The sequence below is a fragment of the Pelodiscus sinensis genome, chromosome 6, assembly GCF_049634645.1.
Source record: "Pelodiscus sinensis isolate JC-2024 chromosome 6, ASM4963464v1, whole genome shotgun sequence".
NCBI classification, from domain to species: domain Eukaryota; kingdom Metazoa; phylum Chordata; order Testudines; family Trionychidae; genus Pelodiscus; species Pelodiscus sinensis.
In genome coordinates, this window is record NC_134716.1 from 5,393,649 (window position 1) to 5,682,006 (window position 288,358).

The following is a 288,358-nucleotide window of genomic DNA, read 5'->3' on the forward strand; positions in this document are numbered from 1 at the left end:
GGCTTTCCAGTGGCTCTTCAGTGTTTTGGATGCTCTTTGAAACTTGCATTTGTGGCAGACTACAAGCTGCCCTCTTCCTTTCTAGTCCCTCCTTTGTGTGTGGAGAGAGAGTGATAAACAAGTCTCTAGAGAAAGCTGCTTGGAGAGTAAGTTCTGAAAATGAAAGTAGGAATATGAGTTCTCCTGCAGGAGAATCTGTATGTGGCAGCTGAGATGCTGGCCACTGCCAGTGATAAAGGATTTAGACACTTCTTATCCGGTTATCAAGGCTCATGTCAGTGCTGCCATTCCCTGCTGCACTAGGAAATACTTACTCGTGAGGGGTGGCTGAGAAGGGTAAAGTTGGGGAAGCCATCTCCTTAGGATGCCCCTGAAGCTTCACTCTGCCTAAACAAGAAGGGTTAGAGATTCAGCCAGGTCAGCTTGGATTTAAAATCTTAGCCTGGGTGAATGAGAGCATATTTGGATTGTAGCCCGTTATGCAACATAGTCCTTGCTTTGGTCACTTGGGCTTGAAAGACCAGAAGGCTTGTCTGCTACACCTCAGGTGGAGGCCAAGCAGTGTCCAGCTCCTCTTGCCTCTCCCTCTTCTTTGAGGAAAATGTGCTGGCTGCAGAAAGAACACATTCAGAGCAGGTCTACAGTACAGGGCAAAGTAGATGTATCTTAGGTCCAGTCACCACAGGCTGGGGGTCAATTGAAGAAACTCTCCTGGTGACTTCCATTACACTTCTCTTTCCAGTTGAGTACCAGAGTTGAGCGAGAACAATCAGTAATCGACTTATTGGGTCTAGTGAAGACCTGCTAAATCGACCACCGGGGGATTGATCACTGTAACACCAACCCCCAGAAATTGTAGACAAGCCCTCACTAGAGGAAATTCTCTTGTTTCTACATTTCTCTTTCAGCATAAGGGCACCGAGTGGCAGAGTGTCAGCTCCCCGTTTTCCCTCTGACCTCAGCATGTGCCAAAGGCATTCTCACTTTCCCAAGGAGATCACCTGGCCTGAATGGAGTGATTGAAGGTGCTTTCCCACCCTTTATTCTGAGACCATCCTCTCTTCCTCACATTCGTTGCAGTCATTGCACACACCATGTCTAGTAGGAGATACTGCCACTTCCTAGATCTCAGTGCTGCTCCACAGCTAGGCTCTAAGCCAGTGATGCAAACAACACAAAATACATCCCCTGTCCCTCCTCTTAGTTTGATTCCTAAAGTTGCACCCAGTGTGCCCCGAGGCAGTGTTGTGTTTTTATGCACAGCTTTCATTTGGCTCTGTAGCTCAAGAAAGGCTTGTTTTTAGTGTGACCAAGAAGGGAAGCACCTAACTGGGACTCGCTGCAACCTAGAAAATTTGGTTACGGCCCCCATTTGCTCACAGCCAATCTAGGGCTTCCTCCAGTAGTTTCTGTATAACCCCCTCCGCTGGCAATCACTGCCTTTCGAAAGGGCTTTCCCCACAAAGAAGCAACTCCCTTGCAACAAGATGCCTCTCTCTATTTAGAATGTTAGACCAGAGTCCCAGCGGAGTCAAATGTTTGACCAACTGATTCGCCAGGACTTGTTTCTTTTTGACGTGCCCTCGTGACATGCACTTTAATGGCTTGCTCCGAACAGTTAAAATGATTCTATGAATGTATGTTGTGGATTCAAAGTCAGATGCCTATAGCAGACTTTTGTATAGTATATAATCACCAAACAGTTATCCTTCTGGTCTTACATGCATATCGTACCTTGTATTGCGTAGTAGTCCTTGAAGAAGCACTATGGACCAGATGAAGAGTGGGTATCTAACTTGAAGGGCCCAGTTTTGAAAGTCTTGGCCTGTGCTTTTACAGTCACTATTTTCCTAAATCTAAGCATCAGTTTCCTAACTTCTTGGTTGATCTGGCCCTGAGCTACGTTTAAGGCTGAACGAGGCCTGCAGTTTTTCAATTTAATATTCCCAAACCCAGCTCTAAAATGAACAAACGTGTCTGAAACACATTGAAACTCTGCTAACACAGACATCAGGTGAAGTCACTTTTTAACTGTATTTTTAAAACAATGTATTCATGCTTGCTGTTTTCTTATTACCCTAAAGGACAGAGACAAGTAAGTGTTTCATATGCTGTCTACCACCTGTGTTCTCAAGCTGCTTTCCTTTATGAAGAGAGAGGGTTGGATTCTCAACATTTTTGCCTATAGCCTGGGATGTGTTATGAAAAACATTGAGAACTATTGATCTAGCGCAGTGCTACATTTTAACTTCAACATGGCAGGAGAATGCAATCAAACCAAGACAGTTTTCAGTGATATTTGAAAAGAATTTTCTATTAACATTAAGCTATTTGACTCAATTTATTTTTAAACTGATTTAGTCCCCCTAACATTCTCTTAAAGAATGAAATCGCTTTTGAACAATTAAAACCCTTTGGGCAAGATTTCTCCAAAGGGGAAAACATGCAAAGTATAATGCTCTTCATCTAGCTGGTTTCAATAGGAAATTTCAGAGGAATAAGAGGCGATTGTCTGGAATTTCCATAGCGAATCAGCCAAAATCCTGTAAGAATAGTTGGTAGAAAATCTATTTAAAAAAAAAAAAAAAAGCAAATTACCAAGTACCTTAACAGAGACCTAAGACTGCTGCAAGCTTCTGGCAGAACCATTTCCGGGCCTGAAAACTGAACTGCAATGGTTGTAAATAAATTTCAAGAATGCTTTGACCTCAGAAGTATTTGGAAGACATAGGCAGATTAAATTTCAGGCAGTAGACAATTTTAAACTGCCTTAAAGGATTCTCTATTTAAGCTGTAGCAGTTAAAGGCATCACTGACCAGTAAAACAGTAGTGCTTTCATCTCTTCTAAGTTATTAACTTGCACAAGATATTAACTTGCACAATATGAGATGCTGCTTCTCCGGGCAGGTAAAAATGTGTTTTGCTGGGATTCTCAGAAGAATTTAGGAACTCCAATTCCTGTTGAAGGTCAAAGGGAACACCAAACCTCACTCTGTGAGCCTCCTTTATTCCTAATGTAAAAATACAGCACTTACTATAATGTTGGGATTGGCTAGATCTTTACCAGGTGAGTGAAAGTCAGGTGTAAGGTAGAGGAACGACACAGCAGAAAAAGGCCAGTGAATAAGGGCTCTTTGATGTGGAGTTATATTCCTAACAAGAGCAATGCAGGTTAACACGAGCAGAAGAAAAAGAAGCCTTCAGCTTTCCTTCCCTGAAACATCTGTGCAAAGACAGATGTGGAGGGGGAGATGAGCTGCAGTTAACACTTGGTTCAGTAGGACCCAGGTAGTCAGCCTATGCCTGTTTCACTGGCGTTATTCATGTTTGTCACCAGTGCCTGGGTTAGACCCTGCCTGCTCCCAGGGAAGTCACAGGGAGTGTCACCCTAGCATGTAGTGGGAGCAGAAGCAGGCCCTTACTCCTATTCCTTAGACAGATGGGGAAGAGACTTGCGCATGGTGCATTGTAAAACACATCTGAGTGGGGCTTGGTTTACAAGAAGCCGTTTTGAAGGATGTTCTCTTTGTAACAGACTTGTTAGACAGCAACTCAGCCAGAACGTCAGAAGTCCTCAAATCTTCCTTGAAAGACTTCACCTTCTAAGGAGTCCACCGTTCACTCTAGTTGAAACCAAAATGTCCCGTGCTGCCAAGGAAGGGAACTCTGCTAGTCTGGCTGGGGGAACAGTTTCTTCCCAACCCCACCCATGGCAATGAGTTACACTTCAAATGGCTTGTCTATTGTACAGGCTGGAAACGCTAGAAAAGAAGAGCTGAGAGAATGGATAGAAAAACACAGACCTACCCTAGCACAGTTATTACATCACCGTGGTCTCATGCTGCACCAAAAAGACTGGGACTTGCTGGCTGGCTGGTGGGGCCAACCACAACTCTCTGTCCACAGTAAATTAGGGTTTATGTTTTGCTCCAACAGGGCTGTAGGTGCTCTTTAATGCCCCTGCTCTTTAACAAGTAGGGAAATGGATGACCAGTACTGTCTGTGTTTATTCTTAGAGGTGAGGCGAGGTGTGGGTAAGACTAAGGCAAGGAGAAAGGGGAGGCACATGACAGAATAGTACTGCCCTTACATTTTCTAACACTCATTCTTACAGGGTCAGATCTGCTGCTGATGTTAATGGAGCTCTCGAGGCAATGGTGTTGCACTGATTTACACCAGCTAAAAATCTGGCCCACAGCCGTGTCTGCTTCCACACTCACCATGCAGGCTGTAGTTGTTGCCCCCTTGGTATCACTGTGAGAGTGATGGGAGAAAGTAGGTGGTCGAGAGGAGACACAGCTCCAGAATAGGAGTGGGTTAGAGCCCTCTGGCTCGGTGCTACAATTTATCATAGAATCACTGAATTCTAGAATTGGAAGGGATCTTGAGAGGTCATCAAGTCCAGTCCCCTGCCCTCACGGCAGGACCCAATACAGTCTAGATCATCCCTGCCAGGTGTCTGTCTAACCAGCTCTTAAATATCTCCAGTGATGGAGATTCCATGCCCCTCCTCCCTTCCCCAGGCAATTTATTCCAGTGTTTAACCACCCTGACAGCCAGGAAGTTTTTCCTAATGTCCAACCTAAACCTCCCTTGCTGCAGTTTAAGCCCATTGCTTCTCGTCCTATCCTCAGACACCAAGGAGAACAATTTTTCTCCCTCTTCCTTGTAACACCCTTTTAGGAACTTGAAAACCACCATCATGTTCCCCCTCACTCTTCTCTTGTCTAAACTAAACAAGCCCAGTTCTTTCAATCTTCCCTCATACGTCGTGTCTTCTAGATCTTTAATCATTATTGTTGCTCTTCTCTGGACCTTCTCCAATTTCTCCACATCTTTCTTGAAATGTGCTACCTCCTTCCTCTCCAATAGCCTCCTGTTTCTTTCCGCTAAGCCTATGTAGCATGTGCTAGGCATCCTGGATAAGTCGGGGGTTTACAGCATCCAGCCCTGCCTGCGCCCACCTCCCTTCCGTGGAAGGGGGCTACCGGGGCCCAAGGTGTGGCTAGGAATCCTGCACTAGTTACCATAAGATGAGCTCTCTGCTGCTTCCTACCATTGGTGCACCTTGATCCTCCTCTGCTACCTAAAGAAACCGGTTGGCCCTTGGAACAAAACAGTAAAGAGACGTCTACTTCTACCGGCCAGATGGGCATTGCTAGAGCCCTTCCGAGCTGAGTTTCGTAGGCATAAAGGAGGTCCACAGATAGCCCACAGAATTTTCTCAGGGCTAAGAAAGACTATGTACCATTGCAGAGTGACACAAGTGTTGGTTTTCCTCTTTGATGCTTTTTCAGGCAAGTAGGCAATAAGGAAAACATCCCAGCAGATTGGCATTATTTTCGTACTGGCTGGATTGTTCCGCTGATAATTACTGTGTTTGACGCTGAACAAGGGGCGGGTGGGGTGTGTGTGTGTGTTTCAAAATCTGTTTGGAAATGCTGGTGTTACAGCCCAAACATGGCTTAAGTATTTGCAGAGGACACGGTTACAGTCTTTCCCCCTACTTCATCCTGGTTTAGATCACACTTCCATCTAAAAGGGGAATCAAATCCTTGGTGTGTATTAGCAGTGAATGTTGAATCTTGCTGGTCCATTTACTAAGAAGTGCTCTTCTTTCCAATGGAAGGCCACCTCCTTTTGGAATAAAACTAGTGAACGTGACGCTGTTCATTGTTGTCTGAGAACCTGAAATGTGTCGTAATGAAAATTGTATATGGGGAAAGGAAGGGAAATTAACAGTTCTGATCTAATATTAGATTTTCTGTGTAAACTGACTGTGGCAGAATACTGATGCAAACTGTATTTTAGTCTAACAAATGTATAGAATTTTTTTATGTATCAGAATAAAGTTTTATAGGAAAGACTTTTTCATGTTTACTCTGTTGGCTGGTAAGATGCTTTCCCTAGCAGGATGGGTTAGTAGTAGGGTATAACTGGGTTTGATGGGCAGGCGTGGCTCTGGATTAAGCTTCCCCAAAGGTATGTGTATTAAAGAGATTAGAACTTCAGTTTGTTATTCCTCATGTTTCTCACACACCCCTTTTTCCAGGTGTGTGTCCAGTCCCTCTCTGAAATAACACATTTTCAAGCAAATGAGCATGTTACTTTAATGCCCTCTGGCCTCTCATGTGAGGCCAAGCTCCTCATTGTAGTATCTCCTGACTAGTCACAAGTGCACATGGAGCTCTCCAAGGGTCGTCATTCCATTGTTAGGGGCTGTGCATGTGCAAAGACATGGTCCTTGTGTCACCGTCCCAGTTCCACAGGGCTTTCCACATGTGCTTTACTAGGAGCTTCACGGCACATTTTAAACCAGATCAAACTTCAAGAGGACAAGTGGTGGACCAACGATGGGGGTGAAGAGAGGCAGCATAATCCTGCAGATAGGAAATTGGACTGGGAGCCAGGAGACGGGCGTTCTCTACTACAGCTGGCTGAGAGACCTGGAGTGAGTCCGTGCCTCAGTTTTTCCATCTGTAAAATAGGGGTAATGTTCCTTCCCCCCCCCCCCCTCACGTTCTGGGGCAGTAAATGTGACACCCCCTCTAAATTCTTTGAAATCATCAGAAAGACGTTCTATCAAAGGTAACTTTCATCCGATCTGAGCACCTCAAGGAAAAGGCAGGTTCAGTGGGAGCCGGGAGGTCTTTTCCTTTTCCCCGCATGATAGCTGTACATTTGCTCTTTTGTTGCTGCCATGTTCTTAATAGAACAAGCCATGCAGAACCGTGTTTCCTCCCTCCTCCCCCCCCACACACATTATCCTTTATTTACTGCAAATGCAATGCTTCAGAGGTTTTAATTGAACTGGGAGCCATTGCCAACTCAAACCCTGGGGTTAAAACCATCGTGAAGAATCACTAAATACATTTAGGAGGCATAAAGGACTGATCAGCCAATCGGAGTGCTGGACTCCTGCATACAGATGGGGCCTCATGCTGTGGAACTAACTACCCCTAAATTAGTCCATTTGAACTGGGAAATTCCATTTTCAAGTGACACTAAGGGACCAAACAGTCTCAGTTGTACAACTGCATGTGCATGTGCACGTGTGCGCACGAGCAAGCCGGGGGGTTGCGGGCACACACCAAGAGTGTACTAGGTACTCAACAGAAAGGTAAGACAGCCCTGGCCCAGCCTCTCACTCCACACAACACAATCTATTTTTACTTTGTGTGTCCGTGTGTTGTAATTTCTCTGACGATGTCCCAAGGCCACCACTGTCTGGCTCAAGAGTTTCTCCTTCACTTGGTCTGTGACGAAGCGGCTTGGCTTGACTTCCTGGTTGTTACTGCCTGGAACCAGAATAATTCACGTGCTGCCCTGTCATATCAATTGGGGTGGAGGAGGGAAGAAATGCATAGATGGAGGTCAGGCAGAAATCAACTGGCTCCTGTTGAGCTTTGGATGTGTCAAGACTTCAGGACAAGGCTGTAAGCCAGTCGCTGGCTGGCTCGCCCATCTGCCTCAACTCCCTCTGTGGCATCGCTGCTTCTGGCCCCACGCACGGCCCAGGGAAAGCAGCAGCGATGCCGGCGTCTGAGCCCAAAGAGCCTTGCAGCTCTGGGGTGAGAGGAAAAGGGAAGGTGCAGAGATGGGCCTTGGGAGATCTGGAGGGGGGTTGGAAGGGGAGACCCGAAATGGAGGACAGACTTGGGGCTTGACCTATGTCAACTTGGAGGAAGCCTGTGATGCGGGTGCAGAGATTGGGGAGCAGAGGGTTAGACCTAAGAAGATGAAGCCCAGGTGGAGAAATAGATGGGTGGGACAGATGTATGGAAGGGTGGGTGCCAGAAGCTGAGGGAAGGAAGGGGAGCGAGGTACAAGGATGAGGGAAATGGTTTAGGGAAAGAATGAGAAGAGGATAAGGGGAAATGGTGAAAACCAAGAAAAGGGTAACAGGCGGGAGAGCGAGAGTATGGAGTAAGGAGACATGAAACACGGAAGGTACCCAAGGAGAGCACTAGATGTGAAAAAGCACCAGTGCACACCGCTGCCTCGTTCCGGAGCGCACAGAATTCCACAGCCAGCATGCTCTATGAGCAATGATCAGCGTTTGACCCTGGGTCTCACCGTCTGAAAAACAAGCCTGATGATTGACTCGACCAACAAGGGCATACTGCAGCTATGGTGATATCAAGACCAAATCTGTACCTCTGGTCTTAACATCTACAACTATGTGACTCACTAGAAAAGCTCCTTAAATGCCCACTTTGTGCTCAGGGTTGTATCTGCAACCCTGACAAAGCATCAAAGGAAAGAAAAATAGAGTTACAAAATAGAAATCATGGAAATATAGGACTGGAAGGAACCTCCAGAGGTTGTCTAGTCCAGCACATGCACATGCCCTGAGGCAAGATTATGGATACTTACGCTTTTCTGGACATGTGTTTATCTTGTTTTTAAAAACTTTCATAAATCTCTGCCTTTTTTTAGAATAACCCTCAGACTGAAAATACCCAGAGACTCCTATGCCACCAAAATAAATAACAAATATGAACGGTTTTCAGGATGGAAGTCAGACCTTCCAAGAACTTACTGTAGCCAAACTGCTGTTGAAATTCAGCCTCTGAAGCAAAACAAGGAACATGGTTCTGTTCTTGAGACACTGTTTCTTCTTTTTTCCCCAAGGCTGTATCTAGACTGGCAAGTTTTCCGCAAAATCATCTGCTTTTGCAGAAAAACTTGCCAGCTGTCTACACTGGCTGCTTGAATTTCCCGGAAAAGCACTGACAATCTCATGTAAGATCGTCAATGCTTTTCCGGAAATACTGTGCTGCTCCCGTTCAAGCAAAAGTCTTTTTCCAAAAGACTTTTGCGCAAAAGGGCCAGTGTAGACAGCTGAGATTTGTTTTCCGCAAAAAAGCCCCGATTGCGAAAATGGCGATCGGGGCTTTTTTGCAGAAAAGCGCGTCTAGATTGGCCACAGACGCTTTTCCACAAAAAGTGCTTTTGCGGAAAAGCACCCTGCCAATCTAGACGTGCTTTTCCAAAAATGCTTTCAACGGAAAAGTTTTCCGTTAAAAGCATTTTCGGAAAATCATGCCAGTGTAGACGTAGCCCAAGAGTATTAGCCAAGCTGTGCAACTGGGGCCTGAGCTACTGCCCTCAGTTGGGGGCTTTTGTCTCATATAGAGCCTTAGGTCTACGTCTCTGCTAACTTAGCTAGCCCTCATTGCAGCAGTACCAGAGTCCCTCACAACTTTCAGCACATCTATCTGTACAATCTGCCTGGTGCAGGGAACTGAGGCCCAGCGCTTCAAACTCTATTAATGGGACTTAGTACCTAAATATTATTGCCCATCTGGGCCTAAGTCCATGACAGCAGAAGAGCTGATTCCCAGATTAGTCCAGGTCTGCAGGCCATCCCTACAGTCTCCCATGTTTGAACCATGAGGCCTTTAGATTAAAGCAGGAGCATGTGACTTGAGACCCATGTCTGAACCTGAGATTCGGAGAGAGGGGACCAGACCCCTCCCATCTACTTCCCCCTCTGACATCAATACCCAAGATCTGTTTTGTTGCCCAGAGTTTTTATTCCTCTAGGACTCTGCATTTCAAGTGGGAGCTCTGCTGTCTACCACCTGTCAGGAACGTAATTTAAACAGAAGGGCCTTTTGTCATTATTTCTGGGACTGTGGCTGACTCAGGGCTGTGATTTCATGTCCAAGGCATTCTAGTGTGAAATACCTGTTCAGCCATTTATTTGTCTCCTACCTGATTACTGTCTGCTCGGGTGGCTGGATAAATCAACTCAGAGGATTCTGTCGACCGTCTGATGTCGGGCATGGGAAGTTGTATTGGACTGAAAAGTCTGTTCCAACATTAGATTTTCTTAAATTTTAGTGCATTCAAGCATCAATTATAGGAAATTGAAAAGTATCAAATGTATCAAGTGACAGAAATAAAAGGAAAGTAATATTTAACAAGGCTCAAAAAAGAACAGAAATATTCATAGAGACTAGCTCCATCACTGGCTGTTAGCTAAGATGGGCAAGGGATGCGCAGTACATTTACATTAGATTTCCTCATTTGAGGAGCAGCTACTCACTGAGCAACAACACAGGTGAGTAGCTGCGAGGAATGGTGGGAGCTGGGAGGTAGGGAGACCTGAAACACCCCAGCCAGCTGACTGTGGCTTTCAGCTGAAAGAGGCTGCCCTGCGCTCCAGCTGATCGGCAGCTTCTCCTCTGCGCCTACCGACGTGGAGCTTGATGCAGCCTGGCTGAACGCCATGGCCAGCTGGCCGGGCAGCCACTTCTCTTTCCTCCAGCACGGCTGCCCTGCGCTCAGCGCAGAGGCTGCATCTAGCTCCAGCTGTGCTGGAGCAAGCTTCCTGGGCTGAGCGCAGGGCAGCCGGGCGGGAGAGAAGAGAAGCGGCTTCCCGGCCAGCTGGCCATGGCACTTAGCCAGGGTGCACCAAGCTCCATGTGGGCAGGCACAGAGGGGAAGCCACCTGATCAGCAGGAGCGCGGTTCAGCCTCCTCCGGGCTGAAGGCCACAGCCTGCTGGCCAGGCAGCTTCTCTGCACCAGCCCACGTGGAGCGTGGTGCACCCTGGCTGAGTACCACTTCCAAATGTTGAAAAACTTCTTCCAAATGTTGGAAAAACCTTTTTAAAAAAGCAGCAGTATAAGGATTGGGGATAGCAAGTGATGGAGAGGAGGAGAATAGAGAGGGTGGGGCTTCAAGGAAGGGGCGGGGCAGTAGATCTTGGTGTGGTCTGTCATTTAAAAAGTGATCTTGGGTGTAAAAAGGTTGGAGACCACTGCTCTAGGGCATTTGCATTGGCCACTGTTGGAAGACTGGATGCTGGACTAGGTGGACTATTGGTCTGACCCTGTATGGCCGTTCTTATGCTGGTCCATGATGGTGGTTTCTATACTGTTATACAAATGATAATAAAGGGTGTTATCTAAGGATGGAGAGGTTTGCTGTTTTAAAAAGAAGCAAACCCCTGCTAGAAATGCAGGTCTGATTTACCCTGATTTACACTGAAGCCAGCTTGACAGCGAACCCTGAATGAAAATGGACGTGATAGTTACACTATGTAGAACAGTTTCATTTTTTTGTTTCCATCTACACTATTGCCAGTGCCAAGCAGTCCGAGATCATGGATCAACCCCTCCCCCAAGATCATGAGTTTAACTTGAAAAAATAATTCACATTTGTAAAAATAATATAACTGGGGTTCTTTTATATTTTCCTTCCGTTTTTTTGACTCTTCTGCGGTGATGCACTCCAGCTTCCCTTCACAGCCATCAGGGCTAGAAATTTGCTTAACACACATGAAAAAAGAAAATCCAAGGTTCTTGCAGCCTCACATGACTGCAAGAGCAGGGTAACAAGAATTATCAGGAACACTGGCATCGCTGAAAACTTTTGGGCAAAAAGCTCTTTGTTCAGGGTCAGTAACCCCAGGCTTTGAATCAAGGGATGAAAAGCACCCAACCCTTGTCTGAGTTACCCAGGAAGTCCTCCAATTTAAAAAAAACAAACAGCAGAGACAAGATTTGACATTCCTGGTATTTCTAAAAAGCAGCAGAAAAACCATTTCTCTTTCCCCTCCAATATATCTAACCATTCACTCACTCATCCTCAGGCTGTCTTTCATGTGCAAGTGTGTGTGCAAATTGGGCACACAATTACTGCATTAGTGCAGCTAATACCAAAGTGACATGGGTAATTGCATAAGCAAGTTAAGCACCCAGCAGGAGGTGCCTAGTTTTGAAAGGCTAGCAGCAACTCTGGGGTTTCTGTGACAAATATCTTGCACTGAAACAGTCTGGGGTTCATTTAGAAAAATACGTCTCCCTTTTGCTGAGTGAAATGGTTAATTGTCCTTCCAAAATGCCAGCGCCAGTCCCCATCCTGCCAGCTGCGTTCTGTCATTGTGTTTCAGCCGGAGGGCGAATCTCATGACAAGGGATGTGCAGCATCGTGTTTCTGGATCTTTGCAGCTTCCTCTTTTCTCATTCCCTTGCTTCTGTAATCACAACATGCAATGATCATAAAAAAGCTGGCAGGAATTAAAACTATTCCAACTAAATAGCCAATTAGCCAGCCACTGCATTGCAAGTTGGGCATGAAATAAATAGCCTTGAGCTAGCGCGGGCAATTAAGAAATAAAATTGGTGCTATGATAAAGCACCTTTCTGATCTATGAAGCCTGGCTCCAGCAGAGTCACAGACATATCACTAAACACCAAATCCAGGTTTCCTAAAATATAGGCCACTAGATGCTTTACCCCACGTTGCTTGGGTTCTCACCTCAATTTTTGTTTTTTGGAAGCAATCCCATTCCAGGCACATCCTGTTTTCCAGGCACAACCGAACCCTGACCTTGCCTTAAGCCCACATTTCTCAAACTGTGGGTCCTGACCCCCTGAGGGGTTGCGAACAACTTGGAGGGGGGTCGTGGTATCACAAAGTTTGAGAACCCCTGCCTTAAGCTATGACCAGAGGAAGCTGTCTACCAAATTTGGTGGTCCTAGCTCTTACCATTTAGGAGGTGTTTGTGGACAGACAGACACAAAGGACTATCTCAAATATAAATATGTGTTAGCTTAAAAAACATTACAAATACACTAGTAATTAATTTTCCTCCTGGAGCAGGTTATCAGTGTGAAGGAAATGGCCATGGTTATAAAGAAGGAATGTTGTGATCTAACTTACGTTGGAAGGGCGTTTACTCAATTTAGCACCAAGTCATGAGGAACTCAAATATGCTGGTCGTCCCCTTGGCTTCACTGAAGTTTAACATTATGCCCATATTTACAGTCCCTGCTGGCTCATGACCTTTGGTGAGAGAAATACCAGGGTAATGGACACACACACTAGTTTTTTGCATCCATGGCAATTACACCCTATTTACACCCGTGTTTCCGCAACCTGGTTCATGTAGCAGCTGGGTGCCACACAGCATTAAAATCCCAATGGATACAGCCGATGGGCAGCCCTCTCCTTACTCAGCTAAAACACCAATTGAAGTCACTGAGGGAGTGAGAGTTTCATCCGTCGGCAGCATCAATGCCACAATACATCCCAGACCACCAGTGTAAATTATCATTTGTGTGGGGAAGGATGTTAAAAAAAAATTGTAGATGTTAAAAAAAAAAACACTGTAGCTTTAAACACTTGCTTAGCGGGAGAATAAGGGTACGGTTTGGCCTATTTTAGAGTCGCTGATCCTCAATGAAGGGAAACAACCACCATGTTAGTGAAGTACGACACAGACTCTGGTGGGAGGTATAACCCCACACCTGTGGGCACCTGGAGAGGAGACAGGTAATGAAGGCTTAGGCCTAGCAGGGAGGATCAGACTGGCTGGTTATTAAAGGAAGGAGGGATACAAAGGAGCTGGAGAGTTATAGGCTTTCCCCCCGGCGGATGATGACAGCAAGAGGAACTATGGCACGTCCAAGCCTTGAGGCAGACAGCCTGGAGGGAGACTGGGGAAAGGACTCCCTGGAGAAACCTGGTGGCTACTCAGTCCTAGGAAGAGCTGGATGTCTAAGGAGAAAGAGGGGAGAGCTTCTCAGCAAAATGGTTGCGAGGATTTAAGGTGGGACAAATAACACCCTTTTCCTTCAGCTTAGAAGCAGCTGCTGGACCGTTTTTGTCCAAACTTGTCCTGAGGTAGATGGATTCTAGCTGTGTGGCAGCGTGAGAAGCAGGACTGATCATGGAATTTGCCTGGTAACGCTCAGCAAAGGAAGGGGCTCAGCAGACCAGCCAGAGGAGGGAGATAGCAGTTGCTACCGGAGGGTGAGACCACTCAAAGGGTTTATCCGGAGCCAGTTCCTGTTTCCACATGGCTGGGAGTGTTGAGTCCCCACATGAAATCTCTGTAGGCAAGCAAGCCTCACCTCCAGCACACTGGTATTACAGCACCACAGCTGGCAGCCCTGAAAAGAGCAAAGACTTTCCAGGACACACACTGGGGGCGGGATGTGGCACCCTGAATGATCCCCGATGGGTGCATGGCAGTGTCACCTTGAATGCTGACGGGCAAGGTTTTGTTTCCTGTTTGTTACACTCAACTTTTTTTTTTTTATTATTTTTCTTTTACAAGACTTGGACAACTGTGGCCTCAGCAATCTCCTGTACAGTAAATCCCTGACATCATTAACGGTCTCCTCCATCCCATTTCAAAAGGGCCTGACTGTCAATATTTGTTGCCCGTTGCCTGTGGTGCAGGCCCCTGACCTGATCTCCAAGCCAGAGGTGCCAGGGCCTATGAGAGCTGCGATCGATGCTAGCAGATAAGGAGCTCGTCTTTGACTGGCTTAGCCCAAAATCAGGCGAGAATGCACCACTCTCCCTGCAATAGCTTGGCTGAGATGTGACCTGGCCCCTGTTTTTGTCCTTGCTTGTGGGGCTTAGCTTATCAAAACGCAGCATCCCCTCTGGTTACCAAATGAACATGCCAAAGGTCATTGTGCTCCAAGACATGGCATGAAGTTAGCCTTCTGGATACAGCCTGTCTGTTCCCTTCGTGCACGCATTAGATTAACCCTAAAATACTTCACAGAGTCCTCTTGGGAACACTCTCAGTCACCTCACTTCTATGGAAACCCAAGTGTCCGTGTGTCCAAGTATCTCTCTTGTACCCTGGTTTCTTCTGCAGTTGGGCTCCACTAGTTGGCGCATCACGCTACCGAAAGATCTAGCAAGTTAAGGGCTTGATCCTTCGACTGAATGGCTCCTGAGTCAGCCCTGGGCATCTTGCACAATCAGACCTCGAAGAGGTCCAAAAAAGTCACTTTTCAATGTTCTGAGCCACATGCCGATACTGCTTCAGCCTTCCCTGCACAGGCTTGCCAACAACCAGAGTGCCCCCTGCCTTTTCCTTTTTTAGACTAGAAAGGACGTAGATAGGGAGACTCCCATACATACCAGCCTGACAGGATGCAATGAGCGGACAGCTCACATTCTCCTGTGCCTCCTCAAAAGGCACCACCAGCACTGAAATACCGTGTCTTGCTGGCAAGGGACTCCGTGTTTTGGAGTCCTTTGCCAGCACAAACATACCTGCCTTGCTTCTGGCATGTGGCCTCAGGCTTTTGTGGGATTTCTCAGGGCAGTTTCCAAAATCCAGCTAAAGCGGGTGTTTCTCAAACTGTGCTCCATGGAGCCCCAGGGCTCCGCGAGATTGACAAACTGGAAACATCGATAGGTACAGCACATACAATCAGTGGACCTCTGGGGCTCTGCATAAATTTTTACACATGTAAAGGGCTCTGGAGCCCAAAAAGTTTGAGAACCACTGAGCTAAAACAATAGAGAGTAGGGCTGGAACAGACACATGAACAATCCATTAAGATCAACATACTGCACTGACTACAGTGAAAGACTCTGCCTCACACTATCCCTTTTCATGTGTTCATTTTTTTTAAATTGTATCCTTTGGTATATATGGTTGTGACTGTTTTCTTCCACTATTTGATCTGAGGAAGTGGGTCTGGCCCACGAAAGCTCATCATCTATTAAACCATCTTGTTAGTCTTTAAAGTGCTACATTGTCCTGCATTTTGCTTCAGCTACCCCAGACTAACACGGCTACATCTCTACCAGGATTCCAGACAAGAGTTGAGAGCCCACACTGTGCAGTGATATTTGCATATGGAGACTATTTTATTTTCCTGTGGGGGGGGGGGGGGTGAAGGCATTTCTTTCACGTCACTTAGGTCACATAGTACAGAAAAGTGGCAGGGGCCAACGTGTGACCTGCCAAGATGAAAAATCACAGGCTTTTCACTTTGCCACAATTAGGCAAATACCCTCAAAAGCCTGATGAGCCGACCATGTAGACAGAAGAAACTGCTTCTGCATGGTCTCACAACACCCTCTGCTGGACGGTTCACAGATTTGGAGCCAAGGAGCAGCACTCAGGATTCCTGGTGAGTAGGAATGAGAGGAGCTGGTAAAACAATTGGGAGAACAAAAAGCAGTACTGTAACAGAGGAGAGACCCAAGGGACATGCTCATGCATTCAGACTGCCGTGCAATGGAAGGCACTCCTTTCTCACAGTGCTGGTCCTGGTTTGAACACGGAGGTAAACACGATAACTGCTGGAATTGTCTGTTGTTGGACATTTGCAAAATTAGCTAACGTCTCCAACATTCTGTTATTCTTGTATGTTAGAATCATACAAGATCCATGATGGACGCAATTACGGAAATCACACTTTTTGATGATCCCTTGATTATTGAAGTTAAGTGAGGAGTGAAGCAGGGGACAGCTGCTCACCGAAGTTGTTTGCCAGGAAAACGTCCTGCGGAAGATCAAAGTGAAAGCTGGATTTCTGATTGATGGCGAGGTTCTGCAGATGCTTCTTTTCACAGATGACATCATCCTAATTGCAGTTTGTTCATTTGCCCTGTGCCGGGCTCAGTGTTCCCTCTGATTTGTTTCCATCTGTGTGTGGAATACATTTTGGTCTGTGCACCAAGGCATGCATGCATGCGCACCACTAGTAGAAACTCATGCTTCCGGCTGTGGGTGTTCTGCTAATCAGCTGGGCAGCATTTGAACCTTTCTTAGGCAGCTGCACAAGTGCTCAGCTTACAGGGAACACTAGCCAGGTTCCTCCTATTTTTAGAGATACTTTTTCCTTGTGGTTTAAAGTACAGGGAACAGGGTATAGTTCTGCCAAGGGCAGAAAATGTCTGTTCTCCTAATAAGAGAAACCCCTTCACTCACAACCGATCGGTGTGTGTGGCTATACTCAGTGGGGCTGACAGTGGGACTATACTCATCAAGTGATCCCACCCTTGTCTCAGCCTCTGACAAACAAAGGATAGGGATGCCATTCCTACCCATCCTGACTAATAGCCATTGATGGACCTAACTTCCATTATATCTACTTCTTTTTTGAACCCTGTTGAAGTCCTGACCTTCACCTGACCTTCATCCTCTGGCAAGGAGTTCCACAGGCTGACTGTGTGCTGCACGAAGAAAAACTTCCTTTTGCTTGTTTTAAACGTGCTACCTATTAATTTAATTTGCTGACCCCTAGTTCTTATGTTATGGGAACACGTAAATAACTTTTTCTTATTCACTTTTTCCACACCAGTCACCATCTGGCAAATATCAGGGCAGCTCTGTTGAACTTAATGGAGCCTCATCCATTTATACAAGCCAAGGATCTGTCCCTTTTTGTCTTTCAGCTGTCTGTAGAAAGCTTATTTTTATTTATTTATGTTGGGTATTAAAGATACAGGGCATTGTTATGTGTAGATACGGAAATCCAGAATGGCCAAGCAAACAAGGCACTATGGTTTGCTGTTCCAAGCCTTTACCATGGGCCAGGAGAGTTCTTTCATAACCATCAACTGCTCTCTAACAGAAATACATCCTAGTCCCTCCCCTGTGAAAATGAGCGAGTGAGGGTGGAGGAGAGCAAGCGATGGAGGGAGGTGGGATGGAGTGAGTGGGGTGGGCCTCGGAGAAGGACAGGGACAACAATGTTTGTTTGGTCAGAAAGTTGCCAACCCTAAATTCCCATGTCCAGTCCTCAGTCTCCATCCCACACATGTGACGGTTGCATACTTAATAAGTCTTCAGGCTCCAGCATATAATTCAGTAAGGGCACGTCTTCACACTGTGAAAGATTGCGACTGCCGTGATCAATCTTCCAGAATTTGATTTAGCGAGTCTCATTAAGACTCACTAAATTGATCTCAGAGGGCACCACTGCCGGCAGCCAGTGTGCCTGTTCTTGCCAGGAGTAAGGGAAGCTGATGGGAGTAGGGTTTCCAGGTGTCCGGTTTTGAACCAGACAGTCCAGTATTCGAGCTTTCTGTTTGGGAAACAAATTGAAAAAATAGAAATGAGACAATAGAAATGTCCGGTATTTTCTAAATAAGATGGAATATAGATTGTGATGTCGTGTCAAGTGTGCCTGGTATTTTTGTTGAAACCATCTGGCAACCCTAGATGGGAGGCTTCCATCAGCCTCCCACCTTGGGGATGCCACTAAGCTCGGCTTAAAGTAAGCCAACTCCAGCTACAAATTCTACGTAGCTGGAGTTGCGTACAGTAAGCTGAGCTACCGGGTTTAGTGTAGACCTAGCTTAAGGCTCCACGCCTTGCTGTACTTAATAGAGTGCACATAGCATGTTTGAAGTTACAACCCTTGTATAGTGGGTATCTACATTAAACCCAAATTTGCATCGTCCCACTCTTCAGGCCTGTAGCGGGAGAGTGCCATCTGCTGAGCATATACAATAACTGAGTTACTAAAGCACAACCACTTTGTTCTCTCTTGTTCTATTTGAAAGACTCTTGTTCAACAGATCAGCTGCAGACAGAATAGCTACCAATGCGGATAATGCAAATAAATGTTGATTCTCACTTTTTCAAAGAGGGTAACACAAGGTCAGGATAAGGCTATCTTGAGCCTATTATCAGGACAGTGGATAATCCTTATTAAGAAATGGCTTTAGGAAAGCCTGCATTCTGATTGGCTCAATAGCTACAGCCTTATGTCTTGGCTTCACACACAACCAGTTTGTTTACTGAAGTAAGTCAAATAAGCACAGTGTCACTTCAGCAGCAATTCGGCACAGAAGAGGCAGGGTTCTGTTTGTGAAAAGTTTAGAGATCCTTGGATAATGAGAGATGCACAGATTATTTAGTAATACTGACTTTTGTAATATTTCTCGATTTCTAACCAGTGGAAAACAGAGCCATTTATACAATGCATTTTTACATAAAAATCAAATGTCTATGTTTTTTTAAAAAACAATATAGATTACTAACCAGGGTGTCTGTTTTGCAAGCAGCTCCCAACTGGCAAATTGCTGCACAGATGTCTGTCTGCACAGGATCAGGGCTCACGTTTGTGCTAATCTTTTTTTACCTGCTCCTCTTCCATTGTCCTTCTGAATGTAATTTTATAACCTTTAAAAAATTCCTTCCCAGAAGCGCTTGCTTTTCAGTGGCATGGTTCCTCTCCCTTCTTTCTCATCTCCTTGTCTCTCCCCTGCTTTTCTCGCTCCTCTCTTATTTGTGTCTCTTCTCCCCTCCTTTTCTCCTCTTTCTGCTCCTGGCTGTGGGGCTTTTCAAAAGATTTTAAAAGTTTTAAAATGAGAAGTGACTCCTGGGTTACATGGCTCAGGGCCAATCCTTCACTGTTGAGGAAAGTAGATACAGAAGGTTTTTCTCCCCTCAGCATAGAACACTGGTCAGCTTGTTCCAATGTGAACAACTTAGTTTAAAAGAACTACAGGTTGAATCTCTCTAGCGCGGCACCCTTGGGACTTGATCGACGCCGAACCAGAGAATTTGCTGGACCACAGGAGATCAATATTTTCTAGCTGCATTTCCAACACCAATGTCACAACAGGATCCAGCCTGTGGGCCATATTTTGCCCAGCCCTGTTCTAAGCTCTCCAGAAAGGTATGCAGCTAATTTCCCATGCTGAACATAATTTTGAAGTGGTAAGGCACATGTGTCTGGTGGTTTCCGCCTGTATTTAAACAAAGAATTCAGATCCGGAGGCAGGGCCTGCTAGAAATCCCAATGAAATCAATGACAAAACTCTGTTTGCCTTCAATCCATTTGGATCCCCAAACTGTCCCCCATCCAGGGTTTGGTTTTACTGGTAATTCATAAAAAATAAGGCCACATAAACTTTAGCCTAAGACTCCAGATTAAGCTTAGGTGTCGCCCTCCAGTAGTCAACCATCTCAGTCCTAAACTCCCTCTAACTCCAGCAAAAACAGACTTCATTTTTAAACTCCATTTGATTTTCCCCACTATTTGGGAAAAAGAGGATTGCTAACTCTTATGGGCACTATGGATCTAAAAATTTAGAGTAACCTTTAAGACATTGTGCACCAAAGTGTAAGCACTGAATGTATTTTTAAATCCATAGTTATATTATCCGTCTTTTTTTATAATTGCAGGATACACAGTTTTATCGTGCGCTACCATTCATAAAGATATAACAGGTATGTGCAGCTTAAAATAGAAAAACCCACTCTAAAAGGACATCATAATTAAAGAAATGAAATACTTCCCTTTTCCTGATTGGAGAAACAGCATGCGCACTGGCTGCAGTAACTTCTGAAGAACACAAGGAATGAGAGCAAGTTGCATGGGCAGATCGTTCTATAGAGTTAAACAGAGAATAGTTACAATTATATAATTTAGTTCTAATAACAGGCCATGTCCTCATATGGTGTAAATCAGTGTACAAACTGACTTCAGAAGAGCTATTCTGGTTTGCACCAGCCAAAGCTATGGCCTTGTAGCTTCAAGAGATTTCCAGGTTTTGATCAAAACAGGGTTAATTTTTTTTCTCTGGAGGAATGACAGCTTGGCTGGCAGAATAAGAGGGTGCATAATACAGAACCAATCAACTGCAGTAATTGCTGCACAATGGGGCATCAGTGAAAACACCATTTTCTGCCAGTGGCACGGGAACTTTTCTGTAGAGCATAAAGGCTGAGATTTCAGAGTAGATTACAACCAGGAATGCAGAAAGTGCATATTCAAGAGAAAAGGTCTGTTGCCTCCCACATTATAAACTGACTCCATAACACACAAACTATTTTAGACTGGTAGGGTACGTCTACACTACGGGATGAGGTCAAATTAAGTTCCGCAAATTCAGCTACATTAATTGCGTAGCTTAAATTGAAGTACCTTAACTCACCTTTAGGGTGATGTCCACACTGCAGGAAGTTGAAGGGAGCAGGGGCGGATGAGAGTTTTGTGGGGCCCAGGGCAGCACAATTTCACGGGGCCCCTCTTTGGAGAAAAAATTAAAAAAAGGCGTCAAATGCGCAAATTGACGGCTATTTTCATATTAAATGTGAATTGGGTAAATTCGATAGAAACTTAATTTAGTTGGAAAATTTTTATTTGAATTATATTGTAAGTCATTCTTAAACAAAATTCTGCATTAATAATTAAACATTTTCATTTGTATTTAAGTCTATTATAGCTGTCTAGCTCTTTTGGCAGCACATTCTTCAATTATGTCATTAAAGTCCATTTCTTTACACAGGTCATTTTCAATCGATATAATCGAAAGACCTACAAATCGCTCCTGGCTCATAGTAGATCTTAAGTAATTCTTTATTAGTTTCAATTTAGAGAAACTTCTCTCTGCCGAAGCTACTGTCACTGGACTAATTAGCAGTAACCTAAGAGTGATATAAATATTAGGATATATGTCTTCCATATTGTTCGAACAAATTATTTTCAAACAATCATGAACTGTAATACAACTGTCTGGAATAATTCTACAAAAGTTCTGGAACTCTTCGTAAAGATCTAAACCTTCAATGTCACAGGAGTCACCATCTTGTAGATTGACATGAAGATCCATACAATGTTTTTTTAGTGTGTCCTTATCCATTTCTTTGATGCTTTTCATATCATGTAGAAAACCAAATATGTTTTTGTGATTTTTGCACAACTCGAATCGTTTCTTCATAGAAACAAGAGCAGAATCAACAATTATCAAAAAGTAGTTTATTCGGTATGATTCCTCTGCGTTTTCAATAGGTTCGTCATTTCCCTCATATGAAAACTTATTCGTTTTATTTGTTAGAAGTTTTTCCTGAAATGTTGGATTGATGTTCAATTCATCACACATCTCTTTGGCTGTAGTTAATGCACTTTGGAATCCTGAAGATCTGTATTCCTCCAAATATGATACAAGATACTTTAAACGATTTAAAGTAATATCCATTTCTATATTTGTCTTCTGCAGAATGTTGCTGGTAGTATTTACTTTAAGTAATACATCATACCAAATAATAAGGCTGGTTAAAAATTCATATGTTCTTAGATGCTTTCTGACAGCAAGTACTTCACATTTAAGTTTGTGATCCATTACCGTATTTAAAAGTACACTTAAAGCATTGTCCAATCCAGTTGTTTGAAATCGAATTGCTTTAACGCTTTCAATATGGCACTCCCATCTAGTTTCCGAAAGTGTTTTTGGTGAAGTAGAGGAGCATGTCTTTTAAATACATCCCATCTTGCTGTTGACACTGCAAAAATTGTGTAAATCCTTTGTATTATCCCGAAAAATGTCACCGCTTGCGTGGACGATTTTGCAATATCTCCCAACACTAAATTCAAATTGTGACAAGCACAGGGTACATAGAAGGCTCTTTGAATTTCTTGTAAAATTAAAGCCTGCACTCCTACATTTTTACCCTTCATATTAGTCCCGTTGTCATAAGCTTGTCCTCATCAGTCTTTTAAATCTAATCCTAGATCTTTTTTACAGATAAATAAAAATTTTATAAGTGTAAATTCGCCAACAACCCCGAAGTATAAAATGACTAGCAGAGCGAGAGATGCAGGTAGAAAATATTTGTCAGGAAGCCAAAAATTAAAGAAGAAAAGAAAACTTGAAGAATGTAATCTCAGTCTAAAAGGTACTATGGAAAAATTTGTTCAAAAGACAAAAAAATTAGATGAAGAACCACAACAGTCCCAATCATCATCACTGTCATCACATTCAGATCCAGTAGAAGTAGATTCAGTGGAATTATCTCCCTTCGACTTCCCTTACTCCTGGTGAAGTGAGGGTTACCATGAGTCAGAATAAGAAGTCCTCCAGCTCGACATTATGCCAAAATAAAGGTTTGTAGTGTAGATGTGCACTATGTTATTTTGGAATAACACCAGTTATTCTGAAATCATGCTGCAGTGTACACATAACCTTATGCTGTTTAGAGGCTGAATATCCACATTCTTCTGTAAAGCAGTCTGGGGCACTTTGAGACCATTGTATGTTTATTGCTACTGTTGCAATAAAATAAATCAAGGAAGTGTAGTGAAAAGCAGGAATTTTTTGGAACTCATCGCCCAAAGTGTGGTGTGATTGAACAAATTCTGGTTTAAAAATGCTCCTGCTTCCCCTTGTATGTCAAATGAGGGGTTATATTTTTTAGGACTACAAAACTGTGGAAATAAATGGCTCTGTAAACTGATATGAACTGCCTGATACAACAATAAGAAAAGCTTTCACAAAGCAAACATTGTTTCATTTTCATGTGCATGGAGTCTTTATACAGGTTGAATCTCTCTAGTCCAGCACCCTGGGGATCTGACTGGTTCTAAACTAGAAAATTTGCCAAACCCCACAGGAGTTCACTATTGTCTCTAGCAGCATTACCAACACTTCCACTGCTTACTGAGCACTTAGAAGACATTGAGGGATAAATTAGAGCTAAATAACAGCACAGAACACTGAGAGCAAGGACTGGGGGCTGTGAACACTCTATATGGGACTGCAGGAAACTTGGACTGGTGGTCTTCAACGGTACTGCAGGAGATCTGCAGAAAGTTTAAAAGTAAAGATCGGGCCCACTTTTCTTTTCTCTTCTCTACCAGGGTAGGGGGGAAAATTTTAATAGAAATTTTCTGTGAAATTTTAATAGATTAAAAAGGGTTCTGTCTGTATGCTTGTAAAGGTTGGGAACCACTGAACTTGATCTAATGTAATACAAATCTTAGTAACAAAAGCATGTGGCATTCTACCTCATTAGAAACCCCATTTTATCCTGTTAATAGGTTTTATCTGGTTTTATCAAATTCGTTAGCATTCCTGATTGACTCTCATGATGATAGGCAGTCTGTAACACTTCAGAACAAAAAATGATACTAAAGAAAATCCCTCTTAATTCCCATTTATGTCTCCCCATAGCTCCTTCTTCAAAATTAAAAACACTCTGAAAGGACAGTCCTGTTGTATCGTTTCAAAATGTGTCCTGTAGCTATTTTAAATAAACAAACATTTAGGTCCAAATTGGCTTAATACATCCTTCTTACCATTAAGTAGTGATATTGTAGTAGAGAAGGCCACCCTGGAAAGTAGCCATGTGGTTTTCTTTCTTTCTTTCTTAATCATGTCTCAGCATACAAGAATAAAGGGACAATCAATGAAACAAAGGCAAAAATGATAAACATGATTTTGTGCAATGCACAATTCATCTGTGGAACTCCTTGCCACCAGATGTTCTGACTTTTTAAATTGGTTTTAACACAAGGGAAGGGAAATTCCAAACTAAAAGCCATTGCAAATAAAAAAATTGGACATGGCTTGTTGAGAAAATGTCAGAGTGAAATGTTGGGGTGTTTTAGTTACACGGGTATGTGAAAAAGACACCAATTCCAATTTCTTTCTTACACTGGATGGAAAAATTAAGAGGCAACCAGTGCTAATAAAGTCCTGATTTTTAGAAGATGCTGAGCACCTGCTCTCTAGAAATTAAGTCCCTTTGAGGTCTCCCCAGCGGGACACCCAAGCCCTGAGGCAATCCCAGTGCTGTGAGTGTGTCTTGGCGGGGATAGGCGGCTGCTTTTCTTACAGCCCCAGCTATTTTGTGCACCGCAGTTTTCACTCAAATACACTTATTTTGCAACCCTCAGGGCTGCGGGAGCTGAAAACCACGCACCAAGCGCGCCCTAAGGCCTCTGTGCGGCTACCAGCCCCGCACAGGATTCGAACCGGCGGCACCAATGAGGCAGGCGCCTCGTTCCAGACACGCTCCAGCCCAGCTTCGTCCCGCGCCGCCTCCACCCAGGTGCGTATCGCACCCACTGCGCAGGCGCCAGCGATATAGCCCCCCCCCCCCCCCACCTCCGCCTCGCTCTCCTGCCCGGAAGGGGAAGCTCCAAGGCGCGTTAGGGGCGGGGCAAGGGCGGGCCCCTCTGTTGGGCGGGGCTTGCCGGAAGGCCTTGCATGGCTATTGGACGGGCCGGAAAGGGGCGGTGCGCGCTGCCCGGGAAAGGGCGGGCACGCTGTGCGCGCATGGAAAACGGGAGGGAGGGGGTTTTGTGGGGGCACGGGACTGCGCACGCGTCGACGGCGGCTGTGGGCGGAGCCTCTTTTCCCTGCTGTGAGCGACTTTGCTCCGCGGCGGGCTGGGCCACTGGGGTCTCGGCGCGCGCTGCGGCTGCCTCGCGATGGACGCGCAGAAAGTGAGTGAGCGCCTCCCCCCCCCCCCCCGGGGTGAGAGTGGGGGCGGGGCGGGGAGGTGTGTGGGGGGGGGAGGACTGTAGGGGGGAGGATGCTGCTGCAAGGTGGGGGGGAGCATGGGGGGGTAGGGGGGAGGAGTGTGGGGGGGAGGAGGATGCTGCAAGGTGGGGGAGGTGTGTGTGGGGGTAGTGGGGGGAGCATGGGGGGTAGGGGGGAGGAGTGTGGGGGGGAGGAGGATGCTGCAAGGTGGGGGAGGTGTGTGTGGGGGTAGTGGGGGGAGCATGGGGGTAGGGGGGAGGAGTGTGTGGGGGGAGGAGGATGCTGCAAGGTGGGGGGGAGGTGTGTGTGGGGGTAGTGGGGGGAGCATGGGGGGTAGGGGGGAGGAGTGTGTGGGGGGAGGAGGATGCTGCAAGATGGGGGGAGGAGGAGTGTGTGAAGGGGGGCTGGGTGGGGTGAAGGGCAGACGCATGGGGGTGGGGACAGAAGAGTGAGTGGGGAGGCTGTGTGGGGGGGGGCAGAGGAGTGTGTAAGGGAGGAGGTGGGGTGGGGGGCTGTGTGGGGTGGGAGGCTGCATGGGGTGGGGGGCAGAGGAATGTGTGTGGGGGGTGGGGTGAGCTAACTTCCTCTTCCAGCGAACCGTGGGGTGAGTGTGGGATTGGCTGTTTATGATTTCAGTCTTGGGGCGGGGGAAGTGTCCGATGTTGTGTTTTTTGTTTGGTTTTCAATAAAAAGCTTTTTGCTGCATGGAAAATCTCCGTGGCAGCCTCAGGAAACTGCTGTGTAAGTGCTGGGTATTGTCAGCATCACCCTTGAGGCTGGCTTTGAAGCTGCCATTAGATGAGAGGACAGAAGGTGCCTGGAGCAGGCTGGATCCTCTGGGAACTGTTGGTTTGGGCCTTTGGGTCCTATAGGCAGGAATAATGCTGAGTTGGGTGGGAGAGGGTGGCATGCAGCTGCACAAAGTTGCTTCCATTATATGTGTTTAATTTAAAATCTTAGTGGCAGGGCATTTCTTTTTCTCCTTTTCTGTTTGCCTAACATTTGTAGGTTTTGGAGGAGGCTTTTTCGCTGAGAGGTGGTACGAAAACTATAACTGAGAAGAAATTCACCTGGGATGTATAGTGATGGGGAGGGAAGCAGGATACATGCCCATCACTTCCAGGGAAGTAGCAGGTTTCCCTGTGCAGGGGTTCTCAACCTTTTTCTTACTTAACACCCTCACCCCCAACATGCTATAAAAAATTCCACACTCCATCTGTGCCACAACAAATGTCTTTCTGCATATCCTGTAGGGATGCCAGAAATTGTTCAATGATCATTAACTGCAACAATTCTTAGTGGTTACATGATTATTCAATGTTCCCTGTGTGCTGGGCCAACAGCCACTGCACTCCCAGCCCCACTCCCAGGGAGCCCCCTGCTATCTTGTGCTGCTGCTGCCTCTCTATCAGAGGCAGCAGCACGGGGTGGCAGACAGCTCCTCTGTACACTCTATTTAAAAATTGAACTGGCAAGCTAGGACTGAGCCAGCCTGCTAGTCCGAGTTTTGAATGTTAAGCATGTTGCGGGTGGTGGTGGTTGTGGTTAGCCAGAACCATTAACCAATAAGCTATTGCTAATGCTAACATCCCTAATATCCTGTAGGTAAAAGCCATCCGCAGCTTTAGGAGGTAGCAAGCAAGGCAATTGCTCTGAAGTCCAATGCCCCAGGAGGTCCCACAACAAAGTTGGCTTCAGCCATGAAGTAGGTCTCAGGCTTCTGCTTTCTTCCTTGGCCACCAGTGACTTGAATTCTGGCCTTGGTTTATGTTGGTGATCCCCCTGAAACCTGCTTGTGGCCTTCCAAAGGTCCTTGCAGGGGGTTCCTCATTGAGAATTTGCTTGTTCTTGTGAGAAAATAGAACAATGTTTAGGAAGTAGAGGGAAAACTACTTATCAGTTACTTAACATACTGCAAAATGAGCAAATTTAAGAGATAGCTACTATGAAGAAAATGCTGGGAAAATAAATAGTAACTGTTGTATAATGTTCTGATTCTTCCTACAGCAGGGATGTAAAAGTTGTGAACCAACAAATGTAAATCTTGGGCTTAGCAAAAATTTTTAATCTCGTTTGTCGGGATGTTAATTAAATGTTTACAATTACTGAACATTTTATAAAACAGTATTGTGGAATAGATTTTATTGTGCACTTTGGTCACTAGTAATTAGATTGTTGACATAGGTGAACTCATCTATTTACTGTTAATGTGAAACTGCCTTGAAGGGGACGAATTAAACTCCTTATATATTTTAAAATGTGGGTGTTTGTCTACGTTACCTTCTGTCTCTTTCCTTCCTTATCCTGCACCCAGTCAAATTAATAAGTCACATCTCTGTGGGTCAGGGGACTGGGCTGTGCGGTGGGGAAGCAGAAGATCAGTAAGTAATCTTGTCCCAACTTTATGGGTCCCTGGCCAGGTGTCTGGAAGGATTTTTTTCCTGCCTTCTCACCTAACTACCAGTAGCCCAGATACACTGGAGCTGTTTGCTATAAGTTGTACCCTGAATTCCACACACCTCTTGTCTGCATGATTAAGCTTATTAGTACTTTGAAATGCAGATGAGAAATGCTACTGCAACTGGTTGTTACCCTGAGTCAGTCTACCACTGAGCTAGTTTATTCTATGAGATGCTGGTTCAAGAGGTAGGGGGTGAACTTCTGTAACTCTGTGCCTTGTTAGATTTTCTGTAAAATTGAACCTCCATCCCCCTTTAGTTGCTGAAGGGGTGAAGGAACTCTCCTCTCCTCTCCCCCCTGCTGTCCCCATATCAAGCAGTGGGAGTGTGGGAGAGGACCTCTGCTATTCTACTGATTCTCCCAATCTTGAGTAGTGGCTTCTGCTTTACCCTTTTCCACAGCCGTTGTATTTTGGGTGGCCCTTTCCAGTGCCTGCCTCTGCTGGTCAGAGCTTTTCCAAACAATATTGTTCATATGACTTGTTTCACTGCTGCCCAAAGAGTCCTGCATAGTATCCTTAAAAGTGACTAAGGATATTGTTAATCTCCTTTTGGTACTGCTTGAAGATATGAACAGTAACAGAAATATTACACCTGTCTTCACACTTCAAGGTGGCATTATATTGGTTGATGCTTGGTTCCCATTTGTATAATTAACTTTGAAACCTCATTTTTAAATCAAAGATTTTGCAAAGGTCCCAATTGGGAGTAGGTGCCCATACTTGCCAGGGCCAACTGAAATTTATTGAATAGTACTTGAGGTGTTCACTTGCTACGTGTCATAACAGTGCATATAATTGAAATGTACTTAAGAAAGGACATATGTAACTGTAAATGCTGGATAGGTCCTTGCTCTTTATTGTAAGATTTCTAACTTCAGTCTGCATGGTGGAAATGAATATGTAGTACTAAAGTTAATGGGAACAGTACCCTATTTTCTCATTACCTATTTAAAAAAGTCTTGTCATGTATTACTATGTACCTGTAGAATGACAAACTTGATTGAGATTTTTAGATGCGCAAAATGTATTGTCTTATTCCTTTTGTTAATCCCATCTATTAGTCTGAGAGTGCTGTCTCTTCAGAGTGCTCTGCTCAATAGTATATCCATCCAGTTTTGCACAACTCATTCTAACATGTTATTCTTTATGCCGTCCAACTGTGATGTTTTGGGGGATCATCCAAACCAGTAAATCGGGTGGGGAGTCTCAGGCCTGGGGGCTGGATGCTTGCCTGGATCCGGAAATGCTTGCCTGGATTTGGCCCCCAAGGCTCAGCATTGGGGAGCCCACACTGGTGCTCCAGCCACCCACCCACAGGGCTGGAGCACACACAATCTACTAGCCTGCTCCTCCCCACGCCCGCTCTCCCAGGCTCTGGTGTGTAAGGGAAACTTGGGTAGTGTCTGTCTTCTCACTTTGCTTCTTTCTTGTGTGCAGACCCGACTGATTCCCCCTCCCACTCCATGTGTCAGTGGCCCCCTAACCAAAAAAGGTTCCCCATTCCTGCAGTGAAGTGTCACCTGTAACCTTGGGTGCTTCTGTGCTCTGCAACTTCGACTTAGAGACCTGACACTAGCAGTCTTTTTAAAGAACAGTGACTTAACCCTGGCTTCCTCCAGCTTTGCTATTCCATGCAGGGTGATTCCACCTGCCCCTCTGATCCTGAGTCTACCCAAAACAATCTCCCATGAAGTGCTCAGCCTTTCTCATTGTGAAACTTGGAAAACCTTAGCAACTTTGCTGCTACTTCAGAGAGAGAATCCACAGCCCCCAGCAATACAGTTAAACTGCCCTAACCATTGGGCTACGTCTACACTGGCACCCTTTTCCGGAAATGCTTAAAACGGAACAGTTTTCCGTTATAAGTATTTCCGGAAAAAGTGCATCTACATTGGCAGGATGCTTTTCCGGAAAAGCGCTTTTCCTGGAAAAGCGTCCATGCCAATGTAGATGCGCTTTTCCGCAAAAAAGCCCCAATCGTCATTTTCGCGATTGGGGCTTTTTTGCAGAAAAGAAATATGTGCTGTCTACACTGGCCCTCTTCTGGAACAGTTTTCCAGAAAAGGACTTTTGCCCAAACGGGAGCAGCATAGTTTTTCTGGAAAAGCACTGATGATTTTACAGTAGATCGTCAGTGCTTTTCCGGAAAAGCAAGCGGCCAGTGTAGACAGCTGGCAAGTTATTCTGGAAAAGCAGCTGATTTTCCGGAATAAGTGGCCAGTGTAGACACAGCCTTGGTGTAGACAGTTTTAACTCTACTCAATGTAGCTGCTGCCTCTTGGGAAGGTGGACTAACTGTGCTGATGGGAGATACCCTCCTGTTGGCATACTAGCATCTTCGTTGAAGACTGCAGCACCTCTTACGTATAAACCTGTCCCATTTTCCTGCAGTCCATCTTAATGAAACTGGACAGCAGGAGAGGTGTGGGAGCTGCCTGTCTTCGGAGGTAAGCTGCAGTCTATTTCATCTTGCATCTCATTTGGAAAATATTTGCAAACAAAATACTAAATGCTGACTTCTAGCTCTTGACATTGATGTGTTGGGGCCCTAACACCTGCCAAGGACAGCTTTCCACTCCGTTAGTGGATGTTTCCATCTTGTTTTTTCACCATTATGAAAAATAGATGGTTAAGTGTGAAGTTAGCTGGACTTCATGCTATTCCTTCCTGCATGATGAAACTGTAACCTTGAAAGGTTTGGGATTTTTGTACTACTTTCTGACAGTCTTGCTGATGGTTAGTTTATTCTCCCTTGTTTCTCCCCCCATTAGTCCTAACCTTAGGATCACAATCTTGTTTGAGGGGCTTACTGTTACCATGCCTATTTTTTACTTGCTAGGATTGTATTTGACTTTCTAAGTAATAGTCAAATATAGACCTTTACCCTCAGACTCTTATTGTACATGGCTATAAAATGTTTTTCAAATGGCAGAGCCAATGGGATCTAATAAATCCAAGTCAAAAAAGGATTGGGAGTTTTCTGATTCATCCGTACTGACAGTGATGCTTATAGGATCTAAGGCTTAGCTCTGGGTTTGTCTGACACAAGCACAATTGCTCCTGGCCAGTAGTGAACCAGAAAGCAGCTGGTCAGATTAAATTGAGGGAATAACTTAAAAACCTTGCCTATAATATTCCTTTATAATGTTAACCAGCTGAAAACCTTGTTAACCAAATGGTAGGAAATACATTCATAACAGGATTTTGAGGAAAGTAAGGGATCCTAGTACACGTCACCAGAACAATTTGACTGGCCTTAGTGAATTTTAGAAATAGAAATCAGCAAGTGTGCTGTTCCAGACAATTAACCAGAGTAGTATTTCATGGCTGCCTCATGGTAACTTGATAGGTGTAGAGATTATCTTTCCAAATTTGAAATTTGGAAGGATTTTTCTAAGGGCCTTCTGGCAGGAACCATTGAGTATTGATTGCTGATTCTTCAGTGTTGTATCTCATTAAAATCCTCAGTACAGGTAGGTGGATGCTAGTGTAATTCAGGTCTTTGTGTTCTCCCTGGCTTACCATATAATATACAGTAAACTTCCGATAATCCAGCACCTTTAGGACCCAGGGGGTGCCAGATTATCAGATACGCTGGACTATTGGAAGGGGGGCCTATGAGGGATCTTGGGGAACTCTGGGGCAGAGCAGCTGGGGTGCTGCCAGGTTGGTCCCGCAGCGCCGAGGGGTGCATCCCCCGCACTTCACCCAAGTCAGCCACTGCTGAAATTGACCAGCAACTGACTCTGGGAAGCCCGACTTCCCTGAGTCAGCCGCTGGTCAGTTTCAGCAGTGGCTGAATTGGAGAATCCGGGGGCAGAGCAGCTCCAATTGTCCGGCTGCCCGAAGCACTTCCAGGTTCCAGATGGTGCCGGACCATCAGGAGTGCTGGACCATTGGATGCCGGACCACTGGAGTTTTACTGTACTGTTGAACTGGATTTTGGAATAACCTCTAAAACTGGTGGGATGGTGTCTGGTATTCCATGAGGTTCATCCGTAGGCTTGTTTTGAGGTAGTTACCCAATTCCAAGGCTTTTTAAAATAATGCTGATGAGCTTTAAAATGACAGACTATTGGTGAGGTGAGAAATAACGCATTCCCTCTGAAATGGTAGAATGAAATAAGGATGCGATTGGGAAGAATGTTTCACTAGTTGCTTATATATCAGTTTCTGTAGACAACAGATTTTGTAATTTGATTTTGTAATTTTTTTATAAAGTGTAAACTTAAAATAAAGAAAAACCTTATACTTTGGTGGAACACCTTTTGACTTCTCCCATCTTTGACTGCTCTTGGCCTTCCTAGCTGTCACAACTATTATTTTGAAACAAAACTGTCATTTTACATTTGGACTCGAATCCATGTTTATCTGGTCCTTGTGGTGCTGCGATGGGAAGTGGTTATAGGTGGGCAAGGTTTTCGTTAGATACTATATAAACATTCTTCGGCATGTCAAATGACTTGAAATTGCTCAGGTTTATAATCTTAATACAAATATTAAATTCTCTTCAATTTCTTTAATTCTAGGAAGCTCTGCAAAGGATTATCTCTACTCTGGCAAACAAAAATGATGAAATCCAGAACTTTATAGACACACTGAACCATACATTAAAAGGTGTTCAGGTACATGTATTAATACATCTGAAAATATTACACTTTATCATGCGATGAAGTGGAGAGATGGAAGTGGATATCCAATTGAGTCAGACTGGGATTATTTATTTTCAGTTAAAAAGGTTCTTGTTGCGGAAGGAGCTGCTATTGACAACTCTTCAACCGCTTTCCATTTTGGTTTTTTTTTTTCCTGTTTATGGATAATTCTGATCTTGAAAGTAAAATGCAAGTAGAAGTTAAGTTCTGAAACTAAAATGCTGTGACTAGACTCTTCTATAGGGAAGAGTCTAAGTTTACTTTGAAGTTTCTGGCAGTTTTTTGATATGAAAATTGTGGTAGCTGGAATTATGTAAACTTTTCTTGCTGAATCCAGCTCATTCTTCTGAAAAGCCAATCTTCATCTCACATGTTGATACTCAGACCAAAGAAATCTCAACACTTGTCTTGCTTTTCAAGTTAATGCTCTTATATCAGTAAAATAGGGGATGACAAATTGTCAGGCTTGTGTTTATTCCTGTTGATTCTAAAACAAAGAATAACTTTATTTCTCCATTGTCTGGTGCTTTTACATCTGTATAGTGGTCTCTGCGCAGCATTGATATGCTTTTAAATACAGTAAATCTAAAAGCAAGTTTCTTAAATGGTGGCAAATGAAACCAATTGCTGCTCTTGTAGTCCATAAAGTTATGGACTACTAGTCTTTTCTGTATGCGAGTTTGAGACTTGTATAAGTGAGGGGCTTTGTACTAGTGAATAAATCTCACACACCTGCATATTGTGAAGGATTCTATATGTAGCATTGCTGAGTAGGGATGTTAAAATGTGTGTATTTGTAAACATGTGGCCACTGAAATTTTCAATGTTTACATGCGGGGGAGGAGGGGAAGGGAGGAGCTGGTGCTCGCAGGGAGCCAGCTTTTAAGCTGGATTCCCATGTGTACTGGCTGTTGCCTGCTTCCCGCTTGCAGTGCTGCCTATGAATCGGAGGCAGCAGTGCGGGAGTGGGAGGGAGTGATGGAGGAGTGCTTTGTGTAACAGTTACACGTTCAATATCCCTGTTGCTGACACAACTAACTGGTGACCTGTAATGCTCTGAATTGGCCATTCTTAACTCAGGGGGCACATCATCCCAACTAGCATATAGTTGCAGCCCCACTCAGGTGTGCACTGAAGACAGCAAGGACAGGGCTGGCTACCCAGCTCCACAGAGCAAGGTTGAGGTCTGGGCTGCTGCCTGGCCCTCATGCCTAGCACCTGACTTTCACCTACTCTGGAGGGAGCACTGGGTAGTGGGTACTGGGCATGGGTGGGTGAGGGGAAGAGGTTAGATGGAGGCACTGTGGTTCTCAACTTGCACATAACACTTTGTGGGCTTCATATGCAGTCTACAATGATAAATAGCCTAAAAACCTATGCCCTGAAATAGCTAGTGTGCTTAAGAAGTTCACCATATCAAACTGCATTGTGATTAGCAAATTTTGATGAGGTGGGATATCATGACAGCATTCAGAGTGATGGCAAATTTTAGTGGAGGGGAAAGCTTTCATTCAGAAGACTGATCTGCATCACTCCTTGCACAACTGAAACACAATTGCAATTCTCTTCTCAGGCTAATTCTTCTAATGTAATTGCTGAACTGGATGAGGAATTTGATGGACTGTATTCTATACTGGATGAGATGAAGGAAAGTATGACCAACAGTATTAAGCAAGAACAAGCTCATAAATCTCAAGAACTACAGGTAACTACATGCTTCTGACGTACTAAAGAAGTAATTATAATTAGCTAGTTTCAATCTCGCTGCAAAAGATTTTTGCAGCAAGTATTTATAACACAAATTTACTCCTAGCTAAGGAGTATTTCATTAAGTACTTGTATGGTTTCCATTGCATGAGTCCCACAGATTTTTAAATTTAACTTGCATGGATGTTGAGTATAAGGAAATTCTTTTACTCCCCATTTTACTGATGGAATTGAGGTGCACAGGAGCTGACATGCCAGCTGGGACTTGACGTGGGTAACATCTACTTACTGATCTATACTTCTTCCTTGCTCTTCACACTTCAGGAGTTGTCACCTCATACTTGCTTAGTAGAAATTTGTCGCTACTCGATGTGTGTTTTTTCTGAAGTGTTGGATTACTGATTCTTGTATAAAAGCAAGATTCTTATATCCTACTCTGTGTAGGAAACTCTTTGGGAGTGGGTGTGCGAAGAATATGAACAAAAGAGCTGACACTTTGAACGGGGCATCGACTTTGTATTTTTTCAATAGTTTGTCACCGAAAGTGATTAATTCTTTTGAAAATGTAAACATTGGCATATGTTGCAAGGGACTATGAGTATCTTAAAAAAGTCCTATTTAACACTGAAATTGCTTTGAAGAACACTCCAATGTGAATGAATGGTATCCTTATTTTTCCTTTATTTTGAAAATGTTTACCTTTTCTCTTCACCCTCCCTCTCTGAAAGGCTTCCCTCCCCTTATTCCTTGCTCTCTCTTTCTATTTTGTTCAGTCATAGAGTTTTAGTATAAATTTCTGTGTTTGCTTCAGGGGCTTATTCACTGGTAATATTCAAACTTAAAGGTTTGGAAGCTAAACCTGGTTAAAATTGTATAAAAGCAGTTTGCAGAGTACACAGGAAAGATTGTGCCCCACATCTTCTGGTTTATTCTGTAGCACTGCAATGAAATAATGGAGTTGGAAGACCATTGTGGGTATTAATGTGCAAATGAGCACATCAGCTCCTCAACTTTTGTTCCTGAACTCTTGCAAATAGACTCTGACAAGGGCACTTGATGTGCCGCCTTGTCCTTACTCATTATGTACTTCTAGCTCCCTCGTAGCAGTACTGGTGTTGGAGTGCTGAAAGCAAGCTGAGAGGTTTTGACATGCAGGCTCTTCCTATGTGCTTCTCAAGGGAACACTGTAAATTTCCCACCAAATATAAGAACTGGTGTTGTCATTCAGACTTTTTTTAGTTTTAAAATAAGTTGTTAGGCTCTGGACTGGAACTTGGGTAACTAGTGCTTGAGAACAAAGGGTTTTGAAACTGGCCTGGCTGACACTCTAGATAGCGTTACCCAAACTATCGGCCGCAGCCTGTTACTGGGCCACGTGAAAAAAATACCGGGCCTCATTGTGGCTGCTGGGAGGGAAGCAGAGTGGGGTGGGCTGGGAGGGGGTGGTGGGGAACTGGTCACCTGGAAGCAGGGTTGGGGCAGTGGGGCTGTCCCGTGGAGATCGGGCGAGCAGGCGGTGAAAGCAGGGCTGTCGCGCGGAGATCCGGGCAGGCCGGCGGGTGGCGAAAGCAGGGTTGGACAGGAGCTGGGGGCGAGGGGGGGCCTGGCTCGGGGAGATCAGGAGGAGGAGGAGGACAGGAGAACCAGCTGCCGGAAGCAGGGCTGGACAGGGGCAGCAGGGGGAGGGGGGGGTCGTCGGGGGAGCGGGCATACCTTATTATTATTTGGGCATACCTTAATTGATTAAATTACTCAGGTCTGCATGCTGGACTTCATTAGCTAACAAAGCACTATCTCAGCTGTACAAAAGTACAGCTGAAATAATGGTCACTCAATGGTATATTAACTGGCTGTGACTCTTCATAGGCATTAAAGAAGCAATATCTTCTAATTTTACTGTCACCAGGGAGTGTTTGTGCTGTATTTAGAGGTAGCCTACTTGTCTGTTGGGAGAATTACCTATTCCGTGTTTTTAAATGGGAAGAACTAGTAAGTTGTACAGTCAGCATATAATTTGTAGGTTCATTAAGAATAACACTGCTGTGTAACAGGAATATAATTTTTAATGGTCTTCTAAAGTTAGTGGCAGCTGAAGAATTTTGAACTGCATTATAGTTCCAGGCTTTAAACTGCACCCTGCTCGCTTTAAAACCTGTGCGAGGCTAGAGGAAACCCCTACTTGTTTGTAGGGCATACTATCCAAATGTCAGTCATTTATAACTGACATGGCTCCTTCCATTCCCAAATACCGGTGCATCCTCTAATATTAGTATCTGCCTGGTAACGGTTATTTTGAACTGTTTAGAGATTCCCTTAGCTAAACGTTGCTATTGAGATGTCTGCTTTTATGGCATTTTGGCAACATTATGCAATGTTGTACAGGGTAGATAAAGCTTGAGTTATCAGCAACAGTCACGTGTGAGCCAGTGGACAGAAGCAATTTTGACTGGAAGGAGGTTGCATTAATCTCAACATGTGCTTCAGAAAGACGGTTAACTTGGATTCTAAATTGTTTTTTATAATCCTTACCTAAACTCTAGCTGGATTCAGCCTCTTACTTTGCAAAAACTAGCTACATTTGTGTCGTGTTTTAAGGGCATAGGTGTCCCCCCTCTAGAAAGAGACAAGTTCTGTATTGTGCAAACTTTTTGGCTTGCCACTGGAAGCTATTCAGGGAATAGACTTAATATATTTGCTGTACGGTATCAGACGATCTCTTGGGCACTTGGGCTGTATGCCTTGATCTCAAAGGTAAGTAGCATTTTACAGATAGAGGAAATGATATGGATTTAAATGACCACCGGTGAAACAATTTGATGGCCGAGCTGGGACAGAGCTTATGCCTCCTGTACCCTACACTTTGGCCTACAGTTAAGACCTCTTCAAATGGTAGTTTGTACTCTGTAGAGTATATCTGCAATATTGAACCAAAATTAAAACTGGAAAAGCATGATTGCAGCCATATCGAAAACTGTAATATACGCATTTATTTATTTGGCACACACATCATACAATATTTAGTATAGTGAAAGGTGTAGTGTATACATCCATTGGGCTTTACAGCTGCCACCCAACAAATTATTTGCTTCTTAGTTTCATAGGGCATAGTAAACATCCTGAAGTTTTAGCTCTAGAAACTTATTTAGCAAAGATGTGTCCTGTGAAGAAGGATGCCAAAGCCCTTGAGTGACAGAGCTGATTCTTAGTACCACTTTATAATGCAGCTGGGGTAAATGTCCAAGTTCTGTGGTTCATACTAGTAGTCCATCTTAGCCACTTTTAAAATATGAAACTTTTCTGTTTTCTCACTCTAGAATCAACTTAGCCAATGCAGTAATGCCCTGGAGAATTCTGAAGAATTATTAGAATATGCTGCACGGTCACTGGACATAAAGGACCCTGAGGAGTTCTCAAAGGTAGAAAATTGAACTGATGTGAATAAGGAAAATGCAGTTCTAGTTTTTATTCACTTGAGTGGGATTTCATCATAAACCTGATATTGCAAACTGCTTAGCGTAACAGTTGGAGAGGAGTCTGGAAAAGTGGCACTATGGCCAGAGGCTCTAGCTAAGTTGACGGTCACAAAGGTGAAAAATCAATAGCCAGATTAGTGTACTTTAGAATGAAAACATCCTCGTATTGATCTTTGTTCTCCTTATTTCGATGGAATATCACATTGGGATGCAACAGTGACAGCCACTGTCCTTTGATATAATTGAGGTTTAAAATCTTTCTTTAGCATCTGTAAGCTCCCCAGGGCAATTTCACCTGTATGCCTTGTGGACCTTCTAATGTGTGTATTGTACAAGTCTTCAGCACAGTGAGTCCTGACACCGTTTGAACAACTCAGTGTAGCTAATACAAACATATGTATATTACCATTAACAAACCAGAATTGAATGGGGAAAACGCACCAAGGGGGAGAGGCATGGAAACACAACTAGATAACTGGACTGCCAGCATTTTACCAGTTAAGAGAGCCTCTGACCTGTTACCATACTTGACTTCGTCAGTGTCATGCACCATGTTTGTTTTTTGTACTAACAATGCAGTGAGCTACATCAAATCCAAACCCAATTACTTGTCTACTGCCATTTTAATTTTCACTAGGTAATGAGGGTACTGGAAATCTCCTCTTCAAGAGACAGTAGAAGTTCTAGCTTCTCCTTCTCCTCCTGAAACCTATTTGCTTAATTTGCACTGAAGGCCTGGCCATGTAAAGCTAAACATCTAGTACTTAAATCTGGGGAGTCTAATACATGCTGGCTTTATGACTGGTCTTGACTTTTTAAAATCTGACCCAGTTTTAAGTTCTTAAGACGTATTGAACTTAAAGCTAGAATTAGAGTTAATGGCTACCATGCAGACTTTATTAATGGAAATCTTTTTCATACTGTGCTAAGTATAATGACCACTTCGGCATTTTAGATCAAAATCTGTTGTAAAGATACTAGTCAGCTGTAATCTAGTATTTGTACCTTGCACTGTTAGCTTGGGCTGCAGTCTCAACTTCAGCTCTGTGAGCACAGGCCTGCATGGGCTATAGGGCTCCGTTTGCCTCACTATTATGGTCTGTACTGCTACAGCTATGACAGTGGATTTTTTTTATTTCATTGAGCTTTACTAACTGAAAGAGGAGGCAAGGGGGGACGACACGGGGCAGCTGTCCCTACCTTTTGACGTACTCATGTTTAATATTAAAAGTACAGCAAAAATGGCACACACTTAATTGCAGTGTTCAAGAACCAATATTTTGGAATTGCTTTGAATCCAGATGCATTTTTAGTTAACCCTTAATTTAAAAAAAATCCACTTATGAAATCCCTTGAAGTAGGGCTGACTTGTAAGCATGTATTATCTCCACAGTGTTCTATCAAATTTGCAAAAGTTCTTGCCTGCATCTGTTGTGGACACTGTTTGTTGTAGACACCATGGTTGCATGCTTTAGCTTATTTTTAGGTTAAAACTGCTATACTATAATTAGGCTTGAGAGGAATCCATTTTTCAGACTATCATGAATATCGGGCCTCTGGTATCTACCGTGAAATCTTTCTTGTATAGCCATCAGACTGAAAAACCACTTGCTTAACGTAAGCATGTTCCTATACAGAATTCCACTCCAATGTGGAGATATTGGCTGAGAAACAGTAAAAAATTATCTACACAAAATTAGTACACTACCTGGTAGGACTGTGCAGTGTGAGTACTTGGCTAAATGTTAATGGTGAAGCACTGCAAATCTCTGCATCTGTAGTAACAGTATATGATCTTTGCAGAACTCTTTCTTTTAGCTGTGGCATATTGGTTGGTAAAGCAGTGTCAAGACTGGTTCCATGGACATCAAGCTACTGCCTGTGATGCATCTCTAAAATTTCTCTAAGTGTTCATTATATGAAATGTGGACAATACAGTGACAAATATTCACGCCATTGCAATTTTGTGATCCTTATACAGGGCACAGCTTTTAAATTTATTGCCTTATATCCACAAAGTAAAATACTTAGACTATCATGTGGCTGCCATCAGTAATTATTGGCTACAATATTTGTGAACCATAGCAATAGTCTCAGTAGAACTTCATTTGAATGTTATCATGGTCCTGTTTCAGCTAAAGATGGTTGAAATGACTCACTTCATTCATGTACAGCAGTATGAAGTTGAGTTAGTACTGATTTCTGCTCACTGGCCAGTCAAGAATAGGCAAAGATGTTTCTTGCAAGTTTCCTATTTAATTTTTAGACCCAGATTGCATTAGATCATAGCTTAAATACATCGTCTAAATTTACATGTCCCTTCAGGCGACACTGGTGAATTGATACAAGTCACTATTTTGACAAACTATCTGTTCATGTTCCTCACTATGTACAGATGTACTGTTTTGTATGGCTTGCCAGCTAAGAAGTTAAGCTTTCAGTAAGATGTAGAATCCCTTAACACAAGAAACAATCTATTTTCACTTGCATGGAGATAGCTGTTTTCAAGTTGTGGGGAGATGTTGAATCTTGTTCATGCCTACTGTATTTAAACTGATTAGGGATGGATTTTTGTGTCAGGTGATATTTAATGAATTGGACTTTGAATGTTTAAAACAAGTTGAAACTTTTCTTGAGCTAAATTGTTCTCTGTGAAATTGATGTGGAAAAAACAATGAACAAATAAATGTTACTCTGACACTGAATGTTTAGATAAGAGAAGAAAATTGGCTCTATGGCAACTGTGTCCTAGCATGGTCTGCTGAGCCAGCTCATTTGATCAGCAGTTCTCATTTCTAAAATGAGAATTGTTCATTTTCTTATTACAGAAACTACACTGATGTTTCAGGGGCTTTTGGAAGGGATAATCGTGTGATTGAGAGCTCCATGTTTGCTTTGTTAGAGAAATGACAGGATGGCTTCTGGGGCATCCCTGAACATTCTTATCTCAATTCTAAGATGTAGATCATAGTTTCAAGAGACCTTTTTCTTGCACCCTGCTTCCCCCCCCCCAAAAAAAATTAAAGAAGCAGATATTAAGAATTGTAATTCAGAGCTGCTACGTAAGACCTTATTAGGTTTCTCAAAGTAGGATCTCTTCCCTTGAGGATGGTACCAAATTGGTGAGGAATGTCATTGGTCAAACTATTTTTAAATATACTTTACACATCAGGTATTTAGTAAATAAGGTCATGTAAAGTGAAATTCACCTCTGCTCACAAGGTCTTGTGCAGGGGCACTCCACACTGAAGTGAATTTGAGTCTTATTGCCTTCTGTAGGTTGAAATAATCCAACTATGTACTGCATATTGGTTGTAATTGTACTAGGTGAACGTCAACATAAGATCCCCATAATGAAGCCCTTATTGTGGTATAATTTCCTTACTGCAAGACTTTCCAGTCAAAACAATAAGGTCTCAAGTATTTCTAAGCAGATATTTTTTAAAAAACATGACTGTCACTATGTAGGTTTTCAGGACATGCGTGATGTGTGGGTTTCCAACTGTGGCATACAAAAATCTTTCCATTGGAAAACTCATTATGTAAACATTATTGTAATCTAAGAGGACCTTTCTATTAGGTTTTTAAAAACACTACTGTGTGTCTAAAATGTCCTAAGCTTCCTGGCAGTTAATCCGCAGGGAACAACATTTCAGTTGGAGGTAACCTCAAACTAGAAATTGCGATCTGAAAGACTTGGGTGGATTCATCCACCCAGTACATGACTGAGCTTGTTCAGTAACCGTATTCTTAAATGTTGGCTGGCCTTGCTGTTTTTCAGACAGTAAATTTGTGACTTTGAGACCCGTAGAACAGCTGCATTTATTCTAGGGCTTGTACAACAATAGCAGGAACCTGCATACTTGTTATACAAGTCCATATATTGGCGCTTCAGAGGAATACATAGGGAAAATCCACAAAGTAGGATAGATTAAAAAGTACAGTCACTTTCAGACGAATTTTTTCTTTATGATTACAGAATATGAGTATTTATTCAAAAGAGCAGAAGCTAAGTAAATGATACTGTCTTCTAAACCTGGAATTATGGATGCAGGAAGAAATTTACTGACAAACTGGATATTGGATCTTAATTAGAAAGTCCAGTAATTTGGAGTGGGTTTGGTGTGGCTTTTGAAGTTTGATTTCTCTGATCTGACTTATTACAGCATTTCTAACCATTGCACATTAACAAGCTTAAGGAAGGAAATATCTTGCATCAAAATAAGTGATACAATGTTGTGCGGTGTTTGAATCTGAGCTATATAGCTGTGGGATTCATAATCTAACTCTTCTTGCATGTTACTACAGTTGAGACTTGCATGGATGCACTAATTACCTTCTCTCTCTTCTTCCTGATATGCACCAAGGCTGCCAGACAGATCAAAGATAGGTATGGTACAAAACCTTCTTCTACAAAACTTCTTGCTTTTTAATTGTTATCTTTTTCACTGAATTAAAAGTCCAATATTAAAGGGGCATAGTCAACTTCTTTCTAATACCTGTTAGGTATTACTTACAAGAATATCACAATTGAAAGAGATGAATTATTTGACCGCATTCCTTATATAGTCAGTTTTCTACTCTCCCATGTCTAGCTGTTTAACCTCTTCCTCCTTTTGGGGAGAATCTTTCACACAGCAATTGGGGAGAAAAATAGGTAACGACCTAGAAAGTGTGGGGGTGAGAGCCACACGGACAGAAAAGCAGGTGTGAAGTTTGAAAACCTTTTAAATGTTTTTGAAGTTGACAGTTTCCCTTTAAGTTGATATTTTAAACGTTTCTAGGGGTTGAATGCTCTGTTTTAAAAGTGAGGGGGTGCCTTGCAGCTACATTAGTTCTAACGAGTTATTCTAGTCTTGACAATGAATGAATTTTTTTGGGTGGTATCACCAGTGGGTTCACTGCCTGCATTTGTGATCTTTGCCTCTTCTAAGGAATGTGTAGAGTCTTCAGTCACCTTTGCAGAATAAAAAAACTTCTATTCAGCTAAGTATTTTGTTGTGAAACAATGTTAAGGTGTAAGCATAGGTTTCTTCTGGATCAGGACAGTTGACTAAAAATATGCCCAGCAAACTCTGGCATCTTGGTGGGTCTCCCTAAAGAATAGAAGCACTTTTAAAAAGTGTTTAGAGATGAGCTGTATACTAGGGATGGTAGCATGTACTGGTTTACACAATTAACTGATAAGCCTGGGCTCATGGGTAAATCCTAATGGTTACATGCACCCCCCTGCTGTCTCTGTATCAGAGACAGCAAGGTGGGGGGCAGGAACCAGTGCCTGTAGGGAGCTAGCTTTTAAGCTCGCTCCCATGGAGCCTCTTGCACCCCTTTTTGCTCCTGCTGCCTACCACAGAGGCAGCAGTGTGAGGAGGGCAGGTGGGAATTGGTGCTTGCCTGGCCCCTGCATGTAACCATGTAACTGCTTAAAAAAAGTGTAGCTCCTGACATTTTTAACATCCCTACTCTGTGCAACATGTGGAAGACAAGCCCTCCCATGAGGTTCCACAATGTGTTGCTTTCACTGACTGGTTGGTGGTTGAGTCAAACATTTCCATGAGAACTAATAGGTTAATTACCAAGGGGAAAAAGCTAGTTTCATGCTGGAATTCATGTCCAAAGTAAATTGTATTCATTGCTATATGAAACTAAACTTTCTACCCAAACCAAGTAGAAAGAGAGAATCCTTAAAAGTTTAAGAGTGGTGGCAGAGGTTTTTAATATGCTCCAGCTCTTTTGAACAGTAGCATGCTTCCTGTTATCCCTTCCAGCTTATGAAGCTACTCTAGCAGTATTCAGTCACTCGAATTCAGTCAGTTTGAACAGTGAATTCCTATACAGCTGGCTGTTAGCCAGACATAGAAGTTTGACTCAGAATGTGGATAACTGAGGCCACTTCACCATCTGGTCTAGACAAGACAGTTTGAGTACTCTGGTAGAGGGTTTAGAATGCCTTTCATTCAAAGATTGAGGCTCCTGTCAGATTTTAACGATTTCACAGCTATCATGATATTGAATAATTTCATGGAATCTAAAACTGATGCTCACAAGTCTAAAATTCCTTAAGGAATTTGTTGTTATGCAGCATTGATTCTTTAGCTCTCGTCATCAAATTTGAAATTTTATTTTCATATCTCTTTCCAGTTTTATTTCAACTTTGCTAAACAATGGTGTTTTTTCATAATTTAATAGATTGCTTGATTAAGGTTAGGTGTCTTAGTTTATTGGTGGAGTGCATTAGAGTTGGAATTGATTGTGTAATAGTAAATTGAGCTAACATTTGAGATGTAATAGCTTCCAGTTTTGATTCCTACCCTCCCTGAATTGCGTTGGAGAAATTAAATGGCCACAGTGTTTCTGCTCTTCACCGTGCCAGCTATATTGTACTTTTCCCTAAGCTGGCAACCTGTCATCCTTTGCATTGTTCTTTGCTTTCTCCATTAAGTCTCTAAAATGTTACTAATTCCCTCACTATCTCCACTGCTAAAATCCTTTTTTTCCCCTGCATGCACTATGGTGCGTCTACTCAGCAGCGTTATTTTTTGAATAATGTCCGTTATTCTGAAATAACAATGTGAACATCTATGTAGCAATTCTGTTATTTTGAAATGAATTCAAAATAACGGATGAATAATGCCTTTTCCAAATTGCTATTTTCAAATAACTGTAAATAAATGTAATAAAGTGGATGCTCCACTGCTGCTATTTCAAAATAGCTCCTCTCTCGTGCCATTCAAAGTAATTACTCCCTAGTGCTTCCTGGAGCTCTAAATTGAGGTAGCACGTCCACATTAGGGGTACCTGCCTTGGACTAATTTTGAGGCTTCCATGTCATGTAGACATGCAATTTTGAAATAAGCAATTTCAGAGTTTCTTCCAGAATAGCTTATTCTGAAATAAGCATGTAGTGTAGACTGGCTCTTAACCCCATACTTGCCACATGTAAAGTGACCCTTATATTTCTTCACTTAAGTATTTAAGAATCCTATTGCTAGCCACTTCTCAGCTCTCACAGATCCCTGGATGTGAATTTGGTAGAGATGCCACTTCTATCAAACAGTATTATATTAGCTACTGCTTTTCAGAATTTCCTAAATGTTGCAGGTTTTTTTAATGGATGGGATAGATTGAGCATTCTATGTCAGAGAATTTGACAAAGGGACAGAACTCCAGAGTAATGCTATACAATTTTGTTAAAAGGTGGCAAAGACTTAGCGGGAAAACCCTACAGTATCCCACTTACATAGACTGAGGATGTTATCATACCAGTATTCAGTCTCTGATGTTTCTGAAGTTAGATCTCCAAGCTAATATTGAAGCTAACTATTCCCTGCTCTCATCTCTGCCACGATACTGGTTATATATTTACATGCAGTCTAAAGTATACAGCTAACCTTCCCTCATCCCCTAAATAAGATGAATAGGGTGGCACTAATAAAGCATGCTTATTCAACTCAGCAGAAAACATGCTTAGTTTCTGAGTAATATCCAATTTCAAAAGGGGAATCTGCATTTTAAAGACAACTAGAATTTTCCTCAGGAGACTTAAGGTGCTTTATAGTGAAATCTTCAATGGACTTGCGTAACTTAGGACTAAATTGGACAGTGTTGGCAGCTAATGCATTTCTAATAATGGATAAGTTGATACTTGGAATGTTGTTGGGCTTAATTCTCAGATTTCAGAAAGTATCACCCTACAGTCTTTATTCCTCAGTGCCTTGCATCTTTTGTTTGCTTATGTGTCAAGTCATCAGGGCCTAATGAAATACACCCTTGAATACTTAAGGAGCTGACTGAAGAGATATTTGAGCCATTAGTGATTATTTTTGAAAAGTCACAGGGGGGAAAAAAGATCCTAGAGGACTAGGAAAGGGCAAATACATCTATAAAAAGGGAAATAAGGGCAACTTGAGGTATTAAAAAACAGGCAGCTGAACTTCAGTACCCAGAAAGATAATGGAGCAAATCATTAAGCAGTCTCTTTGCAGACACCTAGAAGATGAAGTGATAAGTAAAAGCATGGGTTTGTCAAGAGCAAATCCATGTCAAGCTAAGCTAATAGCTTTTTCTGACAGGATAAATGAGTCTTGTGAATGGGGTGGGGGAGAGGAGGGAACTGGTGGATATGGTCTGTCTTGACTTGCAGGCTTTTGATAGTGTCTCACATGACCTCAAAATTAGGAAAATGCAACCTAGATGGAGCTATTATATGGTGGGTGCATAACTGGTTGGAAAACTGTTCGTAGGCAGTAAGTAGTTACTGGTGGCTCATAGTCAAGCTGGAAGGGCATACCAAGTGTGGTCTAACATGGTCAGCCCTGGGACCAGTTGTCATCCATATCTTCAGTGATTTAGTTAAGGGCAGAGAGAGTAAACTTATGAAGTTAGTGGATGATACCAAGCTGGGAGGGGTTGCAAGTACTTTGGAGGATAGGATAAAAATTGAAAATGATCTGGAGAAAGTCTGAATAAGATGGAAATAAGGACAAATGCAGAGTACTTCACTTAGGAAGGAACAATCAGTTTCACACATACAAAATGGGAAGAGACTGTCTATGAAGTAGTAGTATTGCAGAAACAGATCTGGTAGTCCTAAGGGAGTCAGTGCCATGTCGCAAAAACTTACAACGTTCCTGATAATACATCTCAGAATGATCTTTGTAAGCAAGACATGAGAGGTAATTGTTTAGGCCTTAAATGGAGCATTGTTTAGTTCTGGGCACTACACTTGAAGAGAGATGTGGACAAATTGGAGAAAGTCTGGATAAGAGCACAAGTGATTTTAAGGTCTGGAAAATATGACCTGAGGGAAGATTGGGGAAGAGAAGAGGCTTCTTTAGTCTGGAGAAGAGAAGACCGAGGGGACATAACTGTTTTCAGATGAATAAAAGGTTTTCAGATGAATAAAAGGTTATTAAAAGGAGGAGGGAGAAGATTGTTCTCCTTTAACCTGAGGATCAGACAAGAAGCAATGGGCTTAAATTGCAGCAAGGGAAGTTTATGTTGGACATTTGCAAAAATTTCTTAACCGCTAGGGTGGTTAAGCACTGGAATAAATTGCATAGGAAGGTTGTGCAATTCTATCATTGGAGATTTTTTTAAACGCCGATTAGACAAATGCCTATCAGGGATGGTCTAAATAGTACAGGTCAGATCCCTCTGGCTCAGCAACCTTAGGACCTAACTGGATAAGATTGGAAAAAAGGACAAATGCAGAGTACTTCACTTAGGAAGGAACAATCAGTTGCACACATACTACTTTTTCCCCTGGTCTGGAAAAATCCTTCTTCAGGCCTTCCCTCCTGCCACCAGCTGTCTCCTGCAACCTAGATGAGCTGTGCACTGGCTCCCTGTTTTCCTCCCTTACAGCCCAGTTGAGCTGCATGCAGCTGTTGGGCCCCCACCCCCTTGCAAAGCATCGGGACTCTCTGATCCCGAAACATCCATGGTCATGCCAGACGATGGATGTTGCTGGATCAGAGAGTCCTACATTTTAGAGATGGCAAAACTAAATACAGGTTGCACGAGTACAGGGGACTGGACAAGAACCTCAAGAATTTCCTTCCAGTTCTGATTCTAGTCTTGTGTCAAATGGCTGTAAAATGCTACCAAATGAGTTTTTCACTTGGTGCCTAGTGTTACTCTGTCTGCATGGGTTTAAATGAATACAAGCTATAAAGCATAGGAGAAGTGGGCCTTGGTGTCCTTTTAGTTACTTCTGGGCTGTCTTACTTGGATTCCTGCGAGCACTGATCAATGAGGTGGAGGCACTTTGAAGTAACCCTAGATCTTTTGAGAGATCCCTTGGCAATGAAACACTTTTGGCAACTTCAGGAAACTGACTAAAACCATTTTATAATGTGGGAACTGTTGGGGTATTTGTTTTTCTCTGCAAATATAAGGAAATAGCAGCTTACTCAAATGTGTAGCACCTTCTGAAGTGAATTTACAAAATCATGTTGTTTTGACACTTCAAAAGTTAACATCCCGAGTATAGAATTTCCAAAATATGAACCACATTTTCCTAATAAACCTTTTTTCCTTTAGAGTCACAATGGCTTCAGCATTCCGCATCTCTTTGAAACCAAAGGTCAGTGATAACATGACTCATTTAATGGTGGACTTCTCTCAGGAAAGGCAGATGCTCCAGGCTTTAAAGTTTTTGCCAGGTAAAATGAAGTCTGTACTAAACTTTTTTATACTGTAAAGTACCTGGGATAAGCAATAGTTCATGCATTTTAATATATGGATTTTTTTTTAGGCTACTTTAAACCGTTTCCTCAGTATTTACTAAAGCTGTGTGTATTTTGACTACATGGTAGATTTGTATACTCTCTTTCATAAAGGTGATAGCATATGTTTAGACCTTTCTATGTGAGGGCCGATTAACAAAGATGGGAATGGAACTTGATCTTTGCACCCAGACCTATACTTGTTCCTTTGCCATCATGGGTAATTGCTTGAGATCCTATGGGGAAATGGCAGTGTATCAAATGTTTTACATACTCACAAGCTGACTCTTGTTTGACACGTTACTGCTTTGCATTCAGTTGAAGATGCCAGGGCTATGTGTGCAGAGGCAACATTGTTTGTTTTTTTACTCTAACTGCCTTTTAAAATATGATCTGACTAGAAGACTTACCCAGCATTGCTTGGGTTGGCTCAGGGCAGGGGTGGAGCCGTACACCCTGGCTGCTTGTTTCTCCCTGGATTGGCCCAGAGTGAAGGGTGCGGGGACCTGCACGGACTACCCGCTGGTGCTCCCTGGGGCGAGGTGGAGTTGTGCCATGCGCACACACCCTCCAGCACTCATTCCACAGTATAATGTCCTTCTACCAGGCCCCCCCTTCATAAGAAACAATCTAATTCCAGTCACATCCTGTTTCCCTGGCACAACCAAACTCTGACGTTGCTTTAGTTAAGCTAGGAAGAAGCTGCTTATCCAATTTGGTGGTCCTTGCTCTTGTTTAGGAGTATTTGGACAAATGAACTCCGATACATTGCTAAAATAGATCTTTGAATTTCCTGGATTAGATACTAGATTTCAAAGGCAACAGTCCACTAAACTCCAGCTTCAGGAAACCTTTCCTTTGGTATGGGTATAACAAACCTTGATGCTGTTTCCAAACCTGTGAAGTCGCCTGCTGGCACTCATTCTCATTTCTGCTGTATGATCTGAAGGTATTCTTGGTTCTGTGCTTAGTGTTGCTTTAAATAGGGATGTGAAAGTTTAACTTCCCTATTAGCCATAATGGCATGCTTTCCCAGTTAATGGACAGGCCTGGCCTGCCTGCAGCAGCCCCCTCCACCTGTGGCACAGTGGGCCTGACTGGAGCAATTAAAATATTGTTTAACTGATTAGCTTTTTAATGAGTGTTTACATCCCTAGTCTCCAATCAGTATCATGATGCTTAATTGGCAGCTCCTGATTGGGATCTGTTCTGAAATTACCATTCAGTCCTTAACCTCTGGATGAAAATGGCAACTCAGTTCCTCTTAGCCTTTTTTAGATGAGAGAGGAGGCTTGAAATGTTGCCTGCATACTGTTCCTGTTACGTGGGATGACAGATGGAGTGCCCAGTGCTGTCAGTCAAAAAAAAGTTTGTAGGCACTTAAAAACCAAAAATTCTTACATTCCTTAATGGAGCATTTAACCCTTGTTGAAATTGGCTGCATACCATATTTGTTTGGCTGCATGCTTGTTCTTGCAAGAGAGTCTAGCACTTGGCATTTAGATATGGAAAGATCAATTGTAAGGATATCACTGGATTTTTTTCTAGTGGTTAACTTAAATAGCATGTAACATTTTTTTGGTACAGAACTGTCACTACTTATATAGCAGCATGGATTCTTTTTGCAGGCAAAATTTATACTGGATGTTGATTCAGAAAGTTTGAGACTTCAAACTTGGTGAGATGATGATCCCAAGGCATTTATATAATGCTCGTTACGATGGTACTGAAATATCCTATGACTTCTAAAAGTGAACAAATGACAGTTTCATGTTTCTATTAACCATGTTGAACCTAAGAAGCAAAAAAAGGGATAGGTGCTTCAAAAATTGTGGGTGTGGCTTGACTGACAAGAAATTATACAGGAAAAGCAAAACTAGTAAGCTTTTTCAAAGATTTGTATGAGACTAACTTAAATGCCTTTTGATATTAACATTAGGATTCTAACTTCTGCATCTTCAAAAGCTGGAAAATATAACTTTTTTTATACTTATCTTCAGATTCTTCTACAACATTTTGTCTAGAACCTTGAGGGGAATAGGTTGTCAGTGTTCTCTGGAGAGGAAGATGGCTAGTAGGTAGGATTAAACATGTCAAAGAAGTTGAACGCTCCTTGAGTTGACAACTTTCAAAAGACCAGAATGTATGTGGAGTCAGACTAGGGTGACTGGACATGTTAATGCTTTCAGATGGCTTTTTTTTCAGCACACCTATTGTCAGACCAAATAAGCTGGAAATGTATTGAGGAGAGAGCATAAAGAATGGCAAGCCTTGCTAATTACTAGACTGGCCATTTGATGATGGTCTTGCCTGATTTTTTTCAATATGCCCTCAAGTAGTCTGTAGACATATGGCTTCATTTAACAAAATGTAAGGAGATTTTTACATGCAGGGGAATAATAAACTTGTACTTGCTGGCTTGAAAGACCGCAATTTTTACTGCTTCATAGTCATCCTCACTTTGCAGAGCTGATTAGTTAAGGGAGCTAAAAATTTCTGATGCATCAACAAAACTGCCTAGTAAATTCCAGTTGGGTACATCGGTGCAAGCCCAGGGAAAGCAGCAGTGTTGAAAACCATAGATCCTTCATAGATCTAAAAATGGCTGTACTGGGTCAGACTAAAGGTCCATCTAGCCCAGTATCTTGTCTGCTGACAGTGGTCAATACCAGATGCCCCAGAGGGAAGGAACACATGTGATCCGTTCCCTGTCACCCATTTCCAGACAACTTATTTGTGGTCCTAAGTTAGAATGCAGAGTATCGGCAATCGCGCATGACATGAAATGAACAGCTTGAATCAGAAGTCCCATTATAGGGGGAAGAGAAGGGAGAAGAATCACCTACTTCATGAACAGTGTGGTTCCACAGAAATACAGGGCTAGAGTTGGAAGTCCATTAATGCATTTTTATGGTGACTTGTCAGAAGAATAGCTTGCTGCAAAGTGGCAGACTTCAGGGGAATAATACATTTAATGGGTTGTGCGCAAGCGTACTTGAAGTATGTTCAAGCCTGTTTTTAAGGTAAAAACAGGTTCTTGAGCAAGAAGTACATGGATACTTCTTTCCTATTCTGTTGGTGTTAATTTGACTTGTACAGTTCTTGGTTTCACCTTACTGATTAAATAAGCTTTTCACCATTGGCTCCAGCTGTATTTGGCTGCTTGCCTTTTTTGCTTATGTTCAAGAAGAAGCCTATGAAATTTCATTTGATTAAAATGGACCACTGGAGTGGTTTTTTAAGTCCTACTTAGTAATTGAGAGTCTGCTTTCCATTAGCATATCATGCAACCATCTTCTGATGCTGCCTCTTTCCCACTCCAAGCACAGTGAGAGCTTCAGATGTTACATTTGGGGACTTAGTTGGAAAAGAGAAATATAGTGAAATTGGTTCAAGTTGGAGAATGTGCCCTGATGGGCATCTTGGGTAGTTGGTTTCGTGAGGCACCGAGGTTCTGTACTGACCCAATATTTTACTACTTTCTAGTGAAAGAGTAACTCAAAACTTAATAGTGGTAGAAATGTAGCCGTGTTAGTCTGGGGTAGTTGAAGCAAAATGCAGGACAATGTAGCACTTTAAAGACTAACAAGATGGTTTATTAGATGATGAGCTTTCGTGGGCCAGACCCACTTCGGGTCTGGCCCACGAAAGCTCATCTAATAAACCATCTTGTTAGTCTTTAAAGTGCTACATTGTCAAAACTTAATGCAATGGGGCTTTAATAAAAGCAGATTTTTTTATCATATAGTACTTGAAAGATAGAATGTCTTCTGTCAACATACTTTACTGATTTTTTTTTTTAAATTGGAGGATAAAATAAAATCCATAGTAATATGAGTAAACCTTAAATTTAGATGATTGGAAACATACTTTCCCCAGTGTCTTGATAGTGAAAAGCTAGCTTGCTTTGTAGCCCTTATATTTTTGCTTGGATTTTGCCAGAAAATAAACTACAGAAAATTATTTAACTTGTGTTCTTAATACAATATTTTTGATAGGACCTAGCTGATCTTGAGATTACATGTTCGTACAAGTGTGCACGCGCGCACACTAAATTCACCCAAGTGCTTTGTGTTCAGCTTCACTATAACGTCTGTATGTACTTTGTTTTCCCTGGAAATGTTATGTTGTAAATATGCATAAGGGTGCTTGTATCCAAATATTATGCATCAACCTTTTTCTAAAGTGATGGAAGCATTCTCTTGGTGCAGGATGCTATATGGTGCCCCGTAACTGAGTGCTCTGTTAAGATGCATCTGAAAGCCTGAGGACAATTTAATCTCAGAATACTCTTCCTCTTTGCTTATTGCAACTATGGAATGACAATTGCCAGTCCCTGCCAGCTCTGTTTGCTTGGTACTGTTTATACAAGGAGGTCCGCTTGACCTGTATTATCAAAAACAAAGATAGACAAGGGTAAAAACTAATTCTAGAGCTGATGCACATTTGTTAGCAAAATGTTAGTTTTGTTTAATTCTATTTAATACACTGCCTGTTAAGTAAATATATCAATTGATCTTAAGTTTTTATTTGTAAAGCATGAAATAAAACCCCAGAAAAGAATGAGCACTACTGAGCTTAAAGGCAATTTTTTATTTTCTTGTGTAGATCCCAAATAACAAACTGTGACATTAGGATGGCAAACACTTGTTTTCATCAGTTTTGTTCTAACTCTGTCGTTCCTTTGTTTTTGTTCTTTTACAGTCCCCAAAGCTCCAGAGATAGATCCAGGAGAGTGTCTGGTAGCTGACAATGCGGTAACGGTAGTGTGGAGAATGCCAGAAGAAGACAACAAAATTGATCATTTTGTATTGGAATACAGGAAAACTAATTTTGATGGGCTTCCTCGTGTAAAAGATGAAACATGCTGGGATCTGATAGATTATATTAAGGGCACTGAATATACATTATCTGGTAAAGATTGCTCATTTACCCTCTAATGTCTTCTGCTTTTGAATGAACACTAAGGATTTTGGTATTGCGTAATTCTCTTAGAGGCAAGGTGTGTGTGAGAGGATCACTTAGTGGATCTACTTCTCTTGGTGAGACAAGCTTTGTGCTTACATAGAGCTGCTGTTCGTGTCTGGGACCGGCAGGGCTGCAACACTGTAAACGTAGAACCCTGTTCATCAACCTGTAAAGTGCTCAAACATTCTGTGGAAGGGGCATCCTTACAACAAACAAATGTTACTTTGTAAATCAAGGTAGCTTCCAGATAGCTCATCAGTTGCAGGGCCTTCCTGTACAAACCTGGGTCACCTTGTTTTTAACTGCTAGTCCTCCTCCTTCTATACTAAATGAACAATTTACCTTAATCTTAAAATACATTAAACTAATCATGTTACGGCAAACATTAAGTGCTTCAAAATCTTTTTCAGGACTGAAATTTGATTCAAAATATATGAATTTTCGAGTAAGAGCTTGCAACAAGGCTGTGGCAGGGGAATACTCTGATCCGGTGACTTTGGAAACTAAAGGTAAAATGACAGCCTTGCGTGAATGTGCAGAAAACAGTATCATGAATGCTGAGGAGAATAGAGCACTTACTCTGCTGCCATTAGGCTGTGTAGAAAGAGGCAGTGAAAATGTGGATCCATGGCTTGTGGGACGAAATTTAAATGTCCTCTCTTAGCAAGCCTACATGAAAATGCGTTGTTAGGCTGCCTAGTCCAGTACCAGTACTGTACATAAACATCAGGCACTACTAGAAGTTGAAAAATCTCTGTAGGTGTTTAACCATTCCTAGCTCCAGTATCCAAGTTTGTCTATTGTAAAAATGCTGGTCAGGCTTCTGAAGTATTGATTATCACAGTTATTAATTGGCAAATGAAATGTTTGGTTTTGCTGTTACTTGGAACTGTTCGAGGTAAGAATAGAGCTTGACAGACTGCTTCTGAGCACTAAGGTGTCATTTACATACGTGTTCATCTCAATCAGAAGATGACAATGATTAATATTTGAGGATTGCTGGGGGTGAGGAAGAGAATGGGATGGACAGACATGTGAGTCCCTCTGTCTTGGGGAGTTGCATAGTGAACAACTGGAGCCGCAGAAATCCTCTGAGACGATCAAAGAATGCCCATGTAATCTGTAGCACTTTCCAGGCTTTTAGTTCTTGGATTACTAAATGAAGTTGTCTTGAGTAAATACCTGACCAATGAAAGTTAACTCTTAAAGCATAAGTGTGCCTGTTTTTTATCCCAGCATTGCACATAATCTCTCAATACTGGATACTAATCTGTACATTATAAATTCTTAGATGGCAAATCAGGAGAATAGCCTATATACTCAGTATTAAGTTGTGATCGGTGACTAAGGGGCACCTTTTTCACGCTGTAGATACTGTGGTTTGCATTGTATCTGCTTGGTTCATTAGTGATAGATGTGTAGTATTTTTCCTTGCTTAAAAGGGTAAGTAGATTCTTCTGATTTGTGCATTATTGATAGTAGTTAGCACTTCAGAGGAAATAGCTATGTTCTAAATGCACAGTTTCACTACTGATCTCTGACCTGGTAAACACAGCTGGACTTTCAAATCCCAGGTACAGCTGCCAGCTCTACAGACTGAAACCTTTAAATATAACCCATTGGGGTGAGGCTTACAGGCTGAAGTGGGTGAGGAGAGCTCCAGCCAAGGGGAGGAGAGCTCCAGCCAAGTGGTGATGATGGGGGACCCATCTCCTTTAATCAGTTAACTAGTTAAACTAATTAGGTAACCAATTAAACAGGTTTTTACATCCCTAGTTCCTTCAGCTTTATCAACAGGTGATGGGAATTAGATCCCTATCATGGAAATAGCCTGCAAAAGAAGCAGGGATAGGGAGTGCAGACCATGGGCTTAGTTTTTTGTAACTATGTATCAAACTATAAATCTTGGCCTAGGTTGCAGCTAGTAGGAAGTTTCTCTGATTTTAATATTAAATTGCAGAGACGCACAGCTTCACAGGTTTGAAGGTGTTCTACCTGGCTTGGTTCAGAGACTACAGTTGGACTGGCTGGACTTCATTTTCTCACCTAGTTGGAGCTCTACCAAATTCACAGTCCATTTTGGTCCATTTCAATTTCATAGAATTTTAAAACCAACTTCATGATTTCATATATTACAATCTTAAATTTCAGTGCTGTAATTGTACGGATCCTGAACCAAAAAGGAATGGGTGTGTGTGGAGGGGGGGTTTTTGCAATACTGTTACCTTACTTCTGTGGTACAGATAGGCAACTGCCTTCAGAGCTGGCCACCTAACCAGCAGTTGCTGCTGCCCAGCCACACAGGTCAGAAGACCTTGTAGAAGTAAGGATGGCAAAACCCTGATCCTCCTAAAAGAGCCTTACAAGCCCTTCGCTTGCAGTTCCCTTTTGGGTTAGGACCCCCATTTGGGAAATACTGGTGGTCTCCATGAAATCCCTACTGTATAGGATCAAAGCACAAAACTAGTCTTCACAGTCTGAGATGAACTTTTCATGACTGCTGAGGCCCTACTTATAGTTGGTCTGACACTTGTAACTAACTACTTGACTTCATAATGCATTATCTACTACTCCTGATTTTTTTCTTAAATAGTCAGTATGGGGAAATCTACATTTCTGTGTTTGAAATCTTGTTTTGATCAGCACTTGTCTTCAATTTGGACAATACATCATCTCATCTGAACCTAAAAGTTGAAGATTCTTATGTTGAGTGGGATTCTACTGGAGGCAAAGGCCAAGAGAACAAAATAAAAGGAAAAGAAAATAAAGGCAGGTGAGAACTTCAGCTTCATTCAAATTAAGATTTCAGGTTACAGATCTTAGAGTTCACGTTTAAAGCAGCAAACTATTTTGGTACTGTTTCTGCTTAAGATGCATAGTGTATTTTTGAATTGGCATACCATGATGTGCTGATTATCTGGACCACAGAGTTGTATTAAAGATTCTTAAATGGGGAATTGTCAAGTATACCTGTCTTGTTGGACTTTGGGAATATCCCAAGAAGAGAAGAAAGTCAGTAGCATTGGTTGCTGGCCCACTCCTGTCTGGGAATTGGCATCTCCCCTTACAATGTCAGTCCTCTGTCTGGTTGATGTAATTGTGGGCACCAAAGGAAACTCCATCCATATATTTGTTTGTGGAAAAAAATGTTGCTGTGATAACAGGAGGGCGAAGGCCCAGGCTGGGGATAAGATGCATGCAGCCCTATCGAGAGGTAAGTGTTCAGCTACTTTTATTAGCAGAAAAACCAAATCAAGAGTTAGAATTTTGTGAATCTAAAATGGAGACCTACGAATCTGCTTTTGTGAATCCAAGGAGCTAATATGGACTGAAATTGTCTGAGCTTCCGGTCTGAAGGTAGTCACCAGTTCAAAGTGTGTATCTTAGAATGAAAGATTGTCAGTCTTGCTAATACAGTAATTCCTCATTTAACACGATAGATACATTTCAGAAAATGATCGTGCTAAGTGAAAACATGTTACGTTGGGTCAGTTTTCCCATTGAAAATAATGGAAAAGGTGGGGGTTGCATTTCAAGTGCGCATGTGCTTGCAGCTCCAGCCTGCACTTCTTAGCAGCTGGGATCGGGACATAAGGTTGGGGGAGAAAGGAGACTGGGTTACAGCAGGGAAGGGAGGTGAAATCATGTTGTTGCAGGGATGGGGTCGTGTTGTTGGAAAAATGTTCCCTAAAAAAAAATTGTGCTATCGTGAAAACACGTTAAGCGGGCACGTGTTAAGTGAGGAATTACTGTATTCTAATGTAGATGGATGGAATTGGATAAAACAAAAGAAAAAATGGGATAGAGAACCAATTGACGGCTTTTCTTCAAAAACAGAGGAGAGGGTATATTGGCATACCCTGAAATGCTATATCATTGACAGATTTGTTTCCATTGTCATACTACATTCTTTGCATCAATTGTTGGCTAAGCTATGTAATCGTGGTTTTTCCATGGTATCGTGTGAATACCTTTTAAATTCTGTACTGTAGCTCACTAGTTTTCAACCTTTCCAGACTGTGTCCCTTTCAGGAGACTGACTTGTTTTGTGTACCCCATTTTACCTCCCTCAACTACTTGCTTAAAATATCAAACGGAAGAGTTACAGTACTGAAAAATTGCTTGTTGTCTCTCTAAAATTGATTGGATTATCTTGTACTATTTTAATGTATAGAATAATACAAATAGTTCTGTGGAAATTTTAATTGGTACCAATATCGTTAGTGTTTTGTTCCTTGTTGTAAAAGTAGGCAAATAACTGTATTGCGAGATACCCAGGAATACACGTGCCCCTGTTTGGGAGCCACTGGTCTAGACCTTCAGTCTAGACTGGCATGATTTTCCGCAAATGCTTTTAACGGAAAATCGTGTCTAAGTTGGCACGGACGCTTTTCTGCAAAATCTAGACGCGGTTTTGTGCAAGAAAGCCCCGATCGCCATTTTCGCCATCGGGGCTTTTTTGCACAAAACAGTTTTTAGCTGTCGACACTGGCCCTCTTGCGCAAAAACATTTCCGGAAAAGGGCTTTTGCCTGAACGGGAACGTCAAAGCATTTGCACAAGAAGCACTGATTTCGGACAGTAGAACGTCAGTGCTTTTGCGCAAATTCAAGCTGCCAGTGTAGACAGCTGGCAAGTTTTTGCGCAAAAGCACTTGCTTTTGCGGAAAAACTTGCCAGTCTAGACGCAACCACTGAGTAAGGGAAAGGGGTCATGACTGAGTCTCTTTATGAGCCAGCATTAACATTTTATATAAGATTAGTCCTATCCAGAGGTGGTGCCTCCGTTGTGAAGTTTTGCTACTGAGGTACTCTGCATGACTGTCAGCTATTATAACTTATAGACTGACTCTCTTGAATCTGATATGGACAATAAGGGATTAAATGGGTAACCTGTCACTTAATTTAAAAAAATGGAATAAGCTTTATGTAGTGGAAGGTTGTTCAAGTTTGGGCTGCCTCATGGAACCATAGAATATAGATATCTTATACACTATTGAGTCAGGATATCAAAAGCTGTTGATAGCAAATTGAATAAAATTGTGCTGTGGAAGCTGGAGAAGGACTGCACAGTACAGATGGTAGCATTTACATAATGCTCTTTAAGGCCAGTTCTGAAGAAAAGATGATGTATCATATAAAATGTTACACAAATAAGTCTTGACTAATTATCATCTAGTGTTACCCACATTGTTACCAATGTTAGAACAGTAAATGCCCTTTCTGGTTGGTGGTGGTTGCCAGAGGACTCACTGTTTTTCATAGGCTAAGATTTGTCTCTAATCTGTACAATGTGTAGTAGTGACCTCTCTTAATGATTGCTTATTTCTGTCTGACAGTGGCCAGATTACCGTACTGAAGAACAATACAACAAGGTGATAACCTACGTATTTCTAGTTCTAGGATCTAGACTCTAACTTTGAAAATCTTCAGAATTTTCCTTCTTAATTTTAGCTCTTTCTCTGGATAAAACATGAGCCCATCCAACAGTCTTCATCAGTACCTAAGACAGTACCATTGTCTGCTTCTATTAATGGTTTAGTAGTCCTCAGCAACCTTTTCCATGATGGCAGTCCCCATTCTCTGGAAACCAGCCTCCCTGGTCCATTGCTGTTAGCCAGAGTGGGATATGCGGTAGCTCTTTCAATCAAATAGAGTGGCACGTGCTTAAGTTTCAATACAGTGTAACATTAATTTATATTGTGTTGTGCCTAGAAGCCGTAGATTTGGACCAAGACCCCCTTGTGCCAGGCACTAAATGTACTGAAAACCAGACAGCCCTTGCCCCAAGCATCTTACCATTTTAATTTAGTTTTTGTTCAATCCGTTTTCCCGCACTCTTGAACCTTTAATGCCTTCAGCCCTGAAATGCTAGGCCACAACCTATAGATGCAATAGATCATACAGGTGGCAAGTTAAAAGGGATTAACGTGTAGATTCTTACTTGCCTTCCCTTTTCCCCTCCCAAACTGAACATCTTGAAAGACTGGATGCTAGATTATCTGATGAGCGGTCTGAACTGCATAGCTATTCTGATGATCAGACTTGCCAGATTGGAAGTATTGATACACTAGATTCCTTTTCAAGTCAGGTTGAAAGGTTTCATCTGAAACTCTCTTGGTGGAAAAATGAAGATGTGGCTTCTACTTTATGGATGGTTTTGGTCCAATTTTAAATTCCAAAAAATTGAAACATTTCAATTTTAGACTTATCTGAAAGAACATAATTGTTAAATTTCCTTCAGTTTTAAGTATTAAATACTTATTTTCACCCAGGATGAAATTTCCTGACTTTTTTTTTTTTTAAAACTGGCAATGAACTGAAGAATGGGCTAAGATGGCCAATGTGTTTTGTATTTGAAACTCAAATACTATTGCCCATAACTTTACCTGTGAATGACTTCTTGCTGAATGGAATTTCTTTGGACATTCTCCTTCTTCAGCTTCTTTTCCTTGGTGTTTTATTGTTTGTCATGGGACCAAAATAGACATAAGATGTTCAATGCATAGACAAACTCTAGCCAACTCTCTGCAGAAGGAACCAGTCACCTTGCCCAGTCTAGCTTGTAAGGCTGGTTCCATTCCAGCAGAAGCTTAGACAAACTTTCTGGTTCTTGATACTGGAGGTTTGAGAGAAGTTATTGTCTTCTCCCTACCCCCCCTTTCCTGATTCTTTCCAAGAGTGCATAAGAATAAAATTTTAAGAAGGCCCAGTAACAAGCGATAAGCTAGCAAACTTGTTTTGTGCTCAATTTATCCTGACACTTTTATTCCTCTGATTTCTAGTTTGTGTGGAAAGAAAAGCTTAGTTTAAAAAAAAAAAAAAAAATATCTTATTTACAAATCTGTATCCAGGCAGTAAATGTTACTGTGTGAACTGTTAAAGGCTGTTGGAATTTAGTGGAGACAGTTGAACCACTGGATAAAATGGTCATTTATAGATCACCACTCTCTAATAAAGTAGTATGCCTTAATGTTTGGAGTATTATGTTCTAAATTGGGTGGGGAAAAGGCCCAACTTGCGAACTGTCTGCTTTTACTATGATCTCTCAATGACCATTTCACTTTCTGTATAGTTTGCTGGAAATTCAGCTACAAGGAACATCTAAGCTCTTGCTTCTAATAGAAACCAGAAGCAGATGGCTTCTCAGCAGTGGCACACATGGAGCAGGATGCAGTGTTGCTGTGGCTATTGTTTTCCCCTCTGAAAATATGCTTTAATTCTTGGCTTTGCTGTTTTTCATGCTTTCACTTATTTCCTTTTCTTTTGGTAAGTAAACTGCTGCTTTTTATTCCTATTTGTGTCAAGCCTTTTGAATGTTTCAGTTGGCTTACTTAAATTGTCGCACACTGCTTTTTAAGTACCGTTATCCTGTCTTTGCCCTCTTCTGGCGATGTTGTAGCCATGTTGATCTAAGAAGATTAGAGGGACAAGGTTGGTGAGAGAATCTTTTATTGGAACACCTTCTGTTGATGAAACACAGGCCTGAAGAGCTCTGTAGCTCAAAAGCTTGTCTGTTTCACCAATAGAAGTAGTTCAATAAAAGAACTACCCCACCCAACTTGTTTCTCGTTTTGCCAACAGTTTAGGAGCTGCTATGACACTCTACTGTCTGACAAATTAAAGTCTGCTGTATACAGTATTCCTAAACTACACGGGACAGGACCAAGTATTTTAGCACAATTTGCAAGACAGCTATTAGTGCTCTCAAAATGCTGTAAATGGTCTCTCACCAGTTAAATGCTGTAACCTAGGGTATATCTAGACTACATGCCTCTGATGACAGAGGCATGTAGATTAGACTACCCGGCATAGGAAAATGAAGCGGTGATTTAAATAATTGCCGCTTGATTTAAATTTACATGGCAGCCGCGCTGAGCCGATCAGGTGTTTGTCGGCTCAGCGCGGTAGTCTGGACGTTCCGCGGTCGACTTCAAAGGCATTTGTCGACCTGCCAGGTATGCATCCTGGGGTTCCATTCCAGTGGCAGCAGAGGGGCCAGCATTGACAGCTCAGCAACAGGGGGAGGGGAGTGCTTAGGGAAGAGGCAGGGCAGCTGCAGAGCCCTGCAGCCATGGGTCTGCACTCTTGGCCTGCTTGCAGCAATCCTGCCTCTTCCCCTGAACATCCCACAATCCCTGCTCCTCCATCTCCCTCCATGAGCTTGAACACCACAAATGTGCTATCTGTGGTGTTCTGGGAGGATGGGGGAGGGGGAAGGAGTTAGAGTGAGTGCTCCAGCCCTGGAGCACATGTGGATGCTGGACCAGGGAAGTTCTCAGACAAGGGAAGTCTGGCTTATAGAGATCCAAACTATACCTGAAAATGACCTATGAAGAACTAGTTCACAAGACTGCTGAGTATTCTTCCACATTGCATATCTGAGAGGTGACTATAGTAATGAATGGAACAGCCTTTAAAGGCTTCTCCAATACAGTTAAGAACTCAACTTTGTCTACTCTCCTGCGTGTTTTGGGGCTGATCTTTCTTGAGTGGAACACTGCTTTTCAGTAGTTGGTTTTAATGCATTAAAAGAAGTATTGAGCTTAATCTTAGCTAGGTTTTTCTACCTTGGTCTGAAATTTTACACCAACTTGTGTAATAACAGAAACACAAGCATCAGGCCCATTTATATAGTACAATGCTTTTCAAATTCTTTTTTTCCCCCAATGTTATGTTAGCACATCTATACTTTGATAATGCTATTTTTTTTCTTCGAGCAACTTAAATTTCAGGCGGTGTTGTGATGAACATAAATGGTTGGCTGTCTCCTGCTTCACCATATACCTGAATGTCAAAAAAAAAAAAAAAAAAAGTGACTCCATGTTCATTCACTTGCCATTTTCCAGTATAAAAATTTGCATCTCCGCTTTCTAAGTTTCCACAAGAAATTGGGCAAAACTTACTGACCTCTTGCATGTAATTTGAAAGACCGATGGCACATTTAATTTTTAAATCTGATTTTACTCTTCTCCCATTGACTTGTTCAGCTGCCCCAGTTTTCCACTTCACTATTTCATCATTACATTTTGTTTGCTTTTCTTCATCTTCCCTCTGTCAGCTCTCCTTGTGCATGATCACTAGCTCACCTATTTATAGAAGGGTTTATGGTGCAGCTAATGGCTGGTGCAGCATGCCACTTGAAATTGCGACACAAGCACCTAAGACTAAAGGCATGACTCTCATAAATTAATCTGACTCCTGGTAGAGAAATAAAATGTCTTTTCCATTATTTGACTGCTCTATAAACTTTCCCATACTGGAGTGCAAGTTATTTTTATCGTCTTGTTTTATAGAAGTGGAACACCGTCTCCAAAAAGGACCTCTGTTAGTTCAAGATCACCATTGATAAGGGGCAGCAGAGATCGCTTTACTGGTGAATCGTACACAGTGTTGGGTAGGCTGAATTTTTCCCCCCCCTTAACACTTAATTAGATACATCTGCCCATGCTCAGCACTGAGTTTCCAATCTGGGGAGACTTTGTAGCTTGTAATTCCAAAACATTCTCAGTGATTTCCTCAACCTAGGCTCGGATTGGAATCTGTATTCTAGCTTCATTTTTTTTAGACCTGTGCAAAAAGTCCTTGTGCTCATCTAGGAATCAAATGTATAAATGCAGAAAATGTTAGCAGCTAAGAAGTCTTTTTACTATAAAGTTATTCAAAAGATAGATAAAAACACTTCTTAATGACTTTCTACTGTGCCAATTGTAACTGCCTCAAGGTACACTTTTTTTGTTAAATGCAGCATGGTTATACTTTCTGTCTCCAGTCTTCTCCCTGTTGCACCTTAACCGAGTGGTGTGAATATACACATGCTTACTAATAGTATCTAAATTTACTGAATTTTGTGTTTTTTCCCCTGGGCTCACTGTCTGCAACATTTAATTTTTACCTAGTAGTTATTTCTTGAGAAGGCATCAATGTCTTTGTTTTGCCCAGTAGGAACGGCCTGGTTGGGTATTAAAAATACCCCACCTCCTTCATTTGCAATCTGTTACAGGAGACACTGCTATTGAAAGTGGACAGCACTACTGGGAAGTGAGAGCTCAGAAGGACTGCAAATCCTACAGTGTCGGAGTAGCATATAAAAATCTAGGAAAATTTGATCAACTGGGAAAAACGAACACAAGCTGGTGTATCCATGTCAACAATTGGCTACAAACCACCTTTGCTGCAAAGCACAATAATAAAGCCAAAGCCCTAGATGTTCCTGTTCCAGACAGGATAGGAGTGTACTGTGACTTTGATGGAGGTAACTTTTTATACTGCGGACTTCATAGATTGAAACTTAGTAATGGATGGGTACTCCCATTGCAAATAGCCGGAGTACATAATGCTGTAAATGTGGAAATGTTCAGAGTCCCTCCAGGAGCAACACTAATCTGCTTGTTGATGGTGCGGGAGAACAGATCGAGAGAAGCAAAACTACATGTACATAACTGTCAAATTACCTGGGTCCCTTTGAAAACCAGTTATGAACACTGGAAATTATCCTGTAACATGGCTCTTGATGGGAAACTTCTAAATTTGATCGCTGTTTTCAGAAGATAAGCATTAGGGATGTAAAACATTAACTGCTTACTCAGACAGCATTAGACTTACCGGAATGCTTACTAGGTACCAGTTAACCATTGTGTTCGGCAGCGGGGACCCAGACAGGTCAGGGCGGCAGCAGGCAGGACCCTGGCCTCAGCTGTACCTGCAGCAGCAGCCCTCACAGCCCCAGGTGGGAGTAAATGGCCCTGCAGCCGAGCCGCACCACAGTCCAGGATGGTTGCAGGTGGGACCATGTCTGTGTCCAGTCAGAGCCCTGGCTGCACTTGTGGCCCTGCCAGGTAGAGGCAGGTGGGACCGTGACTCTGGCTGCGCTGCAGTGGCCTCAGTGGGGGGGCAGTGGAACAGTGGCCCCATCATGCATGCCCACAGCCCCATGAGACACCCCCCCCCCCCCCGTCCTGGCTGCCCTGCACTCCCAGTCCACTGATTGGTTAACCAGATAAAGGATATAATTTTAATCATTTAACCAGTTAACTGTTTTGAACAGTGTTTGTCCCATATGAGCACACACCTTGTCTTCCCTCTCCACTTGATAGGTAGGGAAGGGTTATGAGCAGAAAAGCAGTTGCTTAATTGGCTATATGCTTTGTCTCAGTAGTTGGCCTGTTTGGGTATGTCTACGCAGCAGGGCTGAAGTCAGATTAAGCTGCACAACTACAACTGTGTTAATTGTGTAGTTTATTTTGGCTTTTAGTGCTGTTTACACAGCAGGAAGTTGAAGGAAAAGCTCTTCCGTCGACTTCTCTTACTCCTAGGGTGTGTCTAGACTACATGCCTCCTTCGACGGAGGCATGTAGATTAGCCAGATCGGAAGAGGGAAATGAAGCCGCGATTAAAATAATCGCGGCTTCATTTAAATTTAAATGGCTGCCCCGATCTGCCGATCAGCTGTTTGTCGGCAGATCGGGGGAGTCTGGACGCGATGCCCCGACAAAGAAGCCTTTCTTCATCGACACAGGTAAGCCTCGTGAAACCAGGTTTACCTGTGTCGATGAAGAAAGGCTTCTTTGTCGGGGCATCGCGTCCAGACTCCCCCGATCTGCCGACAAACAGCTGATCGGCAGATCGGGGCAGCCATTTAAATTTAAATGAAGCCGCGATTATTTTAATCGCGGCTTCATTTCCCTCTTCCGATCTGGCTAATCTACATGCCTCCGTCGAAGGAGGCATGTAGTCTAGACACACCCCTAGTGAAGTGAGGGTTACCATGAGTCAGAGCGGCAAGGAGTCCTGTGGCACCTTATAGACTAACTGAAGTATTGGAGCATAAGCTTTCGTGGGCAAAGACCCACTTTGCATGCATCTGACAAAGTGGGTCTTTGCCCACGAAAGCTTATGCTCCAACACTTCAGTTAGTCTATAAGGTGCCACAGGCCTCCTTGCCGCTTTTGCAGATTCAGACTAACACGGCTACCCCTCTGATACTTGATACCATGAGTCAGAGTAAGAAGTGCTCCAGCTCAATATTTTGAAATAAAGGCTTGTAGTGTGAACATGCACTGTTATTAACGTGGCTGTGTAAATGAACTTGGCTTAACCAAAAGGTAGTGTTAACTGTTCTCAAATGGAAAGAACAATAAAATAAGCCTTTTAAATATGGTCTAGATCACACATACTATGGAAACTGCCACTAGAATAAAATTAAGCTCAGGTTACCTGAACCTACTGCCTTGAGCTTCTTTCATTGCAAGTTTTGTGAACTGACTTGCATTGCCTTCTCAGTCTTTACCTTTGCCATGCAGAGCTGCTGGTCTTAGGTCTGTACTACTTTTGGGCCACTGATAGGTGGTGATGACCTTTTCCTATGTAATAAGGTAACCAGGCTAAGACACAGCACTGTAAACATAGAGGGGTGTACGTGTGTTGAAATAAGGAAGTGGCCTATCTGGCAGTAATTGGAATTTCTTTCTCTTAGTAAGAGATGACTTTTTGATTAACTACCACCAACTCAAAGCAATTCCTGACAATAGTAGATAAGAACTTAGGAATAACTAATGTAAAACTAGGGAAGCCAGAGTTTAATCGATTAACTGTTGAATTGATAAGCTCAGTTAATTGATAACATTAATAGATAAGCATGAGCTTATCGTTAAACTCTGCCCGGCAGCGGTGGGAGTGGGACCAGCAGGAGCTGCTGACCTATTCCTAGGAAGTCAGCTGCAGAGCCTGCAGCGAAGCCACCTTCCCAAGACCAGAGCCACCAGCCACGGCCTGCCCGGCTCCTGGGGAGGTGGCTTTGTTGTGGGCTTTGCAGTATAAAGCTTAAATAAGCTTTAATGCTGCAGAGCCCACAGTGTGTAACTGTTAAGACTTTTTAGCAGTTATGTGGCTACCTTTTAAACTGACTTTTCACATCCCTTTGTAAAACCCATAGCTTACTGCTCCAGTTTCCAGGTAACTGATGTCTTTCTGACATTTTGCAGTATGCTGACTGCCTGAGTGGTACCTGTCACTTGATTTTTCTCCTTTTTGGGCTTTATTCCTTGGTTCAGATCTGTTGTGGATGTATATCCTCTTGTTACTATCCAGTTTCGTATACACAGAATTCTTTTAAAACCTGCTTTTCTCTTTCAGGTCAGCTCTCCTTTTATAATGCAAGTTCAAAGCAGTTGTTACACACCTTCAAAACAAAATTTGCCCAACCGCTATTACCAGGTTTCATGGTCAGTACCCAGTAAACTTCATTTCTGCTTTTAGCATTGATGCATTTTGACCTCTGTTTGATTTGCCTAACGCTTTGGGGGAGAGGATTCTTGTGAGCATTTTCTTTGAGACGCTTTCTTCCTTTCTGTTTATAGGAACCCTTCATTATGCAGCAGGGGAAGCCTGAAGTTTCTATCTCAAAAAAGATTAAAAATTGTCACTTCCCTTCCATGCTATGTGTCTAGCTTAACTCGTCTTGTTGGGTGGTGTTGTGGTGAGAGAGGAAACAGGCTGAGCATCCCTGTCTCGGGAAACCACATAGGGCAAGAGCTCCAATTCCCATTATATGAAGGGATGCAACTGTACTTGACCCACCAAGCACCTGGACTCTGGTCCATCTCCTTCTCTGGGAATGCTGCCTCTTGAACTACAGGGCAAGATTGCTATCTGTGATGTAGTGCTGAAGGTTCAAACCCTTCTGAGAATGTGTTGAGGGTGTAATTGCACATAATGAAATTTAACCCTTTTTTTTAAAAAAAGGATGGACATTAACAAATGATTTTGTTTGCCATCAAATACTCTGGGTAAGAAATATCAGATGTAAGATTGCACAGGAATCCTATTTTTTCTTCATGACCGCTGCATTATTCAGTATACTGGATGGATGTACAAAAGGGCAGAATTGAGACTGCATGAGCAATCTTTTATTAGTGTACACATTTTCTGTGCCGAGATCATTAATGAGCATGTTAAAATTTATCCTAAAACAGTGCCCTGAGGACTTCTGCTAGTAACCTGCTGATAGTTGACCTTTCTGTAATGACCTTGTGTCATGACCCTTAATCAGTTGCAGATCCACTTTTCATTCTCGTATTAATCCCCATCTTCACCCATGGCACTGTGAAATGCCTTCCTGAAATCCAGGTGGAGTAAATCTACTGCATTTCCTTTCTATGAAAAATCAGTGTCTTTTGAGATCAGGTTGGTTTGACACGATATACCTTGGATAAAACAACAGTGTGTTTTTATCCCAAATACTGGGTCCTTTTTCCTTAAATCCTTGGGGGACAACTCACTTTTGATGTTTGCTTTAATGTGCCTCTCCCCCTTGGCCAATCTTCAAGACATCACTGTACTAGTCAACGCCTCTCAAAACTGTAAAGCTCCTCCTTTGGAGCAGTGTGGCATTTTATATTACTAATGTAAGAGATGTTAGTAGAAAATGTAAAGTTAACTATTGAACCCCCTGACTTGCTGTTTTTCAAACTAGCAAACATACAGCAAGTTTATAGCTGTTTCCTTAGTTGATGAGTGACTGTAAATGATCTCTTCCTGTCTAGAAATGTTGACTCCAGAGTAGGAAGTCAGCATCTCTGGAAAGGGACAAGCATAGTTTCAAGATGTCAAGTTTGTCTTCAGTCCCCATTTGGAAATGTGGTTGGAGAAGAAATGGAGTTGACTGGTTTTAAAACACTGACTCATTATTGCTTTGTGTAATGGTTTATCTTCTAGGTCTGGTGTGGTGGACTTGCACTGAGTACAGGACTGCAGGTGCCGAGTGCTGTGAAAATGCTCCAGAAGAGTGAAAATGGATTGAGTGGATCAGCTAGCAGCCTAACCAATGTTACCCAATAATGTGTCTATTTAGATACTTTACTCCTGTTTGAGAGTTTTTCTGTGCATCTGCTATTCACAGGAACTTGTGGGCATTGGATTAACTGGCTTGGCTACCCGCTGCTGCTTTAAGGCCTGGGCACCACTAGTGCATAGTTTCTGGGCTGAAGCACTAGCAGAAACTTACTATGAATCCATGGAGCCAGAAAAAAAGCTAGGCTGACTTTTTTGCTATTCAGATGGGGAAGTCAGGAACTATAGCTATGTGCTTTATATTAGACTGAATTTGATAGTATTAGATACTTGATCATTTCAGTATAATTGCACATGGCAGGTATGATCTTAGTTTGAAAAGCACTAACTACTACTTGCTTTTCACTCCTTGTTCTTCCACCCTGAAAAGGAATTAATTTTGAGGTCCTAAATGGAAGCTTTGAAACGTTGACACTGAAGAAATCAGTCCCTCAAGTGTCCATATATGCATATGTCAAGATACAAGTTTGAGACTTGAGATGTTCTCCTAGAGTTGCTTGTGTGATGTTTTTGACACAGGTTGGTTACCTTCCGGTATTAGAATAAATATTGTATTGTATTGTCAGGGTGTCTAGTTATCTAAATGGGCACTATGCTGAAGATGTAGGCTATTCATAGTTAGAACACAAGCTCGGTAATCCTCTGTCATAATTTAGTGAGAACGAACAATTCACATCAGCTTTACACCAGTGGTTTTCAGAGCATTCCTGATCTTTACTGTGTGAGCCCTCGGTTTAGATTTTTGGGGAGACGTGCATAAAAGCACACTTTCCCTTAATACTACCCTCAAACTTTCAGCTATATTTGATTACTTTTTAAGCATCCAGCTTAGAGTACGGGTAGGCTTTAAAGTACTTCCACACTTTCTATATTTGTCTTTTTTAATATGCTGTTTAAATAATGTTTTATCCTGTTTCAACCTGATTTATAGAATACCTTTAACATACTTTCTAATGTGTTTGAAGTATGCAAACATGCAAAGGATGACAGTGGCAGGATCTTGGGTTCTAAGACTTAAAAAATGCAGCTAAACTAAAGCTTAGGTGCCCCAAAACTTACTCTGTTGCGTTTGACAGTCTTCTTTAAAATGTTGTAACACTCATTTCACTAAAATACATAGTATTCTTGCACGTTAATGTAGCAGATCAGTAAGTCCTACCTTAACCTATATGCACTGTTGCTCCTTTAAAAAAAAAAAAAAAAAAAAAAAAAGCAAAGCATATGAATAGCTCTTAAATTAGACTGGGCAGCACTTTGCTTACTGCTCAATCCAACCTGTATCTGCTCTAACATAGAGAGAGAGCAAAAAGGAAGAACAACTCACTAGCAAAACGTTGTCTAAACAGAATGTGACTGCAAAACTGGAAAGCTACTAAGAGCTTCAACATATAAGAGCATGGCTTAAATGGACAAGGACCACTTTGTATATCTTTAGAAAGCCATGGATTTTTTTTTAGTTCTGAACCCCTTCAAGCATTTACCTTTTGGTTTTAAATGCATCATCTCCCCCCACCCTCCCCGAAAGGCTCCCCAAGCAGCTCTTTCCTTACTGCATGTGGTGTCCAGAAGGAAATAATTCTGGTTGTGCTGACTAAACAGTTCTCTTACACATTCATTCTCATGGAAGGGGTATTTTTTTCCAGCTGTGTAGTTCTCCCCTGAAACAGGATAGAGAATTAGGTGTTACTAGACCTCTGCACCAACACTACTCCCATCTTAATGGTTGCAACTCTTAGGTTATTTTGTACTCCTCTGTAAAGAAGGCTAGTCTATATTGCTTTTTATAAAAATTGTTTATGGTTCATGTGCTTTGGGAGAGACTTGTACTAGTCCTGGGGGAATTCTGCAATTGTTGCATATGGAGTCATTGTAAAATTGCAGACTTCCCCCAGGATTCACTTATGTTGCACTCAAAAAAACAAAAAAACTAACAGATTCACTATTCAGTATAGGGGATTTTTCTGTATAAAAGATTCAGGTCACTCGCACAACGTTCATATGGATGTCTGCTCTCCACATGTTACTTCTCCTATTGAGGCAACCAGTTATTAATTGAAGCAAAATGCTATTAATTGGAGTTATTAATTGGAGATCTTGAAGAGGATGTCCAGTGATCCCAGTCCTTAGTAGCACACCTAGTAGTGTACAGTACCAAAATTCATGTTAATGGAGAGAACATTTTAGTAGAAGAGTCTGTCTAGAGTTAAATCTATTTTAGCCACTTTTAATCAGTGTTTCTCTTAGTAGTCTAGTAATGGGTCCCACAATGACCTACAGATGGACAATATTGTCTCAGATTTTAATTCTATAAATGGAGGTCTCGTATAGTGCACCATCACACTAAGACTTCTCTACAAGCATAATGCTAATGGCTGTGGTGAAATAGCTCCCTTCTTGGGAATTGAACTGAGGGACATCAGGAAGGGTGGTTTTCACTCTGCACCTTCAGTTCCTGGAAACAGACATACCATCTAAGGTTAGGAGCACTTAAGGCCTTCCTCTTGAAGGAAAGTCGAGGGAAGAAATCTGATGCAATAACTTTGGAGATTGCAGGCAAAATTGGATATATTCAATCTGTTTTATACAAAATTGAGTTTGGCCCTTGATCTCCAGTGATGTTGCATGGCATTTTCTACTCCTTTTTAAGCAACGGAAAATAAACTGATTCCCTTTTCTTTGGTATTCAGTTCTGTATGTATAAATTTAACATTTTTCATGCTTTTTATAATGCAGTGTTATAAATCTTCAGGAAGAAACCTGCTTTCAATGTGTTTTTCCTTTGCTGTATTTGTCCAATTTAAATTTTGAAAATTTGAAAAAGCTTAAGTGATTGAATGATTTTTGTACTTAATGAGCTCAGTATCTGAATTGGCTTATCATAGGACTTTAGGACAGTTCAGCCAGCCGTCATCTACTTATCTTGATTTTTTTTTTTAAAATCAGGTCCTTAATGCAGCAATGTGAGCCTTCATAATGTCCAGTGACTTGAGGGAGTTGAGAAGCATGTAGGATGGGGCACAAAATTGTGATTTAGAGCAAGGTGTAAACTTTGTTTCTATTTTGAGACTTAAGTTGATGGTAGCAGAGGTTAGTTTCTGTTCCTACCTATCCATCTCTAACTTTCAATCTGGGCTAGCTAGCTACAGGTCCTACCATGTTTCCTTTACTTTGTGTAAAAGTAAATATACTACAAGTTAACATGCTTAGGGAAAAACTCAGTAACCACTGAGTCAGGCCCCAAAATTGAATGGAGATACCATTTGCATATGTTAAAGTCAATGTAAGGAAACTTGCAAGATACACTTGATTATGCACAAGATGTAAACAATGGAATTGAGTTTTTTCTAAAACTATTATAGTAGTTTAGTTAGAAATTAGCTGAAGTACTTAGTGCTGTGACTTACGCTGCACAGTTTGTTTTGACTGATATCAAAGATGCAGCGGTTCTAAATAATTATGGGCTATTTTGCCCTCACAGTTTTAAGTTACTCTCCAGTAGTTAATGCACAAGTGTTGGATTTTTGCTGCTAAATCTCTTTTTTTAGTAAATAGAATATGGAGATGAGGAATTGCCTTAAGCACTTTAGATACGTTTTCTTAGATTATGATTTATTTGTGCTAGCATCTTGCAGATCTGCTTTTTACATGTGTGGAAAGTACAGGCATACTAAGGGTATTGCATAACACCTTGGGTGCTATTTTTAGGTACAGTGTAAGCAAAGGTAAAATACTAGATGCAGCTTCAGAATGTGTTGATGTAGTAAGAGTTTATGGCAAGTAGGTTTCATTGGAGGCTACTCTACCATTTGATTTGATTGGGCAAACACGCAAACCTCTTGAATGATGGCATCTAGCACAGTGTTTCCAAGGGTGTGTAATTTGTTGGCTTGCCCATTATAGGATTCAAGTATAGGGGAGTGGGGATGGAGAGGCTGGTAGCAAAATGGAGTTCTCTTGTAAAAATGTGATCTTTTAAATGTTTCTGTATACTTACAAAAGTTTAGTTATGAGATTACTATTAGCCTTCATAAATTATATCTGTTTTGTTACCAAGGAATACGTTCTTTTAATGTAGTAGCAAACTACAATACTTCCTTGCCTTTTTATGCAAACATATGTGAATCTATTCAAGTTAAGAGATTAATTTTGGACATGGATAGCATTACATGCATTCATAACTTGTTTGTCTTCAGGTATGGGGTATCAAAGGTGGTGACTGAATTTTCAGTTTAGACTTCCACAGCCCTTCTAAAATCTTAAATAGGAAAATAACTATTTGCCCTGTGTAACAAGGTTGCAGAGGCATACACATCAGTTTCCTGTGTCATCCCAATACTGCTCACTCACACCTTCATGCACAAGATGGGGAAACTAACTGGTTGTTATAGGGGAAAATATCCATGTTCAAGAAAAAGTAATGTAAACTGTAGTCTTGAGAGCATAGATTATGGATTTTAATCATCTAAGTAGATTAACTCATCAAGTGTGATCTTCCATCTAAACATTTTAATGACTTTTTGGAAGGGGAAATCTGGGTTTTACTTTCCGAGGTCCTGTGAAATGGGCTTTATGCATATCTGACTGTAAAGCAAAAGCTTTTCACTTTCCTCACCATTGTTTAACCTCTATTGCTGCATGTGCCTTTTGTAAGTGGAGCCATAATCACTGCTCCTGCTGTGGCATAATGTGTTGAGTGTACTTAATGATCTTGAATTGTCACGTCGGTTTTTACTTTACAGATGGCACATTGATTTCCATGTACATCACTTTGACAATACCTCAGGTATTCTGTAATCAGTGCTTTGTTCCTTATTCCTTTATAAAGAATCCCAAAATAACAGACCTGTCATGGCAAAACTACAGGGGTGCCTTGGAGCCCACAGAGTATTTTATTTGCTGTCTTTAACTGAAGCTGTGTATGTCTTACAAACATTTTGTATTAATAAATTAATTTTGAAACATTAGCTGCATAATATACTTGTCAAAGCTTCTCCTTTTAATTTTTTTCAAGCCAGAGAAAGATAGGATCTTATTTTGGCTGAAGTATAAACTTCAGGTAGACAGATGCTCCTGCCTATTTAAAGATATTAGTTTGTATTTTATACTGGTGTTAGATGAGAATCAAAATTAAACATTTAGTAACTTTATAAAATACATGGTCTACATAAACACAAGAAGTGATTACTCTGTAGTTGCCTCTGAGTCTTAGTGTTTACCTTTTTTCTATTTAACATCACTTCAATATTTTCCTAAGGTAAACAGAGGCTTTTTTAATTCAAACTAGAGCTAAATTTCAGTGGTGGCAAGATGGAGCTTTGTAAATGGCGATGAACAGATGTTAGTAAAACACCTGGGCTGTGTCTAGACTGGCAAGTTTTTCTGCAAAATCGTCTGCTTTTGCGGAAAAACTTGCCAGCTGTCTACACTGGCAGCTTGAATTTCCACAAGTACTGATGATCTCATGTAAGATTCAGTGCTCCTGTTCGGGCAAAAGTCTTTTTCCGTAAAACTTTTGCGCAAAAGGGCCAGTGTAGACAGCGGAGATTTGTTTTCTGCAAAAAAAGCCCTGATAGTGAAAATGGCGATCGGGGCTTTTTTGCGGAAAACCCTGTCTAGATTGGCCACGGACACTTTTCTGCAAAAAGTGCTTTTACAGAAAAGCGTCCTACCAGTCTTGACAAGCATTTTTGGAAAAGCGTAACGGAAAATCGTGCCAGTGTCGATGTAGCCCTGCACTCTTCACTGCCTGATTTGATTATGCTGAGCCAGGTGTGTGACTAGTGTGGAGCCAGTTATACGCTGAAATATTCATGGATCTGTCTCATGATCCAGTGCTGCTGCTCTGAGCTACCAGAGCCACAGGAGCCAAGAGGCTGTCAATTTCTATCTGTGCCAATGCACCTTCCAAGTACCGTCCTAGGCGAGAAAGGCTTGCTCAGTAAGTATCCTCCCCACTTTTGGCTTCCTGCTTTCCTCTCAAGGCGCTGCTAGGTTACTAATGATGCCCGTGCATCTTTCTCCTTCCCAAGCCACGTTGTCCAGGGAGAGGGCTAGACCCTCGCAGCCCCTGCCCAGCTTGTCCCAGTCTATAAGCAGGCGCGGAGGGGGCGGGGAAGGAAGCCCTGGTGCATGCAGCGCGAGCCTGGCCTCCCTGGCTGCGCGTGCGGAGCAGGCGCAAGACTCGCTCCCTCTGTGAGACTGGCGTTTGGGGCACGCTCCCGCTGCCCTGCCCTAACACGCCCGGGCCGCTAGGGGGCTGCCGGCCTCGCATCCGGGCGCATGCGCGGACGATGTCACTGGCTTCGCCCTACTGACGCGATGGCGCAGGCGCGTGCCTGCTTTACGGCGGCTGCAAACTGCGTCGCGGCGGCTGCCCAGGTAACGGGATGGCGGCCGGGGTTGGGGGTCGCTTGCCCGGCCACGCCGCGGTCAGTCGCAGGAGGCAAGGCACCGGCACCGTGCTCCTCGCTGCGGGGGCCCTGGCCCTTGTCTGGAGGGCGGGGGGGGGGGGTCTCGCCCTAAGCTGGGCCCCGGGCGCGCCTGCCAACTCCTCCCCCCCCCCCCTTTGGAATGGCTGCTCGAGGCCTGCTTCAGCGCTCCCGCGCGCGCTCCCCGGGCCTTGGCTGCGCTGCGGCTAACGGCTTTTCCCGACCGTTTGGAATGTTGCCCCCGCCCGCCCGCGCACGTGCAGCCTTCCCCTCCCCCTCCCCCTTCCGCGTGAGAGCTCCGCATGCGTCATGCCCCCCCCTCCAGGTGCTTGCGTGCCTGGAATTTGTGGGGTGGGCTAATTGAATTGTAGGAGTGCTTTAACTGGATGGGGTGGGGGGGGAGCCTCTCTCTGTCAGTGACTATGTCTACACTCATGGCGTCTTGCATGAGAAATATGCAAATGAGGCTCAGCGTGGAATATCACCGAGTCTCATTTGCATACCGAATGAGCTGCCATTGTTGCAGAAGAGGCTCTTGCACCAGAAGGTGCTGTCTACACTGCCCCTTCTTGCGCAACAAAAACCCTCTTGAGCAATGCCATTCGTCCTTAAAATATTGCGCAAGAGGGTTTTTGTTGGGCAAGAAGGGGCAGTGTAGACAGCTCCTTCTGGTGCAAGAGCCTCTTCTGAAAAAATGGCAGTTCATTAGGTATGCAAATGAGGCTTGGCGATAGTCCATGCTTAGCCTAATTTGCATATTTCTTGTGCAAGAAACCGTGAGTGTAGACATAGCGACTGTGTGCAGGGAGCTCACACCTCACTTCAGCTGCCCTTGCTTCACATCAGTGGTTCCCAGCCTTCTCCAGATGGGGACCCAAGGCAATTCAAAAATGGGAGGTGGAGGAAGGGCAGAGCCACCTGGAGAGACACTTAGCGACCCTTTTGAAATGTAATGATGACCCATATTTGGGTCCTGACTCATAGGTTGGGAAACTCTGCTTTACATTCGTGTCACTTGAGTAATATTGATAGGAAAAAACCTGACATGGATGGAAAGTTGTGAAATTTGTCAACTCTGTGTGAGCAACGGTAAACAAAATGTTGCATGGGGCACACTCAGGCTGCAGCTTGCTCACTGTTGTTCTAAATGTTTGTAAATAGATTCCTTAATTGGTCGCTCTATTAACTTTCCTAATACAGAAGTTAAACAGGTCTTTAATTCCCCAGTTTGTCCTTATTTCCCTTTTTATAGATGGGCATTATATTTGCCCTTTAACAATCTTCTGGAATGAATCTCGACTTCCATGACATTTTGAAGATAATCGTTAATAGTTTCTATATATTCTCAGTGAACTCCTTGAGTATTCTAACATACATTTCATCAGGCAGAGATGACTGGAAGACATGTAATCCATCTATATAATGTATAACTTGTTCTTTCCCTATTTTAATATCTGATCCTACCTCATATTCACTGGCATTCACTACGTTGGACAAGTCACTACTAATCTTGGTGAAAATCAAAATGAAGTCACTAAGCACCTCTGTCATTTCCACATTTTCTATTACTATTTTCCCTCCCTCATTGAGTAATGGTCCTCCCCTGTCCTTGGACATCCTCTTGCTTCTAATGTATTTGTAGTATGTTTCCTTGTTATCCTTTATGTCTCTAGGTAGTTTGATTTCATTTTGTGCCTTGGCCTTTCCAATTTTGTTCCTATATACTTGTTATTTGTTTATATTCATCCTTTGTGATCTGACCTTGTTTCCACTTTTTGTTGGATTCTTTTTTGACTTTTTTTTAAGGTAATTGAAGATCTCCTGGAGAAGCAAGGGTTGTCCCTTGCCATACTTCCAATCTTTCCTACACAGTAGGCCAGTTTTCTCTTGTGCCCTTAATAATGTCTCTCTGAAAAACCGCCACCTCTCTTTAACTGTTTTTTCCTCTGAGACTTGCTCTGGGATCTCGCCTACCAAATCCCTGAATTTGCTAAAGTCTGCTTTCTTCAAATCCACTGTCTTTATTAAGGATGTTAAATTGTGGTTAATTGACTAGTCAATGGAATTTCCATCAACTGCTCGACTAGTAAATAGGTATTTCTGCATTCCTCCTTTGAAATGTATCTGATGTATCCTTTCTATCTATCTGATAGAAGCAGCAAGGTGGGGCGGGAGTCGACTAGTCCTTAACATCCTTAGTCTTTATTTTTAACTTTTTCTTCCTCCTATTGTTCCTTAGAATCATGAACTTTATCAATTCATGAACACTTTCACCCAAGCTGCCTTTCACTTTCAAAATCCGAACCAGTTCCTCAGTATTTGTCAACATTAAATCTAGAACAGCCTCCCCCTCCACTGTAGCTTTCTCCATCTCCTGAAATAAAAAATGTTTCTGGTAATTCCAAAAACTTGTTGGATAACCTGTGCCCTGCTGTGTTATTTTCCTAATTGATGTCTGGGTAGTTGTTCCCATCACCACCAAGTTCTGTGCTTTGGATGATTTTTTTAGCAGTTTAAAGAAAAGCCTCATTCACCCCTTCTTCCTGGTTTGGTGGTCTGTAGTAGACTCCTACAATAACATCATCTTTTTTTAAATCCCTTATCTCGAGATGTTCATTAAGGCTGTCTCCTATTTCCATCTCAACTTCAATCCAAGTGTATACATGTTAATATATAAAGCAACACCACTTCCCTTTTTTCCTCTCCCTTTTTTCCTCTCTCTGTCAGTGACTATGTCTACACTCATGGCGTCTTGCATGAGAAATATGCAAATGAGGCTCAGCGTGGAATATCACCGAGTCTCATTTGCATACCTAATGAGCTGCCATTGTTGCAGAAGAGGCTCTTGCACCAGAAGGTGCTGTCTACACTGCCCCTTCTTGCGCAACAAAAACCCTCTTGAGCAATGCCATTCGTCCTTAAAATATTGCGCAAGAGGGTTTTTGTTGGGCAAGAAGGGGCAGTGTAGACAGCTCCTTCTGGTGCAAGAGCCTCTTCTGAAAAAATGGAATCTGTAGTCTGCTGTACCCTTCTATATCAATATTCCAGTTGTGTATTACCCCACCAAGTCTCTGTGATGCCTGCTATGTCATAGTTGTGTTTATTTACTAGCATTACAGGTTCTTTGTGCTTATTTCCCATACTGCTCACAGTAGTATACAGGCATCTTAAGATTCTGATTTGATTCACTCCATCCTTCCCCCTCCCCAGTTCTCTCCTTTATCCTTGCTGTAACAACCCACTATCTCTCCAAAGTCTGACCCTTCTCTCTGGTCTCCATATTTTTGATCTACCTATAGGCTTTTGTCACTTGCCCCCTTCAAACCTAGTTTAAAGCCCTCCTCACTTGATTAGCCAGTTTGCATATTATATTTAAATATTTTTAATAGCAAAATGGTCTCAATAAAAAAAAATCCTCTCCCCAACCAGAGAGTCTTTTTAGGTAGTCTTTTATTTAAGTTGGCATTTCTTCCCCTTCAGTAGGTAAGTGTTACTTATTAAACATGATATTGCACTCTGATGGAATTCTCATTCCAGTAGCTTTCCTAGATGTCTTGCTTATATAGTTAGGATTGCTTTAGATTGGCTGTAGTTTGCAGAGATTTTATTTATTTATTTAAAATATATTTTTTCAAAGATAAGACTGAGAAACCCAGCAGTCTCACTAATTAGCATCCATTTCATGTGGATTTACTCATTATTTACGTTACTTTTTTTATTCTGTAAGTATGTTCACACAATTTACAGTAGTTTGTTAGTTTTTCAGAACTGTTGTACCTTGTTATTAAAAGCAGATTTTGTCTATATTCTCTTCACTTAACTAATGACCTTCCTTTGCTCACAGAAAAGCAAAGACGCGATACTCAATCTGAAAAGATGAAAAAGACTGAGCTGCTTTCAAATGCTAATCAAATGAGCACAGAAGACTAATGCAGAGAATTAATAAGAATGTGGTTTTGGCTCTTCTTACTTTGACAAGTTCTGTGTTTCTCCTGTTCCAGTTGTACTATTATAAGTACTACTTATCTCCAAAGGTAAATAAAATAATTTTAAACACCTGAATTTGGTGAAAAAACGTAATAGAAATAGTATTTAATATGCTCAAAGTACAGGACAAACATTAACACATGATTAATTAGTTAATAATTAATTGTAAAATTATTACTCAAAACATCCCTGTGGGATTGACAATTATTACCATAAAATTGACATGTAAAAATTAAATTACCAAGGAAGATACAGTGAATAGGTATCATAGAATAGAAAACATTAGAATGTTACTCCCAATCCTGAGCTCTGACCACTCCATCAACAAGACAGAGCCTTTACCTATGAAATCAGATTTTGGATCTGATGAAGGGATTCCAGCCCATGAAAGCCTGTGCCCAAATACATTTATTAGTCTTTATGGTGCCATAGGACTCCTTGTTGTTTAGACACTGGATTGAACTACCACAATTCCAGATTTTGCTGCATTTTTGAACTGTCTGGTACATCAGAGCCGCCTGACCCCCTCACTCCCCTTGCACTGCTGCCTCTGATAGAGAGGCAGAAATGTGGGGAGGGGGGGCAGCGGGAGACGGTACACTTTTTAAGCTTCTTGCCCCCCTGAACTGCTGTCTCTCTGTCAGAGGCACTGGGGTGGCGAGAGGCAGGCAGAAGCTGATATTCAGGGGAGCCAGCTCTGCTGAGCTGCCTGCCCCTCCCCTTGCTACCTCCCGCAGAGACAGCGGTGGTGGGGAGACCGGAGACAGTGCTCATGGAGGGAGCTGGCTTAAAAGCTGGCTTCCCACAAACACCTCTGTGGAGCCACCTGCCCTGCCACTCTGTTAGAGGCACTAGTATGTGGGGGGGCAGGGAAGGCTGCTGTGGAGCAGCCTCTGTTCGCAGTGGGTTTAGGCTCACTGGACGGAGGCCGGTCTGCAGGATGACTGCACAGCCTTTCTCTGCGGAGAGCTCAGGCCCCCCCCACGGACGGGGCAGCTGCTGCTGCTGCCTTGTGCTGCTGCCTCTGTAGTGTGTCAGCCAGTCTATGCGTGGAGCCAGTTTTAAGCTTGCTGAAGAAACTGAAATGAAAGAAATATTCTTGCTGCAACTGTTAGTGCAGTGCTACAAAAGCTGGTTTAGCACTTCAACAGGTCCTTATTTCAGGACCTTAGTGACTCCTTCCAATTTTGTAGCTGGACTTTCTTTAATATGTTTGCAGCAAATATGTATTGCTTAATATTATTTTTGCATTTTTTAAATTATGTTAATAGATTATAATAAGTTTAGGCCTAAACATGTAATTTTTAAATAAGTTTTTTGTAAATGTATTTAATTTACATTTTTTAAAAACTTGTATATACCTTTTAAAACATCCTTTTATATGAATGGAGATTGCCTATCTCCTAGAACTGGAAGGGACCTTGAAAGATCATTGAGTCCAGTCCCCTGCTTTCACAGCAGGACCAAGTACCATCCCTGACAGATTTTTGCCCCAAATGGCCTCCTCAAGGATTGAGCTCACAACCCTGGGTTTAGCAGGCCAATGCTCAAACCACTGAGCTATCCCTCCCCCTTTTGTTTTAAATGTGTTTTTACCCGTTCTGTCCTTTTTTGTTTTACTTATTGGCCTATTGTCTTGGAAACAAGACTAGATCCGGTAATCCTTACATTGTCTTTCTGAAATGAATATTACTGGCTATGCCTTTCACTCTATGTAATGTATATGTGACTTAGAACTGCAATCTTTGTAAAGTGTGTGTGAAAAACATATGTAACATTACCTTTTGTAAATCTAAACAGAACCACGATTTGGGACATTTTAGCTTTCGTAATATCATTTGTCCTTGTTCTTGCTAGAATGGAACTGTTTTTTCAAAACGTAAAGGAAGCCGGTCAGGACAAGATCGAGCACAATGGGTATGTACAATGTTACTTTTTTATACAGCATCCCTGTAAGTATGAATGAACTCTTACAGAATTACAAATTTTGGATCCACATGTGTTACCACTTCAGTCACTGGGAATTTTGTTGTTTTAAATGGAAGCTGCCATGATCTTACTGCCCTGAACATGACCATTAAAGGGGATTTCTGAGTGCTCAACTATCTCGGGATCAGGTCCCGTATGCTGTACATCTAGGCATCATTCCTGAAATGCCCCCGTTTCTAGAGGGGGATTTAGCCATTTTAGGCATGCCATCCAAATAACAACATAGTTTTGTTATAGGATGTGTAGAATAACTTGCAAGTTAGCAGCATGCAATGTAAACTGATTAGAACTGGGTGAAGATACTGACATAGAAACTAGAAATCTTTAATTTACTCTCTTTAAAAAGTGAATTCAGTGCTTGTGGAAGGTATCCATTTGATAGATTTGAACACTGAAGTCCTCTGTTTATCCCTAATATACATTTGGGCACACTAATGGGTGTGCTGTGCAAGCTTCTTCCCATTTCTGCCCCCATCTATAATATATTGGTTTCAAAGACTAATGAGACCTATTCAGTTGGAACTGTTTAAATTGTTCGTTCAGCTCTGTTTGACGCTTACTATAAGTGGTGCTTCAGGGCTCAGAGGGAAGTCATTTTCCATGTCTGCTCAATCCGTGGCCCCTTGTGCTGAGCACAGGTCACAGTTAGGGTCAATTGTGACAGTTTCATGATGTAAGCTTCCCTCCAGTCAGAATTGGACTAAGGCATATACTCATTTACATGAACCAGCCACTGATTATTTTTATAGTGTGTTCAGAGACATTTGGTAATAACTCTCTTATGTATTATGGTAGTACCTAATGGGGAGAAGAAAGCAGAAGAACTAGAAGGTTCCCTTCCACTGAATACCACTCTCTATCATAAGGATTAATCAGATGGAAAAAAGCCATTGGGAGGCCTTGCTCTCCATTTCTCTAGATGACTTTGAACCTTAAGAGAAAAGGTGCAGATTGGTAACTTGCTGTTTAAGAGCAGAAAAAATACAGATCTTAGTGGCGTCATTGTTAAAATGACAGATGACCAAACCGACTCATCCACCTTTATAGAAATAGTTTCTTTTAACTACAGTTTGTCATCCAGTGTATATGCTACAGTGCAGTAAGACTCTCAGTAGCCTTTACAAAGAATCAAAACATGAATATTTAAAAAGTTGATAGCAAATGTAGAATTATGCAATTATTTAGATTTTTTGTCCAGAGTCCTTCCCATTGCTGGTTAAATTTTCTAGCCATGTTCACCTTTCAAAAATCTGAGTAAGGTAAAAGATTACTTTTGTAGGTATTATATTTAAAAGTAACAAATGATTCATTTGTCAGATGAGCACAGTTACAAAGCATTTGAAGACGGTTGAAATTCCCTATTTTTGAAAGGGAAATGTTGTGGTTTTGGGGACCTTGATGGTTTTTTTTTTTTTGTCTTCTAGTCCTCAAGAAACTTTTCTACCTCTTAAGAAACATTTCTGCAGGATCTGGCTTTGTCTTTCCTTTTCTGCAGAAGTTCTGATCCACGCCTTTGTGTCCTTTCAAACTGAATACTGAAATGCTTTGCTTATTGGAATTCCAGCTTAATAGGCTGTAGCTGGGCACAATATCCCCATTTAAAATCTTTACTGGCAGATAGTTACATTACATAATACTGCACACTCTTTCCGTTGTTTGACTTTATTTTGCTAGCTGTCGCTCTAGTTTCCTGTTAGTTGGTTATACCAACTTACAAAGCTCTTCACAAAAAAGGGGCACAGTCAGCTTTCTGAGCTCCTTACTCCAGAGGTTGGGGGCCGTAGTGCAGGTCTTATTACTACTTCATCAATATCAGGTAGGGCTGTCAATTGATGTGTGTTAGTGCCTGTGATTAACGCAGGGCAGGATTAATGTGTTAAAAAATTAACGTGTTAGTCCTGCCCTGCGTTAATGCTGCGTTGCCTCTTCGAAGTGCATTAGGAGCCTGGGATCAGGTGGAATTAGCCAGAGCAGCACTTCAAACGGGGGCACAATGCGAAACCTGGGGTCAGCTGGTGCAGCCTGCGGTATTGCCCTGGGGGTGGCGTTTCCAAGGGACAGTGAGGCAGTTATCTGGGGATACCAGCTGCTCCTTGCAGCACTGCCCCTTTGAAACACCACCACTGCATTTCAAAGGGGCAGTGCACGCAATTAATTGTGATTAAATTTTTTAATCGCTTGACAGCCCTAATATCAAGATATATTTTGGGTGGCTGATTTTTTTTAGAGCTTAATCCTGCAGGCTGCTGAAGCTCAGCCAAAGTTGTCATGCTTATACTTTGGTATTCAGAACCTGCGTAGAAAAGTGAGTTATGAACAAATCCCTATGCTGCATTTAACATCACACTGGTTATGGAGAAGAGTACATTCAGCATGGTAAGAATGCCCTGCCTGTGCCCTTTGGTTTCAATATAATCCTGCGCTTGCAAGTAATGTGCATAGTAGCCATTTTAAAGATGAGTAGTTGCTGCCAGCCTGGAGTAATGGCTACTCTGGTATGTTCAAGAGCTGTATTTGGGGAAAATTCAAAGTAGGGGCAGCTATGAGGATTATCCTCTTATATAAAAATATGTGATGATTCTAAGAACTGGCTTTTCTCATAACCAGCTACTGAGTGCTTCATGACAGGTACAGGACATGATGTTCTTTCAGCTCAACTGCCTGTGGGCATAGCTCTCTTGGAGCTTTTATGTTACGTTATCAGGTTGTTAGTAACAAAGCAGAGTACTCATCAGCTGTGCTAGTGTCTCATTTCTGTTGTTTCTCGGCTTTCATTTTGCAGGATAAAGCCTTAAATTATTTATCTTTCCTGAATACCTGAAACTGCTTGTCTATCCCCTGAAAACTCTTGTTTAGATGTAAATTTGAAATGCATTTCTAGAGCCCTGCAAATTTGTGGCTATCCACAGCTCATTTTTGCAGATGCGGATGCAGTTACAAATGTTGTATCTAGAATAGGGGTGTAAGTTTGTAACCGTTTAAATCAGGGCTACTCAACTTTGAAAGCCCGGGGGACCACAATGATTCTCTCAGCACATACCAAGGGCCGTAACTTAAGTAAATATATATGCAAATAGCTTCTTTCACACAGCGCTCTCAGCACCTCCCTGTGGACTAGAAACACTGACACCCGGTACCTGTCTGTTCCAGCCAGCCCGTGTGCTTGCATATTTCAGTGCTCACACCACCTGGGAAACACCTCGCTGTTGTGGAGTGTGTTCCCAGTGGAGGCCATGTTCAAAGAATACCACCTGCGGGCTGCATGTTGAGCTCTGGGTAAACCCAAACTGCCCTGTGGGCCACAAACAAATGGGCCGCGGGTCATATGTGGCCCACAAGCCGCGTGTTGAGTAGCCCAGCTTTAAACAGTTAGCTAATAAGCATAAGCTTATCGGTTTCCATTACAGCTATGTGGCGGCTCCTGGCCTCGCTTCCGGGGAGCCAGTTGCTGCCCCACATTGCTGGCTCTGTATAAGAGCCCATAGAGCTGGGTGGCAGCCAGCTCCCTGGGAGCAGGGTTGGTAACTGGGAGATTGTGCATGTAAGCTGGCTCCTGGCACGCGCCTGTTCCGGCTGCTGGCCCTGCTCCTGGGGAGCTTTTTATTGCAGAGCGTGCAGCATTTAGCCGTGTAACCGCTAAGATTTAACAGTTACATTATTGACTGCTTCTTACATCCTAATTTAGAATCCTGCAAATTTGCAGCTATCCATGGCTCATTTTTGTGGATACAAAATTTTGTATCCACGCAGGGCTCTAATCCACGCATTTCTTCGGTGAAAAGTGTCTACAAACATGACATTTTCCTTTCCCCACAGATTTACACCCTGTTACTCAGAAGCAGAGCTGCTCACTTTAATGACAAAAGTAATACTTTTACCATTCTACCTTCCTAATAGTTGTGTTGGTGGCTCTGCAGAGCTCAGAGGGGGAACAGATTTAATCTCTTCCTGTAAAATGCCTAAAATCAATTATAAGCAGCAGACCCTGGCCTACAGAACATATGTTATCGGACACAATGTGTGAAAAGAAAGCCATAACTTGACATTCAAATGCAAGTTGAGTTTTCAGGGCTGATAGTTGGAGGCTGGGACTTGATTACCTGCATCCTGCTTCAAAGACCTTTTCACACCAAGAAACACTGGAGACATTCCACAGAGATTTCAACAACCTACACCCCACCATCAACCTCAGCCTGGACCATTCTACACGAGAGATCCATTTCCTGGACACCACAGTACAAATCAACAATGGAAAATTAGACACTACTCTCTACAGAAAACCCACTGACTCATACAGTTACCTACATGCTTCCAGCTCCCATCCAGAACACACCATACGATCCATCATCTATAGCCAAGCCCTTCGATACAATCGCATCTGCTCTAATCCCACTGACAGAGATCAGAAACTTCAGGATCTCTACCAAGCATTTATAAACCTTAACTACCCACCCGGAGAAATAAAAAAGCAAATTGAAAGAGCCAGACGAATACCTAGAAACCATCTACTTCAAGACAGACCCAAGAAAACCAACAATAGAACACCACTTGTCATCCCCTACAGCCCCCAACTTAAACCTGTCCAACACATTATCAATAAACTACAGCCTATACTGGAACAGGATACCAAACTCCAAGAGGCTCTGGGAGACAGACCCATAGTCTCCTATAGACAACCACCTAACCTCAAAATGATTCTTACCAACAACCACAGGACATACCACACTAATACCAACCCTGGTACTTTCCCTTGCAACAAACCCCGTTGCCAGCTTTGTCCACATATTCACTCTGCTGATACCTTTATTGGGCCTAACCAAGTGAGTTATAAGATCAAGAACACATATTCCTGCGCATCCAGAAATATAATTTATGCTATCATGTGCCGAAAGTGTCCGTCTGCTATGTACATTGGACAAACGTCTCAGACACTTCGCCAAAGGATCAATGCCCACAAAACAGATATTAGACAGGATCACAAAGAAAAAACAGTTTCTTGCCATTTCAACCAGAAAGGACATTGTCTCAATGACTTAATTACCTGCATCCTGCTTCAAAAGCCTTTTAAAACTGCACTTGAAAGGGAATCCTCTGAACTGTTATTCATGCTAAAATTCGACACTTTGCGCGGGAGTCTCAACAAAGGCTCTATTTATCTTACCCATTACAAAGATAGCTTCCCCAATTATCACCTCTAATATCATTAGCTCACAGACATTTACCTCCCCTCTTCATCCCCCTTCTGTTCTGAAATTTGATTTGTCCTTTTCATGTGTGTTCATTTTTTTGATTGTATCCTTTGGCATATATGGTTGTGACAATTTTCTTCCACTATTTGATCTGAGGAAGTAGGTCTGGCCCACGAAAGCTCATCATCTAATTAACCATCTTGTTAGTCTTTAAAGTGCTACATAGTCCTGTTTTTTGCTCTTGACTGAATACATTTGATTTGGAATTATTGAGGTACAATACATACACTACGCTGCAATGACACTTGTACGGACACTTTTCAGAATAGAATTTCACATTTGTTGGTAGTTGATTTAATCTATCCTGCAGTGTTATATTAGGTTAACTTTTAATTGTTCTCACAATACGATACATTGCTGTAAATGTGAGTTGACTTTTCATCTTCCATGGAGATATGAATTTGTGTAATTGAAAGAATACCTATGTGAATCAAGCTAGCAAATCGCCATCCTAGAGGCTGGATTGTCTTGCTTGAAGCATCTAGTCCTTACAGTGATTTTTTTATACTTAAAAGCATCAGAGTGCTGTAGACCAAACAAAGAATGCGCTACATACATGCTTGCCTAAACAATGCACCTTTTGTGCATATCAGAAACCATAAAATTACAAAGAGCATACTTGATACAGGATTGATGGCATGAATTGTGCGTTTCTGTTTAACAGAGTGACTTAATGTGCTCTGGATAGTTTTGAAATCCACCTGCTAATTCCTCACTCCCAAAAATAAATATGCACAAATTCCTGATTAGATTTTTGCCTGTTCCACAGCAAAAAAACCCACTGTGAAATAGCACTACTATGAACATGTTTTATGATCAGAGATTGTTAGCTTCATTCTTCGGCTACATCTAGATTACATCCATCTGTCGACAGAAGGATGTAAATGAGCAGGGTTTGCCATGTGGCGGTGAGCCCCGCTTGCCAGACGCGCGGTTTTGCACGCTGCGCATGCGCTGATTGTGCTGCAATGCCATGCTGGGCTAAAATCTACTCGCCACGGGAGAGTAGATTGCCCTACTTGTCGAGCCCTGTAAATAAGGCACTTCAAAAGTGCAAATGAAGCAGGGATTTAAATATACCACGCTTCATTTGCATAATTGCATCATGGCGCTCTTTTGAACAAGCGCTGTTTTCGAAAGAACTGCGTCTAGACCGCAGTTTTACTTTTGAAATGGCACTTGTTCGAAAGAGCGCCATGACGTGATTATGCAAATGAAGCATGGGATATTTAAATCCCCGCTTCATTTGCACTTTGAAAGTGCCTCATTTACATCCCTCTGTCAACCAGAGGGATGTAATCTAGAGGTAGCCTTCTTGTCAGTTTCATCATTTGTAAAATAAGAATATTTATATTTTGGTCATGTTTATGGGAATTAATTAGTTACTGCACGTACAGTGCTCTGAAGACCTAAAGTGGAGAGAACATGTTAATTGTTGTTACAGCATATAGTATCTTCCTGTGTAATAATAAACTCCTCTTCCTCCCTAATTTTTGTGACCATGTTGTAATATGACTAGCTCAGATGATTATATATACTTGTTGACTGGGATTTTTTTTTAAAGTAGTCTTGTAAATAATTTTAATTCCAATTCATATGGATGTCACAATTTGTGCTTTCAGGAAAATTACATATTTTTGTTGCTAATTTTAGAAGTGGAAAAGGCCAGTACTTTTCACTAAACCCAGAGTTTACTTTTCATTTTGCTGCTGTTTAAAGATTGTCTCAAAAGCTAGTCTAACCCCACGTTTTCCAGTAGAGGGCTCTGCTGCACTGCGAGAAATGCACTGGCCAGAAACACTGACCACAGAACATGAGCTTAGAGTTCTTGAAAATATATGGACATGAGAGCTCCTATGCATTCACATAAGGACTACATCACATACATGCCATTGCACATAATGTATAGCCAGTAAAAAAAGGATTTTCCATCAACTAGTGGATCAATCAATAAGCGGGGAAGCCACAGCGGGGTTAGCTCCCAGGCTGGAGGGACCCAGTGTGAACCAGGAATCAGCTGTCAGTCCCTGCTACCCCTCTGTCCTCCCTGCCCCCCCCAGAGACAGTGCTGGGGGGAACAGGCTTTTAAGCTGTCTCCCTTTGCACTGGCTCCTGCCCTTGCTGCCTCTGGTAGCGGGAAAGATCATTTCCTAATGGATTCATAATTTTAAAATGTAAACTTTTACATATTTATAAGGTGATCTGATTCCTATTTTTTGCTCTTCCAAACAGCACGTGATTAAGAAATTCCTTGGTTTAGTGTCCAGTCACAATGTACCAGTGTATCTCATTGATCCTTTGGTTCTGGGACTAATTCATAAAGACTTTGAACAGCTCAGCAGCTCTTCTGATGGCGTGAGCCCAGAATGCAAGTATTTCTGTGCTCCAAGGGACTTCACTACCTTTGCACTACTGGAGAAAACATGGAAACATGAAGTAAGGTTTTCTCCTTGTTCATTTTTGTCTAGTGTGATGCACTCAGTCATTATAGGATTGATGGTTGATCAGAACACACACATTAAACATGTACAGGTTTAAAGTTTGTTAGGTAAAACTGGTCTAAAGGTGGTGTTTCACCTAGAATTTTTTTTGTTTAAGAAACCTCTTGAGGTAAAGTGCAGTCATGAAACAGTCTGTTCAAAGTAGAAGGCATGTGGCAGGGAAGTCCCCTGAGATAGACTACTAGCACTATGGAGGGAGCTCAAGTAAAATGATTTAAAGGCTGTCTCAGTGAATTGAGAATCCATCATGTAGCCCAGAGAGAGTTGAGGTGAAAGAGAAATAGAAACTTAGCATGTGTATAGCTATAGTAAATTTTTAGTATCCATTGCAGAAGCAGAGATGTTAATGTCCATTTATGATTGTTTCATAATATACAGCAGCCACACACTGATGTATGTTTGTTACCTTGCCATTTATTGTTTCTTATGAGATTTTAATTAAACTCATGACAAAAAGCACCCCTGCCATTTCCACGTTATTGTTTTCCCCTTTCATCAAGTAATGGGCCTACCCTGTCCTTGCTTCTAATGTATTTGTGGAATGTTTTCTTCTTATTCTTTATGTCTCTTGCTAATTTGATCTCATTTTGTAATTTTATCCCTACATACTTGTCTTATTTGTTTATATTCATCCTTTGTAATTTGACCTGCTGTCTACTTTTTTGGTAGGGCTTTTGCGCTTTTTTTTTAATAATTGAAAATCTCCTAGTTAAGACAGGGTGATCTCTTGCTATATTTCCTATCTTTCCTATACAATGAGATAATTTGCTCTTGAGCCCTTATAGTGTGTTTGGAAAACTGCCAACTTTCTTGAACTTTTTTTCCTCTAAGGCTTGTTTCACATGAGATCTTACCAACCAACTCCTGAGCTTGCTAAAGTCTGCTTTTGTGACATCCATTGTTTTATTTGGCTATTCCCTCCTACATTGCCTTAGAATCACAAACTCTGTCTTTTGGTGATTGCTTTCACCCAAGCTTCCTTCCACTTTCAAATTCTCAACCAGATCCTCCCTATTTGTCAAAATCAAATCTAAACTGTCGCTTTCTTCACCTTCTAAATTAAAATAAAAAAAAATCTCCAATACAGTTGAAGAACTTGTTGGATAATAATCTGTGCCCTGCTTGATTATTTTCCCATGTTAAGTCCCACATACTACCAGTCCTATGCTGATGGGAGAGCTTCTCCTCTTGACATAGTTAACCTCCCTCTGCAAGAGGCAGTATGTATATCAGCAGGAGAAGCCCTCCCTACGCTGAGAGCTAGGTCAGTATAACTGCATCTCTTGTGGGGGGTGGACTTTTTACACTTCTGAGTGACATAGTTACATTGAAGCACATAGTGTAAGCCTGGCCTTAAATGTTCATGTAGACAAACCCTATGTGTGGAAGAGGTTTCGGATCCCAGTTTGTGTTAGGGATGTAAAAATTTTAAAAAACAGACAACAACCCAGTAACCATGTAAAGGATAGAAATTCAATCAGCTACACGATTAAATGCTTTGTGGGCTGCCAGTGGTTGCCAGACCCGCAGGCTCCCAGCACTGCTGGACCCCGTGGGCTCCCGGTGTCTGCTAGCTCTGCCGGCCTTGCAGGACTCCTGGTGGCTGTTGAACCTGTGTTGGCCCCATCAGCCTGGCAGCTGTTGGCCCCATCAGCCTTGCAGGCTCCAAAAGGCTACTGGACTTGTAGACAGTTATTGCCGCAGGCTCTGCGGGCTTCTTGTGGTGGTCGGAAGCTTAACTAGTATGCTTAACCAACAAGCTAATGCTTGTCGGTTAACTGTTAAACTCTTACATACCTAGTCCGTATTGTATGATTATAGGGCTATGGTGTCCAACCAGTTCTGAAGCAGTAGCCATTATAGTGGCTATGCTATAGTGAACTAGCCACATTATTCTGAAAATGTAAATAATTGTGTGAGCCAACGAGCCACGCTCAAGCAACCAAATAGCCACATGTGACTAGCGTGTTGGATGCCCTAGTTATAGGGCTTTCACTAAGAGAGAAGCCATCATATGGTTTCATTGTACATGACAAAACTGGGAGAAATGGGGGGAATTTAAGCATTTAAAAAAAATCTGTTTATTTTGGTATTGCTGTTATTTAGGTCGGGGAAGTGAAAATGAAAATATGCGTAGGCAGTTACCACCCTTTTAAGGCTTAGGAGAAATTTTGGCATAGGTAGGGCTTGATTCTGATCTAAGTTGTGTGTTGTGAATCAAGAGTAACATGCACACATGAAGAATTAGTCCTTAGTGTTGAAGTCTTGTTTATTCTCTTCACAATAAGTGTTGTTTCTCTGATGTTTAGGTGAGCTTGTTTAGAGCTGCTGAAAAAATGGGATTCCAATGGCTAAAGATACAGAACAAAGACCCCCGTTTGGAAGGGATGGATGACCTCTCTGGGACTGAAATTCCCTTCCACTATATCTTCAAACTGGCAGCTCATGCCATCCACTTGGTGGTCTTTTATGAGAGGAGTGGTAACTATGTCTGGCATGGCCCACTGAGGCTGAAGCAACATGTAGACAGAAAATTTGTGCCTTTCCGAAAGCTACACTTTGGTCGCTACCCTGGAGCTTACAACAAGTAAGTTAAAACTGGAGGAAGGCAAGGAGGATTTAAGGGTATTATAGCACATTAAATACTGCCGCCTTTTCTTAAAACGGGCGGGCAATAAAACGGTGTCAGTTTGCCAGGGTTGCCCACTGCTGGGATGCCGCTGCTCTATTTTACTTGTACCTCTGCAGGTACGTGTGATTATAGATCCCGGTTGGCTGCAGATTGATGTTCCCAGCCAATGGGAGCGGCAGGAAGCGGTGCAGACTAGGATACCACTTCCTGCAGCTCCCATTGGCTGGCTGGGACTGGCAATCCACAGATAACAGGAGCTGCAATCGCCTGTACCTGCGGAGGCAGAGAGAAATGTAGTAGTGGTGCAGTTCTAAAGGGCAGTTATGAAATTCATCTCGCGTGTTCACTAAAATGCAGGTGAATTGGAACTTTAAGGTGACAGATCCAATTATATGAACAGTAAAACAAGTCTTTTCCCCAATTTACAGATGGAGAAATTGAGACACAGAGAGGTTAAGTGGTTCAGCCTGGGCATGAGAGATCCAGTAATGGGCCCAACCCAGCATTGATTTGTGGTAGGATATTTTGATTTCCAGAGAGGAATAATAGCACATCTTACCAGCAGATAATTAAATGACTCTGCTTGTCAGCTTAAGTCTGAAATATTTTGAAGGTAATATATATCATGCAAGATAGGGATTGGCATATTACCAGTATCCAATAAAGATGTGTAACCTCTTTCCATGCGTTTTATATTGTGCTACAGAGCCAAAACTTGGCCAGAAAACTTCATATCTGACACACTCAGCATTGAAAAAAGGGAAGGCTACATTTGCAGCAAAGGTCTGTATAATAGTACCTAGCAACTAGTGTGGAAGGATATTGAAGAGAGATCTTTCTTATGCCAACATAGCTGGATCAGAAATGCATTTGAAACCATTATGTCAATCCCCTCCCCCATATTTATGCACAAATATAGGGTTTTGCTGGTGCAGTAGATTTAGGTCCATTAGTTTAGATGGTTATATATGGCCTTTTGAAAACCAGTGGTTTTGCAGGCTTGGTTACCTAAAAAATAGCCTACTGGAAGTTATCAAAATCTCTCTCCCCACCCCCGCACCCTCCAAAAATGTTTTTTGAATGAGCACAACCAGTTTCGTAAGAGTAGTAATATATTATCTGCTTCTGCACCATTGAAAGCAATGGAAGTGTTGCCATTTACTTAAATGGAACGGGGATCTAGCCTTTAGTGCTTTTTATATTCAGTTAATTTTTACAACACCCCATCAGGTAGGAAGTATTAGTAACGTCGCTGTACAAATAACCTTGCTGCTTCAGCTTCCCTAAGGGGGAAATATGCAATGGTGGTGTGAGGTCTGGTATGAATTATTTCCTCCAGACTTATATTTAAACTATGCCTCTCTTCCATTTTTAAAGTTACTAAAAGTCACTGAAATAGGAACTTGGCATGAAAGCGCCTCTTCTGCTAAAATTGGTCAGAACCATGGGGCTTGACTCAGAACTTTCCCAGAATTCTGGGGTTATCAGATCTGGAGTTTTGGGGATTTTTGAGAGAGAATTTGATTTCGGGATTTTCTGTACTGTGGCTAATTTTTTTTATTATAGGGGGCTTGATTCAAAAAACATTCTTTCATTCACTTTAGTGGGCTATGGATCAGGCCTGGTAAACATGATAAAATAGTAGTGTTAGAAATATTTATAAATAAGGGAAGGTTTAAAAAAAAAAAAAAAAAGGAGGGGGTATCCAAAGAGTAATATCTCTGGGACAGCCCTTTGGGAAACCGATAAAGAGCTCAGTAATGGTTGACTGGAACTCCTTGTAACCCGACTCTTTGCGTCTCAATTTCTTTTCCTATCTTTCCTTCTGTTTTTTTCCTTCCCTGAGAAACATGCACTTTGGTATTGTAAGCCCAACCTTCTAAGTCACCACAGTCAGGGTGCTTTCACTTACATGGTGTTTCAGGAGCATGTGAAAAATGGCAAATTGACATGCTTGTTGCAGTCTTGGTGAAGCAAGATGCATGCAGCCTGGCTGTGAGAGTAATACTCCTGCAGTCTGTTTGAAATTGTCACGATAATCAGAACTGAAACAAACACAGTAGTAAAAAAAAAAAGGTGGGAAGGTGAATGCATTGATTAATTTTGGCTAAGAATTACTAAGTTACTAAACCTCCCTTCTATACCTTGCATAAACATTTAAAATCCAGAGCATTATCTATCAAATGGCATTCAACATTTCAGTTGTCATGAAGTCCTAAACTATTGTTAAATTATAACTGTGGAACAAGACTTTCAAAATAGGAAATAATATTAGACTCCTAAATTCATATTTAGGCAACTGAATAAGTGGCGTGGTTTTTTCAACCGACAGCTCCCAGTCAATTCAATGCAAGCTTGCTGTGTATTTGGCACATTTGAAAAATATAGTGATTTATTCAGTTGTCTAAATACATATTTTCATAATATTAGCCCTTCTTTTGAAAATCTTTGCCTAGGAGAATAATGTGTAGATTTTTGTCGCACCCAAGAGGTTTTATGTAATCAGTAGTAATACATTTGGATATAGCAAGCAACTGCTCAATTGCTCAACAGGTTTTAATCTTCATAATCTGGGCCAGAGATAGGAGGTTGGCATTTGATGCCTTCTTGGCCAGGATAATATAATGTCTTTCTTTCACTGCAGGCCAGAACTACAACTACTGTTCATTGATGATGTAAAAGTTCAGATTCCAAAAAATCCATCTGAATTTATAGAGGAGATGTCACATTCTCGGTTTCTTGAATGTAGGTACAGAGAGGCTCGGGCTTTCTTTCAGGTGAGTGGTAATCTGGTAATGCTTCCGCTGCAATGTAAAGTAGAGTTCCACTCATAGACCTCCATCCTGCAAACACTTAGGTACTCATAAGCAGGGCCATCCCTGGAGAGGAGCGGGGCCTTGGGCAATCTTCTTCCACATTGCTCCAGGTGCAGGATCCAGGGGTCCTGTCCCCACCCCAACTCTGCTCCACTACTGTCCCAACCCTTCCCCAAGCCCTGCCCCTTCCCGCCCCTGCTCCGTGCCTTGCCTGAAGTCCCCTCCCCCGAGCAAAGCAAGCTCAGAGATTTCAAGGGGGCCTGGCACTGGTCAACAGCAGGGGTAGGCCCCCCCCTTTTGCACTTACCCTGGTGGCAGAAGCCAGAGTGACCCAGCAGCCTGCTTTGCACCATTCTGCCCCCTTCAACTTGCTGCGCCCCACTTCTCCACGGTGGCAGGAAGGCCCTGAGGCTGGGGCACTGTGGTTCCTGCTGCCACAGTGAAGCGGAACACAGCAGGCTGGGAGAGGGGAGTGGGGCTGAGCGAAGGAGGCTGCTGGGTCACACCATGATGAGGGAGGCAACCCCTGCTGCCACCCTGCAATAGGCCCCCAGCAAGCCCCAGTTGAGACATCCACTGTGGGGTCCTCCAAAGTGCAAGGCTTGGGGAGGCTGCCCCAAACCATCCTGTGGATGTGATGATTCTGCTTATAGGCTTAAAATTAAATGGTTGCATAAGTGCAGCATCGGGGCCTTCATTCTCAGAAAAGAAAGACATTAATTTTATATACTTGAGAGTATAGCTAGAACCTTTTTCTCTGAGTCACTGAAGATGTTTCATCTCTTCTGGTTGCATTTGTCTCTTCATTTGAAATCACATGGGGACTAACTAGATAAATGGTCATGTATAAATTTACACGCACTTTAAGACCAGTTTACTTTGTCAGAGTTGTATCAAGCAGCCTTAGTGTAAATGAGAATCAGACCCTGCATATCTTTGTATTTGAGTTCTATGGTATAGCAGTTCTCAGCACAAATTCCCAATGTTCTGGTAATGTTCAGTTTTGGTCACAGTAAGGTTGATCTTGCATTACAGCACAATATTTGTAGTATTATGTTTGTATTTGAAGAATATGGTTATTTAAAATCATCCTTTTCAGAAGCTTTTAACTTCTGAAGTGATTGGGCTGAATCTTTTTAAAGCTTGTTCAGAGTAAAGAAAAAAAATGGTTTTGGAAACTTGGTACCAGATTATTCCAGTGTGGAATAGAGAACTTTAGTTGTTCAGATGCTTTTTTGGACACTGATAACTTGAAAATGAGTTGCTACTCTTAAATGACTATGCCTCGCCTGAAATTAGTGTGAACTTGTAACTTTACTGTGCAGTTTTAACATTTGGTGGCACCAAATTGTAAAAATTGTGCTAAAAGTAACCACAGTGAACCCAATACTATCTCCAAGTTGTATCCATGAGAGTTTTGTAATTAACTTTGAGAGCAGGATCAGTGTGCCTTATTGAAAAGTGTAATAATTACAGAGGTTTAATCACAATGTTTACAAATTTTGTTTCTTTAAAATATACATTTATCGTTTTGGTGTAAAAGTCCTGACTTGTACATTTTATCAGTTTGGAAAAGGTAACAAAGAAGATGGTTTATTGTATAGGCATGTACATTTTACTTATTTCATTGTGTATACTGCCAAAGAGCCCCAAAGTGGGAGAGTAGACAGTGTCCAGAGGAAAAAATTGCCCTTTTTTTACTAAAATATTTTTATAAATTAAGGAGCACTTATGTCTGAAAGTAACATAATGTTCTTTAACTCGCTAGCTGTATCCTGATGATGCCTCTCTTGATGCAATGGTTTTCAGGAAAAAAGCCAAAACATTGCTGCATCTGGCTGCCCTGACACTAAATAACTTAGGAGTGAGATTCTGGCTGAGCAGTGGAACATGCCTTGGTAAAGTATTTGAGCTTATATTGTATTGCTTTTCAAACCCTTTGAAGCACCTTTCAAAATCTGAAATATTTAATCCTGTTTAGTTACAATGCTGGTGCCTGGGATTGACAGCTGAAAGCATTAGGTTAGTGGGTGGTGTCTGATAAGGTGTGTGAAGCAGGGCTCCAGTACATTGGCACTGTTAAAACAACTTCTCTACAAAGTCAAAATGAGGACTCCATAAATTATGAGAGAGTAGTATTCTGTTTATTTTCAAGATGCCTTCCAGGAGTTTTAGAGCTATATGCGATGCTGGGTTCGCTTCATAGAAAATGTTGAGCATTTACTTGAAAGTCAGTAGTACTTCAGTACGTTAATTACCTCTCAGGAAACTCTGAGCAGCTTGCACAACCAGGTCAATAGTAATTGGTACAGGTACTTGAAAGAGAATGCAAAGGAATCATACTTCTAGTTATCTTGTATTTTAGTTGCAGATTTTCCTCTATCCCCCATAAAATGGCGTTTAGTTATTTATAAAACTTCAGTATTGGGGGACCCATATGATAACCTATCGACATTACAGGTTTGAAAGCAATATCCCAAATTTGTTACGGGTGAAAAAGATTGTTAAATTCCAAAATAGATTATAGCCACAGATTTAATCATTCTTGTTTATTAGCATTTCATTATATGTTAGTGTTTATTTTGCCTATAAAGGGAGTATTATTTTCATGATGTACAGTGACCTATGATGTGGTTTAAATAAGTTGGGGTGGGGAGCATGTCTGGTTTCCAGTCCCAGCATTTCCAACAGCAGCAGGCAGACAGCTTACATCCCAGAAATAGCTCGTGTTTGAAATGAAGTAATCCATTTTTAAAAATAGAATTGTGACTCCATAAATATTAGATGAAACTTGGCATAAAGGGCTCAGACCAAGAATAATGTTCTTTTAAAAATGCAATTTAGAAAACATACGTTTGAGAGAGATTGAGGAGTCGCTATTTAAGTTGTAATTGGCCCCCTCACAATCCTACCTCTTCTGACCTAGGTGTCTGTGTAGGAGGCAGCTGAATGGCTTCCCTCAAAGAGATCTCAGCTATTGACACAAGACACTTTATGTTGTTTCAGCTCTAGCTGTCTGGTCCCCATGTCTGTGATGTCATTTTTTTTCTCCATTTTAGGCTGGTATAGACAGTGTAGTATTATTCCTTACAGCAGAGATGTGGATTTGGGGATCTTCATACAAGACTATAAATCTGATATTATTCCAGCATTTCAGAAGGCAGGACTACCACTGAAGCACAAGTTTGGCAAGGTTAGTGGGTAACATATCTGAATGTCACCTTCATTATAACATTTCTTTCAAGGTTCTGGTTTTCTGAGGATGTTTAAAACAGTTTTCATGAGAGGGTCTCTTAGGTCTTTATTCTGCAAATATTTGTGTTCCGTTAATTTACCCATGTGTAAACTTATTGACTTTCTAGCTGAGTTGGTGGCAACAACATGGGATCATGAGGGTGTAGCAAAGCGACAAAATCACATGTCTCGAACAGAGATGTGGGAGACCTCTGAGTTAAAAAAATTACATTGATTGTTAATTAAAATTAATTCTGAGTGTGTCATCATGGGCGCTATATGACCAGTGTCAGAGTGTGATCTCACAAACAGTTTAGCTTAGATTCAGGGACTCCTCATTAATTGGTGCTAATATACAAAGGAAACAAAAGGAAAGGAATGCTAAATATGGGCTTCTTTTAATAAGTCATTCATTGAAGTTATTCTCCTCTTTTACTTGAGAATCCATCTTCTCAAATTGGAGTCAGCTTTGTATTTTGAGTTCTAAGAAAACACTCCTGCTGTGAGATCTGGCTAAAGAAATGTGGTAACACTTACATTGTTGCAAATGTGGCGAGGAGTCCTGTGGCACCTTCTAGACTAAATATGCAGGTCAGAATCAGGCTAGAGATGACGAGGTGGATCCAATCAGGGAGGATGAGGCCCACTTCTAGTAGCTGATCTGGAGGTGTGAATACCAAGAGAGGAGAAGCTGCTTTTGTAGTTAGCAAGCCATTCACAGTCTTTATTTAATCCTGAGATGATTGTGTCAAACTAATTCTGATTCTGGCCTGCATATTTATACCTGCCTCTGGAAATTTCCTCTACATGCATCTGACGAAGTGGCTCTTTGCCCACGAAAGCTTATGCTCCAGCACTTCGGTTAGTCTATAAGGTGCCACAGGACTCGCCGCTTTTGCAGATTCAGACTAACACGGCTACCCCATGATACATTCTTGCAAATATAAAGTATACAGGACAGAGCTATGGAAAGTGGTTTTCTGTAACCGTAGAGAGCAGATGCCTTCTTGGAGATGGCTTGTTAAAGGGTTTCCTTGGTGACCAGATTCCTTTTTCTCTTTTTATCCTTCGGGTACCCCCCTAAGAGGGGGGTACCAGAGATTGTAACACGGCCATTACTCCCCTGTAACATGCCAGCACTAATAAATCACAGAAACCTTCCGTTGTTTATTTCCTGGTTGTTAAATTCTTATAGGAGAGTATTTGTCCATCTCACAGGTAGAAGACAGCTTGGAACTCTCCTTTCAGAGAGAAGATGATGTGAAACTTGATATTTTTTTCTTCTATGAAGAGGATGACCACATGTGGAATGGAGGAACTCAAGCTAAATCGGGCAAGAAATTTAAGTATGAATTCATTTCAGATCGATAGAAGGGAAAACAAGCTGAACAAGTTGTTACAGTATTAGATGCTGATACGTGTCACTGTAACAGAAAGTTGTAGAAATAGTAATTGTAGTAGTTTTAAAGTTGTAGATATAGTAGCTTTAAACGTTGTTATTGTTTTGGGCTATGAAACCCACACCATTAGGAGTTTTCACTTTCTGGCCCTTTGTTCTCTCAAAGCAATTGTGGAATGTGGGAGGAAATGGTGTTGGTCAACCAAAGAGAAGTGATTTTGTTTAAATCACGCTAGAATCTGATTCTTCAGCTTAGAATGAGTTTCTGAGGGTGTGTCTCCTCTGCCCATGTTACAGCGCTGCCATCACAGTGCTGTGACGTTGGCAGTAGCTTTATCACTGGGAGCTTTCATTTACTATTTCACAGTAGCAACAACAAAATATATTAGGTTTAAATAAACCAACTAAAACAAATCTCCTGGGGGAAATTAACAAAAACTTAGCCTCGGGATAAATAATATTAGCATAGGAACACTATTCATTGCCTCATTTTCAAACATTCATTTAGTACCATTTTATTGGAACAATTATAGTTAAATAATTATTTACAACTATAATGATTACAACATTTTTGCCTTTGAATTAGGGATGTTAAAATGCATGTATTTTTGTAAACATGTAACGGCTGAAATTTTCAGCAGTTACACGTTTATATGTGGGGGCCCCGGTAGGAGCCAGCTTTCTGGGGCACTACACAATCTGTACTGCTTAATATTTTTAAAAAATCAAATGGAGTAGTGGCTGCCAAGGTTTTGTGTACTGAATATTATGCCTATATCTGACTCTTAACTATTGTGTTCTCTTATTGCCACATAGGTATCTGTTTCCTAAGTTTACACTGTGTTGGACTGAGTTTGTAGAACTCAAGGTACATGTGCCTTGTGAAACCGTCCAATATGTTGAAGCCAACTACGGCAAAGACTGGAAGGTACCTGTGAAGATGTGGGACTGGAAAAGCTCTCCATCCAATGTGCAGTACAATGGGATGTGGCCTGTTGATGAATGGGATGATGTCATTCAAGTCTTCTGATCCTATGGACTTAACCAGGATTTATTTGGTACCATTGGACCGATCCATGCTTAATTTGCCTCACTCCAAAATGTCAAGATCAGTTTTCATCCATTTCTTCGGGAGATCTTGGTGGATGCACTACTCACGATAGTTACATCTGGCACTCTGAGACAGCTAAAGGAAGAGAATGAAGGTAGTATGTGTGAATTGAGAAGACTAGCTAAAAGGAAAGAGATACAACAAAAGGAATGTAAGAAAGATCGAAGTGGGGATATAGGTAGGAAAAAATTTTACTCAAAGCCCATCCAAATGGCTCAGCAGGCTTTGTCTCACAGAGGGAAGGGTGTAATTTCAGAAATTCAGCACTGAAATATTAGAGTGGTGGTCACCATACCTTACATAGGGAAATTGAGCTAAAGCATCCCTCTCGCAGTTGTGGCAATCAGTCTAACTTCAGAAGTCACTGGCATGTGTCCAGTTACTCAGAGCACATGTGACTGCTTTGTGAAAGGGCACAACTAAGGTAGCTAGGGATTCAAAGGTAGCCCTAGATGAAAAGCTGGAGAAGACACTGAAGAGTCTTATCCACATCAGAGGATGTGTGGGCTTTCTTAATATGCCCGTGGGAAAGTCTGAGCTTAGGGCCTATTTAAGAAAAATAGAGAGATTTTTCTATTAATCACTTTATGTAGATGTGTCAGGGAATACTATCGACAGTTTAGTTTTTTATGCAGAACTGTATGCTATCAGAGGGCACCTCATATAAAAGAAGAGTCCATCATTCTGCTCTCTGATGCTCTAAACCATGTGTCTCAGCCTGGGAGTTTCAAACAGATTTATAAGGTCACAATCACCCTACTTTTCTTTGGAGTTTGAGAGGAGTGGAGTCCTGACACTTCTTTGTTGTTGTTGTTGTGTCTTGGAGTCATGTTGTGGACAAGGTTGAGAATCACTACTCTCATCTTTGAGTGTAAACACCAGGCTGTTACTTTGTATACAGCTGACAATTCTTCTCTTAGATTTACAATAGTGTAATCAAAGACTACTGCTGGTGCATCACTGGATTTAAAAATCTAACGGTCTCTTCTTTCATTGCTACTTGCATTTTTAGTCAGTACTTTCTTGTTTTGGGAGGGATTGCTGAGTAATAGCTTCTGTCTAAGCCCATGCTTAAATCGTTCAGTGTGACAGGTCTAAAGTACAGGCAGTCCCCGAGTTACGCGGATCCGACTTACGAACGGGGCTTTTCTCGCCCCGGAGGACGCGGGCGGCGGGACCGTCCAGACGCGCTGCGGTCCCACCGCCTGCGTCCTCCGCGGCGAGAAAAGCTGCTCCGCATCTCCTTGGTCTGCTGGGAGGGCCCCCCCCCCCAGCACACTAGGGAGATGCAGAGCAAAGCCGCGGAGGAGGTGGGCGGTGGGACCGTGGCGCGTCTGGGCGGTCCCGCCGCTCGCGTCCTCCGGGGTGAGAAAAGCCCCGTTCGTAAGTCGGATCCGCGTAACCAGGGGGACGCGGCAGAGGACGCGGGCGGAAGGACCGCCCAGACGCGCCACGGTCCCACCGCCCACCTCCTCCGCGGCGAGAAAAGCCGCTCCACGTCTCCCTGGTCTGCTGGGGGGGCCCCCCAACAGACCAGGGAGACACAGAGCAAAGCTGCGGAGGAGGCGGGCGGCGGGACCGTGGCGCGTCTGGGCAGTCCCGCCACCTGCGTCTCCCTGGTCTCTGGGGGGGGCACAGCCAGTGCGTCCCCTCCCCCCCAGCAGACCAGGCTTTTCTCGCCGACGCCTGGGGTAGAGCAGCTGGGGCGCTGCCGGGTTGGTCCCGCAGCACTGCTCCCGGGCACTACTGGACCAACCCGGCAGCACCGCAGCTGCTCTGCCCCAGGCGACCTGATTCAGCTGCCACTGGTCAGTTTCAGCAGCGGCTGACTTGGGGACGCCTAGGGCAGAGCAGCTGGGGTGCTGCTGGGTTGGTCCAGTAGCGCCGAGATGCGGCGCTGCGGGGACCTACCCTGCAGCGCCCCAGCTGCTCTGTCCCAGGCATCCAGATTCAGCCGCTGTTGAAACTGATCAGCGGCTGATTCCAGGAAGCCCGGGGCAGAGCAACTCTGCCTCAGGCTTCCTGTAGTCAGCCGCTGGTCAGTTTCAGCAGCGGCTGAATCTGGACGCCAGTTCCAACTTACATACAAATTCAACTTAAGAACAAACCTACAGTCCCTATCTTGTATGTAACCCGGGGACTGCCTGTACTCCCAAAGTGAAGTCAATGAAGCTAAATTACTCTGATTTGCTCACCTTCTTCTTAGTGTGTAAGCCAGGAACTCTGGGGTTGTTTTTGAAAGATGAATGCCAAATGTACTGGGGCTAACCCATGGTGCCAGTGTTGTGGTGTTTTAGTGCTTTTGTATCTGTATAATAAGGTTGTAGTCCAGATTTCTTTGCCTGAGTACACTAGTTATCTACAAGTCACAGCTTTTCTGTCCATTACTGGTTACAAATAGAACCAATCTTTGTTTTTTAGTCAGTTGATGCATAAATACTGAATTTTTCAGGTATATGTATCCAAAGTAATAAATTTTTGAGTAGCTAACACAGCAGCATCTGAATGGCTATTTTGCTGCTGTACCATTCCAGGTGCACACTGGGGCTTCCTTAGTGTTTACAGAATGTGTTACACATTTTATTCCTGCCAGAGCTGTCTTGCCACTGAATGCTGCAGTAAATTATTTAGTATTTGGCAAGTACTTTAAAAAATGGATTTGTCATACCCTTAATTACTACTGGCTTTTTAAACACTACAGAAACATCAGTGATTTTTTTGCCAAATTGGAGAGGGGAAGAGGGGAATCCTAATGTGTGGTTTTTTTTTTTTTTTTTTTTTTTTTTTTTTTTACTTGATGAGGTGAAACACTGAGTCTGTGAAGGAGGATGAGTTCTCAGGTGGTACTCTTTGCGTTCTTTTTTGTTGTTGTTATTTATGGCCTAAAACTAATCTCCTTTTGATGTTTTTATTATTCAGAGCTCTGTGTTATGCAGCACTATGTTATTAAATAAGGCACAGTTGTTGTCTGTTTTAATAATGTGATAGAGCTTTGGAATAGAAAGATATGATTGTGTCAGGATAGAAAATTTGCAATCCTGTCACAGATTTGTGTTTTTATATTTGTAAATGGAGAAGCTAGACGAAAACACAAAAATGCGTCTCCCTAAGCAGACTAGAATGCTTTAAATAGCTGTCTGTAGTGCTGTATATGTGGGTGTGTCTAACTTATTGTTCAGGCTGTTAAAATATATTTGTCTCTTTAGCAGAAATGTGTTCTTTAACACTGACTGAGGCCGCGTCTACACTACCACTGATGTCGCTCATGGGTGTGAAAAAACACACTCCTGAATTACATAAGTTTGATTGTTAAAAATGATCCCATGCACAGCGCCATGTTGGTGGGCACGACATAGCTTCCATGCATGTTGAGGTAGTTTTATTAAGTCACCAGGAGAATCTGTCCCGTTAGTGGCTACTCAAGCACTCTTACACCGATTCATTTCGTTGCATTGGTACAGCTGTGCTGCTCTAAGCTCATTAGTGTGTAAACATGGCCTGAATAACTAAGTTTAATTTTCCACTCAGTCTTCTAATATACCCATTTTGTTTTGTTATCCAAGGCAACGATTTTAGCGTACTGTGCAGTGTTACTATTTACTGTGGAATAATTTGAAAAGGAATGTTTTTGATCTTTGTTTTTCTAAATTGTTTATTGATCATGTTTACTTTAAGCTTTTATTTTTAATAAACTCTATGAAAACTATGTTGTTTGTACAAAATACCATAAATTATTGCCTGTATATGAGAAATAGATTATATTATTGATTATGGGGTTCGAGTTTCCGTTCACTTACAATTGTACAATGCCGTTGACTTCACTGAGGTTGAACAGGTGTAAGTGAAGGAAGAATGTGTTCCAGCTTCCCAGCTAGTGCTGCAAACCTGAGATTCACTCAGTTATTTACCCATTCTTGCCTTATAAAATGTGAGTACCTTTCACTTACCTACATTTCTTTTTTTATGTAGTTGCTTTGCCCACGTAAGAGGGCAGAAGGACAGTATTAAGAGTAACAGATTTCTCACATCTGTCTGAAATTTAGAATCTCTTTAACGATATCTATACACTTTGTTCTAACTGTAGAAGTCTCCTGGTCTGCTTTCTTTATTTGTTAGCCTATTTTCTGCTTCCAGCAATATAAAATCTAAACTTATTACAACAAATGCCACATGGTGAAATAACATAAGGAAAGAGGCAGAAGATTCTGAAAGAACCCTAAGTAAAACCAAAAACAGCCATCCAATGTGTAGTTGCATCCATTTTTCAGAATATTTCTAGAGATCCAGCTTGAGAGAGAGCTTACTGCAGCTTCCCTTTAACAAAATGGTTCCTCTGATGACAGATCAGATCATGTCCTTGCAAGACACACAGTAAGATAGAAGAGTAACAAATAGAAAATTAATGATACATTAAACTCTAACTGGAATCATCATCTGCTCCCTTATCCTGTTATGCATCTGGCTCACCTTTTCATGCTGGAGATGATTTGTAGCTGTGCTCATCTCACTCCACTCGGTGTATTGCTCTAGCTGTCGCTTAAGCTTGACAACCAGAGCCAGCCTGACACAATTAATTTTGTGACACAGGAAGTCAAATTTTCTGACATTAACTCTATGCAAACGCCATATGCAGAGCTATGACAAGTGTAACAGTATTGATCATGACTTCTGAGTAAATGGCAGACTTAAAAATCTTCATGTATTCTGTTAGGAAGCACTGAATTGTGGAAGTGTCAAAGGCTTCACCAGCACCATCCAAATCTTTTTTTGTTATTAAATTGCTTTGAAACGGTCTGTAATTTGTGAGCTTTAATTGTCATTAGCCTGAAGCTTGCCACACACAATCGAATCCCAAATGCATTTTTGACTTTGCAGGTTTCTGTTTGTTTGTTTGTTTGTTTGTTTTTGCCCTCTTAACTAAAAAAAACCCCTATTTTTGCAAATGAAAATGTTTGTAGGCCACAAGGTGGGGTTCAGATGTCACTGCAGCAGTGCGAGGGCTTAATCCAGCATGGTGCCAAATATTCTAACCTCCAGCCAGCAAAGAATTTAGGCACTGCTTAACTTTAAGCATAAGAATAGTCCTGTTAAAGACATTGTAGCCCAGTGCAACTCATGGGCAAGAAACAGGCAGGGGAGACTTGTTAAGTTGTGCAAGATCATCTATAGTGAGATTTCACACCAGTCTGTACTAATTAGAAGTCATTCGTGTTTTTTTAAATACCATGTTTAAAATATAGCTAGAAAACGATATTGAGATAATATGCAGAAGTTGATAAATACAAGGAAAATCACTAATTATCTTTTAAAATATTTAAGTAAATTTAACTCTTGCACTGTTCATATCTATGGAGACTGAAGCAGTGTATTTATCTACAGGATGGGTCTAGTGTTGACAGTAGGATGTCTCATCTCTAACTTCAAGGAGGCTACTCATGTGAGTAAAGTGAAACATTCTGAATCTCATCAGAAACAGCCTTGTTTGTAGAATCTGAGTCTTAGTTTGATATAAAGTAAATTCCAAAACATTTTTATATAATCTTTTGCTGAATCCCTGATTTTGGATGTCATTTCTTCACACTTTGTTCCATTTCCGGATGAATCAGCTGCATTTTGATCAACATTTGCAACTTTGTTTATTTCATTTGTATTACTTAGCTCCTAGAGACCCCAACCGAGATTGCAGCCCAATGCTAGGGGGACTATACAAACAAGTAGACAGAAACAGGCTGCTACAATCCTAAACAGACAAGACAGAAAAAGATTGAGAGGGAAAGAGGAACAGAAAGGTGAAACCACTTGTCTGCGGTCATGCAACAAGTCAATGAAAGCTGGGAATAGACCCCAGAGGTTGGGTCCTATTCCAGTGGACTGCACTTTCCTTACTTTGTTTTAGAAAAATTATTCCTAGAATTCCATTGCTGTCATTTTGAAAATATTGTGCCATTTATTTTATTCTCCCAAATATTCTTAATATGTTGTCAAATTATGTCCTATATTTGTTTCACTATACATGTTGACAGATTGTCTAAATTGTTCTATCTGTGCTGCCTTTCCCCTCAGCTTTTTACTTGTAAAGTTATTGTGTACAGGCAGTCCCCGAGTTACGTGGATCCGACTTATGTCGGATCCGCACTTACAAACCGGGCTTTTCTCGCCCTGTAACTCACGGGCGGCGGGACTACCCAGACGCGCAGTGGTCCTGCCACCGCGTCCTCCGGAGTGAGAAAAGCTGCTCCAGGTGTCCCTCGTCTGCTGGGGGGGTCCCCAGCAGACCAGGGATACACCGAGCAAAGCCTTGGAGGCGGCGGGGTCCCGCACCTCTGCGGCTTTGCTCGGGGTGTCCCTGGTCTGCTGGGTACCCCCCCCCCCCAGCGGTCCAGGGACACCCGGAGCAAAGCCGCAGAGGCGCGGGACCCCGCCGCCCCCGCGGCTTTGCTCCGGGTCTCCCTGGTCTGCTGGGGGGGGGGGGTGCAGCTAGTGCGCCCCCCCCCCCCCAGCAGACCAGGCTTTTGTTGTGGATGCCTGGGGCAGAGCAGCTGGGGTGCTGCCGGGTTGGTCCTGGGGGGACCTACCCGGCAGCGCCACAGCTGTTCTGTCCCAGGCTCCAGATTCAGCCGCTGTTGAAACTGATCAGTGGCTGATTCCAGGAAGCTGGGGGCAGAGCAACTCTGCTTCGGGCTTCCTGTACTCAGCCCCTCAGCAGCGGCTGAATCTGGAGCCAGTTCCAACTTACGTACAAATTCAACTTAAGAACAAACCTATAGTCCCTATCTTGTACGTAACCCGGGGACTGCCTGTAGTTTTTGCAAAGAGGATTATTAAAAATGGACTATTTGTTTGTCAGTCACCACAGCCTTCCTAATTTTCCACTGAGTTTAAGAAAAAGCTGCATATGAAGGGCCAGATGTTTAAAAAATGTCACCACCACCAATTCCCAATCTGGTGCTTGAATAGTAGGGCAAGATTTTAAAACCTCCTTGGCACCCAGCAATTATCATTAGGAACAGTGGAAAATCCCTATCTCCCACATTGGGAATAATAGGAGGTGTAGGATGATCCATTATTGCATTTAGATGCTAAAGTGAGGTTTTTTGAAAAATCTGGCTCCAATTGAGGGTGCTGAGTGGAATGGAAAATCTGGCTTACAATAGGTTATAGGCTGGCTCCTGCATCTCTTGGGAGGTGCTAAGCACCTTCATGGGCTATGCTCAGCACTTTGTAGGAAAAGGTCCTTTGAGTTGTTTCTCCCCCCTCCCCCCCAATATTTTAAAAATCTGGCTTTATTGGTGGCTTCTGTTCTCCATTCTTCTATCCACCTGTCCTGCTAGTAAAGCTCAAAATGATGACCTTTAAGATATGAATAGTTCACACTAATAAATCCCGCTTTCTCTGCTATCCACATAAAGAAGTGCAGGTGCCATTTATTATCTGTTTCCCTTGAAACAGTGTCTATGGAGGCACGGTTCATGGCCTAAAAAACAAGTGAACTTTAGCTCTCTGCCACTTCAGAAATCTGTTTATAGTTTATGTCCTTTCTGTAAGTCAAAGTGCAAGAAGGAGAAAGTTCTGCATTATTGGCTGCCAGTTTCTCCATAGTTGGGGAGTTAATTTGTTTTGTTCATGTGTATGTGATATTACAGTGAAACAGGTCTGTAGGACGTTCCAAAGATCAGATTGTAAGGGTAATGGCCATTTTCACTACTCATGTCCGTCCTTCATTTACTAGAAGATTTACCTGTCATTGGTCAGGTCCTTAATTCATTTTTGATTTTTGGAAAATAAAATGGTGGGGCTGGAGATGAGGGGTTCAGTTTGCAGGCTGCCCTGGGGAGAGAGGATGAGCCCAGCCTCCTCTCACCACAGCAGCTCGGGACCAGGTGAGAAGCATCTCTCCATGACCGTGGCAGCTCCAGCAGGCACAGCTGTGTGAAGGGTGCATGACCCCCACATGGGACAGGTCCAGGTTGGTCTGCCCCGCACTCCTAGCCAGAGTGAGGTATGCAGCACACTGTGCACTTTCCCCTTCTCCCTAATGAAGAGGAACAGCCAGTAATGTTCCCATACAAAGGAGGAGGAGCTTAAGTCCCCCCTCACGCCCTCACTAAAGGACGACTGGGGATGAGGCAATCCCAGACCGGAACGGAGGGACATACCTCCAGCCAGCAACTTTCACCTGCCTGGTATTTGTCGCTTTTCTGTATGGTATTGTGTCCCTGTACAAATTGGGGATGGGAGGGTGGAACTGCAGCACACAGTTCTGGATGGAGGTGAGCCATGCCCCCAGTTAGCTGCTTTCACCTGCCTGGTGATTCTGTCTCCTTTCTGTATGGTTTTATGAGAAACAATCCCATATCAGGCCCATCCCATTTTCCTGACTCAACCAAACCCTGACCTTGGTTCACGTTATGGTAAGAGGAAGCTGCACACTAAATTTGGTGGTCCTACTTCTTACCGGTAGGAGGAGTTCTTGAACAAACAGCAGCATTTTCACACACACACAGACACACAAACTCTGTCAAATATATAGTTAACTAGCAGACTTACCTGGCATTACCCAGGTCCTTCAGGGCAGGGTACAGGAGGCTTCTACTGTGACTGTATTATATACACATGTACTGTTGATTCAGGCTGTAACAGGATATAGTAGTTACAATCTGAATAGGAGTTACAGAATCATCCAGGTCAGACCTATAACTAAGGAGGTTTGGGTGAAAGCTCTTCCGAAGAAAACATGAAGCCAATGAAAGTTTTTCTTTGGAAGGAGGGCTATAATAAACATTATACAAGTGACTCCTGTTTTCCTGGAATCATAAATCCTCCTATCCCTGAAAATGAAGTTATAGGTTTGATGCAGGAATTACTGAGTGAGATTCTCTGGCCATTGTGGTGGATAGCGGTGAACTGCTCAACAAGGTTCCCAGTCATTTTACCTGCTCTGCCCAAAGTAGTCTTACAGAACAGCAATCAGATCCCACATGTATACCCAACGCCATTATACCTGACAGCTTGGATCCTGGCTGGCTGACATCTGAAAGGAGCTGTCTAGCTGAAGTTCAGATCATTCTACACCGAAGCAGGAAATCCTCAGCTAGACTGATGTAGAATGGTAAGTGGAAGAGATTTTCTATGGAGACATCTCAGCTGTCTCCCATGGCAACAGACATTTCCGCAGTATCACACTACTTACCTTGAAATTATCTGGAACTTCTGTCATCTCCATAGTGTCTCAGAGCGGTAGTCATATTAGTTTGTAATGTAAAAAAAACTTAAACAGTGAGTGGGTCAGGTAGCACCTTAGAGGCTAACAAAAATAAATACAAGCTTCAGAGGCATAGCCGAGTTAGTCTGTAACTGGAAAAACTTCAACAACAACAAAAAGTCCAGCAGCACCTTAGAGACTATCAAAAATGTAGATAGTATCATGAGCTTTCGTGGGCACAACCCACTTCTTCAGATGAGTGGAACAAGAGGCTCCATAGTGGTCCATTTAGCAACAATATGTACACATCACCCTCCTATCCAGGACCACATTTTCTTACCTTACAGTACCTAGATTCCTTAAGGGCTCTGCTCTTTCTTTTCCTTCTATTCTAGAGCCCCCTTTCTATTGGGACCTCAGTGTAGTATTAATGAGCTTGGTCCATTCCCCCTCTTTTAGCCCTTAACAGCTTGTTTCCTTGTATCAATGCAGAGTGCCTTTCTAGTTGGCATTATGTCAGCTCAAAGATAAGCAAGATTCAGGACCTCATGAGTTGACAGGATGCAGTGTTTTATTAGGACAGGATCACTCATCCCAAGTTCCTGCCCGGCATTGTTCAAGCATTCCTTGTGAACCAATTGATCAATTTTCCCGTTTTCTTCTCCAAGCCTCACTCAACCCTAGAGAAAGCAACACATCACACACTCGGTGCAGTAAGGGCCAAGTCATACTACTGTACCTCAACAGAATCATTGGGGAACACACCTCGAGTGTTCATGGCCCTTGCTGATAGGGTTAGGAATCAGGCAAATCGCTTCAGAGAGATCAACAAAGTGGGATTCCTACTGCCAATTGTTTACCTTTCAGTAAGTGTGGTCCTTTGAGATGCATTGTCTGTGGAGATTATCGCTCTTCTTCCTGATCACTATGGTGTCTTCCTATGGGAGTCTGTACTGGCAGTGATGGAACTGAGGGATGATATGGCTTACTCCCACGAGGTCATAAAGGGCTGAATATGAGGCTCTCTGGCAGGCTGGCCAAAACCAACCAATGTCACACACATGGGGCCTTGGCCCACCAAGACTGCAATCTGTGTCTCAAGATCATAGTTATTATGGGCTAATTAACCATTCTTTTCTGTCCCTGACACTGCAGTGTAAGTTTGAGCAAGTCTCTTACCTACCCTGTTACTCAGTTTCCCCTCCCACCCTCTTTCTCTCATCTACTAATACTGGAAACTTTTCGAGGCAGGGATTATCCCCAATCGTGTTTTTGTATGATGATTAGCACAATGGAGCCCTGATCACAGATGTGGGCTCCAGGTGTCGCAGTAATCTAAATAGCTGATAATGTCAAAACCTATTTGAGAAACTTGATCTAAGGTTTAAAAAAATGCTGTCACAATTTGCATAATTAAGAAGGCAGGAGTAGCTGCGCATTCAGGTTCTCCAGATTTCAGCCGTCTCTAATCTAGATGCTATGCTCGCCTCACTTTGAGGGCCATGGCCCTGATGGAAGCACAACTGTCTGCTTCTTGTGTTAGAAATTCATCCCACAAAATCAAATCAGGATTTAAAATGGAAGCAATGAAAGCCACAAGCTGCAAACGCCAATATTGCATCTTGCTGAAATGTGTTTAGAAGAGAACCAGAGATCATGGGGATCCAGGTACTGGGCTAAAAGAGAAGATTTCCACTCCAAACCCATACATGGTGTTAGCTGGTCAGGATTCGCTGTTAAGCTATGCTGAGCTCACACTCTTAGACTGATCATTCTGGTTTCAGTATATTCACACTTAGGCTGTCTCTAGACTACATGCCTCTGTCGGCAGAGGCATGTAGATTAGACACATAGGCAAAGGCAAATGAAGCCGCGATTTAAATGATCGCGGCTTCATTTACATTTACATGGCTGCCGCGCTGAGCAGACAAACAGCTGATCAGCTGTTTGTCGGCTCGCGCGCTAGTCTGGACGTTCCCCCTGTCGACATCAAAGCCCTTTATCGGCAGCCCCGTTATTCCTCATGGGATAAGGTTTACCGGGGCTGCCGACAAAGGGCTTTGATGTCGACAGGGGAAACGTTCAGACTAGCGCGCGAGCCGACAAACAGCTGATCAGCTGTTTGTCGGCTCAGCGCGGCAGCCATGTAAATGTAAATGAAGCCGCGATCATTTAAATCGCGGCTTCATTTCCCTTTTCCAAAACAACAAATCTACATGGCTCCGTCAACGGAGCCATGTAGTCTAGACGTACCCTTAGTCTCCAGCAACAGTTATGGAGAAATCTGAAGGGTGCCCGACAAATAGGAGTAAATAACACTGGGAGTACATGAAGTATAAGGAATGACTTCTAGGTACTCCAGTGAAACTGCATCAGAGCAAAGCACACACTTGCCAGCTAAGAGTAAGTGCATTGCAGATGGAGCCAATGGGAGTCTTCCATTGTCTTCCATGGACTTTGCGTAAGGTCCTTAAGCCTGTTTGATACTATCTGGAATACTAAAAGTCTGAAGCTGTCCCCAGTGCCCGACTCTCTTCCCTTCTCCCTGACTCAGCCATGAGCACGGCTGTTGCTACAAAAATAAACTGAACAGCCCCTTTCCCACACAGCTCATTAAAGCTGCTTTTGGCCTTTTAAAAAGCCAGTCACCTCCAGTCAGGAAAGTCAAGACTCTTCAGCGTAGCTATAGTGTCCTAGAAATGCTGTTTGGCTTTTGTAGCCTCTCCTCTTGAAGTGACATTACACCCCACTTATCACTCTCTGTGTCAGGATCCATATATTCGCCTCTGGCCCAGCAGCAACAGCATCTCTGGATGAAAAGTCTGCATGTTTGCTCTTCGGCCGGGTTATAATCACCCTCCATTGTCAGCATTCAGGCTTGGTCGCCCGTTAGTAACAACCTGCCCAGCTGCCCTGAAAGAGGGAGTCCTGAGCAAACACGGAGCCGATTAAAAAGGTGCCAGCCGCTAGAGACGAGAGCTAGCCGGAATGTTTATTTCGGGAAGCCATTATGTGCGGGTGGGTCTCGGCTCGGCTCCATGCCGGATCAGACATATGGTGCCTGGTCTCCTGGGGAATCTGTTTTTTCTTTATTTATAAACATGGGTGCCATGACAATTATTTTTCTACATCCTTGTCAGCCTCTGCCATAGAGGAAACATGCCGAAAGCTTAAGGGCTTGTCTACACACAATTGTATTGTACTCCTTTAACTAAGCCTGTCTAGTTAAAGTAGCAGAATGCAGGTATAGTGGTATAGCTGTTCCCATATGGGAAAGGGAATTAGCAACTTTAAGCTGGTATTACTACATCTGCGCTTAGGGCTGTATCAGGATGACTATACTGGTTTAAAAAAAAACCAACCCATTCTTACCAGACCAGTCCAAATCTGTGTGTTAGACCAGAGCTAAGAGTAAGAACAAAGTTTCAAGTCATGTTTTTGTGTTTTGGACACTCAGTCTTATACATATAGGCTGTGTCTACACTGCACCCCTTTTCCGGAAAAGGGATGCAGATTAGACACATTGGAATAGCAAAATCCGCGGGGGTATTTAAATATCCCCCGCTGCATTTGCATTTACATGGCTGCCGCTTTTTTCCAGCTTGGGGATAAGCCGGAGAAAAGCGCCAGTCTAGACATGATTCTCCGGAAAATAAGCCCTTTTCCGGAGGATCTTTTATTCCTACTTTCAAGTGAACCGAGGAGTAACGGTAGTTTGGAATAGGAAGCCTAGTCCGAACTACCTAGTCCGTGCTGCGTGTAGCCGCGCGGCACGGAGTCCGCACTAGCGGACATTTAAAAATGGCAGTGCCCGGCGAGATGCAAATGAAGCCCGGGAAATTCAAATCCCGGGCTTCATTTGCAACTCCGGTTGCCTACATTACCACCCTAGTTCGAACTAGGGTGGTAGTGTAGACATACCCATATTCACTGGGGTCTATTTATTGTGCAGCCCATGAATCCATGCTTGGGCACAGAATTCTGCTCAAAAACCTGAGACTACGGCATAGCTATTCAAAACAGGTAAATAATTTAGCTCGTGTGTGTGTGTGTGTGTGTGTGTGTGTGTGTGTGTGTGTGTGTGTGTGTGTGTGAGAGAGAGAGAGAAATTGATTGTTGTGTGATTTATAAACCTAGGAAAGAGCGAGAGGAGGAGCCTGGAGAGAATGGCTGGGTAGGAATCTAATCTCTTGGTTTAGTCCTCCCTGTGGCTGGTCCATAATGTGATCTTGGTCAAGTCACACAACTTGCCTGGGCCTCAGTTTACCCACTTGTAAAACAAGACTAATATGATTTGTGTGTGTTTTGGGAGGGTTCATTTACTGTTCATAAAGTGCTTTGGGGTACTCTGATGTAGAAGACAAAAGTACTCCTACTGGCAGAACACAGTGACAGTGTTTGATACCAAAGTTTAACTACAATTAAAACAGAAGGGGAAGCTGTGAACTGGAGAGAGAAATTTTACTACTTGTTCTTTCTGATCTATTTGGGTCGTCTTGCAGCAAAATTCACTAGTCCTATGACGAGGATAAAGTTACATTTGTCGGATGTCCATAGGTGATTTTGAAATAGATCTGGTTGGAAAAATTGAGATGAACTTGAAAGTTTGATGACAAATGTTGACTTTTATTACATAGCTGCCTTTCTGCTAGAATCTGGACAGAGCTCATAGCTCATGATTTACAGTCAGGTGCGATGTATCGTGTCCACAGTTGATTTAGAAGAGAAAGCTCATCTTCCTTAAGTGGGTTTGTTTTGGATGATGTCCTATGCTTTCCGTGTTCACAAGCAGGTGTGTAAGGGTATCTCTTGGAAACTCAATTACTCTTCTGTAAGCTGTGGTTAGTCCCCTTCTACCCTAAAGGAAATGTTCTAGAAATAGTTTTAATCCTGCAGGAGGCTGGGAGACAAGCTTATCCGTGGTATCACTTATCTGAAGTCTGTCATAAATTTGTGCCTGTGTGTTTAGCAAACCTCCTATGACCGCGTACTGAGCCAGTAGTGAGAGAGAGTAGACTGGCCTTTATTCTCTTTACATGTGCATTTTCTTCAGGCAATGTGCCGAGCCAGAGTTGACCGGTAGCTGCCATTAGTACCGGTGTTTATTATTAGTTTAATTAACACACTTGGAAACTCCCCTAACTGAACAGTTTGGCCACCCTTCTGGTGAGCAATGCCTGACTTTTGTGGTTGGTCCTGCTTATTGCAATGGGACTGCTTAGGCCCCGATTAGAAAACTTTCTGTTATGCTGAGAGTGAGTCTTCTGCCGCGATGCACAGGTCTGGTTGTTCCAGTGTGTAGCCCTCCCTAGAAGGCGCTTCCATCAGGAGCTATGGAGCTCCCAATGCTACTCTGGCCATGCAGTCTTCAGGAGAAGTGAGGCGTTCACTTCACTGGGGAGGAACAAGACAAGGGGCGAGTGTTTTTGCCTGGCAAGGCTGTTGCCTCAGAATCAGGGTGCTGGCCCCACTATGGTTGTCTGATGTCATTGAAGGAGGCATCTATGGGACTGGTCTAAAGTCCATCGAATGCCTGGGGGAGGGGGGCTGCCTTTCTAGTGCTGTCAGTGCGGTTTGTGGTGAGGAGGGGGTTGGGAGTAAAGAATGCTGCACAACACTGGAATGTGATAGAAGGAAAGAGCAATCAAGAGAACAAGGAGGCCTCTCCTATTCCTGATTGGGATTGGGTTGGGGGAAGTGTCTGGGAAGGAGAATATGGCTGTCGCCTCTTGCCAACACCTGCCTGGCTTGGTGTGAAGAGGAAAGGGAAGGGCTGCCTGGGGCTCAGAAATCCCTGCGTCTCAGAGATGGGGTTTGCTTTTTGGCGGCGAAGTGATAGAGAGAAACAGCTCACTGCAGGCCAGCCCCGCAGCTGGTGCCAGCTGGGGCGGTGAGGGTGACATGGTGGGGACTCCCCCTTTCTGAGTTTTTAAACAAGCGTAGCGTGATTCTACCCTTCCGGAGCATTTGAATCCCAGCAGTAAGAAACAAGGAGAGAGTGACAGTGACTGGTGGTTCCAGGATATTCTCCCCCTCAGCACCAGGCTCCCAATCCATGAACCCTCCCTAGAGAGTTGGGACACAAGCAGGAGGCTTTATTTATCGAAAAATTGGTGGGAATGGGCATGCCTGGGGAGTGGAAAATGAGTTACTGTGATAAGCCCTTTGACTGTTTTTTATTTTACTGAGGTGCTTAACAAATAATCTTTCTGCAATACAAATGGCCCTTATCAGGCTAATGCAGATTGTCTGAAATCCTTATCTCCACAGGCCAGTTAGCTGGAGTGATCCCCTTTTCACAATGAATAGGGAGTGGAGAGCCAAGCACCCGCCCTCCCCTCCTACCTTCCAATCAGTGCCGTTGACTGGCGAGGAACCAAATGTGTCTGATTTCCAAACCCATAAATAACATAAGGGCTTCAGAGCTGAACTGTCCTTCATGGCGGAGCAGTTGTTCAGCAGTGCAAACAAATGGAGCGGACGAGAAGGGAGGGGGCTGCCTACGGGGTGTCTTTTTTGATAAAAGAAACAAGCTTTACATCAGGTTAGTTACAGGAGCAACATCCGTTCCTGTCCCCTCCCCACCCGGGCTCTTGCAACACCATACTCCACCGCTCTAGTCACTTACGTCTATCTGAGCTTGTCCGCTGTGGCCCTGAGGTTGAGCGCGTTTCCTTGGCATGACGGTTGCTCTCCAGCTCTGCTGTGGGCTGGAGCAAGCTACCACGGCTGTTTGCAGGACTGTGGGAGAGGGATGAGATTTATGGTGAGAACCCTACCTGCTGGTCAAGTGAAGCTTGTCCTGTCTCGCCCATTTTATTTTGCCAGGGAGGTCGGCGTTGTGTGCCTGGGGCATGGATGGCAGATAAAGAAAGGGCACAGAAGCAGGAAGGAAGAGTGATGGTGGCAGAGAGGAATTTTTAATGTCCCGCTGCAAAGTTCCGATAACGTGCCATAGGGTCTGTCTGTGGGGACATGGGATGAGAGACCATAGATGCTGCTGTTGTGTGTCTGTAGTTCGGAAGCAGGATTGTTCTCATTGAAAATGTTCTTTGTCCCAGGGACATGGTGAGAAGCCAGCCACGCAGGCGTTCTAGCACCTTATTCTGTGACAGGTAGCACGGTCAAATGGGGAGGGGATTGGCGGCCTCTCCCATCTCGCAAACAGTAGTAATTCATGAGATGACATTCAATCCTAACTATTTCGAACCATCCAATTAAGAATATTTTTGTCCTTGTAGTATCCCTCTCTGTAACGTTACTCGTGGGTATAGTGTTGCTGTTTGCCTTTTTCCCTAATGTCCCGTGATCTTGCTTTAGCATTTACCATCCTGTGCTGTATGTGCTCTTCTTTACAGCATGGTTCTTATATTTCTCTTATTGCTCTTGCACCTCTTCAGCAGTGTGACCTATGTGGGTTATTTTTTTTCCTCCTGGGCATTGGCAGGAGACTGTAGGCCAGTGTTTCTTAAACTTTTTAAAACAGAGGAACACCAAATAATAATTTTGTTTTCATGGGGAAGACCAAGGATTTTTTGTTAAGCCAAAAAAAAAAAAAAGGTCACCTGCTCTTTTAAGGGCGGCAATTTGAATTCTGTTTTCCGCGGAACACAGTTTAAGAAACACTGCTATAGGTGCAGTGTTTTCATCAATTTGTTCTCTTTTCATCATGGAATTTCTGTTTTTGCCAACTGGTTTGTGGCCATCTTGACCTTTTCTGGGAGCAAGTTCCAGAGTCATGGGCCATGCCACTGAAAGTGCTGTGCCTCGGGTGTGTTCGAGTTTCACTCTTGAGGTTGACAGTTGCGTTGTTGTAGTGGATCGTTTCTTAGGGCAGGTTAAGAGCCTGCAAGATGGTGAGATGATCCTCTGGCAAACAGGAGCCAATCCCGTGGATGGCTTTGAAGATGGGGACCAAAGACTTGACTATGACAAGGTATTTGATGTAGAATGCCTGAAGGGCTAAGCAGTCTGTGACAGTGAGAAGACAAGATGCCGTGTTGTGAACCAAGTGCGGCTTTTTTAAGGGTGGCAGTGACATCACCAGGTGCAGAGAAAGACAACATGATCTAAAACGCTGGCCTGACGTACCTTTGGAAAAGGGCATTTTTCATCGTGGTGGGTTTTTGTCTCCAGAAACAGTGAGGGGTCCCACTGGAGTGGGAGTAGTATAAAAGCATTAACAACCTGAGGGCACACGTTCTCAGTATATGGTGACACTACATAAAAGGTGGATCATTCACAGTGTTTCCTTCTACCCACTTGCATGGCCTCCGGCATCTCTAGAGTCAGCTTCTGCTAGCTGCTCTTCACCCCACTGCTGAGCTCAGCTGTGGCCTGGTGCCGCTATGTATAAGGTGAAGTGAGAGAGAGTGGGATGCTTCATCTTTGTGTTGCTAGGCATTTTGTTCCTCAATATTCCATTGTCTTCCCTTGTGGCTACATGCTGGCTGTTCCCAAGGCTGTGGGTTATGTGGCCAGGAGCGAAGAAACTTCACATCTGCAGAAACATGTTTCCAGCGAGGGGTGGTATGGATCTGGGATCATGCACCTCTGCCTCCACTGATATTCTCCTCTGCCCTTTCTGCATGGACTAGGTTGGCATGGCCTCCACCCCAGGATGCTGGCATTAATTTGATGTACAGATCTGTACCTGGACAGTTGGGTTCAGGGTTGAGATAGCTATTAAATGGCTTACTCCACCCTCTTTCCACATTGGCCATTTACAAACTGGGGGAAGATTGATGGGCACTAGTTCTTGCACATGTAGTGCATCTCCATCTCAGTGATCGTCTGGGCAGATCTTGTGGGCTAATCCAATACACAATGAACTTCTCTGGTCCGGCAACAACCGTGGCCAGGATGTCCACTTATTGTGTGTGTGGCCATGTTTCTTGTGGTCCCATAAAGTTGGTTTACAGCCCCCAGTCCTTGCTCTCAGAGTTCTGTGCTGATATTTAGCTCTAATTTACCCTTAAATGTCTTCTAACAGCCCAGTAAGCAGTGGAAGTGTTGGCAAAGCTGCTAGACGGTATTGCTCTCCTGTGGTCTGGCAAACTCTCTGGTTGGGCACCAGTCAGGTCCCAAGGGCTCTGGACTAGAGAGGTTCAAACTGTATTATAAATCACCCAAATGGAAACCAACGAGGAGCGATGCAAGTTGGCCCTTTTCAGAAACTGATGACCCTTCCTGATAACGCTAACTGGCTCCGCTTTCATTTTCGCTTCCTTAAGACTAATCCAGACAGTTCAATTAAAGGCTACGTACACATGAAGCAGCGGGTCTCGAAAATCCCTTTCCTCCCCACCTTGAAGATCCCTGTAAAGAGTGGGCCAGTGCTGCAGGTGCAATCTCTCTGCAGGGTGGTGAGAGCAATGAATAGTAAGGTTTTTAGCTCAAGCACACTAAGGCTGTTTAGCAGCCATTGGATAATCCCCTTTTAATCAGCTTATGTAAATTCCTACTTCAACCCCCCCCCCCCACCCACCCCCACTCTCAAAGCTGCAAAACAAAATACCCGCTCTACAAGGAAAACAAACTGCAAGAAGGCAGGCAGCTCTGTTAACAGAGAGGGAGCACCCCATGCATTTAGGGAGGGGCTAGCTTTACTGAGGCAATTGAATTGCGCTTTGTTTCTTTGTGAACAACGTTCCTAGTTGGCAAAACATTAAGGGGGCAGTGGATCCAAGCTCAGGGTTGTGCACTGTCTGGGTATCAGCATTGTTTGAGAAACAGGTTGAGGGAGGCAGCTACTTGACATTCTTGGGGCTCTGTGCTTGGCTCAGGGATTTTAATTCAGCATAAGCAGCAGCTCTGATACACTCTGAGCTCAAACGATGCAGGGAACATTTGGTTTTCCATACCTCCTTTTTTGAAAAGTTTCATTAACGCATCAAGCCTCTAGTGGCAATTCCTGAAAGGCGCTGCCACTCTCAATAGGGTTATGGTTTCAGGACGGCTAACTAAACTTTCACTCGTCAGTTTCAAGACCAAAGGCCAAATGATCTAAAATGGCCATGTAAATTACTTATGGAAAATGTGTCTGCATTATGTCTTCAAAGTCTTTATGTGCCGGCCATTAGAATGGATATTTTTACTCAAAAACTCATTGGCGTGCACCAAAAGGGTAGGCACCTGATGTTCCGGTTTGCACCACTCTACGTGTGTGGCTATTTTGGGGTTCTGGCATCACCAAGAGTGATTTTGCACATTTCACAATCTGTACACTCTCAATCTGTGTTCCTCATTTATGTGTGTTTGTCTAGCTATCATCTTTGGAAAATCATGGGAGACGAGAGATTCCAGAAGACTGGAAAAGGGCAAATATAGTGCCCATTTATAAAAAGGGAAATAAGAACAACCCAAAGAAACTAGAGACCAGTTAGTTTAACTTCTGAGCCAGAGAAGATAATGGAGCAAGTAATTAAGGAAATCATCTGTAAACACTTGGAAGGTGGCAAGGTGATAGGGAACAGCCAGCATGGATTTGTAAAGAACAAATCATATCAAACCAATCTGATAGCTTTCTTTGATAGGATAATGAGTCTTGTGGATGAGGGAAAAGCAGTGAATGTGGTATACCTAGACTTTAGTAAGGCGTTTGATACAGTCTCACATGCTATTCTTATCAATAAACTAGGCAAATACAACTTAGATGGGGCAACATAGTCAAGGAGGTGCAAGTGTTTGGACCCAGTTTTCAAATAGTCTTAAATTTGTTTCTCTGCCTCAAGATGGAATTTGGTATGAGAAGGTGTGTTCCATCCATTTGCTGAGGAAGAGTATGCCATTGGGGTCTTGTGGATAAGGGAGAAGTTGTGGACATGGTATACCTAGACTTTAGTAAGGCATTTGATATGGTCTTGCATGATATTCTTATCAATACACTAGGCAAATACAACTTAGGTGGGTGCATAACTGGCTGGATAACCGTACTCAAAGAGTAGTTATTAGTGGTCCACAATCCTGCTGGAAAGGTATAACAAGTGGGGTTCCGCAGAGGTCTGTTTTGGGACCAGCTCTGTTCAATATCTTCATCAACGATTTAGATATTGGCATTGAAAATACGCTTATTAAGTTTGCAGGTGATACCAAGCTGGGAGGGGTTGTGACTGCTCTGGAGGATAGGGTCATAATTCAAAACAATCTGGACAAATTGGAGAAATGGTCTGAGGTAAACAGGATGAAGTTTAATAAAAACAAATGCAAAGTACTCCACTTAGAAAGGAACAATCAGTTTCACACATACAGAATGGGAAGCGACTGTCTAGGAAGGAGTACAGCAGAAGGGGATCGAGGAGTTATAGTGGACCACAAGCTGAATATGAGTCAGCAGTATGATGCTCTTGCAAAAAAAGCAAACATGATTCTGGGATGCATTCACAGGTATGTTGTGAGCAAGACACGAGAAGTCATTCTTCTGCTCTACTCTGCGCTGGTTAGGCCTCAGTTGGAGTATTGTGTCCAGTTCTGGGCACCGCATTTCAAGAAAGATGTAGAGAAATTGGAGAGGATCCGGAGAAGAGCAACAAGAATGATTAAAAGTCTAGAGAACATGACCTATGAAGGAAGGCTGAAAGAATTGGGTTTGTTTAGTTTAGAAAAGAAAAGATTGAGGGGGGACGTGATCACCGTTTTCAGGTATCTAAAAAGGTATCTTGACTTCTGAGGATAGAACAAGAAGCAATGGGCTTAAACTGCAGCAAGGGAGGTTTAGGCTGGACATTAGGAAAAAGTTCCTAACTGTCAGGGTAGTCAAACACTGGAATAAATTGCCCAGGGAGGTTGTGGAATCCCCCTCTCTGGAGATATTTAAGAGTAGGTTAGATAAATGTCTATCAGAGATGGTCTAGACAGTGTTTGGTTCTGCCATGAGGGCAGAGGACTGGACTTGATGACTTCTCGAGGTCCCTTCCAGTCCTAGTATTCTATGATTCTATGTCCCATGGACATAAAGGTGTTAAATGTCAGCACAGGTAACTGCCCTATTGTACAATCAGTATGAGAAGTGGAGGCAGGTGGAAATAGGCTTCAGCCAGGAAGTAGAAGTTCATTTTTCTGTGTGTCACCATTTAGAGCAGTGTTTCTTAAACTTTTTAAGACCGAAGAACACCAAACAATAATTTTTTTTACAGGGAACACCAAAGATTTTTTGTTGAACCAAAAAAAAGGGGTGATGGGGAGTCATTGAGCAAAAAAAGGTCGCCAGCCCCTTTAAGGATGGTCATTTTGAATTCTGTTGATCTCTGCGGCATACCTCCGACTGCTCGTTGTGCCGCGGAACACAGTTCAAGAAACACTAATTTAGAGCTATGCTGGACTGACCTGTTCCGCGTTTCCTTCTTTGGTTAAAATGGTTAGTTTATTCATCACAAAGTCTTTCTGTAGTAGATGCAACAGACTGGCAGTTAGGCATACCACTAAAACTAGTTCAGGTACTCGGTATGTATTAGTGGAATTCGGTCTTTCTTTCTGTTAGCCTATAAGCAGATCATGATGTTACATTTTGTTTGCTGTCAGTAACAAAGATTTTTTGGCCCCAAGGATTGTTCATGAACTGTTGGAATTAGGCCACTGAGTTGAGCATGCGATATCAGAGTTTGCTTTTCGGTTCTTGGGTTTTTTTTGTTTGTTAGTTTGTTTTTTATTCTCCCATCGGCCTCCCACTGCGGGGACAGAGGGGAAATACAAAACAGCACACATCGATTCCAGCTGCGTAATTAATGTAGCTGGAGATGCATATTTGGATTCAACCTTCCTCGTTAGTATAGACCTGGCCTTATTCTCATCTGTAGTATGTGGCTCTGAGTGCATGGTGATAACACCCCCCACTCCAGCAATGAATGCTCTTGCTCCTCCATCAGTTACCTGCATGTACGTTTCTGTGCTCAGAGCCAAATATGTGATCCAAAGAGGGAGAAAGCAGTTTAAGCCTAGGGCCACTTTCTGAAGCCTATGATCAGTTTTCATTCAGTCCATATATAGGTAAACCTCTCACTGGCTTCAAGAGAATCTTGTCACTTTCATTGAGAGCTTTCCCTGGGTAAGAAGACACTCAAGATTTGGCCTGGTAGGAGACAGACAGATGTAGCAATCATTTTCTCATTTGTGATCCATATGTTATGTCTGTGTGCGCTCCCAGACACCTGCTGCTTCTCTCGCCGAAGTCGACAGGAGTTGTCACTGACTGCCGGGGAAGCCGAAGAACGCCTTTATGCCTTCACAATGTGAAGAGTACCTACCGGAATATGCCAAGATCCGATTTGCTTCCTTTCAGATGCCTGGTTATTTCCCTTGGCAGTTTCAGAGAATGTGATTTAAATGCTGACCTGTGAAAATGGACACAAGGAGCCTAATTCATGTGATGACATCCACTCCCAGCTGTCACATGTGAGATCTTGCCTTCTTTGAAGTGTCTAGGTCCATCTTCTTATCTTCCACTGTATGTACACGTATGCCACTGTATAAGGATTAAACATAAAATGCAAGCTGTTGTTGCATCTAGATCTGTCTGTCGCCCTTAGCAACGGTATTTTAGCATGCTGAACAGCTGTCCGTGATGTTCTATCAGAACTTCAGAACAATGAAAATGCTCTGGCAAGATGTTTATCTTTACTTCAAATAATAAGACAAGATGGGCCATCTCAAGTGGATAAGGCACTAGAATGAGATTCAGGGGTTCGGTATTCCGTTCTTGGTTCTGCAAAAAAAAAAAAAAAAACCTTGTGCAACCTTAGGGCAAATATCTGTGCCTCAGTTCCCCATCTGTGAAATGGGATAAACAGATTTCCTTTCCTCCCATCCTTTAGCTAGCCATCTATGTATACAGTAGGGACTGTTTCAGGATAGGAACAGTCTCTTATTATGTAGCTGTGCTGTACAGTGACTAGCACGATGTAGCCTGATCTCAGATGGGACCACTAAATGCTCCCATAATACAAATAATAGAATTTCATAATCAAATTGCATAGACACAAAAATATACTGGTTCCCACTGACACCATTTCATAAGCCGGGGGACACCATTAACATACCGATTCTCACAACAGTGAATGGCAGGAAACAAAGGTCGGAAATTGGGGTAGATTAAAATGTGGAAAAATCATTCTGAGGATTTTGATGTGGAAGTGACAAAGAGCCTGCAATTAGAGGGGGCACATTAAGCGTTTCTTTTTTAATTCTGCAGATAACCGATGACATTCTGAAGAGTTACTGAAATAACAATTGCTTACCTAATGGATTATAACATAAATAACACAGATCCACTGATAAATATTAAGAAGCAAACCTTTATTTAGCTTTCTTTATTAACTATGTAGTTAAATGCACAGTGAAGGTATTCTTTTCAAAAATAGTCAGTCCATGGAAGGGACTCTCAAACTTTGCTTATTGGTATGTTATTTAGGGGATTTTGCTCTGATCCACTGCTGATACCAGGAGCAAAGAGAAGTAAATGAAGAAGAAACTCAGCAACTCCAGATGAAATTACCAGTGCCAAACAGTGCATTTACAAGTGCCAATGCAATAGAAAGATTATTAAAGTGAGTACAGGCACTTACACACTAAGACCATTCGAGAACAATGACTGTATAAAAATGCCTTAAGGTAGATGTAAAATGCAATGAGCCAGTGCTATCACAATCTTTCGTGTGATTCTACACCTCTTTTCATTATTTAGTGAGAGAGCCACCCATGGATGCACATAAATAGTGGGTGAAGTTCTGGACCCATTAAAGTCTAAATTAAAAAAACCTATGAATTGTAGAAAATTGATCAAGGAAGCAAAGGGATACAAAGAGAATGTTGTAATAGTTGTAAGCAGGAGTATTGTAAGCAGGACATGAGAAATAATTCTTCCACTATACTGCACACTGAGGGTATGTCTACACTAGCCACCCTAGTTTGAACTAGGGTGGCTAATGTAGTCATTCGAACTTGCAAATCAAGCCCGGGATTAAAATATCCCGGGCTTTATTTGCACGTTCCCAGGCGCCACCATTTTTAAATGCCCGGTAGTTCAGACTCCCTGCCAGCGGCTACACGCGGCACGGGCTAGGTAGTTCGAACTAAAGCCCCTAATTCGGACTACCGTTACTCCTCATTGCAGGAGGAGTAACAGTAGTCCAAATTAGGGGCTTTAGTTCGAACTAAAACTTTCTAACCCTATGTGCTTGCAGAGTGGGGTCATGATGGTAAATTCCCTAAGGCAAGGATGAGCCTGCACCTGTTTCTGTGAAGTCAAAGGCAAAATCCCTTTGACTGCAATGGGAGCAGGATCTGAGTGTTTTTATTTTTTTTTGTTTTGTGCTGATAAATAGTAGCACAAGGAGAATTAATATTAGGCCATGCTGCGCTCGCCCTGCCGTGCTCCTGCCAGTACATTTTCCAAGGTTTTTTCTGGTCTGGTTTTGCAAATCCTGAGCAATGAGGATTCTAAGCAGCGACGGATAACAGCTTTTCTCTCCTCCCCGGGCTGGACTGGCAGCCCGTACCCCATCCATTGTGTCCTGGCTGGAGTAGCTCATTGCATGCTGTGGGTAAATAATGATTTGGAGGAAGTTACATGGAGGAGGTGCATTCTGCGACTGTCCAATGTAAATTACATGGAAATTAGGCTTCTGTGAGGCCAAAGGGCCCTGTGGAATAGGGCTGTTAGTTAACATAACACTTGTGCTAAATGAAGCGGTTGACACTGCTTTCAGAGTGTAGTGCTGCTTTTAATTTACCGTGTGAAAAGGGCTGAAGGTCCACGTTAGCTCTTCAGGGAGAGAACTGCAGCAGCAAGGGGCTGGGGCTTGTTCTTGCCCGAGAAAACGACGTCCCTCCCGAGAAGGTTTGTGAATGTTGCAGGATGCCATCCGGTTACACTAACCACCCGCAAATTCAGCACCCAGCTCAGGGCAGCATGTAAGTTGGTGCTTCACTTCATGTCCCATTGACTTGAATGGGACGTGTGCTCCCAGTTCAGCGCTGTCCTGAGCAGGGATGCTCCGAACTGGGGCTCAGTGAGGTCATTTGACAGCTCTGGCTTTCTATCCAGGAGAGAGTAGTGGTCACGTGAACAACCCATACCCCTGTCATTCTGTGTGCAATGAGGTGTGTGATCCCTGCCCGGCTCCTAATGAACAGGGGTCCACAGCGCAAGGACCATAGACGCTAACTGGCATTTCTGTTGGCACGTGCAGCAGGGAGGCCCAGGACCAAATGAACACAGGTAGGTTGCCTTCCATCCCTGGAGCTGATGACTGAATCACAGCCAAAGCAGCTTGGTGGGGTACCGTGGGGAATCCGAGATTTCAGTTCCCCCAGTCTGTATCTGCTCTGAGTAATGGAAGATGTTTGCTGTGAGTCTGTAGTTCAGGCTAAACTGATTTTGAACTTAACGCTGGGAGTCAGCCTCTTTGTCACGTAGGAAGAATCCAGCGTTTCCTCCCTAAACTTGCTGCACTTACTCTTTGGCTAAGAATGACCCTTCTGAGAATATAAGTAAATCTGTGAATTAGTTTTTGAACAAACATTTATTTTGAAATGAGCAGTGGATTACAGACCATAAGACTGGCCAGACTGGGTCAGACCAATGGTCTCTCCAGCCCAGCATCCTGTCTTCCGACAGTGGCCAATGCCACGTGCTTCAGAGGGTATGAACAGACAGGGCCGTGATCAAGTGATTTGGTGTCCACTCCCACCTACGGACACTCAGCATGGTTTTGCCTCCCTGCCCATCCTGAGTAATAACCACTGGTGGACGTATCTTCCATGAACATACCTAATTCTGTTTGGAATCCTCTTATAGTTTTGGTCTTCACAACATTGGTTTCTGGGAGCATCACTTTGGCACCTTTCACAAGCACCGAGTGAACTAAAACAAATGAGATAATAAAATTAGTGCTAAGTTACGTCCCAGCAATGCCTTGTCCAGCCTTCCCTGTAGTGCGGCCAGACGCAGCTTAAATCTTTCTGGCTGGTAGCTGCTGTTGCACCTCATGCTGCGTGTGGCTCATCCTCAGAAGAGGGTGTGAAGGGGAGAGAGAACAAGCAGGACAGAGAGAATCTCCTGGGAGATGCAAAACAAGCTCCCTGGATTGCTAGGACTAGTGGTGACACGCGCCAGACAAAGGAGTTGGCATTCTATAAATGAGGCAGCCAGGATCCGCAATTGGCTGACTGGAGCGGGAGCAGCTTCGCTGTCCAGGGTTTGTGAGAGCAAAGAGAAAGGAAGGGGAATCCTCCTATTCTGCTGGAAGTTCACTGCCGGAACCAGATCTCGAGAGCAGCAAGCACCTGTGTTTGGGAAAGTAAGTGGCAATGGCTTTCTTCTTAGCTAGTCATTTAGAGGCTCGTATGTCTGCGTTGCAACTTTCCTGGGGGTGCACAAGTTTGCCGTCAGGTAGACACAGCAACGTGAACCCTTGCAGGAAGGAATTCCTGAATTCCTTTTGCCATCAGCAGGGTCTTTATTAATAGCAACTCTCCTGCGTCCTGTCTCTGAAAAGCTAGTAAAAACAACATATCAGACAAGCTGAAGTGCTATGAAAACTGCTACTTGCAGGTTACCGAATTGAACCGAAAAAAGCCGCTTGTGTTATAGTCCTTACGTACCTATCTTTTTAGGCTGTTTAAAATTTTGCTAAAACTGGGCAATGAAAATCTCAAGCGAGGAGCAAATATTTCGTCACTTTTGACCATTTAATAACATTGAGGTGGGGATGTTTAAAAATTATATGAAATCCAAAGGAGCAGTTTTACAATGCTGCATTCTTTCATTGTGTGATTTTTTTTTTTTTAAATAACCAAACACTATGGGCCTAATTCTTTGTGTAATCATTTCCACCTCTGCAAAGTGGGAGTCGAATGGTACTGGATCAGAACTGACACTCATTTTACTCTGCTGTAAGCAGCTGTACAGAAGATAAAGCCCTTTAATTTTAGAAATAAAACTAGTATAATTTAACTTGATCTGATGGCTTTGGACATTTAAAACCAAAGCTTTTCGAAAGTCTAAATTAATTGGCTTGTTATGTTATCTACTTTTGCAGTGGGTTGTGTGTAAATAATGTGCATTTAAAGACTGTGATTATCAATAGAGATATACAAAGAGAGCTTTAGATTCTAGGTTCACACATGTACATTTTAAAAATCCATATTACATTACTATTCCTTTAGTCTATGTTGTAGTGTGTGTGTGATAGATATGTGAACCTTTCCCTGGGAGGAAAGATTTAGGTCTTTCCCCCTCCCAGTCTATCTGAGAAAAAATATTAATAACACTTTTTACAAGTATAAATAGCACATTTTTTTAAAAAAAAAACTTCTTAAATTGGTTCTGATTTACTAATCCACAGGGGTTCCAAATTCATGTTCAGGTTCGGGTCTGTTGCATGAAGCTATATTGAACAAATAATAAAGGAAATGAAGAAACAATAGAATAAGTTTCTCAAATAAATGGTCAAAACTCCAGCGACTTTCATAAGAGTAGGATTAGGCCCAGTATTGTGCATGTTCCACATCCTTTCTCTAAAGATTTGTGTGGGTTTTGTTCTTTTTAAAATTTCAATATATAAACAACCTTGGCTTTTCCAGCAATGATTAACGTTGTTCCAATAGAAATACATATATAAATATTGTGTTAGTGGCATTTCAGCTGGGTTATACGTTTTGTTAAGAGGGAATATGCAGAGTTAGCAGAGTGTGGTGAGAACAACATTGTTCTAACCACACCAACTCTGAATTTTATAGACCTAATTCTGATCTCACCCACTATGCTGCGGATGCGTAATAGCCCTGATGAAGTCACTGGAATTACACTGGCGTGAGATCAGGATTGGGCCCTCCTGGTGGTTTCTCTCTTGATATAGAAAGGTAGAGTTTGCAAAGTGGATCAGCTTCTCAGTCAATATGGGAAACAATAACTTAAACACAGCAGGTCGAATTCCTGCGGTAACTCAGTGCACGCCTGCAGAGCTGCACCTGATATGATTTTAACCCTGTGCTTGGAAGTTAATATATACTGCATATACACAATACATTACATATACAGAGTTCAGTCCTGCTCTCACTGAAGTCAAAGGAAGATTTGCCCCAGACTTGAGCGGGCAAAAACTTTAAACCTCACACCAGGAACATATTTTAAAACAGCAAAGAAACCACCAGCCTCTTCAGGATAAAATCACTTGCCATGTGGCATTCCCCCGACAACTCCAGGAGTTGGGCACAAGCTGCTCTTTCGCTGAGCTCCTTGATGCAGACTGCACCATCCCAGCTTCGTTTTCAGCATGGCGCAGATTCGTTCTGTCAGTAAGACAGGGGTGGAGTCCTCACCTGCATGGCAGATCGAGATGATTCAAGCAAATGTGTACTTTTCCAAACGCAAGATTTATCCTTCAGCTTTGTGGTAAAAGAGGCACAGGCAGAGAGATACAACTGGATACATCAGTTGGGAATATAACTGAAGGTTAGTCTTGGAGCAGAGATTTATCCACAGCATAGGTCCCAAGAATTCTTGGAGCCTTCGCATAGTGCTTGAATTTTCTTTCTGACCATGAAAGTGTGGTCCGTGACACTTGTATATAACACTGGGGAAATAAATTTGACTGAGGGTCTGTGCTTCAAAGAAAACCAGTTGGAACAGGGATAGGTTCAGTTACTTCTACCTTCCAGGATGGGGAAGCAGCTCAATGGGAAAAGGGCAAGAAAATATTTTATAGCAAAGAATTTCTGACACTAATGTGGGCTTGCTGAATACAGAGCCCGGGTGTTTATCTTTAACTAACGTCCCTTTGTAAATAGCACTGATGCGAAGGCATCAGACCCATGCACATCTGTCAAACCAGATGCCCACTGGAGAATCTTGCTGGAGACAGAACTGTGGAGTCTGGCTTTATAGAGATGTACGTGCAGTGAAACAAAGGAGGGAAAAGAATGCTCCTAATGGGAGAGCTATGGGAAACGACAAATGACAACGAGCTATATTGTTTTTCCATGCGCAAGGGAATTTATGCATTTTACTTTCTGGCGCTAATGGAAATCTTTCCATTTGTATTTTGGGAAGAGGAGATCAGGCCCTTCGCTCTGCCTTGTGCATTTATGCTAAAGCTGCTAGATCTACTTTTGAAGCGATACTCGTGATTTTAGGCGCCTCCATTTTTAGGTGCCCAACAGAAGACCTCGTGAAGAGAGCGAGTGTGGAACATGTATCCTCTGAAATCAGGCCTTCTTAAGGTGTCTCAAGTTAGAGCACCCAAAGTAACTAGTCATTTTTAAAAATTCAGGCCATATTTGTCATTTTAAAAACGCTTTGTCAAAATGTCTGGTGGTGTTGCAGCCATTTTGGTTCCAGGATATTAGAGACACAGGGTGGGTGAGGCAACATATTTTCCTGACCTAACAGCTTGACACTTTCACTAACTGAAGTTGGTCCAATAAAAGATATTCCCCACTCACCTTGGGTGTCCCATAAAAATGTGGTAATAAATATTTTACAGTAACATCCACAGAATACAATAGTACTGATTTAAGCATGTGTGGTTTAGACCATTGTTTTAGAACACAGCAGTACTCTTATTAAAGTATAACTCTCTTAAACACATGAAATGTTTATTATTGTTCTATTTTGTATTTCCTATTTCAAGATAAGGGCCTATTGTGCTAAGTGCTGTACAAACATACAATAAAAGACAGTTCCTGTCTCCAAGAGCTTACAACAGAAATAGCCAAGTCAGAAGGAGAGGAAAATAGACACAAGGCGATGAAAGAATTTGCCCAAGGATGTAGCAGAGTTGTAGCAGTGAAGCTGGGAAAAAACCAGGTTTCTTTATCTGTTGACCAGACGTCATTGCCTCTTTTTTATCATCTTGCTTTTAAATCTGATACCCCTTCAAGGGAAGTTCCAGTGGCAACTCCTGGCAGCATTGCTCCTGGAGAATCCGTCCTCTAGAGGAGACACAAGGAGCTATGGATGGCTAGTGGTGGTGTTGACATTGGCTATTCCCACACTGGTGAGCATTACACCCAAAAGCCTATGGTTCATGTTCTTCTTTTCGCATAGCTAATTGATTCCAGTCACAAAAAACTCAAACTCATTTCTACTGGGTTTTCTACGAGACGTCAAAAGACATGGGTGTTAGTGCTGGCCTGAATAATACTTTGTGACATCCATGCCGAATCGTCTCTTAGCTGCCCAGTTGAGATCCACATCCCGGTGCCACCATGAAATCGAAGGGAGAAACAATGGGTTTCCTCTTTCTTTGCTCCACATTGTACCAAGGCACACGGAACAAAACTCAGCCCCAAGTGTTTTGTCGTGGCTCCCTGCTCTAAATCATTCTGGCAAGTATCTGCCTGAATTGTCAACAGGGTCCATCTTTGGTTCATTTCCTGTTATTCAAGGCCTGAGGGGACTCAAAAAATTCTCTGGTGTAACTCCACCAAGGTCAAAGGTGCTACATGTGGGGTAGATTTAGTCCGAGATATCTATTCATAGCCAGCCTGTTTAGTAACTCCTGAGTCCTAGGCGCCATCACAGACCCATTCCCTGCACCACCTCCCAATTAATCACAACCATTCGCTTTGGAATGCCCAAGCAGAAATGTCACTTTGCGCTGGGAATTCCTGCCGCCGCCGCTGCTTGAACACCCTGAATGGCTGGTGGCTAGAAAGGCTCTGAGAACTGCTGCTATTGAGAGAGAGATCTTCATCTATTCTCTTCATTGTTTACTTTTACGGCCACCTCTGAACCCGGGGCATGATTTTTTCTGATGAGGCGGATGGAGTAACAAGCTGCTTCTGGTACTTGTTTGCTGGAGGTTTACTCTTTCTGCTGCAGCTGAACTATTTTTGAGCAACCCACAGTCCGGCTGGATTTGTATTTAGTCTGCATAGCTTAGCTGAACTATCATTCTGTAAACATGGCTCTCACGTCAGCCAGTATCTGTCACGTGGTTTTGGGTCTTGCTCGCCTGATTCAAGGGAAAAGAGCCAAATTCTGCTCTCCGTTGCAGTGATTTAAATCCAGAATAACACCACCAATTTCACTGGAGTAACCCTGTATACCTCTGAGAGCAGGATTTGTTCTTTGGATCTAAGCTGGCGTTTGCATGGTTCTCTTTCTGTTGGGTTAATGTAGGACTTTGTGTCTAATGGAGGTGACCTGAAAGAGTTTAATGATGAATCCATACCTGAGATTCGTAGAATATATATTCCTGTATTGCATCTGTATAAAATAGTGGCTTTGACACAGATTCACAACGAGTACAATGAACAACCAGCAGATGGATGATAGAAGTTCCATATACCGTATCAGAGAGAACTAAACAATACAGCACTTCGATGCATAACATTTAGCATAAATCAGAAGCAGCACATATAGTTTGAAAGCAAGGCGGGGAGTAGGGAAGGAAGCAGTGAGGCAGCATAGTGCAATACCAGGAGAAGGAGAGAGGAATACAGGCTGGAGAGAGCTGCATGTGTATGGAAGTTTCCCAGGGGTATACATAGACTCCGTAAAAAGAATTTGGGGGTGGAGGAGAGGGTGGTGTTTGCTGATCTTGAACAAATGTCAGCGCCACAGTGGTACATTTTTAACCTGTCACACAGGAGCTCGACTTGTAAAGACAGCTGTTGGCTTACAGGACATGTGTTCACAAATCCGGTATTGTCCTCCCCTGAAAAAAGAAAGGGGAGCCAAGGAAAGAGTGACGCGAAGGAGTGGGCTGTGGTCATCTTTCTAAAAATAATACCCCTGCGAAGACAGGATCAGAGACTCTGAGAGATTGGCTGAAGCGAGGCCAGGGATCTGTGCTGACCCATTCTCCTGGAGCGTTTTGCCCAGGGCTATACTCAAACCCCGTTAGTATTTGCACGCTGGATTTAAAGCAGGCATTAAGCAGACTCAGAACGATCCAAATGCACATGCTAGTTTTGCTAGCTGCACTTGCCTACCTCGAATGTGCCGGGGGTAGCAGCACTTTGATTGGCTCTCACAGTCAATGTCCTGTGTACTCAGCACGTACTTCACTTCACGTGCCCTTGCTTTGCATGCGTGTCATTTTAATAATACCGGTAGGAAAAAACTACCTGGATGGAAACCAGAGGAATCTGGCCACCGTGTGCACGGGCAACAGTAAATAAAACGTCTCGTGGGCCGCATGCAGCCCACAGGCTGCCCACCACTGGTCTAAGTACCTAATGGGTGGATTCAAATCAACGTAGGGTGGGATTTTCAGAAGAGCTCGCCATTGGCCTAAGTCTGCCGCCACTGACATCAATAGGAACAGAGTCCAGCCTATGGTAGGTGCTTTGCAAAATACTACCTGTAAACCGCATTTAAAAGCTATAGAATGTACATTACTTTAGACTGGGAACTGGGCTCTGTACTCTCGGTAGCCTGCAATGCAAACTGGTCAAAGCTAGGAAGGCTGCATTTTGGCTGAAACTCATATGTTGTGTGTCACAGTTTCACCTCTGCCGCCTGCAGACCCCGGTGCACTCGCATTTATAGCAGAGTCCCTGATGTCGAGCGGTGAAAATAAACCCAAAGTGAGGATCTTTCTGTTGGGTGTTCACAACTTTCCCAAGTGGCTTTCCCTTTCCCCCTTGAGCTCTGTCTGCTCTAGTGAGGAGTGTGCATCCCCTTGCTGAACAGTCCTGACTTCCAGCAACCAGAGTTACAAGAATTGGGAGGAGAAGCAGACCATTGCATCTCTGAAGGGTTCTGCTCACATCCTCACAGCCATAGTTAGGCAACTCTGTTCTGATTTCCTAGGGGGGAGCATTTTTCATGGAGATTGGGAGCTGTCGAGGGCACAGTCCTTTGGTCCACCCAGCTGGGCTTTATTTGGCTCAGGACCTAGGGCGAAGGTAGGCGGTTGTGGATATATGGCATATTTACCTCTTTTTGCCTTATTCTGTCCCCGCTTGTGCTCCTTCCTCAATCCTCTGACAAGACAAGGCTAGATCTCTTTGGCCAACTGCAGTGACTGTGTTTGAGATTTTAGTCTGGACAGGGAGTGGGACACAGGTCTCCTTGGGGTTACAGTTAATCCATAACTGGGGAGGGCAATCCGTCAGCCAGCAGGGTCACATTTTTACCATTATACTGCCTGAAGGCTAGTCTCAGACCTCTACCTTTCCCTCATTGTCCCCTTTGCGTTACAGAGCCTAAAGTATGACCAGAAAGATCTTCACCAACACCAGGGAGCGGTGGAGGCAGCAAAACGTCAACAGCGCCTTCGCCAAGCTTAGGAAGCTCATCCCCACCCACCCTCCAGACAAAAAACTGAGCAAGAACGAGACGCTCCGCTTGGCCATGAGGTACATCAACTTCCTCGTCAAGGTCTTGGGGGAGCAGGGTCTGCCTCAGACAGGAGTGACTGCCCGGGGGAGCATATTGGGGCTATTTCAACAAGCCCCACACCTGCAGAATATGGAGGAGCTGACTCTGATTGAAGACTGTGGAGTCCCTTCTCCAGGCACAAGCAGCAACATCCCAGAGTGCTGGTCAGAGACGTCGTCTCCCTAGCAGGCCGCGAGTGATGCTGTCCTGGTATTAGTTTGATAGTCCCCTTTGCATAACGTGTGGAATGTTTGCCTCTGTACAGTATTTATCTATTTATATCTATTACTGTTGTATTAAATATATTTTATTTGAAAGGAAAGGAGGTGGCAGGACAGGCTTGGCTGAATAGAAAGTGGTGTTCAACCCTTGGGAATCTGCAAGGACTCATTGCTGTGATGTCAGATTCATGGAAAAAATCAAAGCCAAGGGGGGATCAGCATTACTTGAGCCCCTGTCGAACGCAGGCCATAGAACTTCCGCCAGCATTTAAGACTCCTCCAGTGAAAGAGATCATTCTTCCTTCCTATATAAGGAAGCATTATTGAGCCCTGTTGCTTGTGGCTGCACTAACATGTTTCACTTAGAAACTATCCAGCCTGGGCTGACTGATTCCAAGTGATGGAGCATTTCCACATCCCTTGGTCAGCAGTTCCGATGAGTAATAACTCTCACATCTGATTTCTGTCCTGAATGTTTCTAACATGTAGCTTCCATCCGTTGGATCTTGGTCTGCTTGACGGAAGGGCTGTCTAACATCAGAATGCAACACAAATGAGTATATAAAAACAGCCACCGGGAAGCGAAATGCCAGCCTATGCTAAAAGAAGAAATGTGGTGGGGTAAGTTTCAGCAGGTGCAGTGGATAGAGGCCATCAGCAAATCCACACCCAATGGTGTGAGCACTGGGGGGGAAACGAGCTGGTTTCTTTCTGGCTCAATGCAAAACCTACAGGGAGGCTGCTCCTCCCCTCTCCCATTGCAGGTTTTAAAGGGCCAGGAGACAATCTTATGAACATGAATCCCCTGCACAAATGTCTAGGCAGATTCCACAAGACCGGCTGTTCCAAACAAGAGCAGAAAGCAGGGAATCTGTGGAGCTGTTGCTAACCAGAATCCAAGGCCCACGTGAGCCCAGCTTTGGCAGCATACATGTGTGCTCATTTGGCTCACAGGCAGAATTAGGTCTCCTGTGATTGTCACAATAGGAGACCCATGCGTATCTCTGCCTGAATGTGTGAGGTTGTAGTTATTTCATAGCTGTGTGCGTTGTCAACCAGGGCCAACAGGATGGAAGGGACTACACCTAGCCTGTGTATGTGCTGTGGGCTGCCTTTAAAGCCTATGGATTTTGCCTTTGATAATTAGATGGCTTTTCCTTGCTGTGAGATTGAGCCCAAGCTCAGGAGAGTAAATGGAAAAATGTATGTAGAAAGTATTTGCATTGAGGTCAGTGGGTTTCAGAGCAGGCCCTATTACCTGTACCAATTACTGTAAGGCAGCAGTTCTCAAACTATGGGGCAGGCCTCCCAAGGGGCGGCATGGGAATGTGTCAAGGAAGGTGCAAGCTCTGTGTGTGGGGAGGGGTTCAGTGATCTGGCTGTTGGCACCAGGTGGCTGAGGCTCCTGCAGAATGGTTGTGCACACCCAGGGGCTGGAGATAAAGAGGACAGATGGAGCCCAGTCACCCCGGGCTGATAGCCAGACCCCCACCGTTCAGGGTCTCCTCCATCTGGATCCCTCACCCGGAGGCAGAAGGGTTCTGTCAGCCAAGGGGGTGGCAGCAGCAGAGCAGAAATAAAAGTCTGTTGTGAAAAACAATATTGATGTACACAACGTTTCACATTGCCACTCTCACTTCTGTGCTGCTGCTGGTGTGTAGAGCTGGGCACCTGGCCAGCAGCTGCTGCTCTCTACTGCCGTCAGAACTGAGCACTTGGCCAGCAGCCGTGGCTTTTCACTCTGCTTCAGAGCCGGGGGGGGGGGGTCAGTATGTCTATTTGTGGGGACATAAATGATTATATTTGCAGAGAAGGGGGAGACTGATCAAATAAGTTGGAGAACTACTGCTGTAGGGAACACCTAAATTACACAGCAGATACTGAGGTAATAATTAAGTATTGAAGGATTTTTCAGGCTTTGAAGCATGACGGTGTGGAGTAGAAGAGCAATTGCACTGTAGAATGTTGTAGAAGTGTTGGAGTTACCCTCCTGTGTCAGCAAAGATCTGGACAGCTCATCGGTGTTAAAAAAATCACCTGGAACAGCAGATAGAAAGTCTAGGGATTCGAATGTAAAAGGTTTCTGGGTCAAATCCTGCTCCTACTGCGGTCAATAACAAAACGCCCATTGAGTTCATGGTGGCTCACGCTTACCTGAGGCTGTAGTACATTCATTGCAGTTCAACAAGTGTAAGTGATCCATGCTCTGTCAGATCGCCTTGGCTGCTTCTGCCTCCTACTCAGAAAATGAGCCACCTCTAGAAACTGTAGTTAGAGCTTTGAGTAGCACAGGAAATCTGCCATCAGAATCACACAAAGTAAGCAAATACTCCACATGCCCTATATATTCATCTGTCTGAAAGGAGCTGACAAGGAATCAAAGTTGGCCTAGTTGGGCATGATTTTTGCCGATTTGAACTCTTCCGAAGACTAATTTTTGCCAAAAACATTTCTTCTATGGCTCTGGGATTGCGGATGTAAAGCACAGTGGAGCTACGAGACACATTTGAAATGTGGACAAAAATAGCTGGTAATCTTTGTGAACAATTTAATTAAATTTTTAAAGAGCTCTGGTTTGCTGCCTAGTTACTCCTAGATTTTAGCACTTTGAGGACATGAAATAAGTGAAAATACTGAAGAACATCAGAGTGGAAATACACCAAGAGTCTTTATTATAATCTGGGAAGTTCATACTTTATCCTTTCCTAGCTCCACTTCATTGTTGCTAAATGAATTGATATTGTCTATTCTAGGCGTAGTCTCACATTTAATCAACCAGCTTCTCAGCCTCGGTATTTGTTGACTTAAATGGAGTTATACCAAGGATAAATTTGGCCAAATAGGTGCAAACATTTACGTGTGAGGCATATTGGTACTGTCTTTCCAATAGCCAATTGCTACCACTGGAAATGTTTTCCCATCAGCAAAGCAAGTCAAAACCGATCCATCCTTTTGAGCAGAGTATTGTCAAGGAAGGGGAAGAAAGCCTAGCAAGTATGTAATGTGAAATGCTTGTTATTTATATATTTAAAACTTTTCTTATTCTTGGTTCACATGTTTTTGTTCTGTTTTCATTTAGGATCTGCCTATTCTGAGGTACAGCATGTGTGTGACTAGATTTATCTACCAAAGATTTTTTTTGTCAGGACTTCTTTTGTGTTTTTTGTGATTTCTTATCTGTATGTCTGTGAACAAATATGATGTAATTGATTACAATTTGTTGTATAAAATGTTATTTAATTGCTAATGTATTCAAAATAAATTATTTAAGAAACTAAGCTTCTTACGTTCCTTAAATATACTCTTAAATTTAAAAAAATTTGGTGGGAATGTTAAATAGGAAAGCAGAATGAATTCTAATGCAAGGATCATTTTAAGCATCAGCACTTAGATACTGCTTTTGATCTTCAGAATATTTTACCAGCAATTCTTAAAAATTAGAGATGGCCCCAAAAAAAGCCACCCCAAAACAGGGACAAAACAACACTCCCATCTCAACGTCTTTTTGGAAAATGTTCTTATTTTATTTGGTCAATAATTTAGCAAAGTGTCAATGTTTGAAAGGTTATGGTCCGATCTTTGACCAAAATGTATAGATCAGTAAAAATATGTTGCAAAAATGTTATTTTTTCAAAATGTCACAAGATCTCAAACAGCTCAATTTTAAAACGTAGGGATAGTCTAAAATCATAAAGCTGGGACCCAGTGGTGGATTTTGAACACCTCACCTGATTGGAATGTTCAGATTGAGGATACTTGCCATGTTCTTGTTGGAATCCAGGGTTGAATTTCAAATATCCTCAAAGCTCGGTGATGCTTAGAATCCAGTTTGTTTCTGACCTGTGTCTGTTCCCAAAGGATTGGTCTGTCCCCAGGTAGTTGTTGGATGAGGTCTAGGAAGACCAATCGTGGCAACACTGGTGAAAAAATGGGAGGATAGTCTCTGGTCACTAGGAGACAGCGCTCGTGTAACGCGGACAGGTGGAACTGAATGTGGAGCTTAGTGCATGATCCTCTACCTCATGAGCTAAAAGCCAGGTGGCTCTCAGCTAAGGCTGTAGAGCAGACTCATTATTCTCTCTCTGTTAGTGGCCTTTGTGCCGCTAGATGAAACAGTGCGCCATACCCAGAAGGTGTGTGGAGAACTCGTGCCTACAGTGAGTTCGGACAGGTCCTGTGGGTGCTTTAGCTTTCACCAACTACTGGAATGGAGGCTCGGGTCTTTTAACTTCAGTGGAAGATTGGCTTGAAAAACATGATTGGTCCAAATGGCTCTGCAGTAAGAGAACCTGGGGCCTGAATCTCATTTGCATTCCTGCCCCTTAAAATCACCAGCGTGGCGGAAAGGGGCCTCAGTGTCAGGAAGCTGTGGTTTTAAGGCCCCTGCAGAGCTTCCTACTGGAAACTAGCAATTGTATGAGCAAGGCATGGCACCAAGGCGATGAACCACTTTTGCTGGGGAGGGTAGGACACATGGCCTGCCATGTGGACAGCGTCTGTAGTTAAGACCAATTAAGGAGGCATTTTTTTTTGCAACAACCACAGTGGATGAGAAGTAGGAAAGGGGGAACTCAACACTCCTTGTGAAGCGACTGGATTCTTTGCTTCCACTCAGCACAGATGGAGACTGCCACAGCCTAGTTAGTGCCTTCATGAAATAGAAATTCTCAGTGCTGTACGTACATAATGCTGATCAGGGATGTCCTGAGGTGTGCGTGGGGCCAGGGGCAATCCCCATCCAGTGCCCCATGTGCTGGGCTCAGAGCAACCCCTGCCCCCCAGAGGCTCCCCCACCCAGATCCAACCCTTCATCAAGCCCTGCCTCTGCTCTGCCCTGTCTTGCCCCCGTCCCCGAGCAACGCAACCCAGAGTCAGTCAGCGCCTCCATGTACTGCCGGTGGGAGGCTTGTTGAAATAACCCCAATATACTCCCCCGGGCAGTCACTCCTGTCTGAGGCAGGCCCTGCTGCCCCAGGACCTTGACGAGGAAGTTGATGTACCTCATGGCCAAGCGGAGCATCTCGTTTCTTTCCAATAGCCCATTGCTACCACTGGAAATGCAACGCACCCTAGGGGATTGCAGGGGCCTGGCACAGTGACATGATTTCCTTCTAAGCTCCAAACATTCCTGGGACCCCTTCCACTCTATCAGCCTCTCCTACGTCGTGTGTGTATATGACATCTTTCACAATCACAAAGGAGATGTACGCTGATAATGGCTCAACATTAGGCACTTCTACCCTTCAGGAAGCAGACTTCCTTGTGACAGGCAGTCATTCCATTTTAAGTCTCAAGTTCTGGGCACTCACCATTGTCTCAATACCTAACTAGCTCTGGATCTAGAGTGCTAGTAATTATAGCACTTGGAGGTAAGAGGAGTTAGCTATGGGAAGAATTATATCCTACATCATACCATATTATCACCGTGTCTTGCCCTACATCCTACTATATTATCACCATGTCTTGCCCTACATCATGCCATATAATCACCGTGTCTTGCCTGTCCAGTAAAGAGAAGATGTTGACGACAAATAGTGTTTTCCCATGACATGACAATCAGGTTCTCAAGAGGTCTTGAGAGCGTTTACCTGCAGGTCCGGGACCCTGTTCTGTAGTGGGACCTTAACCTGGTCCTTTCTAGGCTCACCAGCCCACCTTTCGAGCCACTGGGCTCCTTCTCCCTGTCCTACTTGTCATGGCAGGTCTCTTTCCTGGTGGTGGTGACATTGGCGAGATGTGTCTCGGAGATTAGGCCTTGACCTCAGAACCGCTGGGCATGTTTTTTTTTTTTTTTACAAGGACAAAATCCAGCTGTGTTCCGGCCTTCCTGCCAGTGGTGGTATCTTCCTTTCATATGAACCAGGATGCATTCCTGCCAGTGTTTTGTCCCAAGCTGCACAAGACTGTCGAGGCGCCTGCATGAGATGAAAGTCTGGAAGGCCTTGGCCTTTTACCTAGAACATGCCAAATCTTTCCATAAATCAGCCCGGCACTTCATTGCTGCAGCAAATAGGATTAGGGTTGCCAGATGGTTTCAACAAAAATACTGGCCACACTTGACCTTACATCACAATCTACATTCATCTTATTTAGAAAATACCGGATATTTCTATTGTCTCGATTTGTTTCCTGAACAGAAAGCTCAAATACTGGACTCTCCAGTTAAAAACCAGACACTTGGCAACCCTAGACAGGATGAAGGGCCTCTTGGTTTCTTCACAGAGGATTTCCAACTGGATCACCTCCTGCATAAAGCCTGTTATGAGCTGGCAAAGGCCCCACTGCTGTCGATCATCAGTGCCCATTCGACTAGCGCACAAGCCTCTTTGATGGCCTTCCTGGTGCACATCCCTATCCAGGACATCTGTAGAGCCAGGACATGGTCCTCTGTCCACACGCTCACGTCACATTACACCGTCACTGAGCAGGCCGGAGATGACACTGGGTTCAGCAGAGCTGTGCTACAATCTTCAGGACCCTCAGAGGCAGGTTATGGTCATGCTTGAAGCAGCGGGTGGGCAAAGTCAGGCCCGCCCAGCTGATGAGCAGAGCGTGCATACGTCCAGCTAGCAGCATGGGTGTTCAGCTTCCCCTCCCCCCACCTTGGTCTGTCCTGCTCCCAGGAGTCTCCTGTCAGCTGTGCAGATCGAGGAAGGATGGAGGGGGAGAAGGGAAGGCTGAAGGCAGTGTTCCCTGCCCCTGTACTCGAACCCCACCCTTTCTGCCTTAGGACCCGCCCCTTCCAGGGTGCCCAGAGCCGGCTCACAACCATGTATGAAAATTTGTGAAGTGGTCTCCCTGCAAAAATTATTGCCCACTCTTGGCTTGGCGTCACCTAGTGTGGAATGGGCATGAGCAATCACTCGAGGAAGAAAAGACAGTTACCTCTTTGAGATGTGTTGCTTATGTCCATTCCATGACCCCGCCCTCCTTCCCTGCAATCGGAGTTTCCAGCAGGAAGGAACTGAGAGTGTGAGGAGTGGGCAAGCCATGAGGACACCTCTCCAGAAGGCACCAGAGCCGCTCCCCTACAGATACTGCTAAGGGAAAAACATCCGGCATTGGTGCCTGTGGCGAGCGCACACACCTCATGTGGAATGGTCACGAGCAACACATCTTGAAGAACACCCGTTAGGGAAACAGGTAACTGTCTCTTTAATCACTGACGTCAATGTTCCCACTAATCTTTTCCATCCATGTGCAGAATAACATTTATATGCACCAAAGCTTGTGCACCAGCTGTAGAAACAAAAAACCTAGTGGTGGGTGCTCTGCTAATTCACTGGGCGGCATTTGAATCTCTTGAGTGGCTGCGCAGGCGTACAGCTTACAGGAAACGCTAATTGGCACCCTTTTTTACACAGTTCTAGTGCAATAGTCCAAACCAGTAGAACGTTCAGTGGTGAGCCCAGAGTTGGGGATCATTGCTGTAGAATAGTGCTATATTTTCTATTGCTAAAGGGGACATGCTAGATTACAGCCTGATCCAAAGCTCACGGAACACATCAGAAAGTCTCCCATTGACTTTGGTGAGCTTTGCAAGAGGCTCTAGTGTTCATTTGGGACACGCCCCTGCATTATTGATGTTAGTGGGAGTTTTGCTATCGACTTCCATGACTAAAGGATCAAGCCACTGGCTATCAGAGAAAGTCAGGTTCCCTGGCAATATGCAAGAGGCAAGAATTAGCCACAGATCTGCAATCAGGTAAATAATAAGAAATAGAAATGCTCTTTACTGGATGACCCGTACATCTTTGCTTTCTCCTTTCCATGAAGCAGTCTCCATGGTAGTGGAGATTTAGTGGCATGTTGTTTGTCATGAGTAGCACATGGTTTGTGCTAAACAGCTCTGTGCACTATGCTGGCTCTGGACACCATGAGAGGGACGTGAACTGAACAATGTGTGTGGGGGGGAGAGTGTGGGGAAGGTTGGGAGGGGAGGGATCAGTGGATTTTGTATCCAGCTAGATTTGATTAAAAAAGGACATTAAAGGCACAACTGGAAAATGTAACCATGGGAAGAGAGCAGTGTGGCAATAACAACAGAATTTTCAGCCTCTGATTTTAGGAGACGGTGATGGATCCTGGTACAGAGAGGAGTAAGTACTCCAAATAGACACCAATAAGTATTTTAGGATGATGTTTAAAGAGAGGATATTTATCTTGCTGGGAAATGCCAGATACCACGAAACAGGCTGATGGTGGTCTGATATGTTTCAGGAAAGTACCATTAGAAAGATGTCTAATAAGTCATTCATATGAATTTAAGATTGCTCTCTATTCATTTTTTTAGACATAAGTGAATTGCCTGAGATGACCAAATGAAAACGGGTGAGCAATGCCCGACTGACTTTTGTTCTTTGAAGGTTATGTGAGAAAGGGCTGGGGGAGAAGGGATAGCTTAACTGCTGACCTGGGGGGTCAGAGGTCATTTTAAAGTCACATCCTTAAATCTTAAAGCCAGAGATAAAGCAACAGACTCTAAATCCATCCGTTTTCAGGGCTGTAATTGTACTTTTAAAGCAGCAGGTGCTAAGAGAAGAATCAAAGGGGGAGATGGTTCGAAGAATCGAATCTGATAAATACGGGGTTCATGCAAGGTATGAATTTCTGTTTCTCTCACACAGAAATAACTGATGCTTTTTGGTGTTGTATCAACATGCTACGGCTAGGATTTTCAAAAACACTCAATGTTGGCCTAACTCTGCTCCCGTTCAAGTCAGTGATAAAACTCCAAGAGGAGCAGAGTAAGGCCAATGCTGAGCCATTCTGAAAATCCCACCCTTCATGTATGAGTGTACAGCCCAGCTACACATGCTTTAGTCTGAACACGGGGATTATAAACTAAGTAGTTGTGGATTAAGGCAGGATTCTTGGATCCGCAGGCTCCTGGAGCCAAGTTGGGGGTGGGGAGTCTTCCTAAAGAGGGGGCCACAGATTTATAGATTCCAAGGCCAGAAGGGACCATTGTGATCAACTAATCTGACTTCCTGTGAAGCACAGGCCGGTCCTGGTTTCATTCCTGTTTGAACGTGAGCAGAGGTTTGAGCGAAATATCTGTGATGGAGGTGGACAAACCCTCCACTGGAGAGTGAGAGGTGCAAGACTGACCCTGGGAAGCCCCACCCCAACAGGGAACTGGGATCATGTTGCCTCAGGATGGGACGTAGAGATACAATTTATGGCTGCCGCTAGTAGCTGTTTCTTGGAGAAGTTAGTCCTGCAATCCACACAGGGAGAGGCCATTCTTGATATGGTCTTGAGTGATGCATAGAAGTTGGTCCAAGAGGTGAGTAAAGAACTGCCTGATATTAGTGACCATAGTGTTGTCAAATTAACTTCCCTGTGAGAGGGAAAATACCAAAGCAGCCCACCCCGGGAACAGTTTATGTCGAAAAGGGGAACGACACAAAACTGAGGAAGCTAGTTGGAAGGAATTTAAAACAAACAGTCACGAGAATGAAATGCCTCCATGCACCATGGAAACTATAAACCCACCATATTAGCGGCTCGTACTAAACACATGTTCTAAATGAAAACAAGCTAGGACGTGAACCACACAACTGCCAGCATGGCTAAACACCAGAGGAAAAGTGGTACTTAGAGGCAAAAAGACAATTGTTCCATTGACTTGGCTGAGACTAGAGATGGGCCAACATGGAGCATTGCATGGAAACTTTCATAGGGGCATTAATTTCAGCCCTTTTCCCTGGATTATGCCATGAATTCAAGTAGGGCTCATCAGGAGACCAGGAAGGGGTGGGGGGAGGAGAGAAGCTTCCCTCCCCCCCCCCCCCCCCCCGGAGGTAGTAAGTGTCCGTGTGGTGCCTTTTCAGGCATATTCTGCACTTGACACAAGGGGCTGTATGACTCATTTTTCACTCAGGGCTAGAAAATGAACTCACTTTGCCCTCACCAGCAGTGACAGCTCCTGTCCCCCAGGGTATGGACCTGGCTTCCAGCTCTGGGTATTGTGACCTGGTGCCAGCATTCAGGTTTGGCCTGGTTGGCCCTCCCTCATGAAGGAGCAGCCAGGCCAAATTGCTCTGCATGGGTTGCGCAATGGCGCACCAGCTTACAGTGCTTCAATACCTGGAGGGGGCTCTCGACCCAGCCGTGCAGGACAGGAACATCTACTGCTGAGTGAATGTGGGTTCGCTCTCCAGCCCATTCCTAATCAACCTTCTCCCCACTAGCCCCTCCGCCCCCTGCAGTTACCAAACCTGCTTCGGGCACTGCCGTGAATGCTGCTGTTATTCTGAAGTGACCGCTAGTAGAGGAGTATTCTGATGCCTTAGCTTTTAAATGGAGCCAGTTGAAAAACGAAAGCGAGCTGGTATGTTTGCTAGTCTGAAGGGGAAACTCCCCTTTGCAGAGATGCAGAAATTCATGCCTTAACCCCAGCTTTTGGAAAAACTTTCCACAAACCAGTGACTTTGGACGGCAAAATAATTAAGTGGAATTTTAACTAGCAGTTCTGAGCTGAATATCAGAGCACAGAAAAGCACCTTGCTTTTTGTCTGCTCCCCGGGAAGCATGGATCAAAGTCAACCTGGGAATCATAACTAGTCTGCTTCGCCATCAACCTGGTTTTTTTTTTCAATTTAACTTATATTTTAGATCAAGGAAAAGGAACAAAGAAAGAACCAATATAAAGTCTACGGGAAAGAGACAGAAAGAACACACATGTCTGTGTCTGAACTGACATGCTGAAATGGAAGCTGATCCACCTCTATGTTTGAACATAGTCCCCAGCATATGGAAATACAACATCATGTTTCAGTTACATAGCTAAATATGCCACCGTAGTTAGTTAAATAATTGAACTCCGAGGATCTGATCTGATTGACTTCAATGGTCTTTGAATCAAGCCGCAACAATATAGGTGGGTCAGCAATGAAACAAAATATTAATCAAGTACTATAATTAAAGTATCCACATTCATCTACTATGTCATTTGAAAAAGAGATGTGTGAATTAATTGCCCTGCTCAGTAATGAAATAACTGAAGAAACATTCATAGAAATGTATTACAAATAAAATTGCTCAAATAAATTTGATCAGTATTATGCAGCCAGCTCTTCACTCTGCTACCATATGGAGAAACGTACTGAAGATGGAATATCTTCTCTAGAAAAATGTCAGGTTGGAGCCAATATGAGCCTCTTGATAACTGTGGGCCGAATTCTGTCCTTCTTATTAAAGCCAAAGTCCTGAACTGCGAGTTTTCCATCAGAAACTCATGATTTTAGGTGCCTTATCTAAGATTCTCGGGTAGCCTGATTTTCAGAGGGTGAATGCTCAGAAGGTCAAGTCCCCATAATGCGTTTACATTTCAGCTTGTGCCTTCATGCATGTAACAACTCAAAATCACTAAAAAACTGGCTGGTGATTTCAGTGTCAAGCCCTCTATGAACATTCCTGTCCAAGCAAAGTCAGAGAGGAGAGAATTAAAAAGGCACTGTGGTAATCATGCCAATCAATTTATTTCATGGCTGTATGTAACAAACCTGGGTGACCAAACCAACAGCTTGTGTTCAGAAACCTTTGCACCCAATTTGAAGAGTAGGGAACTGATTTCTTATGCTCACCAATTAACTCTGGCATGGAGCTGAATCTTTCTGCCCTTTTGTCTTTTTTGAAAGTGCGTCTTCCAAATGGTGGCAAAAATGCAATATGGGCAGTGAAAACACTGTTAGGATGAACATGTAATATACAAATTTAGCATTCCCCCAGATTTAGAAATGCAAACCAGCCACAGCATCAGCAAAATAAAAAGAGCCAATAGGCTTTGTTCCTAGTACATTTCTTATCAGTCTCTTGCAGAGACTCTAAAACTCTTATCTCCATAGACCAGATTACTGGGCTGATCACCTCTCCATGCTAAGTAGGAATCAAACCACGTATCCCACTGTCAGCAGCATGCTGCACATTCCCAGTCCAGATAAATCAATTAATGGGATGCAGGGCAGTTTTTCTTTCTTTCTTTTTTCTTTCTTTCTTTCTCCCCTCCCCCCAATTCCAAGTTTTAATACCATCTAAGAGTCCTTGGTCAGGAGAGGACTTGCTGGCCATGCAGGTGCAGGTTTTCAGAGCCTCAACACAACGGCAATAACACCCCCTTCTGCCCTCCTCAGGGCTTCTCTTTGTGAAACACTTTTTCTTTTCTTTCCTTTTCAAATGTACAACCCCTGCAGCTAATCTGATTATGCTAATTTGTACTTTATGAACCCAAACACTGTCACAGGATCCAGGGAGGGTGTGTTGGGCTGGGCTACAGGGATGAGGGTGGTGGGGATGGGTGAGGAGAGACAATGAGTGAAAGTCAGTTAACAAAAAAAGTCCTCTGTATTGTTGGACAAAGCACACTCTGGGAAACCCACGCAGCTCTTGACAATTTAGAGTGTTCGAAACTGGCCTGTGCTATTGAGCAGAAAGGGCAGCCCTGTGAATAGACAATGAGGGGCACAATGAAAAGTCTGTCTCCTGTTGAAAGTTGGTTTTCTTTTTCTGCAACTAATCCTGCCCAGAATCTTGTAACTGAAGTATTGCACACCAATTGCTAGTTGGGTCGTAGCTGTGACACTAGACATCTTCTAAGTGTACCCAACCTCATTGGTTCTATTGGTTTGACACTACAATAAATCCATTTAAAATCAGGCAGCATGGTTTGTGGACACACAATCATTTTTAAATAATATTATATCCACAATCGAGCTCTGATAGGCTTGGCTTCTTCCATGTAATTTTGCCTACACGTTTTCCCTACAGTAATAGAAAGCAACTTGACTTGGTCCGATATTTGTACAAAGTGATGCTTTAAAAAGCAAAGTAACAGTTGCAGAATTAATCACTGCTGTTGTTGCATTGTGATGTGCTGTATGGCGTTGTATCAATATGAGATGACTTTGGACTAGTTCCTCGGGTGTTGTGACCAGGCATAATTCCATCATTATATCAGCTTGGGCCCTTACCAATGTTTCCTCTAATCTTTTCCATTCATGTGTGGAATAATTTTGATGTGCACTGATGCACTTATGAATGTGCACCACCAATAGAAACACAAACCTCACCTGTCAGCACTCTGCTAATCAGCTGGGTGGCATTTGAATCTCTCCTGTAAGCATACAGCTTACAGGGAACACTGGCTCTTACCATTGTGGTGTCACAAAATGGAAATGAGACGTTCATTTTGCAATTTAGATTGGAAACTCTTTAGAGGAGGGCCTCTGTCTCCATATCTCTGTATTAAAGCACCATCGACACATACCACAGTTTGTATAAGAAGGATTTATAAAGGGGTTTTTCCACAAGAGTTGGGCCTGTACCAACTCTTCCATACTGAATCCAATTTCTACCTGCAAAAAGTGTTTATCTTTAATTAACCAAATATGGGCAGGTTGATTTTTAATAGCTCAGCTAATAGCCAATGTATCAATCTGAGGAGACTGAGAGGGGATATGATAGAGGTATATAAAATTATGAGTGATGAGAGAGGGTGAATAAAGAAAAGTTATTCATTAGTTCCCATAATATAAGGACTAGAGGACACCAAATGAAATTAATGGGTAGCAGGTTTAAAACTAATAAGCGAAAGTTCTTCTTCACACAGCGCATAGTCAACCTGTGGAACTCCTTGCCAGAGGAGGCTGTGAAGGCTAGAACTATAACAGAGTTTAAAGAGAAGCTAGATAAATTCATGGAGGTTAGGTCCATCAAAGGCTATTAGCCAGGGGTTAGGAATGGTGTCCCTGGCCTCTATTTGTCAGAGGCTGGAGACAGATGGCACGAGACAAATCACTTGATCATTGTCTTTGGTCCACCCCCTCTGGGGCACCTGGTGCTGGCCACTGTCGGCAGACAGGCTACTGGGCTAGATGGACATTTGGTCTGACCCAGTACGGCCGTTCTTACGTTCTTATGTAATCTCAGTCTCACACCGTGTAGCCCACTGCAATTCAGATGGCTTCTTTCTCTTCAATTATAACTCCTTTCACTTCATGCCGTTTCTTAGTGACTGTGAGAGGAAAAGGGAGTTGAGAATTCATGTGCTCCGTGTTCCCCCTTAATACAGATGGCTCTTCTTTCTAGTTTACAATGGCACCATTAATCGGTTAGTTCACAAGCAGAATATTCAGGGGTACCATTTTATGAAAGCAAACAGAGGAGGGAAGGTGAGTTCCTTAGAGCGAATTGCTTTCTGTGCTCTCCCAGTCTTAGTTTTAGCCGTGTTAAACTAAACCTCAATGGGTGCTTACATTCACAGGATGATCATTTAGACAGCAATATTTAACAAAATTAGCTCCAGCCTCCAGCAGAGTAGGCAATGGGGAAAAAAAACCCACATCAGTGAAATGGGATTATCAGGGGTTTAACCATAAAGAGTGTATTGTTCAGATTCATTGCACAGTGACTGGCATCTCTCTGAGGTGAAGGAAAAATATACCAAGCAAATCGTGTTTATAATATACATGCAAATGTCTCTGAGTCCCTATCCAATATGAATCAGAACAAATCCTGGTTGTGTGAGCTATGCTTGTGGAGAAATACTTTTGTTTAGACAAATTGTGCTAAATCTAAGACAATCCCCGGTTTCAAATCCTGTGGTAACTAAGCTCTCCTGACCCATCCAGCAGCAGAGTGTAATGTAGTGGAGGGTTGTTTACTTGTGTAGTGGAATGGTGATATAACCAATAACTCACTTTGTGTCTGTTCTGGCATTTGACATTCACTGGTATGCTGTGATGGGGAAAAAGACAGCTGTAAACCTGTCTTAATTAACCACTATTTAACCTATAGCAGCCAGCCCTGGTATAAGCTGAGAGAGGAAATTTGTATTTTTACTTCAAACAGACGGGAGTGGGTTGTTTTACGGTCTCGTTATGAATGTGTACTTTTCAACTTACCACGATTTGAATTATAACGAAGCTCGGGTGTTGATTACAGCCAGTCACCTCTTGTTGGAAGTTCTCTCTTTCCTGCTTGAGGGTGCTGCAAACATCTCCTCTGGGCGGGGGGGTGGGGGGGGGGTGGGGGTGTTCCTACTAAAACAGCCAACAGGCCCTTATGCTGAAGTGCTGGAGGTGGGCAGGGAGAACAGGCAAGTGCACCGGGTGAGCTGTGAACAGGGAGACATAGTTGGGATGTCAACCTCCGGGCAAGAGGGGACTAATAAGAGAAGGGGGACGCTGAGGGGCTGCAGAAGGATTAAGGAGAGAAGGGGATGAAAAGAGGCAGGGGATATGGACCTGGGTGAGGGAAAAGGGAGTACACCTGGACAGCTGAAAGTGACACAGAAGAATGTGGGGGCTGAAGGTGCAGGGAATGTGGGGGCCTGGGAGGAGGCTGAGGGAGGAACAGGAGGATGTGGGGGCCTGGGAGGGTTCCGCCAAAATTTGCAGAGCATCCACACCTCAAGCGTGTTTTTGCGCAAGTAAATGGAAAGATCAGAGGGTTTCTTGTGCAATTGGTAATCCTCATTCTACGAGGAAGAATGCCTTTTTGTGCAAGAACTCTTGGGCAAAAACACATGTGTGGACGGAGAAGAGGGGTTTTTGCGCAAGAAGAGGGAAGAGGAAAAAGCACAGGTGCCCTGGTGGCTATTCTGTCCATAGCAATCAGTGCTTACTTGCGAGAGAGTATCCAGGCAGTCTGGATGCTCTCTTGTGCAAAAGCGCATCACTTTTTGATGCACTTTTGCAGTGTGGACACTCTCTTACGCAAGAAGCCTGCCATCTAGACGTAGCCTGAGAGAGGAGCGGGGGATGTGGGGCCTGGGAGGAGGCTGAAGGAGGAACAGTGGGATGTGGGGCCTGGGAGGAGGCTGAGAGAGGAGCGGGGGATGTGGGGCCTGGGAGGAGGCTGAGGGAGGAACAGTGGGATGTGGGGCCTGGGAGGAGGCTGAAAGAGGAGCAGGGGAACTAGCTCTATATCTTTAAATAATCAGTTTTGAAAAGTTGAAATGCTGAAAGGATGGTGGAAATACTTTTAAAAGAGAGAAATGTTCTTTTAAATAGAAATCTTGCCAGGGCATAATTCTTGCCCAGGCATAATCCACATGTGATGTAGTGTTTCCTTGTAAAGCCTCTTTGTAGTAAATGCTTCTTGATTAGACTGTGCGCTCTTTGGAGCAGGGGCTGTCTTGGCATGTTTTGTCCTTTACACACCGGCCATGCCATACGCTCGCCATATGGTTCAGGTTTCTGAATCACCATTTTGTAGTGATTACAGGGCCAGTGATGGAAATGACGATGCTCACACTCACATATGAGCCTAGCTGGGGAAGAAGGTTAAGTGTTTCCACCACAGCAGCGATATACCCTTAGCAGGGTGTCCCATTTTGGGGATCCAGTGACACTCGGTGGGGAGGGGAAATAATTTGAAGTTTCTAACTAGGTTTCTGCAAAACCCTGTGTGCGCCTACATATGTGCTTTGAACTGAATGGACAGTGAGGTTTGAAACTCTTTTCTTATTCTCAAGTCATTTTTCTGCATAATCTACTATGTGAGTTTTTCCCTTTTATTTTCTGAGCAGATTATGAACTGGGACAATCCTATCTTCCGTCTTATTATTCCCTTTTTTACATGTTATTTTATGAGGAAATCCACTCTCTCAATGTTAACAGCTGAGCCTTTATTTGATCAGTAAGGATCCTAACAGTAGATTTACAAAACAATGAATAGTCCTGTAGCACCTCAGCCTTGGTCTTCACTAGGGTATTATTTCTAAATAACCCCCCTCAAGGTCGAATTCATAAGCAGAGAGTCCACACGATTTGAAAGCCCATTATTTGAAATACGGGGCCACTTATTTCAAAATCTGTTCTCCTATTTTTCTTGGGGACTAATGCATATTTCAAAATAGCATTCGTGTGGACTCTCTGGTGCAGCTATTTTGAAATAATTAATTACTTCCCAGTGCTTCCTGAGGCTCTAAGTTGAGGCAGCGCATTCACATTAACGGAGCCTGCCTCGGACTAATTTTGAGCATTCCCTGTAGTGTGGATACGCTATTTCGATTTTCTGAAATTGAATTGGGAGTTAAGTCAAATTTAGTAATTTCAAAATAATATCTTGGTGTACACACGCCCTCGGAGACTAACAATATAGATATAGATATAAATAGATAGTATCATGAGCTTTTGTGGGCATAACCCACTTGCTTGAAAGCTCATGATACTATATATATTTTTTTGTTAGTCTCTAAGGTGCCACAGGACTACTTGTTTTTAAAGTTATAGACTAATATGGCTACCCCTCTGAGACTTTTAAACATGCAAGGCAGTAGATTTACAGCTGAGACTCTCAGGGATTATACATAGAGAGAGATGAGAAAGGAACGGCTGTCCCTACATATCACTCCCATGCTGCGCTCTACCAGAGGCCAAACACAATGGAGGAGACTTTGACTATGGAGCATTGTAGGAACTGAAGGTTGTGCAAGAAACCCACTTCCACCCCCACAGGTGTTACCCTCAATAGCCTGGTGTGTGTTTCTGTTTGGGGTGAATGAAGAAATCTTATTTCTCAACTTCATGGGCTGAAGCCTGGGGATCACCCCACAAACTGAACCCTGGATGAACATGCACAGGGCGGTACATTATAATAAGGGCTGGATCGATGTAGGCTTCACCTTCCCATGTTCTGAATCTACCAGGCAACCTATTCTGTGAGTCGTTAAAGGACTTGAGCAAATAAGGGCTTGGACACAAGGCTACAAGGAGATAGAGAAATGTGAGCTGCAGGAGGGAGTAAGGGGAAGAACAGGAAGGAAGGCTGGCATCAGGAGTAGGGATGTAAGCGAAGGTGGAGTCCAGCAGTAGACTGAGGGCAGTGCAGAGGAATATGGGAAGCAGAAGAGACAATGTGTGAGGCACAGTGGGGAGTTCTGAGAACTCCCTTCATGTGGAATGAGGAAAAACAAGGTGGTGAAGATGCTAGAGGTTCAGGGCTTGCAGTACTTTTAGACAAACTTCACAATGAAAAGGAGAGTGGGAAGTGGGAGCCAGATGCCTTCACCTCCTTAGACCTAACAGAAGCTGGGAGAGAAAGGAGGCACACTCATCAGCTCAGCAAGGCATTCAGCTCTAAGCTAAACGGCTGGATATGATTCCTTTCAGGTATATACTCATCTTCCGCCATCTTCTAAGTCCCTCTGAAGTATCATTGATCTGTGAAAAGTCCGTGGCCTGTTGTTGTTTTTCCTAGATCAGATCCAATCCAGTGTTAGCACCGAGTCCATCTGTTTTATTTTTGGTAAAGTAATTTTTTTCCCTGCGATGAGATAAAGAGCCAGCCTGCCCCACTACTGTATGCAGTAGAGTCTCCTCGCACTTTTCAGTAGCAACTTTATTTGGAAAAACTGGTAGACACTCTGTCTCTGTCTCATTGCATCAGCAGCAAACCTTTAAAAAAAAAAAAAAAAGTCAGTACACATATAGCATTCGGCTCCTTTACTCTGATTCATTTAAAAACTGTTCTCAAAGCATAACATCAGGCATGGACCACTATCACCTCTAGAGACCTGTAAATCTGCAGATGTCCACTTTATTCCACACCTGCAGGTTGCAGACCAGATGCAGATAAAGTTTTTGTATCCTTGCAGGGCATCTTCAGCATCTGGATCTCACTCATTCCACAAGAGAGGAAGTCATTCGCTGTCCCAGATTTAGAATAGCTTGCTGAAGGCCTATCTCCAAAGCAACATCTAGTATTAGACAGTAACGAATACTTTTAAAGTGGCTTCCTAAATGCACCTGTATGGCCATTTTCTCTCCTTCTTCTATGTCTCTTGACTCCTTGCAAGGTATTTTGAATTGTCTTTGCTTCTCAGAAATGAACCTGATGCCACCCAGTGGGAAAGAGACAATGCTGCAAGAAGCAAAGTAACCTAGAGAGGATATTTTTTTCCATGGGCAGTGACTGGAAGAAGCATGTAATAACATCCTATAAAACTGTATCAGGTATTTTTTGGTGGATACAGGTGTGCAGATGTGTATCACAGTACATGGAAGGAAAGAAAAAAAACCTGCATTTTAACCCATTACTGCCTCAGGGCAGAGATGCAATTTACTAACTTACTATTGGAATCACACCATATCTGAAAATTTAAGTAACATTCTACAGTGGAAAATGACCTATGATTTCTATTCTTATAAGGACAAGTCAAATACATTAACAGTTTGTGTTTAAACTACTTTTCCTGAGAAGAAGTGTTCATATTAATAGTTGCATATAGAAAGGATGATTGTGTGATTAAGACATTTGCCTGGAACTGAGATTTAAGAGATCTGGGTTCAGGTCACAGCTCTGCTACAGATTTTTGTTTGACACTGGTCCAATCATTTAATCTGTGCCTGAGTTTCCTAGCTGTAAAATCAGGGAAATAATATTTCCCTCCTTTTCCCTGTCCTCTCCATTTGTGTTGTAAGTTCTTTGGGGTTACAAACTGTCCCTCACTATGCATATGTATTGTGTCTGGCACAAAGAAGCTCTAATATGGACATACCTGTAATATAAATATCACTATATATATATATATATATTAACTATAATATAAAAAAGAGTTTTCCAAAATTCTTCGCTAGTAACTGGGCTAATAAAAAAGCAGCTTATAATTCTGCCTTCCTTTAACTTAAAACTATCTAACGGTGATCACACCAGAGAACAAGAGGGAGTTTTTTTTAAGTAACACTCATTGGGAGAAGCTAAGCAAGCAAGCGGGCTTGACAACTGGGGTGCAGGATGCCTGAGCAGCTGCTGGAAGGAGTTGGAATGACTGTGATGGATGAGATCACGGGACAGTATAAGCTGCCAGAGGTAGGGTTAGATTGGTTCTCACTTAAGGGTGGCCACCAAATGGCTCCTAAGTCCCTCCCCTACATAAGTTGCTTCTGGAACCTCAAGCCTCCAGTCATCTGGATCTCATCTCTGTTGCTGGAGTTATTCTACAGCTCATCCCTCATAGTTAATGAATATACCTAGTCCAAGAACCTTTGCTTAGCTTGCTTTGTTTGCTGAAACCTGTCCTGAAGCAAAGTCCAGGCCACAAAAATGACCACCCTTCCTCCTATTTTACAATTCTCATTGACCCTTGCTTGGTTGGGGGCATGTTGTATACAGCTATTCATTACCCACCCTTGCCTGACATTAAGGCAAGGGAATGTAGTCAGGACCAGGAGAGGCCGAGGAAATACCCCTTAGCTTATGGACAACCGAGCTGTCCAACTAAAACCTCTCCCTGCCCTTTTACAGTGGCTTTTAACAGGCATCATTCCTCTATAGTACCACTCAATCAATCACCTCACAGCACAGTCCATCACTTATCCCTTATTCATCACCTACACTCCTCTGACAGTGTGAAACTTACATCACAAACATTAAAATCATAGGCCTTCTATCCTAGGATGTTGGGGACTATTGTAGAGCATACAGAACTCAAAAAAGTCCAAGTCCTACAGGAGATTATTGGCTCCTTTAATAGAATGGAATTTTGGGAAATGTAGTTTGCCAGGAGAGCATCTGTTTAAAAGGGAATCATATAATTAGTGTACGCTGGGCCATATAAAAATCAAAGGGGTGACATTACTGGAGAAGGAGGTAGGGGAAGTGCTCAGTGGTAAGGACACCTGAAAACCAGGGGAACTAGTATCTGATGAAAAGGTTCTCTCAAGAGAGGGAAAAGAAGCATGAAACCTAGGAAGCTGTGGAAAAGTGAGAGAGAAGAAAGGTCAGAGAAGGCAGCTAAGGGGGTGCAGCAAGAGCAAAAAGGCCAGAGACAATATAGATTCAGCAGGATTGCAAGTCCCAGGTGTTCAAAAATCATGAGTCAGGCCTCAAAATGTAATGGGATTTTAAAAGAAACCCCAAAACAAAACCAACGTTTGGGTTCTGTTATTTGGTATCTGCACCCCTTCGGGTGCACTTTGTTCATATTTTCAAGCTATTCTCTGGATCTGTGAGAGCTAGAAATGTATTTTTGTGTTTTAAATGAAAACAGAGATGGTCATGTAATCACTGTGCCCAGGACAGATGCTTTAGAGAGCTGTATGGTCCAGGAACTTTAAGTAAAACATGGTATATTGTGAGACTTATGATAAAATAATGGGAGCCAGCCACATGGCATTAGTAGGCACTGGAGGTTTACCCAGCGATGCCCCATGCCTGCAGATAGTGGGGTGGGGGGACAGAGTGAGGGCAGTCAGCTTCATGAGTGTTGCTGAGCAAATCTGGGGGTGGGGGGCATGCCCCTCCATGTGTCGCCTCATTCACCAGTTTATTTGAGGTTTCTAGGGGTTCAAAGGGAGAGGAAGTCCCCATGTACCCTCAGTGTAAGGAGGGGCTAGACCCTAACAAGCCTCACTTAACCCCCTATTCCTCCCATGCAGCTCCCTGCCCCTAGCAACGCCCCTTCAGGCCCCGCCCCCTGCCACGCCCCTGCCCCATCAACTCCCCTTCAGGCTCCGCCCCCTGCCCCTAACCACGCCCCTGCCCCAGCAACTCCCCTTCAGGCTCCGCCCCCTGCCACTAGCCACGCCCCTGCCCCTAGCAACTCCCCTTCAGGCTCCGCCCCCTGCCCCTAGCCACGCCCCTGCCCCAGCAACTCCCCTTCAGGCTCCGCCCCCTGCCACTAGCCACGCCCCTGCCCCTAGCAACTCCCCTTCAGGCTCCGCCCCCTGCCCCTAGCCACGCCCCTGCCCCAGCAACTCCCCTTCAGGCTCCGCCCCCTGCCCCTAGCCACGCCCCTGCCCTAGCAACTCCCCTTCAGGCTCCGCCCCCTGCCCCAGCCACGCCCCTGCCCCAGCAACTCCCCTTCAGGCTCCGCCCCCTGCCCCTAGCCACGCCCCTGCCCCAGCAACTCCCCTTCAGGCTCTGCCCCCTGCCCCAGCCACGCCCCTGCCCCAGCAACTCCCCTTCAGGCTCCGCCCCCTGCCCCAGCCACGCCCCTGCCCCAGCAACTCCACTTCAGCCTCCGTCCCCTGCCCCTAGCCACGCCCCTGCCCCAGCATCTCCCCTTCAGGCTCCGCCCCCTGCCCCAGCAACTCCCCTTCAGGCTCCGCCCCCTGCCCCTAGCCACGCCCCTGCCCCAGCAACTCCCCTTCAGGCTCCGCCCCCTGCCCCAGCCACGCCCCTGCCCCAGCAACTCCACTTCAGCCTCCGTCCCCTGCTCCTGGCAACTTCCCTTCAGGCCCCGCCCCCAGGAACTGCCCTTCAGGCCACGGCCTGCCCCTAGCAACTCCCTTTCAGGCCCCGCCCCTAGCAACTCCCTGCCCCTAGCAACTCCCCTTCAGGCCCCAAGCGACTTCCCTGTCCCCATCAGACCCCGCCCCCCGGCCTGATCGCACCAATGAACACACCGGGTGGGCGGGGCCGGCTCGCTGCCTTCTCCCCGCTACGGGGGCCGGCACGGGCCGTTTCTCCCCGCCCCGCAGCTGTTGGGGCGGCGCGGAGGGGGCCCGCCCCTGAGCCAGGCCCAGGCCCGGGCCGAGGAGCCGCCGCCGCCATGGAGCTGGGGCAGGTGCCGCTGCGCTTCTCCCGCCTGCCCATGTTCCCCTTCTTCGACGCGGCGCACTACCTGGCCTCCGTCATGGCGCTGAAGGAGCAGCGGGGTGAGCGCCCCCCCCTTGTCACTGCCCGACTCCCCCTCAGGCGGGACCCCCAGGGGACACGGGGGGGCGGTGAAGCCCGTGGGACCCCCCCGCCTTGTTTCTGAGAGCGCTTGGCCGGGGGGGCTGCCCGTGGGGCGGTACGCGGGCCCCCCACCCCCACACTCCTTCCCTTTGCCTTCTCCTTGCACCCGCCTGTGCGGGACACTCGCCTCCCTGCGCTGCGAGCCGGGGCGTTAAACGTCGGCCACAGGCACCGGCTGAGCCCCGTGCGGCAGGGCAGGGCAGGGCGGCGGAGCTGCCCGTGGCACCCTGCGCCCCCGCACCGGGTGAAGCAGCCTTGCCGTCTCTGGCCACGCTTCCCGAGAGGCGAGGAACCGCAGTGCTGCCTGAAGACCCCGGTTTGATGTAAGGGCCGGGCCTTAGTTACTGGCTGTGTTGGGTCGTGTTATGTGAACAATTTATGCTTGAAATACAGGGCTGCTTCCACAGGGGTTACAGCGTTCGGAATCCCTCCTCCATAGTTTGCCCACGCTGTGAAAATGTAGAGAGATGAATGAAATGTTTAAACCCAGAACATGGCACGACTGCAAACTGAAATAAGAAAATTGAAGGGGGGGGGGGGGGAAGGAGCTTTAAAATAAACACACAATGTTGAAATATAAAAAGGGGGGTTCTTCCACCCCTAGGCAGACCAAGGGTAGGAAATGGAGGCTGATGCTCTTGCTAGTTAAGCGTGTGTACAGATGTAAATGGTGGTGACGATTTTTCCCCACTTCCACCCCCCCAAAAAAATATTTTAGCAGGAAGTAATGTAGGGAAGTTCTATGACTTCTGCTAGTCAGCAGGTTAGACTACATAACCACAGTGGTCTCTTTTGGCTTTACAGTCTGTGAATTGTATGCACTTAAAATTAACACTGATTTCAGTCACAGAGATCGAGTGTGTGTGTGTGAAGGAATGGGGAAGTGTAAGATCTCAATCTGCTGCCTGATGTACCTATTATTGTTCCAAATCGCCTCTGTGCCAGCACAGCGAGAACAATATACTGTCAGCTTTGTTGTGGCTTGTGGCTTTTTGCTGGAGGTAGGAGGATAGGTAACATAAAACAGGGTTAGATAATATAAGGCTAAAGAATCTTGACCCTTGTCTATAGTATAATGTCTACTGTTGCTACAAGTTTTGGAAAATTATGGTCCGTTTTTTTACTATTGTTATTGCAGACACAAGAGACCTTAAAGCAGTGGTTCCCAGCCTTTTCCAGATGGGGACCCATTTTGACAATTCAGGAAGTCTTGGTGACCCAATGCAATTCAAAAATGAGAGGAGAGGAGAGGGCAGAGCCACTTGGAGAGACACTTGGCAATCCTTTTGAAATGTAATAGCGACTCATATTTGGGTCCTGACCCATAGGTTGGGAAACCTGCCTTAAAGAGTTTGTGTTCCTTTTGCACAGGAATTGAGGCTTGCTCTGGTGGCCTTGGATAACCATTTGTTTTCATGCATGTGCTGTGCATCAGTTAATTGCTGCTGTCCTGTCCAGAGATGTCTGCATTTCAGTTGTTTTATATACAGATTGCAAAATAATTAGGGATGAATTAGCATTGTGCAGTTATTCTAAAAAAATTAAGTTCTTACAGTATAGAAAAGTGTTCTGAACTTCAGACTGTGATGATTTTGCAAAGTGATAATGATAACCTGAAACTTCAGTTCCTTCATGTCTATTCCTGAAACTTTAGTTTTCTCAGGTCCATTCCATTACAATTTCAACTGGTGTATTTCCTTTCTAATTTAGTGACAAACTACTGGAAAACTTTCTGTAAAAGGCTGTGCCTCCCTCCGACAGGGAGGCCGTAATGTTATATATACACTTGAAGAGATGTCTTTCCTGACTTTATATTTTATAGTTCACATCTGGTGAATCTGCCTTTACCACTATTTTTAATACACCAAATTAATTCATTAATTAGCATATTCACAACAAATCACAATACATCGGCCACGGAAGCTGATGATCTTCCAAAGCCATGCCTTCTCATTTTCTCGGGGAGGGGGGAAATTAAATTAATAAATCATCCAGTAACCTGTTAGGGAAGGCTGTTTTCCAAGACTTTTCTGCTATACAGGAATTGGGGCAGTATTTGGAGTCTGTGTTGTGTGTACAAACTCTTTGGGACTTGTGCACTATGGATTTGGGGCTATCAACTAGCCTTCACCTCTTATAGAATTGAACAAAGTGTTGTATAGATTAGTCCAGAATAGCTACTTAGAAGTGACTTAAAGAACTGGGAAAGTTCCTCTGCCTCAGAGTAACTTCTCCTTATCTGAGATGTTTGGCTGGGTGTGACTGTTATCAGACTTAAGCAGATTCCGGAAAACCCTTGCTTTGTTTACTTTGCATTTTGAATGCTATTTGCTGCCAGACAGGTTAGATGTTTTATTTTTGTTTAAATGAAAACTTACTATTGTAGTAATGGATGACTAAATTGACCAAAAGAAGTTTTACTATTTGCCTTGGACATGTGACTTTGTTAGGACTTGTTTGTTACTAATATAGTGCCCAACAGTATTTGAAATTGCTCTAATGTCATGATCTAGGTAAAACAACTGAAAAATCTAGGAACTATAAATACATGCAATGTCAGTTACTTGCATTATATCAAAGTATTTGTAGACAGATGCATTAAAAATGCCCAAACCACAAATTTCTTTCTTCCACAGATAGTAATTTATGTTGAATACTCTAATAGTCATGTTAAAGAAAGCTTTCTTTTTCCCCCCTAATCTCTTGCTTCTCCTGATGGACACTAATATTTCTGTATAAAGCAATTGTGGTAGTAAATTCCCTGTTGTAAAAATGATTGTGACGTCAGAAATATTGGCTTATATGACATTATTGAATGAAGAAGCAGGTTAAAAATGAGAAATCTCATATTTATAGTTAGTGGAGAAGATATTGTATTACTTTGAAGTTTCAAATTCCTCTGGGTTTTAGGCTTGGGTCCAAACTGTAGATGGACTTTAGTGAAGAAATGATACCCCCCCCCTTTTTGTGGCACATCTTCAGCGTAGCTTTAGTAATGTTTTGCATTTTAGAAAGTTTGCCTTTAGTGGCAGCCTTTACCTAGCTCTGGCTAGAGCTGGACAGATAAATGACTACACATTTGACATTTTATCTTCCTGTTTTGAGAAGCTTGGGCAGAGCTTGATTTTAAATATTTAGAACTACTAGCCAAATAATTTAAGTGAATAAATCTTCGTCTGTTACTCATTTATAAGCAGTTCATTGTGGCTAGTTAATATTGAAAGTTTAAGCTGTTTGGTAAATTGAGTACTTTCGTTCTGACTAATTTTTTGTTTGACTTGCTTTTCTTTTGTATGCCTCACTTAAGTATCTGTGCATCTCAGAAATGTTAATGAAATACTCCCATTTTACAGATGAATGATCTGATTCAGTGATTCAAGATTGGCCAAAGGCCGCACACGGAGTATGCGGAAGATCTAGTAATGGAGCCCACATCCTGGGTGTCCTCAATCCACTGCTTAAAATACATCATCATCCTTCTTATCTTAGAATCAGATTTCTGGTAGGAGCACTTGTGTAGGTGTATGAAAAATATATTTTCCATTAATACTTTACAGAATTTGCTTACATTTTTTGTTGCTTCTTCACATGCCCCTATTAGTAAACTACAGTACTGTAAATGACCATAGAATGGATTTCAGCACACATTGTATTCAATTAGAAATTTCAATTATTATGCATAAATTTGTTTTTGTGATATTTTCTAGGTGTAAGCATAGCTCATTTTCTAATTTGAACATGGAATTAGTAATTTTTTTTATGTGGAGAAAGTGGTATTGAGGGGCTCCTCTAGAAAATAATTATAACAAATATTGGAGATGCAATTTTGCCAAAATAATTCCAGCTGTAACTCAGTCAGTAGACTTGCAGTATAGCTAGTGTTCCATTGTGTCACAGCATAGTCAGTCAGCAGCCTGCATTTTGCATCGCATTGTTACATTGAGGGTTTACTGCATTATTTTTAGAAAACAACTTTCCTTTTTTGAAATGTTTCCTTTGTTTTTACAACTTAAACTTTGGGCCATGTATCTCATATAGGACTTCAGATTTATTCTTTTCCTAAGTATTCTGTAGACACAATTTGTGGAAACTGTCTTTTTTTAGTAATGGCACAGACCACTGCTAAATTATGAGCTTTTTAAATAAAAAGCTTTAAACTTTTAAACGTTCTTAACTTTATCAAAGGAAATTTAGTTTTTGTGAGTGAGGTACTGGTTCCACTTGCTAGTCTTATTTAATGTAGAGTTTTTGTGGGTTTCTCCACAGAAGCGGATTATTTTGGCGGGGGAGACTTGTAGACCCTTGGTATAGGTTTTTGAGTAAGTGAATCTGATTCTTTTTTAGTGCGAAGTTATCATTGGTAATTATTGATATTGTTACTGATTTGGAAACTAAGTAATCTTGAATAGTGTTAAAAAGCATTTTATTTTAGAAGGACCTTTTAGTTTGCCCTTTAGGTGTATAACCAAGACAAGCTTGGTGTGTAATAAAAATTATTATTTTGTAGGTTGGAGGAGGAAAGTGAGGAAGAAATGATAAGGGGAGAACATTAAAAAGCAGGTCACACTTTTTAACAAGAATAATTATTTAATGTCAAACACTTAAACACCTGTATTCGATATTTTGAAACCTTGATGTCATTCCTAAACTACAGTATTTGCTTACTACTGTAATTGTCTTTGTTCACATTGTGTTATGCATGGTTTCATGATGCCTCATTAGTGTTAAAGGATGCTTCATGGGGCAAACATAAATGACAATTTATTTGTGAGTGACCTACTTGAAACTGAATTTGTGGTCTGAAAGGTTTTAACTCCCCTATAATGTTATCAGTAGTGCTGCTAAAGGACAGTTAAAACAAAAAAGCAATGAAGCAACAAGATTTCTAGCTATGTCAGCACTACAGCAAGAAAACAATGATTGCATTACAAACATCCGTGTTTAGAGCCAAGAGACTTCTAATGATGCCTAGCATATTCTTCTTCTGGACTACCTTTCATTTATGGTTTGTTTGTGGTACTTAAACTAACTTTGTGTTGCTAAATGCAGAGATTACCAAACTTTGGTCTCTCCTGGATTTTGGAGAGCAGGCTGGTCATGTGGTTATATTCTGTTCCAGCTGCTTTGCTGTCCCCAAAGACTTCTAAAAAGAGCTTGGAAGTATGAAAAAGCATGTGCTTACCTACTCTCTGCTAGGCAGAATTAGCCAGTTGACATACCTCTACTAGAGATGCTGTTTTGGATGAATAGGAGCCGTCTTTAATCTTGGTCTGTGCTATCCAGTTAATTCAGTGTACCCAACGTTGACTTTAGTGGCCATTAAGGTTGACGAGACAGGCTTGGTAGTGTGGACACATTATTTAGAAAATCGACGATGTGTGGCTAAATTTGGTGTAAACTCCTAGTGTAGACTGGGCCTTAGCTGTCCAAGTGTCATTAGCTAAATTTGGTTCCTGCCGGTGTAAGTGCCTTCCTACACCAGTTTAGTGACACCATCTCCCTGACCAGTATAGAGACATGGTTGAGGTAATTAGATTGACGCAGGGTAAGTGTAGACATTGTGCTGCTTCTGTTGACTGTTACTGACCTTCAGGAGCCGTTTCACTGTGCCCCACGGTGACAGTATAACTGATACAAGCAGTCCTGGTAAGGATGCAAATGCTGACATAAGGAGCTAAGTGTGCACGCACAAGTGATTTAATAACCGTGGTGGTTGTATTCCTGCATAGGTTCGGTTGATAGGTTTTTTTGTCAGCATGTCCACAATCTGTTTCTATACTAAGGAACCTTAACATCAGTGGATTTTTTTGTCACCATTGGTGAAAACCCTAATGTAGAAATAGTACGAGCAGCATCCGGAGTCTTAACAACTACTTCTAAACAGCTTTGACACATTATAAAGATACAAGAAATTGCTGAAAGTTTGTCTGCGTTCGGATTCTACTGGAGTTATCATTGGCAGGTTTTTGCTAGAGATTCCTAGTGTGGACATAACCTTAAGGACTGGAGCTGACCGTCACCAGTGGAGAAAGTACATCATGGAAAAAGCAGCCAGTTGTCAGGGAGGAATATGAAGGGGATTGGGAAAGAGGAAGTGTGATTTGTTAAGGAAAACAGACACTCCTTTCCGCCTCCACCCCAAAGCCTACTGCATTAGATAGGTACAAATACTGTCAGATGTTTGGATTTTTTTGCCCTCCTTTTGGAAAGATTGACAAATAGACAACTGGTATATAGGAGAAACAGTAAATGAGATTACACACAAAACACTGTCAAATGCATCAAGTAAACAAACTAGAAAAAATGAATGTGTTTAAGCTTTCGCTGTTAGAAATATGATTTATTTGGGTGACCCCTTAAAAACTATTGCCTATGACAGTCACTCTTACTGCCTCTGTTTGTTTTGTTGATTTGTATTAATTACCTCTGTCTTTGTTGATAGAGGTAATTAATGTTTTATATTTAGGTGCAAGTACAAAATATAAAAAGCAAACATTAAAATCTAAGACACCAATAACAGCTGGAAAACTTTCTCTTCCCCTTCTAGTCCAGAAATGATTAAGGGAGCTAAACCTTGATCACTATTTATCAACTTAAATTATAGCAGATGTATTAAAAGATTTCGTTATCTTGTATCTCTATTTGAGTTTGCACGTGGCCCAGATAATATGGCTGAACATCTGGCCCAGTGTTGGAGGGAGAGTGCTAACTCTTATCCATCCCCATTTGGATAAAACTGAAGTGATGTTGGTAGATTGGAGGAAGCTTTTATGGAAAGGATACATTTCTACACCTCCATTGGGAGGTTGTGTCTGCCACTTGTGATGTGGTATATTATTGCATCCACAGGTGCCCTTAGATGATCATGTGGCAGCAGTGTCCAGGAATGCTTCTTTACTGTCTGCACCTGGCCAGAAAACTGATAGACCCTGTTATTGTGATATATATTTTTGTCACCTCAAGACCAGATTACTAGAATACATTCTGTATGGTGCTGTATTTTAATCAATCCAGAAACTAAGGCTGGTACAGAAGGGAGCAGTCTGCCTACAGTATTAAGTGGTATTTCCCAGTTGCAGTGATTTACATGGGCTGCTTTTTGATTTCCTGTTTTCATTTTAAATGTTGTTTGATCTGTAAAGCTGTAAATAGCTTGCTGTTTGATACTGCCCACTCTTCTTGTGTCATATGGCCACAGTTGTGATGAGCAGAGGTGTGGTAGTTGGATCTTTCTTAATTTAAAAGGTGGAGCCTGGTTAAAAGAGATGGTATGTTCTTTGAGGGCAGGGGCGAATAGTGTCTGTGGGAGAGGGCATGCAAGGGAGGGCCACACACAGGAGCAGCGGGGATGTTGGGGCACCCCACTTAGCAATTAAAATTTTGGCAAGAATGTGAGGGGGCAGCACACCTCCCAACTGTTACCCCAAGTCACCTATGGTTGAGGGTCCCTCTGCTCTAAGTTCTTTTTCTCAGTCTGAAAATCGCTTGTGTTCTGGTGTTAAGGGTATGCTTCAAGGTTAATTTATTTGTACCTTTTAATGCAGGGGAAAGGAGATTGTTGGAGATCTAGTGCTGTTGGCTGTCAGAAGGGTAAACCTGTATAATTTATTTCTGGGTTTGTAAGATCTAGGGGCCTAGAGCTTTGGATAAGTGCCCCTTTTATTATCGTAGAAATCCAAATAAATACAATAATTTAAAAACCCCATATTTTGTGTGTGTGTGTCATTTCCTATAGGGGATCTGGATCTAATGACACTGCTGTACACTTCAGGAGTGCCAGTAAGAGAACCTGATAGTCCACCCAGATCATTAGCTCCTTTTGTTAATCCTGTCAATTACAATTAAACTTAATCAACTGCAACTTTAATGCCTGGAGCAGTGATAAGTCAGTATTCAAGCTAAGCAGATATCCTCTGATTTTTGAACCCTAACAGTTATTGCATTATTGTAAAAAATCGTGCAATACTCATTACATCTTTACAGTATGTATTTTATGTTTAGATTTGAAACTCCAAGATACTAGTTGATGTCTGTTTTATAAACTTGGCTTTTGTACTGGAATTCACAAATATAATAGCTGACTTTACTGGATAATTGCTTGTATCTATAATTGGTAAGGCACTCTTTTGTGAATATTCTAATTAAGTGAATACAATAAGGTCCATGTTGTCTTTGAACCCCTTATGCATCATGTCAATACAGTGTCGCGTCATGGTTCAACGGTAATTTTAAAAAGGATAATTAGAGGGCATCTTTATTTTTTAAATTTCATTTGCTTGCAGTAACCTGTTAGTTGGAAGTGCACTTTTCTCCAAGTCGGCAAGCATTTGTTTTCTTATGCTTCGAGCAGACATGAATATTGTTGCTTGTTTTCTTGCTTGTACATCTCTAGGGACACTTTCACTGTAACAAATATAATTTAGGGCTTATGAAAGGAGGAGCTGAAAACACAATTTGATTTTATTCCAAAATAATTAGAAACTGCAATGGAAATTGTAGACTGAATTAAAGGTAAAAGGTGGGGCAAAGTTGTGGTAAGAAAAGTAACTTTGAAAGTACCTTTGAATCCTGACCGTCTGAGGTTTGTTGAGACTTGAGATTAGTCTCCAATACTATCCCAAACTCCCGTTTTCCCCTCTCCCTTGCTCCCTCTTGATAGTTAGATATATATTTAAGTTAGACCTGTCCCTGAAAAATGTTGGAACACAATGTCAGTCTCCCATATTGCTTCAGAGAATCTGTATAATTGTATGGAAAGCAATTTTAAAATTTTTGCTATGAATGTTCATGCATCTCTACAGGGAAAATGTCAGGATTTCAAGATGGGATTTAAATTTTTTGCTTCCCTTCTCTACAAACTAGGAAAGAGGAGGCAAAAATTAGTATATAATAGGGGGCAGTCATATAAATATTCAGTCTGAGGGAGTGCAGTGCATGAATTCCCTAAACTTTATAACTAAATGGGTTAGGACGGCAGGCTTGCCAATGGGAGTGAGGCAAAGGGGACAGCTTCCTGGGGCCCAGTGATTTGAAAGGGTCAGGGATTCTTAGCTACCTGCGTTGCTACAGTGGAAATGGCAGTGGGCAGTTTGGGGCCCCTTAAATCACTGCTGAAGTTTTGGACAGTGCACACTGAGCAATGCTGAAGAGCTGCTGGGTGGAGGAGGTCAGCTAGAGCTAGCCTCTTCACACCTTGCCCAGGGCCCTGCAAAGTCTTATCGACTGCCCTGCAGGATGGGATTGATTGTTTTTGTCCTTTCAGGGCTATAAGTGTGACTATACTGAGGTGTTAGCTGGCAGTGCTTCAAGACAGAATTGACAAAACCCCACAATTCTTTCTAGAAATCAAACATTTATAACATTCAATATATGCAGGGTGCTTATCTTCTTATACCCATTGAACCTGTTAATGAAAGATACCTTCAACTTTCCCCTGGTTCATTACATATCTGTGATTTCAAGCATTTCCATTAAGCCAGTATCCACATCTCGACTATTTACCAAACTACTGTCCTTAGACTGGCTATGATACAGGGTACAGCTGTATTACAATAATTGAATTATTGGCTTGCGAACCATTTCCCACTCAGGAGCTGCAATGATCGGAGCAACTTATTGTTTCATAATCTGACGCTAATAATAAATAAAAATTTAACACTGTTTCCGGATACATATATAAGCCTACTTTTAAATGCAAAATGAGGGAAAGCCATTCCAGAGCAAAAGTACAGTCAATAAAGAGTAAATTCATTGTCAACAAATGAATGTTTTTGTCAGCTGAGACAAGCTGTAGGCACGAGTTTATACCAAATGAGCTCTATTTTTAAGGAGAAATGAATGTAAGATCTGGACAATATCCGTGTTCCAAAATTCTGACCACAGATTTAGGTGCTGGATGTTTTCTAGGGGGAGGACATAGCGCAAGTATTGCAGTCTTCAGAAACATATTTTTCTACTACTTTCTTAGAAATAATAGTAGTCAGAAAAGTCTAGTGCAGGTAATGAATTTTAACAGTTCAAGAAATACTAGTTCAGACAGGCTGTTCTGTAGTCCCCTGTACACATAAAGTTTTATGTTTCCCTCAGGGATTTAGTTAGGGAGTAAACTGCTTCAAAAGTGCAAAATTATGTAGGAGGAGGGAGAGGATTTCATCACTACTACTTTTTCTGGTGAACGTAGCTATCCTTTTTTCCTCTCCATGCTTCCTTTAGGTTCTATTGCAATTCTGAACAGACTGTGTTATTGCTTGGTAGGGCAGTGAACTACCAAACTACACTGATAAACACAATTTAGGAATATGCTACTATCAGATCACTTTCATTGTTGGAGTGTGATAGATATTTCTGCTTCCCCTTGGCACGTGTTTTTTCTTCTGTAATCTTTTTGTCTTTTCCAGTTTGCGTGCTTTCTCTCCTCCTCCTTGCTGCTTATTTTGCTTTGGGATGCTAGTAAGAGCAGCGACTAAAAGCACATCTGTCAGTTTCTCCTTGTAATTCATGCTGTCTTGTAATTGATATGGCTAGCTGGTGGTCTGTCACCCATTGTGCATCTATGTAAGCTGCAGCTGACAACTGGTTGGAAAGAGTGATTTGGTGCCAGCAATATGTGTAGGCTTGCCTGACTCTAGCTGTGTGTTTGTGATGATGGAGGGAGATTAGTGAATGCTTTCTAGAGTTTACTTGAGCTAGAGGATGTGAATTTAGTGGGGCTTACAGGAGCAACATAGGTTTCACACCCTGTTCCATACTTTGGAAGTGACAGACATTAAGAACCACCATACTGGATCAGACCGATCATCCGTCTATCTCAGTATCCCATCTATTTAGCTTAGTATCCTGTCTTCCAAAAAGTGGCCAATGTCAGATGATTCAGAGGAAATGAACAGAGCAGGCAATCACTAAGTGATCCATGTCCCATTGGAAGAACAACTCCATTATGTCATGAACTTGGGAAGTATCAGAGGAGGGAAGTGATAGTGTGCAGCCATTAATATGTTGGAGATTACTGGTCCCTGAATATTTCAACTTCTGTAGCAGAGGTTGGGAGACTGTCTACACCTGAGTTAATGTGCTTCAGTGTCTTGCTTCAGCAAGCATTTTTGATGCTTCAAGGATCTGCCCCACACTTCGGTGCTGGGTAGTAACACTCTTGTATATTTCTTGGTACACGTCCCTTGTCTTCAGATTGTGGAAATAACCTATATCAGATTGTGGAAATGACCTATATCATGTTGGCTATGGGTATCTCCCTTGGAATAGATAGATCATGGTGTGAAGGAATGTCAGATTTGCTTGCAGATGTTATATTAGCCAGATAAATGTATGCAGCTTGTATTTTAAGTGCCATCATAAGAGGTTCCTAATGGCTTTTATGCTCTCTGGTGTAATCTATTGCCTGGCTGTTGTGAGGTTTAAAGATGTATCAGACCACCTTCAGTTTGACCTGGCCAGAGGGCACATTAAGTTTTATTTTGTTCCCACTGAAGCTGCTCATAAATCCAGCGTAGCAATAAAAGGAGGCACAAAGTTATTTAGCTTAGTTGTGACAAGAATTCAGTAAGTAATTAATGAATGGCCTATCTTACCTAGGCAATTTGGTGACATGCCAGATGATATTCAGTGTAGTTAAGCACAGAGTGCTGCATGTTGAAAGTAATAATTTGAACTAATCTCAGTAATAAGTTCTAAATGAACACTATCTACTCGGGGAAAAATCTTTGTCGCTGTGGATAGTTCAGTGAAAACATCTGCTCTGTGCTCAGCAGGGGTCAGAAAAACGACAATGTTAGGTTGTACAAAGAAGTAAAGTGTATATTGAAAATACTCTCATCTAATTATATAAATTACTGGTGTGTGTTCAATTCTGGTCACCTCATTTCAAAAAGTATATAATTATAACTGGTTGAAAATGTAAAATAGTATCAACATTTGAAATGTCATCAAAATGTAACTTTGGGAGATTTTGGCCAGCTCTAGATACATGTGACATAGAAAGGGTTCAAGGGGAGAATGAAAATGATTAAAGGCATTGCAAGGTTCTTTTAGAGAGTTTTAGAAAAGTATATAGTTGATAGAGGAGATGAACGTGAGGACATTACATATAGCACAATAAATGACGTATGAAAGGTCAGTCATATGTATCTGTTATACTAGAATAAGGGGACGCACAAAAGGCTTTGAAAGGTTCTAAACTGATGACTAGCCTCATTTTATTCAACATCTAATTAACCTATGAAACTTGTGGATGCAAGATACTTTTGAAGCCAAGAATAAGCTATTTGTATGAACCGTAATATTAAATAGTATAAATATTTTTACAGCTTTTTTTTCTTTCAACTTTCCTTGGAGCATCTGGTACTAGCCACTGAAAGACTAATTGGGCTAGGTGGGTCACTGGACTGACGTAGGATGTCAAGTCCTATGTCTCTAAGTCACTGAACTTTGTGTTTCATTTGCACAGTGAAGATACTATCCATTTTAAAGAATTCTGGGATCTTCTGATGAAAGGCATTGTTAAGTACAGAGCGTTGTTCGTTCTACAGTAGACTTCCGATAATCTGGAACCTATGGGACCTAGGTGGAGCCGGATTATCAGATATGCCGGAGTATCATGGTTATGTATATACTGTATACAGCAGTGGTCCCCAACGTTGCATGGCTGCCGGGCGCCCGGGAGCGGGGCCACGCATGTGCCGGGCGCCCGGGGGCGGGGCCGCGCACGAGCCGGGGGCGGCACTGTGCATGTGCCGCGCGCCCGGGGCCGCCCACGAGCCACGTGCCCCAGGCCGGCACCGCATATGTGCCCTGGGGCCGCCCACGCGCCCCGGGCCGGCCCTGCGGATGTGCCGCGTGCCCAGGGGAGGAGCCGCCCATGCGTCCCGCGCCTGGAGCCGGCACCATGCATGTGCCGCGCGCCGGGGGCGGGGCCAGCCCAGATGTTTCAGTGGGCGCCCAGAAATCCCCCAGCGGGCGCCATGGCGGGGACCACGGGTATACAGTATATACTGTATATAAAGTGTTCGTAGCCCTTTTTATTGTACATACTGTATACAGTATACTGTAATGTTTTTTTAACCCTTTTTTACCCCTTTCGCTCAGTTCAGCTGCTGCCGTTGTTACCTTGTGACTCATTTTTTGTTGAAGCTCACTCACTAGGCTCTTGCCATTTTGATTCCTGACTATCAGGAGTGCCGGACTATTGGAGTTTTACTGTAATATGTTTTGTTGCCAAAATATTGCCATTATTAAGTTCTTGTGCATAGGGTTTTTCTTTTCCTAATCTTTCCTTAAAATGTTTGTGTTTTTGAGTGTACTGAAGTGTAGAATTTTGCAGCATCCTTCATAATTTTACCTGATATTCAGTGTATCAATAATCTTGTCAAACAAATTGAGCCAGTGTCTAAATTATTTGGATGTTACTGATAATGATATTTAAAACTGTTTTGAAATGATTTGGTTCGTTTGATACCTTCTTTCTTGTCTTGTGCAAATATGTCATTAACAGGCGGTCTTTTTACTTTATTTCAGGAGCATTGGAAGTGTCACGCCAGAGTCCGATTGCATGTTGGTTTAGTGCTATGCTCTACTGCTTTGGTGGGTCTGTTCTGTCTTCCTTGATGCTTGCAGAGCCTCCTGTAGGGTTCCTTGCCAACAGCACTAATATCTTCCTGGCATCTTCAATCTGGTAAGTATGCATGAAATAAGTACATTCAGTTTTGTATTAATACATTTATACTTGAACTTATAAAGTGTATTGCCTATGCAATCACTAGAGCTCCACCAATAGCAAGTGTCAGTGAGGTAACTGTGGCAACCCATCTCCCCCCAGATATACTTTCCTGGGTGTGGACACAATTCAGCATTAACGCTGTTCAGAATGAATGGAAGCGGCTAGCCTCTCTTGTAAAGGCTGGATTATTTTTCATTCTCTCTTTGGAAGGCAGTTTATTATCATTACTTTTAAGAAGTATGCTAATTCCTAGAAAGATGAGACATAGAGTTTTAAAGCATTTTTTAAGTAGCTATTAGGCATCCAGATTAAACCAAGAGGTAGAGGTGTTTTTTCTGCAGCTAGAAAATAGGGTTTGCTGGGACCGATTCTGCCCCCTTAGATTTTGCTTCTTGGTAAGGATCTATTTTATTTACTGCCAGCTCTGAGCTTGCCTTTCTGAAATTAACAGGAGACATGAGTCATTTTGGGAACAAAAGTGAGGGAAAAACTTACATGGAATCAGCAGCAAGTTTAATGGGAAGGCAGGCAAGAAAAAGCATTACTGGACCACTGCAAGGAAGAAAAAAATGGCAGTAGTTAAACTCAAATTAAGAAATAGTATCCTTTACATTCTTGGATTTTTGCAAAAACTAAACCTAAACTTACAGCATCGTTTTCTGTTCCTTGTGGTATAACTGTTGTTGCAGACAATCATCAGCAAAATGCACTTACTTTTCAGGGTAGGGAAAGCGGGGGCTAAACTTTGGAACAGGAAATGGCTTGGACCCTTCCACAGATTATAAAATGGCAGTAGTTACTTGAAGAAAAAGCTTTCTAAAAGAATGTAGTTAAAAAAAAGTTTGGAAAGCACAATATTTGTCTCTGTAAATGAAAAACTGCTGCTAGACGGCAAAAATTAAATCCTAATCCGGTTTTTGGAGAACCTGAAAAACTTGTGAATGTTTAGAACCAGAGTTAATTCACATAGTTTGGCAACTTTACAGCCAAAGTGCCAGATGACCCTTGAAATCAATTTAATGGGACTTGCTTGTGTTTGCTTTCAAGGAGTTATTTTGATGATGTTGTTTACCATTGGCTTTCTTTAGTTATAACATGTAGTGAAACTTGGTCCCATATACCTGCTTGAGGTGAATGAGCCTTTTTTAAACAACTAGCTCTCGTACAAAGCACAGGATTTGGTAGTAATGGAGGACTTCAGCTACCTAGGCATCCATTGGAAAAATAATATAGTGCACAAATTATCCAACAAGTTCTTGAAATGTATTGGAGATAATTATTTTTTTTGTCAGAAGGTGGAAAATAGTGCCGGGGAGAGTCTGTTCTAGATTTGATGTTGAAAAATAGGGAGAAACTGGTTAAGAATTTGAAAGTGGATGGCAGCTGAAGGAAAAGTCCATATGAAATGGTAGATTTCATGATTCTAAGGAATGGTTGGAAGGGAAAATGGCATAATAAAGATAATGGATTTCAAGAAGGCAGACTTTAGCAGACTCAGAGCTGATAAGCAAGATCCCGTGGGAAGGAAGTCTAAGAGGGAAAGCAGTTCAAGAGAGCTGGAAGTTTTTCAAACAGACATTATTAAGGGCCCAAGAGCAAACTATTGCACTTTATAAGAAGTATGTCTAGAGACCACTTTGGCTTAACCAGGAGATTTTGTGGGCTTTTTTTTTTTTTTTAATTTTAGAGCATTCAAGAAGTGGAAACTAGGTCAGATTACAAAAGATGAATATAAACAAATAGCACAAGAATGTAAGGACAAAATTAAAAAGTCAAGTTACAAAATGAGATTAAACTAGCTAGAAATATGAGTGATACAAAAAAATTCTACTAACACATTGGAATCAAGAAGATGACCAATGAACAGGAGCAGGCCAATTACTCAATCAGGAGGCAAACTAGAACAGAAAGGCTTCATCTAGACTACAGGCTTTTGTTGACAGAGGCTTTGTTGACAGATACTGTCGACAAAGCTTCTGTCAACAAAGAGTGTCTAGACTACATCCAGTTCGGTCGACAAAGCAAGCCGCTTTGTCGACATAGGAGTGTAGACGCAAAGGACAGTGTAGATGCAATAACACTTTCTGTCGACAGAACTCTGTTGACAAAAGGCGTTATTCCTCATAGAATGAGGTTTCTTGCCGTTGACAAAACTGCTGAGTTCTGTCGACTTTTGTTGACTAAACCCTGTAGTCTAGACATACCCAAAATGTGGAAATGGCAGAAGTGCTAAATAACTTTTTTTGTTTTTTGCTTAAAGGGTTAGTAGCATTTAGACATCTACCATAGTGAATGCCAGAGAAAAGGAAATAGACCAGAGGCTAAAATAGGGAAAGAACAATTTAAAAATTACTTAGACAAGTTAGATGTCTTCATGTCACCAGGGCCTGATGAAGTACCACTTAGAATACTCAAGGAGGTGCCTGAGGAGATACGAGTGATTAGTGATTATCTCTTAAAAGTTATAGAAGATGGGACACTGTGCTGAGTATAGGAAAAGGGCAAATATAGTGTCAGTCTTTAAAGAGGGAAATAAAGACAACATGGAGAATTACAGACCCATCAGATAAACTACCCTGGAAGATAATTGGGCAAATAATTAAGCAGTCACTTTGCAGACGGCTAGAAGACAATAAAATAAGTAATAGCATGGATTTGTCAAAAACAAATCATGTGAAACCAACCTAGTAGCTTTCCTTCAAAGTAACTAACTTTGTGGATGGGGGGAAAGGAGTAGATGTGATATATCTTAACTTTAGTAAGGCTTTTGATACTGTTTTGCTTGCCCTTCTCATAAACAGACTGGGGAAATATAACCTACACTGAGTTACTATAAAGTGGATGCATAATTTGTTTGAAATCTGTTCCCAGAGAGTTCCTGGTTCACAGTCAAACTGGAAGGGCATTACAAGTGGAGTCCTGCAGGGATAGGTTCTGGGTTCTGTTCAATATCTTCTTCAGTGATTTAGATAATGGCATAGAGAGAACACTCTCAAAGTTTGTGGATGATATGAAGCTGGGAAGGGTTCTGAGTGCTTAGGAAAGTAGGATGCGGACAAATTGGAGAAAGTCCAGATAACAGCAACAAAATGATTAAAGGTCTAGAAAACATGACCCATGAGGGAAGATGAAAAACATTGGGGCTGCGTCTAGATTGGCATGATTTTCTGGAAATGCTTTTAACATAAAAGTTTTCCGTTAAAAGCATTTTCGGAACAGAGAGTCTAGACTGGCACAGACGCTTTTCCGCAAAAGCACTTTTTGCGGAAAAGCATCCGTGCCAATCTAGACACGCTTTTCCGCAAAAAAGCCCAGATCGCCATTTTCGCGATCGGGGCTTTTTTGCAGAAAACAAATCTGAGCTGTCTACACTGGCCCTTTTGCGCAAAAGCTTTGCACAAAAGGTACTTTTGCCTGAACGGGAGCAGAATAGTATTTCCGCAAGAAGCACTGATTTCTTACAGTAGGAAGTCAGTGCTTTTGCAGAAATTCAAGCGGCCAGTGTAGACAGCTGGCAAGCTTTTTCCAGAAAAGTGGCTGATTTTCTGGAAAAACTGGCCAGTCTAGACACAGCCTGGGTGTGTTCAGTCTGTAGAAGAGAAAACGGAGAGGGGATATAAGTCTTCAAGTCCCTAAAAGGTTGTTAAAGGATAGAGGTAGATAAATTGTTCTCCTTTACTTCTGAGGATAAAACAAGAAGCAACGGATTTAAATTGCAGCAGGGGAGGGTTAGGTTGGCCATTAGGAAATACTTCAGTATCATGGTGATTAAGCACTGGAATAATTTGCTTAGGGCAGATGTGCAATCTCCATCTTTTGAGGTCTTTAAGAGCAGATTAGACTAACATCTGTCAGGAATGGTCTAGATAAAACTTAGCCCTTTCATGAGTGCAGGGGCCAAGAGTAGATGATCTTGAAGTCCTTTCCAGTCCTACGATTCTGTGATTCTATTTTGTAGTCTTGTTTTGTTAAATGAAATGAGAGCCTGTTCATTGACATTCTCAGGTGGAAGAGATGAAAGCTTATTTCCACTCCAACTCATCTGACGAAGTGGGTTTTACCCACAGAATCTCTTGATATCATATATTCTTGTTAGTCTCTAGGTGCCACAGGACTGCTCATTGTTTCTGAATGTAGTTTTGTAATAGTTTGATTTGCTTTAAAATATATCCTCTGAACAAAACTTCAAATTCACAAATCCCTATGTAAAATTTACTTTTAGAAACAAGTTGCAGGAAAATTAACAATTTGATTTCTTTAAGGACACGGTCTCCTTGAAATCTAGTCTCAACAGTATCAGGTACTATGTCTGCCCTCAAGCCTCCTAGTGGCTGTATAATTACAGCCTGTACTTTTAAAAAAAAAGTACGCTTGCTGTATGAGATGTGTAATTTTAAGTGTTACTTGTAACTAGAATAAATGTGCTGTTTTCAGGAATGATTTTTTTTAATGTTGACAGTTCACCAAAAGATCTGAAAAAGCAAAGACAATATATAAATCAAATGTACTGTTAAATAAGACTTAAGTGAGAGTGGTGTATATTGCTTATGACCCAGTACAAAGGTTATGAAATCTTTAGAGTTGGTTATATAAAAAACCTGCCATTCTTGTTCACTTCGAGAACTTTCTATTGACTTATCATAGGATTCCTATTTAGTCTTAATGTAAAATAAAGCAGAAATCGTTCACTGGTATATAAAAATTGTTAATGTGACACATATTCTCTTATCTAGTAATTCAGCATCAATAACACTTTAAAATATGTGGAATAGCAACATCTACTGGTAGCTATTGGTAGTTGCATAAAAATTATAGTGTTTGCAGGATAATCGAAAATGACAAAATAGAGAACTGTGGATGATTGTGCCATTGTTTTACAGAATGCTGAGGGTGTCTTAGCTTTCTAATAAATTATTGTCTTCTGTTTTTGATATTGGAAAAGCAAATATTGTGGATCATAATTACAGCACCACCACAAAAACCTAAAACTGGTAAAATCCGTGTGAATTTCCCCACAATGTAAGGGGTTTAATAGCTTCCATTAATTAAGTAGCCTGAGTAGTATAACAATATTAAGGCAAATTAATCCCTTGAAGTAGAGAGATGAAACTCCATTTACTGCAACACCTGCTTACAAAAGTATTGTAGATATTGTCACTCTGCGTAGTATTTATACAAAGGAGCCACTTGCAAGGGAGAATGCTGTGAAAGTAAATGTTAGCAATTCAATAGTCATTCACAAATATTTTGCATACGTACTTGTTTGTAATTTTTACATTGGTCACACGCAAATGGCATAGTGAAACAAAATATTAATGTTCCCTTGAGCTGGATGGAGGCAACTATGAATTTACCAAATGGATTTAAAATATCTAACAATAGATAGTGTTTGGCTTTTTTATGAACAAAGTTTCATCCATACACATATTCATGCAGCTCAGATGTCACTGAGTTATGAATTTGGTTTTTGACGATAACCATGTTGTGTAAGTGAAGGCTAATATTGAGCAGTACTGCTTGTTTTTCAGTTTTTCCCTATTTAACCTTCTTAATTTCAGTCTTTCAGTTCAGTTGTGATTTTTATTTGACATGACTGACAGTGGTGGCATGCAGAGTTGCAGCTTCTTGAAGAGAACTTCAGGGTTATAAAAAAGCCTTAAACTGGATTGAACTCTTATTCCCAGTATGTGACCACAATTTACCAATGGCCAGAGTTTATACGTTCAATATACAGAGATTTAATTGACTATTGTAAATGGCAATTGCATAATACACTCTTAGCATCCACACTGACCTGCACTGTGTGGCCTTTTCTCTCTTTCTCTCATATGCCATGGAACAATTATGTTCAGTAATTGCTTTCATTTGTGGAGGAGGAGGGAGAACAGGTCACTAGTCAGTGCAAAAGAAAAACGTGGATGCTGATGTGTGCACAGACTTGAACAGTAATCCTGCAGTAATGCAACTTTCACATAACATACGGGTTATTGCACAGGTGAAGTCATACAAATTATTTTACTCTGTCCTTTCAATTCTTTAAAGGTTTTAGATTATGCTAAGGTAGTCTCAGTCCTATGTTTCTATTCACAGATATCTTCCATAATTATATACAATCACAGTCATAACTATTGAAGCCAGAGCTTCAGTTGTAATTTGAGGAAAGGCAGCTGCTTTTGCACTTGAGGCAGGCCTATGGGGGAAGATCCAAATTTTTGAATATGTGCCTCCATAGTTTCAGCCTTCCTATCGCTGTTTCCTCACTTTTATTCTGCTTCTTTGCTCATTTGATTTCAGTGACATGGGTTTAATTCCCACAAAGCCTAGATCTGTTCCTCTGCCAACGCGTCCTGAGCACAGCTTTCATATGGCATTTTGTTTTTGGAATAGTCCTAGAGAGTCACACTTCATACATCTCAAGAAGTATGAGACTTTGCAAGGAAGGTTTTTACTCCTTTCAAGGCCTAGCCAAGAGACTGAGTCCACAGAAGAGCTGAGTAGGGACAAAATAGTGCGTCACACACCCAACTGATTCTTGTCTTGTTGTGCTGGAGCAGCTGTATGGATTGCTAAGGGGCTGCAGTTCACAGCCAGCATGTAATACTCCATTTTGGGCAGCAATGAAACTAAAGACTAATTTAAGTATATGGTTCCTCACAATAGCACACTCAGTTTAAGGCACTGATCTATGACTGAATCAAATCCAGATAAATCAAAAATGACAGCATAATTTCAACAGACAATGAAAAGGTTATGTAAGTAAAATATATATGACTTGTGCAAGTAATCTGTCCAGCTTCAGTTTTGGTGGTGTTTTCAGAAGTAAATTGTCTGAGCATATGAGTATCCTTGAATTGTTAAAACATGAGATTGCAAAGGGCAGTCCCGAAGACCAGCCAACTTGGGGTGGAAATGGCAGCCTAAAAGAGCCCAGTTTGGATAAATTGGAGCTCATGGATGTAGAGTCCTTCAATTCAGATCATGTGCACCAGCTGCTTCTTTAAAGTAAATTACAACCGTTTACTTAGTACCATAATCTGTAAGTTCAAAATGTTAAATGCCCCACTTCCTGTAAGAAGTGAAGTGTATTTGAAAAGAGCTTTAAATCACAACTGGCTTTGACTTTAACAAGGGATGGCAGTCTTGCTAAAGTTACGTAATGTTGTGTCACTGGCAGTACGAGAGCCCTGTGTCAGAATATGTCTATTCCCATTCTGCTCTAAAACTATTTCAACAATCCAAAGAAGCTCAAATGTTTATACAAAGCTGATTAAAAAACCCCAGCAAACCAACATTCAGACTCTTCTTTTGTACTTTAAGGAAGTCTTGATAACAATTTATGATGTTTGGAAACATATTTTGTGCAATGATCGTATATTTTAGGTGCTCAAATTTCAGGGGATGGATGCCATATAAATATCCCAAAAGAGATGTAATGAGGTAAATCCTAAAAAGGAACTATTCTGATTTTCAGTTTGGAGCTAAAGTACTAAAAGATGTGGAGAATAGGGATAAGATTAAAGAACTGCTAGTGATTACACAAATTCATTTTTAAAAGATGCTTTTAGAAAGTAATTTGCTTTGTTGCAAAGGGGTTTTAAGTAGAAATTTTCTTCTAAATTTCAGGTATCTTGTATTTTATTGTCCACACGATTTAGTCTACAGATGTTTTTCCTTTCTGCCTCTTCGGCTGATGGCTGCAGGAATGAAAGAAGTGACTAGGACTTGGAAAATAACAGCTGGAATTGCACATGCAAACAGCCACTTCAAAAACGCTTGGTTTGTCATGGTAGCTGTTGGCTGGGCCAGAGGTAATGTGTAAAATCTCTTGTTCTGATGAATTGTGACGTTTAAAGTGGTATTTAAATTGCAAACCATGTGCTCTTAGCAATAACACAGCATGATCTATCTTGTGGGAATGGTAGCCTTACATTCAAACTGTTACCCCTCCAGCAGGGAAAGCCTGTGTGTCCATGTAGTAATTTCTCAGGTCAGATTAGGGATGGCCTGGTTTCGGAGGAAGCTAAGACTAGCCCATAGGATAAAAGCTGTCTGTCCTCATGCAAGGATCTCCATGATTTGTTGGTTGATGGCAAAAGGAATCTGCAAGGCTACCATGTAACTTGCTCATTATAATGATTAACTTTCCAATGGAACTGTTCTCACGGACGCTGCACTTCTATATGACTGAACTGTTGCTTTTCTAATTGTTTAGTACGGCCCTATGCTTTACTCAGATTGAGCATGCTAGAGACATTTTATCCACCCTTATTGAGTTGTCTCCGAAAGTAAATATCACAGACGATATCTAGAAATGTATTGTACACGTCAGAGGTGCAGGGTTTGGTTTACTCTTATACTGTCTATCCCACTGCGGTAGAGACACCACTGGCTCTACTTCGCCTTTCCTTTTTTAGTTCTGTATGGGAGTTTATTTTCACTCCGTTTGGAAGCTCACAGATACATCAACAAAAGTAATGCCAACTTGTGTTGGTGTGTGTTATAAAGTTTTACTGAACAGAGTGCAGCATTCTTATTATGCCTTATATTTCTAGCAGTTTTTTCCCCTATAAGGGAAGTCTTCTAGACTTTATGTTGGAGTGCTTCTCTCTCCTCCACATGTGTATGCATATTAGGGATGGTAGCGCATAGTCATTTCCACGAATAACCAATAAACCTGGTTTTATCAGCTAATCCTAACTACATGCACCTCCTCTTGCTGCCTCTGCATCAGAGGCAGCAGGGGGAGGGAGGGAGCAGGAGTCAGTGCATGTGGGAAGCTGGCTTTTAAGCCAGCTGCCCACATGTGCTGCCACTCCCTCCCCCACTGCAGTGTGGGAGAAGGAAAGGAGGCAGGAGCCAGCACCGCGCCCCCCCCCTGCAGCTATATTTACACAAATGTTAGTTAACATCCCTAATGTAAATATATATTAACTGCCATCTATGATCCTGGAAGAAAACAGATTCTCATAAGTCAGAGCAATGAGACTGAGTCAGACTGGTGGTCTTCTTAGCCCAGCGTCCTGTTCTCCAGCAGCGGCTGATGCCAGATGCTTCAAAGGCAATGAACAGAGTGGCTGTTAGTGAGTGCTCCATCCCCAGCTTCTGGCAGTTAGAGGCTTAAAACACCCAGAGCATGCAGTCACATCTCTGACCATCATTCATGGGCCTACCCATAGGGCCTGATAAAATTCATGGTCCATTTTGGTCAATTTCAAGGTCGTAGGATTTTAAAAATTGTAAATTGCGTTGTTTCAACTATTTACATGTGAAATGTCAGGGTTAGAATTTGTAGGGATTCTGACCTAAAACTTTTTTTTTGGGGGGGGGGGGGGGGAAGGTTGCAAAGTTATTAAGGAGGGGTTAGGGTACTGTTCCCTATCTGGGGTGCTGCTGATGGTGGTGCTGCTTCAGAGCTGGGCGGTTGGAGAGCAGCAGCTGTTGCCAGGGAGCCCAGCTCTGAAGTCAAAGCTGCTACCAGCAGCAGTGCACAAGTAAGGCTGGCATGGTGTGGTACTGCCACCCTTCAGTGCGGCTGCCTGCGGAGCTGGACTCCCAGTCATCAGCTGCCACTCTCCAGCTGCTCAGCTCTGAAGGCATCACAGAAATAAGGATGGCAATACTGTGACCCCTGCTTACCACCCCCTTCCCCGCAACTCCCTGTTTGGTCAGGCTCCCCAGTGTCGAAATGCTGGTCCCTCATAGATAGTATGGGGTAAAAGCACACAGCCATATTTCATGGTCCATTATGTGTTTTTTGTGGCTGTGAATTTGTAGGGCTCTACCTAACCTCCGTGAACTTGCCTGATTCCTTTTTGAACCCAGTTATAGTTTTGACCTTCCAGTATCCCTTGGCAACAAGTTCCAGAGCTTACGTGGGCATTTTGTGTGAATTAGAGCATGCTTTTGTTTGTTTTAACTTGCTGCCCTGGTTCTTGTGTTAGTTACCCCTTCAGATAACACTTCCTTATTCACTTTGTCCACACCAGTCATGATTTCATAGAGTTCTATCCTATCCCCAGTTATTTGTCTCTTTCATGCTGATGTTGACTCAAAACGAGAGTGCAACGTATAATTTAACTAATGCCAATCAGCCTAATTAAATAAAGAAAATTACAAGGTGCGACTGCAAATCCGTTTCTAATCACCAGTTTTTTACCCCTGGTCAGTGGCAAGTGAAAATAAAACGTAACACTTTGAATAGATTTCAGCCACTAGACGATATTATTTCAAACAAGCAAAGCTGTTAATTACCACAAACAAAAGTAATCTACCAGAGTCTGCGGCGCGGGCGATCGACGGGGTGCTGGCGACCTCAATCCGTTGGCTAATTGAAAGCCTTGAGAGAGGAACAGCCAGGAGTCCCTCGCCGGGTGATGACGCCGACGCTGGCGACCTCAATCCGTTGGCTCTTCCGAGCCTCAGGAGAGGAGCAGCCAGGAGTCTCTCAAAGATCCAGAATCGGGTTCGATGGTCCGCCTTCTGCTGGATTACCGTCCTTCTTCCTGCGCTTCAGGAACAGCTGGAACTGGCGATAGTCGACCTAGACTCTGACTACTTATCCTATCCTATTCTAAAATAAAACCCTATCTAAGGACGCGACGCACCAGCCGAACAGACACGACAACGGCCGACGTGCTGCGACCGACGCTGCCTGACGGGCAGACACTATGACGTCCACTAAACTATCTAATAACTAAACTAACTAACTCTAAACCTATATCTATGTTAAGTGTAAGCCTTCCGTTTATCTTAACCTACTTAACCTAACCTAGGACTCAATCATTTGTTGCGGGACAAAAGCACATTCCCCTCTCGCCCTCTCATGCTAGCCTAGCCTAAACTTAAGTCTAACCCGACGCCCCGATGCAACACTTGAAACGGGCATTGCACAGGCTTTTAAAGGCTATGCTGATGCATATGCATGAGGGTTCTAGTTTGAAATGATTGGTTTACAGAGGATGCCGCTTTACATGATTTAGAATTGATTGGTCCCTTAACATAACTTAATATTTATGAAACAATGTTCTACCCTATGAATATTCATGAGACAGGTTCAAAATCAACAATTCCGTTGGTACATATGCAATGCAATTGATAACATATTAATGATGTAATATAAACAAGGCTAATATACATATAATCTGCTCATTACCATTCCAACACTTGTGGTACAGCCCAAGATTACATAAAATTACACAAGCATATACAATTCTGCTAACACTGAAAAATCCCTGTTTTTTTAATCTCTCCTCATTTGGAAGCTATTCCATATCTCTAATCATTTTTGTTGCCCTTCACTATATCTATTCTAGTGCTAATAGATATTTTTTGAGATGGGGGGTGACCACAATGGGATACAATATTCAAGGTGTAGCACATTATGGATTTATATAGAGTGATGGTATTTTCTGTCTTGTCTATCTCTTTTCTAATGGTTCCTATCATTCTATTAGCTTTTTTGAGTGCTGCTGCATATTGAGTGGATGTTTTCAAAGAACTGTCTCCAAAGACTCCAGGATCTTAAGTGATAAGTAATTTAGACCCCATCGTTTTGTATGTACAGTTAGAATTATGCTTTCCAGTGTGCATTACTTTGCGTTTATCAACGCTGAATTTCATATGCCATTTTGTTGCCCAGTCACAAAGTTTTGTGAAGATCTTTTGTAACTCTTTGCAGTCTGCTTTGGACTTACAAAATTATTCAAGATAGTTATTGTCTACAAATTTTGCTACCTTACAGTTTACCGCTTTTCAACGTAATTTATGAAAATGTTAAACAGCACTGGTCCCAGTAAAGAACTCTGGGGAAGCCAACTATTTACCCCCCTCCCTTCTAAAAACTAATACATTTATTCCTGTACTTTGTTTCCTGTCTTTTAATCAGTTACTGACCCACGAGAAGACCTTTCCTCTTACCTCATGACTGCTTACTTGCTTACGTGCCTTTGCTGAGGGACCTTGTGAAAAGCTTTCTGAAAGACATAAGAACGGCCATACTGGGTCAGACCAACAGACCATCTAGCCCAGTATCCTAACTGCCAACAATGGCCAATACCAGATGCCCCAGAGGGAGGGAACACAACAGGTAATCCTCACGTGATCCCTCCCCATCACCCATTTCTAGACAAACAGAGGCTAGGGATACTATTCTTTATCCATCCTGGCTAACAGCCATTGATGGACCTAACCTCCATGAATCTCTCTAGCTCTTTTTTGAACCCTGTTGAAGTCCTAGCCTTCACCACATCCTCTGGCAAGGCGTTCCAGAGGTTGATTGTGCGCTGAGTGAAGAAAAACTTGCTTTTGTTTGTTAAAACCTACTGCCTATTAATTTCATTTGGTGACCTAGTTCTTCTGTTGTGGGAATAAGTAAATAATGTTTCCTTATTCACTTTTTCTACTCCAGTCATGATTTTATAGACCTCTATTAGTCTCCTCTTTTCTGAGCTGCAAAGTCCAAGTCTTTTTAATCTCTCTTCATATGGGACCCATTCTAAGCCCTTAATCATTTTTGTTGCCCTTTTCTGAACCTTTTCCAATGCCAATATATCTTTTTTGGGATGAGGCGACCACATCTGTACACAGTAGTCAAGAGGTGGGCCTACCATGGTTTTATATAGAGGAAAGAAGATAGTTTTTGTCTTATTCTCTGTCCCTTTTGTAATGATTCCTAACATTCTGTTGCTTTTGTGACTGCTGCTGTACACCAAGTGGATGTTTTCAGGGAACTATCCACAATGAGTCCAAGAGCTCTCTTGAATAGTTGTAGCCAAATTAGTCCCTATCATGTTGATTAGTCCCTATCATTAGTCCCTATCATGCATTACTTTACATTTATCAACATTACATTTCATTTGCCATTTTGTTGCCCAGTCACTTAGTTTGGTAAGACTCAAGTTCATTATATCCACTGGATCACCCTCCTCCACTTGTTTGTTGTTCCCTTCAAAAAATTCTTATAGATTGGTGAGGCATGATTTCCCTATACAAAAGCCACATTGACTGTTCCTTAACCACTTGTGTTCATCTGCGTGTTTGGTAATTCTGTTCTGTGCTATAATTTCAACAGGTTTGCCCGGTACTGAAGTTAGGTTGGCTGGTCTGTAATTGCCAGGATCACTTCTGGAGCTTTTTTTTTTTTTTTTTTTTTTTAAATCGGCATCACATTAGCTGTCCTTCGGTCGTCTGGTACAGAAGTGGATTTAAGTGATAGGTTACATACCACAAATAGTAGTTCTGCAATTTCATATTTGAATTCCGTCAGAACTCTGGGGTAAAGACCATCTGATCCTCGGGACTTATTACTGTCTAATTTATCAATTTTATCCAAAAACTGTATTAAGTAATCTGGCACAGTTCCTCAAATCTGTCCCCTAAAAAGAATGGCTTGAGTGTGGGAATTTCCCATAAACCCTATGTAGTGAAGACAGACACAAAGAATTCATGTAGTTTCTCTGTAATGGCCTTTTCTTTCTTGGACGTGCAGTGGCTTCATTGATTGTTTAGCAGACGTCCTGCTCCTGATATACTTAAACTATTTTCCATTATTTTTGTGGTTTTTTCCCCCTAGTTACTTTTCAGATTATAATTAGGCTGGCCAAAAAACACTTTCATGCTTGATTTGCCGGAGCTTATGTTCCCGTTTATTTTCCTCAATAGGATTTAACCTCCAATTGTTAGAGGATGCCTTTTTGCCTCTTTTACCCTATTTAGATGCAAGGTGGGGGGACAGGAGCCCAGTGCACAGCCCAGCTGGGTTTTCTCAGGAGGCTGGGAGCCAGGAAGTTGCAGCACTGCTGTTGGGGGTGGAGATCGGAAGACAGGAAGCCTAGTGCATGGCTTAGCTGAGATGTGTAGTGGGAGGGGTGAGGTGGGGCAGAAAGCCTGATACGCAACCCACCTGGGCTGCCCGGGAAAACCAGGAAGCCTGGTGGTGGCGGCAGGGCAAGGGTTAGGGCTGGCAGCAGGGAGGCCAGAAACGACTTCCCCATGTCTGACAAAATCCCTCATCCAGGACCAGTCAAGTCCTGAGGGTGCCAGACCAGGCAGGTCCAACCTGTACTGAAGTTTGTATTCTTACAGCCTCTAATCTCCCTGAGCATTTCACAGTCACTGTCGCCTTCCTGATCAAGAAGTAGTAGTAGGAGGAGGTTATAATTAGTCAAGCATGACATTTGTATCCCTAGAGAGTGTATGGTATGGTCTGAGTTTAGATTTTTACTACATTTGAGTCTATGCTTGCTTTCTAGAGAGTGCTATTCCCTCACCTGCATGGCCAGCATTCCATTTCTCTGTGTGTTGTACCTTGATATTACCGAGTCTCAGTAATTTCTGTTGTTTCACCATGTTTCTACGGTACCTATTATATCAATATCCTCACTGAATACCTTGCACTCAGGTTCACCTGGTGCAGTATTTAGACTTCTAGCATTTGTATCCAAGTATTTGCAAAATTTGTCTTTTTTTTTTTTTTTTTTTTTTTGGTCTGCCATTATATAATGCCATTGAATGGGACTCATTCAGTTAACTGCTTCTTTTCCATTCCTGCCTGTAGTTTCTCACCTACCCACATAAGAAGTATGGGTGTGGGGGAGTGTGGGAACTGCAGCTCCCAATACAAGGGTCCCAGCCATCAGCCTGCACCCAGGGGTCCTCGCTGCTGCCTGGGGTCCTGGCCGCTGGTCCTGCTGCATCTGGGGGTCCTGGCTGCTGGCCCTACTGCAGGCCTTGGAGCCTCGACCCTCAGTCCCGCACCTGGGGGCTCCACAGCTGCCTCCAGATGTGGCTCCAGCCTGGTGTGGTGAGGGGCACAGACTGAGTAAAGTGGGGGGAGCTCAGCACCCTTACCCTAAAAATTATTCCTGCACCATTGCTTTCTCAACTTCTGCCCTCTACTCTTTACTAGGATAGAGAATCCTTGTTAACAGAGCTTTGCCTACTAATAGTCTGGCCCACGTGCTCCTCCACACCTGTCGGGCTTTCCCTCCGGGCCTTAGTTTAAAAACTCCTCCACAACCTGTTTAATTTCACATGCCAGCAATCTGGTTCTGTTTTGGCTTGGGTGGGGCCCATCCTTCCTGTATAGGTTTTTCCTTTCCAGAAAGGTTGCCCAGTTTTTAATAAACATAAAACCCTCCTCCTTACACTATCTCCCTCACTCAATGTCTTTCTCCCATTAAATAACAATACAGTGCTTACAGTGACAAATGCCAGCTTGAGGCACCTTAACAGGGACCTGACTTTGAGATGGTGGAAGCTTGGCAATCCATCTCTTTGAAGTGTTGGACGTCGGTCAGCCGTGTCATTAGTCGCTACTGAGAGTTCAGACAGTATTCACAACTGTAGTTCAGGAGTCAGATTATGTACCATTGAGGAGGAGACCATGGGGACTGTAAGTCACTAAGAGACCATATATACCACTGAGACATGTAATCATGTATTGAATTTTCAGGAGCTGGTGGTGGCTTAATCTCAAACTTCGAGCAGTTGGTGAGAGGTGTTTGGAAACCTGAAAGCAACGAACTTCTGAAGATGTCCTAGTAAGTTTGTGTAAAGCACAGTGCAACTGGAATTATTTCCAGTAACTTCGTTCTCTTTGGCTTTCACCCTCAAAGTCCTACGTGAGTAATTTTCTTTGTGCACCATTTAAAAACAGGTGCTCGGATACCACTCATACATTCGAAGTGGGTCCAGATCTTATCTATGTGATGGCTGCCTGCCCTGTGTTACAGGAGTGGTTAGTCTCAAATAATTTTCCTTGTGAATAATTGTCTCCCCTACAAAATTCCACGGAAGTGGAACTCATATTGGTAAATAAGTTGGCAGAGAGGGCAATTAGTTGAACGGGCAAGAAAAATTAACCTCCTTTCCTCAAGATGTGGTTCCTGCATGTCAGAAATGAAGCATATTGTGGCAAGGTAATGCGAGTGAAACGTACATTCCTGCATGTGCTGGGACATATTGTGAAGGTAAGTCGAGTCATTCTGGTGAATATGTTCCTCAAACACTTACTTACACCCTTAAAGAAAAAAGCAGTTGCACTCTTCTGAACACACATGCAAGCCATCTGTTAAATATATAGCATTAAAACACATCAACACATGGCTCTGGTGCATTGCAAGATGGGAGATGCTACTTGAGTTTCAGCTTTCAGTTTCTTTGTCTTGCAGAAGCTAAATTGGGAGTGTTACACAGTACCCAGTTTAGCTTCTGCAAAAGAGAATTGGACCTGGCTGGCAGGCCACAAACTACTGCTGTAAAGGGAGACAAGCTCATAGTGGGCATCTAAAATCCCCTTTGCCCTCCCATGTGACTTCCCAGCTGGCTTCTGTGAAAATGATTATTTCAAAAACAGGGTTATGACTGTTGATGTTATAAAAGCAGCAGGAGCAGATAAACATTTAGGGATGCTGGTTTCATGTCACTGTCTTGGGTAATAAAGAATGACAGAAAAGAAATACAAAAATTATGAGCTGTACTATTTCCAAAAGGAAGGATTGTGAGGCTTATAGTATCAACTGCTCTCTGGTGACCTAAATACTTCAAACTTAGTGAAACAAGCAATTTCTGCCAGTTTAAAACACAGCATTCACTTTCTTGGTTTAAAAAAAATGTGCTAGCTGAAGGAAGAATGAGTTTTAAATGTTTAAAAATTGTGATATTGCAATATGTCAGAACAGAGCGGTATTGGGCCCCGATCACTGTCCTCACATCCTGAAATTACTTTGATTAAAAATTCTCTTGATAATTTTCTCCCAAATGTTTTTCTTAGATTCATGCGTTTAGCTTTATAATCAAATGAAAGTTGTGATTTAAAAAAAAATCCTAAAAGCATGAATCTAGTGAAAGGTGTGATTAAGAAATGGAACTTGTCAAATCTCCAGTCATAAGAATATAAATACTACTAGACTCCTGATCAGGGAAAAAATGAATGCACAAAGTTGAAAGTGAACAGAGGGGACAAAATCTAATAAACAGTAATCATGGATGTATCCAGCCTCCTATCAAGCGGTCAAATGTTGCAGTGGCCTAAGTTTTTAGACAAGCAGTTTCTTGATACCTTAAATGATTGGTTCTTAAAACAAATTGTTCTAGAGCACAGAATGGAGAGAGTTTATTCTTAACTCAGTCCCAAGTAATACATAGGAGATGACTGAAGTAATAAGTTCAATCACTAAGTAGTAGTGACTACAGTATAATTAAGGTAAAAATGGAAGAAAGTCTCTCACGATGATTAGAGGCATGGCAAAAACTTCCGTAAAAAGACTGAATGAAAATATTGGGGCAGCTTAATTTAGAGGCGATTAATAAAGAGATATGTAAGATTTAGAAATTAAATAATGGTATGGAAAAGGCAAATTGGATGTTTCTTCTTTAAATTCAGGAACAAAGAAATCTAAGAAATTGAAAGCCTGCAAACTAAAAACGGATGGAAGGATTCTTAACAAAAATTAGCCTGACACACATTACTGTATTGTTACCACAAGCTTTTTATCATTTACTTTCAGCCAAGCAAACATTATAGTTCCTATTATATGCTATCAATTTTCAGATAATTTCTGTCAGCAGAGAAGGTGGAGAAGAGAGAACTCACAAACTTGTCTTTACTTTGGTTTCCAGCCCTGTAAAAGTGACTCTGGTAGGTGCAGTGCTCTTCACGTTGCAACATGCCCAGAACCTGCCGATAGCGAGACACAACCTTATGTTCTTTTACACCACCTTTCTAGTGGTCACAAAGGTAAGAATTTGGAACTGTCTCATTATTTAAACACATGCAATATTTCTCCGTTCTTTCTAAAGCAAGATGCACATTGTTGAATGTCTCTCTCTCTGTCTCTCTCCTTATATCCTGTAAGAATATTCATTTCAGTTTTCTATTTCTGGAGAGATCCACTCAAACTCCATTGATGAAAATGGCATAACTGAATTGAAGTCAGTGAAGCTACCTCAATACCAGTGGAGGAGCTGAAATTTGTGAGCCTTAAGTTATTCTTCCATATGCGAAAGCAGACCAACAACAAGTTCTTTGCATTGTGGCCTTAGCTAGTTGCGTTTAAAAGAATATTTAAAAAAATTGGCACTGGGAGTTGATATTTCAAGCTACTAAATTACATCAGAGACAGACCGCTAAAATACAACTGGTTGTCTTGCCAGTCTGTTAATACATGTGGAGCAAAAAAGAACTGCAGCCAAAGGCCAAGTGTTTCTAGTCACCAAATAATTTTTTGTATGTGAATAAAACACTCTGTCTTCATGCTGTTGTTCAAAAGTTAGTATTTTTGGATACATCTTTCATCTATCTACGAAATAACAGTGAAGGAGAAGAGAAAAATAATATGAATAGTGTTTATTATCTTTTTGTTTATAAAGAGTGTGGATGTGTATATCCACACACATTCACGAGTACACGTGAGATATACACACATTTATTGTTCTTCTCTTAAATCTTCTTTTTATAGTCGTGTGACATCTTCAAGACTAACAGATTTATTTGGGCATAAATGTTCATGATGCATTGGAGTGGAAATTAGAAGCCTCTGTAATTTCCACTCCTATGTATCTAAAAAGTGGCTCTTTGCCTGTGAAAACCTGATGCCCAAATAAACCTGTTAGTCTAAGGTGCCACAGAACTCCTGGTTGTTTTTGCAGATATAGACTAACAAAGCTACCCCTTTGATACTACTTATGGTTGATCTCGAATTTCTCATGTTCTGCATTAGTCTCCTCCCAGGACGCTGGGCTATATTCAGGACTGTTTTAACCCCAAAAAAGACACAATTGCGAGCTCAGAATTTGAGCTGTAACAGTCTCGAGGGTTGCCACTCTGTTCTCGAGGAGACGTTAAAACAGTGGGTGAACCGAAGGATAGTTTAAAAAGAACGGCCTGCCTCCAACAGGGCATACCTGGAAACATTGCATTTTTAAAATCTAAGATTTTAGGTTTCTTGGGTGCTATGGTAATATAAATAATTGTTAGTGCTCCAGACTTACTTTCTTAAACCACCTAAACATTAGAGGCACTCAGGATACCAGTGATGTGGTATGAGGAGATCAGTATGGGAAGGGGGGGGGGGGGGAGACTCGAGTCTGAGCCTCCCTGTACTGCTAAAGCCCATAGTACAGTGACCTACAACTTCGTGGTACCAGTTCTGCATTTGTGACTTGTTAGGAGCTTGAGGTCAGCTAGTATCTGTAACACTAGAGAGTCACAGTTCATGCTGGTCTGGCATGGGTGTGGCATGCAGACTTACGAAGTTGTGTTTTGCTTCCCAGACTCTTCTGAAACCTCTCTCAGAACCAATGTACCACTCTGGTATTTAGTATAGGGTTAAGTACCAAAACTAGGCCCAGGGCTGCTGACAGAATTGCTAGCCTCCTGGGCATGTGTGGGTGGGTGGGGTGGGGCTCTGGACCCTCACAAGAGACAGGATTTGGGGGCTTACCTTCCCCAGCCAGCCCTTCAGCACTGCCTGGCCTGTGCCCCTGGCTGTTCCAGCAGTGATTTAGAGGACTTGGGGCTCTGGCCTCTGCTACTGCTAAGGTAGCACAACAGCAGCTGGTAGCCCCAGGACTTTTTAAATCATGGGGCCCCAGGACACCTGCTCCTTTGTCGTTGTCCTCTCCCCCCCCCATTGGCATCCCTGATTTGGTTTATTAAACAGGCTCTTTTCCCCTGGTCCAGGAGGAAATTCTCCCACTAAGTTTGTTTTAACGCAGGTGTATTGTAGGATATATGCTCCCTCAATTAGCGATGTCCGGTCTTTACAGCTTGGGGGAAATTCAAGGTCATGGGACCACAAAACACCACGCTAGAGCAGATTCCTTCTTTCCTTTGATCTGCTTAGTAGTGCAAAGGGAGTGGATTTCAGAAGCAGGCCTCCTGCTGAGGATTTACCTCAGTGCCTTGAGTCTTCAGTAGTACAGAACCAGCGTAGCCTCATTCCACACCGCCTCTGGCGGTGCCTGTTTTGGGAGCTGAACCTTAGGATGTGGTCACACATCTAAACCGAATAGGCTACAAAATGCTTGTTTACTTAGGCAGAATAGCCTGGAATGTTTGGCAGGGCTGAGGTAGTATTCTGGAGAGGTACTAAAGTCCGAAGAGAACTAGAAGTGTGGATCTCCTTAGACTTTTAATTAGGGTCTGACCTAGCAAAGCCTTAATTCAGTGAGCAGTCTTCTCTGAGTGTAAGGTTTTCCAGGATTGGACCCATAATTGGAGAAAGGCTACAGGTGACTGACTAATTCTGTATTGCTAGTTATGGCTAAAAGCATCTCTCCATAATGGCTTTTAATATAGCAAGGCTTTTGTACAGATTTTGGTTTTAAATTACTGTAAGTGAAATAATTCTTGCAATGCACAGAAAATTGTACAGGGAAGCCTACTAGGGCACTGACTTTTTCCTCTGTCTTCAGGGAGATTGTTTCATCTTTCTTATCATATTACTCTTCATGCATTTATTATGCTTAGTTTATTTTCTATGTGTATGTTTAGGATTAATCAGTGTTTTTCAGTCTAAGGTGAAATGGAATCATAGGACTGGAAGGGACCTTGAGAGGTCATCTAGACCAGTCCCCTGCACACTCGACAGGACTAAATATTGTCTAGACTATCCCTGAGAGGTGTCTGTCTAACCTGCTCTTACAAATCTCCAGTGATGGAGATTCCACAACCTTCCTAGACAATTTATTACTGGCAATTAGCGAGCTTTTCCTAACGTCCGACCTGAACTGCCCTTGCTGCAATTTAAGCCCATTGCTTCTTGTTCTATTCTTAGAGGTTAAGGAGAGCAATCTCCCTTCTCCTTGTAATAACTTTTTATGTATTTGAAAACTATTATCGTGTTCCCTCTCTGCCTTGTCTTCTCTGGACTGAACAAACCCATTTTTTTCAATCTTTTCTCATAAGTTATGAATAGAACTTTCGTTGTTTTCTGGACTTTCTCTAGTTTGTCCACATCTTTCCTGAAATACGGTGCTCAGAATTGCATGCATTACTCAAGTTGCAGAGTAGAGCGGAAGAATTACCGCATTTTAGCGAATATACCCTGCACCCGAATATACCCCACGATGTTTGCTGTTTGAGTAAAAAAAAATCTTGTATACTCTGCGCACGAGTATAACCCGCGGGGTATACAAGACTTTTCTGTGCCGGGGGTATATTTGCTAATTTACGGTGTGGGAGAGGGGGGGATTAGCCAGCTATTCACCGCCCCGGTTCCTGCGCAGCCTCTGGGGGGGGAGGGGCGGGAGTGCTCACCCCCCTGGTTCCTCCGCAGCCACAGGAAGGGGCGGGGGAGCAGGAACCACCAGCCTCCGGGGGGGGGGGGGAGCATCCCCCCCACCCCCGTTCTTCTCCCCCAGAGAATCGCTGGTGTGTTTTTAAAAAAAAACAAAAAAAAAACCCACCACCACCACCACCACACACCACCTATATACCCTGCACCTGAATATACCCTGCAGGAGGGGTATGTGCGCGGGGTTTGTAAAATATAACATATAACCTGTGGGTTATATGCGCTAAAATACGGTACTTCTCATGTCTTGCTTATAACACTTCTGCTGCTAATACATCCCAGAGTGATGTTTGCTTTTTTCAACATGTTGCATTTCAGTACTGTTTACTGGTATTACTAGTTGAAATGCAGTTATTTTAGACAAAGATTTGCACCGGCGGCTAGAAATGCCCTATATTACATGTGAAATACAACTGTTTTCAAATTAGGGATTTATAGAATACAGTGCTGAAAGCTTAGAGATGGTCTACACAGATTTCCATCAGAGTACATAAGTTTTATTTATATCTTTTGTTATTTCAGTGCAGGTCTGTGTGATTTAGCAGATGTGAATTTAATATAAAATTGAAGTAGAATGCTTCTTTTAGAGGAGTGTCCACCGACAGACTTGTGCTGAAATAAGAATTCAAACCAGGGTAGGTATTTCAGTGCATATTTTTGTAGCAGAGCAGCCTGTACGACGTTGTTGTTAAGTAGTCTTTATTTGGGGAGTGACGACTTTCTAACTTAAATGTGACTGCTTTCTTTATAGGTAACTATGATGCTGACACAATCTGCAATTTCTCCATTTGCTCCTTTTGAGGCTGTGCTGGGCCAAATGCTCTTTGGTTGGCAACAAACTCCATCTAAAGTAAAGAGTGAGGCCAGAGTATCTTCCAATGGAACTTCTTCAGGCTGTGACTCTGCTGCTGGAGAGGCCAGTGAAAGCATTAAGAAAAGACAGGCAAAGAAAACCGAATAAGTGATGGGGAAAAATGTCTCTTGTTACACGTGCCCATAACACTTTAAAACATTTATATTTCAAATGATGGGAAAAAGAAAATGGTAGGTCAGGAAATGCATGGGACAACAGACTGGCAGCAATGATAAGCTTTGTGTATTACTGTAATGTAGTTAGCCTTTAAAGTATATTTTTAAATTGCAATTCAGATATTGGGATTGTGTGTATCATGGTAGATGTTTTTCAGCTAAATGGCACTAAAGAAGAGATTTTTATAGTGATGATGACTTTACTAAATGAGAAATTTTTATATTTATGAAAAAACTATATAACCCCCCCCCTCCAGAAGTTAGTAACAAAGAGACAATCAATTTGACTGTACTTTCTTTAGCATTTATTTTTGCATATAATTTGATTCATTATTTTTCAGCTGAATACAATGGCTAGTTATACACAGTAGGACAGTATGAACACTTTTGTTGTCTTGTTCATCTGAGCAATGGAGTTATAACAACATTTAAAAAAAAATTCACATTATGTGAATTAAAAAAAGTAACTCTGTAAATAGTTTGCACAGCAAAACTGTGGAATCGTGCCCAAAACACAAGGCATTTGTTCCCTAGAAAAATACGTGAATTACTATTATAATTCATGTTGCACTGATCTTGATTCTATTTAGTCTCAAACTAATGAGAGAATATTTTTCATATTTTCTGCTTTCCAAAATAAAAGTGTATACTCTTGCACTTTTTTTTTTTTTTGTAAAGCTATTACAGGTATCAAATAGAAAATTTTCAGTACTAACATTTATCCAGCTAACCTACTTTGGAACTATGTCACTTGAAAATTTTTGATTTATATGTTTGCTGTTTGTTAGGCAGTAAATCAGACAGTAATATAATATCACTGCTATTAAATTGTTAATGTGCATTTGTTAATGTGCATTGTTAATGAAGCATGTGATTTTTAGTATTTCTTCCATTTTCATTTCACCGTGGCTGGATGTGTTCCAGTATGGCATCTTATCCCAAATATTTAACATCATCATCTCCTGCTTTCTAAGGTAGACCATCATTGTGAAATGAACTCAGAGAATTACATGTTGCAGCTAATACCCATTTTTCCAACCCAAAATGGTTAACACTTTAACCTTTTCCCTGGTTGTAGGATAAATACATAGATTTTACACCCTCCTACATTCATGTCATTCTGATTTTTTTTTAAAAAAGTTCCGTCATTTTGCTTCTACCAATGCCAGTTTTGGCACCAGTACTGTTGCTATTTGTGTTCATACTTCTGTCCTCTAGGTAACCTTGTTTAGATTAGTCCAGGTCTTACCATGTGGTAATAAAAATACTGGTGCCCGGTCTGTTTCACCACACATGCTGGTACTAGCATTGGTGGAGCAGTACTTGCTGGTGGTAACAAGTAAGAGGACTTGTCTTGTAAGTTGTGCGCTAATTGACCATCCATGCCTCTTTCTGTTCATTGTGTATGTTGCATGCTACTTTGGTAACTCATCTCTAGCAGCTATTGTCTTAGTGAACGTCTCTTAATTCTAGAAGATTTAATTAGTGTTTGAAAGCTGTTGCATTTTGTGAGTGGTATCTTTCATGTGGCCCATCATTCATTTTGTCATCAAAACTATTTTATTCTGTGTCTTCTGTCAACACCAGACTGCACATGCTGAAATTTTGTCTGATAGCGAGCACTTTTTGAAGCATTTCAGTAGCTAAATTAAACCAGTTACCTCCATGTGAAAATGGCAAGGGGGAGAGAAAATGTACATTTCTCCTCAGACTGCAGTTCAACTCTGGAAAAAATGACTGTGGGTTAATTATCCCAGTTATCCCGCTAGCTCAGGATGGATCTAAAATCTGAAAACAAAATTCCAGTTGCAAGATACATTTCTGAATTTGAGATAATCATGGTACCTTATTCAACAAAGCTTTTTTCTGTACATTCATACTGAGATGTACTCATTCTAGTAACCAGAAAATGTTTTACTGCCTTTTCTTCCTGTTAGTCCTAACCAGCACAGCTGAGAGAATACTGAATCTGTCTGATGTGTATATAGGGCTGGCAGCTAGAAGAGCCTCCCCTATGCACTGAGAACATATGATACAGCATCAAAGTTGCAGATAGAATGCCATGATGCTACTTCAGGTCTCTTCTGAGATAGGAATCCAACTTTATAGTAAACCTTAGATTTTAGGCAGAATCCAGGTAAGACTTGAAATGCAAGGCCAGTTAACTAAACCAGCCTACTTCAACATGGAAACAAGCACATGAAATCTAGGCAAAACTCTTATGAATCTAGTGCTCCCAAAGGACAAAATAATCAGTGTCAGATTCTTGCCTTATAATATTGGGGCTCCATTTGTTTTCCAGGAATACATGATAGGAGCATTGAACAGAATATTAAGTACATGTATGATTTTGGCTTATACGGGATGCCATTAAAAGTAACAACTCGTTATCTGATTAACAGGCAGGTAACAATGAGAGAGACCTCAGTAACTGCAGTACTTCCAACATGTTAAAACATTCAGGTAACGCTAAGGGGTACTAAGTTTGTGAACAAGTGTTTGAACACCTCATAGTACTAGACTTGGTACATTGGGTATGAGACACTGTCTCCCCGCCCCCCCCCCCCCCGGTAACTATGGTACAACTGTGAAATATTGGCCAATATCTGGCCATTTTTGCCAATATGGATGTGAAAATGTGTAGAATTACTTTAAGTTTACAATAATTTGAAGCCGAAAATGTGGTGTATTACTTTCAATGTGGATTTCTAAAAATTGCATTAATAATAAAGTAAGTAGAAATGGTTGTGGTTTTCCTCATTTTTCTTGTTTGGCTGTTTTAGAAAATATAAGAACATAAAATCTAAAGCCTGTAAAGTTATTTTTAGATAGAAATACAGTATAATTATACAATATAATTTTTCTGAACAACTCAGTAATAAATTGTTTCCATTCCAGAGGAACTTTGAAACCTTTTCATATTAAAATACTGTAGAGAATGACTGATCTTGCCAGACAGATTTCTGAAAGAACTCTGCATACAACAGCTTCTATTCTAAATGGAAAATCAGGCCACTCCAAAATTTTGCAATATTCAGCAGTTCCCATTGTTCTGGGGTTCTGGTGGCTGAGTGCTCTTGAAGATTTGTCTATAATTGTTGGTGTGTTGATAACGAACGCTGAATAATAAGAGAAAATGTTTGCAGTTTCTTGGAAGAATTCTTATACCAGAGCTATAGAAGCAGAACACACATTACCCTTACACTTAGCTCTGGTTTCTAATGTAAAGGCAAGTGTATCTGCATGTCCTTCAACTTACTCCCCTACTATATCATTTGCTAATCTTTCAAATTTGATATGTTTTTGTTGTAGTCAAGTAACTTCTGCAACAGTTACGGAAAAGTTAATTTGGGGATACTTTGTATTATAAAGTCTCAAACAAATCCGGTCTCTTAGGTGTAGATCGGTTCAGGTGAGTATTGCCTTCTCTAGCTATCATCCCTAATAAACCTTTGTTGTATTCTTCTCTGCAAGATCAGCCACTATATTCACTCTAATTGCTTTTCTGGCTAGATTCAGGATTAGCCAGAATCAGCACAAGTGTCGTATGTAAATTCCTTTCCTGTCTTTCATTGGCCAAATGTATGTTTCCTTAAATGTATCTTTTGCTAATACAAACTAAGGATGTGATCTGCATGGGAGGACCCTTGCTCTTACATGGAGCCCACTGTTGGCTTCAGAGATTTTGTATGGGCACAGGGTAAGCCTTCGTGGATCGGGGGCAAAAGCCAGGCCTAAATTCACAATCGAGGCAAAAATATCCGAAGTGATTCACGTAAAACTAGAACCATTGGCCAAAACTTGGACCCCGATATTTTTTTGAGGATTCTAAACGCTTTCTTTTTGTACTTTCTAGTACTACTTCATTTTTAAGCATAAGTGGAAATACTGAAAGCCCCCAACAACATCAGCTGCTGTTATTTATAATTTAGCTAAATAGAAACTAATGGAAATGGCGTATGTTTCTCTTCTGCTACGCTAATTAGGTCTGACTAGGTTTTTATATTAAACTCATAGCTGTACTCTATAAATAGAACCACTGAGTCTTTCCTGTTACTAATACCTGAATACAGCTTTAAGTCTCTTGAATAACAGTTGGAGCTGGAGAGCAAAATACATTCCTCTTGCTAGATTCTAAACAAATGGCCATCAGCAAAAGTAGCATGTAATAGCATAACAATCAGACAATTGTGTCAAATAAAATGTTAGGAATTGTTTGTGTCCATAAAATGGCCACTACAAGGCCTTTATTGCAAGCCTGCTCACCGCAAGGACAGGGAAACGCCCACCAAAAGGTAAGCAGCATTGCGAGAGTAAATTGTTTAAGGTGATGTACAGAAGGTGCGCACAAACATTCTCAAGAGTAGTATGTTGACACTCCTGTATTCTACTTTGAAAATCGATCCTGCGACTTTTGTGAACGCTAATATATTAGAAGACTGTAGTTTCCAACCTATCAGAAACACAGCGAGCATCCTAGCCTAGCTCTTTGCTTTCACCAAGTCTGATGCATCAATGAGATGGTTTATAGGTGGGTGTGTGGTTTTTTTTTTTTTTGAGACACCAGCAGATGAGCTGCCAATCTTGCAAGAAAAGGTCAAGAATGCTTATGCCCAGGTATCGGAACATTTCTTTGAATTTGTACAAAGCAGCAACTCATTTCATCCTAAACCCAACAAATACTCATACTGGAGCTCTGAATCCAATTCTAGTGGCTCTTGGTACTTTAAAAGGCTCCCCCAAAATGAAATAGTGCATAGACTTTCATAGAACTTGGTTGAAAAAAAGGTTGGGAGCTGGGAAGAGTTTGCCCCCTAAAATGGGTGCATGGTGGTGCATTTTTGTCAATCAAAAGAGAATTTCCTTGTAAAAAGGTCACATTTTTTGCCCAAGGGGCTCCTGGAATTCCCTATTTATAACAGCCCTTATCCTTTGTAGTGCATTCCAAGCATTTAGAAACAGAAATAAACTTCCTTCTCAGGTTCTGGTCAACAGGGTTCTGGTTTGCTTATAAGAAGTAAATGTTGAAGAAAAGCCAAGTCAAAGGAGTTTTCCACTTCTTCGGAAAGCTTTTTGTTCCATGCTTGCTTTCATCTCTTACAGAAATGAGTTTCATAGTCTAGTCCCTGCTCCTGCGAGAGCGTTATAGTGAGACTTGTAAATTCAGAATGTATCCGTCAGTTGTTCCAGAGGAAAATTGGTGGCAGGAGGGGAAGGGTTTTCTTAGGCAGCTAGGTGAAAGCCTCTGAACAGCAGAGGACAGGCCTTGAAGTGGTATAAGGATGTCAAGCCAGTGAAAAGAAGAGTTCTGAGGTGGTGTATTCCCACAGACCTGCCTTGCTGAGCAGATGGGCTGCTGTGTTTTGTACTAACTTTCAGGCTCTGTGGCTTGAATCCTATTCTGAGGATGGTATGCAATGCACTTTTAGCCCTCTCTGATGAAGTAGCTGAAAATGAAGAGTGGACTCAGCAGCACATGCTTAGGTCTGTCACACTGCTGATGTTCCTAAGTCAGCAGCCTGCCACACTCTGGTGGAAAGCAGGTATACAGGGCACTGCATATGTGGCTTTGTCTTTCCAGAACAAAGTACTAGAGCTTGCTGCAATAAAATGAAGGCAGGACAACAGCTGGGGCTAATTAACTAGACTGCTCCCTCAGGCAAGTCATTCAACACCTGCAGCCAATTACAGACGGTGGAGTTGCTTTAAAAGGCATCCAGTAGGTAAGGAGAAGGGGAAGATGAGTGACAGACGGGAAGGAAAAAAGGGAGGAAGAAGAAGCTGTGTGAGAGCTGAGGGCTGGTTAACAGGTACTAGAGGAAGACATTTTGGAGGGGTGGTTTGGGGAAGTGTCCCAGGGGAAAAAAGCTGTCAAGTTGGAAGGAAAAACAACCTTGACTGCTGCTGCTACTTGGGCCAGAATCCAGAGTAGTGGGTGGGCCCGGGTTCTCCCACACCTTCCCCCACGCCAACACTCAGCATGTCCCAAGAAGGAAGACCAGGACTATCAAGGGGTGTTCACCCCAAAACCATGGACTAGCCTTTGAGTATCGCTCACCAAACTGTGGATCCTGCTTCCTGTAAAGAGAAAGGGGTTGTGTACAGGACCACAGTGAGTCTGAGGCTAATATCTGCCAGTAGCACGAGACCCACAGGGCACGGCTCGAACTTTGCCAGCAGGTACCTGCAGAATTGCACGCGTGCCTTGATCTGGGAAATGCGTGAAGGCATAGGAGGTGGTCCAAGGACTTTTTTAAACTATAGATAAGCCTTTTAAAACCAGTTTAGACCAACATTTAATAAGTCCTCCCTCTTCCTACTCCTGTCGACCTCCAGCCAAAAGAGGGAGAAAGCGAACAGCCAGAGTGCAAGCTTCTGCCCCAATAATGTCTCTTCACCAGCCTGAAAGAATCCTCTGTAAGGTGAGGCTGAAGGTAGGTTAGCCATCTTCTCTCTTCAATGCTCATGGCAGTGCTGACATTGGGATTGTGCTTATGAGCTGGGAACATCTGTCTACTGGAAACTAGACTAGGACAATCAACTCTATTGACACAAACCACTGAACAACCTGCAGACAGTATTAAGTAGATACGAAGCTGTAAGCCACCCAGGGTGCATCTAGACTACAGGGTTTTTTTGGAAAAAGTGGCCATTTTTTTAAACTTCCCCTGCGTCTAGACTGCTTCCATGTTCTTTCGAAAGTAAATCGAAAGAATGCAGCAGTTTTTTTCAACTATAGAAAACCTTATTTTACAAGCAATAACGCCTTTTTTCAAAAGTGCTCTTTCAAAAAAAGGCGCTATGTAATGCAAACCGTGCTTTTTTAAAAGAGAGCATCCAGACTACCTGGGTGCTGTCTTTCGAAAAAGTGGCTTGCTTTTTCGAAAGTACTGGCTGTAGTCTAGATGTTCTCTTTCAAAACAGGCTTGTAGTCTAGATGTACCGTCTGTGTCCTATGGATCTGTAATCGTCTGGTAGCTATTGAGAGCTTCCTGTTTCAGTCCACCCCCAGATCTATACATAGTCTGCAGAAAAATAGGATGGATGGTTCCTTGTACAGAATCTAAACAATCGGGAGCTACTCTGTTTGAGTTTGTGAGCGAATCTGTCTGCCCGTCTGTTCAAGAATTCCTCCTAAATAAGAGCTAGCACCATCAAATGTGGGATGCAGCTTCCTCTTATAACTTAAAGCAAGGTCAGGGTTTGGTTGTGGGGGGGAGGAGGGAGGAGAGGCTGAAGGGCCCCCCCCCCATTTCTACAGGAACACACAACCAAATAAGAGACAAAATCAAAAGACAGGTGAAAGGGGCTGGCTGGGGGGCCATCTGGGATTGGCCCAGCCCCAAGCCTCCTACCCTGCAGGTACTCGTAAGGGAGAGTTGGGGCTGGCTACAGCTCACCCCCTCCCAATTTGTACGGGGACATTGCGGGCTGTTCCTCTTCATCAGGGAGCGAGTGGAAAGTGCATACTTCGTTCCATTCCCCAATATGGCTGGGCACACGGAGCAGATGAACCTGGATCTGCCCCAGCCAGGAGACATGCACCCCTCTCCCAGCTATGCCCTCTGGAGCTGCAGCAGCCATGGAGAGGTGCTTCTCACCTGGCCCCAAGCTGCTGCAGTGAGAGAGGACTAGGTAAGGTAACTCCTTGCTCTCCAGGGCAGCCTGCATTCTGAACCACTCATCTCCAGCCCCACCCCAGAGCAATGATTTAAATGAAAAAAAATGAAGTGGGTTAAGAACACGAGCAACACCAAGTAAATCTTCTAATACTCCTGTATTTCTTGTTTTTTGACTGTGTAGTTCCCCATGATTTGTAGATGTGCTGTAGTTTAATTGGCTAAAATATCTCAAAATCCTCTTTTCTGAGAAATTAATTTAGGATTTGTATATAGTGTATAAGCTGTAGGGCACTTAAATAGAAAATGTCAACATTGTCACCCAGTAGCATAGTTTGCAGGACAAAGTTGACGCTACTGATGAAATCTTCGTAGAGTTTGCACTGCAAAGTCTTGCAACAGTTGCTTAAGCCTTTCACGAATTACAGTACTCACCACCAACAACAAAGCCCAGGGCTTCATTCTCTGCTGGTGTGACCCATTGACTTTCATAGTTATGCTAGCAAAGCATTTGGTCCCCTGTGATCAAACTGTATTTAAGATAGCTCTTAAAACTATGGAAGGTAAGAAAATCAAAGTGAAAGATGAATTTCCCTCTTAATTATGCTCCTTGGGGCCTAGACATTATACTGCACTTCGGACCTCAGACATACCAAAGCTCAGTGGGATTTTAATCTGAATGTGAAAGGCAAGATTTTCAAAGCAATCAAAGGGATTTCAACACCCAATTCTCACTGCGTGACCAAATCCCCTAGGAAGCTTTGGAAATCTGAGGGTGGAGGTCTAACCCTGGAGTGCACGCCATACGATGCTGAGCACCTTCTGCTTCCAGTGAATTAACAACTCAGCACCTTGCAGGATCCATGTGTATGTGTGTTGCTTTTAATCGTACTAGTTCATAAAAGAAGCCAACTCATGCACGTGTGAGAAGCCCTTAGAGCCTATTGTGTAAATGCACATTTTAGGCATTGTAGACGCCTTTTATTTCTCCATTGAGGGGTTTTCTTTGAGCAGTTACGTTCTGTCTCGTAAACATTCTACTTAGAGCTTTTCCAGCCTGTATTTACAAGCCCATATGGGCACATGGGGGTTCCAGCTGGAGGCAAGGCCCTGCCGCAGTGACTCCTGGCTCCACTGTTGTTCAAACATCTTGTTGCTCATAGGGAATGAGGGGAAGACTTTCAAAGGCACAAATTGAAATCTGATTCCCAGTTCCCACTGGCACTGATCAAAGTTGGGCACCTCTCTTTCAGCCATTCCGCTTTCATTGCCTCACCCCATGCCCTCGCAGCCTCCTGGGTAATATTTGCATCCAAGCGCCCTGCTCACTTCCTTGGGGGAGGTGTGGCTCTTGTTCCCCTAACGAGCAATGTTTTTTCTGCCGTCCTGGGATTATTTCTCTGTTTTCTTGGCTCCTTCTTGGGACAATCATGAAAATCTGTTGTTTTAAAATGTTTACGGAATAACAAAACCAAATCATATTGCCTTTCTACAGAGCCTTTTCCGCTGTGGTCCTCAAAGGGTGTTACAAACGCTGGCGAACGAAGGCTCAAACCGACCTTGGGAGCAAGGTGTTATCGTAGAACATGAGGAATTGAGATACCGATAGTAAAACCCATCGTAAGGTCCTGACCCTGCAAACACACTGAGCATGTGAGCAGTCCGGTGGAAGTGACGTGACGTGAGAGTCCTTCAAAGCCATGTTTTCTTCTTCGTTTTAAAGGGAACGTTCTTTGCACCACTTGAGCCTTTTGCAGAACTACATGGTGCTTCATTTCTTTTTTTATTATTAGCAAATATCACAGGCTTTTTAAATTCCATATGTTAAAAACATGATCAGGTAGCACCTGGTTCTGAAACTGCCACCATAAAGGGCTCTAGCATAGAGATTGATTCATTTTGCCGAGCAGCACGTTGGGTGAAATCTGCCTGCTGATGCAAAGCCCTCTGTACTTGTAAACTTTGTACGAGGGACGTGCAAGGCTCCCGGAGGTGCATACGCCTTGTGTGCTGCAGAATCTCTCTCCTCACTCGACCACTTTGGAAGAGGAGCTATGGATTTGTGTTCATGCACAGCTGGTAACACACACACACAAGAAGGGGTGAAGAGTTTTCAGCTTGGCTCTGGGTTGTCCTCTGTGTGTTTGTGTATTTTAATTCAGCTCCTTTATGTTCCATTTATAATGAGCCCCACTATTTGGTGCATTTTGGGATGGCGGGGGGGGGGGGGGGGAAGGCATTTCATTCACTGGGGCTTATTTAATGGGTCTAATTCTGCTCCTGCTATTGAGTTTAATGGGAGTCTTTCTATCTGATTTAAGAGCAGAGCTCAGTTTGGGCTTTCACAAAAAGTGCTTGAGGGGAAGATGTAAGGGACTGGAGCCAGGCATGATCCTGTCATCCTTCCCTTTGTTAGCAGTCTCCCTGGAGTCAGTGGGTGGCAAACTCCATTAACAAGGACTATTTGCATTGGAAAGGACTGGGCAGTTGTGTTGCTATGTGGAAAATCCTAGTGTGTCTTAAGTAAAGCTGGACAGCAAACAATTTTCTTACCCTGCCAGAATTTTTAAGATTTTGAACATTTTTCCCTACCTAAGTTCAGACAAAAAGTTGAAATCTTGATATTTTTTGTTTTAATTTTTTTTATTTTGGTGAACTGAAAATAAAATTTAAATTAAAAATATCCAGGATTGGGTCAACTGAAATGTATCTTTTCAATCAGTCTGAAACATTTTTGTTTTGATTTTTGACAGTTTCTGCCCATTATTATTTTAACAATAAATTAACTTAAATGTTGCAAGGAAGAATTTCAACCCAAAATAGGAACTTTTTCATTCAGAAAATGTCAAAATGGGATATTTTGACAATTCTGAAATGACTTTTCAAAATGAGAAATTCACCAAGACTATACCAGCTCTTCCTCACAGTTTTAATTTAAAGGAATTTTTTTTCTAACAATAAACAAATACCTTTTAGTCAAAAAATTCCCAACTAATTCTAGCCTATATTTTATAGTTAGTAATAAGAGATGCTGCTGGTTTACAAGCATCATTATAGACAATGAGCCAAATTTATCCCTGGTGTATCTCCAGTTGAGTCAATGGAGGAATTTGCTGCCCCACTTCCTTTCTAGCAATTTTTGGTTTGTTTGGCATTGAGCTGCAAGGTTTGGATCAACATACAAATCCAATCTTTCCGAGAGTGTGAGGGGCTTAAGTCTGAGACTTGGGTTGAGGTGGTTCTGGGGCTAAGGGGCCAACTGCAAAATTGTGATCCAGAGCAAAACTTTGTCAGAAGCACTTGGATCTATTTTAGAAGTAGCAGCCAGCAGGAGAACTCAGGTCTAGATGGTCTTGCATGACTTCCCTAGAGCTTTTCACATTCCAGTTTGGGATTCTTGTTCAGACCCAGCTCTCCTGTTGAGTAACTACAGGGAAATTAGCTTCATGTGTTTAAATCGTAATGTCCACATATAAATCAACTGACAGGACTGGAAGATCCCAGAGAGAGGGAGAGAAAATACCTTCTATATCACTGTTATGCCAGTTTGATATGCATGTGTAGATGAATGCGTTCACTTTAGTTACTCATTACATACACTGTTTGACTGTAATTAGAGGAGGCTTTGACCTTGCATTCTTATGTTTGTAATAGTGGTGCATGTTGTATCCCTCCGAGGGGAGCGGGGGGAGGGGGGCGAGGGGAGGAGAGAGAGAGACCTCTTCCCCCAAGGTATGTGTCGTACTATTCTGAACAAGAAATACCCTGTGTTTCTCTGTGCTCTGTTATAGCTGAAATGTATTTGGTAGTAAGGGTACTCCTGATTACTGAATTTGAACTACAACCTAATTTGATTTTTAAGCAGACTACATGTATGACTATTGTGGTTTATTCCTTTATTGTGGTATTCTCCACAAGCGCTTTATGGCTACTGTTCATCACCAAATTAAATATAGGAAGCCGTCTACATCACAGAACTCAGCGGGTCACATTTCTTGGCTGGCAGTCCACCATGAACTTGGCTGAGACAGTATTTCACCGTGTGTGTCAGTAAGGGCCAGAGTTCACAAAGATTCCCTTCCCCCCAGTAAAGGGGGGACAGTAAACCTGTTTCCTTTTGAGGCTCCAGAAATTTGCTTTTGAGGCAAGGAGTCAGTCTACCCAAAGGTCTAGGTGCCCATTTTCCAAAGCCAGAAACGATCTATATTTAAAGTAAATCTACCTTTGCAAGCCAGGATTTGTATGCAGTCCGCAAATTGTTTTAGAAACTTTCATGCCACTGTTTCATGTGTATCTACAGCTGTCACAAAGCTAGCTTGCTGTCAGCCTCCAAGGTCACTGGTAATAGTGTAATGACACAAGGACGCCCGCAAAGTAAACTGTTTGAAATCTCCAGATGATCTGCAATCTTTGCTAGTATAGTGCCATCACTTTAAAAGCATGGACTATCCTACCAGCCAATCAAAACTAACCCCAAACCAAACAGACTTCTTCTATGGTTCTGATCCTCTGAAGGAGAAGAATCTCTGCTGATTCTCAGAAGAGAGCTCTGGAAGCTGGTGTTTGGGCTCCCCTAAAACTTTGCGGCCACCAATGTGTCCCAGGGCTATTGGTGTGATTGAAAGGTAGGAACAGGAGGACAGAGCTGAGACGTTTCTCTGCACCACGGCCCATAGTCAGGTACTTAAGCACGTGACTAACGTTGGGCATGTGAGTTGCACCATTGATTGTGTGTGTCTCTGAATTCCTAAAAACAATTGCCCCAGTTGACACTTTGCGCACACGCTGCACCTTCCTCTGAACTGCTCAGGGTACCTTTCATATATTAAGTTTAAATAGTCCCCTCTGGGGTAGATAATTATTACTGTCTGCTGTACATTAAGAAGCTGGGGATCAGGGAGTTTGATTGACTGGCCCAAAGTTATACAGCAAAGGCCTGATCCAAAGCCCACTGCAATCAATGCAAAGGCTCCCTTTGACTTCAGTGGGCTGTGGCTAGTGTCCTAAATCAGAGCTAGAAATGGACTCAGCAAAGGAGTCCTGGCTGCCACAGCCGCTGTATCCCGTAAACTCTACTGCTGCCCTTCACGCAGTACTAAATAAGAACCCTCGGGTGTGGGGACTGCTTGCTTGAATGGTAGTTAATAGAGTTGGGGCCAGACTTTTAAAAGTAGGTGACTGGCATCCACTGATTTCAGTGGAGCTTAGACACCTATGTACCTTTACCATCTTGAGGCCTAGGATCAATCAGAATAAAATGTTACTTACACAAAGTGCTGGGATAAGTGTGCATTGTTGTTCTGATTTAAATCTTCCTTTGCTCTTTTATTTCACTCCCTGTCCTTCCTGTCAAGCATCAACACTTGCTTCTTCCCGCCATGAGCTCACCTCTTCTCCCTCCACGTGTGCTTTCTACTACTCAGTCCTGCTGTGAAGCCGCAATCGCTCCGGTCCCTTCCTTTAACTCGGGGAGCTGGATGCTCGCTGCCTGTGCTAAGAACAAACCCCGCCGATGAGCTGACAGGTGGTGCTTTGTTCTGAGCTCAGCAGTTTCCCTTTTGCAGTTTTATCATCGACTCTGCAACCCAGCAGGCCAGAATGTCCTCTTCAACCGCAGAGAACAGTACCACTGTCTCCATTTCTGGCCGGCTCACTGCTCAGAGGAGGAGGTTTGGCACCTATCCCTAGACACATGAACTCAGCGGCTGCCTTTTGTTTCTGTAATCACAAGAAACAATATCCAAGGTCCGCCCAGGTCTCCACGTGACTAAATCATTGCATCTGTGCCTCCTGGCTTCACTTTCATCAAAATATGCTGTGGAAAAAAAATCGCTCATCAGCTGTTCCTTCAAACATACAACGATCTCACATAATGGCATTTATTTTGATTCCCTGCCCTAGTGTGTTCATAATAGCTGGTGCTGTACATTTCAATCAGCTAATCTGATCTAAATCTTTATATAGCGCCCATTACGGTGGCATCTTAGCTCAGAAAAGAACAGATATTCCTACCGAAACAAATCCACAGAAGGTAATCAGCCATTGTGGGTTATATCCATAATAACTAACACACATCTACAAGTATTCAAGACCGTGTAGAGTGGCTGCCATTAAAGATTCAACTTTTACTATCACAAGTGTTTGCCATAACCATGGTATATTTCTGTACTTAGAATAAGAAGGTACCTTAATCATTTTGGAGAAGCAAATGTTGAGTATTTACTGTTGGTGCCAGCTGTACACAAGTGTATGTTTCAGGCCATATCTGGAAGATGTAGACAATTAAGGCCTTCCACATCTGTCCAGCTGGAACTGAACACAACCACACTGGCTGTATTCTCCTCTGTACTGCCATGCCTATAAGAAAACAAAACAAGCGTTACCAATTCCAAGAACATAGATAGTGGCATGAAAGAATTATTTATAGAAATGATTCTGCACTGGGATATTTTGTAATGTATTACTGACAAACCAGCATGTAAGAGGGATCTCAAAAGCCCATACTATACTACCAGAAAGAATGGTATGAAACACAAAAATAAGTAATTAATAGAATAATGAAAGATGTGCTCTAAAATGTATAGGGCCAGATTACCTGGTGGAACTGCTTGACACTAGTAATGCTGTGAGCCAGATTCTCACATTAATTTCGCCTTTGTTTTGGGATTTCACTAGTGCTACTCTAATTAAGGCGGAGGCTTTATCAGTCAGTTATAAAGTTGGAAGAAATAATCTCTTTTTGCTGAAATTTCCCCATGCTTAGATTTCACTTAGTTTTGGCTTACGTTTTATAGAATTTGGTTTGATAGATTATATATCACTGGAAGGAAAAACAAAACAAAACAAAAAAACCTTTAACGACTACGTTTTTTAAAAAGTCCAAAATGTTTACTGCTGAAAGAGAGCTTGACATCTAACGGGGTATGGCCTACTCCAAACCTGCTCATGCTCGGTGATAATATAATGCTGAAAATAGACTTCAGCTTGATATACTTTGAAGCCCAGAGTTTACTTCTATGAAGAAAAACCATTACCAAAAAATAAACCCAAAGCCAGTGAGGAGAAGGGATATAACAGTGCAACTAATGCCATTTTTGGTCTTATTTCAGATGCTGAAACTCAGCCCTCCCGACCCCATAATTATAAATATTTGAATATAGCCTTAGTAGAACAGTCTGGCAAAACTGAAGTTCTCTCTCACTATCTAAATTGGAAACCTACAGGGCAAAGAATTGCAAAGGGATTGCATGTATTAGAGACTCTCAAGGGTAGGTCTAGACTACAGGGGTTTTTCAAAAAAAGTGGCCTTTTTTCAGAAAAGCTTCTCCTGCATCTAGACTGCTGCCGTGTTCTTTCAAAAGTAAATCGAAAGAACGCGGCAGTTTTTTCGACCACGGAAAACCTCATTTTACAAGGAATAATGCCTTTTTTTTGGAAAGCGCTCTTTTGAAAAAAGGCGCAATGTAATGCTAACTCTGCTTTTTCGGAAGAGAGCATCCAGACTACCTGGGTGCTCTTTTTCGAAAAAGCGTCTTGCTTTTTCCAAAGTACTGTTTGTAGTCTAGATGCTCTTTTTCGAAAGAGGCTTTTTCGGAAGTATCTTTCAAAAAAGCCTCTTTCGAAAGAGGCTTGCAATCTAGATGTAGCCTCAGAAAGCAAGCAAGCATGGGAAAAAGAATTAATAACCTGAAAACTAAGTTTGGGGTTGGAACATAAACGAGGGGGGGGGGCAGAGCTGGGGAGCGAGAGAGTGGCCAATGTGGACTTTTTGAGCTGTATTTTGGCCACTCCACCTCAATGCCAAGAAACATCTCAGTTTGTGGGAAGTTTGTATAATTCTTAGCTGGGCCCCTGTTCTCTTGGAAGCAGGGGCATGCTAACTGTGGCGCTTTGACATGAGTCACAAGGAGAAAATGTTGCAGTAGAAAAGAACTAAAGTGATCTGTGATATTAAGGGGAGAAGGAAACACATTTTCTTTGCCTTAAACAAGATGACATAAATAGGATGATGGAAGTGTGTTGCTTTAATGAAGTGACAGCAAACAGGAAGTGTGGACATTTCTCCTCCTGTCCCTGGACAAACTGGACTACATGACAACTAAGGGCCTGATTCTCATTTTCATTAAGGTTTCTTAATCCTGCTGGACAACTAACAGAGCCTTAAAGTGCATATTAAGTACATTTACATGCTCTTAGAAGCCTCTTTGCACCATAAAGTAACTGAGCATTCAGGGCCCAGCGTTTCTTTTCTGGGATTGGAACTCAGCACTGCAGGGAGGTTTGCTGGACAATTCACATTACCTCTGGCACAGTTGGGCAGCGGTGCCCATGCAGCAACGTTGCTTTCAGGGCCTGATCCTGCATAACTTTGAGAAGCTGCCATTTGCACTGGCTTTCGGTCAGCACTTCACAGGATTGAGTCCAAACAGCAGAGGTGAGAAGAGCCCTGAATCACGGCGCTTTCTCCTCAATGCCACTTTGGTTGCTCCTGCCAGCTGAGTCAGACTTGAGGGTTAAGGAAGCAACAGAGGGGAGATTGAAATACGTCAGTCGGACCAGGTCCGTGCCTCCAGCTCTTTAAGCAGTTTGTGTTGTGACAGGGCCTGTCAGTGTTAGGCTTCTACCTTTGCCCCAGCGCTTCTTCCCCAAAAAGGAACAGGGTGGAGGAAACAACTGTACACTATTGTGGACAGAGAGGCATTTCTGGAAAGGACCATTTCCTCGGGTGCGTTTAATCCAGATCATGGCCTGGCAGCTTAGGCTGTGGAAAATGCCTGCTTGTGTTAGTCTGTTGCTACCAACCCAGGCCCTGATCCCACACCAGGATCTGTTAATAGAGACCCCTAGGCTATGTCTACACTGGCAGCTTCTTGCGCGAGAACAACTGTTCTTGCGCAAAAACTTGCCAGCTGTCTACACTGCATGTGTGTTCTTGCGCAAGTAAATTTACAGTCTAGTGTTGGAAAACAGCTTCTTCTGGAAGAGTTATTCCTCTCCCCAGGAGGAATAAGCCCTCTTGTGCAGCAGGGCCGTGTAGCCAGGCAACATGAGTTTTAGAGGGTCTTGTGCAAAAGCAGGGGCCAGTGTAGATGCTCTCTTGTGGAAGACTTTTTACACAAGAACTCTGCTGCAAAACAGTTCTTGTGCAAGAGGCTGCCAGTGTAGCTGTAGCCCCTGGCTCTTGCGGACTCCTGAGCGGTTCCAGAAAGTATCCACTGGGAATGTTTCACAAGAGTAAAGGCCAAGGGGCTAGTGCATGGCACGCCGGCTGCAGGGAAGTGGAAACCTCTCTGTCTCTTTCTCACCCCCCCCCCCCCATGATGGTTTCAGGGGGCAATCGAGGTCAGGGCAGAGAGCTGCCGCTCCAGCAGCACGGGGGCCCAGCAGAGAGAGGAAGGGAGCAGGGACTACAGGGCGCAGCAGCTCTACCGCTAAGGAGGGCAGGGAGGCACCGCCCTGCGCTGGCCGGGCGCGCACCGCGCAGCCGGGGCTGGGCAGGGCGTGGGTTGGGCAGCGTGCCCAGGCAGGGCTCGCCCCTTGCAGCCGCGGGCCGGTGTCTCGCCGCCGGAGCCGGTGCCTGCCGGCAGGTGGCGGCCCCGGAGCGCCGCTGGCTGTCCCGGGCGGTGCCACGCGCCCTGCCCGGGGCCGGCTGAGCGGGGCGCCCGCGCTGCAGCGCGCGGAGGGGGCCGGCTCCCTGCGGGCTGCGCGCGTGGCCCCTGCACCCTCCCGCTCGCTGCGCGCGCGCGCAAGTCCCGCTCCACGGCCGGGGGAAGGGGGGGGGGCGGCTGCTGCCTTTGTTCCCTGCGCGCCTCGCTTGGCGCGTCTGCGCGCAGCGGGGGGGGGGGGGGGGGGGGTTGCGCGCTCTGCTGCGCCCTCTGCGGGGCAGGGAACCCGCACCCGGAGCCCTGCGAGCAGGAGCCGCGGGGTTTTAGCACGAGAAGGGGAGGACACCGCGCAGCTCCATGCTTGGGGTTCGACCTCAGTGCACCAGCAATTCTGGGTAGGCCCATAGAGCAGGGGGAGGGGAAACCTTTTTGGGGCTGCTGACCCACAGAAAAATCCGGGGGGGGGGGGGGGTTGCACACAAGTGAGAAGCAAAAAACAAAACATAAAACACCCCCCCCCCAAAATAAAATCCTCACTGAGGTGGCCCCCGACTGAGACGGAGGAAGACGCTGCCCCAAGATCCCCTCACACACCAGAGCTGAGGGGTCCAGGCAGCTGGAGGGCTTAGGTTCCCCACCGCTGCTATACTGGCTTATTCATGAAACTCACTGTAAACGCCCACTGGTTTCCATGCAGGATGACTACCCCATCCCCTCGGCAAGACGCATTCCCTTTTTGTTACCTAATGTCGCATATGCAGTCAAGTGCTACTAAAAGACATTTGATCCCATATGTTTGGGAGCAGTAATGATGAAGGGGCTCATGCAGTGTGTTATAGACTTGCAGGAACAGAAAGAATTCTGACCATGGTATCCGTCCATGAGTAGCTAGAAGAATTAGCAATAATAATGCAGAAAAGGCAGATGAGTTCCATAAATATTTCTGTTCTGGATTTTGGGAAAAATCAGATGCCATTGTGTCAGCATATGGTGATGATTAACACGTTTTTCTTTCCACTAGTGTTCTAGGAGAATGTTACACAGCAGCTATGAAAGTCAAATATTTTAAAATCTCCAGGTCCAGAAAACTTGGATCCAGGAGTTTTAGAAGAGCTGTCTGAGAAGTTGGCTGGACAGTGGATGGAATAAATCTTGAAGCAGTGGGGAAGTTCCAGAACACTGGAACAAACTTGTGCCAATTTACTCCGCTGAAAAATGGGATGACCCAGGTAATGAGAAGTTTGTCAGCCCAACCTCAAACCTGAGCTAGAAAATGCTGCTGATGATACAAGACTAGCTTAATAAAGCATTAAAGGAGGACAGTGTAATTAATACAAATCAATATGATTTTATGGAAACCATATTGTGTCAACTAACTTGGTATTTTAAAAAAATGAGATTATGAATTTGGGTGGTAAATGTAATAGTGTTGTCATGACATACTTAGTCTTGGATTTTGCATCTTGCAACATTTTGATTTAAAACCATAATCATATGAAATGAATATGGCATGCACGAACTTGATTAAAAACTGGTTAATGCAAAACGTAATTGTAAACAGCTAATTGTCATCAAGCAAGTGTAAAGAATCTCAGAGGGGTAGACATGTTATTGTAACTTTAAAAACAATGAGTAGTCCTTACAGACTAACAAAAATATATAAAAGCATGAGCTTTCCTGGGTAAAACCCACTTCATCAGATGAATTGGAGTGGAAATTACAGAATCCAAGATATATAACAGCAGAAGACGTACCTGTCAATTGTAGGACCTGTGTTAATGAAGATAATTAAGTGGGCAGGATGTGTCCCATTCATAGTTTTTGATGGGCAAATGTAAATGTCAAAGGCAGGAGAAATTGGCTTTGTAGTGCAGTTAATATCTTTATTCAAGCCAGACTGACAATGTCAAATTTGTAGATGAATTCTAGTTCAGCAGTCTCTGTAACTGGGTAGTACAATTCCTTTATAGAAGAGTGGCTAATTTAAAATCCATGATTTAGTGGCTAGATAGGTTAAAATTTCCCCCTACAGGTTTATGTGTGTACCTGTTCCTGATGGCTGATTTGTGTCCATTTATCCTTTGTCATAGAGACTGTGCGGTTTGACCAATATACAGGGCAGAGGGGCATTGCTGGCACTTGATGGCATAGATCACATTAGAGGACGTGCAGTTGTCTGAGCCCCTGATGTGATGGCTGATGTGGTTAGATCCCTGTGATAGTGTCGCTTGTACAGATGTGAGGAAAGAGGTGGCAACAGGGCTTGTTGCAGGGGTAGGTTCCTGGGTGAGTGGATCTGAGGTGTGGTGTGTGGCAGCTGGTAAATATTTGCTTCAGGTTAGGGGGTTGTCTTTAGGTGAGAACTGGCCTGTCTCCCAAGGTCTGTGAGAGTGAGGGGTCGTTTACCAGGGTAGGATATAGATTGTCAGTGGTGCTCCAGAGGGGTTTGAGCTGGGGGCTGTAGGTGATGACTAGCCGTCTGTTATTTTCCGTGGTGGACCTGTCCTGAAGTAGGTGACTTCTGAGTACTTGTCTGGCTCTGTCAGTCTGTTTCCTAACTTCCCCAGATGGGTATTTAAGGTTTTAAAATGCTGGAAATTAAAGCTAGACACATTCAGACTGGAAACAAGGCACACATTTTGGATAGTGAGGATAATTAACCATTGGAACAGTTTACCAAGGGTTGTGGTGGAGTCTCTACCACTAACAATTTTTCAATCAAGATGGGATGTTTTTCGAAAATATTTGCTCTAGAATTATTTTGATGAAGGTCACACTAGATGATCACGCTGGTCCCTTCTGGCTTTGGAGTTGATGGATCTTTGCTACACATTGTTGCCAGTCCCAAATGTTCAAAAAATCACTAGTTTGAATACTCAGATTGGCCTAAATATCATTAGATTTTAAAAAATAATTAAATTTGCATTTTTCTATTAGCTGCCTATTTTCTGAGCCAGAGGATTCATCTTTTCAAGCTTTTTCTCTGCAATCACAAAGACAAGAAATTTATTTTTTAAAATAAAAGCCGATATTATCACCTAATCACATGACTCCAGGAACTGGAATTTGTAAGGAAAAGTTACAGTCACACACACACACACACACACACACACACACACACACACACACACACACACACACACACACACACACACACACACACACACACACACACACACACACACACACACACACACCCTCTCCGCATCTTCTCTCATCACCTATGTACTTAACATAGTAACAGACATTCAACTGTATAAATACAAGGAATTCTGTGGCACTTTAAAGATTCACAGATTTATTTGGGTATAAGCTTTTGTGGGTAAAAATCCACTTTGTCAGATGCTTTGAAGTGGGTTTTTGCCCATCAAAGCTTATGCCCGAATAAATCTGTTAATCTTTAAAGTGCTACATAATTCCTTGTTGTTTTGTGGATACAGACTAACATGGCTTCCCCTCTGATACTATTCAACTCTATAGTGATTAACCATTTTTAAAGCAATTCTGTGAAGGAAATAGAGAAGGGATACAATAGCAAACATCATCAAAGCTCTCTAAACTTTTTGGGAGTTTATATAAAAGAACTTCATTCCAACCCATCCACATTCATCATCTTTTATTTTATTTTATTTTATTTTATTTTATTTTATTTTATTTTATTTTTGCAGAACCAAAACTTGACAGATGATGCTTTGCAAAAGTAAAAACAAAACCACTGCTCATTTTACATATATCTAGCAACAGAGCCCTCTGTTAGTTATTTAATTATTAGTAAACATTTATATTGTGGTAGGATCTACAGGCCAATTAGGCCTGTTCCACTGTGTGAGGCACAATACAAATACGTAGTAAGTGACAGGTACCTGCCCCAAAGAGCTTACACTATATTCAGACACTCACTGGCAGGAAGCCACTGATAGCCACAGAGCAATCTTTGCTTATTCCGAATTCCAAATGATCAATAAAGTTAAACATCTTTTCTCAGCAGCTTCCTGCGTTTACCAGGCTCTCTGGAACGATCTCTGTATCTGTCAATTTCACCAGAGCAATCTGAATACAGTGTGTGCCAAACAACTTTCTTCTTCCATCGGATACAGTATTTCTGTTCATGGTATGCATTTAATGAGTGGCAGAATCAGCAATGAAAAATATTATACTTCTGTTTGCAAACCCCCTCCCTCCGAAACCTTCATAGTTGACTAACAAGGTAACTCCACCACAGTTGCTTGCTTCCTTGCTTTTTAGTTGTTACGAAAAAACACTTCAGTGCAGGAAAGGCCTTAAAATCTCCAGAGAGAAAACTGTTGTGTTATTTGTGACTCAAGTTGACCACAGCAAGGGCTGTGTCAGTGATTGTTGCTTATATAACTTTCCTTCATCCTCAAATATTTTGCTTATTGGGTTTTCAGCAATATCAGTTAGCCGTGAAAAGTTGTTTCAGGTTGATGCTTGTTGCACCAAGAATGCAAATGGCGATTAGTAAAAATCTGGTAGAAATCCATTTGGACATTTTTAATTGGACCTGGTGAAAGCATATAGGATGGTTCTGAATGCGCAGAATCAACATGCTAACCGACAAGTAGAGTAACATCCGGCAACAATGTGAAGGATTGCCTTTGTTTTTACCAATGAAAATTTGCAAGAAGTTAGACTTGAACGTGAAATCTGTTCTTCTGTTCTTCGGCTGCCTTTCAAAGACTCCAAAGAGTATGTAATTACTCTCTTCGGGATGCTCAGTGGCTTATGGGGAATGATTTGGCAAAAGGGCATTTCTTCCGTTTTTTCTACGCTAGGAGAAGTGGCTGAGTTTAGCTAACATGTCAGAGCTATTTTTGTCCTAATCCTGATCTTAGTGTAGAGGCAGGTTAACACCTTCTGCCTTGATCTATCTGATTTGAGATCAACCCTAGGAGACACCAATGTGTAGACGTATCTTTAGTGGACTTGCATCCACGAGATCAAAGCTACCCTCACCAATAATTAGTTTGGAGTTCAGAAAGGTTGACTGAGTTGGGCTGAACTGCAATTCCACCTGTAGGCTGTAGCTACAGTAAAGGGTTGCATTTTAGAGCACAGAAGCAGCGTGCTGAGTGTAGTTAAGGGGAAAAGTGAAGAGCAGAATGGAGAGCACTGGAGAATGTACCGAGAGAACAGCTGTAATGCTGTATACTTACTCCTGCCTTGAAATAGGAGTGAAGCTAAAAAGTGAAGTGCATAGCTAAGGCCTATTTAAGTCCATGGCTTAAAGCCATGTCTCCTCGTACACACAATTTTCCACCAAGCAGCTGGCTTATTAGGGTCTGACTAGATCTGTACAGAGGCTGACACTTAGGGTATGTCTAAACTACATGGCTCCGTCGACGGAGCCATGTAGATTTGTTGTTTTGGCAAAGGCAAATGAAGCTGCGATTTAAATGATCGCGGCTTCATTTAAATTTACATGGCTACCGCGCTGAGCCGACAAACAGCTGATCAGCTGTTTGTCCGCTCAGCGCGCTAGTTTGGACGCTCCCCTGCCGACATCAAAGCCCTTTGTCGGCAGCCCCGTTATTCCTCGTGGGATGAGGTTTACCGGGGCTGCCGACAAAGGGCTTTGATGTCGGCAGGGGAGCGTCCAGACTAGCGCGATGAGCAGACAAACAGCTAATCAGCTGTTTGTCGGCTCAGCATGGCAGCCATGTAAATGTAAATGAAGCCGCAATCATTTAAATCGCGGCTTCATTTGCCTTTGCCTATGTGTCTAATCTACATGCCTCTGACGACAGAGGCATGTAGTCTAGACACAGCCTTTGACTCAGAGACTCATGGACCTGGTCTACACTACATCAGAAGATCAAAGTAAGGTGTTGCTTATTAAATTATGTAGCGGGCAGTCAATGCTACACTTAAAATGGTCGATGCTACACTAGGGCTGTTGCTACACTTCAAAGGTGGAGGCTCCCTATCGACTAATTGAATAGTCGATGCAAAAATGCATTGACTATTCAATCAGTCAGTTACCCGATACTTAACATCCTTATTCTGCACTGTCCACACAGCGGGAGGCTGATGGGAGCAAATGCTCCTGTCCTTCCCTTACTCCTCTTGAGGAGCAGGAGTACTGGCTGCCAACAGGGCGCCCTTTGAGTTTGATCTAGCAGGTCTTCAGTAGACCCGCTAATCTGAACCCCGGAAGATCGACCGCGGGAGCATTGATCTGCCACGTAGTGTAGATGTGCCCAAAAGTGTTTAGGCAGCTATCTCCCATGGTGGGGAAACAGAATTTTGTGGCACGATGCTCCTGTCACACGCTTAGGACAAGCCCCAAGATAAGCAGATCTGGCAGCCTGATGTGAACGTGCATTTGGCCTGCTTTACAGCTAGCATCCTTACCCAAATGTAGCACACGTTTGGGAGCAGCCCCCACGTTCATTTAACATGCAGGAAATGTGGGGCTGCAGGGGTCAGCTAAGGAATGCTGAAGGAGATAGCTCCGTTAGTAGCTCTCTCTGGAGGATAACAGGACACTAGAGCAAGAGTGTCTCTGGAAGTGTCCAGTTCTCGGTGCCAATGGTGTCTGAGGAATGGTGCCAAATATAGTGTACCATTAGCCAATGTTCTCTGCAATCTTTTCCATCCAGGTATACCTTTTTTATATATGTGTGGAATATTTTTTACGTGTGCCGAGGCAAGTGTGAATGTGCACCACCAGTAGAAACGCAGGTGTAGGCACGCTGTTACTCAGTGGAGCAGCATTTGATTTTTTTCCTGAGCGGCTGCACAAGTGCATGGCTTACAGGGAACACTGTGCACTAGTGGCTGTTAAGTGCGAGCAAGCCAAAAACATGGGCCATCATAGCAAAATGAAGCCCATTGATTGTAGCAATTGATTGGACATTTGCAAGAGGAAGGGCTTTTTCGCCCGGCTTGTGGGGTGTCCAGGAGTGATGTCAAGAGCGTGAGCTTGGTGGTACAAGGTTCTCTCTCCCGTTACCCGGCCTGCGCAGCCACAGGAAGAGAGAGAAACTTGAGCAGGAATCAAATAGCAAATATTGGCAATGATGGACTACACACGAAGCGGTGTATGAATTGATTTTTTCAATACCTGCTTCCTGATTACGTGCCGTACTTGATTATTTCATCCTAAGTGGAGAGGTGGGGGGATGAGGGAAACGCGGATGATTTTATGAAGTATAATTACCAGTGGGGTGTGATTTCTCTAACACGGAGACCTGTGAAATAATTTGTGGCAGCAGCACAGCTTCCTCTTTTCTTTGCCTAATAAATACCCCCCCCCCACACACGCATTTTTTATAACAAAGCTTTAAATCAACAAGCAAACAAATGCAAGTTGAGGGCGCAAGGCTGCCTCTAGGTGTGCAGAGTGGTGGGGCGCATTCTCTGATTTAGCACAGCAGTAAGAGGAAGAGGGAAGCTTGGAGCATGTTTGGGAGAGGCGATAGGCCGGGAATGGTGATAAGGACCAGTTCAGTCACCCGTAGGGTGTAACGTGCATAAAGGAGAGTTGGGCTGACAAGCCTTAGTTGAATCTTGCTGCCTGTGTGTGTATGATGACGCTACAGTCCATATCTCTCTGTCTGAGGTGCGGACCTGCCATTCCAGCACGGTTGTGCGCCCCATACAGATCTTGGGTGCCATGTGTTTGCTTTGTCTTTGGGCCCTTTTCTGCATCTTTGCCTCCATCTTTGCCTCCCTTTTGCATCCTGCAATTGCCACTACATGCTCAGCCTCTCTTCCTGCACTCTTTCCTCCTCCTGCTTCATATCCAACTCCTTCCTCAAGCCCTTCTGCACTTCTAAGAACGTTTTATCCCAGGTCATCTTCCTGAGGATGAGGAATTTCAGGGGAGCCTAGTACCAGGTACCAGTGAATTTCAGAGTGTTTGAAAATCTCATCCAAAACCAGGTCTACACCAAGGGAAAAAGTCATACTAAGATACACAACTCCAGGAATGTGACTAGCGCAGCAGAAGTCTACATACCTTAGTTCGACTTACCACCATGTGCCCACTGTGAGAAGTCGACGGGAGACACCCTCCCGTTGACTTCCCTTACTTCACCTCGACCCAGTGGAGTAACGGAGTTGACAGCAGCAGCATCCGCAGTTGATTTAGCAGGTCCTTACTAGACCCACTAAATCGAACCCTGGAAGATTGATCTCCAGGTAAGCTGGATCTGCTGGTGTGAAGCTTTGGAGGGGTACGAGAGCACTACCCACTGCCAACCATTGAATAACTTGCAAGGAATGGGTGGATCTGAGGGACACTTTCCCATTTTTGACAGCGGTTAGGCTGCTGGGCTGCTAAGACCACGGCCTATCATGCAGACCACGACTCTGCCTCATGGTTTCCTTGTACTCCCACTAGTGACCTCTTGTCTTTATGCTTAGATGGGAAGCTCTTTGGGGGCGCCAATGGTCATTTTGTCCTGTGTTTATACAGCACCGAGCACAATTGGATCCTGATCCTGGAATCTGGTTCTTGGTGCAGTGACAATAAAAGTAATAGCAGAAGAGAGAGATGGTGAGTGGCAGCCCCAGGGCAAAGGAGGGTGCTGGGGAGCAGAGCGGGAGAAGGAGGTAAGGACAATGAAAATCCTACTTACTTTCTGCCAGTTTGATTCGGTTGCTGGATCCCAGTTTGGGCTTGAATAAGAGCCAAAGCTATATACTAGGGCTACAGCTACAAAATGGCCATCAGAGCTTTCTTGCGCAAGAGAGCATCCACACTGCCATAGACACTTTTGCACAAGAACTGTTTTGCGGAAGCGTTCTTGCACAAAAAGTCTTCCACAAGAGTCGTCTACGCTGGCATGTGCTTTTGCGCAAGAGTGTCTATGGCAGTGTGGATGCTCTCTTGCGCAAGAAAGCTCTGATGGCCATTTTAGGCATAGGGCTTTCTTGTGCAAGAAACCCATGTTGCCTGTTTACACTGCCCTCTTGCGCAAGAGGGCTTATTCTTGTGGGGAGAGGAATAACTCTTCCAGAAGAAGCCCTGTTGTCCAATGCTGTATTGTAAATTTACTTGCATAAGAATGCGCGTGCAGTGTAGACACCCGACACGTTTTTGCACGAGATCAGCTGTTCTTGCGCAAGAAGCCACCAGTGTAGACGTAGCCTAGCATTTTCAAAGGTGCCTAAGAGAAATAGACACCCAGCTCCCAGTTGCATTTTGATAAGATTTGGGTGCCTAAGCCCCTCAGGCGCTCTTGGAAATGATCCCGACTGCAGTACATAAATTACTGTTGACTTAAATGGAACGTGGTGTTTTGACTGCGACAGCTGTTTGGACTAAACGCACTTGAATTCACACTGAATAATATTGACGGCATACTGTTTATAGCATGGCACAAGCAACAGCATGCAAGATGCATATGAAATGGGAGAAATAACCACACACATCCAAACATGCAAATCTTGCGCTATCCAGTGCTAACTATATTGCTCTCTAGCTTGACTCCTCAGGTTTTAGAATAAAGACTCATAGCATGTCTAAATTTTGAGAGTTTTTCTGAAATTTCCCTGTTGAGTGCATTTAACTATGCTTGGAGAGATGAAAAGAAAACTCTGGTGTGTGCATTATATATATTTCTTATTTCTAAATGTTGCATTGCATTTTCCAAAGCAACAGTTGATGCACACCCAGAATTTTTTGAGACGCATGAATCAAACCCCATAAGTTTGCCCACCTATCTGTCTGCTTTCAGATGAAATAGTCATGTAGACACTCTTATCTTAGTGCTACAGTTGAGAGCCCTGTGAGTGTTAGAAGAGTTGTTTGATGTACTCTGTTTTAATGGTAGCCTCAGCAGAAGAGGTCTTAAAACAAAGGCCCGTATATGTTTTTACCCAGAGAAAGGCACAGTAACAGGTTTCTGTGTAAATGAGAGTTGTATTGCCTTCCATCAGGGATGACTTGAAAATAAAGTGCTTTGATGGTAATACTGCAGATTGTCTGCAGGAAACCCAGCATAGCCTTGAACACTGTAGTTAGATAGCTGTGCAAAAAAGTACATGAAGAGAAGAGCTAATGTGCAATACTTCTATTTAAGATAGAGGGAGGAAATAGAAATTGTGATAGCATGCTATTTCAAGTAATAATAGAAAGTACTTGATGTTTACATGGAGAATGGATCAATACTAATTCTGTAGTCAGAGCACATACAGTAGTTTGGATTATACAAGTGATAGATGCATTCAGTGTAGCTGAAATTTCCACCCTGCAACATTTATTTCTCACTGCGTCTTAGATGGAATTTTCCACCCAACTATCTGGAAGGATTTGCATAAGAATGGTGATAGAGCAGTATTCTTTAATGAGGTGCTTTTCTTTGTTAAACTTCAAAACTGTCCATGGGCGCATGATGAGGTTCGGATGGATTGCCACGCTAAGGCTTTTATATTTTCTTTAAAGAGCTTATCTTCGCTGTGTTGGGGGAGTTACTTTATAGTGTTGTCATAAAGGCAGTGGCAGAAAAGCTGACTTTGTGGCAACTCTAAAAGGTGCCCCTTCCCCCAATCTTGGGTCTTCACTACCACTGAAGGCAACACCCCTGAGCTGGCACCTGTTTTGTACTGCTGTTAGGTCATTTGTACTCCTCTTTTATGGCATTACTCACCGCTCTGCTATGCCATTTTACTTTCAAAACAATGACCTCTTGTTTAACCTCATGCTCTAGGTTGCGGAAACTGGGTTAAAACCGGGTTCTTTGCAGAGTAACACTCTGGATTTAACAGAAGAGAAAGATTAAGCCAAATCTGGAAAGCCGCTGCTGGTTCAGGCTATTTGCAGAGATTGTGATAAAATGGTGCGGCAGACTGTTTCCCTCCCCTCCCCCCCTCTTCGGACAAGAGGCTAATTTCTAAAACACGCGGGGGGAAGTGCTTGAAATGTGGTGAATCTCAGGAATGTGGCTGTAACCTGATGGGAAGCAATATTTCCTTCCTGGGATGCTGACCCTATGAGTCACCTGCTATCTGGAAATCGCAGGACAGCATGAAAAATGAGCAGGACCAGTGACTACGAGATTTGTCATCAAATCCAATTGCATAGATGGGACAGTGATTTTCCCCCGTACTGCTACATTAGAGAAGGCCTCATTCTGCCCTCAGTCACACTAGTGAGAATCCATGGAGCCCAGCCCTCCAGCGGGAATGTAAATGAGAAAAGAATTTGGTCCCGTTTTTTTCTTTTTTTGTTGCCAGTTAACAGCAGTAAGTGTATCGATGTATTTTTTAAATGGGCATAATTCTCCTCTAATAACCATATGTCAGGGCTCAGCTCCAGTATTCTGTTTCACTAGCATGGGCAGAACAAGAGTACTCCATGCATTTTTTTTATTTAGGAAATAATAATACTAGGCAAGCATCTTATACTCATGGGCACCCTTACAGTACATTACGACATACAGGATCACATACAGTCTCTTGATACATGCAGCGAGAGAGTCAATCTTACTCACACAACTTCCATTGTCCTCTTGTTCATCCCCCTCTTCTCAACCAATCCAGATCCGTTCTCAAATCACTGGAAAACAGATGTTCTTTGCAGCAAGAGGAGAGCATTAATATTTCAATTAAATGTACTGTCTTCTCTCTTCTCCCCAAATCCCTTCTCAAGGCCAACTCTTGTTGCTCTGCCTACAAAATAAATAAATGAAGCAACATTCATACTGTGGCTAGATTTAGGGGCCATTAGGAAAGTCCATACTTGCATACAGTAATTACAAAAGAAATGTGGATGTATTTAAAATAAGTTGTCCCTCTTTCTCCAACCCTTAAGCCCTCTTTCAGAAAAACAGTGAAGCACGTGCTTAATTTGGAGGCAATGGAATTTGAGTGCATGCCTACATTTAAGCATATGCTTAAGTACTTTGCTAAATTGTGTGGGTGGTGACATCAGTTGTAAACTTATTGGGTTAGGGACCCTGTCTACCTCCAGACTATACAGTCACTAGGACAACAGGGCACCAATCCTGGCTCAGTAAACATTAAATAATGATGTAGATAGAATATACACTAAATATCAGAATTGCAAACACGCTGGGAATGGAGACGATGAAATGTTCATAATGGAACAAAATATTATGGTTTATTCTCGCAAATGTTGACAACTGAACATTGACTTCATGCAGCTTTGAAAATTTACTCTGCAGAAGAAAAAAGCTGCTTTTGTTCTTTCCCTTTCCTCCCCCAGTACTTTGTTTAATACAACACTGTATTGATTGCATGCTTCCGGTTCCAAACAAGGTGTGTGGTTGACTGGCCAGTTTGTAATAGGGATGCGAACAACTAGTTGACACATTAGTCGACTAATTGCATCCCCCCCCTTTGCTGCCTCTATCAGAAAGAGGCAGCAAATGTAGGAGAGAGGAGGGGGGTGTTTCAAAGCGGCAGTTGCACGTGGAGCCTGGGGACAGACCCATGGCTCCTCGCAGCGCTGCTGCTTTGAAATTCTGCGTGCAGCCTGGGGCCAGCTGAGAATTGGACTCCCAGCGTGGACTGGGTTGCACGCAGCATTTCAAAGCAGCAGTACCGTGTGGAGCCCAGGGTCAGCTGGGGATACCCCCACTAATCCCGGGCTCCATGCGGCGCTGCCACTTTGAAACGCCACGGGCAGCATGGGGCCAGAGGGGACTACTTGAATTCCCCACTGGCCCCATGCTCCCCACAGCACCTTCGCCTTTGAAGTGTAGCAACAGCCACTTCAAAGTCAGAGGTGCGCTTATCAACTAATTGAATAGTCGATGCAAATTGCACCGACTATTCGATTAGCCAGTTCATCTAAATTTAGCATCCCTAGTGTGTAACTCTGGTATTCATAATTCTAAGGTTTTTCTGTAATATTAGAGTTAGCATGCACTGTATGAATTTGAGAGGGGAAGTTATTCTTTGTGTGTGCAACTTCTCAGTAACCAAACTGGAATAAAGACAAAAAATATTAGGGAAATATTAGAATCTCTGGAATAATGGAATTACGGAAACACTGAGTCTCCACCAACCGTTTTAGAATATAGAAATGGCTCTTGCTAACTTACTTGATTTAAACAAACTGTGCAAACCATTTTAAGTAGGTTAAATATCGACTAATTGACTAATCGAAAAGTCAATGCATTTTGCATTGACTGTTCGATTAGTCAGTAAGGGTGCCTCCACCTTTTTAGTGTAGCTCCACACGGAGCTGCTGCTTTGAAACGCCGTGTGCAGCCTGGGGACACCCTAGCTGGCGCCAGACTGCATGCAGCATTTCAAAGCAGCAGTGCCGCGTGGTTTGGCCCCAGGCTCCATGCGGCGCTGCCGCTTTGAAATACCCCTCCTCCCCCCACTGCCTCTTTTTGATAGAGGCAGCAAAGATGGGGAAAGCAACTAGTCAACTAGCATATCGACTATCTGATAAACTGACAGACTGGACAATTCTACTAGTTTAAATGGTGGTGAATTATTTTACTAATGGTTTACTTGGCTTCAAATAGCAGCTAACATGATAACATAAGATAGAATGGTGTGTGTGTGGTTTTCCTGCTATATTTTACATCCTCTTGTTAGTTTCTGTTCTTGCTATACCTTTCTGACCTCTCAGCAATCCACTTTACTTACTTTATGTACCCATTGAATCCCCAAATAATGCAAATCACATCACTTTACCATTTACACCTCTTTTGTGAGCAGTTTCTGCCCAGTTCAGAATGAGGCATCCCCACTCATCCTACAAATGAATATGGCCCAATATAATCTATGGTGCTTCAAAATCCGGCGGTTCCCAATCTTTTCGAGCATACGGACCCCTTTTCAGTCTATTAAAATTTTCCCCTCCCTAGAGGGGGGGAAAAAAAAGAAAAGGAAAAGAAAAGTAAGGAAAGAAAAATAAAAGGATTGGGCCCGATCCAAATGTTTAAACTTTCCACAGACCCCCTGCAGTACCGTTGTGTACCACAAAGGTTCTGCAGACCACAGGTTGGCAACCACGGCACTAGTCTAATGCTGTGGTAAATGCTGTTACCTCACAACCTATCTAGGCTTACTAGGAGATCAACACTGCAGGGATCAATATCCTTGGGGATATTAAAGACCCACTAAATCTACTAAAGACCCACTAAATTTACTAAAGACCCACTAAATCAACCACTGATCATGCTCTCGTCGACTCTGGTATTCCACCAGATTGAGAAGTGGAAAGAAAGTTGATGGGAAAGTTTCTCCCGTAGAATCCCCGTGGTAACTGGATCCAAATTATGTGGACTTCAGCTACTCTACTCACATAGCTGGAGTTGCATATTTTAGTTCGACACTGCCCCCTAGTGTAGACCTCAGTGGAGTTAACACTAATGCACAGTAGTGTAAAGGAGTGGACAAGCAGGTCTAGAAAAATGGCGATATACTCCAAATCTGGTATAATTGAGGTCAGTGTTTGGCTTTGAGTGTACAGACGGTGATGAGTATGACAACCTCCAGTCAGCATTTCCTTACCCTTTGGATTTGGTGTCTCTAGTACAATATTATGTTAACACAGATTTTGTGTTTAATTAACTTGTGTTGTAGAACTGAGAAATAAATTCTGTCCTTACCTAGGTAGGAGATGTGGTATTTGTAAAGCGATTACAGCAAAGATGAAGGTTTATAACAAAGCAGGCAATAATGCCAACAAAATTATTTGAGAAGCACCACCACCCAGGATAAATGCTACAGGAAACATTAACCATCCATAAAAATTCCTTTGCTACTCAGGAATTTAAACCACAGCCACCGTGAGAGAAGGTATTAAACCACAATTGCATTCTGTAATGCTGTCTTTAAGAATTAGACATTAGGACAACCTTGGTTGTCTGCAGTCTATATTTGTGTTACGATATTTTATTTATTTATTTCCCCCCCCTTCACGTAATGATTATTTACTTAGTTATTTAAATACAAAGAATATAAAATTCAAATGCAATTCTTATAGAAATCTGCTTCCATAGGTCTTTGTGAATGTGTGTATACATTAAAATCTCCTATGTATTTTTTTCCTTAATAAGCACTTGGAAAAGGATAAACTGTACATGCCTGCTTGTAACTACATCAGAAGGCACTGAGGTTGTTATCACGGTAATTTGGAGCCACAATTCTTTCTACAACTGAAAAAAAAAATCCCTTGAATGTTTTTCTTGTAAAAGGCTTTGGCCTGATGGCATTGGAGACTGTAGTTTTCGCTGTATCTGCAGAACAGGCACAGGGCAGACACTAGGGGTGCTAACTTCTACCTTGCACCCCAGACTATGCCTCTACTGTAAGTGGAGGTTCGGAAAGTTACGCCTGTGAAGGCTCAAACCTGCAAGGTACCGTGAGGCCTCAACTACCAGTGACTTCATGTGGTGCCTGGCAGGATACTTTATCTTTACTGCTGAATCTGTCAGAAAAGGGGCTAGCTTGGTTGCTTTGTTATATGGCCCCCTGCATGGTAGGAGCTGGATCAAGAGCCGGATTTGGCTCTACAACTGCCACATCGGGCCCACTACTATTCCCCCCTCAGGCAGGCTCTCACATGCCGCTCAAAAAGGAGCTGGCTGCAGGGAACATGTGCGTCTCTGAGCACCGCACTCTCCTGGCGTGGGGGGCTTTGCGTGCTGCCCCTTGTCCCCCAGCACAATCTTGCAGCTCCTCGTGGCCAGTTTCCAGGTAGCTGGCAGAAGCTGCCTAAGGTAAGCGCCTCCTGGCAGAGCCTGCACCTAACACCCCACCCTCTCCTACACCCCAATTCCCTGACCCACATCACAGCCCAAACCTCTACAACTGCTCCTGCACCACGGCTCCAGGGCAGAACCCGCTTTCCTATCCTGCACCCCCCTCGCATCCCAATTCCACACTCCAGGTCACAACCCCTTCCTTCACACAAACTCCCTTCCAGACCCTGCACCTTCTCCATTAATATCAGCCGATAATGAGCAGCCGGGACTGGATTTGAACTGGTGTGGCATACGAAAAGTTACATGTCTCCTCACCCAACTGCGCAGCCAGGTCCCTCCATTTTCTAGCCATCCAGAGACAAACTAATTTGACATCTTCCCCCCCCCCCCACCCCGTGGAATAATTGTCTCCAACACCCATTGACGGGATCCCTTTCCATTTGTGTGGCCTAGACTAAAGGCCTTTCGAGGACGAAGTTGCCATGGATTTCAGGGTCACGTCAATGAGGAATTTTGGAGCGCTCTCTCTGAGGGGGTGTTCCCACCACACCTGGTCATGAGGGGGTTAAGGTAGGCTGAATGAGCCAATTAACCACATAGGCTGCACTTGGAAAGGAGCCAGGGTCCAGTAATGCTTAATTAAGAATACAGCTCACCTGAGCAGGAACAGGGGAAGGGAGGCTCCTAGGAAGCTAAGAACAGAAGGGGTTTGCAGGGGAAAGAGGCTGCAGCCACAGTGGGGATGTAACCACAGGGGATGGCAAGATGCTGAAGTGGGAAGGAGGCATGGAGGACTGGAGGAAGCTTGGGACGGATGCTAACGCTGGAGGTGTTGAAGGAGAGGCACAGGAAATAGGACAGGTCCTAGGGAAGGAGCAAGCAGGTCTGGGTGTAAGCAGGCCGTTGTTGTGGAGCATGGGGCTGCTGGGCTGGACACTGGAGTCGAGGGTTTCCCTACCAGCCACTGAGGAAGTGGCCTGGCTTTGTACAAAGCACAGAGAACTGCCTGGCCCCGCAGAAGGAGGACGGCGTGTCCTGAGAGACTGTGACAGACCACTGGAAGGGGAGAACTGATGTGACCACCAAGGAGGAACACTCCCCTGAGTGCTGGAGGGTGCCATCGAGACAGCAGGCCGAGTGTCCGCAGGAAGGGGTGTCTCCCCAGTGGTGAGTTAATCCCCAGAAGCGCTCCAAGGAGTTAGTGACCAGTGAAACCTTGTATGTTCCCCCCTTTTCTCTGGGTCACTTTTAACACCCGTGATTCCCTCCTTGCAAGTATTTAATAGACATTGCAGGCCAGAAGGGGCCCTGTGGCTCTTCTAGTCTGACGCAGGCCATGGCATGTCGCTTTGTGATTCATGCATCTGGCCCAACTCTCTGTGGGGCTCCAGAGCGTCTGTTATGAAGACACCCTGTTTTTAATGGGATGGATTCCTGGTAATGGAGCACTGGGCACATTCCTTTGCTCCTTGTTTGCTTCCCCCTTACCAGAGTGGCATGTATGCCATCACCAGATTCTACCCTAACCCTTTTGTTAGGAGGGCAAACCCGTTCCTCCAAGATTTCAGTCCTCTCCTCCCCCACCACTATCTGTGTAAAACAGAGTCTGCGGTCCGGCCATGTACCCTTCCTCCATAATCCCCAGCCAAAGGAAGTGAGGTATAACCCCTCTGTTTCACCACATGGGAGAAGACTGAATCCACCTGGCCAGCTGTAAAACTGGGTTTTTCTCCATGGCAAGGGGTTTCGTTGGCCAAAACGACTGGAAGGAAATACCCGCTTTGAATAGTCCCAGAGCACTGTCTACTTAAAAAATTACCCCCTCTCTAAGACTTCTAAAAATGTTGAGCATCTGATCTCTGATAATCAGCCCTTTTTAGGTACTTCAGGGAGGCCTGGTGGGGAAACAGGAGTTTTCATTTTGTGAATAATATTGTGGTTTTGGAATCTGGGTGGTTCCCCACTGAAATGAAAACAAAACCATTAGAAACTTCGAGTGACACACATGAAATCCCAGAGTAGTCTAGTCACCCTAGAGTGTTGGTTCAAGTCCCTGCGCTGCCTGATTTAGACTGTCTGTGTGCACCCCCCTCTCCTGCCTTGTTTTTGACCAGAAATCCATTCTGGACTGAAAAGCCTTTATTGATGAAAATTCCATCATGACAAATAAGCTTCTGCAGAAAGACTAATCAGCACTTTCTGATGGAAAAAGCATTTTGTCAGGAATTTTCCTGCTCAGCTCTAACTTCAAATTGGGGACCCCAAATCACTAGTCACTTTTGAAAATCGTGGCCAGTCCTTCTAGCTCTGCATGATCGTTCCATTACCTCCCAGTAGCTGCACCAAAGCATAGTACAAACACTCCATTTGTACCAATTCACTCTAATTTCTTTGAACAGGAATGCCAAAACCATCTTGCAGGGAGTGAGGCTCAATACATTTCAAAAAATTTTTTTTTAAAAAGAATGAGATGGTGGAGAAGAATGCTAAGAAAAATAATCCCCATGAAATAACATGCTGTCTGGGGTAAATTGTTGTTACTGGTATTGTGGTGGTACCAGGTGGCTCTGACTGGGATATAGGCTCTGCTGTACTGGTTGCTGTACAATGCACAGTCAGATGTTTCCTGTGTCTTACAGCCTAAATAGACACAGCAAGCAAAGGATGGGAGGGGAAATAAGTACGGATTGTGTTTAGTTCTGTTTGCTGGCCTCATGCATTGTGGTATCCTCCAGAAGTCCATGAAGTGACATGATTACATTGTTGTTCATGTCTTTCTTTCAACAAGAAAATGAGGTGATGTCTGGTTTAGCTTTTTAAACTATGTATTCGACTGTTGCGGGTGTGTGTGTGTGGGGTCTGCATTGGGCATGGAGAGAGGTGAGGCGGGGGGCCGTCTCTGGCCCCAAAGAGAGCTCCGCCTTCTGCAAAAAGGAGCAAAGTTGTTGGCCAGGGTCCAGACAAGCCAACGTCTGGAGCAGTGATAGGCAACCTGGGCTAGTAAGTGGGGCACATGCTTGGGTGCTTAACACAATTTTTGGAGTGTGGAAAATGGAAACGTGTGTAAGTCACTGCTCAGGGCAGAGCTGGGGATAAAGGGTTAAGTATGCAGGCTGAAGGCCCACTGATTGGGGTGGGGGGAGGCAAAGAGGGCAGTTACCTCTGGGCCTGGTGATTCAAAGGGGCACAGGGCTCCCGGCTGCTGCAGCTGCCTTAAGGGCTGCCTGCCCCTGTCCTTACCCCTTCTGCCTGAAGCCCTGCCCCTTGTGGGAGGCACCAAACTGGCCCCCCACATGTTGCCCTGGGGCCCACAGTGGCTGCCGGCCCCTCTGGCCGGCTACGAGAGGAAGAGAGGATTACCTTAGTCCTCACAGCAGCAGCTTGGGGCCAGGTGAGAAGCACCTCTCCGTGGCTGCTGCAGCTCCAGTGAGCACAGCCAGGGATGGGGTATATGTACCTCAGCTGGGGCAGGTCCAGGTTTGTCTGCCCCCCGCATCTCCCAGCCAGAGTGAGGAATGCAGCAAACGGTGCACTTTCCCCTCACGCCCTGACAAAGCCAGCAATGTCCTTATATGAATCAGGGAGACTAGGGGGCAGTTTCCACCTCCCCCCACACTCACCCTAAAGGGTGCCTGGGGGGTGGGAGGCTCGGGGCTGGGTCGATACTGGATGGGGGGTGGGGTGCACCCTCAGCTACCCGCTTTCACCTGCCTGGTGATTCTCTTTCTTTTTTTCCATATGGTTTTATGACCCACTCCAGGCACATCCCATTGTCCTGGCACAACGAAACCCTGACCTTGCTTTAAGCTCTGATAAGAGGAAGCTGTGTACCGAATTTAGTGGTTCTAACTCTGACCGTTTAGAAGTTCTTGGACAGACAAACGCAAATCTAGAGCAGATAAGGACTTCAGGCTATTGTTTAGAGTAACAATAGCAAATTTCAGTCTGCTGGGCAGTTTTATATATAAAATGCCCAAGGTAAGACTCCAATAAAGCCTTTTTATAAACCATAATTGAATTGAAACCCTTTAAGGAACAAAATTAGAACAGCAAGGTATCTGAATATGCATATAACAATCACTGTATGCATCTGGGTAGGAGCTGCTCCTTCACGTCACATGCTTGTGTCATTGACATGGAATCTAATGAATCCTATTCCTTCCCAACAATTTCTCAGATTCCTACACCTCCCGAGGGATTGTCGCTATATTACTTCAAGTTTGCTGTGTCTTGATCTGTACATAGTGCTTGCAAATTCATGTTAGGCAAAGCTGGAGTTTCTATCTATCTGGTAGAGGCTTTTCAAAGGTGCTGCAAGAGTCTCTGAAGGAAGCCATCGCCCAGCTAGAAGAGACCCCACTAGACAATATTATAAATGAGCAGCAACCCATCAGTCTCTCAAAGACAAGAATAATGGCCAGAAACCTGTTCAGCTTTTTGCAATACACCAGCCGAACTGAACCAGTCGTCGGATCAGAACTGAGCTGAATAATACATAGCTCGACTTGTCTCTAATTCTCATAGATCAAGGAGAGTTTCTTGGTCTGAATCCTATCTTTCCTCTTTCCCCCTCCCCCCCGCCCACCTGTTTGCAGATTTGTAGGGCCAGGGGGGAAGCTCGTTTGGTTCAGGTTTTGCTTTGCTCTTTTGGAAGGGCAAGGGGTTGGTTGCTAGAAATGTATTTGTTACATTGGTGAAGTGAATTCATCTTCTGGCTGGCACCTGGCTTTCTCTAATCACTCACGTGGAGTAGATGAATGCCCCCGTGGCTGTCAAAGTAGTTCCTTCCAACAGTCTCTGTGTGTCACAGATAGGCACAACGAGGCCCTACAAGCCGCAAAAAGGAAGTTCACTAGCCTGAAGTTTGATATCCGGATCTGATACCGCCCTTTGGTTGCATCAGGCTACCACAACGAGATAACAACGCCAGCAGCCCCTGTGAGCGCGGCTAGACTTAATGAGTGGGCTTGGGCGTGCTTGCTCTGAGTGGGCGGTTCACACGTAGGCTTTCCGATCAGGTGCTGTAGGTGACATGTGGAAAGGAAACCTGACCGGTTCCTTGTACTGTTGGAGGGACTAGATTCTGCTCTCCTGTAACGGAGTCAGCTTTCTTCCACAAGCAGTCGTAGGGGGCCCGGTTTGGCCAGAGGTTGCACCCACGTCTGGTGCAGAGCGCAGCTCCTGCTCTGTGACTACGCCTTTCTCTAGGGTGGCCACTCACAAAACCGAGCACCTTTGCCCCTCCCCTGTGCTCACTCCATCCCCCCTACCTCTGTTGCGTACGTGTCCCATTGTCACTGGGCTGGCTCAGGGGGTTGGCGAGGGCTCCAGATGGGGGGAAGGGGGGAAAGTGTAGTTCTGGTGTGGGGCAGGAGGCTCTGGGTTGGGGCACTAGGTTGGGATGTAAGAGGCAGTGAAGTCTCCAGCTGGGGATGCAGGGATTTGGGGTGTAGGAGGGTGCTCCAGGCTGGGATAGAAGGGTTCAGGAGGTAAGAGGGGGATTAGGGTGGGGGGAGAGGGCTGGGGTATTTGGAGACGTCAGAGGTCCAGGTGTTTACCTTAAACAGCTCTGGGAAGCAGTGACACATCCCTCCTCGTGGCCAGGTGGCTCTGGCCACTACCTTGTCCGCAGGCGCCACCCTGCATAGCTCCCATTGGCCACAGTTTCCAGCCAACCGTCAAGCAGTGTGCGGCACCGCCAAGAGAGCGATGCGACCAAGCTGAGAGACCCCATCCAGAATCAGGAGTCCCAGCCTATGGATTTGGGAGGCTCTGGCTCCAATATGAGTGGGCCTGGATGCTAAATGGGTGGGCCATGGTCCCCTCTGGCCCACTCAGAACTACACCCCTGGGAGGAAGGCAAGGGGTTGCTGGAGCTCTGTCTACCTCCCTACTCTCTAGTCAGGCACAATGAGGAGGGTGAGCAACACCCTTTAGAAAGGCTGAGGGCCTTATTCATTCCCAGGAGCAAGAAGGGCACAGGGGGACGTGTCATGATGGTCAGTGAACTTCAGTGGTTTCCCGGGGCTGTCCTTCTGGGAGAGGGGAAGGGAACACCTATGTACCACTGCTTACGGGTGATGGAGTCTGAAGGCGCCACCCCCCACGGCTCCCATTGGCCACAGTTTCCAGCCAATGGGAGCTGCAGAGCCAGCATTTGGGGTGAGGCAGCATACAGAGCCTGGGCATGTAGGAGTTGGAGGGAGGGGCTAGCCAGTTAGCCTGAATGGGTCTAGCTGTGGAATAAAGTAGGGATGTTAAGCGTTAACTGGTAAAATGCTGAGCTTCACCCTTAATGGGTGAGGCTTACCAGTGTCAGTTACCTGGTGGGAGCTAGAGTAGGCTCCTGCTCATCAGTCAGGCTGGAGCAGCCTTCCTACCCCATTCAGTCGGTTAACTGGTTAAACGTGAAGTTTAACCGGTTAACTAATTAAACAGGGTTTTACATCCCTAGAATAAAGTGCTACGGTGCAAGACTGATGGTGAGGGAAGCTAGCACTTAGACAGGTATCTGGCAGTTGAGTTTAGCTTCCTATGTGCAAAGTGAACATTGAAAACAGTTTGTTTAGAACCCCCCCCCCCCGGTTCTATCTCAATTTCCCCCAGGAGTGTGAATGAGGATGGGTGCATGTGTGTGCAACACTCCGAGAAAGAGCTAGCATTCTGTACTTCCCAGCAGGAGGTCTAATCTGATTATGTAGAATAGGTGCTGGAAAATCAGCACATTAATTGAGAGCAGCAAATCCGTGAGATGCAAAGTTCATGATGGTAAATTCTGCTCTTTATTTTTTTGTTCTTGTTCAGTCCCAGAACAGGATCCTGCAACCGTTTTATGGGCGGGAATTTCAGTTCCTGACCTCATCACAGTAATGTAAACTTATAGTAACTCTGACTTCATAAGAGTTGTACTGATGCATGTGAGAGGAGAACTCTTCTGATAGCAGCACTCTTGGAAAACAATGAGATCTAACCATTCACGGAAGAAATTGGCCTGCTGAAATTAGGGATTTCAAAAGCTTAGAGGTTAATGGTATAAACCAGTGTTTCTTAAACTGTGTTCCGCAGCACACCGGCAGTCTGAGGTGTGCCACGGAGAATAACAGAGTTCAAAATGGCTGCCTTTCAAAGGGCAGGAGACCTTTTTTTTTGGCTCAATAACTTCCCCCCCGCCCCCGAACCTTTTTGCTTAACAAAAAATCCTTGGTGTTCCTCATTAAAAAACAATTGTTTGGTGTTCGTTGGTTGTAAAGAGTTTAAGAAACACTGCTATAGACAGCACGCATTTCCGCCTGCCCCCTGCCAGTAATTTTTTTAGCAGGCTGGCCAGTAGCCCAGCTCAGTCCTGGCTTCCACCAGGTCTACAACCTACCCTTGCTATGTTCCCTCCCCCCAGACAGGGGCTGTTGCCACCCTGCAGTGCTGTTTCTGTATGAGAGGCAGCAACACAGGGCAACAGTCAGCCGATCCACCGGGGAGCTGATTTTTAAACCGGCTCCCCTTGAAGACCAGCTCCCACCTGGCACCCCACGCTGCTGCCTCTGATGCAGAGGCAGCAGCGCAGAGTGGCAGGGGGCTCTTTGGGAGTGAAGCCAGAGTGCAACTGGCTGCTGGCCCTGCCCCCGGGGGCTATAAAATAGTCAAGTAGCTGATAAGAATTCATGAGGTTAATGGACTATTCAGTTAACCGATATTTAACATCCCTGGCTGAAATAGGGCTAATACAAATTACTTTCATATAGAATCATAAGAACCATAGGACTTGAAGAGACCCACACAAGTCATTAAGTCCAGTTCCTTGCACTCATGGCAGGAACAAGCATCATCTAGACCATCCCTAACAGGTGGTGGTCTAACTTGCTCTTAAAAATCTTCTGTGATGGAGATATCAACCGCCCCCCTCCGCCCCCCCGGTGACTAATTCCAGTGCTTTAATCACCCTGACAATTGGGAAGTTTTCCCTAGTGTTCAACCTAAACTTGCTTTGCTGTAGTGTAAGCCCATTGCTGCTTGTTCTATCTTCAGAAGTTAAGGAGAATAATTTTACCCCTCCTTCTTTTAGCAACATTTGGATACTGGAAAATTGCTATCATGTCCCCTCTCTGTCTTCTCTTTTCTAGACTAAGCAAACCAAATTCTCTCAGTCTTTCCACATACCTCATGTTTTCTAGACCTTTTATCATTTTTGTTGCTCTTCTCTGGACCGTCTCAGTTTTTAACACATCTTTCCTGAGATGTGGAACCCAGAACTGGGCACAGAACTCTAATTGGGGCCTAATCAGTGCAGAGTCGATCAGAAGAATGACTTCTCATGTCGTGCACACAACACTCCTGCTAATACATCCCACAGTGATTTTTCCTTTTTTGCAACAGTGTCTCATTGTTGACTCATATTTAGCTTGTGGTCTGCTATGACCCTCCAGATCACTTTCGGCAGGACTCCTTCCTAGACAGTCACTTCCCATTCTGCATGTGTGAAACTGATTGCTTCTTCCTATGTGCAGTACTTTGTTTTTGACCTTATTGAATTTCATCCTCCTGACCACAGATCATTTCTGCAGTTTGTCCAGATCATCTTGAATTACAATCCCATCCCCTGAAGAACTTGCAGTCCCTCCCAGCTTGGTATCCTCTGCTAACTTTAGTAGTGTTCTCTGGCACTATCTATATAATTGATGAAAATATTGAACTGAACTGAACCCAGAAGTAGTCCCCATGGAACCCCACTTATTATGCCCTTCTGGCATGATGGTGAACCATTAACTACTCTCTGGGAAGGGTTATCCTACTAGTTATGCACACGCCTTATAATCGCTCCATCTAGGTTGTATTTTCCTAGTTTGTTAATCATGCAAGACTGTATCAATAGCCTTATTAAAATTTAGATATACCATATCTACCACTTCCCCCTCTATCCAGAAGGCTTGTTACCCTGTTAAAGAAAGCTATCAGGTTGATTTGACCTGATTTGTTCTTGACAGATCCATTCTGACTGTTACCTATCACCCTTATCTTCTAGCTGTTTTCAAATGGATTCCTTAATTATTTGCGCCGTTATCTTTTCTGGTATAGGAGTTAATCTGACTGGTCTGTAATTCCCTGGGTGGTTTTTATTTTCCTCTTTACAGATGGGCACTATATTTGCCCTTTTCCAGTCTTCTGGAATCTCTCCTGTCCTCTGTGACTCTTCATAGATAACATCTAATGGCTTCAATATCTCCTCAGTCAGCTCCCTGAGTATTTTAAGGTGCATTTAATTTGCCCCAGAGGAGCAGGAGTCTTTATTGCTATCCAGAGATCTAACTGTGGAGGTAAACATTGGGTCTCTGGAACAGAAACTCCTTCAGCTGTAACTTGCTGAGCACTGGATCACATCTACATCTTTCCCCACAATCATAGGGGAAGTGTGGGTTTGGATCCAAATCCAGATCCTAACTGCATGGTTTGGGTAAATCTATATGCCTTACACTTAGCACTTGCTTGATGATGCTTCTGGCTAGCTTTTGTTGTGGTGCAAACCTGCCACTAGACAGATATTAACTGAGTATTTGTCTCAAAATAAATGTTTATCAGCTATCAAAAAGCTAGATACATGGACTCAGTGACTAATTAGTTCACGAATCGGTAAAGCTAGAAGTAATTCAGCAGAATTCATACAGTCAGCAAGGATGAGGGTAGTCCTTTCATGAGAACATTCCCCGCATTTTGATCATTAGCAATTCACAGTTTAGTCCATCCGTCTTGTTTATGTACCCTCAGGGGAAAGTATTCACTGCCTCCCAGGCATTTCGGCAAGTCTGAAATTCAAACGTATTTTTGGGCCTGTCAATAAAATATCAGATAGGCACATTTTGATGTGAGCATTGACATACATAACACTGCTGGTGACTTTTGTAATGAATGACAGAAGGAAAACAAATCTTTATCCCCTCTGCCTGCTAGACCGCTTGTAACATCTCAACACCAGCTTGATCGGCCTGCCTCCTCCTTGGAGGACATCAGGGGCTGCATTGAATATAGAGGTCATTTAAAAAAAAAAAACGGTGAGAGTACAACACGCTAATCATTCCCAGCAGCGGTCCAAAGGCAAGCCAAAGCCATCTCCACCTTTCTGTGTCTTGGCAGATTTTATTTACGCTCACTTGGGTATGAGATACAGCTTAAAATAATCAAGTCTCTATTTATTTTGGCTTTCCTTGGATCTCTTTCTCACATAAAGACTGGATGGATTTCTTATGCAGGAAAAGATAGTTTTAACAGATGCCTGCTCCCATGTCGGTATAAAGGTCGAAGTGACTTGGTCACTCTCTAGAAAGACTATCCTACCAGTGTAATACCAGGAACAGAGGGTTTCAGAGCTTCATGGTCAGCCTTTTTTTTTTTTAAAAAGTATTAATTACTACATGTTGGTAGAATTCCACTTCTCAACCTGACAAGGCCCAAATGTGGGAGGCAAGGTGGAATTTAGGATATATTACCATGCATCCAAACTCACGTTGATTTAGATCACTGCTATAGTTATTTCGGCTAAGTTGCAACATGCGTTGTACAAACGCACCCCGGTTCATACTCAAGAGTCTGGCCCATGCTGCTGCAGTTTCATGGCCATTTGTTAGGCCTTGTCTACGTTAAAAGGAAGATCGCCGCTGCTGCGATCAATCTAGTCTAGTTGAGTTAAGACTTGCTACTTCGAATTCGGGGTATGTCTGCCGGTGGCCCATACTCCTCCTTTTGCAAGGAGAAAGGGAAGTCGATGGGATTGTTTGCTGCGGGGCTGCCGTGAAACTCTGCTTAAAGTAAGCTGACTCCAGTTATGTATTCTATGTAGCTGGAGTTGCATACCTTAAGCCAAGCTGCTGGGTCTAGTGTAGACCTGGCCATAATCAAGCTACCTGGATTAATCCACATGTGATGAACTCACACTTCTGATTACAGCATAGACCTACCCTAAGATCCAAAATTATACATCCAAAAAACTGGGTTCCTTTCCTTACTGTAAATGATTTCTCAGTTTCAGTAATAGAGATGTAGCCGTGTTAGTCTGGTGTAGCTGAAACAAAAAACAGGACTATGTAGCACTTGAAAGACTAACAAGATGGTTTATTAGGTGATGAGCTTTCATGGGCCAGACCCACTTCCTCAGATCAAATTATGGAAGAAAATCGGCACAACCATATATACCAAAGTGATACAATTAAAAAAAAAAATGAACGCATGTGAAATTGACAAATAAAATTTTAGAACAGAGTGAGGGTAAGGGGGGAAGGTTAGTGTCTGTGAGGTAATGACATTAGGGGTGATAACTGGGGAAGCTGTCTTTGTAATGGGTGAGATAATTAGAGTCTTTGTTTAGACCCATACATAAAGTGTCAAATTTAAGCATGAATGACAATTCTGAAGCTTCTCGTTGAAGTCTGGAGTTAGTTAGAACTTCTCAGACACTTCTCCAAAGAATCAATGCACACAAAACAGACATAAGACTCTCTCTCAGAGAGAAAGCTGTTGCTTGCCATTTCTGCCAGACTGACCATTCCCTCAATGACCTTAAAACATGCATATTGCTTCAGAGAGACTTTAACTCCAGACTTCAACGAGAAGCTTCTGAATTGTCATTCATGCTTAAATTTGACACTTTATGTATGGGTCTAAACAAAGACACTAAGATGGGGATGAAGGAAAAACTGTTGGGATCAGGAGAGAGTGAGAAACTGAATGCTGCACAGTCAACCTGTGGAACTCCTTGCCGGAGGATGTTGTGAAGAGCAGGATTTTAGCAGGGTTTGAAAAAGAACTAGATGATTTCATGGAGGATCGGTCCATTAATAACTGTTAGGCAGGATGGATAGGAATGGTGTCAGAAGCTGGGAATGGGTGATGGGGAGGGATCACTTGATGATACCTGCTCTGTTCATTCTTTCTGCGACACCTGGCATTGGCCACTGTTGGCAGACAGGACACTGGGTTAGATGGTCTTTTAGTCTGACCCAGTATAGCCGTTCTGATGTCCTTATGAGAAACTGGAGGAAGATGATAGCTTACAAATGTCCCTACATGCAAGGCTGGTATTCAGTAGCAGCTTCTGGCTCCCTTCATTAACCTTCTGAATAGTTCAGGAAACTTTAAGGAAAAGAGGATTAAGGAGGGGAATAGTCTGGGGGGAGGGCGGGGGAGGAGAGAAATGGCATTCATTTTCTCTTCTCTTCTCTTCTCTTCTCTTCTCTTCTCTTCTCTTCTCTTCTCTTCTCTTCTCTTCTCTTCTCTTCTCTTCTCTTCTCTTCTCTTCTCTTCTCTTCTCTTCTCTTCGCCTTTCTACCAGGAACTGCTTTTCCACAATGTGACATAAATCACATCAGAACAGATTATTAAAGTTTCCTTTGTAAAATGAACTACAAATGAATGAGACCCACACTGACAGCCATACCCCCTTCTGTCAGCTGCTGTTTACTGCACATCTCAGCTAGCTGAAGACAGTTGGTTTTCAGAATTGTCCCTCTTCAGTGCACAAGAGCCATCCACCCAGGACTGATTTAAGGATATTTTGTTGGGGCTGACCACTGCATTTTTCTATTCTTTCTTTTCAGCCAATGGGCTGAAGTCTGAAGTCTCTCTCCCTTCCTCTCACATTCACATTGGATATGGATTCAGCTTCATTGAAGCCTATGGAAGACTGGGACATGTCATCTGACTTCAAGTCCAACCTCTGCCACTGACTTCCTGTGTGGTCATCAGCAAGTCACTGTCTTTCTATGCTTCAGAGATACCAGTAAATCTCTTCTGTCTTGTCTACTTATATACAGTATAAGCTATTCAGCTCAGGGACTTTCTTTTACTATGTATCCATGCAATATCTTGCACAAGGGGTCCCAGACCTTCACTGGGTTTCTAAAATCTACTGTAATACAATTAGCTCTTATGTGAAATAAATGGGAAGAGGGAAAAGGGTGAGGTGGAGGACAAACTATGGCACCCTATGAAGATGGGGATGAAGAGACACTGTTGAGAACAGGAGAGAATGAGAAACTGAATTGACGCCATCAACCTGTGGAACTCCTTGACAGAGGACATTGTGAAGACTAGTGCTTTATCAGAAATCCAAGCTGAATTTCTCCCTATGATTCTTATCTATTCTTTAAGGTAAACAGAATCTTCCAGTTTAATTAATTAATTTTATTACTTGGATTGGTGTAATGAAAAAGTGATTGTTTTAAAGCTATGAAGAGATCTATGTTCAGATGGAATGTATAGATTGGTCCAAAATCTCTTCTGACTTGCCACACTGTTTTACACTATGACCTCCGTCTTATCTGTCCAGTCCTGGTGCTCTTCATTTTGCAAAACCATGTTATGTGTAATAGTGTTTTATGGAAATCCAGAGGATTTAGTGGGATGCTGCAAGTAATAGATTCTAGTTCCCTACAGTCAACACTTTACTTTCTATCCACCCACCCACATTAGATACAAACCACATAATATCAACATAAGACAACTTAACCCAATGCTACAGTATCACCTATTGGTGGAGATGCTTTGAGCACTGCTCATTGCTTAAAATAGCCCAGGAAGTCACGCAGTACAAGCGGAACATCTTGCTCTCATATAATCTGGCATATTGTTTTTTGCCATTTTAAGATTAAAACCCATATGGAACTTGCTTTAATATGTCACTTTTATTTTCTAACTTGTCAAATCGCAGCCCCATTCTCTCACAAATAATGTGACATCCCAGCTATGGGGAGGGAACGGATTGGTTTGAATTAGCTGTTGACCGTATAATGATTCTGAGCTTAAGCAATGTTTCCAGCAAATGTCTTTGCTACAGTAGACATCTGTGTGAAGCCCTGCAGCAATTCTTGGCTATTTTTTTTTACTTGTATCATTTCAGTATCAAAGCTGAAATGATTAATATTCACAGAAAAAAAATCGGTTCTCCCACAGCTATTCCTCCTTTCTGTTTCTATTTAGTCCTGTTCAAACTAGTTCTGGAAAGGGAGGAAGTGTATCTGTGACAGTACTACAAATACATCCATGCTTAGGCATGGAAACAGGAATCTAGGCATGTTTACAGTTCCATTCCAGCCTCTTCTGATGCAGAAATACTGATCTGAAACCATTAAGTCCTGAATCTCCTTTTAAAAAAAAGGGTGCGTCTGCACAGCCGCGTTATTTCAGAAACTTGCACTCTTTGTTTTCATTGGCTTGCCTGACTTCCTGCCAGTACTTCCTGCTTCCATAGAATCATAGAGCTGGAAGAGACCTCAGGAGTCATTGAGTCCAGCCCCCTGCCCAAAGCAGGACCAATCCCAACTCAATCAACCCAATCAGGGCTTTGTCAAGCCAAGACTTGGAAACGTCTAAGGATGGAGATTCCGCCCCCTCCCTAGGAAACCCATCCCAGTGCTTCATCACCCTCCTAGTGAAATAGTTTTTCCTAATATCCAACCTAGACCTCCCCCACTGTAACTGGAGACCATTGCTCCTTGTTCTGCCATCTGTCACCACTGAGAACAGCCTCTCTCCTTCCTCCTTGGAATCTCCCTTCAGGTAGCTGAAGGCTGCTATCAAATCCCCCCTCACTTCTTCTGCAGACTAAAACCCAAATCCCTCAGTCTCTCCTCGTAGGTCATGTGCTCCGGCCCCCTAATCATTCTGGTTGCCCTCCACTGGACCCTCTCCAATGGGTCCACATCCTTTCTGCAAAGAGGGGCCATATCCCTTCTCCAGATGTGGCCTCACCAGTGCTGAATAAGGGGGAATAATCACTTCTCTGGATCTACTGGCAATGCTCCTCCTAATGCCATTTGCCTTCTTGGCTACAAGGGCACCCTGTCGACTCATATCCAGCTTTTCATCCACTGTAATCACCAGGCTAGTCAGTCAATTCCCCAGCCTGTAACAATGCCTGGGATTCTTCTGTCCCAAGTAGAGGACTCTGCACTTGTTCTTGTTGAGTCTCATGAGATTTCTTTTGGCCCAGTCCTCTAATCTGTCCAGGTCACTCTGGACCCTACCTCTGCCCTCCAGCATATCTACCTCTTCCCCTTGGCGTTCCTGGAGGCTCTCTAGGACCCACTGTCGGTGAGTTTTAACCCTTTCTGGCAATTTAGTTAACTGAGTGGCTGGGATGTCCAGAAGCAGATACTCCTCCCATTCATCACTGAGCGAAAGGAGAAAACAAGTCCCTTACTGTTGTCTATGGGAGGCCAGATCCTGGAGACTTGCAGGAGGGGGTGAGGAGGTCATGCCTAGGAGCTTTCTGCTCCTCTGAACTGGCCCTTTGTAGATACACACTTTGCTGTCGTCCCATGGAACTACCTTTTGGGGAGAGGGGCACACGGAGGTGAGAGACCACTTTGAAAGGTTCCCAGCATGGGTGATTGCGTGTGTCTAGGCGTGCCTGGGGCAGTATCATTCCACCACCCCGTGGCTATCCCAGGGAAGGGGTGATCCACCATTCCAACAGGCCATTTGTATACAAGCACCCATCTCTGCCCAGTGCTGCCCCCTCAGCTGCTGGAAACACTCCAGCTATAGGGCACTGGGGAAGAAGTCTCCTCTCCCCTGCAATCACGCCTCTGGAGCAGGGCTAGGGAGCCACCCCGATGTTTTGGATTTGGCGGTGGCCAGTTGGGATGGTCAGCTTGGGCTGCAAACATCAGGCTGGCTCTACACCCACTTTATGGGTGAGTCTGAATTTGACCTTAAGTTATTGCATTGAGATTCGTAGTAATAAAGTACCAACCTGATGAGGATGCTGTTAATGTGGTCCAGCAGCAACTAAAGAGGGTCAGGAAAATGCTGACCCTCACCACTTAGCCAGCCAATATAAGAAGAACATAAGAAAAGCCGTACTGGGGTCAGAGCAAAGGTCCATCCAGCCAAGTGTCCTTTCTTCCAACAGTGGCCAATGCCAGGTGCCCCAGAGGGAATGAACAGAACAGGGGATCATCAAGTGATCCAAATCCTGTCACCCATTCCCAGCTTCTGACAAACAGAGGCTGGGGACACCATCCCTGCCCATTCTGGCTAATAGCCATTGATGGATCCACCCTCCATGAAGGTAGCTCTTTACCATGGCAAATAATTCAGGGAAACATAAAACCATCAACCTGGGCTCAGTACCTGGGGAAGGAAAGCGCACTCTATGGGACAGAACATGCTGGAAGAAATCATGGAAGGACGGAGGAGACAATGCTTGTACCTCCTCAAGAACTTAAATAAGTGACCGAAACTCTTAATATTAGCAGCAAGAACATTATGGCCACAGAGAGAGTGCAATGTCTGATAAGTGCAATGTCTGGATCATGTCAGACTTCAAGAATGTCCTAGAAGGAAAGGCAAAGGTGGCCGAGCAAAAAGCTCTTGCAGCTTGGGAAGCAAAAGAAGAGAGCTGGTTCTGGGGGGCGTTTTAATAATGCGAGCGCGGTGAGTTCTTTAACCGTCCAAAAATGAAGAATAAATAGGGATTTCAGGAAAAGACGCTTTAATTTTTTAGGGCTCTGCTCTTCTCCCAGTGAATAGCATCCTCCATGTGTGTAACCCGACTGACCAACAGTGCTGTATGTGGGGTAAGGATACCAGTTTGGCCTCTATTTATATGAAATGCTGACCTCTTCTCCATTGACTGCTACGGAGTCACGCCAAGGATCCATTTGGCCCGAAAGCGCTACACTAAGTTGCAATGTAAAATATTCAGAACGAGTTAGGGAAACCATCAGATGTTTTGTGAAAGAGCGTATAGGATGGTCCGTGACAAAGGAGAAGTGAGGTTGTGATGGAAATAGCTCCTGTAGTATTATATGGCCTTTGCCTGTCTGTCAAATCCTTCTGGCATAGCGGTAGGAGATTGCTGCGGTGAAAACACTAACGACCTGCTCCTCGTTTACACTAAAGCCCCTTTATAGCACTTTGGCAATGTAAATGTGATTTATGCTCCCATAAAGCCCTCCCCCCCACTACACTGTCAGAACAGGGCAAAGATACCTTTACGTCAATGAAAAAGAGGGCCTGCCCCCTTTTTTGTCCAGTGTGTTCATGGCGTAGAACAAACATTCCTCTAATGGACTTTCTGTGGAAATAATTATCTGTCATAGCTACTTTAAAGTTGCCTTCCTTCATATTTGAAGACACATCTAATGAAAAGAGTGACCTATAAAACATTAATCTCTTACTTTTTTGGCATAAGTACAAAGGAGCAAATTAGTACCTCTCTTAGAAAGACCTCTCTTGAAAATACCTCATAACCATTACTAGCTAATCCCACAGTCTAGATTAATATATTTTAGAGAGGCATCTGACCCAATACAGCCGCTCTCCGAGTTACGAACAAGTTATGGACCAACACTTAGTCCGTAACTCGAAGTGTTCGTAACTTGGATCCCATTGAGTTAACATGGCGACTGCACTGTTTGTAAGCGCGGATCGCCGTTCGTAACTTGGATCCACATTTACAACCGCTTTGGTCGTAAGTGCAGATGGTCGTAAGTGGAGGTGGTCATAACTCGGGGAGCGGCTGTACCACTAAAGCTGTTGTCTTACCCATCTACCCTCCTGTATTTCCATTCCTTATTACATTATGGCTACGTCTACGCTGCAGCACTATTTTGGGATACCAGAGGTGTCCCGAAATAGCTATTCTGCATCTTTTGAGCACGCCTGTTATTTCGAAATACAACGGGCTTGCTATTTGGATATCCCTGTAAACCTCATTCCACGAGGCATTGGGGCATTTTGGAATAGTTGTTTATTTCGAAATAAGTGCTGCATAGACAGCACCAAATTTTGAAATAAGCTATTTCAAAATAACATCGAAATAAGATACGCAATTTGCGTAGTTCCAATTGCATATCTTATTTCGACCTCCGGTGCAGTGTAGACGCACCCTGTCAGTCTGTCTGAGTCTGTCTGTTTTACACGCTCTCTCTTTTAATTTAACAGTTTGAGTTTTTTAAGTACAGGAAATAACAGCAAGCTGTGCTCAGACAGTATAGCACTTGCATAGCGGGTTTGCAGAAATAACAGCCAGCAGGCTGATGCTGTTACAGTGTGTGCTCGGAGCTCCATGCGGAATGCTATAATAAAACTAATTACTATGGCACTGATTCCAATGCCATTCCACGTGCGGCGTTCTCTTAGAAGGCAGTGGATTTTAGCACTTGTTGCAGCTGCAGCCTTGGGCCAAAGTATATAGTTATGGAGCATTTGCAGGCAGAGGCACTCGTCAGGCGTGAAACCAAAATTAAAGCTCCTGGTTCTGCCTCGCTCTGAACCTAAATGATTCGTAGAGGTGCATGCAATGCACAAGCAGGGAGTGGTTCCCCCTTAATTCAATTCCTCTTACTGAAGTAGGTGCAGGGTGCAGTCAGAGATGACGCTTTCATTGTGTCAGATGAAGGGAATTCCGTCAGGTGTAGTTCTATCACGCTTACCTGCACAGCGTGTGTTCAGTCTATACAGTCTTCCATGTATTAAAGTTGATAGGAAATCACCCAAACTTATGGGTCCTTAATAAGGTGATTTGAGAGGAAGAAGAACACCCCTCCCCCTCCAAAGCACAGCTTTCTCCATATCCTATCTGTATGAATTAGGTAGAATCGCCCCTGTGATTGATTCTCCTAACATCAAGTGGATTGACCGTATTTCCATAAAAGATGCCTTCTCTGTATTCTCCTTAGCTTCCGATCATGTCCTCCACGCTCCTGAGTTGCATTGGGATTCCTTGTTTTATTCATGAGGTTCTGAAGCCGAAAAATACCCAGCACACCCCTTTTTTAACTTGTATGCAAACTCCTGAAACCTCCTCACCCCTTCTCCCCCTTCAGGATAATAAATTCTGACCTCAACTTCCTCCTGCTTTCATCACTGTTCACCTCTCTGTTCCACTGCATCTTATCTGTCCGGCACTTCTCCAGCCTTCATCCATGAGGTGCTCCATGTTGTCTTGAGGTCCTCAGGAACCTAGGAATTGCCTGATTGGATCAGAGCTGTGATCCAAACTGACAGTAGCCATGAAGCAGCTGGAAGACACCCTGCAGTGGAAGCCATGGGGTGGTCTTTTCACTTGCAACGGTTCCTCCTAACCTTCAACAGAGAGAGGCTTTCTCCTCTCCTAAAGCATGAGGGTTTACATCCCTTTCCAAATCTTCTTTGTTTTTAGTATACGCTTGGATCTAGGGATATTTAAGAGTATCTTATCCTTGTTTTGAAACCTGCCAAGTACTTGGCTTCTTGTGGCAATGAGTTCCACAGGCTAATTATGGTGTGTGTGTGTGTGTGTGTGTGTGTGTGTGTAAAAGAAGAAAAGAAAAAAGCATTACCTTGCTTCAGGCTTGAATTCGCCATCATCTTATTACATGAATAAGGAGGCCCATGAATAACTTATGAGAGAGGGTGTCTAGAAGCTCCTGTTCTACCCTCTCTATGCTATTTATTTTGTATTTTCTATACACCTCTATTAATTGCCGCCTCCTCTAAAGTTAACAGGCCCATTCTTTTCAGTCTTTCTGTCTTTCAGGCTTTTCTGCACCCCTCATCATGCTCATCATCTATGCGTGCCAAGGGGTGACTGGAACTGGATGTAGCATTCCTGATTAGGTTGTACCACGGATTTGTATAATGGCAGGAGTAATTAGGGTATGTATACACTTGATTCCTCCTTTGAGGGAGGAATGCAAATGTAGACATCCAAAATTGCAAATGAAGTGGGGATTTAAATATCCCATGCGTGATTTGCATAATCGCGGACTGCCGCTTTTCCGCAATAGCGCTATTTTGGGACATCAAACTCAGTCCCCGTGGGGTTATTTCAAGAGAAAACCCTTCCCTCGAAATAACCCTTATACCTCATTTTTGAAGAGTAAGGGTTATTTTGAGGGAAGGGTTTCTCTCAAAATAACTCCACAGGGACAGAGTTTGATGTCCCGAAATAGAGATATTGCGGAAAAGCGGCAATCTGCAGTTATGCAAATGAAGCGCGGAATATTTAAATTTGCAATTTTGGATGTCTACATTTGCATTCCTCCCTCGAAGGAGGAATCAAGTGTAGACATACCCTCACACTCGTGTCTGGAAAGGGAGTTGTGAGGCTCAGCACAGTGCATGGCCTGTGCCCTCTGGCATAAAATGAAGATTTCAAGGTTCACTTAAAATATATACAGGACCATGTTGTACAAAGTGCTGAACTACTCCTAGTGCGGGGAAACCCCTAGCTGCATAGAGCTTGCAATCCAACCAGACGAAAGGTAGGAGCAGGGAATTATCTCCTCCTTATATGGGGGAAACTGAGGCCCAGAAGCCCAGATTTATAAAAAGTGAACTGGGAAGCAGAAAAGTGCCTCGTGGAATTTTCAGACTCCTAACTCCTGTCCAGAGAAACCAAGCACAACACTTTCCAAAGCTCTCCATGGAGGTCCATTGACATCCGTGCTTCAGTATGAGCAGAGTGAAGCCAACACTGAGCAGTTTTGAAAATTCTCTTAAGTGACTTGACCAAGGCCATAGAAAAAGCCATTGTGACAGCTCGGAATTGAACCTAAATTCATTTGCACACACCCAGCACCTTAGCCACAGACCTATCTGTCCTCTCACTCTTTCATTTTTCATATGTAGTGTCTTTTTTCCTAGGGCAGGCCATTGAAGCTATTTAAAGATCAACAGCAAGAAATCTGCAACCTAATGAAAACATGCCTAAATGTGCTATACTGACCACAGCAATTCAGGAGTTACCAGCGAACATGATGGCCGGCCAGCCTGAGCTGTGGCTAGTCTCCATCTCCAATTACTTATCTACATTTGAGTGCCTTGAAAGAAAATCAGTATGCAGAAGCTTATTGCCTTGACCCGAAGCCTGCAGAGGGGCATCTTATGGCATTAACACATCTTGGGAACACGGCCTTGCTTTGCATCCTTTATAGAGGCTGCATTATTCTGAGCTAATGTGAAACTTAAGCCTTTGACTTTACTCCAGCGAGCCAAACGAAAGCGCTGTAACTGTTTAAATTCCTTCCTCTTTCATCATTCCGCAGTCAATAATATTACAGCCTTCTGTTCCTCCAAAGCTCTCTGCATTTGTAGTTTTCTGGGACAGCATCGCCTTCCTTCCGGTATTCAATTCCTCTGCATTCCACAAGCTTTCAGGAAAGGCTTTCTATACACACACACACAAAGGAGAAAATACATTTCATAATGCAAACGTGCACTGCTCAGCACTTTATCTTATTTATACACTGCAGCACAGCTTTCTATGACCCAATGATGATCAGTTCCCAGCGCTATCATCATTTTAAAGCTACATCTGAATTGTGCTCCAGCAGATGGTTTGACTGCAGGAGTACCGCGCGCGAGCTATTAAGGGCGAGGGGAGGAGAGGAGAGAGCCAAGGCACACCTTGCTGTTGCCCCAACAAAAGACAGAGCTCCAACTTGCATTGTTTCATTTACAGTTCAATTTCAGCGTGTGTTGTTGAGTAGTGTCAGATTGTTAACCACAAGGGAAATCAAGGTGATTGTTTTCTGTCCTGTCTCCCCACCTGAGTTTTTCTGCAGAGCCACCAGGCTGATTAATTCTAAGATAGAATACCAAATAAGTAAGTAAGATTTGTTCGCTACGTGCAAGTGTTCTAATAGATTTCAGTATGATCTGAACTTGGGTGGAATACCAACCCATTGATTTGTTATTCAGATGGCTAAGCAGCTGGGATAGTAAGCCGAGTGATTGGACTGTGCCTTCCTTTCTTCATTCAATCTTCTGTTTCTCCTGCCCCTGAAACTGTGAGCCCCTTCTTTTCACAGGTGCTTCAGTGGATGGTGGCCTTTGGACACTTGCTAGTCACTCACCAGGCACATAGTTAAAGCAGTGGCTGACAGCAATATCCTGATGTGATGGGGTGGTCTCCCCAGAGGATTGCGCAGTGTAGGGAAGGATATAATCATTCTGGTGCTAGAAGGTTTTCAAACTAGGGGTGGCGCCCCAGCACTGGGTGGGTGGGATGTTGGGCGCTGGGTCTCGATGCTACATGGTGAGCAGTGAGGGGGCTAAGGCAGATCCCTGCCTGTCCTGGCACCGCAGACTGCGCTGTGCCCCAGAAGTGGCCGGCAACAGGCTTGGCTCCTAGCTGGGGAGGGGAAAAGCACACAGGGCTCTGTGCACTGCCCCTGCCTAGCTCCACACTCCCATCGGGCTGGGAACCTGCTGCTGGCTGCTTCTGGGGGCAGCATGGCCTGCGGTGCCAAGGGAGGCATGAAGCTGCCTTAGAACCCCTGTTGCACTGCTGACTGGGAGCCGCTCGAGGTCAGCCTCTCCTGTCCCCCTACCAACGCTGGAGCCCCCTCCTATACCCCAAAGCTCTCATCCTCCGCCCCCCCCCCCGGAACCCACACTCTAGTCACATGATCTTGGGTCGCGGCATCAACAATTTGCTTCAACTGGGTCACGAGAAAAAAATTTGGAGAACGGCTGCGCTAGAGCCGTTGAGACTTCCATTGCACTGCAACACCCTTCTGACCCCAAATATTACTGCATTCCCCTCCTGCTCCTGGGAGAGCCCAAACCAAATCACATTGCCACTGTTTTAGAGGCCTCATTTGAACCTGGTGATATGTTTTGTTTTCCTCCTTAATAAAGTAGTTAGGTGAAGATACCGAAAAGAATTACACAATGAACTTCGTTTAAAAAGTGTGGGACATTTAAATAGACTTTCTAGACAAAATCTAAAATAACTCCCCTAACAATCCATGCACCTAATTTTAGGCACTTACCAATAGGCTGATTATTTTCAAAGATACTTAGAATGTGCAGTTGACATTGGTGCAAAATGAAGGTGTAGGTTTTTATCACCTTTGGAAATAAATCTATCTTGACGCCTTGGTGGTACAGATTGAAACTTTCTAGTCCAGAACTTTCTCGTCCAGAAACATCCGTCATCATCCAGAATGATTTTAACTAATCGGATATCCACTTTTCAGGGGTGTAGCCAACTTTTCCACCGTCCCATGAAGTTTATTTACAGCCACCAGTGTTAGCTCTGTGTTCTGTGGTGCTATTTAGCTCTAAATTTACCTTTTTATGTCCTCTAACAGTCCAGTTAACAGTGGAAGTGTTGGTAACGCTGCTAGACAATATTGACCTCCCATGGACCGGAAAATTCTCTGGTTCAGAACCAGTTGGGTTCTGAGGGTGCTGAACTAGGGAGGTTCAACCTGTACTTCAGCACGTGCCTAACTTTAAGCCTTTTAACTTCAGTGGGGCTATTCACATGCTTAAAGTTCAGCCCATTGCTCAAACCATTTGCTGTGTCTGAGACTATTATTCATCCTGAATTTGAGAAGTCATGACCTAATACGTACGTGTGTGTGTGTGTGTGTGTGTGAGAAATACAGCAGTCACGTGGTGCTACTTATGCTTCAGTCTTTTAACAATTCTGCAGGTCACCTGCTCCGATTTTACATCATCAAGGAGGTTATTAGCATAGATGGTCTCCTGTCGTTGGGATCATGTTATGTCAAAATGAATAATATGAGGGAGGAATCCTCGTTTAAAAATCAAACCAAAGAATCTTTATAGTAGGACTCTAATTACACTTAGTTCTGATTGAATTCCTTACAAATTCTGCCGACACTCCTTCAAGGAGTCAAATTAGAGCTGTGTTGTGGTAGAGAAAACAATCCAGATTTTTCATGTTCATCTAGTTGGGTGCCAAAAATGGTTAGTGCCAGTGGCCATTCTTGCTATAACACGTTATGGAAAGGAAATAGCCGCAGGGAAAATTGGAGGAATGGGGAACAAGCCAGCTGGTTCATGGGTTAACTGTGAGCTTCCTGCTAGCAAAGAATTTCTTTCTTCTTTCTGTAACGAAGCCCATGGATGATAAAGCTGAAAGTTCTACATCATAAATTCCCATTTGGACATCCAGTTTTGAGAACCTACATCCGGCATCCTTATCGCTTTGAAGTGAAGTCGCAATCAGTAATGAAATCTGCTTGCTTTTCACACACTGAAATTAGCTTTGATTCTTCGCCTGAAACATATGTTTAAAAGGCAACATGCACATACTGTACACTGACCCTATCAAAGCAATAAATACCGTTGAAGCCACTTTCTGGAGCTGCCTGGAGCACTAGTTTATTTTTAATAAGGTCCCTCTGAAGGAGGAGCAGAGAAATACTTAATGGGAGCTATTTCATTCACTTGACTGGGATGAAGTCCCCATTTTGCCCTGTTATGGAAGAAGGTGAAAACAGACACTGATTTCTGATTGCTGCTGTGAAAGATAATGTTTGGTTTCCTTTTTTACTAAAAGAAACAATATCCTGTTTGGATGAGAAGAATATTTCCTTAATGCTTATTATGACACAAGACCTGTAGTCAGTGAAGAGGTGTAGCTGCGAGCAGAATTCAGCCCATTATATTGTGAATCTCTGCTGTAATGCACCATTAACTTTTATTTTTCAGTATTACAGGTTCACCTGGGGGACCTCCCTCAAGATTGGAGTGCCATTGTGCCAAACACTGTACAAACACAATATGTGAAGACAGATTTGGAGTAAGACGAAATAAAAATGCCCATTTTGCAGAGAGGGAACTGAGGTACAGGGAGAGATTAAGTGACTTGCCAAAGGTCACTCATGTAGTCAGTAGCAAAGTTTGGGAACTGACTCTGTCCTAATTCAATGTCTTATCCACAAGAACATCTTTCCTCTCTTTCCAATCCCATGAAATTACTAATCCTCACTAATATGGCATGCTGGAATTACCATGCTCCCCAGATAATGCCCATGTGTAGGCACACATTTTTTTTCTCTTTCTCTTTCTCTTTCCACTGGAATTTCAAGTGACAGGAACACCGTTTAGATATTTCAGATGGGAACAATCGGTGTGCTGGAAAAGGGAACACATTTTTCGTCATTCCTGGTGACAATTAGAATGACAACAAGGTTAGACTCTTCCATCACTGTTCTTTAACGCTGTCAGCGCCAGCTTTGCCAGAATTATCCTGTCTGATGCATGAATAGGCTTATTCATTCCTCATGTTGTTTGAGCTAGGAATCCAAGATCTTTCAGATGGCAAATATGTTGGCTCTGTTCTGTGAGGGAGTGATGTTAAACTGGACTCAAATGTGGCCGCCTAGCCGTGAAAGGTTAATTTAATGTGTGTTGGATGTATTTGTAGAGTACCTCTGCTGTGTTTTTTGCTTCTGAATATCTCTTCATGTCATATAATATGACTTGAAATATATCATCTGCTAGGTTTTGTGTTTGCAGAGGAGAGAGCGAGCGAGCACACCATGCCGGAAAGAGAATATCGTTTTAGGAAAACACTGTGATTCTTTTTTTTTTTTTTTTTTTTTTTTTGCATTTTATGATTGGCAAGACTCGTATACTCAGGTGTTGTGCTGAACACACATTTTTCAGAAGGCAGTGGCTTTACCATAAATGGGTCTCTGGAGAACATAATTTCAGGCAGGGAAATGTATGAGATTCTTCCAAAGAGATTTTGAATAAGCATTCTTTCTACAGGGCATTTCTATAATGTGCTAATTGTTTTATGTACTGCAAAATGTAACGCAGGTTCCTACACCTGCAGGTGGAAGTCCAGCCATATTTGGGGTGAAACACATCAGCCAGTTGACACCAGGAGTTTGATTAGCTCTTAACTTTAAAACACTAGTGTCTTTCCTTGATTGCTTTCCAGGCTATCTCATAAAAACATCAAATACTCCTCTATACACCATCACAGGACCTAATGACATCAACCACATCATCATACGATTGCAAGTCCTCTAATGTGATCTATGCCACCAAGTGCCCGCAATGCCTCTCTGCCATGTATATTGGACAAACCGCACCGTCTCTACGACAAAGGATAAATTGGACACAAATCAGACATCAGGAATGGTAAAACACACAAACCTGTAGGGGAACATTTTAACCTGCCTGGTCACTCAATCATGGATTTAAAAGTAGCCATTCTGCTACAAAGGAATGTCACCAGCCAATTACAGAGAACGAGTGCGGAGTTGACATTCATCTGCAAATTTGACACTGTTTCCCTGGTCTTGAACAAAGACATTAACTGGCTGTTGTATTAGAAAGCCAGTCTTCCCTGCATTTCTCACCTCATTTACATCAAAAGCTAAGTATGGGACACTTCCAGCCCACTTAATTAACCTCATTAGCAGCCCACTGAGTTAACCTCATTAGCACTGGAGCCACTATTGACAGGTACTTCCCCCCCTTCTTTTTCTGTTGTTCCCCTCCAGCTCATCTGATGAAGTGGGTTATGCCCACGAAAGCTCATGATACTATATATATATATATATATATATATTAGTTTTTTAAGGTGCCACAGGACTTCTAATTGTTTTCAGTTACAGACTAACACAACTACCCCTCTGACACACATGTGGATTCACAGCCTCATAAGGCTGAAGTGAATCTTCCCTTGCTGGTGGTTTTCTGGACAGTGGAAGGGAGGAATAAAATCCCTCCTCAAGGAGAGATGCAGAGACGGCTAGAACTCATTGCATGGGGTTTGTGTCAAACCTAGATTCCAAAACTGAAAGGCAGGTGATGTAACAGCTATGCCTTTGGTGTATAATCCCAAAACACCTCTGTATAAATCGTTTATGATACCCTTTCTCTCACTGAGTAGTGTTTAACTGAGCAAATAGCCCCATTGAAATCAGTGGACCCACACATGAAATAAGGAAGTCACGGCCCAGCTCTTGAATAATGTTGATTCGATACTTACCCATTATTGAAATTTAAATGGTTTTGCATCACGAGTTTTCTCACCAGTACCTATAGGATTAGCTGGGCAGTAAGGTACTACCTACTAAAAACTGAAGTCACAATTTGGTTTTCGGCCAGTGTGGCTTATATGTAATTTCTCACTTCAATATATGTCTTTGCAGAGCTGCTGTTGGTATCATGTTACTATGAAGCAAACACAACAACAACAACAACATGTATTTAGTGATATTTTCTGAGCCAATGGTACTTTCTCCCGAAGATATTCCAATCCTGTAGTTCAGGTGTGTGTGGAAATTTTCAGAGACTGCTGGATGAGCTGTAGTCATAAATCATTCAGGTAGAGTCAAGGGAAGTTTGAGGCATCGCTAGGTAACCATCAATCACAACATTACGCAAGTTGGTGATAGTTTCGCATTTCATTATATAGCCCGTTGAGTGATAATCTGGTTGTTGAGAGCTTTAGGGAATTGCAGAGTCATGACAAAGTCTTCACACCCAGTTGTTTAATTTCCATCAACAGCCATCATATTGTGGATGTGTAGTGTTTCATTGGGGGTTGAGGGGTGGGAGCAAAAGGCTGTTGTTCATGAACAGCCTTGATATATTTGTAATGCTGCCAAAGAAATCTGATGCTGTGGAATAATTTTGTGTGCTGTAGAATAATGGGTTCTCCATATAAGTAGTAAAAATATTTTTTTGCGCAAACAATATACTTAAAAAAAATGAACATTGAAATTTTCCATGTTATTTTTACCAACAATTTACTGAAACCATTAAGGAAAAAATTCATTTACTGAAAACTGTTTTCTTCTATGCACTTGGGCTTTGGTAAATTAGAGGTCTTGAAAATTATTTAAATACAAAATGTTGATAAAGATTCTGGTTACAAATATTGTGGAAAATGCAGCAAAAATATCAAAAATGGGTTTACTTCAAACATGGTGGAATGGAAACCACTTCAGGACTGGGAAGTTCTTCATGGAAATCTTGGCCCCATTTTTCAACCAGTTGTAGACTCCTCTGTGGTTGGCTTACAAAATATGTGAGATCTTTCTTGATGGACTTATTTGTGGAGAAGCTCTTTACCAGTAAGTAGTGGCGATGAATCTTCTGATATGCCAAAAAGATTAGCATACCATTGAATGGTATCTTGACTGCAGTAGGTTGTGATGGAGATGTTACTAGATAACGCAGGAGTTAACCCATGGTATTATCAGCTTTTTGTCCCTTCCTCCAGTCTGTACTTTTGGTTATTCTATATTCTGATGCTTTGACTTGTGATGAATAGCGCACTACTCCATGAGTGAGTCCACAGTGGAATAAGATGCCTCTTAAAGGGCATGAGATTTTGGTTGTCACTGGTAAGGATGTCTGAATTAACTCAGATGAAGTTCATTTAAACCCATCAAGACATCCTGCCATTTGCAAATATAAGGAATTGCAGTGCTAACACTGAAATCCATCAAGTCCTCCCATGCCCATATCTAGGTGAAAACAACATGAGGGCTGTGTCTACACTGGCCACTTATTCCGGAAAATCAGCCGCTTTTCCAGAATAACTTGCCAGCTGTCTACACTGGCCCCTTGAATTTCCGGAAAAGCACTGACGATCTACTGTAAAATCATCAGTGCTTTTCCGGAAAAACTATGCTGCTCCCGTTTGGGCAAAAGTCCTTTTCCGGAAAACTGTTCCGGAAAAGGGCCAGTGTAGATAGCACAGATTTCTTTTCCGCAAAAAAGCCCCGATCGCGAAAATGACCATCGGGGCTTTTTTCTGGAAAAGCGCGTCTACATTGGCACGGATGCTTTTCCGGAAAAAGTGCTTTTCCGGAAAAGCATCCTGCCAATGTAGACGTGCTTTTTCTGGAAATACTTATAACGGAAAACTGTTCCGTTTTAAGCATTTCCGGAAAATCATGCCAGTGTAGACGTAGCCACACAGTCCATCAAAGCTCTGAAAGCAGTTATTTGTGCACTGTCTCCTGTTGAAATCCAAGGCTAAGATGCCATTGACTACTCTGGAGACTAGATTTAGGCTCTGGTTCCTCACATCCATACTCTGTAGGGTTACTGCAGTCCAAAGGCAAAGTTCTTGAACATAGAATTGGAGCAGAGTTCATCACAATACTGACTATCAGAAATTTTATAACAAAAGAACAACCCTCCTTTCCCCCTCCATTATAATAAAGATTTTGGAGCCGATCCGTGAAAGAGGGAAGGAAGAAAATCCCAATGAATCATGCCTAAACTGCCTACTTTCTCCTTTTATCAGGATTAAAAGAATGCTATCTCTAGGAACATGCTCGTGGGTAATGAAGGTTTGTCACTTAGCAGCCAAAATAAAATCTGTTTTCCATTTTGACAGATGCACGCTTGTCGAGCGTCTGAGGCTCGGAAAAGGAACATTGCAGATATTTTGCTCCCCACTCGTATCAGGCATCTGAATGTTGATCTGAAAAGCAACACAAAAAAAGAATCTATTGTCACTTTGCACCACTACATTATTTTTGCATTATTGATGTATCTATAATTTTCATCTGCTCTTCCTTCAGCATGTATATTTATGGGTGTCTTTTTTTTCAAACCTGCAGTGCAGTGTAAAGCTAGATTTAAATATTTTCAGACTGACGGTACCCATCATTTGCATTCCACTGACTCATTCAGAGCAAAGACATCTGAGCAGAAATACAGCAGATAAAAGAGAAACTATTAATCCAAGGAAGATTACTGGCACAGAATCTTTATCCTGTATCCTCCCTGAAATGAGACAAAGATCTTACTATGTACATCCCTCTGGCTTAGTTTCGGAAAGTAAGCAATGCAGTGGTGTAGACATGGTACTTTTTAAAGGCACATCACATTGGACTGGAACTTAACCTTCCGACAGACCTTATTTCAGCTATGTTGTTTGTTTCAGTGGCTGCTTTCTAGGTAGATTTTTCCCCCTCTCCATCTCTCCTAAAAACTGCTTTCCAGTACTGACTCTGGATTTAATGGAAAAGATGACATCACTTAATCTGATGTAAGACTTCTGAAGACCAGAGAGTGTTCTTCAGCACTACAGTCAAATGCAAATTTTGCAGGTTTCTCTCTTTTGCTGGCCTTTCATCCCTGCATTACTTGTGCATGTCAGTTAGATCTTAATGGGTCTAATACCACTAAGGCTTTTGAGGTCTCGATGTCAGGGTTTTGGAAAGGCCTGGACTGAGGTTGTTGAAAGGGGTTGCTCTTTTAAGGAGTCATTCATTCTAGGTGACTTGCCATATTAGATTTCAAACTGCAGCATGCTTTCATCTCCCTTTGCTGTGAACGTGGCAAGCCGCTGAAGCTTTTTCCTCTCTGTCGCTGTCTTATTGATCCTCCATAAAAACGACTAAAATGGTTCGAGCTTGTGAAACATTCCTTTCTTCTGTGGTAATAGGTGGAAAGCTAACTTGGTACATGATCACTGTACTGGCTCAGCTGGTATTGGTCATTGTCCATCCCCTGCGGTACTTATTTCCATGCCATAACAATAACAAAACCTACTGCATTCAATTAGGTTTCAGCTTAAAGCAGCCCAGAGAGTTTGATAGCTTTCTGAAGATAGCTCCATGTGTTTTTGACCTTATCTCGCTATAGTTTGCATTCAGCTATGAAATTAAATTGCAGGAAATGATTCAGTTTTGAATCATTCTATTTAAGCTGGCAGGGGCCAAAAGCCCTCCTGTGAGCTACAACAATGTGGACTGCTATTCAGATGGGAAAGGTAAATACTTAAGCATGGCTGATAAATTGGACCCGAAGTGCAAACAATTCCAGGCTTTGGATTTGTTCAGCTTTGTTCCAGACACTTTGGTTTCCTTCAATGCCTCTTGATCAGGTGAAATGTATTTTTCCTTTTGTTGTCCAGATCTAGGTTGCATGTATATTTAACCAGCCTAACAAAACAACACACAACAGCAACCAAGAAGTGGAGGAAGCATCTTTCTAAACAATCCAGCATCCTCTTCCAGTTCAGCGCAGAAGAACACTTGAATACATGGGGAGGAAAAAAACAAAAAACCCTCGATGCCATGGAAAACTCTGCTTACTCAGAACTAAAGCATGATCATTTTGTTGATTTAAACTGACTAAAGGTGAGGTCAGATGTAAATCTTGTTTCTTCCATAATCCAGAGGCTGAGAACTGTGACTTTCCCCCATCATAATGTTCACATTATCCATTCAGGGTGATTTGATTTGATTTTTAAAGCCAGAGGACTCAATAATAATCTTTCTGAGTATGAAACATTTATTTAAGGAGTGGGTTTTGCCCATTTTTAATTGCACTCTTCCCCCTCCTCCACTTACTACCGCTCCAACTCCTTTTAGACCCTGTCACCCTGCCAGATATCGAAATAGGAAGGTTTATTTATCAAAAGGATATGCACACACACAAAAACGTCTTTACACCTGCTACCTTGTTCTTTATTTTGCTCCACAGATTTGAAAGGCAGAACTGCAACTCACATGAATATGGGCTCTTTGGATTTCCTGTTGGAAGTAGGCCGTTGTGCCTGGCCACATTGTTTCATCGTTGTCTTTGTGAGCATGTGTTTGTTTCTCAGAGTTGCTCTGCGCCAAAGCAGGCGGCTTTAAACATGCCACAGTTGTTTAGACTTTGACCAAAGGACATTGTAGATGGGCAAGGGGCTAAACAAGGTAAAAAGGAACTTCAAATAATCTTAGCTCGGTCAATCAGCCGCGGCATGTTATGATGCAGTGTCTGTTCGTGGTTTGGATGTCAGTCCGTGAACCCTTGAACTTTCATAGCTGTATTTATTCTACAGTCTTCCCTAGAGGCCCTAGCTGATTTCAGGGGCCTCATTGTGGCACATGTACCTAGTAAGAGAGAGTTCCTGTCCCTAAAAGCTTATAATCTAAATAAATTATAATACAAAATCTTATCATCTAAATTGATTATCAGACAAAGTATTGGAGGGAAAACAGACCTGCAAGGTCACAGCAGCTCTCCCTTATCTGGTGGCTTAATTACCATTTGTGATCCCCTCTATGAAAGGGGCCAGGAGCAATTAAAAAGAGGAGAACTCAATCCGAAAGGAGGGACCTAGCAGAGAGGAGCAGGGACATATGGATCTCAAGTATTGTGTCCATTGTAGACTGCTTGAGAGTGAAGCTAATGGATCTGGGCAACGGTGCTTCACAAAGAGAGCTGTCCCCCGAGTTGTGGTGCATGAACAGAAAGAATTTAACCCCTTCTGGGTGTTGTTCCTTCATAATTTTTAAAATAGTGACTTGTTTCCCAGTGTCTGAGGGACTGGGGCACAGGAAGTCTGGCCTAGTGGTCACAGTTGGACTGGTGTCCAGGTGAAGAATGGCCATGAGGCAGTAGACAGCGAGCAGGGATCAGAGTAAGCAGCAGAGCTGGAATTGGTGGAGAAGTCAGGGTCATACGGGGTCGGAAATCAGAAAGGTGGCGAGGCCTGGAGTCATGGCAACCATGCAGCCACCTGGCCTGCTCAGACTACTTCCTGAAGCACTCTCCGGCTTAAATAGTGAGTATGAGCCAATCAGGAGGCTACAGAGTGCTGTCACTCTGGAACCTTTCGGGCGGTACTTCCTGCAGTACTTGATTTGTGCCATGCAACGTGGATGTAGGTCTGCATGGCCTCCGTGGTGGCAGTGAGCCTGTCCCAAGTGCCACAGACCTTTGCATCCCGACTCTGTGTGGGGTGAGCCTGTGAAGAAGGGCAATGAATAAAGTGACGCGTGTGTAAGCAGTGGCCGGAAGGCGGGGGGGGGGGGGGGGGGGGCGGGCGTTTTTAAGAGTGGGGGTGTTGACATCCACCTTACACACGTCCTCCCTTCCCACCAGCTGAGACTGGGGACAAAGGCCTGACATGTTGGGTCAGCACAGGGCTGGCAGCAGAGTCCCCCAGCGTGCAGGGCTGATGATGATATTGGGGTGGAAATCAGGACAAAATTTAAAAACACCTATAAAGCAATAGCTGGAGTTCATACATCTCAGAAAGACAGTCAGGACTCCTCAGCAGCTTTAAAAAAAATAATCAAAACCCTCTCAGCTCAAACTATCATGTCAGGAAAGCTCTGTGCAAATAGACTTTGCAGTAGGCATAGAAAGTCAACAAACCTGGGCTGTGTTTTAGCAGGGGAAAGCAAATTCTGGAGCCGTGGGCTTTCAGAGGAGAACATCTAACTTCCAGACAAACAAGGGTCATATCCCACAAACCTTAACTCACGTGAGTAGTTGTCTTGACTTCAGTGAGACTACTTGTATTGGTAGTCTACACGAATACAAGTGTCTAGCTTTTTAGTTCCGCACTCTAAGCACCTGACTGGGGTCAAACCGGAGAATTTGCCGAACCACGGGAGGTCAAAAGTGTCTGGCAGTGTTACCAACACTTCCACTGCTTGCTGGGCTCTTAGAAGACATGTAGGGGTAAATTAGAGCTAGCTAACAGCACAGAACTCTGAGAGCCAGGACTGGTGGCTGTAAACACATTTTATGGGACCGTGGGAAACTTGGCCACAGTATGATAAGTGGACATTGGACTAACTAAAATCGTGCCGGACCATGGATGTTGCTAGACCAGGAAGTGCCGGACTGGAGAGGTTCAACCTGTATGCATAGCCCAGATGATCACAAACGCTGAGGGTGAAATTCACCATGACAAGAGGTCCAGTATAAAGTCTATGCACCTCTTCAGTCTCAGGTAAGCCCATAGGGATTTAAATGGGACTTACATGGTAGAAAGATCTGATCCTTCCTCACTGCACAAGGGTGAATTTCACCCGCATAAAAGAGGCTTTTCTAAAATAACCAGTGCTCAAGCCAGAAAGGGCTTTGTATCTGTCAACCCATGTTGAAAGAGTGCAGGGCTTGTCACTCTCTCTAGTGAGTAGACCGCATGAGAAATTTGAGTCTGCAGCTGCCTTTCAGCTAGTGGAGTTGGTACTTTTCAGCTCAAGCAGTAGAGACTCATGAGCTTATGTCAAGCGGTTCTGGGTTCAATGCCCCGTGATGACCCACGTAGGGATGGTGTTGCTTATAAATCCAAAGCAGTGCCAAGAATCGCACCCAGGAATAAAATCAAAGAGGACTGTCCATGAAGCATTGACATTAACTTGACATATCTAAGCCTTCATTAAATCAATGGCTTTCTGAGCAGAATGGATATTATGGAGTTGCTCAGTACACTGCTTGGACGTACTGTATCATGTAAGGTACACTTTTTTAAAGGCTCGTGTAACGCTGAGAGGCAGACCTGAACTGGGAACCTCGGAAGCTTAGTGCACGAACGTCTACACCTTGAGCTAAAAGCCAGATGCCTCTCAGCTAAGGTGGTAGAGGAAGCTCAGGCTCTCTCTGTCAGTGGTCTTAGTGCCACTCCATGGGACAGTGAACCCAGTAGGTGTGTGCGCATTACACTGGCTCTGGTTTTAGGTAATCACAATAAGTCTAATTTATCCATTGATGTCACAGTGCTTTCCCAAAGTCAGTGAGCAATATTATTCCTCTTCTACTACTGGGGAAATTAAGGAACAGAAGGGTTTGGAAATGAACCCACATCACATGGGTCCTATGCTAACACACAGCCTGTTGGATTACAAATTGGGAGTCACGTTGGTGGGTAACCAGCCATGGGCTGACACCTCTAGCCATAGACACAGTTTTCTTCCTCAGACACACCTCCCATGTTTGATTTTGGTTTCTTTGCCAACTAGACTTTCCTAGGTTTCCCTCAGTTGGTGTCTGTAACTTGACATTTCCAAAGCTTCTGATTAAATCAACTGCTTCCTGAATGTGAGCTGGTTGAGTAGAGGGAGAGCCAAACACGTTTCCAAGGGGCGCTCATACTGATAAAGTGTTGGCTGCTGGCTGCCCGGTTATTGATCAAATTCACACCACGTCCCTCGAGTATACAGCATCTCCTGATGGGAAGCATCTTGTATTGAATACTGCCAGCTGTTGAGAACTGCATGTCACCTCATTGTTGAAACATTGATTGCACCCTGCATACAGCCCCTAGATAGTTATAGGAGCATCCTTTTAACAGTGGTAGATACAGGGCAAAGAGCTGAGGGAAAGAAGTTGTTGAGCTAAAAAAAACCCCCAAAACGCTGCCCCTTTAAAAGCCACGTGTGGCCCAAGCAGGCTTCTTTCAGCTGCAGCGTCAGATCTCGCTGCCCCAAGTGGCGCCCTGACTTGACAAGGAAAAAAGGTCAGAGCAGGGGAATGCAGAACAGCCGTGGGTGCGGGAACTGAGCTCCAGGTGTGGGAGCCACAATTTTTCCTTTGAAGAGCCACGGGTTGGCCACCCCAGTCTAGCATCTACTCCGGGGATAGTATTGGGTAGCTCTTTTCTTGGAAAGATACTATGAATGCTTTCTTGCTCTCCTAGTCCTGGTCTATACTAGGGAGTTGTTTCCAAATAACTCCCCTTATTTGAAAGTAAAAAGTGGAGCATTCACACTGCCAAGCCCGTTATTTCGAAATAAGGGGCTGGTTATTTTGAAATAATAACCTCTGCTTTCCATAGGGAATAACGCTAATACTTATTTTGAAATAGCGGTGGTGTGGATGCTCCGGTGCCGCTATTTCGAAATAACTGCCTCCCAGAATCATTCAAACTAATTACTCCCCAGTGCTTCCTGGGGCTCTAAGTCGAGGTCGTGCGTCCAAATAAATGGAGGCTGCCTCAGACTAATTGTGAGGCTTCCCCATAGTGTGGACATGCTATCTCAAAGTTGTTACTTTGGGAGCTATTATTTTGAAATTAGTTATTTGGAAATACTTTCCTAGTGTAGACATGCCCCTAGAGTCCCAGGGGCAAAGGGGACCACTCACATCATGGGAGGTGCTACAGGGAACAAGAAGACCAGACATTTTGACAATGACGGAGGACTCTGGGCATTAAGTTGCTTGGGGCTAAGCAAGAGCAGGCACCCTCAGGGTAGTGCCATGTGAGGGAAGAGGTGGATCAGTTAGGCAGGGCTCTTCTGTGATGCTGCCAAGTGGGCAGGTACTGAGTCATCTCTGCTCTCTTGCTGTGGCAGGTATGGCCCATTAATTTCATCCTGGATATCAGGGAAAGGGGCCGGGCTCTGAGCAGAAAGAAGCAGAGTCTAGGGAAGAGAGGTCTCTGCAGGTAACATTGGGCTGAGCTATACGCTCGTGTTTCAAGTAATCAATAAACCCCAGCAAAGGGGAAAGTGTGAACAGAATACAGCATGCATGGTTTTTATTGAGAACAGGGTGAGTGCTCCGTCTGCTTATGCTACCTCGGGCAGTGGCCCTCTTGGTTCTTACATGCTAATCTTGTTTGGACTAGGTCAATACTTAGGTGGGAGACTGATTGCTACAGAATAGCTTCCTGCAGCTCTCTTTGCGGCCAGTCTTGACCTTGGCAAGGTATTTGGTGACTCTCCGTCGATGGAGGCATTGTTTTTTTTTTCTTCAGATAGTATCTACAAGTTGGTTCCTGATCATGTCATTAAAGAACCTCTGGTGCTTTCTGCTCCACATGGGATGTTAGCCCTGCAGTCCTGGGCACCTTCCAAGCTAATTGCCTTCTACCGACTTTATTAGCATTCATAGTTTCTGACGGCTCTGCGTGTGCTTGATGCTGGATCTCTGTCCTGCTGGCATTAACAACCTCAATTAGACCAACAGAACAATATGGAGAGAGAGAGTACATGAGATAGACACATTTCAATGCAGCATGGAGAGTCATTGCTTTGCTTTATTAAAGGATGGCTTACAGACGCATTTACAGCCCACTCTATTAGCCTCATTTAGCACGGACGCTCTAATTGACATTTTTTCCCCCTTCTCTTTCCCTCTCCATCCCCTCTTTTTCTGCTGTTTATTTACAGCTTTGGACCCCTTGCTCCATTCATCTGAAGAAGTGGGCTGTGCCCATGAAAGCTCATGATACCATCTACATTTTTGTTAGTCTGCTGCAGGACCATTTGTCGTTTAAGGGTTTTTTTAGTTACAGACTAACACAGCTATCCCTCTGAGACCTTCCCTAGTGGCTTACCATTGATAGGGGTCATAGAAATAGACTCAGAGAACACTAGAACTGGAAGGGACCTCGAGAGGTCATCGAGTCCAGTCCCCTGCCCTCATGGCAGGACCAAGCACCATCTAGACCATCCCTGACAGATGTCTGTCTAACCTGCTCTTAAATATCTCCAGTGATGGAAATTCTACAACCTGCTTAGGCAATTTATTCCAGTGCTTAAACGCCCTGACAGGTAGGAAATTTTTCCTAATGTCCAACCTAAACCTCCCTTGCTGCAATTTAAGCCCATTGCTTCTTGTCCTATCATCAAAGGTTAGGGAGAGCAATTTTTTTGTCTCCTTCTTGTTAACACCCTTTTAGGATGTTAAGGATTTGAATTCTCTTGCTATTTCAGTTGACTGGGGTGGTGTTTTTTGCTGCTTTCTCTACACTGATGTGCAACATAGCGGAGACTAGTCATTCAGTGACCTTGTTTCCCACTAGAAGTGGCTGCATTTCACCTCACTCACGTTGATTAGTAACTTACTCCAGGGGACATTCCATGGAGATCAGTGTAGCTGCTTGTGGTGGAAGATGCTATTCAACAAGCATTAGAAAGGCAGAACCTATACCTAGATACATTTGAGGACCAGATCCTGCTACTCTTACTCATGAGTACCCCTGTTGGATTGAAATGAATGGAACTGCTTGAGGAGTAATGCACTACAGATTGGACCTCTCTAATCCGGCATCCTCGGGACCTGACTTTTGCCGAACAATGGGAGGTGAATATTGTCTAGCAGCATTACCAACACTTTCATTGCTTGCTAGGCTCTTAGAAGACATTTGGGGTAAATTGGAGCCAAATAACACCACAGAACACTGAGAGCCAGGCCTGGCAGCTGCAAACAAACTTCAGGGTACTGTGGGAATCTTGACCACACCCATGATAAATGGACATCCGGCTAACTAAAATCATGCCGGGCCACAAATGTTGCCGGATCAGAGAGTGCTGAACTAGAAAGTTTCAACCTGTAACCAGTGTGAGTATGCATGCCAGAATCTGTCACTTAGTTTGCAGAGTGTTTTGCAATCTTTTGGGCTGAAAGGTTCAACGTAAATTCAAACGTACTATTATTGCTATTGCATCCAGGTTTGCTTCATCTCCATAGAACTTTCCAACGAGTTAATGTGTGGGGAAGTCTCTGAAATTGCAATGCATTTTTCTCATTTATGGTAGTGTGCACACTTTCTATATTTGAAACTAACCAATGCAGTTTAAAAATTAAATGTGTCCTCCAGAAGGCATCGCTTATCAATTTTTGCAAGGGAAAAGAATTGTAGTACAAGCTTTAGAAAAAGATCATATAATACGTTCTTCAGGGCAGCATGAGGGGTAGACAATACCGCTTTACTGAACCTGTTCTTGAGTGGTACTTTAGAGGCTTACGTTGCCCTGCTTATTCTACATCATGAAAAAGGAGATCCAATCACTGTATTCTGGAAAGCATTCTCCGCATCTCTTTGTCTGTCGTGTGTATTTAACAGTAGTACCCTCAAGGACAATAGAGGTGGATCAGCATGCTAGGGAGCTACTGTCTTACAGCCGGTAGTTTTTCATTTCACGTTGCTAAGAATGGTCCTCTTTGTTTCCATTTTGAGCCATAGCTGAATTCTTATGTTCTCTGATCTTCAGGCTGAAATACCCAAGGGAATAAGCAGCTGTGAATCAGCTCTCCATGCATTTCCTTGCAGGTAGTATAAGCAAGGATGGCTGTATACTTCTCCTGATTTCTTTTCCGTGATAGGGATTTGAAGGAAAATACTTGAATAAAACAGACTCGTGAATGTTTTTGCCTGCCACACAATAAGAGCATTAAGACAAGCATGTAGAAATAGAAGCTTCTATTAACAGAATCCTATGGGTTTAAAACCAGTCCTTGGATGGAAAATTAAAGCACGGTGTCTATATGCTAGCCTACATCTTACGAGAGAGATCATGGTGCTGATTACATAGTAGAAGGAAGAATGTCACAGGATTTCACTTAATATTAAGGTGCATGGTTGCTTATCTGTTTTATTTTGGTCCCCTCCCTCCCAGTGTCTATATTATGCTTTGGAAATTTGACATCCTTTTTATATATATATATATATATATATATATATATATATATATATATATATATATATATATATATATATATATATATATATATAAAAAAAAAAATCAGGCCAGATGTTTCATCCTGCTAGGTTAAGTAATCTTGACATGCTGCCATGAAATGGAAACAACTGCTAGTTTTAATATTGCTCCATATCTTTATTAAAAGCTACAGCTCATGCATCTTAATTCCTCATATACATGCGCTCTCTTTCACCCTTGAAGAAGGCATGCTATAATTTTCTTGCTGTTCTGCCCAAACAGCTAATGAGGTTCTAGGTAGCATCATGAATATGCATTGCTATTGATTCTCTCTCTGTGTGTGTGTGTGTGTGTTTGTGTGTGTGTGTCTTTAATCACAGCTGGAATGCAAAATCAGGCTCCACCTTTCAACTCTATCTCCATCATGCTGAGAGAGCGAGACTGAGACTGCTAGACAGCTCGAAAGAGATTGCAGTTCAGATGTCCTGGAAAACAGCAAATCCCTCAGACCTGGCAGATTCCGTTACCATGAGAACTGCAGATATTTCCATTGTGATGGCTTGCTCTAGCAGCCATCTGTTACACCCATTTGATTAGGAAGTACAGTTCAGCTTGTATGGGATTTTCACCGCACCTTATCCCATGGCAGTATACAGCAACTCGCTCGCTTTTTTTATATGCTAAACTCAGTGGTTTTAAAGCGCTGTAATTTACAGAATCTGAAGGCATTTAATGAAATGCTCTGAGGAGGTCACTGAGGGACAGTATCTCTGAGAAGAAAGGAGCACATGAGATATACAAAGGGATTAGTGTCCAATGTATAAATAAGATCAGCCCAGAAATTAGCCGTATTTAGCAATTCCTCATACTTGCCATGGAGAGGATCTTGATATATAATCCTCATGAAGCCATAGTAACATTAATAATAGCCTTCTGGCAGTTAATCCTGACTTCCATGTGTATTTATCATGTGCATGAAAAAAATGCATGCAGCAAATATATTCCAGGGCCTGTTGGAAATGGGCAACGTGAAAGTTTATCACAAAACATCAAATGTGATGTAAATGAAAGCCGCATACAATAATTAGATTAGCTCTCAATTTTTTATGGTCCTGTCTGACACTTTCCTAGACATGGGACACCCTTAAAAGTTCTTTGAAGCCTTGTTGCAATTTACTGATTAAACCAGTTGTGTCGCTTGGTGTATGTTTGGTGGTGTATGGTTGCATGGCTTGGTGTATGTTTGTAGTGCAGGGAAGGGTGATGGTACATCAAATAGATATTAAATCCCCTTCCATTATTCTCCAGACATTCCTTGTTAAGTGGTCAGCATTCCAGACTCGGAGTAATCAAATGTGTGGGGGAGTTGTCTGGAGTGTCTTAAAAAGACTGAAGTTCTTGTGAACGCAGTGAAGCTAATTAAATGCTCACACTGAAATGAATTTTTGATTGCCACTAAGGAGGCATTAGGGTCAACTCCTCTTTCATTGCCCACACGCTTTATGGGCAGTGCCAAATAATAAATACGTCAGATTCCCAGGATTGGGGGCTGTGGGTGGTTGTTGGGTTTTTTTTTTTGGTTCCTTTTATATATTTTGCCACCCGGCCGAACATAATTCCGTATGCGTCTTCATCTTGGTACGAACAGTTTTTTTTCCTTCCATTGTTTTTCTTCACATAGCATGAGATTGCCATGGAGAAGAGTAGGATATCATAAGAAATGTGCAAGCGTGTTGCTTACCAGGAGTGAAAATACACATTCTGGGCTTAAAAGAAATAGAAGACCTGCAAGCTTGCTGAGTAATTGTGTATCTATAGTTTTTCTTTAAGGCCCTGATTCATCAAAAGCAAGCGTTTAAAGATAAGCAAGTGCTTAAAGATAAGCAAGTGGTTAAGTGCTCTGCTGAATAAGGATGGGTTGAAGTACTTTATTGACTCGGGCCTAAAAAAGATTCCGCTCTTTTGTAACTAAAAAAACCAGCTACCCTGTATGAACAGCTAATAAGAACATTTACTTCCTGTAACTTAACATCATGTCTAATACTAGAGGTTGAATCAGAGGAGAGACTTCTTTTCAGACAGGGGACTTGTTCTGTGAATGTGGTGTCTGCCTTTGACAGGCAGCAGATGTATGGAAGCCCTGAGATCTCAAACAATAAATACCATTCAGACTCTCACCACTGAACCTTCTTATAGTAGTGCCTTTGTTAAACGAAACATTTGCAAGAATACCAGTTCTGAACCTGCCCCCCTGCTCTCAGTGTCCAGGGTTGGATCTGAACCATGTTTTTAAAGTAAAGGTTAAGTACCTGAGGCATAAAGAGTTGACATACAAAAGAAGCTAAAGTAAATTTATCATTCATTTGCCAGCAATGAGGTCTGGGTGCGGGCCTTTTCTCTCTGCAGCGCATGAAAAAACAAACCTAGAAAGTGTATACAAAGAATATTTTTCTTCTAAGCTTTAAATGTTAGCATGTGCACCTTCTGACTTACTACTGGATATTTCTTGAGAGTCGTCAGTCTTATGAGAGTTGTCTTACCATCTGTACCAGCACCGCTCCAGGCTACCATATGAAAGTCCAATCTGGCAGCTGAAATACTGGCTAATGAAGAATGGGTGTTAGTTTCTGACTGATTGGAAGATGGGTCTGTTTATAGGAAAAAGCTAAATTCATGTGTTAATATAGATTTTGTTTGTTGAACATGGAACCAGAAGCAACATGCATGTTCTTGCTCACTCACTCTTAATTTCTTCCTTTTCTCTCTCTCTATTTAATGGAGTTCACCCAAGATCTAGGAGGAAAAATTGTCTTTTGACTAGCAAGATGTATTTTGGAGATTACAGCTAGGACCAAGATATTGACTTGCTGTAATGTAGGTTTCCCTCTCCCCCTCTTCCTTTTTGCTCTAGGAAAGCTTATAACTACATAGATTAGCAAAACTTTTGCAAGAATGGATGTAAAACAGATTTATCTCGGTGTCAGCTTTATCTGATCCATTTGGTCTTGCAGAGTTTGGATGGCTTCCTTTGTTACAATAACCAGCTTTCAAACATCTATATCCTTAGGGTATTAAATGTCAGCCTCTCGTGTACCGTTCAGGGATAAAGGATTGACACCACGGAAGTACTCTCTATTTCTTTTTCTTCCCCTTGTGCGCTGACAGGGTCTTTGTTTTGCACCATTACTGACCACAGAGATGACCTACAGTCCTACAGGAACTACCAATGAAAAGGTATTTCAGCTTATAGGCGTTAGAAACTCTCTTCATTAGTAGCCTTTTTTGCAGACTTCTCAGGCTTCCTGTCATTGCCATGAGGATATATTTGAAACTAGGTCCCCTAATTAAAAGGCACAGTGGAAAATTAATAGTGCTAACTGGGACATTCCATACTATATTTTCTTCTTTGTTCTCTCTAATGGTCCCACATCTTCTGACGCATGTGGCTGACCAAACCCTTCAGTCTTCACTGAGACAAAATCCTTATTCATGTCAGTGAGATTTTTTTTTGAACGAAGAAAGAATGTGCTCCTAGAAACACACTCAAATGGAATCTTTGGTCCCAAACTACAAGAGCTGGTGTGCAGCAGCAGCGATGAAGACAAGCGATGGGAAAGTCCTGGGTGTGACTTGCTTTACCTCCTCTTATAAAGTCACCCTCCCACACTTCTGCACAGACAAACTGCACTCCTAGCTTGGCTCTACACCATGCAGGAGGGGCTGGGCAGTTTGTGGCTTTTCCTCACATGCATCAGAAACACTGCATTTCTGATGCATTGTTAAATACTGCTAGTTGACTGAGAGAATGGGGCGAAGGACTAGGTTTGTTCCAGAGTAAGGACTTTACCATTGGCAGTAGAAAAAGAGCCAGAGAAAGATGTTGCATGCATCATCAAAAAAAAAAGATCTTTTTTTTTTCCATCTATAGATACAGGTGATCAATGTCACATTACCTCTAATACTGTTTACTCCAGGGGAATACATATTTGGGCTAGATTCACAGATGTTCTGTCCATGCTTTTGTACATGTTCTACTATCTTGAAATTAATGGAATCACACCTATGGAAAACTAGTAGTGCAGTGTGTAAGAACCTAAGAACGGCCATACTGGGTCAGACCAAAGGTCCATCTAGCCCAATGTCTTGTTTTCCATCAGTGGCCAATGCCAGGTGCCCCAGAGGGAGTGAACAGAACATGGAATTCCTTTCCATGATCCCTTTCCTGTCTTCTATTTCCAGCCCCTGACAAACAGAGGCTAGGGACACTATTCCTCCCCATTCTGGCTAATAGCTATTTGTGGACCTAACCTCCATGAATGTATCTTAATTCTTTTTTGAGTTCTGTTAAAGTTCTGGTCTTCACATCTTCTGGCAAGGAGTTCCACAGGTTGACTGTGTTCTGTGTGAAGAAAAACTTCCTTTTGTTTGTTTTAAACCTGCTACCTATTAATTTCATTTTGTGACCACTAGTTCTTATGTTATGGAAAGAAGTTAGTAACTTTTCTTTACTCACTTTTTCCATACCAGTCATGATTTTATAGACCTCTGTCATATCTCCCTTCATCTCCTAAGCAAACCCATTCATATTTTTCACTCCTAGAAAATCATCTTAGCTGTATAAGCGAGGGTAGGTGAGGGGGTCTCTCAGACTCTTTTAATTAAAAGTTTGCAACCAGACACCGCTATAAATAGCTGTCAGCCTTAACAGCTGGTTTTGAACCAGTGACACAGAGAAAGATTGAACTAGAGCTAGTTGAAATTCTTTGTTTGTTTTTTTAATAGAAAATGGCCTTTCATATTTTGGTGCATATTTTACTAAAATATTTTTTAAAACATCAAAATGTTTCTCATTCATGGAAAACTAAAATAAGTCTCATTTACCAAAACCACTTTTCAATAAAAACAACAAAACATTTGATAACCTTTTTGATGATACTTTTAATGAAAATGTTGAAGAAAAATCTTGAAACGATGAGCAGTGTTTTGATCTCTGATGCCTTAGCTAACAAAATATTATGGACCAGAGAACATTCTAGAAGACTTCTACAACCACAGTTCTTCGCAAGGAACTTGAAAAGCACCTGCACACCTCCGGCTTTCTGATGGCTAAGTGTCTTTCACTGTACCCTGTTTGTCACCACAAACTGTAGGTGCCAAAACAAAGGCCTAATTGTAGGCAGTGTGAAGGCCTGTCCTACTTTAGGTCATTGTGTATCTGTCTGTCTCTTGATGTTTGCAGAGGTGTTGTAGGTATGTCGGTCCCAGCATATTAGAGAGACAAGGTGGATGAGGCAATATTTTTATTTAATTGGGCCAGCTTCAATTGGAGAGACACAAACTTTTGAGCTACACAGAGCTCTTGGTGACATATATAAAATACATGTGACATGATTCTTGTATCACACGTCCCAAGATTAGCACTGGTGACTAATCAATGGTGTTACACCAGTGTTTGATGCCGGAGTGAGAAGAATCAGGCCACTTAGCCCTAAATCAGGTTTACAGTTTTTATGTTGATAAATGATGAGGGAGGGCAAAAAGTAACTTAGATGCCTAAATACTTGGGGCTTGATTCTCACTTACATGAAGCTCTTTTACGGTTCTGAAGTTATGGTCCCAATTGGGTACCTCAACACCCCAGTGACCTTAACTCTCTCCTAACAGCATCTCTCACTCCCGACAAGCCCACTTCATTCACACAAACAGTTATTCAGCATGATTATTGTTCCTCATAGTTTCCTGTCCGTTCTGCCTGTAGATTGTTGGTGCTGCCCAGGAATCCTGCTGTTCATATCTACATCCAAATCCCTGGTTGCTTTTCAGCCAGAGTTGCTAATATTTTAGAGCATTTTTCTTTAATATAAACTGCTAATGCAAGAGAGATTTGGCTTGTTAGATGTGATTAAGCATTTCTCTCCGTATGTCTTGAAATCAATTATTTTTTTGGAATCTGACATCTAGGCAATCTTACGCTTTTCTTTCATGCATAAGCGGTGAAAGTTGCAATATTAATTGCTGCCATCAGCCGCTTAAAGATTTAATATTTTTTGCCCATTCTATAGGCAATGTATCTCTTGCATGATTCCCCGTACAGCCTTCACTTTCACTGTCTGAATGATAAGCAACAATAATGTCTTTGGAAGCGATCCATAAATCATACTCAAATCCACATCTCCTACTTTTAATCTCCAAGCAACTGCACTCTGTGCTTGCTAGTGAAGTTCAATTGGAAACACGTTTGGCACTTCCATGGTTGTGGTGCACCCAAAAACTCCCTTGTGCAGTGCACCCAGACAACACACAACTGAGGAACTCCTCAAATGAAGCAAGGCACCAAGCTGCACAAATGACAGCTAATCTGAGCCTGAGTCTACAGACTTAGGTTTACGGGACTCAGGCTGTGGCTCTCACAATAGCTGTGTTGACGTTGGGAACTGAAACCTGGACTCTGGGACTTCCTTCCACAGGTTTCATCTTGTGGTGTGGACATACTCATGGTGGCTCCGTTGCTGGAACTGCCCTTTATTCTGGGTGAGAAATGTGAGCCTCTTTTTTGATCTCATCCATGGGTCTTCCAGGGTGTCACATGGACGTTCTCTCAAGGTGTCACCTGCTTAGAGATGGTGCTGTCATAAGGGACTGGACCTGTCTAGTGCACCAGAGCAATTTCCATAAAAAGTGGTGCATATTTTAGAACAACCTCCATTTTATAACACTTTCGGAACCACTTATCCCTGCCATTTTCCTACCAGTGGCTGAGTGAAGGATGAGAGAATAAAGAGCCATCTTCTACCCACTTGTAATGCCTAGGAATGCCATGGCTTGAAGTAGTAGTTGAAGGAGCATATAAATGGGTTATCCCAGAAATTTTTTTCAGAGTTTTGGGATTCTATGGCATGGCTGGTCAGTGGATGTAGTTATGATTCTTACACATGCCCAAGACCAGACTTTCCTTTTTGAGCGTGCATGTAATGGCCACATTTTGTGCAAATGTTCTAAGTGCGCAAAGTGGGTCTGTACGTTAGGGTTGAGATTTTCCAAAGTTTTCTAGGGATTTCCAGTAGAACTGTGTGGGGAAATGAAACCATCTGAGATTTCAAAAAATGTCCCTATTTCACATAGAAACAAAATAGGCCTTTTAAAGGTTTCCATGGAAAAAAGCAAGAAAAAGATTCATCCACCACAGGAGAGTGAAAAATTTCATTTTTGATGAATTCTCATTTTCTGGTGATAAATCATTTCTTTGAAAAAATTCCAACCAGTTCTGATTACCAGGACCAAATCACATAAGAACGGCCTTCAGGGTCAGACCAGTGGTCCATCCAGCATAGTATCCTGTCTTCTCACCATGGCCAATACCAGTTAGTTCAGAGGGAACTAACAGAACAAGAGAACTATCAACTGATCCATCCCTGTTACCTTTTTGGAAACAGAATCTAGGGGCATTTCAAGAGCATGATTTCACATCCCTACCCATCCTGACTAATAGCCACTGATGGACCTAACCTCCATGAACTTATCTAATTCTTTTTTGAACCCTGATTATAGTCTAGGCCTTCACACCATCCTCTGGCAAAGAGTTCCACAGGTTGACTGTGCACTATTTGAAGAGAAACTTCCTTTTGCTTGTTTGCTGAATAGATAACACTTCCTCATTTAATTCCTCCACACCAGTCATGATGTAATAGACTTCTATCATACCTCCCTCCCAATAATTTTTTTCTAACCTGAAAAGTCCCAGTCTTATTAATGTCTCTCCATATTGAAGCCTTTGCATACCCTTGATCCTTTCTATTGCCCTCTTCTGCATCTTTTCCAATTCCAATTTTTGTTTAGATGAGGTAACAACATCTGCATATTGTATTAAAGATGTGGGTGTAGCATAGATATATATAGAGAGACAATATGATATTTTCTGTCTTATTATCTATCCCTTTCCTAATGTTTCCCAACATAATGTTAGGTTTTTGACTGCCACTGCCTATTGAGCAGATGTTTTTCAGAGAACTATCCACGATGACTCCAACATCACTTTCTTGAATGATAACAACTCCATCATTTTATATGTATCATGGGAATGCTCCTAGGTATCATTGAAATAGTTCAATCTAGGAACTATACTGTGTGTAATGTGGATTATTTTCTTCAGGCAGGATATGATTTCTACAGTGTCTGGCTCAATTTTGAATGAATCGCAGTGTTTGTCCCGTTGAAAGCAAATCAATACAAACATTTTTAATGTGAGAAATTCTCTAGATAGCACAAGCAGTTGTAACCATTAGGCACTGAAGGGGGAAAGGCCCTTTGTCAGCTGATGTAGATGTTTTTGGTTAATATCTAAATTATTTATTGCAGCATTTGATGTGGCCCACGCATCCAATGTTTTACCTGAGGTGAATATTCACATCAGATTATGCTTCCTTCCTATTTTTTAAACTGAATTTCCAGCTCTGTGGAATAGAAGTGAGTGAGTTTGTGGAATTTTAATTCCACTATGACTTTGCTTAGTAAGAAGCTTAGGGCCAAACTTGATACAGTTTTGAATCAAGGTCTCGCCTTCTGAGATGTATTTGAATTCGTGCCCATGATGGAAGAAGTAAGGACTAAGTCTGAAGTGTAGATTGCAAGTCCAACTTCTAGTTTGGAATTCTTGTATCTCTGCTCAACACTAGTGAGGACTCTTGCATGACTTTTCCATCTGCTGAGAAAAAATGGTTTAATACTACTTGGTTTTTATTTGTATATAGAGATATTCAAAAGCAGTTTCTGCTACAAAATGTTCTGTTCTTTTTCAGTGTCAGTTGATTTATCTTCCATTACAGTCGATTGGAAATGTAACAAAGAATGTTATATCCAGAGAACTCGTGAGTGTCCTGCACACAAATCTAATCTGGTAGGTGAATCTATTCTAGGTTTCTTCCCAAATATTTATGGGTGGTAACATATCTTTCAGCCTCAGTCCTTTAGGGGAAATAAAAGCTTCTATAACTTGCAGAAAAACACATTCACCTCCAAATTATATATTTTTTTCAGGTTAAAAGTATGTAATTTCACAAGGAACACATTGGGACGCGCCCCGCTGTGAAACTATTGCTCAATTTATTCTCAGCAGTGGTCAAGTGCCTACAGTTCTTTAACTGTGGCATAACTCCCGTGTAAGCCAAGACTCGGGGATTGGGGATGACAGCTGAAGCTGCGAGAGCAGTGCCCGGCTCTGAATGTTGTAACAGCATGGGATTCTGTTCCAGCATTCCCATTGCCTGCATAGTTCATACATGTCAGGAACCTGGTTCATCATAGTTCACTCGCACTGGAGGAAGAGTGCATGCTCTTTACTCATCTCATATGAATCAATTAATTTAAATACGTACACTGTTGTTTTTTCCTTATCTTCTCCATCCCAAAATATCGACCAGATTCTGATGGCCTACTCAAGTTGCATTGTAACAGTTAGGCTGTGTCCAGACTCAGGGGTTTTTTCGAAAAAAGTAGCCTTTTTTCGAAAAAACGTCACCTGCGTCTAGACTGCAGCCGCGTTCCTTCGAAATTAAATCGAAAGAATGCGGCTTTTCTTTCGATGGCGGTAAACCTCATTTCATGAGGAAGAACGCCTTTTTTCGAAAGTGCTCTTTTGGAAAAAGGCGTTCTTGAATACCAATAGGGCTTTTTAGAAAGAGAGCATCCAGACTCACTCGCTGCTTTCTTTCGAAAAAGCGGCTTGCTTTTTCGAAAGTACTGCTTGCAGTCTAGATGCTCTTTTTCGAAAGAGGCTTTTTCGAAAGATACTTTCGAAAAAGCCTCTTTCGAAAGAGGCTTGCAGTCTAGACATAGCCTTAGGTAAAAAAGCAGAAAAGAGACCAAATGAGAAGATGACTGACAGGCCAAGATCAGTACGATTTTTTGGGAGAACAGGCAGTGAAAATAAATACAGCCTAACAAATTCAAAGGCTGACTCATGCTTGGAGTTTAAAGTTTGGAAAGTGAGTGCTGATTCTTGTTAAAGATGCATAAACAGGAACGCTTCCGCTCTCATGTGGGATAACTGGGAAGGGAAAAACTAGAATCTTTGGCTCAAAGTGAGGGGCTGCTGCTCAGCTACTTAGCTAGGGTGTGTGTGAATCTGCTAAACAAACCTTTTTTTCTTCTGGAAAGTTCTGAGAAGCTTTCAGGAAAGTCACAAATTGCCAAATTGAAGGAGGAAACAAAGAACAGTGAAAGGCTTGTGCAAACATCCTAAAAAAATGGGTGGCTCTAGAATACAATTAGCGGATTAATTGCAAGAGTGCAGATGAACGAATGTTAAGCTCTGAGAAGGAAGCATATTTTTTTCCCTTAAATGAAACTTTGCTTGAATTATTCAGGGCTGCATTTTATTGTCTTCCTGTACTCTGACCTCTCTCATGTTCTTGGCCTCCATTCTGGTTCAACCACCGTGTAATTAATCATGCTTGGAGAGACCCAAGCAATTTTGGGCTTTAGCAGTTTGAAACCTCTTAGAACACCTTTTGTCTGGGGGCACTGACAGCTCTTCTTCCACGACCACTGATCCACAAGGAAACCATCCATTCTTACTGGTCTCGAGTGAAAACTTTGCAGACATGATCCTACGATATCCTAAGAGTGGGTCAGAACTTGAGAGGTAAAAGTTATGCCATGTTTTCCTGTTTTTTCTTTCTGTAACAATAGCTCTGGGAACCAGAAAGGAAGGGGGAAAGGCACATATCCCTGTGTAGGAATATGATACCTTATAACACCGAGATCATTCATTGTCAGAGGATTGAGGGGAACAGGCCATATGAACCATAGAGCTCATATTGCACCATTAAAGTCAATGAGGTTGACTTCCATGGACACAGGATTGGAATGCAGAAAAGTGCTTTGGTATACCTCTCTGGTGTCCCTCACTTCAAGAGAAATCGCACATTTTGGCCAGGTCTACATTAGATCCAGAAGGTTGGGTTAAGGTATGCAACTCCAGTTTTGTAAGATACATTGCTAGAGTTGCCTAACCTTAAGCCAAGTTTGGTGCCTTCTTCACAGTGGGAAGCCAATGGGAGCACATGTGCTCATCGGCTTCCTTTACTCCTCACAACTGCGAGAATTACTGGCGCCAACCAGAGCTGCCCACAGCATTTGATTTAGTGGATCTTAAGTAGACCTTGTAAATCAAATGCCAGAAGATTGATCTCCAGCATGGCAAGTGGAGAAGTGGGCTTTGTTTCCAAAATTATCATTTCATACAAACTTGGGGTCCTTCTGCCACTGTAAAAAAAAATAATTGCTTATATCAGAGACAGTGACTCATGAAACTATGAGTATAGAGAGAGAGATTTACTTACACTCGCAGATGCCACACCTTGTTAAGCTTCCTGGGTGACAAATTCTGGAATGTCTCTTATTTTGTGTCTGACACATGGTGCGTCCCTTATCTGGTCATTGGCATGTTGAGATGGAAGAGCATGTGCATGGCTGGATCGAGACCACAGTGCCTTTTTGTCTTCAAAGGCAACCATTTTATTTGCTTTTGTAGTCAGCCGGGCTTGGGCCGTCTCACATAGATACATGAATACATTTCCTTGACTATAACTCCTTCCCTTCCTTCCTGTAAAGGCACCTAGTTTTGAAACTTGAACTCAGAGCTGCAATTAGAGTGGGTTCACATTTTTTGTTAGAAAATATCTTCAATGGAAAAAAATTCTTTTTTTTCCTCCGAACAGAAGTAGTGATTTATTCTGAATATTTTCCAGTTTTTCAGTGGAAAAAAACAAACAGGTTTTGGTTTTTGAAAACCAAACATTTTTTGGGTGGATAATTATGTTTGATTTGAAATTTTCTATGGCAAATGTTTACCAGTTCCCAACCAGCTATCTCTGAAATGTTTACTGGGGGATGCCTTCCACCAATTACATTACATTATTTTCCTCTCAAAAATGGTAGCTCTAGAAAACTCTTGTCTTCCTTTCTCCTTTGTTTCTTTAAGCTATAGACAGTGTGTCATGTTCCCTTTCCCTTTACTCATACATCATATCTTCCAACCCTCTTATCTTTATTGTTCTTTGTATTCACTCTGTTTTATTGCAGTCCTCTTTATATTGAGTTGCCCAAAACTGATCACAGCTTTCCAAGTAAGGCCTCACCAGTGCTGTGTATAGAGGAATTATTACCTCTGTAGTCTTACAAGCAATTCCTCTCCACCTCCCAGTATGGTGTTTGCCTTTTTCTGTTACAGCCTCTCACTGTGAGCTCATATTTAATCTGTCATCCGCTATCACTCCCTAAATAAGTCCTGCAGCACTTCCCCTTTAGTAATAAAAACACAGAAAAATGTTTGGGAAAAAAAGTAAGTTATCCCCTTGGGTGGCTCTTTGAGAAAAACAGTTGTTTCATACAGCTGCGAAGACACTGAAAGGCAGCTACACATATCTGGATTTTCCAGCTTTACTGCCAGCAGTAAAAACAGATATGCCATCCCCTGTTCAAGTGGATTTTCCGACCATTCACATGTTGGAATCCTGGCCTACCAAGAACATTGGTAGAAGAAAGCCATTTCTGGTTTGACTACTGGGTTTAAGGCTCAGAAAACCTTGTCTGTTGAAGTAGTGCAGAGCTGTGTGTCTATGTGTGTGTGTGTCCTGAATGTCTTTTCGGTTACATGAACGCTGATGAAGAAAGCAGTAGCAGAACAGGTCTAACATGTCAGGATGGATAACTTCAGGTCACTCGGAAGCGTGTGTCCTTCCTTTCCATCTAAGATTCCATTCAGCTGTTTCTTTTTGTGAGCGTCTTCCTAATTGTTCCGCACTCTCTTCTGCGGATGACTTTATTTAGAAGAACTTTTTTGATCATTGAATTTGAAAAATTTGCACTGTGTTTAACCTCTGTCTCTTTTTTTGGCCAAGGAATTGTCCTTCTGAAATAAAAAAAACCTCTCCTTATTAGTGCATCTGATTGCTCAACCTAATTAATTATTGTGGAGAGGAAAAAAAAAACCTCGCAATCACAGGTAACTACAACGAGGGGGAATATGACTTCCACATGTTTCTCTTCTCAGAACTACAGGAGTGTCAAATCAAGGAGCACTGCATATGTAGGTAGCAGGGTAGCTTTAACACTCAGTCATTGATTTTTTCATTATGTGAATCCCTGTAAGACCAATAAACTGAAAATCTGGGTCCGTGTTTTTCCATAATTATAAAGACTTCCTGCTGTTTTCTCTTTGTATTCTAATCTGCTCTCGTGTCTTGCTGGTGTGAAAGCAAGTGTCAGAAACTTAAAGTGAACAGTTTTAGGAACTGCCCAAACAACAAGTGAAAGAAACAAAATGATGCAGGTTCAAGTTGAACCTCTGCAGTCCAGCATCCTCAGGCCCAGACCGGTGCCGAACCAGAGAATTTGCTGGACCATAGGAGGTCCATATTGTCTAGCAGCATTACCAACACTTCCACTCCTTGCTGGGCTCTTAGAAGACATGTAGGGATAAATTAGAGCTAAAGAGCAGCACAGAACACTGAGAGCCAGGACTGGTGGCTGTAAACAAACTTTATGGGACCACGGGAAACAGGATAAGTGGACATCCAGCTAACTAAAATCTTGCTGGACTCTGGATGTTGCTGGACCAGAAGGTGATGGACTAGAGATGTTCAACTTGTAGCAGGAACTTTATAAATATTAAAAAGTGTGTGTAATATATAGTCAGTGCTTTATCATTCCTGACTGTTTGAGGAGTTATAGCATTCATTTGGTCAATGCCAAATGAAGTCAATGGGAATGTTTTTGTTGACTTCCATGGGTGTTATACAAAGTTCTTGGGGTGTTAGGTGGAAAGGAGTGAGCTCCACCGCCGATCCAAAGAGACCTTTATTAAATCGTTTCTTCCCAGCAGTGAGGCTGGAATTGGAGACTCCCAAAGAACGAGAATCATCTGAATAATACATTAATTAACCAACAGATTTATACTCACAAGAACAGCCATACTGCGTCAGACCAAAGGTTCATCCAGCCCAGTATCCTGTTTTCTGACAGTGGCCAATGCCAGATGCCCCAGAAGGAATGAACAGAACAGGTAATCCTCAAGTGAGCCCAGCCCTGTCGCTCATTCCCAGCTTCTGACACATAGAGGCTAGAAACACCTTCCCTGCCCATGCTGGCTAATAGCCATTGATAGACCTAATCTCCATGAATTTATTTAGCTCTTTTTTGAACCCTGGTAAAGTCTTGGCCTTCACAACATCCTTTGGCAAGGAGTTCCACAGGTTGACTGTGCATTACAGGAAGTTGTGCTTCCTTTTGTTTGTTTAAAACCTGATACTTGTTAATTTCATTTGGTGACCCCTAGTTCTTATGGGAACAAGTAAATAACTTGTCCTTATACATTCTCTACACACTAGTCATCTATTTATAGACCTAAGCTGAAAAGTCTCGGTCCTTTTAATCTCTCTTCGTATGGCAACCATTCCAAGCCCCTAATCATTTTTGTTGCCCTCTTCTGAACTTTTTCCAGTGCTAAGATATCTTTTTGAAGATGAGACGATCACATTTGTACGCAGTATTGAAGATGTGGGCACCCCATGGTTTTATATTACTCCACTGCTCAGCCCAGTACAGAAGCTGTGTGAATCCACAGGACTTGCCCTCCGTCTTTGTTGTAGCATCCACAGTGAAGTGCTCCCTCATTTGTTCCATTAACCACCCCATCCCCCCGCTTGGTCCAAATGTGGGAACTCAGCGCGTGGGGACCCCTGTCTTGTTGCAGCAGCTGTGGATTGATTCTCTTGCTGACAGAGTTCAAAAGGGAGAGGAGAAATTTTAGTTCCTGTTTCTCTCTTCCCCTCTCCCTTAATTCTTCTTTTAGAACCATTTCCATCTCCAGTCCCTCTCCCTCTTACATCCAGCTACAGACTGGTGCCTTTTGTATCTCCCTATCCCAAAGCTGTCAAGGCTGCACAAATCCCAGATGGTTTTCCACTTCCCATGTTGTTCAGTGCGGGGCTGGCCTTTTTGGCACAGAACTCCCTTCTGGAAAGTTCGGTTCCCAAAATAACATTGGCTTTCTGAGCTACCGACTGTGGGTTGTTCCTGGTGAAAGGTAGGAGATTGGACTTAGGAAGAGAGGGAGGGGGTACCTTTTAGTAAGAGTTCACAAGCACCCCAGAGGTGAGCGCTCTGCCATCAAGCTCTGTTTTCCTGTGCCCAGGACTTAGAAGTGAATACAACACATTAACGGGCTGGTGATGCTCTCATGATGAGTAGTGGCTAAGACTATTTAAAGCAGCATGCATCTCACAGGATAGGTCTTTTACAGGCAGTCCCCGGATTACGTACAAGATAGGGACTGTAGGTTTGTTCTTAAGTTGAATTTGTATGTAAGTCGGAACTGGTACATATTGTAGGGGAAACTCTAGCCAAACATTTCTCCAGAGCTCAGTTTTATTCTCCCACACCTCACTTCCCTCAGTCCTTTATTTTCAAGCTGAGGTGTCTGCTGAGAAAAGCCACTCCGTGTCTCCCTGGTCTGCTGGGGGGGGGCGGCGCTAGCTTTGCGTCTCCCTGGTCTGCTGGGGGGAAGCAGCTAGTACGGGGTTGCCTCACCCTGTTTGTAAGTAGGGATCCGATGTAAGTCGGATCCATGTAACCCGGGGACTGCCTGTACTAGGAAACTCGGTGCCCATAAAAAGGGGTATGAAACAGCCTGAGTCCTGGCTGTATTTCCTTCAACAAGACTCTTGTTTGGTTTCTGGTTCATTTTAGACAGGAGACTTGGGAAATCCAGAACATGGACAAGCTGTTTCCTCGTTACTGTGCCGTAAGCTTCCTTTAATGCTCTAAGCTCTAAGCTAACAATATTCCTTTAGGAAACTGCAAATGAACCATGGCTGTTAGCTCCCTGTTACATAGTGAGACTCTATTAACACATGTTTTACACTTCAAGCTGAGAATTTGCCCCGCAACAATGCTGGAAAAAAATGGTCTCTGCATTTGCATTCATAAAAAAAAATCATGCCAAGCTTTAGCAAGGAAGTGGTGGAGTAGATTGTGACAATGACTCTTGTGTAGGGTTCTCATTTATTTCCTTTTCCTAAGGTTCAGTTCCTTCTGTGGTTGAATGTCTGTCTGTCTATCTGTCTACATCCTCTTCCTGAAAAGGACTATTCCCGTAGGAATCCACTCATCATCACACGTGTCTGAAAGGAAAATTTCTCCGTGCCCTATTCTACATTACACAGTCGATTAGCCACCTCACGGTTACTTTGGCTTCCTTTGAAACATTGGAAAAGGTTACTGAGAGAGTCAAGACATAGCGCTTTGTGGATCCCATAAAAACTTCTATTTTCTTTTACTTTTTGCACCATCACCTCTCTTCCATTTCTAGTTCTGGTGGTTTGGGTGTTCAGCGGATTTGTTCCTTCCTTCCTTCCTTCTTCCGTTGTTTGTTTATTTCACATGCAACCAAAATGCTCATTTCCCGCCCCTCCCCACACACTCCCACTGTTGTGAAAAAATTTCTAGTTGCTCCACAATCCATGCAATGCCATCGAGTAACTTTTTTCTCCCTGCTCTTACTGTGTGTTTTGATCTGTCTGTTCTGATTAGATTCACCCTATAGAATCCCTGCCAAATTTGGGTTGAGACGGCAATGTTTAGTCTTCAGCCCGTGACCTATGTAAGGTCCTTTTAAGATATTCTTGACTTATCCCAAGCAGTTTTGGATTGCAGGGAGAAGAGACTTGAGGTTAAAGGTGAAAATTATGGGCCAAACACTGTACTCTTCACTCCAGGCAAACTCACATTGAAGTCAACGTGGGTTTCATCTACAGAATAGTAGCTCCGATTGGGTTTCCATATGAAGTTGTATTATCCTTGCCTTTATATCACTAAAGGCCAAATTCTAGTTCTGTCATTGATTTCAGTGGGATCTATCTAGGATCCTGTTTTTGTGTGTGCTAAGGAATTAAACTTACAGTGAAATTTCTTGATATGTTTCAGTTGATGAAATAAAACCCTTTTCTCACTTTTTTTCCCCTTAACCCTAAAAGAAATATAATGATTAATCTTAGCTTCTGTGGTTTGTTGTGTTGTTTTAATGTTTACATTCAACTAGCCCCAGTCTGGAATGTAGGCACTTCTTTGTTGGGCATGGTACATGTATAAATAGATTGAAGTTCCTGCACGTGATAGGAGGACTTAGATAAACAGCTTGGTGGACTTAGAAATCGTATTTAAATATTGATAATATTCCATACTTCTTAAGAGTGGAAAAACATCTGCAGTTTGGTAATTAGACACAATACTGATGGCTCTGCTTGTTATGATAAGGACAGATGGACTGCCCGAGTTGGATAATCCTGCTGTCACAGGCAAAGAATTAAGAAGGGAGACCTGACGTAGGAGCTGTGTTGGTTGAGGAGGCCACTCGCTGCATTCTTTACCCAAGCATTCAAGAACGCTCCCTCGCAACTCGATCCTCGTTTTTCCAAACACACGGAGGAGAAGAATGTTTCACTGTCCAGAGAGCACATGGGCCTCGAGATAAATTAGAATGGAAACAAACGTTCCCATTCATTTTAGGGGCCCCACCTCACTGATGTTCTCACTGTTCTGTAAAAACCTTCTTTGTCCGTCGTTTCTAAAGCCTAATCTGTGCTTTTAAGCTGTTTGATTGGGTAATTCCAAGGCATTTAAAAAAAAAGTTTGCTACTTAGAATACTTTTTTAAAGGTTTGAATTGAAATCTGAAGCCAAGGGCTGAAGAAAATGTCTTTCCTCCCATCCCTGTTGTTCAGAAAACACGGGAAAAATCAAGTCGGAAGGAAGGAAGGCCATAGGAACAACTATGAAGTGGGGATAAGGAACTTAATTTCAGTAATTGCAGTGAAATTACTCTCAGTACAGAGCAAAAGGCATGAAAGAAATTTTCACTCTAAAAGTTCCAGTAGACAGGAACTTTCACAAACAGGTTTGACAGATCTGGGCATAGAATTACATTACTAAAGCAAAATATTTTTCTTTCTTCGAGATCTGTCCTTTCTCTGCTTCTCCCACCCCACCCCATTTAAAATACAAGACAAAAGTGGTACAAAAGTGCAATCTTGTCTTCCAGGAGAAATTGTGATCAGTTCAGGAAAAGGTCACTCACTTCTTAGTACAGTTGCAGATGGAGGTTACGTTACAGCTACAGAGAATTTGGAAAGCAACATGATGTAGGATTGAAAAATGATCCATTCCTTTGCCTATCTAACTTAGCATATCCCCTTCCATCATAATTATAGACAGATTTGGACCGAAGGGATCATTTAAATGCATTGTCCTTAAAGACAGTCAGGGACATGACCACTAGTGACTCGGTGATGGAAAGGACTAAACAGCGCAGTTCATCATCTTAGCCCTTGAAATGACTGAGAGATGCAAAAGGGCATGTTTTATCCAAGAAATATAAATAGCACAAAGGGAGGAAGCAGAATCGGGTGGCGGGGAGAGAAGGAAAATCAGGTGTCTTTACACACTGCTGTGTTCGAGGAACAAATTGACAGAGACAGAGCAAGATGATGATAACGTGAAAAAAGTATAATTTGGCATGATTACCTCTTTCCCCCCCCAAAGTAGTACAGTTTGCAGTTTGCACCCATTGCAATTTATACCTGGGTAAAAAGATAGCTTGGGTAAGAGGTAGTTTACTTGGGAACATACTTGGGTAAAAGATAGCTTACCAAAGAAAAGTATAATTTTATCCCTTCAGTTAGAAGGACCTGCGCTAAGAATTTTAGGTGTCTATAAAACCTCATTTAATGAAGCCCCTTCTAAAATTTCATTTAACACATGCTGGGTGGGATTCTTTCCTTTTGAGGACATTAAATACCACAGAGATAAGATTTCGGAGTGCAGGATGGCTCAGATAATGCTATACTTCCTCCTCCTTGTACACACATTTCTTTTGCGCTTTCATTAGTCAGCCCTGTCCCCCTCTGTAATTTCTCCCACCCAGAATCATACATTCGATTAAGTAAAGTGAGCAGTCGATAACATTGCTGTGAGCTACTGCTACTTTTCATTTTACAGACCTGCACATCTGAAGGTAGCAGCATGGGTTTGGATCGTCTCGGACTGTAAGGATGCATCTGTGAAAGAGTTCAGAGAAAAATTGGAAGCATCCAAATGTGTGGGATCTGCTTGGTTTTTGAAGATGGCCTGCCGTGTTGGCAACTCTTGTGCTTTTTTTGTCTTGAGTCTCATACTAATTAGCATTTTCCTGGCATCACATGGATGTGTGATCATTTCAGCCTTCAGTCTTAAAAAAAAAAAAAAAGTAAGTTGCTAACCTTCTGGCTGTGGAGAAAGCTTCAAAATGAGACCCCAGTGCAACCAGAAGGCTCAAAGAGCAGAAGGCAAATAACCCCTTCCTCCCCTCACCCCAAATCTGTTATTTGTACATAATCTCATGCTTTTAAAGCCAAGCTCCTGATTTTTTTGGTGAACCTGGCTCAGGATTCTTGAACATTTGGAGCTGGCCATACTGGGCTCACCACTCTTCATGATGTAAAAGTTAGAAACAAAAAGCCTGAAGAACTCTTTGACTAATGGGTGCTTTGGTAATTGAACCCCACAGCTGTTTTCTTTAAATGACAATGTTAAAGTGCCAATGTTACCTGGGATCTTCATTTTGCCGGAACACGTGAGAAATCATTCGTTACCCCTACCAGTGCTGAACTCACGATCCGATACGTTAGATGCTATAGTTCAGCGGCAAAAGCAAGCCGGGCATTTAGATCCCTAATTGTACAAACATAGCAGCGGACCTAAGCGATCTCAGAGAAAGACCTTACAGGTATAGGGGCTTGCTCAATTTCGCTTGCAAACGCCACCCGAAGCACAGCCGGTCACAATTATGAGGCCAGTCTTCTGTGCATAGATTGTCCACCCTCTTTGTCCACAAAAGTTGCTTCCATATTTCTGCATGCAACACAGAAGTCAGTCTGCAGATGAATAAAGCTGCTACAGGCCCTAAGAATGTGTACGCAGCCAACCCACACTCCTTAGTCTTAATCCTTTAAATCATACTCTGGCATTTTTAGGGGAGCAGCGCATGTAGCATAGAGGAAAACCTTTCTACCCTTCCCTGTAGCTCATCATTCCAGGCCCGCTTTGCAGCTCCAGACTTTTTCTCCTTTGAAGCACCTCTCTTAGTGCCTGGTGCATCGCTTCTCCTTGTTGCGCTGTGTCTCCACAGCACACTGCTACGCTGCAGCTGCACCTCTTCCCAGAGTCTAGCTCTGCTCCTCAGACTCCTATCACCCTCACCGTGCCCCTCGTGGTTGCATGGCTTTTTCTCCCACTGCAGTCTGCATCTTTTAGATCTTTTTCATATGTGGCTTCAGTCCCCATATATGCCAGTAATATCCACCCTATTTTGCATGCGAGCCTGAAAGCATAACAACACCAGACATACAAATACATCCTTAGCTTGAACTTGCGGGAAGGTGGGGGAAGGGAAGAAGGAGAAAAGGGAAAAAGGGGGTCCCCCTTCCATTTCTTTCTTTTAATGGGTTAAATAAATACCAGAACACGTCCCAGTCCCTAAGTACACTCCCCATCCGCACCCCAGATCTACATAAGTCAAATCATGGAGTCATTGACTAGTATAACATAGCTCTGCATAACAGTCCAAGTAGATACATTTTATATATATAGAATTTAGGTCCAATCCTGCACCCTCTCATACGTTATTAAGCTAATGCATTTGGCCAGAGCAAAACATCAGCCTGGCTCTTTGGTGTACTTAGCTTGGATTCTCCCCTGGGCCTACAGTGCAGATAAGAGTCTCAAAAGTCTATGCTTGTCTCAGCCCTGTGGGCCGCTGAGAAGCCATGTGGTCCAATATGTGAGGCATTGGGCTAGGACTCAAAGTCTTGAGTGAAATTTTCTACTCTGCTCCTTACCTACTGTATGACCTTGGGCAAGTCACTTCACCTCTTTTTCCCCTCACACCTAATGTATCTTGTCTACTACCTAAGTATGTGTTTGCACAGAACTTAGCACAATGGCACTGAGGCCTCTAGGTGCTGCCATAATCCAAATAATAAGTAGATGTGGCCCCCGACTTTGTATGTTCAGGCATAATCTGGACCTGTCTGGCTGATGCAGCTGGGGCTCTTTGCCTTTTTCCACATGGGTCCTTGGCGCATCATGAACTGAGAGCGAGGAGGAAAGGGTGTCGGTAGGAGAGTGGCCTGTTCCCGAGGCAGAGTAGCGTGCCCATGTTTGTGTGTGGCTCCTGAAATAGGGTTGCAGTGCAAAGGCAAGCTTTGTGTGGACAGACTCCTCCTCTGTGTTTCAGAACTCCCATCTTCGCCGAGGGTGGCATCCACTCTGCCACAGACAGTAGCGTTCCCGGACTGGCTAGGGACCACACAACAAGTAGCTGTTCGGCCTTTACTCCGGAAACCATTTCTAGTCTTGGCAATTACCAGCCTCTCTCTTTTTCAGGAAGAGAGTGAGGAATTTGTGGCAAAGATGAAGAACTCCTAGGTTTAGCCACAGGAAAAACTCAAGGGTCCAGATCTTCAATTGGGGGAGATAAGTGTAGTTGGGTTGAGTTTTGGAATTATGCCCATTTACACCATTTGAGAATCTGGCCCTCTGGCTTTTCTTCATGGCTTAACCTAGAGACAGCTCTTCTGCTGTGAGACTCTGTATGTAATCAGCAGTAAGGGGGAGGGTTTGCTAAAGCATACAGGGCAGTGACGCATCCGGCTTCTATTGACAGTTAATAGCAGTTGTGTTTCAAAATTGACCCCCAAATACCTACCATTGAGGAAGGCTTCTGGGGCTTTGGTTATGAGTTTAACTTCTTACAGGTATAAAGTGTGAATGAAATGGTACCATGTCCAAATACGGCGACAGGCGGGAAGAGGTAAAGGGCCCCATTGTCCTTGGCATCACGCTTCGGGGAGTCATTTACCTCAGTGCAAAGTGGGCGTGAAACCCACTTAGCCTGCTTTAGGGGTGGCATGAGTGTAAGTGATTACACAAGCAGTCTGACTCTGGTGAAGCAGGTCTTTGGTAGAACAAGCCAATACAAGGTTTAAAAGTGTAAAAATCAACCCTTGGTCTTGACGGAGAGAAAATCACAGTTCAAGGCCAAAAAGGCTTCCCTCTGTTGTTCTGGAACTTATTCCAGTAAGCATCCAAGGCCTAACATGGAGAGGTTACCTACAGTAACCTTTTCCTGTCTCTGACTTCCTTCACTTAATGTATTTTTTTTAAATGCTGCAAGCGCTTATAAATAAACAGAAAGAAAAACAGCCACCTTTCCCCATTCTTCAGGCAAGTGGCTGAATGGAGCCCAAAGGGACAATAAGAAAATGAAGGACAATCAGCTATAATGGGCGGTGGGTGCACACCAAAGGTCTTCAGCATATAGTTCCCATGATGTGTTTTTCTCCAGGCACTGTCCTACATGAGCAGGGTCCTTTTGGAGCTGTCTTCTCTCAGCTCCATAACCTCTCCAGGAGCGCACTATTGACAGAGTACAGCTTGAAGCTGTAAACACGGAAAGGGTCACAGAAGCCAGAACTATAACAATCTGGCCACTGAGCTGCCAGTTCTCTCCAGCAGGAGATTCCTCGGGTTTGGAGGCATCTGTATTTGGAGTAGAGCCAGCGTAGCAGACTCCTCCTCCAGCCTCCCTTACAGACCCCCGTAGAAAGTGTGTTCAGAGCACTACTGTACTCTGTCTGTCCCTACAGCGTTTGTATTAAAGCTGCCCCTGAAGGCCTGCACTGAGATCAGGCCTCACATAGGCTCGGTAGATGCACCTAGGAAGAGACTGTATGTGTCGCAGAGAGCTACCAATCTAAGAAACACCGGGGGGGACGGGAAATGCAAACAATGAGTAATAAAGTGATTTGCTCTGGGACAAGATGCGGGGATCCTCAGCCTTGGAGGGAAGGGAAAGGGCCAAGGGCAACCAGCCCTCAGGACCACCCGGACTACAGCGCACCTCCCCCCCCTCCGAGCTCTTAGAGCCATGCAAAGCAGCTCTCCAGCAGCAATTCAAAGGGGTTCTGTGGCAGGTCCAGAGCCCCAGGTCCCTTTGAACCACGGGGTCCCAGGGCAACTGCCCGTTTTGCCTTCCCTTCCCCCCACCCGTTGTCGGTAGGCCTGATCCCAGAACAGTGCCCCATCCACTCGACCATATTACCTTTCAGAATCCCATAAAGGATTAGCCCATAATCCAATAAACAGCAAGAACTGAAGGGTAGGGGCTGTATTAGCTGATGCTCTGTGCTCCCAAAATTAAATCTCAGATGAAAAGGATTGGGTCGATAACAGCTGTCAAACAGCTGAGGAAATTTCTCCCCTTGTCCGGCTGTATCTGCTGACAAAGTCCATGTCTCCAGAGTTGATCCTGCACATCAATCTTCTGCAGCCCAAACTCAGAGTAGCATCTCTTAATCCTTTTGGCAGCTGCTTGCAGGAGAGCGACAGTCAGAGCTAGATGTCCAAGTAAACATCTCCAGGGTCGGGTGAAATAGCATCTCTGATCAGAAGAGTCTCTCTCTCACCTCCCCCAATCCTGCACATACACACACGACAAGTCAGAAAGCCCTCAGATGAGATTGGGGGAAATACTTTGTGCATAACAGTATTCCACCAAGGATAACGTTACTGAACAAACAGAAAAGGGTTGGAAGAAAACCCAACTGCAGCTCATGTTTCAGATGTGTCAGTGCTTCATTTTTCATATTAAATTTGCAAGTTAGACAGGAATCCGTCTTGCTTGCTCATCATCTGCGTACAGAGGGAGAAAAAACACGTGTGATAGAGGAAAAAATACTCGCACAAATAAAAGTAATAATTAAAAGTAAGGATTTAAATAGCCCTGGCTCCATTTGTTTGGGGAGAAGATAAATGACTTCAACTCCAGGTGCCATGTTTGCTCTAGATCTGAAATACGTCAAAACCAGCTCCCAAAAGCCTGTGCACATTTTTATTCAAATCCTGCTTTATTGGTTCTTTAACAAAAAGAAATGCCCCGACTTGATAGAACATCAAAATCTCATTAAACTGCAATCCTTAGACTACAAAAGATGGAAAATGAGCAGTGCCATTTAAGGTATTGCGACTGTGTACGTACTGCGTTAGAAAGACAGTGCATTTTCAGGTTCAAGGTTCCCCGTGTCATCATGAACAACTCCCCTTCACCCTCTTCTAACTCTAAACAGAGTTGGAATGTTGCCAGCACAAAGGAATCTGCAGTCAGCTCCTTCAAGAATGAAAAATAAACTTTTTTCCCCCTGCAGGAAGAAAAAAAAAAAAGCCGAAGAAAAGCAGACAGCTGCTAACTAGTTGTCTAGCTGTCTATTTGTGGACATTCTCTTTCATCTTGTCATACCTTTTGTGCTGTTTGAAATGTTTGGAGCTTAGACTTGAAGAACACTCGGTGGATTCCAGACTCGTATTAAAAGACAGAAAAAGGAAAGGCAGAAAAAGTTCTGACAACAAACGTGTGTGTGCGCGTTGGGGCCACAGTCACTCTAAGTATCAACTAGAGCATTGATTTTATTTTCAGCGAGAGTGAAGGAAATTTTTCAAACAGGGGAAAAATACTGTAATAATGCAATTTGGAAGGAAAGCACATATGTCTTGATTATCAGTAATAGGGACACACAGTGAGACCTCTTCAGAACAAGAAGAGGCCATTCGGTCAATCACACCTGCTCCTTTTGCTGCTCTGCTTATTTATTCTCCCTCCGAAAGGACAAAGCCAGTCCCTCTCGAGAGATGGTGTTCACTCACATGTGAACTGGTGTAAGCCAACAAAGTAAGGGCCTGATCTGAAGCCCGTTAAAATCAATGGGCATCTTTCCATGGAGTTTCAGTGGGCTTTTGGATCTGGCCTGTAGTGAGGAATTTTTGAATACCGTTCAAAAATTGCCTTGAGGGTCCTGCTGGCCTTCACAGGTAGGTAGTGTCTCACAAACCAGGACAGCACTGGCTCTCAGACCTGCTTCCTCTGTTCTCTAGAGCGTCTCTTCCCCCACAATTGAGGTAGCTCTGCCGCACATCCAGGTAGTTCAAATGACAGTTGACTGGTCCCTCTTTGGGGAGACCGCCATCGACCTGTCTGTCCCAACTGCTGTCTGTGGCAGACTCTGAAGTAAACCAGCCCCTCAGATTTTCTACAGCCAAGCTGTAAATGAGGAAGTCGTCTTCAGGAGCAATGGGTTCTCAGTCCCAGGCAGGCGGCAGTTGTAACAAACGACAACTTTACCTCAGGGACACGACACTCCTTTCCCCCATTCCGACTGGATTCTCCTCCTCTGGACGAGGCCCCGGTCGCGAGCCGGGCGCTCAATAGTTCCTTCACTCCTGTTAAGGCTAAGAAGCCACTATTGCTACCTGACAAAGC

At 43.1% G+C, this 288,358-nt stretch overlaps 4 protein-coding genes and 2 long non-coding RNA genes across 14 annotated transcripts; 4 read left to right on the forward strand and 2 right to left on the reverse strand.

Annotated features, from left to right (window-relative positions):
• Positions 1-11,364: 11,364 nt before the first annotated feature.
• LOC112545327 (uncharacterized) lies at positions 11,365-20,802 on the reverse strand. The gene is made up of 4 exons (XR_003088800.2): positions 20,671-20,802; positions 18,770-20,123; positions 12,679-12,801; positions 11,365-11,989 (listed from the first exon to the last, which is right to left on the reverse strand). It is a non-coding gene; the product is annotated as an uncharacterized LOC112545327 (long non-coding RNA).
• Positions 20,803-24,811: 4,009 nt separating this feature from the next.
• FSD1L (fibronectin type III and SPRY domain containing 1 like) lies at positions 24,812-68,554 on the forward strand. 2 transcript variants are annotated; one of them, XM_075931357.1, is made up of 14 exons: positions 24,812-24,962; positions 31,990-32,085; positions 33,686-33,817; positions 37,134-37,235; positions 41,660-41,682; positions 47,337-47,458; positions 52,226-52,435; positions 52,900-52,998; positions 55,133-55,262; positions 57,827-57,862; positions 61,784-61,884; positions 62,491-62,742; positions 65,622-65,710; positions 67,203-68,554. In XM_075931357.1, exons 1-14 carry the CDS (start codon positions 24,948-24,950, stop codon positions 67,323-67,325), a joined length of 1,530 nt encoding a protein of 509 aa, XP_075787472.1. In that variant the 5' UTR covers positions 24,812-24,947; the 3' UTR covers positions 67,326-68,554. The 2 variants fall into 2 exon arrangements, with proteins under 2 accessions (XP_075787472.1, XP_075787473.1); XM_075931358.1 differs by lacking the exon at positions 57,827-57,862.
• On the reverse strand, positions 61,137-108,858 carry LOC142829791 (uncharacterized). 4 transcript variants are annotated; one of them, XR_012904578.1, is made up of 5 exons: positions 108,746-108,858; positions 98,505-98,758; positions 92,036-92,168; positions 68,888-68,995; positions 61,137-61,274 (listed from the first exon to the last, which is right to left on the reverse strand). It is a non-coding gene; the product is annotated as an uncharacterized LOC142829791 (long non-coding RNA). The 4 variants fall into 4 exon arrangements; XR_012904580.1 differs by lacking the exon at positions 92,036-92,168; XR_012904581.1 differs by lacking the exons at positions 61,137-61,274; positions 68,888-68,995; positions 92,036-92,168 and adding an exon at positions 95,117-95,254.
• Positions 73,066-102,389, forward strand: FKTN (fukutin). 3 transcript variants are annotated; one of them, XM_075931361.1, is made up of 10 exons: positions 73,066-73,715; positions 77,610-77,799; positions 79,610-79,669; positions 87,223-87,426; positions 89,801-90,078; positions 92,768-92,900; positions 94,708-94,837; positions 95,999-96,132; positions 97,392-97,506; positions 98,389-98,583. In XM_075931361.1, exons 2-10 carry the CDS (start codon positions 77,695-77,697, stop codon positions 98,430-98,432), a joined length of 1,203 nt encoding a protein of 400 aa, XP_075787476.1. In that variant the 5' UTR covers positions 73,066-73,715; positions 77,610-77,694; the 3' UTR covers positions 98,433-98,583. The 3 variants fall into 3 exon arrangements, with proteins under 3 accessions (XP_075787476.1, XP_075787474.1, XP_075787475.1); XM_075931359.1 differs by having other exon boundaries at positions 73,076-73,715; positions 97,392-97,519; positions 98,389-102,389; XM_075931360.1 differs by having other exon boundaries at positions 73,703-73,779; positions 97,392-97,519; positions 98,389-102,389.
• On the forward strand, positions 98,714-135,659 carry TAL2 (TAL bHLH transcription factor 2). 3 transcript variants are annotated; one of them, XM_075931363.1, is made up of 3 exons: positions 98,714-98,777; positions 104,063-104,120; positions 132,036-135,659. In XM_075931363.1, the coding sequence occupies exon 3, from the start codon at positions 132,046-132,048 to the stop codon at positions 132,397-132,399; it is 354 nt and encodes a 117-aa protein (XP_075787478.1). In that variant the 5' UTR covers positions 98,714-98,777; positions 104,063-104,120; positions 132,036-132,045; the 3' UTR covers positions 132,400-135,659. The 3 variants fall into 3 exon arrangements, with proteins under 3 accessions (XP_075787478.1, XP_075787477.1, XP_006111144.1); XM_075931362.1 differs by lacking the exons at positions 98,714-98,777; positions 104,063-104,120 and adding an exon at positions 113,294-114,429 and having other exon boundaries at positions 132,036-135,658; XM_006111082.4 differs by lacking the exons at positions 98,714-98,777; positions 104,063-104,120 and adding an exon at positions 123,067-125,179.
• A 19,161-nt stretch (positions 135,660-154,820) lies between these two features.
• Positions 154,821-193,923, forward strand: TMEM38B (transmembrane protein 38B). Its single transcript, XM_075931365.1, has 6 exons — positions 154,821-155,041; positions 168,651-168,807; positions 176,476-176,660; positions 184,304-184,391; positions 186,472-186,589; positions 190,900-193,923. The coding sequence occupies exons 1-6, from the start codon at positions 154,936-154,938 to the stop codon at positions 191,107-191,109; spliced, it is 864 nt and encodes a 287-aa protein (XP_075787480.1). The 5' UTR covers positions 154,821-154,935; the 3' UTR covers positions 191,110-193,923.
• Positions 193,924-288,358: the final 94,435 nt, after the last annotated feature.

Excerpts from the sequence above, each read along its gene's own strand:
- FSD1L (XM_075931357.1), top strand. Across the intron at positions 32,086-33,685 it reads ATACATTAAAAGGTGTTCAG|GCTAATTCTTCTAATGTAAT; the intron begins GTACATGTATTA and ends TTCTCTTCTCAG. Across the intron at positions 52,999-55,132 it reads GGTGACTTTGGAAACTAAAG|CACTTGTCTTCAATTTGGAC; the intron begins GTAAAATGACAG and ends TGTTTTGATCAG.
- FKTN (XM_075931359.1), top strand. The coding sequence starts at position 77,695 with ATGCAGAGAATTAATAAGAATGTGGTTTTGGCTCTTCTTACTTTGACA. Across the intron at positions 77,800-79,609 it reads AGTACTACTTATCTCCAAAG|AATGGAACTGTTTTTTCAAA; the intron begins GTAAATAAAATA and ends TGTTCTTGCTAG. Across the intron at positions 79,670-87,222 it reads GACAAGATCGAGCACAATGG|CACGTGATTAAGAAATTCCT; the intron begins GTATGTACAATG and ends TCTTCCAAACAG.
- TAL2 (XM_075931363.1), top strand. The coding sequence starts at position 132,046 with ATGACCAGAAAGATCTTCACCAACACCAGGGAGCGGTGGAGGCAGCAA.
- TMEM38B (XM_075931365.1), top strand. The coding sequence starts at position 154,936 with ATGGAGCTGGGGCAGGTGCCGCTGCGCTTCTCCCGCCTGCCCATGTTC. Across the intron at positions 176,661-184,303 it reads AGCTGTTGGCTGGGCCAGAG|GAGCTGGTGGTGGCTTAATC; the intron begins GTAATGTGTAAA and ends TTGAATTTTCAG. Across the intron at positions 184,392-186,471 it reads GAACTTCTGAAGATGTCCTA|CCCTGTAAAAGTGACTCTGG; the intron begins GTAAGTTTGTGT and ends TTTGGTTTCCAG.